At 42.3% G+C, this 229,811-nt stretch overlaps 2 protein-coding genes and 1 pseudogene across 6 annotated transcripts; 2 read left to right on the forward strand and 1 right to left on the reverse strand.

Moving 5' to 3' along the window:
* The first annotated feature begins 11,463 nt into the window (after positions 1–11,463).
* On the forward strand, positions 11,464–70,313 carry FBXL5 (F-box and leucine rich repeat protein 5). The gene is made up of 11 exons (XM_062212710.1): positions 11,464–11,621; positions 26,165–26,380; positions 29,430–29,525; positions 31,900–32,086; positions 34,330–34,512; positions 38,194–38,319; positions 45,909–46,057; positions 46,651–46,733; positions 47,878–48,603; positions 61,148–61,296; positions 69,523–70,313. Exons 1-11 carry the CDS (start codon positions 11,538–11,540, stop codon positions 69,597–69,599), a joined length of 2,076 nt encoding a protein of 691 aa, XP_062068694.1. The 5' UTR covers positions 11,464–11,537; the 3' UTR covers positions 69,600–70,313.
* LOC133775454 (large ribosomal subunit protein eL34-like) lies at positions 51,760–52,108 on the forward strand (annotated as a pseudogene).
* A 2,699-nt stretch (positions 70,314–73,012) lies between the features above and the next one.
* Positions 73,013–223,400, reverse strand: CC2D2A (coiled-coil and C2 domain containing 2A). Of its 5 annotated transcripts, XM_062212705.1 has the most exons (37): positions 223,269–223,400; positions 218,155–218,211; positions 215,575–215,652; positions 213,613–213,736; positions 182,885–182,973; positions 182,510–182,611; positions 169,242–169,343; positions 168,422–168,574; positions 164,971–165,133; positions 160,541–160,677; positions 158,844–158,975; positions 148,032–148,241; positions 147,641–147,747; positions 143,637–143,777; positions 141,997–142,153; positions 140,663–140,901; positions 139,788–139,965; positions 124,302–124,458; positions 122,496–122,643; positions 120,694–120,832; positions 118,471–118,674; positions 114,450–114,542; positions 105,642–105,733; positions 102,333–102,500; positions 99,485–99,590; positions 98,886–98,995; positions 96,965–97,061; positions 96,082–96,180; positions 93,624–93,800; positions 88,458–88,661; positions 87,194–87,283; positions 85,559–85,672; positions 83,988–84,122; positions 78,057–78,179; positions 75,684–75,742; positions 73,850–74,027; positions 73,013–73,277 (listed from the first exon to the last, which is right to left on the reverse strand). In XM_062212705.1, the coding sequence occupies exons 2-37, from the start codon at positions 218,191–218,193 to the stop codon at positions 73,089–73,091; spliced, it is 4,833 nt and encodes a 1,610-aa protein (XP_062068689.1). In that variant the 5' UTR covers positions 218,194–218,211; positions 223,269–223,400; the 3' UTR covers positions 73,013–73,088. The 5 variants fall into 5 exon arrangements, with proteins under 5 accessions (XP_062068689.1, XP_062068692.1, XP_062068693.1 ...); XM_062212708.1 differs by lacking the exon at positions 88,458–88,661; XM_062212709.1 differs by lacking the exons at positions 96,965–97,061; positions 98,886–98,995.
* Positions 223,401–229,811: the final 6,411 nt, after the last annotated feature.

Genomic DNA, 229,811 nt, shown 5'->3' on the forward strand with positions numbered 1-229,811 from the left:
GACAACCTGCCTCACATTGAGTTAATGTGGTGAATAGTACCATATGTAATTAGTCTTTCAATAACTGATGGATATCATTAACATATAGTGCACTCTTACCTTTGGAGAAGCTTGTGGGAGTATTATGCTATATGTAAGGGGAAGGATGTAATTTCTTAGGAATGTTTAGTAAGAGACTGACAAGATTAAACATGTGAACCTGTCATTCATGAATGATAGCATTTTTTTTATTTCTACCCATCTTCTACCCAATTAGACATTTGTGTTTGGTAGGTATTTCACAATTTTCTCTTATTAATTCATTGCTCCTCCTACAGACTAGGTTGCTATGACCTATTGTTTTGTTTTACGGATCAATTATTCAGCTGCTGAAATGTTATTTGGACAAAGATCTGGTAGCAACAAATGTGCACACTACCCCTTTTTTTTCTGGGATTAACATTGTTAAGCCAAAAATGTGTTCATTATTCTGCAGTTCCTTGTCAGCAACAATAATATGTTGGCAAAGAAAAAAAATTTATAACTTACCATTTATCACCTACATTTAAATTACATAAAGAGAATGGATTTATACAATTTAACTTCCTACAGAATGTGACTGAGGGAAAAGTTTTTTATTTTAGGTTGAGAATTGTGAAGGGAGGCTCACTGGAATTATCCAAATTGAACTTCTCATTACCAATGATTTCTAAGCCTGATTTTTCAAAAGGGCAATTCATCTCATATTATTTCTTGGGATAGTCTTGTTAATCCATGATATGTAATAATAAAAGATAGTATTGAACGCTCAATGTGCCAGGGACTATGAAAATGTGTTGTTTATCAACTTTGCTAACCATTAAGGGACACTATGCAGTGTGTATTATTTTTTCTCCTAATATATAAGCAACTACCCAGAAGCTGAGAGATAATAGGTAATTTGCCTTGTATCATACAAGGAAGAATGGACCTGGGATGGGAACCTAAGTCTAATTCTTAGCTCAGACTTCTACCACATTTCTATACTCCCCTCAGCCCCTCAAATTGGAGTTATTCATGTCTTAAATATATGCCATACAATAGTTTTTTTGAAAATGGGATGTTACTAAATCAAACAAAATATCAGAATAGTATCGTAACTCTAAAATAATGGAAATCACTGGTATCTGCTTATCCAACTCATCAGAAAATTGATTAACTTTTCATTTCAAGTTTCTAGCTCAAGTAATTATACTATTTCATTTAATTAAGAGTTTTTCAACATTTTAATTAACATAATAATAAGAAAGATCAGGAATTGTAAGATGTGGGAGAGAGTATAGCATTGTGTTTAATGTTTACTAGCAGTGTGACTGAATACAGTGCCTTGGTTTACTGTATATAAAGTGAGGTTTAAAAACATTTTCATAAGGTAAAGATATGAAGATATCTTCAATATCTTGGGAAAATGAATCTTCAGTGTTGAGGGTATTGCCTGTCATATACTTCCTTCATATCTATGATTTAATTTCATTTCCAAATGATGTTCTGAGGCAGAGCATTATATGTTAAACAATATGTTTATTTTCAGTCAAGAAGTCTTCATAGAAACATTACTGATATATTTCACTTCCTAGGAGGAGACAGCGCTAGATCCTGGGTTGTAGGTCATTTAAAGTAAGAAGTTGGAGTTTTAGCCAAGATGCTGTGGAAACTATGAAAGGAGGGCAATGCTATATTATTTGTTCAAGTGAGTCCTTTGAAATTTCTGTTTGTCTCCCAATATCTCTCCATCTACAGTAACAGATTCCCTGAATTTTGGCTTGGTGCATGTCCACTCAGAATACATGGTTGCATTTTCCTCCTTGCTTACAACTCAGTGAGCTTTGTGATTTAAGGTATAGCCAATAGGGTGTAAAAGGGGTCTTCAGAAAATTTCTGTGCATACACTCTTTGACTCTCTTCTTCCTTTCTTCAGTCTTGTTGCCTAGGATGCAAGTTCCACCATCTTTGAACTTAAACATGTGTGAATATTACCTTCTAGAGCTTACAAAAGAGTGAGCTGGGAAGAGCTGTGAAATGGAATAGAGCTGCAAAATCAGTCCTGGACCAGTTATGCTAGACTACATGAGTGTGGTAGCCTGTGCTCAGCACAACCCCCAGTGATCCCTGTGTCTGGTATGCACACCCTTGTTCAGTCCTCTTCCACATTGTGCAGGAGTGGTTGGTATGCATGACCAATAACACATGAGTAAAGTGATGGTTTGTGGGGCCAGCACTGTGGCACAGCGGGTAAAGCTGCTGCCTGCAGTGCCAGCATCCATATGGGTGCTGGTTTGAGTCCCAGCTGCTCCACTTCTTTTTTTTTTTTTTTTTTTTTTTTTTTGACAGGCAGAGTGGATAGTGAGAGAGAGAGACAGACAGAAAGGTCTTCCTTTGCCATTGGTTCACCCTCCAATGGCCGCCACGGCCAGCGCGCCGCGGCCGGCACACCGCGCTGATCCGAAGCCAGGAGCCAGGTGCTTCCTCCTGGTCTCCCATGGGGTGCAGAGCCCAAGGACTTGGGCCATCCTCCACTGCACTCCCGGGCCACAGCAGAGAGCTGGCCTGGAAGAGGGGCAACCGGGACAGAATCTGGCGCCCCGACCGGGACTAGAACCCGGTGTGCTGGCGCCACAAGGTGGAGGATTAGCCTGTTGAGCCACGGCGCCGGCCATCTGCTCCACTTCTGATCCAGCTCTCTGCTATGGCCTGGGAAAGCAGTAGAAGATGGCCCAGACACTTGGGACCCTGCACCCATGTGGGAGACCCGGAGGAGGCTCCTGACTCCTGGCTTCAGATCAGCATAGCTCTGGCCTTTACAGCCATCTGGGGAGTGAACCAGTGGATGGAATACCTCTCTCTCTCTCTCTCTCTCTCTCTCTCTCTCCCTCTCCCTCTCTCTCTGCCTCTGCCTCTCTGTAACTCTGCCTTTCAAATAAATAAATCTTAAAAAAAAAAAACTAAAGTGATGGTTTGTCTCTTCCTAGGTTACATTATAGAAAATTGGATTATTTTGAGTGTTTGGATTCACTTGCTTTCTCTTTCTTGGCACTCCCCCTTTAGAAAGCAAGTACCATATTCTTTTTTTTTTTAAAACTTTCATTTAATGAATACAAATTTCCAAAGTACAGCTTATGGATTATAATGGCTTCCCCCCCCCCCATAACTTCCCTCCCACCCGCAACCCTCCCCTTTCCCGCTCCCTCTCCCCTTCCATTCACATCAAGATTCATTTTCAATTCTCTTTATATACAGAAGATCAGTTTAGTATATATTAAGTAAAGATTTCAACAGTTTGCCCCCACATAGAAAGCAAGTACCATATTCTAAGTAGTTCTAGGGAGGGTCCCACATGGAGAGGACTTGAGGCCTACAGTTAAACAGCCTGTGGGGATCTGAGGCCTCCTAACAACCACTTAAGCGATCCTGAAAGCAGTCTCTTCTGTCCCAGTGAAGTTTTGATGTGATTGCAACCCTGGCTGCCAACTAAGAAACTGAGCTTTATAACAGAATTACCTGGCTGAGCCACTAATGTTTGATCTCCAGAAACTGAGATAATAAACATTGCTACTTAAGCCACTATGTTTTAGGATAATTCGTTATGCTACAATATGAAGGTACTTCAAAAAGGTCTCAAATAATTAAATTAAAAGATAAGTTTGAGTGCAAAAAATTTTGCTTTTTCATAACATGCATCTTCTGTGAATTTTTTAAAGACTCCTCATTGATAACTAACCTGAGGAAGAGAGAAAAACAAAAAAACTCTGTCTTATTTAAGTCACTGTCATTTGTACTTCCTGTCACTTGCTATCTAACTCTAAATCCCTTCTCCAGGAACTTGACCTTAAGTTAATTTGTAGGATAAACTTTAAGAAACAGCTTCTATTGTTCTAGGGTTCTCAGGAGCTGAGAATTGGCAGAGAACATCTTGTGTGCTCTCTTCATTTTACAGGTAAAAGTAACAGCTACCATCATGTGTCCTATGCCAGTCTCTGCTTAGTTCCACATTCAGCATTGCATTCTTAGGATACCCTGTGAAGCAGAGACTGCCTATCCCATTTGCTTTATTGCCTGTTAATTGTTCAAGCATATTTTAAAAAATAATTCAATTACAAACGTATGTCAACATTTAATCTTGCACACAACAGCAAAGACCTATAGTAGTATAGCAGTCCAAAGAATCACCTTGGTAGAGACAATTTAGGAAAAGTCGATGGAATGGAATCATAATTGAGCTAGTTGCCAAAAGAAAATAATGATTAAAGGCCACCTAACTCCCAACTCACTTACCTAGATGGTTGATGACTGATTTCCCGGAAAAATCAGGCATGTGCCTGTAGAATTTCTTTATAATATGTAGATGAATTCATCATGGTGATCACTTAGGACTTAAAAGCATCCCAGATCGACTCCTCAGTTGAGGAAGTTGAGGCCTCAGATTGGACAGGTGATTTGTGCAACATTCTATGGGTGTAGGCAGAGGGGGGATTGGAACTCAGGTCAGTCTTCTAAGTATGAACAAAGCTGTTTCCAAAGAACTGCTATTGGTGAATAGGAATTCCTGTTTCATTCTACCAACATAGTCCTTAACATTTTAAAATTTTCTGGGAGTTGCTTATGTAACTAAGGATTTTTTTTGGTACTATTTTCAGACTTTTTTAATGTCTAGGAAGGAAGGAAACAGAATTTTTCCCTCAATGATTTCTGTTTCCTCTCTGTAGGCAGTGATTAAGCAATCGCTGCCAGATTTCATCATTGCAGTGAATGTAAACCTGAGAATTTACAGGAAGCTTATTGTCCGCTTCCAGTCTAGAAACTGGTGATACTTTCCCTCACTATGTAATGTGACAGCTGAGTCATGCTGTCTGTGAGAGCAGCCACCTTTCCCTCAGGCCATATATACAACATCCTTGCTCCCCATAATAGAACCTTTGATTGGAAGTCAAGGAGTTGCTGTTGACTTAGCCATATTTATTAAGACCAAAATAGGTGACAGGAAAAGGAAAGTTTTTGTTGTCTGGAATGTTTGCCTAGAAGTACGATGGCCCACTGTATACATTCTGTCTCTATATTTGTAATGAAGCAAAATATGGCTTTAACACTATCTTAACTACTTCTCATCAAAAGACGATCTAAGGAATGAGACTACTCCATATCTGGACATTTATGTAGTTTGTGGTATAGCTCACATTGTTCTGGCCAAAGAGGTGCCCATAGCTGAGCCTCATCCAGTACCCAGTTTAGGAGTGAATTCTTGCTTATGAGGTTAAACTAAGAATCCTTTAAAAGAAGGAAAAATATTTTGAAAGTAAGAAGGACTTTAGGTATAGCTTATTTGGGTTGGTTGATCTTAAAAACCATTTATGTGTATTAATAAATAACAGGAATTTTTCTTTGTAAAAGTCTTTCAAATTCTTTTTTATTCATGCAACACAAATATTTTATGCCTCTTATGTCTGTCTACTGTTTGTTCTAAGAACATAGATAAAGGAGATAAACACATTATCATATAATATCAGGTACTTAAAATTGCTAATAAATAAATAACTTATTTAATGGACTACTCTTTTATGTCTGCTATTGTTCTGAATGTGATTATTAAAAATATTATGGAGTTAAAGCTGTCACCCACAGGAATGACAAAGAGGAAACACTGACATCACAGATTGAGGATGGCATGTGTAATACGAGACTTTGAACCTCCTTAAAAACTGTGAGGTTTTTCAAGAATAGTAATCTGGATTTATTCTACTTTATATCCTGAGCCACTGTTCCATAGTGGGTATTCAGTTAATGCTGACCAAATGAAAATAAAGTCCCAGAAGTGCTGGATGGATAATTCCTTTGCATCTCCATGGCTGAGCTCAAGGGCACCTCTACCAGAAAGTCCCCTTGAGCTATTTGGGAACTACAGTAAGACACCATTCTCTATGTGTCCATTGGGCTTCTATTTACTCTGATGCTAACATGCATTCTTCTCTGTTCACCAGGACAGAGTGTAAGAATTCCTGGGCCAGCACTGTGGCGCAGCCAGTCAAGCCACCGTCTGCACTGCTAGCATCCAATATGGCCACCAGTTTGAGCCATGGTTCTCCACTTCCAATCCAGCTCCCTGCTAATGTGCCTGGGAAAGCAGCGGAGGATGGTCCAAGTGCTTGGGCACCTGCCCCCATATGAGAGACCCAGATGAGGCTACTGGTTCTTGCTTCAGTGTGGCCCAGCCCTGGTGGCTGTGGCCATTTGGGGAGTGAACCAGTGGATGGAAGATTTCTCTCTGTCTCCCTCTCTCTGTAATTCTTTCAAATAAATAAATAAATCTTAAAAAGAATTCTGTCATGGTCACCTTTGGCTGCAGCTTAGAGATTATCAGCACACATTAGGCATTTAACTTGTTGATATGAACTAATGATCAAGAATTGACTTTTGACTATAGGGGTAAGTGCATATTCTGGAATGAGAAGGTCTTGGGATCTAAATCCTTGATTTTCCACTCACTAGCTCTATGGCCTTAGATAGGTCAATGACTCTGAATGTCATTTTCTTTTCCTGTGAAATGAGAAAAATAGTAGAGAATTTCACATATTGTGAGGATTACATGTGATAACTCATGGAAAACATTTACAGTGCCTGGTACATGGTAAGTCTGCCATGTATTTTAATGACAGTTTTCTTCTTTCCACTTCCACCTGTATCTTTATTTTTTTTCTTTTCTTTAGTCTGCTTTTTTTAAATTTTTTTTTTTTTTGACAGGCAGAGTGGACAGTGAGAGAGAGAGAGAGAGACAGAGAAAGGTCTTCCTTTGCCGTTGGTTCACCCTCCAATGGCCGCTGTGCTGTGGCCGGCGTGCTGCACTGATCCGAAGCCAGGAGCCAGGTGCTTCTCCTGGTCTCCCATGAAGGTGCAGGGCCCAAGGACTTGGGCCATCCTCCACTGCACTCCCGGGCCACAGCAGAGAGCTGGATTGGAAGAGGGGCAACCGGGACAGAATCCGACGCCCTGACTGGGACTAGAAGCCGGTGTGCCGGCGCCACAAGGCGGAGGATTAGCCTAGTGAGCCGCGGCGCCGGCCTTTAGTCTGCTTTTTCCCCTGTCTTTTTTACTTGTGTTCTATCTGTCCCTTTCTCTTTTACACTTTTTTTTTTAAAAAGATTTATTTATCTATTTGAAAGAGAGAGTGAAAGAGAGGGAGAGAGAGAGAGAGAGAGAGAGAAAGTGTTTATCTTCCATCTGCTGGTTCAGTCCCCAAATGACTACAAAGGCCGCAGCTGGGCCAGGCCAAAGCCAGGAGCCAGGAGTTTCATTTGGGCCTCCCACGTGGATGCAGGGGCCCGAACACATGGGCCTTCTTCCGCTGCTCTCCAAGCACATTAGAAGTGAGCTGGATAGTGCCGGCGCCGTGGCTTAACAGGCTAATCCTCCGCCTTGCGGTGCAGGCACACCGGGTTCTAGCCCTGGTTGGGGCGCTGGATTCTATCCCGGTTGCCCCTCTTCCAGGCCAGCTCTCTGCTATGGCCCAGGAGTGCAGTGGAGGGTGGCCCAAGTGCTTGGGCCCTGCACCCGCATGGGAGACCAGGAGAAGCACCTGGCTCCTGGCTTCGGATCAGCGCGATGCGCTGGCCGTAGCGGCCATTGGAGGGTGAACCAGCGGCAAAAAGGAAGACCTTTCTCTCTGTCTCTCTCTCTCTCACTACCAATCTGCCTGTCAAAAAAAAAAGACTGAGCTGGATAAAAAGCAGAGCATCCAGGACTCAAACTGGCACCCATATGTGATGCCACAGTGCCGGCCCCTAAACTGTAGATTTACAAAAGTAATTTTACTACTTCCTACCTTAATACCCCTGCGCATAATTCTGCGGTATAACTCTAGAAACTTTCTTTTCACAAATGACAGCATATTTAACAGTGTTTTAAAATTTTTTTTATTATTTTACTTTATATAAATCTTGGCTTCATACAGCAGCAACAAATAGAAATGTATCATACATTGTAACAGATGCATACTTTTTTTTTTTTTTTTTTAGCACAAAAATAAGAATTGCTTGCTTTGGGGCCAGTGTTATGGTGCAGCAGGTTAAGCAGCCACAGGTGTGGGTTTGAGATCCAGCTGCTCTGCTTTTAACCCAGCTCCCTGCTAAGGTGCTTGAGAAAGCAGTTGAAGATCAGATGCATACTTTTCAATTGAATGGATGTGCTGTAATTTACTTCATATCCTACTGATGAACATTTATTTGTTTCCAATTTTTTTTCTCATTGTGATAAAGGGAGGATTGTATATTTGGAATAAACTTTTATTTCCAATGTTATTGGCTAGTTTGTGTTTTCCCCCAATTTTTATTTTAAAGCCCTAACCCCCAGTGCCTCAGAATGTAACTCCTTTGGAGAAAGGATTTTAAAGAGCTTGAGTACCTAAAAATGACGTGGTTGAGAGAGGGCTAATCTGATTTGACTGGTGTCTTAAAATAGGAGGTTAGCACATGCAGAGACATCAGACACACACACACACACACAGATAAAAGGCCTCGTGTGGACACTCTGAGAAGGCAGCCAACTGCAGGCCAAGGAGAGTGATCTCAGAAGAAAAATATATAACATATTTACACATGTACGTATATATATTTCATTCACTAAGGTTCACTTACCCATAAAGTGTACTAAAGGAAAATGAAAAAAAAAAAAAAAAGTAGCATTGGGCCACTGCATTTCAACTCACTGTCTTTCTTTTAAAATGCCATGATCCACACTAAAAGCTTTACCTCTAAGTCAATTTAGACTGCCCAGAGCACCAGAGCAGTTGTTGATTGGCTATTTTGAATGACAATGGGGTTCAGCTGGTACAAAATTAGGATTGTTTCTGTTTTGCAACTGCAATTTTTTTTCATTGCTTATTTTCACCAGGAAACCCCTAGTGGGTAAAGGGCTGTCAGAGCCTCAGTTAAAAAAGCCTTAGAATTGACCTTCCCTGACTAATAATCCTTTCCAGAGTCTGCAAAACTATGGTTGGAAAATATTACAGAAGAGGCCTAGTGTCCTCGTATTTTGATTACCAGGGAATGACTTGACTTTTCCAGAGAGTGAGAGTAGGAAGAGTCTAGAGAGGGATCAGAAGTTGCAGGCACTGTTTTCACTTGAGTCATCTAGTGTCCTTGTAGAGGCCACCACCTAGCAGGTTGGTAGAATTCCAGTGCTGTCATATAACCAAAGGCATCATACGGAGAGGTGATTAGACCAACAATCTTTATCTTAAAAACAGTTTCTATCTGCAGTAGTCCTACAGTAAAGATACTACATTGATTAATGTCTTCTCTCTAGGGCTAAAGTTTAATATAAGTCAATCATTTATTCTGGATATATAAGGTGATTAATTGCCACATTACTCAGCATATGGAGCTAACGTAAACAGCTTCTTAGAAGGAAAAAATAACCCACAATTTTATTTTTATCATTTTTTATCTTTTTTTATTTTTATCATTTTATTTTATTTTTATCATTTTATTTCTTTCATTTTGTCATCTTAAATTCCCGGAAATGGTCAGAGTCCAACGTGGCTGGTAATACTATTCAACTGACTACACAGCTTCAGGTCTGGGTGAAGCTGAACATTTGTGCATGGAGTTTTTTGTTGTAAAGCACTTTTTAAAAAAAAAAAGTCCCTGGTTTTATGTATATGAGTGAATAATACAGACAGAAGTGAATGGGAATTACAGCAAGGTGATTTAAAAGTTAGTTAAAATGAGGATATTACAGAATACCATGAAAATAGGTCATGAACTACTTAACAAATATTTATTGAGTTCCACCTGTATGATAGGCAGTATTCTAAGTGCTGAGGATAAAACAAAGGGCCCGTTCTTATGAAGCCCGTTTCTCTGTGACTGGTTCACTAGAGGTGTGGTTCTACATTCCAAGATAGCTGGGTTAAGAGATCAGAATGAAGTAAAGAAACAGAAGGTAAATAAGGAAATGTCTTCTGGCAGATATTAAAAAATACAGAGGCAGAGCCTTAGTAAAAGTGCAGGGAAAAAAAAAATGATGGAAAAATAGAGGGAGGAGGGCTTCATGCATTTTCTTAACTGCATACAAGCTATTTCCGTGTCCCTCCTAAGGTAGTGCCTGGGAGGGTATTAGAACCAGATTCAGAAGGCCAGGTTATTTGCAAACTAATTTGTAAGGCCTTGGGCAATTAGCACAAGGTCTTCAAGACTCAGTTTCCTACAGGGCTACCTGTTTTAGAATTATTAGCTCACAGATTGTACTTATTATAGGCTTACAAAGTACTATTGTTAAGTATTTCAAATATACGAACTTACTCGTTATAAAATTCCTGATGTAGGTATTATCGTCTCCATTTTAGAGAGGAAAAAACTGAGGTAGAGAGAGGTCACATAGCTTGTCCAAGGTTGTACGACGGGCCCCTGGCAAAACCAGGAACCTAACTTCACCTCCAGAGTGTTTTTAACCACCGCCCACACAGCCTGTCGGTAAATGTCAGTAGGAAGAACGCAGTCCCCTCCCTCCACGCCTCTTTCTTCCTTCCTACTCCATAATTTGTTGGATATTTATCGAACCTATGGACCCTCCACGTTGTCGCGGAACTGTGAGGGTGAACACAGCATATTTTAACTCTTGTCCTCCTGGACCTGACGGCTCTTGAGCAAAGTAATATTCTGTACCAAGTGCTCAGCCTTGCCGCGCCCCTGTGCGTCCTTCAGTCCCGCAGCCAACCAGTCGAGGTTGAGGAGCAGGACGAGAAGGCACGTGGGGAAGAGACGCTGACCTCTCCGCAATGACCTTGTCTAGACTCGCAATGACCTTGTCTAGACTCGTCCTCTGGGCCACCCCCACCCTGAAGGGACTGGGCCGGGGTGTGCCCCGCAGGCGGCCCACGATGGCCCGCCCTTGCCCCTCGCCCAGGGCCCACAGCTGCGGGCCTCTCCGCTCCTGGACCCCCAGGACACCGGCTGGGCGCACGGCTGCCTTTCCAAGGGGCTGCAAGACCGTGGAGCCCCCCTGGGCCGGGAGCCGAGCCTGGGCCTTCGCTAGCAGGCGGGGGAGCAAGCAGCGGCCCGGGAGGGCCCGGGCTTGCGCAGCTTCAGCGCCCCCAGGCCCCCAGGCCACCGGGGCCCAGGGCAGAGTGACCCCGGCCATTGTGCTCAGCGGCCTCGGCCTCAAGGCCTGAGGGCAGCTCCGAGGAGAAGCGCCGCGTGCGCCCCGCCCCTCAGACAGTGCGTTTTCACGCGGTGAAACAAATAATGAAACATGCTTGGTTTCTTCCCCACCATGCGAGGACAAGGGATACCGAGAGTCGGGGGAGGGAGGTGGCAGCCGCGAGCCTACGCGCGCGCCCGGTCACGTGGCCCGCGCTGACCGCATGGCGGCGGCCGGCGCGCCCCCGCGACTCTGCCGGCCGAGCACCCCGGGCGCGCGCGCCGACGGGGCGGGCGCATGCGCATGGGGGCGCGCCGCCTCTGCCCCGCGGCGAGGGTGTCTATGGAGAGGCGGCGGCCGCGGCTGCTGAGGCGGAGGCTGAGGCAGTGGCGATGGCGCCGTTCCCTGAAGAAGTGGACGTCTTTACCGCCCCACACTGGCGGATGAAGCAGCTCGTGGGGCTCTACTGCGACAAGGTAACGGAGCGCTCGGCCCGCTGCTCTGGGCGGCGCGGGAGACGGCGGGGAGCGGGCCGGGTCCCCGGGCGGCCTGGCCTGCGCGGCGCCCGCAGCCCCCTGGGCCGCCGCCGCCGCGCTCCGAGCCGCTTGCGCAGCTGTCAGCGCCCTCCAGCACCGTTCCCCGGGAGCCGGGCCGCCGCCTCGGACGAGCCTTCGGGGCGGGCGGCGCGGCCCCGGCCCGGCCGCGTCCTCCCGCCCGCGGGCCTGGCGGGCTGAGGGGAGGGGGCGCTGCCTGGCCGCCGCCGGCCGCGGGGTCAGCCCGGACGCCGCGCCGGGCCTGTCGCAGCTGCCCCCTGGGCGCGAGGGGCGCGAGGGGCCCTCGGGGACTCGGGCCGGCCACCTGCGGTGGGTTCCCCTCCGCCCGCGGGGCCGTTGCTCCAGGCGGCCTCGCCCCCCGCCGCCGCCGCCCGGGTCAGTTTCGGGGCTCGCTTGCGTTCTGGTTCGGTTCGGGCGGCGGCGTCTCCAGGTTCCCGCTGCTCGGTTTGTCCTGCTAGCTTTTCCGCTGGCTGATTTGGGAGGCTGAAGAACTTGAGAGCCTTGGCTTCTCATTTATGGCCATCTTTCTCCCTCCCAAATTTTATTGCTCAGAGCGTTCGCTCGAGGTAGATTTTTGTTGAGAGGGACCCCGGGGAAAGTTGGTTTAACCCATTGTGGGACACTTTTTTGGACTCTACTGCTGCAGCTTAGGCTGGAGAACCAGTTCTGTGCAGAAAGTTCAGGGCCTTCTGCTCATGAGCTAAGGAAAATGTAACCATTTCCACCTCTGTTGGAGGGAAATCTCGTGGAAGCCCTGAAAACTTCTCGCAGTTCTGTTACTTGTAGATGTGAGCCACATGAAAGGCATTTAAATGACTGCTGTGTAAACAGAGAGATCAACGTTTACGAATTTTCAGGAATTACCTACCATTAAGGAGAACGCCTTCGACAAAAATCCGGGGTGTCTTGCAACCCAGAGAGGTTTTCGGAGGATGTCCGCTGAGTTGGATGCTAGGCCACACTCAGGACCAGCCACTTCAAGCGCTAAGGTTGAATTTTAGGTTTTAGCACCCCTGCCCCACAACCATCTTCTCCCTCCCTACATTTTGAAAATTAAAAATACTATATTCAGATGCAGTTTTAAACACTAGGGCTATTTAGCCCAGTGGTTCTCAATCTTGGTTAATTCTTAGAATTACTCCAAAAGCTGTGAAAACTCCTGGTACTCAAACCACTAAAATTAAGATCTCTGAGATGGGAACCAGACATGGAGTTCCTGATTTAATGTTCTCCAGGTGAGTGCAGACTGTGACCAAGGGAGAGAACCCAGTATCTTGGAGAAGCCTAAGGAATGGATAAATCTTAAGCAGAACTGTGTAACCCTGAATTTTCCAGTTAGTTGTATTGTGTTTTTATACCTTCTGGCTTTGAATTTTGTTCATTCTAACAATATCCTTTAATTGCAGGAAAGAAAAAACTAGGCAGGTTTTATATTTTGTCAGACTTAAAGAAGTTAATGAGGACTTACAGAAACCAAGGTTTTCTCCCAAGGGTAGACTGGGCGCGGTAGTCCAGACATCACCTGATAGTCTATGGAAAAGTTTATGTTTGTGTACGTTTTCCTGGGGGATCTGTAGCTTTCATCAGACTCCCAAATAATTGTGACACCTCCCCAAAAATCACATTTATTTAGTTGTGTACTACACTAACTAGCCTTATTTAAAAATTTTTGTGGGAGTTATTCACTATTTTTGTGTCTCTTGGTGATGGAGAACATTTTAACAAATTTTGAAAATGCTGTTACCTTAAAAACAAAAATAAGATTTTCAGTAGTTAAATGTTTCTTCTTCCATATCTAGTTTAATAAAGCATTTTGAATTTGGCATAGTTTAAGTCCAAATTATCACTAACTGAATTAATTAGATATAGTTAATGAGACTGCTTGATCATGAAGATGAAAGTCCAATTTCTTGAACTGGGACCAAGGTGATTTAGAAAAAAAACTATGTAGAAATTTTTTACCTGGATTTCTTCTCAATACTGGTAGTCAGTGAAAATCTATCTTAGGATGTCCTTTGGGTCCTAGAGTGGAAAAATAAATATATTGTGATGGTTGAACTGTTTTAAAGGAATTAAAGGAAGAGTGCCTTGTTTATTTTTATTCACTTGTCATCTCAACTTCTAACATCACCATTCTTTAGTTGTATAGACCAAGGATATCCAACCCAAACAGGAACAATGAATCTATACAAAGTGAAAACTAGTTTTTATAAGTTAAAGTAAAAAGGCACAAATAATGTCATTTTACTGTATTCTACATTTTTACTTTAAACATCCAATAGTTATAAAGAAGTTACTTTAATTTCCAATATTGAATTTTTCAACTGCAGAATATGTTGGAAGCATCTGTGTGTTTACTAGCATCAAATCAGTCATTTATATACTTAGTTGGAATTTTTTTTTAATTTATTTTTTAAAAAAGATTTATTAGAGATCTTCCATCTGCTGGTTCACTTACCAGTTAGCTGCAACAGCCAATTGGGCCAGGCCAAAGCCAGCAACCAGGAACTCCATCCTTGTCCCCACTGTGGGAGGGGAGGGGCAAAACACTTGGACGGTCTTCTATCTTCCCAGGAGCATTAGTAGAGAGCTGGATCAGAAACTGAGTAGCCAGGACTTGAAATTGCACTCTGATATGGGATATGCAAGTGGTGACTGAACCTGCTGTGCCACAATGTCAGCTCTATACTTAAAATTATTTATTTATATAGACTATTTTAATTATTGCTGTATAATACCTAGTTTAATACTTTTTCCATGAATTCCTTTATATTTATAAAAGGCTTCCTGGAAAGGTTTTTCAGTTTTGTTATCCAGACAGTATCTTTTGAGATAGGTAAAGGCAGATGGGGTATTTCTATGTACAGCTGGGGATTTGTAGGCATAGATTAGCTAGGTCAATGTTACATAAAGAGGGAAAGATCAGATGGAAATCCATGTGAGAATTATGGCTCCTAGCTTTATTTTCTATGTATGAAACCGTAGTAGTTTCTAATTTTTTGGGTTCACAGCCTGCTAAGAAATTATTTTTTTCTTTTGCTAATACACTAACCTCAAAATTAGGATGATTTTAGAGAAAGATTAGCATTCAGTGACATCCTTTTCTGGTAGTACTCCAGTTCCTCTAATTTTGAAAATTTAATACCATTACTTCTCTCAATGAGAGTTTCTTCTGTCAGTCCCACCTGTAGTAGCTCTTGTTGGCAAAGTGAGATATGGTCTCTGAAGGAGTTCACAATCTAGTATATAATGACATTTGTGCTAGGATAGAAATCCAAATATGTTTGTGAGAGCAAAGGGAGGTATGTGGTCAGTTTTACATTGAAGTGTCAGTAGTGGTCTCTTCATCTGAGTTGATTTCTGAAGACAAAGTAAGTGGTGGTTGTAAGGATATGGTAAGTCCAAAAAATTCTCAAACTTATATGTAGACCAGTAAAGTTAAATTGGTGGTAGCCTTAGAGAATGCCCAAGTTTTCCAGTTAAATATACTAAAAATGCCATCCATTTTATTGTTTTATAAAGAAAGGCTGTTTTATGACCAAAATTCTGAGAAGGAAGTAATAAATGATTTGAATACAATATTTTAAAAAAAGTTGAATGAACATAGCTTTGTGATCATTTTTCCTTGTTTTTCTCTGTACTCTGCCTACGTGTAGAAATTTATTGACTAGTTGTGAAGATTGGTGTGATAGAATATTGAATTGAGAGCCAAGAGAAGAAGGAAAGGGGAATTTAATGAGTTCTTTCTATGTGCTTATATTATTTTAATCCTTACAAAAACTTTGTAAGACAAGTATTATACTTCATTTTAAAATGAGGAAACAGTCCTAGTGGCTAAATGACTTATCCAACTCATTCATCAAATAATTAGTGGAGCCTGAATTTTAATAGTAAGAATTTTATTTTACTCTTCTGAAGTGCATATTTTTTACATTACCTCAGTGATTCTGCTACATACTACTAGCTTTTTGATTTTGTGCAAAACAGTTCACGTGTGAGTCATCAGTTTTCCATCTATAAAAGTAAATTTGACTAGATAGTGCAAAAGTTTCTCTTTTTTTTAGATTTATTTATTTTTAATTATTTATTTATTTATTTTTTTGACAGGCAGAGTGGATAGTGAGAGAGAGAGAAAGGTTTTCCTTTTTGCCGTTGGTTCACCCTCCAATGGCCGCCGCGGCCAGCGCTTCGCGCTGATCCGAAGCCAGGAGCCAGGTGCTTCTCCTGGTCTCCCATGCGGGTGCAGGGCCCAAGGACTTGGGCCATCCTCCACTGCTTTCCCGGGCCATAGCAGAGAGCTGGCCTGGAAGAGGGGCAACCGGGATAGAATCCGGTGCCCCAACCGGGACTAGAACCCGGTGTGCCGACGCTGCAAGGCGGAGGATTAGCCTGTTAAGCCACGGCGCCGGCCAAGTTTCTTTTTAACATAACCTTTTATGTTTCGTTTTTTATACAAAACTATACAGCTTTATAGTTGCAGACTTCATACACTTCATAATTACAACTTTAGGACACGATGATTCTTCCTACCCCTACTCCCACCCCTCTACCTCCTCTCTTATTCCCACTTTTATTTTTTACTAAGATCTATTTTCAAGTGACTTTTTTGTTTTTATATTAAACTTTTTTTACATTTATTTTTTAAGGAATAAAAATTTCATAAGTACAACTTTAGGAATATAGTTATTCTTCTCACCATACCTGCCCTCCCACTCACACTGCCACCCCCCTCCCCTTGCCAGCCCCATTCTCCATTAAGATTCATTTTCAGTTAACTTTGTATATAGAAGACCAATTCTACACTAAGTAAAGATTTCAACAATTTGTGCACAGACACACACACAGTACTGAGAACTAGTTTTACAGTTAACTCTCATCATACAACTCATTGAGGACAGAGGTCTGCATGGCCAGTTAGTGAACAGTGACTCCTGTTAATTTAACAACATTCTTATGTATGATGTCAGTGACCACCTGAGGTTCTTGACATAAGCTGTGGAAGAAGCTAGGCTATGGAAGCCTTTTGAGTCCACAAACTCCTTCAGTATTTGGACAAGGCCATAAACAAAGTGGAAGTTCTCCCCTCCTTAGAGAAAAGTACATACTTCTTTGATGGTCACTTCTTTCAGCTGGGGTTCCACTCACAGAGATCTTTCATGCAGAACATTTTTTGCCACAGTGTCTTGGCTTTCCATGCTTGAGATGTTCTCATGGGTTTTTCAGCCAGACCAGGAAGCCTTAAGGGCTGATTCTGAGGTCAGAGTGTTACTTAGAGCAGAGCTATTGTCGTCATGTGGATCGGCTGTGTGGACTGCTTCCCATGTTGGAACATTCTCTCCTTTTTAATTCTGTTGGTTGTTATTACCAGACACTTGATACGGTTTATATGATCACTTTAACACTTAATCCTATCTATATATTCACTTTAACACTTAATATGATCCCTTTCACAATTAATATGGTATTTTTTACACCAAGGTTATTGGGATTTGGAGTCCCATGACAAGTTTTTAAGCTGTACCCTTAAAAGTAAGTCCATAGGAATATATGCAGCTTTACAGTTACAAACTTCCTCCTCCCTCTCTTATTCCCATTCTTATTTTTTACTGAGATCTATTTTCAGTTGACTTTATACACGTATGATTAACTCTATGCTAAGTAAAGAGTTCAACAAATAGTATTAAAAAAAAAACCAAAAACTTCCTCAGTAGTCAAGACAAGGGCTGTTCAAGTCATTGCTTCTCAAAATGTCAGTTTCACTTCTACAGATTTCATTTTAGGTGCTCTATAGTTATCACAGCTCAGGATGCTATTTGTTCATTTGGGACTGACTGGCTTATTTCACTAAATATGATGTATTCCACATTCATCCATTTTTTTGGAAATGATCAATTTCATTTTTTTTTTTTTTACCACTATGTAGTATTCTGTGGTGTACATATTCCGTAATTTTTTTTTTTAATCCAGTCTTCAGTTGACAGGCATTTGGGTTGATTCCACATCTTAGCTTTTGTGAATTGAGCTGCTATAAACATGGGGGTGCAGATAACTCTTTCTTACTCTGATTTCATTTGGTTTGGGTAAATCCCAGGAGTGGGATGGCTAGGTCTACATTCAGATTTCTTAGGTATCTCCATACTTGTTGCCGTTGATTTCTCAACAATATTGCAGTGGATTCGTTTCTGAGAGGAGCAGCATGGTGGGGGCAAGAGACGCCGAGTCAACACACAGACCCCGGGAGTCCGGTGAAAGCGGGCTTGAGGCGAGCAGCCCGCAGATTTGTTTATTTCAGGTGGTACAACAGCTTATATAGCCAAGACCAGCCAATCCTGTCAAGGGGCGGTCTATGCCCCAACCAATCACAGTTTGGCAGGCGGTTTCCAAAGCCATCCAATCACAGCCTGTTGCCAGGCAGTTTCCAAAGCCATTCCTGAGTAACTGATGCTCGCTTGCCAGTGGCCACCTTGGCATGGCCTTCTCATTCCATCACATACTGTCTTCCATAGTGGCTTTACCAGTTTACAGTCTTACCAGTGGTGAATTAGGGTACCTTTTTCACCACATCCTTGCCAGCATTTGTTGTTTGTTGATTTCTGTATGAAAGCCATTTTAACTGGGGTGAGGTGAAATCTCATTGTAGTTTTGATTTGCATTTCCCTGACAGCTATTGTTCTTGAGCATTTTTTTCTTATGTCTGTTGGCCATTTGGATTTCCTCTTTTGAAAAATGTCTAAGTGCTTTGCCCATTTTTAACTGGGTTGTTTTGTTGTTGTTGAGTTTCTTGATCTCTAGATACTCTGGTTATTAATCCTTTATCAGTTGTATAGTTTGCAAATAATTTCTCCCATTCTGTTGGTTGCCTCTTCACTTTCCTGAGTGTTTCTTTTGTGGAACAGAAGCTTCTCAGTTTGATGTAATCCCATTTGTTGATTTTGGCTTTGATTGCTTGTGCCTCTGGGGACTTTTCCAAGAACTCTGCCTGTACCAATGTCTTGCAGGGTTTTCCCAATGTTCTCTAATAATTTGAATGGGTCGGGTTGTAAATTTAGACCTTTAATCTATTTTGAGTGGATTTTTTGTGTAAGATGAAAGCTAGGGGTCTTGCTGGTGTTCGATCCAGTTTTTCAGCACCATTTTTTGATGAGACTGTCCTTGCTCCAGGGATTGGTTGTAGCTCCTTGGTCGAATAGCAGTTGGTTGTAGATGCTTGGATTGATTTCTGACATTTCTGTTCTTCTCCATTGATCTATCCATCTGTTTTTGTACCAGTACAAAGCTGTTTTGATTATAACTGCTCTGTAGTATGTGTTGAAATCAGGTATTGTGATGCCTCCATTAATTTTTTTTAAGATTTATTTATTTATTTGAAAGAGAGAGAGAGAGGTCTAGAGAGAGGAGAGGCAGAGAGAGAGGTCTTCCATCTGCTGGTTCACTCCCCAATTGGTTGCAATGGCCAGGGTGCACCGATCTGAAGCCAGGAGCCAGGAGCTTCCTCTGGGTCTCCTACGTGGGTGCAGGGGCCCAAGGATTTGGGCCATCCTCCACTGCTTTCCCAGGCCATAGTAGAGAGCTGGATCGGAAGTAGAGCAGCCAGGCCTTGAACTGGCACCCATATGGGATGCCGGTGCTTCAGGCCAGGGCACTAACCCTCTGTGCCACAGCACCGGCTCCTCTCGCTTTGTTTTTGTTGTATAAGATTGCTTTAGCTCTTTGGGATCTCCTGTGTTTCCATATGAGTTTCAGCATCATTTTTTCTATATCTGAGAAGAATATCTTGTTACTTTGATTGGTATCGTATTGAATCTGTAAATTACTCTTGGTAGTATGGATATTTTGACGATATTGATTCTTCCAATCCATGAACATTGAATATTTTTTTCTATCTTCTGTTTCTTTAATGCTTTGTAATTCTCATCATAGAGATCTTTGACATCCTTGGTTAAATTTATTCCAAGGCATTTGATTTTTTTGGTAGCTATTGTGAATAGGATTGATCATAGAAGTTCTTTCTCAACCATGCATTATCTGTGTATATGAAGGCTGTTGATTTGTGTATCAATTTTATATCTTGCTACTTTACCAAACTCTTCTATGGGTTCCAATAGTTTCTTGGTGGAGCCTTTGGATCCTCTATATATAAAGTCATGGCATCTGTAAATAGGGATAATTTGACTTCTTCCTTCCCAGTTTGTATCCCTTTGATTTCTTTTTTTTTGCCTAATAGCTCTGGCGAAAACTTCCAGGACTACATTGAATAGCAATGGTGAGAGTGGGCATCCTTTTCTGGTTCTTGATCTTAGTGGGAGTGTTTTCAGCTTTTTACCTTTCAATAGAAATGCTGTTGTCATAAATGTTCTTGATTGTGTGTTGAGGATTGTTCCTTCTATACCCAATTTGCTTAGAGTCTTCATCATGAAAGGTGGTTGTATTTTTTTTTTTTTTTTGACAGGCAGAGTGGATAGTGAGAGAGAGAAACAGAGAGAAAGGTCTTCCTTTTTGCCGTTAGTTCACCCTCCGATGGCCACTGCGGCCGGCGCATCGTGCCGATCCGAAGCCAGGAGCCAGGTGCTTCTCCTGGTCTCCCATGAGGGTGCAGGGCCCAAGGACTTGGGCCATCCTCCACTGCCTTCCCGGGCCATAGCAGAGAGCTGGCCTGGAAGAGGGGCAACCGGGATAGAATCCGGTGCCCCAACCGGGACTAGAACCCGGTGTGCCAGCGTTGCAAGGCAGAGGATTAGCCTGTTAAGCCACAGCGCTGGCCGAAAGTTGTATTTTATCAGATGCTTTCTCTGCATCTATTCAGATAATCATATGGTTTTTGTTATTCAGTTTGTTAATGTGATATATCACATTGATTGATTTGGGAATGTTGAACCATTCCTTTTTACCAGGGATAAATCCCTTTTGGTCCTGTTGAATGATCTTTCTGATGTGTTGTTGGATTTGATTGGTTAGAATTTTGTTGAGGATTTTTGCGTCTATGTTCATATTGGAAATTGGTCTGTGGTGTTCTTTCTTTGTTGTATCTTTTTCAGGTTTAGGAATTATGGTGATGCTGGCTTCATAGAAATAATTTGAGAGAATTCCATTCTTTTTGAATTGTTTTGAATAGCTTGAGAAGAATTATTGTTAATTCTTTAAATGTCTGGTAGAATTCAGCAGTGTAGCCATGCAGTCCTGGGCTTTTCTTGTTGGGAGGATATTTATTACTGATTCAATTTCCATCTTGGAAATTACGTTTAGATTTTTTATGTCTAGGTTTTCTATGTCTTCATGGCTCAATTTAGTTAGGTTGTATGTGTTCAGGAATCTATCCATTTCTATAGTTTTCCTGGTTTGTTGGCATAAAGCTCTTTGTAGTAATTTCTGATGATTCTTTTTATTTCTGTGGTGTCTTGTTAAATTTCCTTTTTCATCTCTAATTTTATTAATTTGGGTTAAAGTTTCTTCGTTGAGTGTAAGTCTTAATAAAATGAAAATAACCTGGTGGAGTAGACAGAGTTTTGTGTTTTTATATATTATTTTCATGTCTAATTTTGAGCTTTCTGTCTTTTAATGAAACAGTGCTTTTGATAATATCCTTTAAACCAGGCTGTAATGTTTTAGGTTGCAAAGTGTTTGCAATAGAAAGTTATAAAATCTTTTGAAATATATACAGTGACATGTTACTGTTACTATTTGTTGATTATGTGTATCATGTTCTGTGTTGAATCCTCATTCAGTTTGTGAAGCACTATGGTGTATAACGTGTAGATTGCTAGGAACTTTTCTGTTTTTCAAAATGTACCCTAAAAGGAGCCTGGCATTGTGGTACAGTGGGCTAAGCTGCCACCTGTGATGCCAGTATCCCATATGAGCACCGATTTGAGTCATCCACTTCCAGCTCATCCCCCTGCTAATGTGACAGGAAAGGCCAGGGATTATGGCCGAACTGCTTGGGCCCCAGCTACGCATGTGGGAGACCCTGATGGAGTTCCAAGCTCCTGGCATTGGCCTGGCCAAATCTTGGTGGTTTAGGGAGTGAACCAGTCGTTTGGGAGACCATTTGGGGAGTGAATCAACGGATTTAAGAAATCTCCCTCTCCCTCTCCAACTCTCCAACTAACTCTCTAACTCTGCCTTTCAAATAAATAAATATTTAAAAATTTAAAAATATATCATGGTGTCCATTAGTAGGCCATAAAACAACTCTGTTGGACAGAAACAGCATTAAAAATAAAGTGGAAAAGTATTAGAGTATTACAGTACATCACAGGTTAGAGAGGAGAATACTGTTTCCTGAGATTTTTTTTTTTTTTGAAGTGTTTGTGTTGTGCCTATGTCAGGATTGCCCTTTGTTTTCATACTGAAGGGCATGTGTAACAGTGTTTGAATAATGGTTCTCTAGAGCAGTGTTTCTCAACCAAAGTGCTTATTGACATTTTGGGCAAGATGATTCTTTGTTGTGAAGGCTGTCCTATGTGTTGTAGGATATTTAGTCACGTCCCTGTCTTTTATCCACTAGGTGTCAGCAGCACTTCTCAGTGGTGACAGCAAAACTGTTCCAGAACTAGCCCTCTACCTCCTAGGGGACAACTGTTGATAACTGTTTTTATTTTTATTTTTTATAAAGGCAGAGTTATAGAGAGGCTGAGAGAGAGAGAGGGAGGGAGAGAGGGAGATTGGTCTTCTATCTGCTGGTTCGCTCCCCAGATGACTGCAAAGGCCAGCCATCTTCTACTGATTTCTCAGGCCATAGCAGAGAGCTGGATCGGGAGTGGAGCAGCTGGGACTCGAACTGGCACCCATATGGGATACCGGCACTGCAGGTGGTGGCTTTACCCGGTATACCACACTGCCGGCCCCAGCACTGTGTATTCTTTCTGACAATTTACTCTCTTGGCTTTGAGAAGATAGTTTTATGATCGGGACTATTGTATCTTGCAGAAAGCACATAAGTGTTAGAGTAATATATCTGGTCTCTGTTTTGTTGCCCCATGTAGTTATTTCTCTGAGCCTCACTTTTTAAATTTATAAAATGAAGATTTTAATACCTATTTCCTGTGATTGTTTTAAGAATGAACTAGTATCTAAAACACCCAGTATAGCACTTAGCATCCTGTAGGTTTCAATACAACCCAGAAATTATGGGTGTCCAGGCCATTTTTTTTCCTAATCAAGTCTGCATGTTTGAATAACTTTGTGGAGGCAAGTGATTTTTTTTTAAGGTTTTATTTATTTATTTGAGAGGTATAGTTACAGACATACTGCTGGTTTACTCCCCAGAAGGCTGCAACATTTGGAGCTTGGCCGATCTGAAGCCAGGAGCCAGAAACTTCTTCCAGGTCTCCCATGTGGGTGCAGGGGCCCAAGCACTTGGGTCATCTTCTGCTGCTTTCTCAGGCCATAGCAGAGAGCTGGATCTGAACAGGAGAAGCCGGGAATAGAACTGGCACCCTTTTGGGATGCTGGTGCCACAGGCCTAGAATTAACCTATTGTGCCACGGAGCCGGCCCTAGCAAATGATAAATTTTAAAAACTGTTCATATAAACTGACTTTTTAAAAAAATGTGAATCCTGTGTTCTCTGTTTTAACTTCCAAATCTACTAACTTTAGGTACCAGATTAAAAGCATTTGTGTTGTAGTGCAGTGGGTTAAACTGCCACTTCGGACCCATGCATCCCTTATTGGCAGAGTACTGATTCAGATCTTTGCATCTCTGCTGCTAATCCATCCTGAGAGGCAGCAGGTAATGATAGGTCAAGTGCTACCCATGTGAGAGACCTGGAGAGAGTTTCAAACTCTTGGCTTTGGCCTGGCTCAGCTCTGACTGAAACTGAGCTGGAGAGTGAAGCAGTGGATGGAAGATCACTCTCTCTATCACTCTGCCTTTCAAGTAGATGAAAAATAAACATTAAAAACTGAATTTCTCATGTGAAGAAAAACTGACTTGGGTTTTTATATGGATGTTATATGCTATGTTCTTTAAATGTATTAACTTTTAGTCATCATATGACCCCTATGAGGTAGTTAATACTGTTGAACATATGAAGAAACTGAGGCACAGAGGCGTTTAGGACTTGCTGGCAGATGGAAACACACTGTAGTAATCTGGCTCCAGTGTCAGTGTCTTTGAGTCCTTTTATAATGTTTATTTTCTTCTCAATATGTCATATAAAACTAATCTTTACCTTAACCTGTTATTAAATCTAAAATTTTCTAATAGTGTGTGGCATTTCTTACGATCCTTAAAACCTACAATATGAGTTTAAATAAGTCTTTTCTGTGTTTTGTTTTTGTATGGTTCAAGAGCTAAGAGGTTTTTTTTTTTTTTTTACATTTTCACACAGTTGAGAAAAACGAAGAATATTTTATGAAATGTGAAAATTATATAAAATCCAGATTTCACTGCCCATAAGTATAAACCTTTATGAAAATACAGCCATAGTCATTACTTTACCTATTGCTCATGACTACTTTTGTGCAACAACTGAGTTAAATAGTAGCTACAGGCCATATGCCTTGCAAAAATGGAAACATTTGCATCTATCCCTTTACAGAAAAAATTGCCAACCTCTGTTCTAGATGATTTACTATGTATTGTGGTTAACTCCTCATTTCTTACTTACCTTCACTAGAATGAGAACTCCATAAAGGCAGAAATCTTTATTTTGTTCACTGATATGCCCAAAGTACCATGAACAGTGCCTGGCTTATGATAGCTGCTTGGTAAATACTTGAATAGAGTAAAAAATGCATACATTTATAATACGTCTGTAATATTCAAAATGATGATAATCAGCATTATTAAGTACCAGGCAATCATATGAAATCCATTAAACACCAAGAAGAAACTAATACACTGAGAAATAAAAGTAACTTACCTCCCAGGGTTCCACAGCTAAATGGTAGAATTGGTATGTGACTACAGGACTGGTTCTCTATAAATAACCCAATGTCTAACCTGTAATGCCTTTTATGGAAGGTACTTAGTTAATTTTTTTATGTGTAGTGGAATTGTTTTGACTTAGGAGTTCGCATGTTATCTTTTCTGTTACTCTTTAATCAGAATACAGTTCCTGCCTGGAGCAGGCAGTAAGGCAGCTTGGATTGTGCTTTGTTTTAGGTGTACTGGGTCAGACTTCAGAAATAAATGTGAAGTATGGTATTAGTTGCTTTTCATTCTTTTTTACCTGTCATATTTAACCTAATCAGCCTTTTTCCTTTAAAATAAATTTTGAAACTAGAATTGACACAGTGGAATGTAGATTTAATATAGGTAATAGATGGTTTGAATCTTTGAATTTTAACTTTATAGAATTTTTTATAATATGTGTGTTAAATATTAGAATTTAATTTGTCATTAAGTGTAAAGTTACCTAAGAATAGTCATTTTCTCTTGAATACTAGATATAAAATGGTAGTGTTTATATTTCTTGATATTTTTATTGATTCGCACCTTTCTTCCAAATGCATTTGCTTTCTCATTTTTTTTTTTTTTTTTTTTTTTTAACAGGCAGAGTTAGAGAGAGAGACAGAAAGGTCTTCCTTTTCCGTTGGTTCACCCCCTAAATGGCTGCTATGGCCGGCGCACTGCGCCGATCCGAAGCCAGGAGCCAGGTGCTTTCTCCTGGTCTCCCATACAGGTGCAGGGCCCAAAGTACTTGGGCCATCTTCCACTGCCTTCCCGGGCCCCAGCAAAGAGCTGGACTGGAAGAGGAGCAACCGGGACAGAATCCTGCACCCCAACTGGGAGTAGAACCTGGGTGCTGGCGCTGCAGGTGGAGGATTAGCCAAGTGAGCCGCAGCACCGGCCTACTTTCTCATATCATGATGTGTTAGATTTCCACATTGTACTACTATTGTGCTTCCAGCCCAGAAAAATAAATAAGCTACTAAGTCTTTATCTTAGTTTTCTTTTTTAAAAAATAGCTATAGTAGGATTGTCTGATGGCATTCGAGTAATCAATATTGTATAAATATTTCCTGCATAGGTCAGTCTCATTTTGATATTAAATTTTAAACAAGCTATATGATATTTCTGAAATTTTATTTTGTAAAAGTAGAATAACATGAAGAATATTTTGAGTAAAGAAAAAAGCACATCATACTAACACAACTGTTCTAATGTTTACATGTGTCTCTTTGATATGCTTGCTTGTATTTAGTATCCATAGAGGGTAATGGAATTTTTGGTTGAGGGGACCTGGTTTAATTCCTTTTATTTAAAGAAACTGATTTTGCATGCCTCATTTTTCTTTATTACCAAGTTCTTTAGAATGCAAACCAACATCCTCCTGACCTAATGTATTTTTTATTATATGTTATAAAACAATAATTCATGATTTTCTTTATTTGTACTTTGATATAACCTGTTATAAGTATCTTGGTATGTACTAAAGTTAGTAAAAATGCATTTGAATATTTCTTACTGGTACATGTCTGCATGTATTTACTATGGCCTTCTTTTAAAATTTTTATTTAGCTTTCTAAAACCAACTTTTCCAACAACAACGATTTCCGTGCTCTTCTACAGTCTTTGTATGCTACTTTCAAGGAGTTCAAAATGCATGAGCAGATTGAAAATGAATACATTATTGGTTTGCTTCAACAGCGCAGTCAGACCATTTATAATGTACATTCTGACAATAAGCTCTCTGAGATGCTTAGTCTCTTTGAAAAGGGACTGAAGAATGTTAAGGTGAGTTACAAATATTGATATTTAACTATCACAACTTATACCACATTCTGGTATGTCACTGGCAAAATTTGTTAGCAATTTAGAGTAAGTGCTATTAAAGAAAAAAATATTTTCCAGCTCTCTGCTGTGGCCAGGGAGTGCAGTGGAGGATGGCCCAAGTGCTTGGGCTCTGCACCCCATGGGAGACCAGGAGAAGCACCTGGCTCCTGCCATCGGAACAGCGCGGTGCGCCGGCCGCAGCGCGCTACCGCGGCGGCCATTGGAGGGTGAACCAACGGCAAAAGGAAGACCTTTCTCTCTGTCTCTCTCTCACTGTCCACTCTGCCTGTCAAAAATAAAAAAAATAAAAAAAAAAAAAAAGAAAAAAAAAAGAAAAAAATATTTTGTAGCTGTTAAAGGTGGAAAAGAAGATATTCAAGAGGCACAGCTGCAGTGGAGGCTTGCAGTAGGATAGAGAAGGGTCAACTCCCAATAAAACCAGAATAAGTAGGAGTGTATAGCCAGGGAGCAAGGTGGGACTCAATGGATGAAAACACACCAAGAGGAAACATGAAAGCTAGGGGCCTTCTTGTTAGAACAGCTCTACAGGATTCTTGCTGAAGGCAAACAGGGGAGTAAGTTAATTTGACCAGATACTGGGAGTAGTCAGATCTCAAGGGAGAAGGTTTTCACTAAACCAACTCAGGATTCTTGATAAAATGGGCTGGGTGGGCCAAGGGTGGAGTGCAAAGTTAGGCATATGAGAAGAGGGTTCAGAGGAGCCTGGCTTAGCTTTAGCAAGAGTCTTACTAGTCAATTGCTTCTTTATTACTGTTTTATGAAAGTTTATAAATGTTACTCACCAAAACTGAATTAAAATTTTAATTACTATAAAGTTGTTAGTTTGTTGACATTTGTTATCAGTGCAGGTACAAGGGACTAAAGGTAAAATTGTTACTTAGATTGAATACACACTTTAATTTTATACTGTTTATTTGAAAGGCAGAGTGAGAGAGAGATACTCCATCTACTGGTTCACTCCCAAGTACCCACAACAGCCAAGATTTGGGCCAGGCAACAGCCAGGAACCAGAAACTCCATCCTGCACATGATGACAGAGACCCAAGTACTTGGGTCATCATCCATTGTTTTCTTTGGCAGGTTAGCAGGGAGCTGGATCAAAAGCAGAACAGCCCAAATTTGAACTGTCTTATATAAGGGATACCTGTTTCACAAATGGTGGCTTGACCTGTGCCACAATGCTGACCTCTGTAAATTTGATTTTAAAGTTCAGTGCCATATATAATGTTTACTGTATTTTATTTTTCTCATGGTAGGTAGCAGAGATGACTAAAAAAGGATAGTTTTTAATTTTATAACAAAATAATTTTTAGTTCAGGGTAATGATATACTTTCCTCTTAATTATGTTTATATGTTGTAGATATTTGAAATTTCATCTTATTTTCCTTCTGACTCAGTGAAGAATAGGCTTAAGTTAAAGCTTTGTCAAAGAATGCTGTACCCTTTTGAGATTGGTGTTCTATTCTAGAAAGGCTGTTCTGTAGGTGTGGGGAGGAGGATGGATTGAAGGAGAGGCAAAGACTGGCAGGAAGACTGTTACAGAAATATTATTGTAACAGTCTCTGGAGAACACTTAGGAGCTACCTGGTCAAGAGGGTAGGAGGTTGGGTAGGGTACTGGATAGTAACAGAAGAGAGATTTATTTTTCTGTTGAAAGCTCCTTTGTGCTCTTGGAATTTTGTATCATATTTATGTGTTACTTTTTCAGTAAGATCCGAGCTAAACTAATGACTACTGGACATAGGGGAAGGGATAGACAACATTTTATAGGAAATAAAACTGATAGAAGATGGTGATTGTGTATAGAGAGAGGGGGAAAAAGAAGTGGGAGGATTGAGGCTGACTTTATAGGGTGAATAGAAGAAGGTTGGAAAATAGAAAGGTCATTCTGGACTGGTTAGGCTTGAACTGCTTATATAATCCAGGTGGACATTTATTAATAGGAGGAGGAATAAATGGATTTCAAGGTCAGGAGAGTAATCTGATACGGAAACGCAAATATGACAATTACTAGAATATAAGTAGACATGGAAGCCACATGGCTATGCTTAAAATATGTGAAAACCTAAGATAATAAGACATTGGATTGAACCTTGGGAAGCAGTTAAATAAATTAGCTCAAGAAAAAGGAGACTAGAGAGAACTCAACATGTATTAAAATATTGACAGCAGTAGTCTCTACTTTTTTTTTTTTAGTGTAAAACAGGATGATCAGATCTAACACCTAAGATTTGGTTTCCTTTAGTAATGTGATTTTTTTAACTAATAGTAAAAATAAAATTATTAAATACTAGTAAATATTAAGTAGAATAATATTTTTAAAATGCGTAAAAAGTCTAAAAACAAAATATTCACATATTTTCAACTTTTCATAGTTTTGTATATTTCCACATGTTTGAAATTGAGAAGGTTGGTATAGAAGTGATGGATAGGTTACAGGAAAATGTGATTTTAGTCAGTGTGAGGAAGAATTTGTTAGCTGTTAGAGTTTTCCAGAGTTAGAATGATTTACTTTAGGTATAATGAGCCCCTTGCCTTTGGAAGTGTTGATGCTAATGTATAAGATCTTCTGTATCAGGATCACATCACAAGTATTCTGAATATTTTAGTGGACTATGCTCCATGATCTTAAAGGGATTTTGTAATGATACACTTAGATGGGCTTTTGTGGGGCTGGCTGCTCTGAGACATAAGGTTATTAACACATGGTTACATGAAGGTATAAATTAGAAATCAAATCAGTAGAAGTTTTGAGCAGCAACTTCCTGCTTTTACATGTTTTATTCATTAAAAAATAATGACATTGCTAAAGAAATTAAATATTTATGTTTTGGATCTTACCACTATTTTAATATCATAGAAAGTAAAGAGGCAACTGCTATTTGTCTATCTTTTCTGAGGTTTTATGTTGCATTCAAACTGACTTCCTGGGGTCAGGGACAATATACATAAGCAAAACTTTCATAAGAAATATTTTTTTGTTTCCAGAATGAATATGAGCAATTAAATTATGCAAAACAGCTGAAAGAGAGATTGGAGGCTTTTACAAGAGATTTTCTTCCTCACATGAAAGAGGAAGAGGAGGTAAGTATATTTTATATGCCTTGTGATTTAGATTTATAAAATCTTACAAATACTTTACCTCCTTAGAGTCAAAATAATGCATAGAAAGATAATTCTGACTAATGGTGAGAAGCCTTGAGTTTCTTTTGGGAGCTCAAAGAAATAAAAAAAAAAACCCAAGAAAGAAAAGCATTCATTTCATTTCCTCAGAAAGGTTGTTACTTTTTTTGAATGAGTGATTGAATTCATTTCATCAAGAAGTTTTTATTTTGTTACTGTAGATGGGGACTGTGTTAAATGGTAATAATTTTTTACATCACCCAATTATCTTTTCAGATACTTTAGAAGGTTCTTTAAACTTTTGACTTTGTTTATATACTAAGTTTAAGGATTTTTATTTTTATTTTATTTTTTTGGTAGTGGACTTTAGCAATTAAATGAGGTTTTAAGTTTATCAGTTTTCTCTGTCTCTGTCTTTCTGTCTCTCTTCCCTCTCTGCCTCTCAAATAAGAGGTGAGTGCTTGGTCTAGCAGTTAGGATACTCGTCTCCAGTATTGGAGTACCTAGGTTTGATAGCTCAGTTCTGATTTTCTGCTAATGCAGGGAGGCAGCAGGTGATGCTCAAGTGCTTGAGTTCCTGCCCATCACATAGGAGACCTGGATGGAGTTCCTGGCTCTTGGCTTCAGTCCAGACCCAGCTTGAGCCATTGTGGGCATTTGGGGAGTGAACCAGTACATAGGAGTGCTCTTCAATGCTTGCTTATGCACACTGACTCCCTTGCTCTCCCTTTCATAGATAAATAAATAAATATTTAAAAATTCATCAGTTTTATGCCTAATACACATATATTAAGGGATTTATTCAGTGGGTGGGCAAAACATTTTCCCTTCTGGGATGAACATTAGTGTAAGATACAGAGAAAACATTTTATGAGGATCTGCATTCTTGTTCAGCTATAATGCAGTTGTCAATTAGAACTTCATCTTATAATCAGACTGATTGAAAAAAGACAACAACCTACTTAAGCCCTTTCCAGGCCAATTAAATCAGGTAGGAGGCATTGGCATGAGTATTTTTTCAGGGCTCCCAAACTTAATGTAATATGCAGCCAGCGTATTACATTGAATATGCTTTGAAACCAGTGTTACTAAAGCAGTGTTGCCCATACTGTGACACTAATCAAAATTATCTGTGGAGGGCCGGCATTTGTCCTAGTAGTTAAGATGATGGTTGGGAGCCTGCACCCCATATTGCAGTGCCTGGATTCCAGTCCAGTCACTCCCAATTTCAGCATCCTGCAGATGCTCCCTGTGGGAGGCAAGAGATGCTGACGTAAATGGTTGGGTTTCTACCACCTGCATGGGAGACTTGGATTGCTGGTCCCTGGCTTTGGTCTGGCCCAGACCTGACTGTTGCAGGCATTTAGGGAATGAACCAATGGATGAAACATAACTCTGTTTCTATCTTTCAAATAAATGCATAAAATAAAAAATAATTATCTGTGAAACTAAAAAAAAAAAAAATAGAAAACTTTGTTTCTACCTCTCATTTGTTTCACTGAAGAAGTTTCCATAAATGATTATCTAGGAGCCCCTGTGGTAAAATAGTGATTTGGGGAAACATCTCCAAAACCCAGAAACAATATTGAATAGTTCAGAATTTTAGTAGAATTCTGACTTTGATTGTTTCACTACTCTTGAGTTTCATTCTCACTTGAGGTGGAGGTTGTGCTTGTGTGGAGTTTAGTTTTTTTTTGTTGTTATTGACAGGCAGAGTGGACAGTCAGTGAGAGAGAGACACAGAGATAAAGGTCTTCCTTTTCTGTTGGTTCACCCCCCAATGGCCACTGCAGCCGGCATGCTGCGGCCGGTGCACCACGCTGATCTGAAGCCAGGAGCCAGGTGCTTTTCCCGATCTCCCATGCGGGTGCAGGGCCCAAGCACCTGGGCCATCCTCCACTGCCTTCCCGGGCCACAGCAGAAAGCTGGACTGGAAGAGGAGCAACTGGGACAGAATCCGGCACCCCGACCAGGACTAGAACCCGGGTTGCCGGCGCCGCAGGCGGAGGATTAGCCTATTGAGCCGTGGCACTGGAGTTCAGTTTTTACAGTGCAAGAAGGCAGTAAATTGACCTGTGTCTAACACTAAAAATGTCTGTTTATGAAACTCAGTGCAGGAGAATCCTCTGGTCTTGATGCTTTCAAGTTGCTTAGGGTTTGACTTACCAGCTGGAGAAAGCATAGAGAAAAGGATCCTTTTGACAACATTTTCTGCAACTTTATCTCTGAAATATACAGTCATAATAATACACTTGAGCCATTACTAATATGAAGAGTGTAGAGTAAAACAAAACAAATTAATCATCTTCCCTTATGAATATTCTGTTTAATTTAGGTTTTTCAGCCCATGTTAATGGAATATTTTACTTATGAAGAACTTAAGGATATTAAAAAGAAAGTGATTGCACAACACTGCTCTCAGAAGGATACTGCAGAACTCCTTAGAGGACTTAGTCTGTGGAATCAAGCTGAAGAACGACAGAAGTTTTTTAAATATTCTGTGGATGAAAAGTCAGATAAAGGTGGGATTGATATATGTAGGTAGAGAACATTTTAGTTAGAGAACATTTAATTAGCTCAAGGCCTTTGACATCTTGTTGATATGAACTGTAGATTTTGTTTGAGGACTCATTTAACTCAGGTTTACAGTGTGGTTAGTTGAAGCCTTTTAAATCACTTAACAAATTTAAATGGACTGTAGTTTCTATTTTATTTAAAAAATTTTAACTTATAAAAATGGTGCTATGTATGGTGTGCCATGTGATGATGTTTTGGTACATGTATACATTGTGTAATGTCCAATCTGTGTAGTTTCTATTTTATAATTTAGTGTTTATGATTTATCATCTCATATACTTGGGTCATATATGGTATAGTGTTTCTTGAATGAATTTACATATGCAAACAATATTAATAATATTTGGCCAACCAAAGTTATTGAAAACCACCATGAACAGAGCACTTTTATAGTGTAATCCAACATTATGGATTCCATTGATCATAGTGGCTTTTTTTTTCCTTGTGTTTTTTTTTTTCATTGATTTTCTAAATCATTCATATGGTTGGTCCCCAATTTAAAATTGTTCAATTAATGATTTTTTTTGACTATATTATGGTGCAGAAGTGGAAGGCATATTGTACTTCAAGTTTTTTGTTTTTGTTTCTTCCCAGGCTAGCCGTATTTGGTATGATACTCTCTTGTGGTGCTGGGCAGTGGCAGCCATAGCTTCCAGTCAGCCATGCAGTCACAAAGGCAAAAGATGACACAGCACAATGTATTGTGCAGCTAAGCTATGATATTTGGTAGATTAGGTGAATTAAATACATTTTCAACTTTCAGTAGGTTTATTGTGCTCTAACCTCATCATAAGTCGAGGAGCAAACTACTTATATTTCTACCCTTTTTCATGTATTATTCTGTATGTTTATATCCAGTAGTACTCAAGGGAGTATGACAAAGCTTTTCTGTATACAGTTACTTTGAAAATATACCTGCTTTTTTTTTTTTTCATAGCAGACTACCTCTTTATTTTTTATTCTTATTTATCTTTAATAGTTTTACCCTTTAAGACATAATTAAAGAAACAGTTGGCATTCTCAGGTTAGTTAAAATTTCTTTACTTCCTGATGGGTGGTAGCAATGGTTTTCCTGTTAAAATAGACTACAGTTTTTTAAAATTAGTCCTTTATTCTTGTTTTTATATAATAAAGTAGGTGAAACCCATGTTGAAACAAAAATATTGTAAGTTAAGCTGTAATTAGGCCCATAAAGTTTGTATACTTTACTCTGAAATGCAGCTTGTGCCTCATATACCAAGCTAAGATCTGTTAGATCTGGTTTAATTGTAATTATAACATGAGATTTAAAAGCATCACACTTAATTATGTTTAATTTTCTTCTTCAAAGCAAATTATAGCTGTATTTTTTAAAATATTTGACATTTTAAAAGTGGTAGTCTAAAGCAATTTGATCATCCTATTTCTATATTTAATTTGTTTTGTGAAGACATGATATACAAGATTCTAAGTTCTTTATAGTAGAATTTAGTATAAATCTTTTATTTAGTACCTTATTTTCATTTGCTTTCAAAAAATTGCTACTGAAATAATACATTGTAAGAAATACATCTAATGACTTAGTTTCTCTGGTAGTTGCTGACAAGAGTCCCTTTCATTGTATACCAGTATCAGAAATATTTATAGTGTATCAACTAGTATATAACTTAGGTAAGTTATGTATAGGTTAATGAAGTTAGATACCACAGACCTTCTGTATGAAATAACAAAATTAAAAGAGAACATGAAGAAAGTCCTAACAGGAGTCATAATTCCTGAATAAAACATATGAGATTTGTGGGTGTCATTAAAATGCCTTGGAGATCTCATAATCTGGCCTACTATATACTTACTGATTTAAAGCTGTGTAACCTGTTTGGTTCCTTTTCCAAATGATGCTACTTATACTACAAAGTGAGTATTGTTTTTGCTGTAATGCCTTTGTAAGAGGAAGTCAAATCTGTATTCATTATTGTAGCTCCCACTGGTGGAGTATGATTTGGGCTATGATAGTTTAACCCTACAGGTTCTTAACAATTTTAACATCCTCATGGGACCTGTAAAACATGTTACTTCCTGTTCACATCTTGCAAGCAGGAAGGAATTAACTCTAGGTACTGGATTTTATTTGTAGGAATGTGGTTGTAATTTTCTTGTTTGTGTTTGTTCTTAAAGCCTTTACTGATAATTTTTTTCTTTTTTATTTCAGAAGCAGAAGTATCAGAACATTCCACAGGTATAACCCATCTTCCTCCTGAGGTAATGCTGTCAATTTTCAGTTATCTTAATCCTCAGGAACTATGTCGATGCAGTCAAGTAAGCACAAAATGGTCTCAGCTGGCAAAAACTGGATCACTTTGGAAACATCTTTACCCTGTTCATTGGGCAAGAGGTATGTTAATGGGACTTTTAAATTTGTTTTAAAAATACTATGATGTATTTTTCTAGATGAATACTTGTAGTCATTAGTAAGCAGAATCAGGGAAGAAAACTGAGAGGTTCACTAAAAAGTGGATTTCATTGTTAGGTGATGAATTCTTGGTATACATTTTTGAAAAGCTAGTAATGGTAAAATGTTCATGGCTAAATTATATGGTGTCTACAGTTTCCTTCAAAATAACTAGGAAAAATAGTCGGGGGAGGAAATGCAAAGAATGGCAAAATGTTGATAAATGTTCGTGATAGGTAATGGGGTACACGGAGATTCATTGTATTAGTTCTTTCTATATTTAACTATGTTTAGAATTTTTCATAATAAAACTTTTAAAATTGATTTTCAGAACAGTTAAGTAGATTGAGATCTTTTTTTTAAAAAAAAAAAAGATTTATTTATTTATTTATTTGAAAGAATTAGAGAGGGAGAGAGATCTACCATCTACTGGTTCACTCCCCAAATGGACCCAGTGGCCAGGCCTGGGCCAGACTGAAGCCAGGAGCCAAGAGCTCCATCCTGATCTCCCATGTGGGTACAAGGCCCCAAGCACATGAGCCATCCTCTGCTGCTTTCCCAGGCACACTAGCAGGGAGCTGGCCCAGAATTGGAGCATCTGGGACTCAAACTGGTGCCTATTTGGGATGCTGGCACTGTATACAGTGACTTACCCCTCTGTGCTACAGTGACAGCCCCTTGAATATCTTAAAAATAGAGAATTCTATGAAATTTTAAGATGAGGTACCATTATAGCTTATCTTGGTGGTGAATCAAAATAATTTTTATCTATAACATTTTTTTATGATGGGTAATTTCTCATATCACAAGCTCATTAATTTCATTGTAGTATGTTACACATGTGAACAGTTAAAGAACATTTTATTTTCATGAGCACATTTTACAACCATGGATTCATATAGCTCATGGCATCTCCTGTCACTGAATTAAAAGTGTTTTCTAGGTGAATATTAACTTAAAAATTTACATTAGCTTTTTTATAATTCTCCATTTTGTGAGATTTTAGCATGCAAAATTTTTTTTAAAAAAGGTTTATTTATTTATTTATTTATTTATTTATTTATTTATTTATTTTAAAGGCAGAGTTGGAGGGAGGGAGGGCAGAGAGATCTTTCCCAAATGGCCGCAACCGCCAGAGATGGACCTATCATGTCAGTAGCCAGGAGCTTCTTTCCGGTCTCCCACATGGGTGCAGGGATCCAAGTACTTGGGCCATCTTCCACTGCTTTCCCAGGTACATCAGCCGGGACCTGAACTGATGGCCATGTGGGATGCCAGAACTCCATATAGTTGCTTTATCTGCTACACCACAGTGGCCCCAGAAGTATGTGTTTATCACATCATTTTGTGTTTGATTCAAATTATGAATATTTTAAAAAGTTCTTATTTGTTCCAATAATATATAACATTAAAAATGTTAGAGGGGCAGGTGCTGTGACATAGTTGGTAAGGCCACCGCCTGCAGTGCCGGCATCTCATATGGGTGCCAGTTTGAGATCCAGCTGCTCCACTTGCAATCCAGCTCTCTGCTATGGCCTTGGGAAAGCAGTAGGAGATGGCCCAAGTCCTTGGGCCCCTGTACCTGTGTGGGAGACCCAGAAGAAGCTCCCAGCTCCTGGCTTCAGATCGGCACAGCTCCGGTTGTTGCAGCCAATTGGGGAGTGAACCAGTGGATGGAAGATTCTCTCTCTCTCTGCCTCCCCTACTCTCTCTGTGTAACTCTGACTTTCAAATAAATAAATAAATCTTAAAAAAAGATATTTTATATTTTTTGAGTTAAGCTATTTGGAGTGTTGGGTAGACTTATATGATCCAAATAATTAGAATCGTTATTTTTTATGCAGAATAACTTTTCCTGTTGTAGGATAATGAAATATCGAGTGAGCAGTTAAATAAGAGATGCATCAAGTACTTTTTTGTTGTCTTCAATTAAGAACTCATAATTGGATACGATTTCACATATGAATGCAAATGTAATAGTGCTATTAGTGAATGTACTCAAAACTTTAATGTGCCTTTTTAAAAAAATGTATTTAAGTAAGGAGTTCCAATAAAAATGGTTTTTATTTATGGGATTTGTTTTGAGTGGTTTTCAGTCCAAATTGATTTTTTTTTTTGACAGGTAGAATTATAGACAGAGAAACAAAGAGAAAGGTCTTCCTTCCGTTGGTTCACTCCCCAAATGGCCGCTATGGCCAGCGCTGCGCCAGTCCGAAGCCAGGAGCCAGGTGCTTCTTCCTGGTCTCCCATGTGGGTGCAAGGGCCCAAACACTTGGGCCATCCTCTACTGCCCTCCTGGGCCACAGCAAAGAGCTGGACTGGAAGAGGAGCAACCGGGACTAGAACCGGTGCCCATATGGGATTAACTGGCACCGACCCTCCCAAATTGATTTTTTTTTTCTCCCTCCACACAACATTTGAAATGTTTTGAAACATTTTTTGTTCATCCCATATTGTTTTATTCTGGCATCTAATGGGTGAAGGCCAGGGTTGCTGCTAAGCACCCTACAATCCACAAAACAACCTCCCGTAACAAAAAATTTCTGGCCAAGGGCAAGTATTGTGGCATAGTGGCTTAGCGTGCCATTTGGACCTTTCTACTGTCCTTCTGATCCAGCTCCCTGCTAATGCATCTTGGGAGTCATGGGATGATGGCTCAAGTGGTGGGCCCCTGCTACCCTCGTGGGAGACTTGGATGGAGTCCTGGTTTTTGGCTTCGGCCTAGCTCAACATTGGCTGTTCTGGGCATTTGGAGGGTAAACCAGCAGATGGAAGATCAGTAGATCACTATTTCTCTCTCCCTCCCTCCCTCCCTCCCTCCCTCCATTTCAAGTAGATAAACAAATAAGTATTTTTAAAAAAAGAATACTCCAGCCAGATATGTCAGTAATATTAAGGTTGAGAATCCCTATTTCAGATATAATATTAAGAATAAATATATTCTGCATTGTTTTTCACAATAATGTAGTTTAGTTGCAATATATTTTCCAGGATTTCTATTTATGGTTTAGCTTTATCTTAGTCTTTCCCTTTGAGTTCTATTCCTGCCTACTTCTGAATTACAGAGGCCAATATGCTTTGGTTTATTAGCCAGCATTGTTTTGGGACTGTCTCAGGAGCCAGGTGAAGCCACAGTAGGGGAAAAAGGTTAGGCTGTTTTCAGTGGTTTCTGAAGTTTCATGTAGGGCCATTGATAACTACTTTTTCTAGAAAAGATATTACAACCACTAAATTTATTCTGTAAAATATAACAATTGAAAAACATTGCATATAGAGAATAAATACATAGTAAGGGTATAACAGTCTATGTACATTTTTGTAGTTCTGTTAGTTTTAGAGAAGGATTTACTTTGGGAAAATATGAACTATTGATTAACTTGTTAATATTATTAACTGAATCCATATATAGTCCTAGTTCTTTCAGTATGTTTGAAATGGAAGCATTAGCTTATTTAAGTGTAGGGTTTTTTGTTTTGTTTTTGCTTTCTTTAATCCATAGTTAAATACTTCTAAAAGTAGCTGGTCTTTGCCTGTACTTGGATGTTTCCAGTGTGTAGAGGTTTTTATTGTAAATAGATAGGTGATCTAATCTGATTTTGTTCCTCTTATTTATTCATTGGATAGGTGATTGGTATAGTGGTCCTGCAACTGAACTTGAAACTGAACCTGATGAGGAATGGGTAAAAAATAGGAAAGATGAAAGTCGTGCTTTTCAAGAGTGGGATGAAGATGCTGACATCGATGAATCTGGTAAACCATGTTTGGGATTAAAATTATTACATGACATTTTAATAGCTGATATTATGTTTAATAATTAGGAATTAAGATTCACGTGTTTTGTATTTTCTGAGGAAATGGGGCTTTGGTTCTTTTTTTTTTTAAGATTTATTTTATTTATTTGAAAGAGAGTTACAGAGTGTGGTAGAGACAGAGAGAGAGGTCTTCCATCTGCTGGTTCACTCCCCAGATGGCCGCAACGGCTGGAGCTGCGGCGATCCAAAGCCAGGGTCTCCCACGTGGGTGCAGGGGCCCAAGAACTTGGGCCATCTTCTATTGCCTTCCCAGGCCATAGCAGAGAGCTGGACTGGAAGAAGAGCAGCCAGGACTAGAACCGGTGCCCACACGGGATGCCGACATTTCAGGCCAGGGCTTTAACTACCCCGGCTTTGGTTCTTTCTTTCTTTCTTTTTTTTAAATTTATTTGACAGGTAGAATTATAGACAGAGAAACAGAGATAAAGGTCTTCCTTCCATTGGTTCACTCCCCAAATAGCTGCTACGGCCAGCGCTGCACCAATCCGAAGCCAGGAGCCAGGTGCTTCTTCCTGGTCTCCCATGCGGGTGCAAGGGCCCAAACACTTGGGCCATCCTCTACTGCCCTCCTGGGCCACAGCAGAGAGCTGGACTGGAAGAGGAGCAACTGGGACTAGAACCGGTGCCCAAATGGGATGCTGGTGCCGCAGGTGGAGGATTAACCAAGTGAGCCACGGCGCCAGCCCTTGGTGCTTTCTTTTAAGATTTATTTATTTATTTTCAAAGCGTTAGAGAGAGGGAGCGACAGAGTTATTCCATCCTCTTGTTCACTCCCCAGTTAGCCACAATGACCAGGGCTGGGTCAGGCTGAAGCCATGAGTCAGGAGCTTCATCTAGGTCTACCACATGGCTGGCAGGGCTCCAAACACTTGGGCCATTTTCCTCTTTTCCCAGGTCATTAGCAGACAGCTGGATCGGAAGCAGAGCAGCAGGATGCGAACCTGCGCCCATATGGGATGCTGGTTCTTAGGCAACGGCTTTACCCGCTATGCCACAGTGCCAGCCCCTTTGTTCATTTTTTTATTTGAGACACAGAGAGACAGTAAGAGGCAGAAGGACAGAGCGCTTCCTTCCGCTGGTTCATTTCCCATATGTCCACAATGGCCAAAACTGGGCTGTGCCAAAGCCAGGAATTGGAAACTCAATCCAGGTCTCTCACATGCGTGGAGGAACCCATTTAATTGAGCCATCACTGCTGCCTCCCAGGTCTGCATTAGCAGATGCTGTATCAAGAGCTAGGGATCAGTCCCTGATTCTCTGATATGGGACACTGGTGGTATCTTAGCCACTAGGCTAAGCGCCCACCAAGAGATGGTGTTTTTAAGCCTACTACTTTTTAAAATTTGAAGGAGTAATTATTCTGTTTTAAATTTTTTCTTGAGGTATACAGGATTGTTTCCCATGTGGCTTTTTTTTTTTTAAGATTTATTTTATTTATTTGAAAGAGTTACAGAGAGAGGAGAGCCAGAGAGAGGTTTTCCATTCCGCTGGTTCACTCCCCAAATAATTGCTCAGGCATAGCTGAGCTGATCCAAAGCCAGGAGCCAGAAGCTTCTTCCAGGTCTCCTACGTGGGTGCAGGGGTCCAAGGAGTTGTGCCATCTTCCACTGCTTTAACCCACTGCACAACAGCACCAGCCCCTCCTATGTGTTTTTATATTAAAATTAAAAGTCGGAGATAATACCTGTTTTCTCTTGGGCAATAATGTATAATCATTATAATGCTTTATAGTTTACATTGTGTTTTTAGGGGCCATTTCAATTCAATTTTCAGTTCAGTGGCATTTATTCAGTCATCTGTGGTGTAGCAGAGCACGCCATGAAAGCTGTTGAGTCTGTTTATTCATTTGTAAAGTCATAGCCCTTACCTCATAAGATTGTTATAGAATTAAGTAATAGATATGAAAATTATTTGTTAGTGATAAGAGATTGTAAAAACTATTTTAACCATTCTTTAAGCACTGTGGGAGAGTTCACAGGTGACTCATTCTATATCTTTAATCTTAAAGAATTCACAAATGGGAGGATTTAGACTGTATAATACTTAATTCAAGGTATGTAATGAAAAATACTGTAATAGAAGGGCAGAGATACTCCTAGAGTATGGAGGAAGAAGACCTAAATTCTGTCATTGAGATTAAGCTAGATAATAATTAGTAAAAGATGATAGTGAAAAGTTAACAGTTGTGATATTTTTGTAGTTTTTTAAAAAAAGATTTTATGTACTTGAAAGTCAGAAATACAGAGAGAGAGAGAGATCAATCTTCCATCCTTTGGTTCATTCCCTAAATGGCTGCAATAGCCAGGGCTGGGCCAGGCCGAAGCCAGGAGCTTCTTTTGAGTCTCCCATGTGGGTGCAGGGGCCCAAGTACTGTGAGCCATCTTTTTCGCTGCTTTCCTAGGCACATCAGCAAGAAGCTGGATCAGAAGTGAAGCAACCAGGAACTGAACTGGTGCCCATATGGGATGCCAGCACTGCAAACTGAGGCTTAACCATCTATGCCACAGCTCTGACTCCTGTTTTTGTAAAACTGAAACTGTAGGGAGTTTTTATTTGTAAAGCTTCCCACTTAAAAGTTAGGTGGTCTGGTAAAAGAACTACACATGGAAGGGCCGGCGCTGTGGCTTAGCAGGTTAAGCCACTGCCTGTAGTTTTCGCATTCCATATGGACACTGGTTCAATTCCTGGCTGCTCCACTTCTGATCCAGCTCCTTGCTGTTGTGGCCATTTGTGGAGTGAACCAGCAGATGGAACATTTTTCTCTCTGTCCTCTCTTTCTCTCTGTAGCTCTGCCTTTCAATTAAATAAATAAATCTTTGAAATAATAAAAAAACAAACAAAAAACTATACATGTGGAAAGTAATTACTCTAAGTGTAAGGACAAATCTTTCAGCAGCTAATGTAGTTTATTCTTTTTTTTAATGATTTATTTTATTTATTTGAAAGAGCTACAGACAGGTAGAACCAGAGACAGAAAGGTCTTTCATCCACTGGTTCACTCCCCAAATGACATTGATGGCCAGAGCTGAGCTGATCCGAAGCCAGGAGCTTCTCTTAGGTCTCCCAAGCGGGTGCAGGGGCCTAAGTAACTTGGGCCATCATCCACTGCTTTCCCAGGCCCTAGCAGAGAGCTGGATCAGAAGTAGGGCAGCCAGAACTCGAACAGGATGCCAACACCGTAGGCCAGGGCTGTAACCTGCTGCACCACAGCACCACAGCAATGGCCACAATGTAGTTTATTCTTAGGAAATGAAGCTGCCACATTTTGGTATAGCTTTGAAACTTTGGAAAGTGTTTCTTTTTAAAAGGTTTAAAAAATCAAAGCAACATTTATTCAGAAGGCAGAGTGACAGAGGGCAGCAGAGGCAGAGAAAGATATGTCATCCATCTCCAAATGTTTCAACAGCCAGGGCTTGGCCAGACAGAAGCCATGAGCCAGGAACTTCATCTGAGTCTCCAATGTAGGTGGCAGGAATCCAAGCATACAGGCTGCCATTTGCTGCTTTCCTAGGCAAGTTAAGCAGGGAGGTAGATCAGAAGTGGAGCAGCCTAGACTCAAACTGGCCCTCTGCTATAGAATGCTTTTGTTGCAAGTGGCAGCTTAACCTGGTACAACATAATGCTAGCTTCTGGAAGGTGCTTTTTTTTTTTTTTTTTTAAACTTTTATTTAATGAATATAAATTTCCAGTATACAGCTTATGGATTACAATGGCTTCCCCTTCCCATAATTTCCCTCCCACCCGCAACCCTCCCCTCTCCCGCTCCCTCTCCCTTTCCATTCACATCAAGATTCATTTTCAATTCTATTTATATACAGAAGATCAATTTAGTATAAATACTTCAACAGTTTGCACCCACATAGAAACACAAAGTGAAACATACTGTTTGAGTACTAGTTATAGCATTAAATCAAAATGTACAGTACATTAAGGACAGAGATCCCACATCAGGAGCAAGCGCACAGTGGCTCCTGTTGTTGACCCAACAAATTGACACTCTAGTTTATGGCGCCAGTAACCACCCTAGGCTGTCGTCATGAGTTGCCAAGGCTATGGAAGCCTTCCAAGTTCCCCGACTCTGATCATATTTAGACAAGGTCATAAAAGACAGGTTGAGGATAGTAACCAATGATCCTAAGAGTGGCCTTAACCAGGTCTGAACAATTATACAGCATTAAGTGGGGAAGAGGACCATCAGTACACACAGGTTGGGAGTAGTGCCATTGGTGGTAGAGTAGAGGTTATGATTACAAAGGAATGAGGCCCAAGTGCACTAGACAGGGTCTAGAACAAAGGACAGAGTCATTATTAGAGGAGCTAAGAAAGGTGCTGTCTAAGCTACAATTTTTCTGATTGAGAGGCAAATAGAACCTGATAGAAGGGGCTTGATAATAATCTGTTGGGCTTTAGGCCTTGTAAGTTAAGAGGCCCAGACCTATCTATCTCTTCACATGGGGTATATCCTAAGGATATACCGAAGGATGCCCAGGTCAGAGCCACAGATCTTATTGGCTCCAAGCTGAAAAGCCCTTCACTCAGCCCAACTTCCAAAGTGACCACTGCAGTTGAGGGGACAGCCAAGTAGGGTCAGCAGCATTGCAGGCAGAACTGTAAATTTCTTGTTAGAGATGCCCCCTGCCTTTACCTGGCCAGCTCTCCTCCCAGGCCAGCCAAGTAATGAAAGTCAACAGAGTGCCTTCCCCTAGGAGGTTCACACCTCCCTTGGAAGGTGCTTTTTTTTTTTTTATTTTTTATTTTTATTTTTATTTTTTTTATTTTTGACAGGCAGAGTGGACAGTGAGAGAGAGAGAGACAGAGAGAAAGGTCTTCCTTTGCCGTTGGTTCACCCTCTAATGGCCGCCGCGGTAGCGCGCTGCGGCCGGCGCACCGCGCTGTTCCGATGGCAGGAGCCAGGTGCTTCTCCTGGTCTCCCATGGGGTGCAGAGCCCAAACACTTGGGCCATCCTCCACTGCACTCCCTGGCCACAGCAGAGAGCTGGCCTGGAAGAGGGGCAACCGGGACAGGATCGGTGCCCCAACCGGGACTAGAACCCGGTGTGCCGGCGCCGCAAGGCGGAGGATTAGCCTGTTGAGCCACGGCGCCGGCCTGGAAGGTGCTTTTTTAAGGAAGAGTTCTATTCCAGTGAGATTTGGTGTTGTGTTTACCTGTGACGGGCACTGTTGTAGTATGAGGGATATAAAGGTGAAGAAAAGGGAAAAAACACTCTGATCCTGTTGAACTTAAAATTTGGAATGGGTAGGCAAACAATAAACTCAGATAAAATGTGTGCTCTGTTAGATGGTGATAACCATCTTGGAGAAAAACAAAAAAGAAGGGGGAAATATGCCAGAAAAAGTTGAAACTGTTGCAGTTTTAAATGGAGGGGTTATTAGAAATTTGAGCAAAGAATTTAGGTAAGACTTAATTACCCATTCTAGAAGATTTTTTCATGGTGTTTATATTCAGAATTTTAAAGGCTTTGCCCAGCTTAGTTGGTTTGCTTCAGTATTTGAAGAAAGGCAAAGAAAAGACTTGTTTCCAGGAGTCACTGTGCACTTGCTCCTCATGTGGGATCTCTATCCTTAATGTGCTATACATTGTGATTTAATGCTATAACTAGTACTCAAACAAACAGTATGTTTCACTTTGTGTTTCTATGTGGGTGCAAACTGTTGAAATCTTTACTTAATATATACTAAATTGATCTTCTGTATATAAAGAGAATTGAAAATGAATCTTGATGTGAATGGAAGGGGAGAGGAAGCGGGAGAGGGGAGGGTTGCTGGTGGGAGGGAAGTTATGGGGGGTGGGAAGCTATTGTAATCCATAAGCTGTATACTGGAAATTTATATTCATTAAATAAAAGTTAAAAAAAAAAAAAAGATACACAGAAGTCCGAAAAAAAAAAAAAAAGGACAACTTTGGATCTCCTGTCTACTACAGTGCTTTATCAGTTTTGTTTTCTTTAGTAGTCCTGCAGAGAAAGGATTTTTAGTTTAGTTTTTTATTTTTAAAGATTTATTCCTTTATTTGAAAGAGTTATGTAGAGAGAAATCTTCTGTCCCTGGTTCACTCACCAAATGGCTGCACCAGCCTGAGATGGGACAGGCTGAAGCCAGGAGTTAGGAGCTTCATTTGGGTCTCCCATGTGGATAATAGGGGCCTCAGCCCTTTGGCTGCCCTCTGCTGCTTTCCCAGGTGTGTTAGCAGGGATCTGTATTGGAAGTGGAGCAGGCGGGACTCAAACCAGTCCTCATATGGTATGCTGGCATCAGTGCAGGCAGCAGCTTAACCTGCTGTACTACAATGCCAGCCCCAGTTTTCCTTTTTCCTAGATTTCACAGGAAACTGTACACATTTAGATGTAGAGGACCACAGAAACAAAAGAGTGACTTGGGAATAAAATTAAAGTAGAATAAATAGGGCTTACTAAATTAATTTTGATTTCTTTTTATATTTTACATGTATGTCTGGTTAAAACAGGAGTTGAGGATAATACTGTAAACCCAGAGCCATTCATAAGAAAATCAGTAATTGTTCTTTTCACTTATATTCCTTTTGTCTACTGTATTTTGTTTTAAGTGAGATTTCTTTAAATTCACTATTTTAAATTCTTTCATGTTTAGAGACATTCAAGTTGGGTCTTTAGGTGAGCATAATAATAGGAGTCATTCTTTTTAGTGTAGTTTGTTTTTGCCTTCTATTAAATTGGAGTTTGTAGTATTTTTATTGTAGTTGTTGCTTCGGTAGTACAACTTTATAAACACTCAAGCTTCACGGGAGTTATTAAGTGAAAGACAAAAGTCATGTTTAAGTCGGCGCCGCGGCTCAATAGGCTAATCCTCCGCCTTGCGGCGCTGGCACACCGGGTTCTAGTCCCGGTCAGGGCACCGATCCTGTCCCGGTTGCCCCTCTTCCAGGCCAGCTTTCTGCTGTGGCCAGGGAGTGCAGTGGAGGATGGCCCAAGTGCTTGGGCTCTGCACCCCATGGGAGACCAGGAGAAGCACCTGGCTCCTGCCATCGGATCAGCGCGGTGCGCCGGCAGCAGTGCGCCTACCGCGGCTGCCATTGGAGGGTGAACCAACAGCAAAGGAAGACCTTTCTCTCTATCTCTCTCTCTCACTGTCCACTCTGCCTGTCAAAAAAAAAAAAAAAAGTCATGTTTATTTTTAACTTCTGAAAAATTGTGAGGTACTTTACTTTGCTTGACTCATTGTGATCAGATTAATTCAGCTTCAAATGCCTTCTAGCTCTGTGACCTTTTTGCTTAGGTAGAATAACTCGTAATACTTCTTACCATGGGCCATTTTTCATTTGATATCGTGTATTCTCTTAAAAAATTTTTACTGTTCTAATATTCAGAATTTTTTTTCCCCAAAACTATTTTGTTGCCTGAAAATGGGATTTTACATTAGGGAGTTTAAAGATAATGTAAAATATTTTATACTTAACAATTTGGTGAATTTTTAAGTGGCCTAATTATAATTAGTTTATCAAGTTCATAGACTTTTGAATTCATTTTACAGAAGAGGCTGCAGAGGAATCAATTGCTATCAGCATTGCACAGATGGAAAAACGTTTACTCCATGGCTTAATCCATAATGTGCTCCCATATGTTGGTACTTCTGTAAAAACGTTAGTATTAGCATACAGTTCTGCAGTTTCCAGCAAAATGGTATGTATGCATTAGCATTAGTTTGGGTATTAAGGAAAATTGCAGTGATATTACTTCAGTTGCTAATTCTTGAGTTTGATTAAGGGAAAAAGAAACCAAAACAATTATTAGGTGCCATCCCATGAGTAGGCACACACTGCTAGATTTCATATAATTTTACTCAGTTTTCACAGCAATCTGTGTAGCACAAATATCATTGCCTACATATTGTAGAAAAGGTAGCAGACTGGAGGAGGCTGATAAGCATTGTATTGAGTTTAATAGATGTTAAGTGATGAAGACCAGTTTTATATAACTTTATGATAAAATATGTAAGACATGGTACGATGGGCAAATCAGATGAAACCAGTTTTATAAAAGTATTTTGACTTCTACATTCTTAAAAATATAAAAGTACTGGTTCCCAATTGCATGACTACTTAAATTGGTTCCCAGGGATTGAGCCCAGAATATTTATTTTTATTGTGCTATTCAACTAATGTTTTACATCCACAAAAGTTTGAGAATCATGGGTTGTATTTACTAATAGTTATCTATTGCTTGTCTAACTGAAGGTCTGTCGATCTTTACAGTGTCTTTTTCCCCCTTCTTAGGTTAGGCAGATTTTAGAGCTTTGTCCTAACCTGGAGCATCTGGATCTTACCCAGACTGACATTTCAGATTCTGCTTTTGACAGGTTAGTTTATTTTTTATAAATATTTAAATATAATGAATTCTAGCTATTAATCAGTAGAATTGCTCTGTAATTTCTTACATAATTGCAGTTTAATCATATTGTTATTTTTTTACTACCAAGTCTTAGTCATACATGACTTACTACTTGATAACACTAATTGTTTTTTTAAATTTTTTATTTATTTTAATTTGGAAGAAACAGATTCCCCCATTAGTTAGTTCACTCCCCAAAAATGCCAGTAACAGCCAGGGCTGAGCCAGACTAAGCCAGGAGCTCAGAATCAATCTGGGTTTTTGATTTGGGCGGCAAGGACCAAGTATTTGAGCCATCACCTGCTGTCCCCTGGGGTGCACCCTAGCAGGAAGCAAGTCTAGCTGGAACTTGAACGAGGCACTCTTGATAGGAAATGCAGGTATCCCAAATGGCATCCTAACCATTGAGCCAAATGTCCCCACATCTCCTCGCTATATCCCCATCCCACTGCTGCCCTGTTCTTTGCCTCTTGTCTATAGGTCTTAGCTGATTTTAAATTCTGATTGGTATCATCTTGCTGTCTCTGTCATCTTTTATTGTGTCTGGGCCTTAAAGCTGTGCTGTGCAACCATGTAGACTGCTATTATGTTCTTCAGGCTTCAGTTGGTCCCTGAATGCTGTTTGGCAAAGCTCTCTCTTAAATTCTTTACAGTTATTCTCAAATGCTACCACTTTCTTCAAGCTGCACTTTTAACAGATAATTTTTCCTTGGGTACCAACAATTTCCCCTGTTCTGTCTCATCCCTCTTTCCCAAATAATACTCTCCCATGTCTGGAGCTTGTTTCTTCTGGATCTTCCTCATTAATCAGTAGTTACTGGATAGAGACTGCCTATCCTCAACTTGTTACTTTGATAATAAACTGAAGACTTGCCATTTCTTACCTTTCTTTAGTCTACCCTTTTGTTAGGTTAGCAACTCTATTTCCTAATTATTGGCATTTTTTTTTTTTCATATCCCTAGTGTCCAAAATAGTGCCTGCAAATGATAGTGAATGTTTGAGTAACTATATTAAATTTACAGTCTTTTACTTATATGTGTGTGTTTGTATGTATAATGATTTTGATCCATTTAACAATATCTATTAATCATCTTTTACCTCTTAATTATAGTTGGTCTTGGCTTGGTTGCTGCCAGAGTCTCCGGCATCTTGATTTGTCTGGATGTGAAAAAATCACAGATGTGGCTCTGGAGAAGATTTCCAGGGCTCTTGGAATTCTAACATCTCATCAGAGTGGCTTTTTGAAAACTTCCACGAGGAAAATTACTTCGACTACATGGAAAAATAAAGACATTGCCATGCAGTCCACCAGGCGGTATGCCCGTTTGCACAGTTTAACCAGTGAAGGCATTGGAGAAGAAATAAATAATGAACACACCTGGACTAAGTCTGTTTCTCCTGAAAATTTTACTTCTCCATATGTGTGGATGTTAGATGCTGAAGATTTGGCTGATATTGAAGATGCTGTAGAGTGGAGACATAGAAATGTTGAGAATCTTTGTGTAATGGAAACAGCACCCAACTTTAGTTGTTCGACCTCTGGTTGTTATAATAAGGATATCGTTGGACTAAGGACTAGTGTCTGTTGGCAACAGCATTGTGCTTCACCAGCCTTTGTGTATTGTGGTCATTCATTTTGTTGTACAGCAACAACTCTAAGAACTATGTCAGCACTCCCAGGGTCTTCTGCAATGTGTAGAAAAGCATCAAGGACTACATTGCCCAAGGGAAAAGACTTAATTTACTTTGGGAGTGAAAAATCTGATCAAGAGACTGGACGTGTACTTTTGTTTCTCAGTCTGTCTGGATGTTATCAAATTACAGATCATGGTCTCAGGTAAGTACTCAATTATATAGTATTAGGAAATGGATATCTTTCTCATACATGAATGGAATAAGAAATTTTTAATATAAGTTAATCATGCCCCTTTGTATAGGCAAGAGAGTTAATAAAGATCAGTCTTACTTCTTAGTGCTGGAACATTATGATTTCTCATATCAGCATAGTTTCATTGAGTTCAAATTCATTTTGGCATATAGAAGAACATAAATTTAAAAGTTTAATCAAAGTTTAGTAATGGTTACATTACATTTTTTTTCTTTTTAAAGTTTTATTTATTTATTTGAAAGAGTTACAGAGAGGCAAGAGCAGACAGAAAGATCTTGCATCCATTGGCTCACTCCCGAAATGGCCACAACAGCTGGAGCTGGGCCAGTCCAAAGCCAGGAACCAGGAGCTTCTTCCATGTCTCCCACGTGGGTGCAGAAGCCCAAGGGCTTGGACCATGTTCTAGTGCTTTTCTAGGCACATTAGCAGGGAACTGGATTGGAAATGGAGCAGCCGGGACCCAAACTGGCACCCATATGGGATGCTGGCATGGCAGGCAGTGGTTTTATCTGCTATGCAACAGTGCCAGCCTCTACATTACCTTTTTAAAAGATAATAAAATAGATGAATAATTTTCAGCTTCAAGTACATCAAACAGAAGAAAATATGTGTTATCATATACTGTTGCTGAATATTGTTATGGTGAATTGAGGATTTTGAAAAACAGAATGCAGAAATAATTTGGTGCAGCTATATAGCTTTTAAGTATTTATAGGAACAAAAGCACTTCTAGGGTAGAACTTTTTAAATTTCATGTTTTTTTTTGTTTTTAGAAGCACTTTGCTTTGTTTTTTAATTTTTTACTTCTTTGAAAGAGCAGCAGAGACAGAGATCCCCTTATCTGCTGGTTCAGTCCCCAAATGCCTGCAACTACAGGGGCTGTGCCAGGCTAAAACCAGGAGCTTGGAACTCCATCTGGGTCTCCAACACGTGTGGCAGGCAACCAAGTACTTGAGCCATCACCTGCTGCCTCCCAGGTGTGAAATTAGCAAGAAGCTGTATCAGAAGTGGAGTGGGGACTTGAATCAAGGTACTCCAAAATGGGATGCAGGTGCCTGAAGTAGCATTGTAACTGCTGTACCAAATACCCATCCCTGAGGCAGAGTTTAGATACTGTAGCTGGAAATTAGAATTTTTGATCATGACGTACCTGATCTTCTGTTGTGGAAGTTCTTCATTTTATTTTCTCATTTTTATGAACACAACCTTTAGCAGATTAAATTGAACCCTTTAAAATTATTTATACGTTTTTATTTATTGGACAGAGACAAAGACATATCTTCCTTTTTTGCTGGTTTACTTTCCAAATGTCCACATTGGCTGGAGCTGAAGCTAAGAGCTTGGGACTCAATCCAGGTCTCCCACATGGATGGCAGGGACCCAACTACTTGAATCATCACCTGCTGCCTCCTAAGGTGCACTAATATTAGTAAGAAGCTAGAATTAAAAGTGCAGCCTGGACTCTCACCCAAACTTTCCAATATAGGATGTAGGCATCCCAGACAGAGATTCAACCTACTCTCCTTTTTTCTCCCCTAGACAAAAAGAGAGGTAGAAGTGAAACATTCATTAGCCCAGAGAAGTAGCTCTTTTCAGAAACCAGGTTCTGCTATATAATTTATGAAACCCAATTGGAATTTTGTTGGGTTATGAGTACTCTAATGGACAATGTTGGGGACAATACCATGGTTTACTGGCTTTAGGGCCAGACTGACTTAGGGTAGATTATGCTCTTCTTTATCTGTATAACTGACATTTTGTAAAATATTTAACTTCATTGTTGTGAAACTTAGGTTACATGCAAAGCATCTAACAATAATGTGAGGTAGGGTTTCAATAAATATAGCTACTGTGCAATAATTGTTTGATTACCATTGATATAAACCTTTGGAAATTGTTACAACATAAGGTTCTGGTGGGCTGATGTGACACACAGGGTTGGAGTTCCAGGAGGTTTAGTTTTTTTTTTTTTTTTTAAAGATTTATTTACTTGAAAGAGTTACAGAGAAAGAGAGGTCTTCCACCCACTGGTTCATTCCCCAAATGGCTGCAACAGCTGGAGCTGGGCTGATCTGAAGCCAGGAGATTCTTCTGGGTCTCCCACATGGGTTTAGGGGCACAAACACTTGGGCCATCTTCCACAGCTTTCCCAGGCCATAGCAAAGAGCTAGATCAGAAGTGTAGCAGCAAAAACTAGAACAGGCACCCTTATGGGTTGCCAGCACTACAGGTGGCAGCCTCACCAGCTATGCCACAGTGCCGGCCCCAGGAGGTTTACTTCTGATCCAGCTTCCTGCTAATATTCCTCAGAAGACAGTGGAATATGGCCTAAATAATTGGGTCCCTGCCATGCACATGGGAAACCTACTTGAAGTTCCTGGCTTCTGGCTTTGGTCTGGCGTAGCTCCGACTCTTGTAGGCATTTGACAAGTGAACCAGCAGATCCTCTCTGTCACTTTGCCTTTTAAATAATTAATTAATTAAAAAATGTTTAGGGATAATGGGATTAAAAGATGTTTGAGTGCAAAAGTATTTTGTAGTACATGCATAGTTTTTTCATAAAATATGCAGTTTCTATGAACTTTTGAATATCCTCATTTGCATAGATTTCAAATATTTTTTTCACAGAAGGAAATTTAATCTTAATTATATTTTTCCATGAATTTTTTGAAGTACCCTTTTGTTTTTTCTTGATAATGAGTTATAACCTGTTCTGGGACAGTGTTTAGAAACACTCAGAATGGGCCGGCGCCGCGGCTCAATAGGCTAATCCTCCGCCTTGCGGCGCCGGCACACCGGGTTCTAGTCCCGGTCGGGGCACTGATCCTGTCCCAGTTGCCCCTCTTCCAGGCCAGCTCTCTGCTGTGGCCAGGGAGTGCAGTGGAGGATGGCCCAAGTGCTTGGGCTCTGCACCCCATGGGAGACCAGGAGAAGCACCTGGCTCCTGGCTTCAGATCAGCGTGATGCACCGACCGCAGCGGCCATTGGAGAGTGAACCAATGGCAAAAAGGAAGACCTTTCTCTCTGTCTCTCTCTCTCACTGTCCACTCTGCCTGTCAAAAAAAAAAAAAAAAAAAAAAAAAAAAAAAAAAAAAAACACTAAGAATGGTCCAGTGTTTGATGTACTTCCATAGGCTTTCCTACAGTACAGCCTCTAACAAAACTGGGCTGCCCTGAACCCCTGGTAAATTAGTTGTTTACCTTTAAAGTAAGAAATTAGGGATACATTAAAAATGTTTGTGGTGTGTGCTCAGGTAGACTTTGAAGAGTTTGTGCTTTGAGACCTAAAGTTCTTATGAGGTTGTCTAAAACAAAAAACAAAACATGTCATCAAGGCCTATGGTGGTTCCATGGGTGCTAAATATGTCTGTGAATATCAAGCACACTTTACTTACTTGAAGAGCAGAAAATCATTGTGAAAGTGTTGAAGGCACAAGCAGAGTCAAAAAACTAAACGTAAGAAGATAACCATACTACTTCTTTCCCTTTCTCCCTCCTTCAATCCCCTTCTTTCCTTTCTTTTTTTTTCCTTTAGTTTTTCCAAAAACATGATTTCAGTTCACTCCATAATCACAGTATTAATGCATCACTAACCCTAATATTCAAGTAAAAAGTAGAAAGACCAGGGCTGGTGCTGTGGCATAGTAAGTTAATTATCTGCCTCTGGCGCTGGCATCCTATATGGGCACTGGTTTGAGTCCCGGCTACTCCACTTCTGATCCAGCTCCCTGCTGATGGCCTGGGAAAGCCATCCAAAAAGGACAAATATCATATGCCTTCTCAGATATGTGGTAGTTACAATAGAATACAAAAAAAAAAAAGAAAAGAAAAAGAAAAATGTATAGGGATGAAATGGACATCTTGTGATTTGATTGTTGGTTTTGGCCCTTGTTGATACTCCTGTAGAACTGTGGTCTTTCTACTTTTTTTTTTTTTTTTTTCCGAAGACTACTTACTTGAAAGGCAGGCATACAGACAGAAATGGGGGAGGGGGGGGGGTCTTCTAGCCACTGGTTTGCTTCCCAAATGGCCACAACAGCTGGAGCTGGGCCAGTCTAAAACCAGGAGCTTTTTCCAAGTCTCCCATGTAGGTGTAAGGGCCCAAGCACTTGGGCCATCCTCCACTGCACTCCCAGGCCCCAGCAGAGAGCTGGCCTGGAAGAGGGGCAACCGGGACAGAATCCGGCACCCTGACCCGGACTAGAACCCGGTGTGTCGGCGCTGCAGGCGAAGGATTAGCCTAGTGAGCCACGGCGCCGACCTACTGTTGATTTTTTGTGTGTGTGTTGATTTTATATCCTGTAGTTTTACCAAACTTTCTTATGACTTTCAATAATCTCTTAGTGAAGTTGTTGGTTCCCCTATGTATAGGATCATGTCATCTCAAACAAGGATACTTTGACTTTCTCCTTTCCAATTTGTAATCCTTTTATTTTTTTCTCTTGCCTAATGACTCTGACTAAAACTTTTATAACTATATTGAGGGGGTGGTGCTGTGGTGTAGTGGGTAAAGCCCACCTACAGTGCTGGCATCCCATATGGGCACTGGTTTGAATCCCAGCTGCTCCACTTCGATCCAGCTCTCTGCTATGGCCTGGGAAAGCAGTGGAAGATGACCCAAGTCCTTGGGTCTCTGCATCCACTTGGGATACCCAGAAGAATCTTGGGGCTCCTAGCTTTGGAACAGCGCAGCTCTGGCAGTTGCAGCCAATTGGGGAGTGAACCAGTGGATGGAAGAAACCCCACCCCCCTCTCCTCCTCTCTCTCTCTCTCTTTTTTTTAAAAAAATATTTATTTATTATTTGAAAGAGTTACACAGAGAGAGGAGAGGCAGAGAGAGGTCTTCCATCTGCTAGTTCACTCCCCAACTGGCTGCAATGGCCAGACCTGTACTGATCTGAAGCCAGGAACCAGGAGCTTCTTCTGGGTCTCCCACATGGGTGCAGGCGCTCAGGGACTTGGGCCATCTTCCACTGCTTTCCCAGGCTATAGCAGAGAGCTAGATCGGAAGTGGAGGAGCCAGGACTTGAACCGGTGCCCATATGGATTGCCGGCACTGCAGGCCAGGGGTTTAACCCACTGTGCCACAGCACTGACCCCAATTTTTTTTAAAGGTGTACAAATTTTATGTATTTCATATATGCAGACTTAGGAGCATAGTGATACTTTGCATTTGCCCATGCTCCCACCTTCACTGCTCTTTCCTTCCTTCAATTATTGCAGTTATCTACTCTCAGTCTATTATATACTCGCAAGATTAACTTTACACTAAGTAAAGAATTCAACAAATAATAAGCCAAGGGGAAAAAAACCGCCATTCCTCAACAGTAGAGACAAGAGCTATAGACGATCATTGAATCTCAAAGTGTCATTTTTACTCATATACATTAGGTTTTTTGGTGCTGTATTTACCTCAGATCAGGGAAAACATGGTATTTGTCTTTTTGGGACTGCTTATTTCACCAAGTAAAATTGTTTGCAGTTGCATCCATTTTGTTGCAAAAGACAGTATTCCATGGTGTAGGTATACCACAATTTCTTTATCTAGTCATCTGTTGATGGACATCTCAGTTGATTCCATATCTTAGGAATTGTGAATTGAGCCACAGTAAACATGGAAGTACAGATAACTCTTTTCATCTGTTGTTTTCATTTTATTTGGGTAAATTCCCAGGAGTGGGATTTCTGGATCATATGGTAGATGTATTTTCAGATTTCTGAGGTATCTTCATACTGTCTTCCACAATGGATACACCAATTTACATTCCCACCAACAGTGGATTAGGGTCACTTTTTCTGCATATCCTATCTAGCATTTATTGTTTGTTGATTTCTGTATGAAAGCCATTCTGCCTGGGGTGAGGTGAATCCTCATTGTGATTTTGATTTGCATTTCCATGATGGCTGGTGATCTGCACATTTTTTTCATGTGTCTGTTGGCCACTTCAGTTACCTCTTTTGAAAAATTGCTGTTCAAATCCTTTGCCCATTTCTTAAGTGCATTGTTTTGTTGTTGATTTTCTTGAGCTTTTTATAGATTCTAGATATTAATCCTTTATCAGTTACATAGTTTGCAAATATTTTCTCCCATTCTGTCAATTGCCTCTTTGGTTGCCCAAGTGTTTATTTTGCAATGCAGAAACTTCTAAGTATGATGTCGTCCCATTTGTCAAGTTTGGCTTTGATTGCCTGTGCTTCTCGTGTCTTTTCCAAGAACTCTTTGACTGTGCCAATGGATGGAGTTTCCTCAGTGTTCTCTTCAGGTAATTTGATGGTATCAGGTCATAGAATCAGATCCTTGATCCATTTCATTTGATTTTTGTTTAAGGTGTATGGTAGGGGTCTTATTTCATACTAATGCATACAAAGATACAATTTTCCCAGCACCATTTGTTGAAGAGACTGTCCTTTCTTCAGGGATTGATTTTAGCTCCTTTGTCAAAGATTAGTTGGTTGTGAATTCATGGAATGATTTCTGGAATTTCTCTCTGTTCCATTGTTCTGCATATCTATTTTTGTTCCAGTACCAGGCTGTTGTATTATGTCTTGAAATCAGGTGTTGCGATGCCTCCAGCTTTTTTTTTTTTTTTTCTGTTGTAAAAGATTGCTTGGGCTATTTAGGGTCTTTGATGTCTCCATATGAATTTTAGCATTGTTTTTTGTAGAGTGTTGTTGGTATTTTGATTGGTGTTGCATTGAATTTGTAAAATGCTTTGAGTAGTATAAAAGTTTTGATGATATTAATTCTTCCAATCTTCAAACTTGGAGGATTATTCCTAATTTGTGTGTCTTATTCTGTTTCTTTCTTTAATGTTTTATAATTTTCATTGTAGAGATCTTTGACATCGTTGGTTGACTTTATTCCAAGTTATTTAAATTTTTTATAGGTAATGTGAATGGGATTGGTCGTAGTTCCTTCTCAGCACGTCAGTGTCTTTGTGTACAAAGGCTATTGATTGTTATGTGTTAGTTTGCTATCGTACACCATCACCAAACTGTCTTATGAGTTCCAGTAGTCTCTTAGTGGATTATTTAGGTTCCCCTTCATATAGAATCATGTCATCTGCAAACAGGGATAATTTGACTTCCTCTTTTCCAAATTGTATCTCTGTAATTCCTTTTTCTTGCCTAATGGCTCCTATAGTTTCCAGGACTATATTGAATGCAGTGGCGAAAGTGGATATACCTTGTCTGGTTCCAGATCTTAGTGGAAATGCTTCCAACTTTTCCCCAAACAGTATGATTCTGGCTGTGGGTTTGCCATAAATTGCTTTGATGTGTTTAGAAATATTACTATCACACCCAATTTGCTTAAAGTTTTCATCATGAAAGGATGTTTTATTTTATCAAATGTTTTCTCTGCATCTGTTGAGATAATCATGTGATTTTTATTCTTTAATTTCTTAATTTGATGTATCCATTTATAGCTTTTGTATTTGAACCATCCCTGCGTACCAGGGATAAATCCCACTTGGTCTGGATGAATGATCTTTCTGATGTGTTATTGGATTTATTTCACAAGTATTTTGTTGAAGATTTTTGCATGTGTTCATCAGTGATAATGGTTTATAGTTCTCTTACTTTGTTGTATCTTTTTGTGGTTTTTGAATTAAGGTAATGCTGGCCTCATAGAAAAAATTTGGGAGGACACCCTCCCTTTCAATTGTTTTGAATAGTTTCAGAAGTATTAGAGTTCTTTTTTTTTTTTTTTTTAAGATTTATTTTATTTATTTGATAGGCAGAGTTACAGAGAGAGAGGTCTTCCATCCGTTGGTTCACTCCCCAGATGGCCGCAATGGCTGGAGCTGCGCCAGTCCGAAGCTAGGAGCCAGGAGCTTCTTCCCGGGTCTCCCACATGGGTGCAGGGACCCAAGGACTTGGGCCATACTCCACTGCTGTCGCAGGCCATAACAGAGAGCTGGATAGGAAGTGGAGCAGCCAGGTCTCGAACCAGCGCCCAGATAGGTTGCCGGCGCTTCAGGCCAGGGCGTTAACCCACTGCGCCACAGTGCCAGCCCCAAGTTAGTTCTTTTTTAAATGTATGGTAGAATTCAGCAGTGGGCTTTACTTTGTTGGGAGAGTCTTTACTACTGATTCAATTTCTGTCTTGGTTATTGGTCTGTTTAGGTTTTCTGTGCCTTCATGACTAAATTTAGGTAGGTCGGCAGGTGCCACAGCTCAATAGGCTAATCCTCCGCCTGCAGTGCCGGCACACCGGGTTCTAATACCGGTCAGGGCGCCGGATTCTGTCCCAGTTGCTCCTCTTCCAGTACAGCTCTCTGCTGTGACCCAGGAAGGCAGTGGAGGATGGCCCAAGTGCTTGGGCCCTGCACCCACATGGGAGACCAGGAGGAAGCGCCTGGCTCCTGGCTTCAGATCAGCACGGTGCGCCGGCCGTAGCACACCAGCCATAGCAGCCATTTGGGGGGTGAACCAATGGAAGGAAGACCTTTCTCTCTGTCTCTCTCTCATTGTCTAACTCTGCCTGTCAAAAAAATAAATAAATAAATTTTAGGTAGGTTGTATTTGTTTAAAAATCTATCCATTTCTTCTGGGTTTCCCAATTTGTTGACATACAGCTCTTTGTAGTTATTTCTGATGATTCTTTTTTACTTCTGTGGTGTCTGCTGTTACATTTTCTTTTTCATCTCTACTTTTATTGATTTGGGTCTTTTTTGGGGGCCAGTGGTATCTCAATTTTGTTTATTTTTTCAAAAAACCAGTTTCTCATTTGCTGATCTTTTGTGTAGTTTTTTTGTTTTTTGGGAGGGAGTTCAATTTTGTTCTCTAATTTTTTAAAAAGATTTATTCATTTATTTGAAAGGTAGAGTTACAGAGAAGTTACACAGAGAGAGAGAAAGAGAAAGAGGTCTTCCATCCACTGGTTTTCTCCCCATATGGCCATGACAGCTGGAGCTATGCCGATCGGAACCCAGGAGTCAGGAGCTTCCTCTGGGTTTCCCATGCGGGTGCAGGGGCCCAAGAATTCAGGCTATCTTCTTTACTTTCCCAGGCCATAGCAGAGAGTTGGATCAGAAGTGGAGCAGCTGGGACTCGAACTGGTGCCTATATGGAATGCTGGCACTGCAGATGATGTCCTTACCAGCTCCTCTTCTCTAATTTTAATTACTATTTCTTTTCTCCTGCTAATTTGGGGTTTCATTTGTTCTTGATCCTTGTTTTCTAGATCTTGGAGATGCATTGATAGCTTGTTTATTTGATGCCTTTCCAATTTCTTGATTTTGGCGCTAACTGCTATAAACTTCCCTCTTAACACTGCTTTTGCTGTATCCCCTAAGATTTGATATGTTGTATTATCTACTTCATTCCTTTCCAGGAATATTTTGATTTCCTTTTTGATTTCTTCTGTGATCCCATTGTTCATGTTGTTCAATCTGTGTTTTTGCATATTTTCTAGAGTTTCTTAAGTTGTTAATTTCCAACTTCATTCCATGGTGGTCGGTAAAGATACATAGTATGGTTTCAGTTTTTCGAATTTGCTGAGAGTTGCCTTATGGCATAGCATATGGTCTGTCCTAGAGAAAGTTACCTGAACTGATGAAATGAATGTGTATTCTTCAGCTATGGGATGAAATGTTCTCTCGAGATCAGATCCGTTGGGTCTCCATAATATAGATTAGCTGTATTGTTTATCTGATTTTCTGTCTTGCTGATCTGTCCATTGATGAAAATGGTGTGTCTAAGCCCCCCATTACTGTTGTATTGGAGTGTATATCTCACTTTAGATACATTAACATTTGTTTAAATATCTGGGCACCCTGGCATTGGGTGCATATACATTTATTATAATGACATCTTTCTGTTGAATAGGTCCCTTAATCATTGCATAATGCCCTTCTTTGTCTCATTGAATAGTTTTTGTGTTAAAGTCTATTTTATCTGTTATTAGCATGGCTATACTTGGCTCGTTTTTGCTTTCCATTAGCATGGAATATCTTTTTCTGTCCTTTTGTTTCCAGCCATTTGTTGGTGAGGTGTTTCTTGAAGGCAGCAAGAAGGTGGGTCGTGTTATTTAATCTGTTCAGCTAGTCTGTACCATTTAATTGGAGAATTTAGGCCATTTACATTTAAGGTTACAAGTGATAAATTGGCCCTGCCAATTTTACATAAATATTCCTATTGAATTCATTGAATTTCGTTTATTCTTTTACCAGGAGTTTTTCCTGCCTCCACATTCCTTCATAATGGTGTCTATCTTTTTGTGTTTCTGTGTATAGCACATCCTTAAGCATCATTTGTAAGGCTGGATGAGTGGCGGCAAATTCTTTCAATTTCTCTTTGTTATGGAAGATCTTTGTTTCACCTTCATTTAAAAATGTGAGCTTTGCAGGGTACAATATCCTGGGTTGAGATTTTTTTTTTCTCTTGAGACTTGGAATATATCTCGCCATTCTCTCCTAGCTCATAGCATTTCTTATTAGTTGTTACTACTTCTCTATCTAAACCTTTCATTGAGTCCTACTGTCCTTTGGCAAAAACCCAGATTCTTGGCCTTTGCTTGGGTCTGTGATTTGTCTTTTTTTAATCTTCTATAAATCTTCCTCATCCTCCTGTGTTCATCCTTACCAAAGAAGACATTGAATGGATAAACATACTCCTCACACACTCACCCCATTCTTTAGTTGCTCATAGTCTGCTGTTTGCTCAGTCTCCAAGGTACCTCACTTCTCTTGCCTTGGGTTATTGTATTTGCTTCCTCTGTCTCATTTACTATTATTGGCTAACTTTACTCATCATTTCTATCACATCTTAGATGCTGCTTCCAGGAAATCTTTACTGACCACCAGCCTTGAATCAGCTCCCATAGGGGATGCTGGTGTTGTAGGCAGCAGCTTAACCCGTTATGCCACAACGCTGACCCTGGAAGAGAATTAGTAAACTTTTAAACCCTGTATTTCTTTCCTTAAAGGCTACTTTGACTAACTGCTGTGGTCCAGTCAAATCATAGGAATTATGAAATGATGCTGCAGTTAACCCAAAGTCTGTAAGAATAGGGGAAATCGATGATTAAAAGTAAGTTCTTAAAATTGAATCAAAAGGTAGAGGGAAGTATGCCTTTAAATTTCTCTTGGGATTTGGTTTCTTGATAAGCTGTTTTGAAGAGATAATTATGTTTCTTAAACTTGCATATGCAAAACTTTAAAATGTTCCAGTCTTTACCATTCATTATCGTCCTCACTGAACACATTTATCAGTAATATTTTCTTTCTTTTGGATCTCAGTAGTTTGTGTACTTTTTACTGAACATTACTTTGTAATTTTGTTGTGAGAGACCAAACAGCACAGAGGAGAATACTCCTCCATCCCTGCGTCTCTCCAACCCATCACAGCTAGGGCCAATGCCAGAGCTGGGAGCCAAGAAGCTATGCCACAATTGTGAACTACCTTGATGGGACTGAATTGGAATCCCCTGGCATGTTTCTAACTCTACCATTTGGGGCAAGTCAGCTTGAGCATGTCCCAAATTGTATATCTCCTCCCTCTCTTGTTCCCACTTATATTTAACAGAGATCACTTTTCAGTTAAATTTAAACACCTAAGAATAATTGATAGAATAAAAAAGGGAGAGAACAATCCAACATGGGAAGCGGGATACACAGCAGACTCATAGAATGGCAGATGTCCTAAATAGCAGTCTGGCCTCAGAATCAGCCCTTAAGGCATTCGGATCTTGCTAAAGAGCCCGTGAGAGTATTTTAGGCATGGAAAGCCAAGACACTCTGGCAAAAAACAAAAACAAAAACAAAAACAAAAAAACACCTAAATGAAAGATCTCTGCGAGTGATATCCCACTAGAAAGAACGGGCCATCAAAGAAGGAGGTAACTTTCTCTGAAGGGAGGAGTGAACTTCCACTTTGACTGTGACCTTGTCTAAATAAGATTGATGTCCACGAACTCAAAAGGCTTCCATAGCCTTGGCATGGAAGAGCCTAGGGAGATTACTGACGCCATAAACAAGAGTGTCAAATTGTTAAGTCAACAAGAGGAGTCACTGTGCACTTACTCCTCATGTAAGATCTCTGTCCTTAATGTGTTGTTCAATGTGAATTAATGCTATACTAGTACACTCAAACAGTATTTTACACTTTATGTTCTGTGTGGGTGCAAACTGTTGAAATCTTTACTTAATATATACTGAATTGATCTTCTGTATATAAAGAGAATTAAAAATGAATCTTGATGTGAATGGAAGGGGAGAGGGAGCGGGAGATGGGAGGGGTGGGGGTGGGAGGGAAGTTTTTTGGGGGAAAGCCATTGTAATTCATAAGCTGTACTTTGGAAATTTATATTTACTAAATAAAAGTTAAAAAAAAATGGACTCCTGCCCAAGAATGAGGTTGGTTATCAGAAATTCTTGTATTTTCTCATTACCAATCAAAAAGTGTATAAAATAGTGGTCTAGTGGTTAATAGGAGTACATAAATTTTCATAGAGTGATATATTCTAATTGTTGAATTATTTCTGTTGCAGGGTTTTGACTCTGGGAGGAGGGCTGCCTTATTTGGAGCACCTTAATCTCTCTGGTTGTCTTACTGTAACTGGTGCAGGCCTGCAGGATTTGGTTTCAGCATGCCCTTCTCTAAATGATGAATATTTTTATTACTGTGACAACATTAACGGTAATGCCTTTTAACATTGAGATACTTTAAACTTATTTAAAGTATCTTAGCAATTCTGATAATTTTGATGATTTTAAGTTTTCTAGATTTCTAATTCAGTTGTCTTGCTTTCAGATTTAGTACTTTTAATTTGATAAAATAGCCATGTATTTATTGATTAGTATCTTGAAAGGTAAGTTTTTCTTTTCAGATAGCTATTCATATGTACATTCTGTCAGGTTTTTGAGTCATGTAGTAGTTAAATTATTAAAAATGGTAGGTTGTTTTATGGAAATACTGAAATACTTAAAAAGTTTTGGGAATTTCTGTAGTGTTTGATGCTCCTTCAAAGGTCAGAGGTGTTCTAGATGCACTGATTTCTCAGGAACAGTAGACTCAGTGTACACCTTTAACAAGTGCAGTAAAAAAAGGGCATTGATCATGTGAACTCCTTATGAGTTCTGGGTCTGATTCCAAATAAATCTAACCGAAGATGGAGGAGGGGATAGTATGGTGTTGAGAAAAGGCTGATATGTTTTAGACATGACTAAAATTCCTATAGTATTTGATTCCTGAATGTACTTTAAAAAAAATATTTCTTGGTGGTTTTTTTTGGTCATTGTTTTGTTTTTCAAGACTACCCTACCATCCAGTGGTCCTGTAGATTATGTTTTCTGAAAGTGCTTTCAGTACTTTTTTAGGCATTTTATAGTCACTGCTAGACACTAAATTTTGCAGAAGTATAACAAGCTGTTCCTCAGTCATTAGTAAATGGTTCAACCTCCTTTATTTATTTTAGTGCTGGAAAAAATTCAGATGGCCCAGATTCTCCTGTGCACATTTTTATGCTATATACTATTGTCTTTGAGAACCCACTTCACCTTAAAGTGATAGAAAAATCAGCTGAATTTTTCTCAGAACAATTGATAGGAGCCAGGAAGATAAGAGAGAATAGTGATGTACTGGGAGATAGAGAAGTTAGCAAATCTATTTCTTTTTTTTTTTTTTTAAGATTTATGTATTTATTTGAAAGTTAGAGTTACACAGAGAGAGGAGAGGCCGGGGGAGGGGGTCTTCATCTGATGGTTCACTCCCCAATTGGCCACTCTCCAATCAGCCACAACGGCCAGAGCTGCACCATTCTGAAGCCAGGAGCCAGGAGTTTCTTCCAGGTTTCCCATGTGGGTGCAGGGGCCCATGGACTTGGACTATCTTCTGCTTTCCCAGGCCATAGTAGAGAGCTGGATGGGAAGTGGAGCGGCCAGGACTCGAACCGGCACCCATATGGGCCATAGTGGCCGGCCCCCAAATCTGCTATTTCTTAGAAATTAGATTTTCCTTAGAATATATAAGGAGATCTGAGATGACAACTCTAATATTTTGGAAATCACGATGTTATGCAGGAGATGACTACCTTTGTTCCTATACATCAACACTAAATTGGAACATATCTGTTGACTTCACTGTATGGTCAGGGAATGCTGAAGATGGTTGCCATTTTACTTGCAAACTGCCGAGCTGGCAAAAACAAAATATAGTGTAGCACTTATTTTTTTTTATTTTAATTTTTTTAAAGATTTATTTATTTATTTATTCGAAAGGTAGAGTTACAGAGAGGGAGAAGCAGAAAGAAAGTGATAGGTCTTTCCATCTGCTGGTTCACTCCCCAAATGGCTCCACTGGTTGGAGCTGAGCCAGTCCAAAGCTAAAGGAGCTTCTTCTGGGTTTCCTACACAAGTGCAAGGGCCCAAGCACTTGGGCCATCTTCCAGTGCTTTCCCAGGCCATAGCAGAGAGCTGTATCAAAGTAGAGCAGCCAGGACTTGAACTGGCACCCACATGGCATGCCAGCACTGCAGTGGTGGGTTTACCTACTATGCCACAGCGCTGGCCCCATAGCACTCACTTTTGTGGATGCAGTTGGTTTGAGAAGGGAGTTTTTTGTTTTTGTTTTTTTTCTTAATATTTTATTTTTTGAGATAACATTTTAAATTTACATTATAGTCAAAGGCTTAATGGCTCTACTAAATAGAGTTCAACAAATAAGTAAAAGGTTTTTTGTTTTAATAGGAAGTTGTATTATTGTAGACTCAGTGTACTTCTTAAGCAAATAGGACATATGAGGGGTCTTCTAAAAGTTCAAGTAAAATGTTATTATGAAAAGACTATGCATGGGTTTACAAAAAATTTTCAGCAAAATAAACTTAATGCTTATTTCCACTTTCCATGAACTTTTTGAAGTACTCTCATAATATTAATAATTAACTAAGCAATTACTTTTATAAGAACACATTTTATTTGAATTTTGAATTGTTCACATTGATTTCAACACAGGTTATGCATGGGAATAAATCTAATGACCTAACTTATTATATTTATTTTGGGATATATAGGAGTTTTGGGTGATGCTGCCTTGAATATCAGTTCATTTTTATGACCTAGTTACTTGTTTTGTGTTTATGTGTTTTTAAACTTCTTAAAGTACTTTAGATGGGATAAATTTAACATATAAAATCTTTTGCACTATGTCAGTAGTCTTTTCATGTTAATCTGTTTTGAATATGTAAATGTTAAAGAATTCCAAAGGAGCTATTAAATATAAGATTTTTGTTTTGGTAAATGATTGGTAATTTTCGATGAATAAATTTTAATGAAGTGATCTGACTTTGAAAGATTTGAAAGGAAATTGAAGTGCTTGTATAACCCAATATTCATTCTCCCTTTATAGTTTGTTTTATAGTATGGTTTGGGGGAGCTAGAACTTCTTTAAAGTTTATAGGGTGACTTGTTACTTGTGTTGCAGAGTTCCAGCTAATGATTTGATGTAATCTTTTCCCTAAAAGGACGTTGGACAGCCTACAAAGTGTTACAGTTGCATTGTAACTAGTTTTGCAAGATATCACAATTTCAAAACAATTTAGCTTCTAAATATTTAGTGAATGCCTAGTGGCTTGCTTTGGCACCCTTTTTATTATTATTATTTTTGAAAGTAGTCTGTTTTAATACAAGGCTGTGGAGTAATGAGGAAGCATACTTAGGTACCAAATTATATTTTAAATATTTGAGCGTAGCCTTTAAATGTGTTTTGTTAAGTGAAAATCTACATAGTTAATCAGGTTATTAACTGCTAGGTTATTAATTAAAGGAAATAAATGCTAAGAAACATTAGTCATTGAGTAGTAAATGATAAGGACAGCAAAACTTAGCACTAATAGAGATTTTTGACAAAATTGTCATTAGCGATTCAAATAATTACTATTTTGAGCAAAAAAACATTATCCTAAGCACTGATAGGAAGTGCAACTTTTGAATATTCTGAATGATTCTTTATAACTTTTAAATTTACTATTTAATTGATAAGGATTTGAATATAAAAGCCTTCTTAGCTGTAACATTTAAAAAATTCTTTATCATTTTAAAGTGTTAATTGTAATAGCAGTTTTAGTGCTCTGAATAACATTTGAACAATGATAGCAAATAAACTTTCATACATATTTGCATTCAATGTATTTATAATTTATGAATTAAGATAGATTAGTTCATAGTTCTGGATGTCTCAGATGATTTGCTCTCTTATGTTTCTAATTTAAGTTAAAGAGGAATTAAAGGTAAGTGAAGGTAAGTGCAGATATATAGCCTGAGTAAAGTACAGCACCTCAAACCCAGGAAAAACAAGTCATTTAATAATAAAAATTGGGGGAGATATTAGCTAACTTTATAGTTCTTTTCACTTAATATTTTAAATGATTTTATTTAGTGCTTATGCAGTTTTGTTTTCCTATTTTGTTTATTCTTTATAATTTCTTCCTCATAATCATCTGAGTTCTGTGTTGAGATAAAAATCTGCTGGTGATAAATATTTTAAAGAAACTGCTTTTTGTCAATATCTGTGGCAGCATAGCTGTCTACTTGATACACCTGGCAACCTAACCTGTCTTAATGATATTTCTTTCTAATGCTGCCTCATTATGTCCGTTGTCCATTTTTTTGTTTTCTGAGCAGTCTTATGTGATATTTAAGGTCTTTCAGTTGTTGTCTTTATTTTGGTTTTGCTTTGGGTCTTTGGTAGAATAAAATCCTTTCATCGGTACTATAAATTTCATGATTATTAGTATCAGACACCAGTAATTGCTTTGTTCCAGACTTCAGTACAGGATTGTAGTTCTGAGGTGTTTAATATTCTTCTCTAGAGAGACTTTACTTTCAAATTTGGAAATACCAGTTTGTTAATTACTTCTCTGTGCACTTAGAATCCCACTGGAACTCAGATATTCTGGTGCATACTTAGAGCAGAGGGCACATTTTATATCAGTGAAAGCAGAAGTTTTGTTTTATGACTAAGAAGGAACTGTTGACAGCAGGATTATTAGCTTTCTACCTATCTTAGAGTGCAACTTTTATTCCCATACTTTTCTTCCCCTATTATTTCTATCACCATCCATTTGACATTGAAGCATAGTGACCCTGGTAACCAGGGTAGAAACTGAGGGTGCTGGGCCTCAGAGTCGCGGGGGAGGATAGTTCAAAACTGTAGGGATCTGGATAAATGTGAATCTCCAGGAGAACAGCTTCCTTGACCAATTGCTTCTTTGAGGTCCCCTTTTACTTTTTACCCATGTAAATCAGTTGCATACTTAATGAGAGTATAGACATTTTGAAGTATTTTAGGATGTCTTAGTTTGGAAAACTGTATGAAAGTCTCCATGTCTCTCTCTCCTTATTTCTCCCTTTAAAAAGAAACTTAGAATGTAATTACACACTGATAAATTATAGATCAGATACTTCTTGACAAAACCTAGCAATCTAGGCCTTTTGTCCTGGACTAGGTTTCAAGACAGGGGCATGTTAGTGAGGCAGAACTCGGGCCTTAGGAACAGGTACTACGTGATGGGCAAAACAGTAACTACTGTAGGGAATGAGGAAAGACAAATTAAGAAGGGAAAGACAGTGGGAGTTGCATTGTAGGTAAAACTGGAAATATATTCAAAGGGAACACCTTGTCAGAAGCTGATGGTGTTAGGAGTTTCAAAACATAGGATTCCTTATCAGGGCATTTCTAATAAATACTTAATGGTGTGTACCAAAAAATTTTATCTTGACTTTGTGGTTAAGATGACATAACACTGTCCTATTTTAAGGGGAAATAATTTCACAAAAATGATGCTTTTTGAACTTTGAATATTTGCCATATTTAATTTTTTATTTAAAAATATAACATTTATTTTCATTAAATAAAAATAGGCTTTATGGTATTTCAGTTTTACATTTAAGATAATTTTAAACTGTTGGAAAGCTTTAAAGATATAAACAATATAAGAAGTCCTCATGTACCAGCAGTTTTAGCAGTTATAACCCTGGTCAACCCTCTTTCATCTGTTACCATTGCCCATTCAATAATTTAAAGCTAATCCCAGGCATCATTAGTTTTAAAATTAATTATAACTATTTGGAAACAAATGAAATCATGAGCGATAGCAGTTCCAAACATATGTATAAAGTTCATTAGTTTAATTTTTAAAAGTAATTTATTTGAAAGGCAGAAATAGAGAAGAAGAAGGAGAGAGAGAGAGAGAGCAAGAGTGAGTGAGTTTCCATCTATCAGAAGTGGAGTAGCTGGGATTTGAACTGTTGCCCATATGGGATGCTGGCACTGTGGGCAGTGGCTTTATCCACTATATCACAGTGCTGGCCCTAGTTTCGTTTCGTTTCTTTCCTTTCCTTTTCCTTTCCCTTTTCTCTTCTCTTCCCTTTCCCTTCCCTTTCCTTCAGGCAGAGTGGACAGTGAGAGAAAGAGAGAAAGGTCTTCCTTTTTTCTGTTGGATCACCCCCCAATGGCTGCTGTGGCTGGCACGCCGCGCTGATCTGAAGCCAGGAGCCAGGTGCTTCTCCTGGTCTCCCAAGCGGGTGCAGGGCCCAAGGATCTGGGCTGCACTCCCGGGCCACAGCAGAGAGCTGGCCTGGAAGAGGAGCAACCTGGACAGAATCTGAGGCCCCGACTGGGACTAGAACCCCGGGGTGCCGGCGCCACAGGCGGAGGATTAGCCTAGTGAGCCGTGGTACTGGCCTGTCCTAGTTTCTTTTCTTAAAGATGTGTTGTCATTTCTATAGTGAGATGTGTGAATATTATACTCAGTCTTTAAGAAATTTGTCCTGTTATTTCGTTTATACTATCTTGGAAAGACAAGGAAAGTTAAATTTCTGGAAATAAGTTTTTTCTTTGCATTTAGTTGCAAGTAATTATTTCCTTCTGGTATTTTCGGCACAAGTGCCACCTTAAAAAGCTACGAATTTAGGGCCTGATTTGTGGTGTGACATAGAGGGTAAAGCTGCTGCCAACATCCTGACTGTTCCATTTCCAATCTAGCTCCACACTAATGGCTTGGGGAAAGCAGTAGAGGATGGCCCTGCCATCCACGTGAGAGAATTGGATGAAGCTCCTGGCTCCTGCTTTGGGTTGGTCCAGCTCCAGCCATTGCAGCCACCTGGGGAGTGAACCAGCAATGGAAGAGCTCGTGCTCTTTTCTCTCTCGCTGTAACTGCGCCTTTCAATTAAAATTTTTTTATTTTTTTTTAAGATTTACTGATTTATTTGAAAGGCAGAATTAGAGAGATACCAATCTTCCATCTACCGGTTCACTCCCCAGAAGGCTGCAATGGCTGGAGCTGGACCAACCCAAAGCCAGGAGCCAGGAGCTGCTTCTGGGTCTCCCGCGTGGATTCAGGGGCCCAAGTACTTGCGCCATCTCCTGCTGCTTTCCTAGGCATATTAACATGAGCTGGATCAGAAGTGGAGCAGCTGGGACTTAAACTGGCACCCATAAGGGATATTGGCACTGCAAATGGTGGCTTAACTGCTATGCCACAGTAAGTGACCCCCAAGTAAATAAATTAAAAAAAGAAAAAGCCCTGCGAATTTAAAATAAGTTTGAGTTAAACTAACTATCATTCCAGAGAAGTAAAGTTTTTCAATTACAATTCACTTGATAATTCTGTAATAAAATTGTATTTTGTGTACTTTTTTCATTTTTCATTGTCTATGTCACAATTGTGTGTGTTTTTTTTAAAATTATTTGATAGGTAGAGTTAGACAGTGAGAGAGAGACAGACAGAAAGGTCTTCCTTCCGTTGGTTCACCCCCCAAATGACCGCCAAGGCCGATGCTGCGCCGATCTGAAGCCCGGAGCTAGGTGCCTCCTCCTGGTCTCCCATGCGGGTGCAGGCACCCAGTCACCTGGGCCATCCTCTACTGCCTTCCTGGGCCACAGCAGAGAGCTGGACTGGAAGAGGAGCAGCCGGGACTAGAACCTGGTGCCCATATGGGGTGCCGGTGCCACAGGTGGAGGATTAGCCAAGTGAGCCACGGCGCTGGCCCCAAACAATTGTGTTCTAATATGTAGGTGAAGAACTGATAAACTCTTTGTTTGTTCATAGTGCAGTCATATTGAAAGATTTCACTTAGTTGAAACAGCCTTTTCCACAGTTGCTTGCTTCTGTGAGAGCTCATTTATTCAAAGTACTTAACATTTGAGTATGTGCTGTGAAACCTCTTTGATATTTTGAATTCTCAGCTTTGTTCACTAACGCAGCTTTTATCTACTGTCTAGGTAGTACAGTGTGACTAGAATAAAATTTCAGTTATTCTACAAATGTTTTGCTCCTTTTTTGAAAGTACATCACTTTTTTATTGTGCCTTAATTTTTATTTAGTCACTTATATGCATAACTTTGGAAAAACATTTTCATCTAATCCTGCCATATGATTTTTTTTTAGTTACAAATGTTTAAATAAAAGTATGGTTAACTTTTTCTATATTTTATTATAAATTTTGAATTTATTGTAATTGTTCAATATTGGACTCTTGGTTATCTATTAACAGGTAGGATTGTCTTGCCTTATTTAATTCTAGGAAGACTGTTCAGATTATAAAAATGTGTTGTTAAATTGACCTCCAATCTTGTTTCTGTGGATTGTTTCTTTTTCTTGGACTTTCATCTTGTAAGATTACTGCCAAAAAATTATTTCGCTTTTTCCACTTACCTCTTGGACCACAAAGGATATATTAACCAAAGTCAAACTGCTTTTGGTGATATTTTCTTCCCTGACTTTTAATGTACCCATTGTGAGATTTTACTTCTGTAATGTAAGTGTACTGCTAGTAAACAAATACATTTTTAGCTCCCTCATAAGTAAAATTACTTTTATGTGATCTGAGAAATTCTTCCTTTCACATTTTTCTGTTTTCATACAGGTCCTCACGCTGATACCGCCAGTGGATGCCAGAATTTGCAGTGTGGTTTTCGAGCCTGCTGCCGCTCTGGTGAATGACCCTTGACTCCTGACCTTTGTCTACTTCATTTAGCTGAGCAGGCTTCCTTTCATGCACTTTACTTACAGCACATTTCCTGTGTTAACCATCCCTTTTAAGTGTGACTTGTTTTGGCCCTACTCCTACAATCTCAGAAATCTTAATTACCAGTGAATTGTACAGTGTTGTTTCTCTTACAAATTATGTTTTTGTTTCAGAAAAGGATTAGATGTTTTCATAAGGGTTAGAACAATTGTATCAGATTTCTTTTAAATGAAATACTTTCAAAAGAATGTTGCTAATACCATGCCAGTTAAAGTATTTTTAAGGTTATTTTGAATTTTAAACTTAAAGGGAGTTATTGGTTCTTGTTATGTATAAGCACTGTACATCAAGCTTTGCAGATTTTTTCCAAAACTTAAATTTCTGAAGTTTTATTTTCAAAGATTGTACATTTGGGAGACTAATCTCTTTTCCATAACATTTCCTTTATTTGGACAATTTTCAGAGGGCCAATTCAAACATACACATAAGAGATTCTGTTTATATTATCAATAAATTGGCTTCTTGGTGATAGCTCAATGAGCTAACATAGCATCAATCTGTTTCTATTTGCTTTCTTCAAAACCCCTGGTTCCCATCACTGTTCCTAAGTTGTCAAATTTGAGGGGGATTTTTAAAATCCTACAATCATTTGAAGAAATGTATCAATAAAACTTACTTTGAGAACTTTACCAAGTAATGTCTTTTTTGGTTGTCAATTTATTATAAATCTCAATCTAGGTTTTTCTGTAAAATAAGACTAAATATTTTGTCTTTTGGGCACGTATGAAATCATTACCATGACAAATAATGTTTTAGACAAATACTAAGTTTTGTTGAGCTAAATTTTTTTGGAAGTATTCAGTAGTCAGAATTTGAAGTTTTGTGTTTATCTTCATTGCTTTTTGAAAAGATCATGAGAGTAGAGACCTACCACTCAGAAAAGCACATATTAGGTCAGGTTTATGTTCTGTGTATAACTTTATGTCATGAAGAGGAAAATGGCAACATGGCATTTGTTTTTATAAATATATGCAAGACTACCAAGAGGAAGTAATCTTGCATTCAGGTTCTTTGTGGCCCTAGGTATGTTTTTGTTTTATTTTGGGAGAGAATGAGTAGGAGAGAGATAACTATAGACAGATTCTAGTTCAGGCTAAGAGAATACTCTTATTTTGGACAGTGTTGTCTAGAGAAGGAACAATCATTTGATGGGAATATAAAGAATTCATGGAAACGTTTTAAAGTAACAATTAGAGCCTACTCTATACTTCTCTGCATTTCAAGGTAGGATCAACTTAGGCAATATATTTGGTGCTGGCATTGTGATGTAGTGGGTAAGCTGTGAACCTCGATGCCCACATCCCATATGGGTGTTGGTTTGTGTCCCGGCTGTTCCACTTCTGATCCAGCTCTCTGCTAATGGCCTGAGAAAAGCAGCAGAAGATGGTCTGAGTGCTTGTGCTCCTGCACCCCTGTGGGAGAACCAGATGAAGCTCCTGGCTTTGGCCTGTTCCAGCCCTGGTCATTGTGGCCAATTTAGGAGTGAGCCAGCAGATGGAAGATCTCTGTCTCTCTATGTAACTCTGACTTTGAAATAAATCTTTTTTGAAAAAAGAAGATATCTTTGAAGCTTTACCCTGCTCTGTTTCTCTCATTTTGATTGCATTACTGTTAAAATTTGCAAAATGTAAGATGGAGCCTTGGAAGTTTCTTGCAGTTAGGGTGGGGCACTGTATAACCAGACCATTTTAGCTTTTGAGTTTTCTCTTAGGCTTAAGTAGTTGTGTCTTTAATGGCACCACTACATCTAGCCACAAGGGAGAGAACAAGTTCTTAATTCCCTAAGAGAACTAGAAAAGAAATCTGAACTGAGTAGTTACAGGACCAGAAGTTTATTTTGTTAGGTTGGTTCTTTTGTAGTTATGTATTTTTATTTCCTTAACTGCTTAATAAAGTTTATTTGAAAAGTTGATATTAGGGACTGTTTTGAGAAAAACACACTACAAGAATTCTGAGGTGAGTCTCATTCTAGCATGTGCTTCATCTTGTATTTACATGAACTGTATGATAAAATTGCTTATCCATACTGATGGCCCGTTCAAGGGAGTACTGCAGTTTATCTTGTGATTAAAAAGCAATTGAATATTGTTGAGGGAAGTTTTGGTAGCCCGTATGGAAACAGATCATGACTGAAGGATGTTTCAGGGCTTGTCTTAAATGTTGTCCTTTATAACTTCACTGGTTCCAAGCAGTTAGTTTCCTCAGAGATCCTAGGTACTTGAGATGCCTGTTCTTCTTTGATTTGTTAATAAACCATTTTGGCAGTCAGTCAAACTGACTTCACTATGTCAGCACACCGTCTTGTGGGAATTCACCGTCTTGTGGGAATTCATTATTTCACTGTTTTCTACAGTCTCCCTTACCCTGCGCCCACAGTTGCTTAGACACATACTCTATGAAGTTTTATACATATTTGTCCTATATAAAGGAGCTAATTAGTGACTGATGAGACATTATATATTTGGTTTATTTTGGAGCAGCCAGGATATGAACTGGCACCAATAAGGAATACCAGACCCTTTTTAATCGCTTGGTAGTATATGAATTTGTCTTGGTTGGAGCTACTGTAACGAAATACTGTAGAAACAATAAACATCTGTTTTTCACAGTTCTAGAGGCTGGGAAGTCCATGATCAAGTTCAGGATCCAGTGTCGTTTGGGCAGTTTGATGGTCATCCTCTCATTAGACTTCAGATAGCAAAGAGAGAGGGAGAAAAAAAGAGTGAACAAGCTCTGTTCCGTCTCCTAGCAGCACACTATTCCCATCATAAGGGCTTTACTCATGACCTAATTACTTTCCAGGGCCCTATCCAAATACCCTCACTGGGGATTAGAGTTTCCACATGGGACTTTTGGGACTGTGGTGCTGTCACAAGTCATGGCAGTTTGTTTTTTTCTTAACTATTTTGCTTTGGATAAATATTTATATTCCTGTTTTTACTAAAATACTACATTGTTGCAGTGGATACACACACATGGATGTGCTTGTTCCATATTTCCATAGAGTAACATGAGATACTCATTAAAAATGTGATTCTGCAAAACTGTTCCTCCTTTCCCCAGAAAAGTTGTGAAGCGTTGTTTTACTGAGTCTTTTAAATATGGTTTACATTCTGGACAAGAATGAAGGCAAGGAAGAAGGAATCCAGGCTAGAGGTAAGCAAGTATTAAAGCCTTAGATGCATGATGCTTGTAATGTATCCTCCTGCAAGTAGTTTCAATTGAACTTAGGGTCAAAGTAGAGAAATGAACACTAATAAAAACACTTTTGCACAGTTTGAAAATATATAATGATTTTATTTCATTATTTTCAAGTATTTTACTCCTTTTGATATCAATATAATTTAAAAATATTCTTATACCCCACTTAATATTTTCATTATACTTTTTATATCATGTAAAAACTACCTACTTCGTATAAGGGAGGCAACATAAATCCAAACAGACAAGACATTTTTGGGATACGGGTGGATATATACAGCTAAAGCAAATTCAACATTAGGAACATCAATGTTATGTACACCAGTGCTATATACAGCTTCAATCAAGGGCTTCACTTCTGAATAGGCCATGTGAAGGGGAAATCCCGAGAACTGAGGAGAGAAAAAAATTAGTTGTTACTGAAATCTGAAGATTTAAGGTTCGTTTTTGTTTTTTGCTATATAATTGTATACAGTTCTTAATATAATAATCAATTTAGTGATGTTTTCTATTCACCTATATTTTAGCAATACAGAAAATGGAGAGGGACTTAATCTTTGTCTTACCTGCTTTACTTTGTTTTACTTATGTAAGATGCCACTCATCCAGTCATTGTTCCCTTTCTCTTTCTGACAGCCCCTAGTAACTCTGGTAATTCAGAATTTAGATTAAACTTTTCAGTGTATTCCATCCCCTTGGCCACAGTAATCAAGACGGATGGGCATATGAGCAAAGAAAATCTCAAAGTGAATCTCAGGACACTTGATAGGATTAATGGCATGCAGCTACTCTCTTTTTGGACAACATTGTATGCAGGTGTGATTCTTGGACCTTTTCTAGCATTTGCTACCTCAAGAAAAGAGTGTGGGGATGATGTCAAACATGGAAGACAGGGTAGAATGGTTCATTTTCTGTTTGAAACCAGCAGATCACCACGGTGAATTTAGGATCTGCTTGTACTCACCCTATAGTCACCCAGCTGTTTCAGCAGTTCTGCTCTGTGGTCGTCTTCCACATCCTCTCCTTGACTTCTTTCCAACAGAGGCAAGAAGTGACGCAGAGTGGAGGTACAGTACCTGTTCCACCGAGTCAGGTGACGTGGCCTCCAGTCCATGATTTTTTCTTTTAGTATTTTTTCAATCCTGTTTGTAAAAGCAAATTCCATTTTTTTTTTTTTTTTTAGTGACTTGACTTTGCTTGTTAAAAAAAAATTGTATGCAGTAGGGATTCAGATGATCACCCAATTATATTTTGTTGGTGATGTCATTCATCAGGCATAGTTAGTACCTAATATGGGCTAATCCCTGCGAATTCAAAAATTGATACAAATCCTTGTCCTGAAGGATTGTATATGGGTTGAGATGGGCTATAGACCCATTTTAAAAATATTTTGTAAATACAAAGTAGATGATATTGTAAGCGCGATAGCAAATGCCTGAAATGTAAGAGGGGGAAGGGAGCACTGAGTGATGGCCTTCAATACATTTACTATGAGACTTTTGATTATCATAAGATATTTTATCAATTTTCTTGTTGGTAACATATATAGAAATAGACCCAGGCATATGTTGAAGGCCTGAAATATTTGTAAAGCTGTTAGTGCCTTATACTAATTTTTTCCCAATGACTTTTATTCATGATAAATTGTTTTGAAATTGCCTTAAAAATACCAAGCATCATTGCAACTTTAGTATGTGCACGTATTGAGTGCATAGGGTGTGAAGCTTGAACTTGGAATGAGGAAAATGGCTACAGTTTATTAAGCCATTATTTACCAGGCACTATGGTAAATGCTGCTTAAACATGTTTACTTAATCCCCAAAATAACTGCATGAGAGTAGGGGATATTGTCTTGATTTTACAGTTAAGGGGGAAGTTGAGGTAGCTTAAGTGACTTGACTGAAGCAAGGGAGCTAGCATTCAAATGGAAACCCTGCTGATGGGTTCTTATCTATCATGTAACCATGCACAGAGTAGAGACCAGCCAATTTCCTGTTGTGCAGTAGCCTTAGGATGTAATTCTTTGTTGGCAGTTACATATTTTTGTTTTGGGTTTCAAAATGATCTGAGCAAGGATGTAAATCAATTACCAAGCACTTTAGTAGTACAGAAATAAATAACTTGAGTCTAATCAGTAGCATGCAACAGCTACTAGAAGGAAAAAAAAATTGGATATTGTTGTGCATGGGGATCTCAAGGCTGTATGGAAACAGTTAACTGGTTGTTTTCAAATAATCTTAAAGGAGTGAGATTTAATCTTGTGAAACTGACATGCTTTTTTCCCACACAGCTTGCTATAGTAGAAATGGCACATAAGCTTTGAAATTTGGGTTTAGGAGCCCCCTTTAACACTCAACAGTATGTAGGCCACTCAGCCTCAGATTCCACTTTTGTGTAACTGGGAGAATAAATTATAAGGAAGGACTCATGTATTCTATGCAGGTAGGTGCATAAACTAGCTAAAGTTCTAGAAGCCACTAACTGGCAGAAGAGATAGTAAATTGAGGATAATGATGTGTCTCAACAAGACCCATAATAACATGGTGTTAAACTCTAATCTGAGGACGGATAATGAGATAAGTTAGTTGTATTCACATCATTATGGTGTGGGACAAAGAGAAGTAACGCCTCCTCTTGAGCTTTGGGATTCTGAGCTCTCATCCCTACTTGGTATCTATAAACATGAATTAAAATTAAATTGTCCAAATTATTTCAGTGATCCAGGCTGGGAGGTGGCTTAAAGTTTAGCATTCATTTCTAATGACAGATTATATGTGGATTTATGAACGTTACATTACCTGTCTTGTAATTCAGCTGCTGCAGCTTTGTCTGTGCATTGGTAAATTAGCTCTTCAGGCTATAAAAGATAAACTAGGTCAGAAATCATCTATACTTAATTTCAGTAGGTACATTCCTTTTTTAAAAAATTTTTAAAAATAATGAAATCTCAGACATTCAGTAATATACAGAGGATAACGGATGCCAGTATAGTCATGAACAACTGTAAGTCAAATAGGGCTATGTAGCTGTCAATTTCATTTCCGTTCTCTGTTGTCACAGAGATAACCATGATGTGAATTAGCATTCCTTCATTCAACTAATGCTGAGTACCTTCTTTGTGCACAGAACTTTTCTCAGGTGATGAGGACAGAGATATGACCATGAATAAAAATCCCTGCCATGATGGTGCTTATGTTATAGTAAGTGAAAATAGACAACATAATATGCTTAATGATTTTCATACTGTATTGCCTATTAATGTCATGTGATCATTTTACTTTGTGAATATGAAACTTGCTCTTGCTTAACATTAGAGATTATAGCAAATTTTCAGAGTGCTAAGTTCATCAATAGAGTTTTGTGTTTTTTTTTTTAAAGATTTACTTATTTATGGGGGCCAGCGCTGTGTCGTAGGGGGTAAAGAGTCCCGGCTGCTCCACTTCGGATCCAGCTCTCTGCTATGGCCTGGGAAAGCAGTAGAAGATGGCCCAAGTGCTTGGGCCTCTGCACCCGTGTGGGAGACTTGGAAGAAGCTCCTGGATTCCGATCAGCAAAACTCCAGCTGTCGCAGCCATTTGGGGAGTGAAACAGTTGAAAGACCTCTCTTTGCCTCTCCTTCTCTCTTTGGTTTATTTGAGAAGCAGAGCCTCAGAGAGCATGTGAGAGAGGGAGAAACAGATCCTCCACCCACTAGTTCACTCCCCAAATTGCCACGGCAGCTGAAGCTGGGCTGATCTGGAGCCAGGAGCTTCTTCTGGGATTCCCCACGGGTGCAGGGGACCAAGCACCTGGGCCGTTGTCTGCTAGCTTCCCAGGCCACCAGTAGGGAGCGTGATCGGAAGTGTCTGGGACTCAAACGGGTGCCCACAAGGGATGCTGGCACCGCAGGCAGAGGCTCAACCCACTACACCACAGTGCTGGCCCCCATTAAAATATTTTTAAAAAAGATTTAATTAATTTATTTGAAAGAATTACAGAGAGATGGGGGCGAGACCAACAGACAGATCTTCCATCTGCTGGGTTACTCCCTAAATGGCTGCAGCAGCTGTGGCTGGGACAGGCTGAAGCCAGGATCTTCTGGGTCACCCCTGTGAGTGCAGGGGCTAAAGCACTTGGAGCATTTTCTGCTGCTTCCCTAAGCACATTAGCAGGGCGCTGGATTGGAAGTAGAGCGGCCAGAACTGGAACTTTTTGCCCATGTGGGATGCTGGCACCACAAGTGGCGGCATTACCTGTTTATGGAGCAGGCCCTGATTCATTATATTGATTCATTTTAACTCCTAGCATTCTAGCATGTAGCAATTTTTCTCTTGTCATTCCGGTTCACAAAATCTTGTATATGTCATCTTCTCACATATGAGAAAATTTCTCTAGGACAATATTTTTTTTTTTTTTAAAGAAAGGTTTGATACACAGATGCATGTGTATACTGATTTGTTTGATAGGAAGAAAACAAAGTTTTAGTAAACAACTCAGGCTTACCACTTACCGTCTTCCACTGGCCAGGACCCTCTAAATTATAAGCCTCTAAGGGATCATATCTGACATTTGATTTCATGTTTGATTAGCAGTCATGAAACTGAATTGGCAAATTGAGACCACCATTTAAAAAAAATAAATGGAATATATTTTGTGGTATTTATTATGGGAATTTTTATATCAAAACTGTTTGACATTAAAATGCATATATTGATCTTTTCACACCTACATAAAGACATATGAGGAGCTCAGGTAAGTTTGAAAAATATGGTTGTAGACTTACCCAAGAGTGGGATTAAGGGGGAAAAATGTAGCTACATAGTATAATACACTTTCTTTTTTCTATTATTAGTAAAAGAATTATACCTGGAGCAGGTGCTGTGGCATAGTGGGTAAAGCTGCCACCTGCAGTGCCAGCATCCCATATGGATGCCAGTTCAAGTCCTGGCTGCTCCACTTTCAATCCAGCTCTCTGCTATGGCCTGGGAGAGCTGTAGAAGCTGGCCCAAGTCATTGCACCCATCTGGGAGACCTAGAAGAAGCTTCAGACTCCTGGCTTTGGATTGGCCTGGCTGAGGCCGTTTGGCCATTTGGGAGTGAACTAACAAATGAAGACCTCTGTCTCTACCTCTGCTTCCTGTAATTTGGCCTTTCAAATAAATAAATCTTTAAAAATAAACAAAAAATTGTACCTGAACACTGGAAAGGCCAGGGTATGGAAGGCTTCTTGAAAAGAAAGATTTCCATAGCTTGGGCTTGGTAACATCAAAATTTATCCTTAGTGGAGAATCATATTGTTGAATATTAAACCAAACCTAAAAAACCAATACCATATTAGCATATATGTTATCCAAAATACATGCATGTCTCTGGTGTGTGAGCATATTGTATGGACACATAGACTATACATGTTTTCTTTCCTACCCTGCTTTTCCAGCTCCCTAAATTAAATGTGTACCTCTTTGTTTCTACAGCTCTCCACACCTGTCTTGTTGAGGCAGTGTGGCATGTTGGTTATGGAACTAGACTACATGCATTTGAATTTTGACCCTAACACTTTTTAATTGTCTGAACTTGGATGATTTATCTAACTTTTTTGTTCCTCAGTTTTCTCATCTATAAGAATGGAATTGTAACAACTACTTCATAAGGCTAAGTGAATTCAGAGTTGATTTACCTGTACTTATTAGAAAAATGCATAGGATATGTAGTAAGTGCTCAATAACTATTAGCTGTTCTATCATTTGTCATTGTTTGTAACTGCCTGATTATTTATCTGCATCTTCACTATTGTTTTAAACTTTCGCCTTGAGAATGTTCACCATAGGCATTACTTGCCATTCAATCTTTAGCACTAGCTTACCTCATGGCATATTCTAGTCATATTGAATGATATGTCTAGCACAGATTAAGTGTTTTCATCTAACTGGTGTTCAGTCCCAGGTTTATTGGGTTAAGTAGTGAATGACACAGTTCTAACCCAAGGAGTATCTAATACGATGATATATCAGAGGCGGGCGTTGCAGCACAGCAGGTAAAGCTGCCCATAAGGGCACCGATTTGAGTCTCAGCTGTTTCACTTCCAATCTAGCTCCCTGCTAATGTGCTAAAGCAGCAGATGGTCCAGGTACTTGGGCCCCTGCACCCACGTGGGAGACCCAGAAGAAGCTCCTGGCTTCTGTCTGGCCCAGCTTTGGCCGTTGTAGCCATCTGCGAAATGAACCAGCAGATGAAAGATCTCTTGTCTCTCCTTCTCTACCTCTGCTTTTCAAATAAAATAGAACTTAAAAAAAAAAAAAAGATGTGGGGCCAGCATTGTGGGTAGAGCCACTGTCTGTGATGCTGGCATCCCATATGGATACTGGTCTGAGTCCCGGCTGCTCCATTTCCAATCCAGCTCTCTGCTGGTGTGCCTGGGAGAACAGTGGAGGATGGCCCAATTCCCTGGGCGCCTGCACCCACGTGAGAGACCTAGAAGAAGCTCTTGGCTCCCAACCAGCCCAGCCCAGGCTATTACAAACATTTGTAGAGTGAACCAGTGGACCAAAGAGCTCTCTCTCTCTCCCTCTCTTTCAAGTAAATAATCTTCAAAAAGATAAGCAAACAAATCAGCAAGTAAGTACATGGGATATAGATGGTGTTGAAGGGTAAGAGATTGTATCGTTAGCTTCAGTTCTCTTCCTCTATGGCTATCTTTTTTCAGGTTACTTTGCAGTTGCTTCCATTAAGAAAGATGAGAAACACTTCCCTGCCACTTGGCTTTGGCTAGTTGATTGGAACGGAAGTGTTGTTGTGTCACCTCTGAGTCTAGGCTAAGAGGCTTTGCCCTGTTGTGCCTCTGCCACTGTCAGGGCCCTGAGTTCCATAATAAACATGAAACAGAGCTGCTCAGCCTCAGCCAAGTTTTCCCAGCTAACCCACAAATCTATGAAAATAGAGACTTGAAGCCATTTAGTTTGGAGTTGGGTTTTTACGATATTATGATAATAATTAAATGTGCACAGGCCACGGAGAAAACTAAGTTGCAGGAACAGAAGAAATTTTGATGGGCAAGGAATTTTTCCTGGAAAAAAAAAATGACATTTGATCAGAAATGCAAGAAATAAGGGAGAAGTTTGTGAATCTAATCAGTAAAGGTGGGAGGGGTATTGGGAAGGCATTGGTGGTCATTTATGCAAAGGAAATAGCAAATGCGAAATGTGTTCGATTGTTGAATAACAAGGAATACAAAGTGGCTTTAGAGGAGTGGGCAAGTTGGAAAGATATCAGCAAAGGAAGGGGAAAAGGCAGGGGTAGGCAGGGAGGATGTCAGATCAAGGAGGCTTTGTGGGCCATTTTGAAGATTTTAGCTATGATGTATTGGGAAGACAGTAGAAGAATGACAATTTGTCTTCTGTCTCAGCAGAAATTTTCTTAGCTGTTTGAAACTAGAAAGAAGTGGGTAGAGGCAAGAGGTGAAGTCTGCTGTTAGGTAGGGCTGGAATAATGCTGGTGACTTGGAGGAAAATGGTAGCAGTGTAAGCCATGAGCTGTGGACAGATTCTGGGTGTGCTATAATGGTAGAGCCAGTAGGATTTGCTGTTGCATTAGATGTAGGAGAGTGTAAGAGGAATCAAAAGTTGATTTTGAGGAATTCACCCTAAGTAATTGTGCTGATGGAGTTGCCATTTGCCGAACAAGGAAAAATTCCAAAAGGAAATCAGGAATTCCAAGTTTTGGGCATTTTAAGTTTGAGATGTCGAAATGAGGATGGTAAATTGATGACTGGTTATTTCTGTCTGACGTTCTGGGGAGCTACATGTGCTGAAGATATTTGGGAGCCATCAACATATGTATGGAGTTCCTAGGGATAAAGGGTAGGTAGAGACTTGAGGATTTCTCATGTTTGAAATTTGAAGAAACAGAGAAAGCAGCAAAGGACAGAACTGTCAACCAGTGCAGCAGGGGCTTGTGGTGATTTACAGCCCAAAGCAGTAAGTTGTTTTAAGGAGACAAGATCTTTTAAGAACTATAGTTTGGGGGCCAGCACTGTGCTGGAGTGGGTAAAGCCACCACCTGCAGTGCTGGCATTCCATATGGGCACTGGTTCAAGACCTGGCTGCTCTACTTCTGATCCAGCTCTCTGCTATGGCCTGGGAAAGCAGTGGAAGAGGGCCCAAGTCTTTGGGCCCCTGCACCCTTGTGGGAGATCCAGAAGATGCCCCGGTTCCTGATTGGCCTGGCTCTGGCCATTGGGGCCAATTGGGGTGAACCAGCAATGCAAGATCTCTCTGTGCCTCTCTGTAACTCTGCCTTTCACATAAATCAATACATCTTTTTTTTTTTTTTTTTTTTTTTTTTTGACAGGCAGAGTTAAAGAGACAGAGAGAAAGGTCTTGCTTCCGTTGGTTCACCCGCCAAACGGCTGCCATGGCCGGTGCACTGTGCCGATCCGAAGCCAGGAGCCAGGCGTTTTCTCCTGGTCTCCCATGTGGGTGCAGGGCCCAAGCACTTGGGCCATCCTCCACTGCCCTCTTGGGCCACAGCAGAGAGCTGGACTGGAAGAGGAGTAACCGGGACAGAATCTGGCGCCCCAACTGGGACTAGAACCTGGGGTGCCGGCACTGCAGGTGGAGGATTAGCCAAGTAAGCTGCGGCGGCAGCCAAATCAACACAGCTTAAAAAAAAAAATCCTACAATTTGGCGGTAGGGTAGGGATGTGCAGAAAAGTAGTGGGAAATAGTGCTAGTGAGATATAGTTGAGGTCAGGTTACTATATAGGGCTTTTAAATCCATAGTGAGCAGTTTACTCAAATCTGTGTGCCACAAAATGCTCCTGCATACACTTAGAACCATACGATGATGAAAACTGAACATTAGGAAGTTTAATCAGTAATTGTTGTGGAGTGAAACAATGATGGCATGACCTGGGAGACAAGAGTTTGAATTTATGATTTGGTTTCTGTAAGTGGGATTGAAGTAAGGGAGAAGGAAAATCAGGGACAATTCTGACATCCATGGAAATAGAAATCCAGGAGGAAGAACCTAGTTTTTGAGTTTCAGATGTGCTGAGTTTAAGTTTGAGATTTATTTAATAAAGTGTCCAGGGTCTAGCAAACAATTGAAAATTTAGGACTTGAAGATCCTGGGGCTGGTAACAATTACTTATCTGCCAGGATAAAGTAGATGGAGCCACAGTTAAAAATGGTATCTATGGTCCTGGAAGAAATCTACAGGATCTTCAGGAACATTACTTTTAAAGTGTAGTTAGAACCAGCAAAAGAAACATAAGAAGCCGCTGCAGACAGATGAAAAGGAAAGCGTCCCTCATCAGTAAGCCATGGAGAAGGGATTAGTCGCGTCATATGCCACAGGGAAGGAGAGGAGAGTGGGGCATGGGAGTAACCCTTGGAACTCTTCCTTAGCAAGATAATGGTACTTCTCAGAGATTGGCCTCTGTGGTATGGACAGGGAAGAGGAGCCAGATTATAGTAGGTTAAGTTCTTGACGTGCTAAAATAATGGAAGCAGGAGGTGTAACCTGTATTTGTTGTATTCTGGAAAGGAAAGGCACAAGGGTAGTTTAGGGTGTAGCTGGGTTGTCTGAAGTATGTTTTAGAACTGTTGGGCTGAGCATAACAGTGGGTAGAGGAGAAAAGAGAAAATGCATGTGGGGATGTTGGGTCACTTAGTAGAGCCAGGTCTGGGTGTGAGTGGAAACAACATGTGAATAGAAAAGGAGTGGAGGAGGAGAAAAACTACCCAGGAAGGTGGAGAAGAGAGCAGCTAAGCCTTCAGAATGCCAGGCCAGCCCACACTCCTCGGCTGAGTGGTCAAAGCGTGGAGCAGCTTTGACAGCAAAGCATTGGGAGCCAAAGAGGACAAAAGGCAGTTCTCTCTTCCTCACAAAACACCGGCTTGATCAGAATTAGTCAACTATACTGCAGCTGTCTGAGAGCTAATAATAATTTTGACAGAGATGAGTTCTTTGGAGGTTTTCTTTGGTGCCTGTTGACCTTACCTGATTCTTCCTGACTTTAAAATGATTATCTAAATGTTGATGGAATCAAGCCTGTCACTGATGATTCACATGAGACTAGTGTTCCGCAGTGCTCTTACTACATTTGTAATTAACACTAATTGCTGTTTGGGGAGCATCTAAGACAGACAGTTGCTTTGCTGTACGCTGGCTGTGTTTTTCTAATTTTAGTGATAGTCTCTAAATAATAGACCAGTGGTTCCCAAAGTATGATCCTCACTTTAGGAACATGGGGAGGAAATATTAGATTTTCTTAAATTTTTAAAGTACTTTTTTGTATAATACAGCTAGAAGTAATATGTTGATCCACTAGTAATTATATACAATTTATAAATAAAAATGTACATACTGGGATGCACGCACAAATAATTTTTACTGACAAATGGCACAGGGTTCAGAGCCCTTTAAGGTGATGATGAAAAAAGAGACATAATTGATGTGTTAGGGTTGTGAGGTGCTACCCATCGATTGTCTCATTCACTTCCTACAACTGATCTACCAAGCAGTGATTTTACAGAGTAATGACTTGACTTTTGCCTCTGTTTTCTCAGTGGAGAAACTGAGGCTGGATCACACAACTAGCACATGAAGATGTTGGTGTTTAACTCAGGCATTCTGACCCTGTAGCTCATGTTTTTAACTGCTGCTGTATAGAGTACCCTTCACAATGAACTCACACAGCCCTCCTAGCCAGGAACAACCAGAATCACTTGGAGATGCCTTTGCAAAAGAGAAAGAAATCTAATCTCAGTTGATGAATTTGCCTCATTTAGTTTTTAAATACAGTGCATTAGGCATTGTAAGCTCTCAGAAGAGATACCTGGGGATAGAGCCAGGACACAAACTCAAGTCCTCTGAATCTAAATCTTATGTTCCTTCTTTAACCTTCTTCTCTTCTACAGCTCAGGTGGCTAATTCAACCAAAAGTTTTAGTTAAGACAGTTCTGCCACTGCTAGACACTACATTTCATTAACTGGTGTATGTGTGTATGTCTACATTTATTTATTTGTATGTATATAATACATACAATATTACTTAAATAGGCCAGTTTAAAAAAAAAGCGACAGTCAACCCACCATGTATAAGATGAAATAGTAATACTTACATTATCAGGACCGATTAAACAGCCAACACTTTTCAAGGGACAGAAGGTATCAAATTGTCCATAAAAATGTCCACTGCAGGGATTCCATATTAAGTAATGATTTTGTTCCCAAGTTAGCACATAGGCAGTAGGACCCTGAAAAAAAAAAAGTCATTAAAAACAGCTTCTAGCCAATTATACCATTAAGGTCAATAGTACTTTATACAGATGATTTGTTATTTTAGTTAGACTTCTAATTTCGAAAACCTCAGTTAATGGTGAAAATTATTTTGAGATTCTATGTTGTACTAGATTTTAAAAAATGAAGCCAAACACTTAGTTTTGCAAAATTCTTGCATCTGTTACTAGTGCACGGTAGTTATTAAATGATAGCAGTCACCTTACTCGAACAATATATCTTAGGATTTGCTGTTTTCCATTAATGGTTATTCAGCTGTTATTAGCATTTTCTTCTTTAGACTCAATAAGGTTGTCATTTAAGTATATAGAAGCATGATTATCTAAATACTATTTTTATTCCTGATACAGTAACATGATATGTATTTGTAGCTTTATAAGTGCCTGTAGGAGTTACAAGTAAGTCTTCATGCCAAATTTAAGAATAACTAGAGTTGAGGAAGAGTTGGGACTGGGGGCTGTAGCCTGAAGAGGGGCTTTTCTCGGAATGCATGTTCCTTGAGGTTTTGCTCACGAATGGTTCCAGCTGGTGCTCACAATAGTCCTCTGGGAAAAGCAGGGCAGAAGTTATTCCAGTTTACTTGTAGAACTTGGGATTGTGAAGTCACTAGCTTAGGCTCACATAGCTGGTGAGGAGTGGGCACAGAAACTTAAAACCAGGCCTTACGATTTTCTAGCCCAATGCTCTTTTCTAGGCTATCTGAAAGATAATGATGGAGAATGAACTTGAAGACAGGTATGATCCTGCCTCATTACCTGACTGGCAGCAACTCATGTGTTCTAATTCCCTAAGATTCCTAGAGGCTCACAGCCTCTTTCTGAAGCACCCTGTGAATAAAGTGCTTCAATCCTTGTCATGTTTCCAACTTTCCATCCATAATTATCCATCGAGGCCAAAATTTAGGGGTATTTGGAGGGTACTAGGGAAAAAAAAAACTTTAATGTTACTAAGTTTCCAATCTAATAATAAAATATAGCTGCCACCGGTCTCTTCTGTGATTATCTGATTTGTTCCCTGTTGCCTTCCAGGTTATCAACAGGTACCTGCAGAAGCAGAGGAATGAAAGGAGAGCTCTAATCTATCATACCTCTTTGGATCCCTTTGACTGCTTAGCATGAAGTGGAGATGCCTAAGGGGATAATTCTTCAGAACATAGATGGGAGGAAGCTACTACTAAAGGGACAGAATGAGAGAGTAAAGGGTGGTAAAGTATTCAGGTTTGGCAGAAACAGTCTGAGTAGGCCCTTGAGTACCAGTGTCAACCAGCTGATACCTCATCACTGGTGGTATCTCTGGGACACTGTCCTAGCACCTCAAAGGGCTGCCGCGATCTGGACTATGCAGGTAGGTTAGCAAACCAGCCCTCTGTTGAAGCTAGCCTTTGCGATCTTACCTCAGGAATGGCACTGCCCATCACCAGCCAGGCCTTCTTACCCAGGGACAGGAAGTAGTTACAGAGCAACACTGCATGCTCTTCTTCATCTCCTGCCAGGAGATCAAGAAATTGCTGATAAAAAGGAAAAACAATGAGGTTGCATTGACTGACTCCGTTCTGGACTGGCTGCCCAGGAGTTTAATAAACTTTAAGGCACTATTCTTAACTATGCCTTAAGACCCATTTTTCAAGTTCCTTCCCCGACTCTTGATACTATGTTGATAATTCCATTTTTTAAAAGAAACACTTTTAGTGGACTTGTTTTTTTTCCTCTGACATTGATGTTATGGATTTCTAAAATCAATAATTACGATTGAGATGGGGTGGACAAATTATGCAGTTTTGCTTTTCATATGATAACTCACAATATTTAAGTCACATTGTATGCATTAACTCATTTAATCTTGGAACATTCCTTTAAGGGAGATATTCTTTATGTTCCCATTCTATAGATGAGGAAGTGGAGGCCCAGATTAATAAGGCAAAAGCTACAAAGAGATAAAACCAGTCTGGCTCTAGAGCACATGAACTATTCATTTTCAGTGTCTTCTTACAGATGCCTCAGAGTTGTAGGAATTTTATTTCCAAAATTGTCAACATGTATGCTACCAGAATACATGGAGGAACAAAACAATCAGAGTGCCTTGAAATTCCTTCAATTTAAGGCTGTCCTTCAAAGTAAGCTGTATAATACAGTATAGTTCAAATAGTACAACATCAGATACATACTTAATACCCGTGGTCACATAGGTTTGTTTCATGCTATCAAAGATCTGTTTGGAAGCTTACATAGTATGCATAGATTGTGAATTCCTTGAAGACAGAGACTGTTTATTTTGCACATAGCCAGGATTTAGTGTGGCGTCTGGTATTAGTAGGTGATGAAGAAATACAGACTGAATAAATAATGACATGCCATGCCTTGAGGAGCCCACAAATTAAGGATTATGAAATTTTCAATTACAGGATGCAATGTTGATTTTTTTATGAATAAAACTAGGATATTGTTAAGAGAATAACAGAGTAGCAGGATGCAGACATCTGAAATGTTATTCTTTGTGTAATTTTATTTTTAATTTCTGAACTTTGGGAAAATTGAACTAGCAAGAAAAAATACTCCAGGGGCTGGGGCTGTGGCACGGCAGGTTGAGCAGCCGTCTACAGTGTCGGCATCCCATATGGGCACCAGTTTGTGTCACCGCTGCTCTACTTCCAATCCACCTCCCTGCTAACGAGCCTGGGAAAACAGCAAGAGATGGCCCAAGTCCTTGGCCCCCTGTACCCATATGGGAGACCCAAAAGAAATTCCTGGCTTTGGCCTGGCCCAGCCCTGGCCATTGCAACCATTTGGGGAATGAACCAGCAGATGAAAGATCTCTGTCACTCCTCTTTCTCCAACTCTGGCTTTCAAATAAACAAGTCTTAAGAAAGAAAAGAAAGTACTCCAGAATTTAGCTCATCCTGCTAAACAGACGGCTAAGCAGATTTTTATGGTGACTAATAAATGTTGCAGTTTAAAATGATACAAGCCATCTAGCTAATTTTCAATTAAGTCAGCTCAAGTTAGTAAGTTTATGAGGAAGAACAACTTACATCAGATGTGCTCCACAGGTCACAGATACCAGCAAACGAAACAGTGTCAGGCAGGAAAGGAATCAAGGACACATATCGAGCTACTAGTTCCTAAAGACACAGACAAAATTAGCCTAGAAGGTTAACTTCCCATGAGAGCTGCACCCCTACATCATTTCTTAAATCAGCTTTATTTATCACAGACATTTATGTGTATGAAATGAAGCTAATGCTCACTAACAGCTTCCCCAGTGCTGTTAATATCTCAGTTCATCCTCACCGAGCATCCTATATGGAAGGTCACTGTTACCACCAACTTTTACGGTGAAGAAACTGGTCCCTAAGTCCCCTTGACATGGCCTTGTCGGTTTTTGTTTTGTACTACTCAATGTCTAAGGATAACAATACTTTCCAGGATCATTTCCCATCCGTTTCTGAGAGCAGCCAATTCTTCAGCCACATTGCTTGCTGTTATTCACTCCCAAGTGTCCCATTGTCTTTACTTAGATGATGTGTGGCATCTAGGATTTTCCTGAAAGCCTTCCTTCTCTTTGAAGTAGGGTACATTTTTCAGAGCTTCCTTTCGTGAGGATCTTGTGGTTGCACATCCTCCCAGTGTTTGTGTGAAAGATAGTCTCACACGATAGACGCTGCTAGCTTGACAGCTATTTTCTTCAGCCTTTGAAGCTGTGCCCGTTCTGTCTTTCATTTGCGCAGCTGCGAAGTGTGCTGGCCTAATGGTTCTTCTGTAGATAATCTGTGCCATGTCTCTAGCTGCTCTTCAGATCATCCTTGTCTTTGTGATTGTCTGTGGCATGCCTCAGTGCTGATTTCATTTATCTTGCTGAGGAGTCGCTGAGTCAGAGGGTGGTTGTCTTCCATCAGATCTGGGGACGTCCAGCTCAGTGTCTTCAGTCACGGCTTTCTGCAGGCTCACGGCTTTATCGCCAGTGGCTTGGGCTGCTGCAGTCTGGGCTCACCTCAGTCTCCAGAGCTGGTGCTGAGGCTCTCGGCTGCTGGGGTCCCGACTTGTGCACATCTTCACCCTCCACATAGTTTCCTCTGCATAGTAAGCACTCAGTAATGGCTGGAAGAATGAGCTAAGGATTATTATATCCCAGTCTAAAGAAAGCAAGCTTCATGGTAAGAGTTTTTTACTTTCATCCTGAATAATCTTGATGTAGTCAGTATCTCAAGTACTGTCCCTTATGGTAATTAAAGTGACAGTATATTGAAATCTTAGGACACTTTTAGCACCAGCATGGACTGGCTATGAAATACTCACCGCAGTTGCCTGTGGATTGTTGGGATAGACAGTAAGGAGCTCCTCGGGAGGATTTAAAGGCCTGAGATAGCGAGTGATGAAAACAGTTTTTCCACTTATGTCAATTACTGTTGTGAGGCACTGGCGATTTGGAAACTTTAAGGCACATTCAGCTTGAAACTTCTCTGTTGCTTGAAGCAATTTCTCATCTTCCTGAGAGTCAAACTTCAAAAAGAAAGCCGTCATGGGGTTCACAATCAATTAAGGAGACAAAGCAGAACATGTTCAAATTCCACAGTCAACATGAACTAAATGTGTGGTTTGGAAGGGATGATCAAGTCACTCCTTGTAAGACCCATCATCTCTGGTATTCCTGCAGCTTTAGTTTATACTTTAAAAATTAGACTGATTCGTTAAATATGTAGTTACTCAACAGGATTAAGGAAAGTAGTCAACAGGAAGCAGGCATGTGGAAACTACTGGGTTAATGAAACCATCTGTGAAAATTAAGCTGTGACTACTAATTCTGATTAATGAAGACTAAACAATATGTGTACTTTGATGTTGGTTTTGAGGGAGGAGGTTCAGAAATTTAACATCTCAAGTGCAAATCTTAAGTGATTCAAATTAACTGGGTTGCTAGGTTATAGGTATAAATAGGCAGGCTAAAAGTTTCAAATCCATAATCACTATAATAAGTTACAGCAATAGATCATTCAGGAAGAAGGAAGCAGAACTAGAAATGTCAAGTGTAAAAATACTCATTATACACTTGACATAAAATACTCATTAAAGTGACTCTTTGATCCAAGATGAGCAACTAAGAGACAAAACATTTCAGTTGCCTTTAGTCACATCTCAGCCCCTGCCCTAATCTGTTGCTAAAAATATGTCATTAAAAAAAGAAGATATTTGTTTTTATAAGATTTTTCATGGTTGCTTACATTTTAAGGGATTTCAAGGATAACTCAAACTCTCATTAGGAAAGTTAATTTTGAAGTAGAATTCAGAAGAGGCCTTGCCTGTTTTTGTTGCTTCGGAGGAAGGACACGTGTCAAGCCACGCCCCTGTACTCTGCTTCATTTTCGCCGTGTAAGACTTGAAGCCTCCGATTGTACTTGTCAGTTTTGTCTCCCCTCAGAGTAAGGTTCCTGAGTCAGATCTTATTGTGACCTCATATTTTACTTCCAGTACCAACCCAGCACATAGGAAGTATTTAGCAAGTACTGAATGAGTGGAAAACACCCCATTCTTTATGACCTCAAATGGAAGCTAGGTTATCCTAATTAATCTTGATTTCCCCTTTTGATTAGGGCTGGATTGTGGCATCCATTTCTAACTTAATTGCTATACTGTGAGAAGCTGGAATAGTGGTTACAGGGGTTGTTTAGGAGAGGGGCATCTCCAAAAGCCTCCTGTCTATTCTCATGGGATGTGCCCCCTGACATCCATCTGAATTTTAGCATCATCCTAATGACTGTAACCACTTACCATACTGCCAGGACAGGGCAGCTACCCAAAAGGAGTGAAGACTGTGAGCTAATAGGGTTTGTGGTGGGTGTACCACAGAGACCTAGAATTATCAAGTCCTAAATAATTGTAATTTTAGGGAGCTGGAGAATTATGAAACAAGGGTGTTGTGAAGAATCCAGTTGAATTCACTGCTATTCCTTTAAACTCATTCTTTACTTATTCGTCCAGTGTTTTGAAAAAAATGTTTGCTAAGAATCCCTAAAAGGTTCCAGGCATTCAAAATAAATGATTATGGGGCTGGCGCTATAGTGCAGTGGGTTAACACCCTGGTCTGAGGCGCTGGCATTTCATATGGGTGCTGGTTTGAGACCCGGATGCTCCATTTCTGATCCAGCTCTCTGCTGTGGCCTGGGAAAGCAGTAGAAGATGGCCCAAGTCCTTGGGCCCCTGCCCCCATGTGGGAGACCTGGAGGAAGCTCCTGGCTCCAGATTGGTGCAGCTCCGGCCATTGTGGCTAATTGGGGAGTGAACCAGCAGATGGAGGACCTCTCTCTGCCTCTTTTCTCTCTGTGTAACTCTGTCTTTCAAATAAATAAATAAATCTTTTTTAAAAAATAAATGATTATCAAACAATTTCCTCAAGGAACTTCTAGTCTAGGGGAGGACATTAATAAGCAACCAAGTACTTAAAATAATTGACCAAAGGTTCTATGGGGCTAAACACAGATCACTATGGGAACATTTAAGAGATACATCTACATGCACTGTCCAGAAAGAACAAGCAAAATTCTCAACCAGTGTCGACTGTTGGCCTTCAAAGCTGAAAATATAGCTGTTGTCTAAACCTTATCTACACTTGGACCCAAGTGTTCTATTGTGTATAGTGACTAACTAGTGCTTCTTGAAGGCAGGCCCTGAGTTTCAGTAAGCTTGTGACCCTTCCTGCACCTAGTGGTGAGGAGCTGACTAAAATCCATTAATACTTGTTTAGGCCACCAGGATAACAGGAATCCAAGGAGTAGCATGCCATGTGGCAATCTAAGAAGCACCAAGGGAAACCTAAATACTAAAAAAATTAGGGACATTTATCATGAAACAAATTAAGGTAGAGCTGATAAATGCACAATTTGGCTCAACTTGAAATCTGGAATTCTTAAATGGTTTAATTCTTGGATCTCTAGACTGTAAATGTTTACAGAAAAATGAATGGGTCTATCTTGCCTCTGAAAACCTACAGACATAATTGTCAGCTATGCTGTCTCTGCAAACCACTTGAGATCTTACGGATTTGGAAACAGAGGTAGCGCCTAGTGTTCATGTAACATTCAGACCAATGACTTGTTAGGTTCAAAGCCAACTAAAAATCTGCCTGAAAAAGTGAAATGGGCCAGAAGACAAAGCCAGACATTCTTCATGAACTGCCTGTACCTACAGTTCATGGCTAGGGATCACACATGCACCAGGACACAGCACCTGTCTCTAAGGGACAAAAGCAGCTAATGAAAGCCAAGTAACTGTCGGTTGATGAATTGTAAAACAAAATACTTAGTACCTTCTTAAGCATGACACTCATCTATCAGAGGCAAGAAAGAAAGAAAGAAAGAAAAGACATGAGAGGAAGGTGGTATTAACAGAAATGACCTATTTTTTAAAACGTGTATTTAACCAAGACAAAGTAGGGGATGTTTAAATACGAATTTCAAGAGTTTCTACTAATTTTTAAAACTTTTCCATTAGTAGATATTTTTTAGAAACCATAGGGAATTATTCCAAACAGCTACAAATGCAGGCTGTAGAGGACTAATTGAAATTCTTCACACAGCCACTGTGGGGCAGTGAAATGCCACCGGAGGCAGTGGCTGTGGCTTGCTTAGCCGCCCTGGGGGAGACAAGCTGTAGGACTTGAGGTCCATGCCTCAGACTCCTGGCACCTCTGCTACATCCTGCACACACAGCCCAGGAAGGCTGCCTGGGGTGGAGGGGTCTCAGTTGCCCTTGTGGGCACAGGCTGCACTCACATGCTTTGGAAGCTCCCCTCTGCATAGGGTACTAGCTGACTGCTTTTTCTTGTTAAGAATTCACAGAAATAATGAAATTTTGTCTGGTAGGATTATTCTGGGTAAACGTGCTTGTGAGCTTTCTCTTCAGTTTATACATGATGACAAACAGCCAGAATCTATGTACTTCCCTCTCTAAAAGTATCTTAGAATGCATATATCCCAGTGTGTTTTCTAGAAAACCATAGATTTAGTGACACAGCCTAGTATTTGAGGTTGAGTTTTGGTAGATTTGTTTTCCCAGAAATTCTGCATGTCCTCTGTAAACGCCTTGCAAATGGGAGACAGCAATAATATTCTTTTCTGTGATCAAAACTGTAATACTGGAAACAAGAATATACTCATTTTTTTCACCTCCATTCAAGCCGTATTTAACAATGGACAAATTAGAGCCAGTAAAATAATCCATGCAGTATAACTCAGTAGTTAACAATTTGCTCTTATGTGTGCCTGTAAGCTTGGTGGAATTTTTACCTGCTTTTCTAGGTTGCTATACCTGAATATGTACACAATGTAGAGTGAGGCAGACACCTAGGAACTGCCTGGTGACCCCCGGATACACTGAACCTTATTTTCCTCATCTGTAAATTGAAGACACGCTGTAGAAGAGAGCTGTGAGTTTTGAAAGAGACAGCATATATCCAATGCCAAACACAGCAATGAGGTCAGAGTAAGGATTCAAAATATGTTAGGGGTGGTAGTGGTTGCTATTATTGAATTAGTCTGTATATGAATAAGAGGTCAAAATTTTTTTCCCAAATCTGGTAAGGCAGTAGGCGTAAATGGAGCAGAGATTACATCAAGAAAGCTACTTCCCAACAATGAAGGTTGGCAAACAACTGCTAACAAATGGAAGTTCTGGAAACCTACTTTTAAGAACTATTTAGGGGCCAGTGTTGTGGTGTAGCGGGTAAAGCCGCTGCCTGCAGTGCTGACATCCCATATGGGTACCTGTTCAAGACCTGGTTGCTCTACTTCTGATCCAGCTCTCTGGCATGGCCTGGGAAAGCAGAAGATGGCCCAAGTGCTAAGGCCCCTGCACCCATGTGGAAGATCCAGGGGAAGCTCCTGGCTTTGGATGGGCCCAGCTTCAGCCATCATGGCCCTTTGGGCAGTGAATGGGGCAGTGGATGGAAGATTCTCTAATAAATAAATAAAACTTACAAAAAAAGTTTAGTGGAGCACTTGGGCATATATTTGTTTGATGGATTGAGTGGCAGTAACCCATGCAGGTCATCTAGGTTTAAGACCCTATGAACTGACTCAATGCATGTGAAGACAGACATGGAGACATATTTCAGCATGCTTGCCAATAGATGTCAAGTAAAAGAACAAAGTCATTTTTTAGTGTGTCACGTATCACTTTCTTCACATCGAGGAAATTCTTCTGAAAGCAGAGCATGTTTGTATTTGTCTTGCTTTGCCTAGAAGTTTAAGTTGCTAACTGACCTAATTACCGGCTCAGTGAACATTCAAAAGCACACATCTGTTCTCACCATCATTCTGTCCAAACTGAAGGGATAACAAATGGAGATTAGAGTAAGGGAGACTTTGTGCAGTGCAGCATAGTCCAGATTTATGGAACCATAGCCTGGCAGGCATTGGTCACGTCCCATTACCACCAGACCCTGGGTTCCCAGACTACAAGCAAAATTACCTTTTCTCGAACTGACTCTCCAGGCACCAGCTGGGGCTCCATGGTGATGAACAGGGTGATGTAGGAGCCTTCACTTAAGCTTCGAACAGAATCAAAACCCCGCTCAATCATCATGCTTCGCTCTTTACTGTAGCCCAGAAGAACTGGGGGGATATCGATTTTAAATGTTCCATCGATCTGTGAAGAAAATACGACTTTGTAAACAGCCTGTGATTTTACAACTAAAGTTCAAAGGCAAGTGTCAACTATTAATTGATGAATCAGTAAAAACAGGTCAAATCATCAGCCTGTTTCCCTACACTTTCCTCAGAGAAAGTTCTATATTTCCATCTCCTTTTCCATTTGGGAGAGAAGGATCTGTTTATCCGAAGTCCCTGAATTCAAATCCTGGGATAAACTCCAGGTGCTTTGGTACAAAGGAGGCAGTAACCTTGCTACCCCTGCAGTATTGTTTTGAGTAAAGAATTACTCAGCAGGTATCAAACACCATGGTGAGTGCCTGGCACATGGTGAGTACCCAGTCAACGTTCCTCTTCTCTGGAATGTTCAGCTTCCCTTCTCCACCTTTCAGAATTCTCATCACTTTTCAAGGCTTAGGTCAAACGCTGTCTCTCTCAAGAACGGCTTTATTGTCTCCACCTCTGCCACCCTCTCACATGGTTGGTTTCTCCCGCTTGCTACATGAATGCATTCTGCCTTCCCAGGTTGTATTCTAGGTAATTGCTCTCCGAGAACAGAGTCCGTATTTTACCCCCTTGTGTATCATCCTTCTTTGGTGGATAGCATTGTTTTGTTTACCAGTGAGTGCTCGGTGAATGTGGGCTGAATGGAAGAACTATTGTCAAGAGGACAAACTGACTCAAAGTAATGAGAAGGACTGATTTATGTACAGCTTCAAAAGGAGAACTTTGCAATCCTTGGGAAGTGAAAGCAATAATTTACTAGATTGCCTAGTACTACAAAACTATTCAGTACTAGAATTTGAAATTCACAAATCACATAGAATTCAATAATGGTATGTAAGATACACCCAATACATGTAGTTACTAATTATTACGGAATCGGGATTCTGATGTTGTGGATACCTCCAGAGAGCTGAACCAGGACCTGAGAGGGAATGACAGGGAAGTCATACATGATGGCAGAGTTCAAGGAAGACACTCCTGACAGAGCTGTTGGAAAGAAAACGAACTGCACAGGTGTTACAGGGTGCAGTAAAGGAGATTCACTCATCAAGGGGTTTGGAGTAACACTCTGAATATCTTTTTTTTTTTTTTTTGTAAAAACACTAGCTTTTATTGCATTTTCAGGAGTGTGGATCATTGAAAATTATTCAGGACACAGAAAATACTTAAAACAGAAAACCTTACTTAACAAAGCATCAGTCTATTTTGGTGTGACCATTTATCCCTCTGAGACCTGTAAGTCTTTCTTTTGAAGATTACAGTTGTAATCTACACTCTTGGTTCAATTTATCACTATCCAAGTAAGGTGGAAAAGCTGTTCAAAGTGATCCACAGAATGCAGTATACTTGGAAGAGACACAAAAAAAAAAAAAAAAAAAAAAAAAGAAAAAGTGTTTTCGGGACACAACATGCCTTAATATGCAATGTGCAATTCAGCAATGCCAACTATCACAGGCAGTTTGCAAATGATGTGCTTTTAATTTTTTAGATTTAAAACCTATTGAAAGTCTAAAAGCTTCTGGGAGGCACATCACTGCAGCAAGCCTGTAGACTCTCCCTGCAATATTGCTCCTGGAGGTCCCAACCAACGCAAGCCTCTCAGACCTGAGTTTTGGCCTGGGCCTTACAGGAGATTATGTGGTACAGGTGGCATTTACTCGGTGTAGTCACCACAGCGCACGTAATCGCCTGTTGGCATGGATGTAATGCTGGGATGTTAAAGCAACTTTAGAATCTTTAACTGTCCCACATTAGGGCTACTAAGTCATTCAAGGGCTGTCAGTCTAAGGAACCCTGTAAGCAAAATCATTCACTGAAGAAGGAGGTCCCTGCTGAGCATGTCTATACTAACATTTTTCAGATTTTAAATAGTAAAGACTTGTGGGGATATTAATGGATGCACTTGGTTAAATGGGCCATCACTGTCCTGCTTGTTTTCTTCAGGTTTCCTTCAGGCATCTATCTGTTCTGCTGCTGTCACCTGGACAGGTTCCTACTCTGCCCCACTTCTGCTTCATTGCCATCTAAGTGCTTAAAAAATTCTCTGATTTGAACGTAGTATATTAACTACTCACTGTAAGGAACACAGAGGTTTAGTAAGTCATGCAGATGTGACATAAGAACAATGGCTTTATACAGTGGCTTTTATCTTTCCCAGGGCTTGCACAAATATATTTTCTCTCACTGTTGAGGGTAGACCCCGCAAAAAAGTTTTCACAGGAAAAATGCATATCCCTCCCCATTTCCATAGAATTCTGACCTCTTATGCTTACCCTTGCTTGGAAATATATTGTGCTAAATGGGATTTTCACGCATCCCAGCCAGTGTCTTTCAATACGGGTGTGGATTCCACTTCCTCTTTCTCGGTCATCCTAAAGGAAGGGTAGGAATTGACAACTATTTATTTATTTTGTAAAGATTTACTTATCTATTTGAAAGGCAGAGTTGCAAAGGGGGGTGAGGAAGAGAGATCTTCCATCCATCCACTGGTTCATGCCCCACATGTCCACAACAGCTGGAGCTGGACCTGCTGTCAGAAGCCAGGCGCTTCCTCCGGGTCTCCCATGTGAATGCAGGAACCCAAGTACTTGGATCATCCCCTGCTGCTTTCCTAGGTGCATTAGCAGGAAGCCGGATCACATATGGAGCAATGAGGACTTGAACTGACACCCCTCTGGGATGCTGGTGGGCAGGCAGCAGCTTTAACTGCCACACCACAACACTGACCCCTGGTGATAACTATTGAGGAACTCCGGACACTAGCTGATAGCAGGATTGTAATTGAAACATGTGCATTTAGAATATTAATCAGATTCTGATTTAGACACTTAGTAGCTTTGACTCTGTGTCATCTAACCTTCTCGAACCTCAGTCTTCTCATCAATAAACTGGAGATTCAACACTCTACAGAGTTATTTTAGGACTAAATAAGACAACGGATGGAAATGACATAGCAAACTTCTAGGGTAGAACAGATACTCCACTGAAAACAAGAACTAATTCTCTTTCTTCTCCTCTCCTCTCCTCATTTATACTTATCAAGTTTTGAAGATTTCAAAACAGAAGAAAGATGGAAAATGTGCTTGGACTTAAATCAGTGGTAGGTAGAAGAAATGAAAACAAGTCCAGGTATCTTCCTGGAAACTGAGAACGTACCTCTAACACGTCATACAGCACTTCATCAAAAATGTTAATGAACACATCGTCCTTCACAGACTGCAAACTGGCTGTGCTATAGTCCCCGTTAGGAGCCCTGCAAAAGAACCATGCCCAGGAAGCATGAAGACAGGCAGATCAGAGATGATGAGCATTTAAATGTCAACACTTGAAAAAGACCCACACAGGAGCAGAGGCAGGAGCATTTGTTTCCGGGTACTGTAATACAATGCCTACAGTGGAAAGGAAATGAGCCCCCTCTGCTGGCTTGTTCCCCTACCCTCCACGGCAGGCTTTGCAAGGAGCTCACTGGCCAGGACGGAGGTGACTCGATGGGCGGCTTCAAGGTCTGCAGCTGAAACTCGAGCCACCTATGGACTTCTGAAACTTTCGACTCCAACAGGGCTTCTGCAGCAAGACCATTCCTATCACTCACCTCCTTCTACTCTGTGGCTAGTCGAATGGGTACTGCCTCTCACTTATTTTCCCATGTAGAAGTAAAGCAATGTAGGGGCAAGGTTCATTGGCTGGAACAACCCAGCCAAGACCAGGCTGGCCTGGTCCAGAATTTCTCTCTAGGGCACGATGGGAGTCTAGGGTACTGTTTGTGCTTTACTGAGCGTTTGCCTTCAACTCTTCTGTTTGCTCCATGTATAACTGTGGTCTCTGTCCTCTTTTCTGACTTAGCTCACGCTAATCCTGGTTTCTCTCATTACTACGTGACTTGAAGTCACCGTAGCTGTTTGGATTTTAGTTTCTTCTCCACTGGAGTAGAAACTTGGACTAGATAATCTCTAAGATCCCTTCAAACATTGAAATAATGTCTTTTAAATATCTAAAAAAATCCTTTGACCAGACTGTGGAAAGGCCACAGTATTTCTGATGAAGGAGAAAGTGTAGTTGATGGGAACCAGGAGGTTCCAAGTTTGCCTAAGGAGGGAAGGTAAGAAAGAAAAGCAGAGTAGGGACAGTGTGAGAAGAGAGTGAGAAACCTTGGGGTACAAGATGCCAGAGCCAAAAATGAGCCCAAATCTCAAAAGTTGGATATTTCTTCATTTTTATTCTTTTATTAAAGATTTATATATTTATTTGAAAGGCAGAGTTCCAGAGAGAGAGAGAGAAATCTTCCATCTACCAATTCACTCCCCAAATGCCCACAACCACTGAGGCTGGGCCAGGCCAAAGCCAGGAGCTTCTTCCAGCTCTCCTATATGGGTGGCAGGGCCCAGGCACTAGTGCCATTCTCTGCTGCTTTTCCCAGGCCACTAGCAGGGAGCTGGTTTGGAAGTGGAGCATGGGGCTGGCGCGGTGGTGCAGCGGGTTAAAGCCTTGGCCTGCAGTGCCATTGTCCCATATGGGGGCCGGTTCTAGTCCTGGCTGCTCCTTTTTTGATCCAGCTCTCTGCTATGGCCTGGGATAACAGTAGAGGATGGTCCAAGTCCTTGGGCCCCTGTGCCCACATGGGAGACCTGGAGGAGGCTCCAGGCTCCTGGCTTCGGATCGGCACAGCTCCGGCCGTTGTGGCCATCTGGGGAGTGAACTAGCAGATGGAAGACCTCTTTCTCTCTCTGTTTCTACCTCTCTCTGTAACTGTCTTTCAAATAAATAAAAATAAATCTTAAAAAAAAAAAAAGAATAAGGAAGTGGAGCAGCCAGGACTTGAACTGACGCTCATAGGGGAATCTGGCAATGCAGGTGGTGGCTTAATCTGCTGTGCCACAGCTCTGGCCCTTCCATTTTTACTCTTAGATGGAGTGAGCAGTGGGAGAGGAGGGAAGGTGTAGGACTTGGGTGTCAGGACACCTGGATCTTTTTCTCACGTGTCAATTTCAAACCTTTCACCTAAGCCATTTTCTGCTGAGTCTTTTATCGCCTCCACATTTCCTCAAAGTATCCTATAGTTCTTTAATGACGTGCTTACCTAAACGGAAGTTCAAGTTCTTCATTCCAGCTGGGGTTTGGCCCTTCAGCTGTAGTTGTATGGCAAATCGTCCGCTGAAAAGAGACTTCTACAAAGGGGCGTACCAAAACCTTAAACCAAGAGCAGATCATGAGTCGATAAGGTCAGTAGAATTATTTGCTTCTTAGCAGAGGTAGAATGTACTTCCTAATAGTATGTTTCTAAAGAAAATGAAGTGGAAAGCAAGAATGTTTGTGAGGCTTATTGGCAAGTCTTTAAACATAAGAGGTGCGAGAAGGCATTTGGTCTAGCTGTTGACACTGGTTAAGATGCCTGCATCCATATCAGAGTACCTGCCTTCCATACCCAGCCCCTAATGCAGTCTTTGGGAGGCAGCAGGTGATGGCTCAAGTAGTTGGGTCCCTGCCACCCACATGGGAGACCTGGACTAAGTTCCCGACTCCTGACTTCAGCCCCAACCCAACCCCGGCCATTGTGGGAATTTGGAAAGTAAACCAGCAGATGGGAACACTCCCTAATAAATTAACAAAAATTTTAAAAATTGAAAAAAGCAATAAGGGGCAAGATTCAAGGTGAAATCCGGCACTGGGTTCTCTCACCTGGCCCAGGGGGTAGTCAGCACTGTGGGTGGGGCTGTGTGTGCTTGGGGAGGCAGCGTGCTTTTCGACGAAAGTCCTTGAAGACCTTGATGGCTGCTGGAATTTGCTAGAAGGGAAAAACATGTGGAAGAAATAAATGAGAGTCTAGACAAGATGCTTCCTTCAAAGATGAATGTGCTGCTGGCCACTGTGATATTCCACTCTCTCTAAGCCACCAACATTTCAGAAGGGTATTAGTAGGGTCTGGTCCTCTCCAGCCTCCTCACGATTACCAGGGCCTTCTGACTCTGGCATGTGTGTCTGGCTGGGAACAGAGGAAGCCTCCTCCTCTCTCGTCCCCTCCCAGGAATGCCTGAATAGGGACCAGGTTTTTCTCCATTAATGAGAGCGCTGCAGGCTCTCAGCAGATTCTTGAGCTTCCCAGCCAGCCTGCCCTGTCTTTGTCTTTATCCAGTTTTAGCTCTCTGCCACGGCAGTTTCTCTCTCTCTCTCTCTCTCTCTCTCTCTCTCTCTCTCTCTCTCTCTCTCTCTCTCTCTTTCTGTTTCTCTCTCTCTCTCTCATTCTCTCTCTCCATAAAGCCCAATTTTAAAGTTTTCATTATTTTAGAGGCAGAGAGACAGAGGGGGATTTCCCATCTGCTGCTACACTCCCCAAATGCCCATGACAGCCAAAGTCAGGAGCCCTGACCTTAATCCAGGTCTTCCACATGGGTCAAGGATGCAACTACCTGAGCCATCACTTGCTGCCTCCCAGTGTGTGCATTAGCAGGAAGCCACAGTGAAGAGAAGACTCAGACCCAGGCACGCCGATGTGGGATGTGGGCATCCCAAGCAGTGGCTTAACTGCTGTGCCAAATGTTCACCGAACCTGCACTCACCACTGACCCTGAGCTGCACATCCCAGGCCAGACAGCTCCCTCTGCCAAGTCTCCCTGGGAAAGCAGGCTCAGGGACTCCCAGCTTGAGTCAGGACCAATGAGTTTACTCTCCGTTTCCTTTTTCAGCCGCTATTCTTACATGAACTAATGAAATTTATCTCCAGAGAATCTCTACCAGGCCCCCCTACTCTCAACCAATAACCCCATTCATATTTGCACTGAACATTAAGGTTTACCAAGGGTTTTTGCATTCATCACTGGGCAAGGTATACATCGTTCCTTTCTACCAAAACCTTTCACAGCTCAGGGTCCATACAAAGTTGAACATGGAATTTAATGGCTACCAGAAAAAAAAAAAAAACCTTTTCTCTTTGTAAAACTGTCAATTAGATTATTAAGTGAAGATTCACTTAGGACCCACTATACTGTGGGGCTGCAAAGACAAGTCAGACCCCACTTCAGCCCAGTCTAGACCAGAAGACCGAAATGCAAACATAACTTCATGGGTGAAACGACTGTCAGACTAGATGGGCACAGGCTGTAGGAGTGCAGAGCAGAGCTGAGAGCCATTGGTGGATGATGCAAGGGAAAGGTACAGTTTCAGGCAGGCTCAACAGAAACCTGACCTCTGAGCTGTCTTGATGCAGCTCGGTTGAGATGTGTAGCACGGAGGACCAACTACCTTCTTTGAGACACGTTAATGAATGGCTGCACTACTTGAACTATTATATAGACAACCATAAAAGAAACACCTATGTGTTCTGTTACTAAACAGCTTTTCACTCAACAGAATTGAGCTTTGAGGCAAGCAGGGTGGAAGGGTTGCCCGTGGGCTCGGGAAAACAATGCATGGGCCAGATTCCAGGGCGCAAAGCACTGGACGTGGTTGGTGATGACAGGATGTCCTGTGACAGGTCAAATCAGCAGCCAGGAAGGAAAACTGTGAAGGCAGGCGGGGCAGGGAGGGTAGGAAGAATCATTATGCTCTCGAAACTTATATATGAACTGCATGAAATTTGTTCCTTTTCTTAAATAAAAAAATAGGAAACCAGGGCAGAATATTGGAGTGAGAGGAAGGAACACATTAAAGGGGAAGAAGGTGACACAGGGAGTGCAGCTCAATGACCAGGACAAGCCCCTTCCTGCCTTTTCCTTTAGTCAAACGAGGGGAGTAATGGTAGTTAAGTGTGAAATGAAATAAGATGGGTAAATGTGCCTAGCACGGTGCTGGAAACATGGTGAATATCCAGTAAATGATACTTTCTCTCATTACCCTAATCAGGGCTCCAGCCAAAAGCAGTTTCTGTCTCTGCTCTGCGCGGGCATAGGAAACACCTATGGCTGAGGGCTCCCCACTGCCCCCCCAGTAGTAAGCCATGGTAGTTATGACCCATCTCCCTGAACATAACAAAAGAGAAGTCACATTTGCACACAGCACGTGTGTTCCAGAACCATGGCAGACACCTCACACCTTCTTCCCTGAGGACTGTTCCCATTTCCATGGCTGGCCCTTACCTTGCCTCTCTGGCTGTAGGTAATTAGACCATGGATCAATACCTGACCCAAGTTAGCACCTTCAGAGTCTCTCCTGAGATGATGCCTGGTTGCTGGGACCTGGCTGTAGGGACCGCTTCCATCACATGGGGACATGATGTAAACCCAGGGAATCAAGTGACAGAGACGGAGGGGTCTCAGGAGTTCCTTCTTAGTTCCCGCAGTCCACCACGTAGCTCTGCTTTGCCTCCTGTCTTGGGTTCTATGAGATGTTTCCAATACCCACCCACCTCTGATCCCTGTAGCCTAAGTGGACCGAACTGCAACCTCTTGCAAACAGGAGGGCCATGCTGCCAGCAAGAACTCACAGGCCCTGCTGAATACTATGTTGAGCACGAGAGTGAGCTGCTATAAAGAAGGTTGTACTTGGCTGGGGCCCAGCACCTGCCACCCAGGGCTGTTCCAAGCGCTCTCACCTTGGCGTCGGTTTCCTCACTGGGATGTCATAAGCCCGGATAATGTTCACCAGCAGCTTGATGTCTCCATCTGAGAGGTTTTGGGCTGTCACCTTCTTCCGGCCTTTTCTTTGCGGCCTCAGTGGTCGCTTTTGTTCTGCCAGCTTGAAAAGGCTTAGGCCCAAAATGCTAACAGACACAGAAGAGAATTAGGACTCAAAGGAAAACAACGGTCTGGAATACTGTGAACTGACTTCCAAACTCTGTCCCAAGCTCTCTCCTAGGCCCCCGAACAGCTCTTTGTCTTTTTAAGGAGGGTGGAAACAGTCTAACAATTTTCCCACATAGGATGATCCCACTGCATGGATTCTTAAAGTTTATTCTAGCTGCTACTCTCAGGAGAAGACAGCCCCAGTGTGGCTCTTCCTGCATCTTCTACCTTGATCTCTGCGGCGTAGGCACCAGTGCCTCACATGTGTCCTGTGCTCTCCCACCTGTCTGTCACCTTTCTTTTTGCCAGTCCCCACACAGGGAATACCTCTCTTTCCCTGTCTGCTGGCCCAAGGCAGGCTGACCTGTCTCTCAGGACCAGTGTCTTCTGCAAAGCAGCAGCTACGTCAGTTGCAAGGGGCACTCGCTCTTCTGAGCACCTATTAGGATAGACTCTGGTCACGTGGCTGTGGGTGTAACCTGCCCTCGGGGGCAGTTCCTAGGGTGTCTTGCTCTCTGGAGCTGGAACTGGGTGTGAATCCTGGCTCCATTCTTTGCTATTGAGCAAATAATTTCACCTCTGTAGGTCTCCGTTTCACCACGTGTAAAATGGGGATAATACCTACTTCCTGCGCTCCTTGAGAGGATGAAGTGAGGAGGGGAGTGGAGCATCCCAGTAGCTGTCTAGCACCTTGTGGATGCCTAAAATAATCTGACCTTAAATCCTGTAGAGGCCCAAGTCACCCAGGGGCTGTCAGTACTGTGAAGGTGCTACCCGGTTCCCAGGTAACAGAGCCTTGCAACCAACCTCAACCCTGAACAAGGAAGCATCAGTCATGGGCAAGGCACATCTACCATACATTAAGGAGGAGTGAGCTTCCCATCTTAGGGCCATTGTGAATGACTCCTGCATGTAGGGATATGTTTCATCCCATGTGGAAATGAGAGTGGGATGGCAATGCCCCTGCTTAATCAATAACCAAGTCTGCTAGCTGGTACCAAGTACTCTCCAGTTTTCAGTGAGGTATTCTTCGATTTTCAATGTGGTCAATAGCCAAATACAAATCAGCATTGTTTAAGCCTGACTTAATGCATAGACTCACTCTGTAGGAAAAGTATAAGACCTGTAACTTGAACCCAGACGTGTGAGCTCAATCTGGGTTTAGATCTAAACTTGACTTGCTGAATGAACTTCAACTCTGATTTCTCCACCAGACTCTGACTTTTCAGTTAACAACGGGATGATGACAATGACTATGATGCCAGTGGTTATGCTGGAGGAAGAGGAGGAGATGGAGGCAAGGAGGAAGGGTGTGGGCAAAGAGCGGAAGGCTCTTTCATCTCTCCAAATCCTGAGATGGTATCCAACAAACTCTTCCAGGAAAGTGAAAACAACAGGGCCAGTGACTTGAGGGAGAAAGATGCATGGAGCAAATACGCTCTAGCCCAGAGGGTGAAGAGGAAAACAGGTGTGACTTTGCATCAGAAGCTGACACTAATGACTTGCTACAGAGCCACAGAACGGCACCAGCTATGCACAGCCAGCCTCAGGCTTTGGTGCTCACGGCTCTTTGCCCAGTATCAGAACTGGCTGAGCGGCCTCTTGACTGCAGCCATCTTTGCTGGGGATGAGAGCCCAGCAGCTGCTGTCTAGGCACTGCTGAGGGTGCCCAGAGGAACCCCAGGAGGTTTGCAGGAGCTGCCGTTTCCATTTGATCGCCAGGGTCTTGCACACAAGAGCTGCCAAGTAGATGCACCCTTGAGGTATCAAAGAGAATTCTAGGTACTTCTGTATGAATTGCTGGTCTATGTAAGTATACTAGTTGTCCCATTTTTCAGATTAGAAACTAGAGGCTCTAAGAGATGCTGTTATTTGCTGAAAGCTTCTTAATAGGAGAAGGAGCTGGGGTTCAACCTCAACCACAGGCTATACAGCTCTGATCCTCAGTCACAGTGTTGGGACGGTCACCTAACCCAAACTGGGGGCCTCAGAGTTACAGCTCTGCCGGGGTCCCGACGTGACAACCCCCTTCCCTTTACCAACACTCCCTCCCTCTCCCAGGGTGTGTGATGCTTCCATAGCAGTCAGCATGGCAGCACCATGTTGGCTGGGCCCATCACATACAGAAACTATGAACAAACTGAAATTAAAAGGAGAAAGAACATACCCTGAGCCTTCAGAACTTAATGCAGAAAGTAAAGCAGACAAAAAAGAAAAGAAAAAGAACAATGTGAAAAATCATCATCTATTCTAAGTGTAATTTTCATGACTGTGAAAACATTCAATGACTAGACTCTGGGCCAGGAGTAAAGAGAGAGGCTTTGAATGAATTTATGTGGGTGTGGCCTCCCTCCTGTGCATGGATGGAGGTGGAGCCAAGGAAAGGTGCTGCCGTGGATGACAATTTTTTTGTATCCTTCTCAACTGGATGTGGAGAGGATATGAAATAGCCATCCTAGGAGACCAAGAGATTGTCTCACAGGTCATGACATTAACGGACTACACAGGACCACCCTATGGGGAATTACCCATCATCTTTTGTGCACCCAGCCCTAGATGAGACAATCCGAGGATCGTTCTAAATAACAGAGAGCTAATTCCCAATTTCCACATCAATATCCATTTTCTCTGCTGCCCTTCACCTTCAATAAGCACACATCCAAGCTCTCTGCCTCCCAGTGTGGTACAGGGACCAAACCTCCTATGCCAGCACCTCAGAGGGTGAGGACTCAGCCACCTCCACTGCCCCACTATGGACAGGAGGTTATGGGGAAGCCTTGGCATTGGGAGATTAGGAAAATAGGGGGAGAGTGTGCAGGAGAGAAATGGAAATGTGGAAATTTTAGATGAGGCTGATGAGTTGGACTCTGAAGGAGTGGGAGGTCCAATGGCTCCACTGGAAAGTGGTAGGAGAGGCTGGAAGGCGACTTGTCCTCACAGAAATTTCTAAGCTGTTGTCATCACAAGGCCTTAATCAGGTGTAGCCTGGTCTCCAGTATTAGACTTGGCCCAAACCATATGATTGTTAAAAAAAAAAAAAGTACATGATACCTTTCATAGAACAGAAATAAATAAAACATTTTATGAGAAGTAATGACAGTGGCTTTGATTATTTTTACCTGATATTTGGAACCTCTTCTTCTACTATCAAATCAGTAAGGAGAAAATGATGTTTTGCAACCAGGAAACGATTTATCACTGATTCTCTAACCTGAGGGAAGAAATCAGCTTTACGTAAAATGTTCTTATTAAACTTCGGGGTCACTCCTTACAGCCCATGTTACCTCAGTGTCTCACCCTCTGTCCCATTCCCCCAATCTAGCTATTAATTTTCCCTGCAGAACGGAAGCCCTGTTGCTGGAGATCCTTTAGCTCCCCACACTAGACCTAAGGGTGGAGGCTCTTCTGTTTTTCTTACTGCTATTCTCAGGACTTGGAGAAGTTCTTGGCATTTAAGGCACTAAAATTTTGCTGAAAAAATGAATGGCCAATTACAGAGAAAAGAGCCAATTTCTAAGTTCAAACAAACCAGAATTAATTTTTGTTTGAAACTTATTTAGTGAATACAACTTTCATAAGTACAACTTTGGGAATATAGTGGTTCTTCCCTCTGTACTCGCCCTCCCACCCCCACTCCCATCCCACCTCCTTCTCCCTCTTCCATCCCATTCTTTTTTTTTTTTTTTGACAGGCAGAGTGAGACAGTGAGAGAGAGAGACAGAGAGAAAGGTCTTCCTTTTTGCCGTTGGTTCACCCTCCAATGGCCGCTGCGGTAGGCGCGCTGTGGCCGGCGCACCGCGCTGATCCGATGGCAGGAGCCAGGTACTTATCCTGGTCTCCCATGGGGTGCAGGGCCCAAGGACTTGGGCCATCCTCCATTGCATTCCCTGGCCACAGCAGAGAGCTGGCCTGGAAGAGGGGCAACCGAGACAGGATCGGTGTCCCAACCGGGACTAGAACCCGGTGTGCCGGCGCCGCAAGGCGGAGGATTAGCCTAGTGAGCCGCGGCGCCGGCCTCCCATCCCATTCTTAAGATTCATTTTTAATTAACTTTCTATACAGGAAACTATATACTAAGTAAAGATTTCGACAATTTGTACCCAAACACAAACACACAAAATATAAAGAACTATTTGAGAACAAGTTTTACAGTTGATTTTCATAGTACAACTCATTAAGACAGAGGAGTAAGTGCATAGTGACTCCTGTTATTAATTTAAAAATTAACACTTATGTATGACATCAATATCACCCGAGACTCTTGTCATGATGTCATGAGCTGCCAAGGTTATGAAAGCCTTTTGAGCCCACAATGTCCATCAATATTTAGACAGGGCCATAAGCAAAGTGAAATTTCTCTCCTGCCTTCAGAGAAAAGTATGTCCTTCTTTGATGGCCCCTTCTTTCCCCTGGGGTCTCATTCACAGAGATCCTACATGTAGAATTTATTTATTTATTTATTATTATTATTATTTTTTGCCACAATGTCTTGGCTTTCCATGCCTGAAATACTCTCATGGGCTTTTCAGCCAAACCAGAATGCCTTAAGGGCTGATTCTGAGGTCAGAATGCTGTTTAGGGCATTTTTCATTTTATGAGTCTGCTGTGTGGACTGCTTCCCATGCTGGAACATTCTCTCCTTTTTAATTCTATTGTTATTACCAGACAGTAGATCTTATTTATAGGATCCCTTTGACAATCTGATCTATATGATCAATTAAACATTTAATATGATCACTTTAACATATAAGATGGCATTATTAATACCTAGCTTAATGGGATTTGGAATCTCATGGCAAGTTTTTAGCTTTACTGTTAGAAGTAAGTCCGTAGGAATGTATACAGTTCCTCTCTCTCTTATTCCCACTCATATTTTTTACTGTGATCTATTTTCAATTGACTTTATATGCATATGATTAATTCTATGTTAAGTAAAGAGTTCAACCAGTGGTATTAAGAAAGAAAAGAAATAAAAATGAAATAAATAAAAAACTGTTCCTTGAAAGTCAAGACTAGGGCTGTTCAAGTCATTGCTTTTCATAACGTCCATTTCACTTCTACAAGTTTCCTTTTAGGTACTCTGTTACTTATCCTAGATCAGGGAGAACATATGGTATTTGTCTTTTAGGGAATGGCTTATTTCACTAAGTAGGATGTTTTCCATATTCATTTGTTTTGTTGCAGATGTCTGGGTTTCATTTTTTACAGCTGTGTAGAATTCCAAAGAGTGCATATCCCATAATTTCTTTATCAAGTCTTCAGTTGATTCTACGTCTTAGCTATTGTGAATCAAGCTACAATAAATATGGGGCTGCAGATAACTCTTTTATTTGTGGATTTCAATCCCCTTGGATAAACTCCAAGGAGTGGGATGGCTGGGTCGTATGGTAGGACTATATTCGGATTTCTGAGGTATCTCCATACTGTCTTCCATAGTGGTTTTACCAGTTTAAATTCCCACCAACAGTGGATTAGGGCACCTTTTCCCTCACATCCTTGCCAGTGTTTGTTGATTTCTATATGAAAGCCATTCTAACTGTTTGAGGTGAAACTTCATTGTGGTTTTGATTTGCATTTCCCTGACAACTTGTGATCTGAGCATTGTTTCATGTGTCTGTTGGCTATCTGGATTTCCTGTATTGAAAAATGTCTGTTTAAACCCTTGGCCCATTTCTTAACTGGGTTGTTTTCTTGTGGAATTTCTTGATCTCTTTGTAGATTCTGGTTATTAATCCTTTATCAGTTATATTGTTTGCAAATATTTTTTTCCCATTCTGTTGGTTGCCTCTTCACTTTCCTGAGTGTTTCTTTGGTAGTACAGAAGCTTCTCAATTTGATGTAATACCACTTGTTAATTTTGGCTTTTATTGTCTGTGCCTCTTGGGTCTTTTCCAGGAACTCTTTGCCTATGCCAATGTTTTGCAGGGTTTCTCCAATGTTCTCTTATAATTTGATGGAATTGGGTCATAGATTTAAGTCTTTAACCCACTTTGATTGGCTTTTATGTAAGGTGTAAGGCAGAGTTCTTGCTTCATACTTCTGCAGTGGAGATCCAGTTTTCCTGGCAATTCAGTTGAAGAGACTGCCCTTGCTCCAGGGATTGGTTTTAGCTACTCAGTCAAATATAAGTTAGTTGTAGATGCGTGGATTGATTTCTGGCATTTCTATTCTGTTCAACTGGTCTATCCATCTGTTTTTGTACTGTTACCGGGCTGTTTTGATTATAACTGCCTTGTAGTAAGTCTTGAAATCTGGTATTGTGATGCCTCTGGCTTTATTTTACTTGTATAAGATTGCTTTAGCTAATCGGGTTCTTCTGTGTTTCCATATAAATTTCAGCATCCATTTTCCAGATATGAGGAGAATGTCGTTGGCATTTGGGTTGGTATTGCATTGAATCTCTAAATTGCTTTCAGATGAATGGACATTTTGATGATATTGATTCTTCTAATCCATGAACATGAAAGTTTTTTCCATTTTTTGTGTGTATTCTTCTATTTCTTTCTTTAATGTTCTGTAAGTCTCATTGTAGAGATCCTTGGTTAAATTTATTCCAAGGTATTTGATTTTTTTTTTTTTTTGGTAGCTATTGTGAATTGGAACTATCTTAGACATTCTTTCTAAGCTGTGGCAGTGTCTGTATACAAAGGCTGTTGATTTTTTTTTTTTTTAAGATTTTATTTGACAGGTAGAGTTATAGACAGTGAGAGAGACAGACAGAGAAAAAGGTCTTCCTTTTCCACTGGTTCACTCCCCCAATGGCCACCACGGCTGGAACTATGCCAATCCAAAGCCAGGAGCCAGGTCCCTCCTCCTGGTCTCCAATGAGGGTACAGGCCCCAAGCACTTGGGCCATCCTCTACTGCCCTCTTGTGCCACAGCAGAAAGCTGGACTGGAAGAGGAGCAGCTGGGACTAGAACCTGGCACCCATATGGGATGCTGGCACCGCAGGCGGAATATTAACCAAGTGAGCCATGAAGCCAGCCCTAAGGCTGTTGATTTTTATGTATTGATTTTATATCCTGCTATTTTACCAAACTCTTCTATGAGTTCCAATGGTCTCTTGGTGGAGTCTATTGGATCCCCTTTAAATAGAATCATGTCACCTGCAAATAGGAATAGTTTGACTTCCTCTTTCCAGATTTGAATCTCTTTGATTTCTTTTTCTTGCCTGATGGCTCTGACTAAAACTTCCAGGACTATATTGAATAGCAATGGTGAGAGTGAGCAAAAATTTTTGTCTGGTTCCGGATCTCTGTGGGAATGCTTCCAGCTTTCCCCCCATTTAATAGGACCCTAGTTATGGGTTTCTCATAAATTACCTTGATTGTGTTGAGGAATGTTCCTTCTATACCCAGTTTGCTGAGTTTTTAGCATGAAAGGGTGTTGCATTTTATCAAATGCTTTCTCTGCATAAACTGAGATAACCATATAGATTTTGTTCTTCAGTTTGTTAATGTGATGCATCATATTGATTGATTTGTGAATGTTGAAACATCCCTCTTTACCAGGGATAAATCCTACTTGGTCCGAGTGAATGATTTCTTATATTTGATTAGTTTGGCCAGAATTTTTGTGTCTATGTTCATCAGGGAAATTGGTCTGTAGTTCTCTTTATCTGTTGCATCTTTTCTGGGTTTAGGAATTACAGTGATGTTGGTGTTATAGAAAAAAATTGGGATGATTCCCTCCCTTTGAATTGTTTTGAACAGCTTGAGAAGAATAGGTGTTAGTTCTTTAAATGTCTGGTAGAATTTAGCAGTGAAGCTATCTACTCCTGGGCTTTACTTTGTTGGGAGGGTCTTTATTACTGATTCAATTCTTGGTTATGGGTCTGTTTAGGTTTTCTATGTCTTCATGGCTCAATTTAGGTAGGTTGTATGTGTATAGTAATCTATTCATTTCTTAAAGATTTCCCAGTCGTTTGGCATACAGCTGTTTATAGTAATTTCTGATGATTCTTTTTATTTCTGTGGTGTCTGTTACATATCCTTTTTCATCTCTAATTTCATTGATTTGGGTCTTCCTTTTTTGGTTAGTTGGGCTAATGGTGTGACATTTTTGTTTTTTCAAAAAACATCCCTTCATTTTGCTGATCTTTATGATTTTTTTGGATTCAATTTTGTTGATTTCTTCTCTGATTTTATTTATTTATCTTCTACTAGTTTTGGGTTTAGTTTGCTAAACAGAGAAGTAGAGGTAGGGCGGGGGTGTCTTCCATCTGCTGAATCACTCTCCAGTTGACCTCAAGGGCCGGAGCTGTGCCGATCCAAAGCTAGGAGCTTCTTCCAGGTCTCCCATTTGGGTGGAGGGGCCCAAGGACTTGGCCCATCCTCCACCACCCTCCCAGGCCACAGCAGAGATCTGGATCAGAAGTGGAGCAGCCAGGTCTCAAACCGATACCCATATGCGTCGCTGGCATGGCAGGCGGTGGCTTAACTGCTACGCCACAATGCCAGCCCCTCATTATACTATTTTCAAAGCATCTACACACACCTACATATATTCCACATTATGTACAGAGGTCTCCATCCAATTTCTTAATGTAGGCACCAATTGCTTTATACTTTCCTCTTAACGCTGCTTTTGCAGTTTCCCATAAGTTTTGATATGTTGTCATCTTCATTTGTTTCCAGAAAATCTTTTGATTTCTCCTTTGATTTCTGCTATGACCCACTGTGCATTCAGGAGCATGTTGTTCAGTCTACATGTGTTTGCATATGTTCAGGAGATTCACGAGTTACTGATTTCCAGCTTCATTGCATTATGGTCCAAGAAGATGGATGGTATGATTTCGATTTTTTTGAATTTTCTGACTTTCTTTGTGGCCTAGAATGTGGTCAATCCTAGAGAAAGTTCCATGCAATGTTGAGAAAAATGGGTATTCTGTGGCTGTAGGGTTGAAGGTTCTGTAGATATTTGCTAGGTCTATTTGTTCTATGGTGTTGATTAACTATTGTTTCCTTGTTAATTTTCTGTCCGGTTGATATGTCCATTGCTGAAAGTGGGGTATTGAAGTCTCCCATTACCATTGTATTTGAGTCTATATCTCCCTTTAAATTCATTAGCATTTCTTTTAAATGGCCAGGTGACCTGTAATTAGGTGCATATACATTAATAATAGTCACATCTTCCTGTTGAATTGACCCTTTAATCATTATATAGTGTCCTTCTTTGTTTAAGAGTTTTTGTGTTAAAGTCTATTTTGTCTGATATTAGGATTGCCACACCAGCTCTTTTTTGGTTTCTGTTAGCATGGATTATCTTTTTCCTTCCTTTTACTTTCAGTCTGTGTGCATCTTTGTAAGATATGTTTCTTGTAGGCAACAAATAGATGGGTTTTCTTTTTAAATCCATTCTGCCTGTCTCTTTTAACTGGGGAGTCGAAACCACTTACATCAGGGTGACTATTGTTAAGTACCGACTTTGTCCTGCCATGTTTCCATATAGTCCTGTTCTTGTAGTTTGGATTTCCTTTTGTACTTTTTGCTGGGTCATTTTCTGCTTTCATTTTCTTTTGTAGTGATGTTTCTGTTTCTGTGTTTATGTGGGTAGCACATTCTTAAGCATCTTTCATAGGACTGGTGAGTAGTTACAATTTCTTTCTATTTCTGCTTATTGTGGAAGATCCTTCATTTATAAATGAGAACTTTGTAGGGTTCAGTATTCTGGGTTGACAGTTTTTTCTCTTAGGAAATGGCATATATCTTACCATTCTCTCCTTGCTTGTAGAGTTTCTGATGAGATGTCTGCAGTGAGTTTAATTGGATATCCTCTGAATGTGATTTGGCATTTCTCTTGTGCACATTTTAAGATCTTTTCTTTATGTTTTACTGTGGAGAGTTTTACTACGATGTGTTGTGGTGAGGATCTTTTCTGGTTGTGTCTTGGGAGTTCTGTGTACTTCCTGTACTTGGATGTCTCTTTCTCCAGATTGGGGAAGTTTTCTGTTATTATTTCATTAAGAAGGCCTTCTAATCCTTTCTCTCTTTCTATGCCTTCCAGAATTCCTAGGATCTGTATGTTGGGTCTTTTGATAGACTCTTAGTTTTCCAACCATGTTTTTTAGTTTTCTAATTTCTTCTTCTTTTATTTGGTCTGACTGTAATATTTCCAGAAATTTGTCTTCTAGTTCTGATATTCTTTCTTCTGTCTCACCTATTCTGTTGTTAAGGCTTTCCACTGCATTTTTTATTTGATCTCTTGAATTCTTCATTTCTAGTATTTGTTCTGACTTCTCTTTAATGTCTCAATTTCTTGGGAGCACTTTTCATTTAGATCAGGAATTTGCTTCTGATTGCTCCCAAGTAATCTGACGATTAATTTTCTGAATTCTGTTTCTGGCATATTCTTGACCTCATCTTCTTTACCTTCTACCATTGAACAGTTGTAGCGTTCCTTTGGGGGGCTCATAGTGTCTTCCTTATTCTTATTTAGGGTTTTTCCTTTGTTTTTCAGCATTTGTGTATTTTTCTTTCTGGTTGCTTTTCTCTTTGTTTCTTTGTGCTTGGGGTGAGATTTCCCTCTGTTATGAACTGCTATGTGTCTGTGCGTTGCAAGTGGAAGCACCCAGCCCCGCCTCCTGGAGTCCAGCCCACTTCTCAATCGTGATGGGAGTGGGTACGAGCTCTCCTGCACTAAGCCCCGCCAACGGGGGCCCAGCTCGCTTCAGTGGTGCATGAAACAAGCTGGAGTTTTCGATATTCAGGACTTCTCCTTGTTGTACAGCTTGCGTGGCGGGGAAGGAATTACTCTGAAATGTTGGGGTCCTCATTTCCGGGTAGAGGATGTGGTGAGGAGGCCCCCGCAAGTGATGGGCGTGTGTACATGAGGCAAATGTGGTAGCCCCTTGTGTACGGAAATGTAAACACTCAATATGGCTTCTCCTAGCCAGCTGCAATTCTGGTTGAGGGAGTGGGGAGATGTAGATGGACAGGGGCATGCCCGACCTGTCCGTTTGCTCCCCTGTACCTTCTCTTTCTTCCAGCATGGAACTTCACATGCAGTTCACCAAGCTCCCCCTCCCACTATCTGCAGCTCTGTGGACCCGCGATTTCCTGTCTAACCTGGTCTGATAGGGGGTGGCTCCAGCCTCCCCATTCTGCGTCTCCACTGTGCCTCTGCCGCACCTCTGCCACTTCCCTTTCTTATTTTCTCCTTCAGCGTGGACCTGCCCAGTCTCTGCTGAACTCTTGGGCTTCCCTGTACAAATTTCCCATGGCTCTATCTGCAGCTTGTATCCTCTCTCCTTTTAACTATCTATTTTGCCCTGCTTGACTCCAATCATCCTGTTGCTAGACCGCAACCTTGGGCTCTCCCTCCATACTCCAGAATTAACTGCTTCTTAATTTAAATAGAGGACCTCTCAGCATAATTCTTTTTTTAAAAATATAACCTACAGGGTAGATTAGCTGGTAGGACAAATGCAGTGTAGTCACTGTAGCATTTCTTTTAAGTTCATGGAAAGAAGGAGGGAACGAGGGAGAGAAGAAAAAGAAAATCAGGAAGGAAAAGGGCCAATGAAAGGGTGTCCCAACTTTAATTTTAGTGCATAAGGACAGTTTTCATGCAGCTGTTTCTCCCGAATACAAAGAGGATCATTGTTGTGCAATGCAACATTCAGATGTCAGGAAAAACACAACTTAGAAGTTGAGTCTCTTTTAAACATCTCCCTATTATCATAAACACCAATAATGAACTGGGACACAACCTAGTGGTTTCATGTCATTAGAAGGTGAAGACAGCTGTCAGTCAACTACATGTCTGTATTCATAAGAAAATGAGTCTGGAAAATTTAGTGGCTTGTATGACATCACACAGATTTGTACAAGAGTGGAGGACTTCCCATTTTAGGATGCTAGCCTGTTTCCCCCTATAGAGCTTGTTTGAAAAAAAAAAAAAAAAAAAAAAACAAAACCTTTCTTACCTGCTGGAGGTACTTGGCTACTGTGGCCCTATGAGTGTCTATGTGGTCCTTAGTTTCTATTACGTTTCTGTCTCGTAACCGCTTCTCATAGTCCTAAAATTAAAAAGAATAATTTTTTGATTTTAAAGTACTCTGATGCATTTCCTAGAATTAGAGAATTGTTTATCATATGTGACTCAAGTAATAAATTATGGTTCTAAATGTTTCTTCTACTTTCTTCCTAACTCCTGGCTCAGAACCGATCATTGATACAATAACCGGAATTCTGAGTCAGCTGGTTGAACTGCCTGGTCAGTGAAGAGAATTAGCAGAAGAGAGTTACAAGTTAGAGAGTTCATCCAGGAAGAAAGAGAGACCTTGGACATTTGAGAGAAAGCCATTATAATTCAAGGTGCTACGCTTATCAAGCAAATCAGCCAAAGCCCCCACTTGGTGTTGCCTGTTCTATTTTAAGCAAAGGAATTACAAAAAATAATGAAAAGCCTCAGTTAAACCATTTACCATTATCACAAGACATCTGGCTGCAGCTGACTTGTGTCTTCTCCCTGGAGGAGGGTAACAGGTAGTTTTGGCTTTGCTCAGGCCTGTCCGTTTTCTATCAGTAAAACCGTGTGTATGCCCCTGGGAACTGTCACACTCTCTCTGCCTCTCTTCCTGGTCAGCTGAATGCCCAGCAGTTGTACCTTACCCAGGCCCAGGGAGTACGAACTGGCCCCTAGATTTCTGAAATTGAGACAAGAGGATACATTTCTCTCTGCAGAATGAAACCACTAGATGTAAGCATGGATGACATTGGTGACCACGTGGCCAAGTGAGGAAACCTTTCTGCAGAGGGGGACAATGAAACCAACACCTCGAAGAAGCCAGACAGGATGGACAAGTGCCTGGCAGCAGGCAGGTCCTGAGTGTGTGTGTGTCGGGGGGAGGCAGGGAAAGGGGGACCCTGAAGGACAGGTGCATTCCTGCATCTACACAGCTTTAGACATTTAACCCTACTTTTGGATTTCATCACCCAATCTCCCATAGGTGTCTAAGATGGTTAAATATTGGGTCTGTTTTCCTTGGGATTGCAGGTACAAATGAATACAAGGAAGATCAAAGCAGCTGAAAATGTTCTCTAAGAATATTTCTGCAGAAAAAAACCATAATGGCATTAATTTCTATTAATTTTCATTTCCTTCAGGGAAGACCAACACATCCAGGCCAGTTCCATCCAAACAGCCTGATACCCATAATTCCCTAAAGGATTCTAAATGCCTGCTGTGATTTGTCCTCCTGTGAGCTGGTTGTTCCTGCCTAGGATGGGTGTTCTGCTGTTCCCAAGGCTGTACATATCCTACCCGTCTAGTTGTTCCTGTAGTGCTTTGCCACGGCGTGTTGTATGTGGTGCTGAGTTAATGCATCCATTCAGTTCCAGGATCCCTGTATGTGTCAAAATCTGCAGGTGCTCAATGTCCCTCTACAAAATGATGTAGTATTTGCACAGAGCCTACACATATCCTGCTGTAGATTTATGCTATTTCTACATTACTTATAACACCTATTATTTACAATACCTAACTTCTAGATACTTATAGTGATCTGACATATGATATGAATATTCCTTACATTGTATTGCTTGGGGAATAATGACTAAAATCATATATGCAGTGCAGATACAATTTTTTTCCCAGAATGTTTTTCATCTACAGTTGGAGTGAAACTCATAGATGTAGAGAGCTGATTGTACTTACTGCTTTAAAACAAAATTGGATTCTTAACCAAGGTAGGAATAATTACCATAACCCTTAAGGTAGTTTTCAATCCTACAATTCTAATTGTAGGCAATTTAACCAACTGTTTCAAAATCCTGGTTAGTTTATATGTCATTATACTGAGGCAAGGAATTTTTAAAAACTATTTGATATAGATGAAGGTAAAATGGAGAGAGAGAGAGAGAGAGAAAGAGGGAGGGATACCCAAATGATGGAGTTAGAAATGTGCCAGGGGATTCCAATACAATCCCATCAAGGTGGCATGTACCAATGCCATCTCACTAGTCCAAGTGATCAATTTCAGTTCACATTCGATGGCTAGGATAGGTCTAAGAATCAAAGGGATCACACAAGACAAGTGTCTACTAATACTAACTGATAGAATCAAAAAGGGAGAGAAAGATCCAACATGGGAAGTGGGATACACAGCAGACTCATAGAATGGCAGATGTCCTAAACAACACTCTGGCCTCAGAATCAGCCCTTAAGGCATTCGGATATGGCAGAAGAGCCCATGAGAGTATTGTAGGCATGGAAAGCCAAGATACCATGGAAAAGAAAAAAAGAAGAAGACCTAAATGAAAGATCTCTGTGAGTGAGATCCCAGTGGAAAGAACGGGGCCATCAAAGAAGGAGGTACCTTTCTCCGAAGGGAGGAGAGAACTTCCACTTTGACTATTACCCTATCGGAATAAGATCAAAGTCAGCGAACTCTAAAGGCTTCCATAGCCCTGGCAACTCATGACTAGAGCCTAGGGAGATTACTGACGCCATGAACAGGAGTGTCAAATTGTTAAGTCAGCAACAGAAGTCACTGTGTACTTACATCCCATGTGGGGTCTGTCCTTAATGTGTTGTCTAATGTTTAGTGATGCTATAACTAGTACTGAAACAGTATTTTTACACTTTGTGTTTCTGTGTGAGTACAAACTGATGAGATCTTTACTAATTATATACTGAATCGATCTTCTGTATATAAAGATAATTGGAAATGAAAAAAAAGAACCTGGTGTTAAATTGGAAATGGCATAGAAAATTAATTAATTTTTAAAAAAATATTATGTAGGATCTCTGTCTTTAATGTGCTGTACACTCTTATTTAATGCTATAACTAGTACTCCAACAGTATTTTTTTTCACTTTGTGTTGCTATATGGGGGCAAACTGTTGAAATTGTTACCTAATATATACTAAACTGATCTTCTGTATATAAAGAGAATTGAAAATGAATCATGATGTGATTGGAAGGGGAGAGGGAGCGGGAAAGGGGAGGGTTGTGGGTGGGAGGGAAGTTTTGGGAGGGGGAAGCCATTGTAACCCATAAGCTGTACTTTGGAAATTTATATTCATTAAATAAAAGTTTAATTAAAAAAATAAATTAACAGCAACTGAATAGAAGATTGAACTGCATCTCACAGCACATTCAATTAAAAAAAAAAAGAGGGAGGGATAGAGAGAAGGAAGGAAGGAAGGGGGGAGAGAAGGAGGGGGAGGGGGAGGGAGGAGAGGGAAAGTATTCTATCTGCCTGCAATGGCTGAGGCTGGGCCAGGGGTAAGTCAAGAGCCTGGAACTCATTCTAGATAGGTGACAGAGACACACTCACCTGAGTCATCACTGCCTGCCTCCCAAGGTGCATGTGAGCAGGAAGCCGGATTAGAAGCAGAGCTAGGAGTCAAACCCAGGAACTCTGATGTGATGTAGACATCTCATTTGGCAACCTGATCACTGCACCTGTGGTTCAGTGACTGCCCCGAAGGGATTATTCACATGTTGAATACAAGACAAATTAGAGAAAAGTTATATATTAAAATGCTGTTGGGACATAGTGGTAAAGCTGCTGCCTGAGATGCCGCCTCCAATATGGGCGCCAATTTATGTCCCAGCTGCTCCACTTCCAATCCAGTTCCCTGGTAATGGCCTGGGAAAAGCAGAGATGGCCCAAGTGTTTGGGGCTTTATCATCCACATGGGAGACTCCTGGCTCCTGGCTTCAGCCTGGTCCAGCCTTGGCTGTTGCCACTATCTGGGAGTGAACCAGCAGATGGAAGATCTCTTTGTCTCTGTTTCTTCTTCATTTACTCTGTAACTCTAATATCCAAAATAAATCAATCATTTTTGAAAGTTTAAAAAGCATTGTTAAAGGAAACCAATCCTGCTACTGAGAGCAGGACAACGCCACTTCCAATACAGAATATCTATGTAATAGTATCCCACGTGGCAAAGCAGATTTTTCACTATTTCATTAACACCTCTCAAGTGGCTTCTCACCTGGAATACCTTTTCCATAATTTCTCTGTCATACACCGGAATTTGCTTGTAATTTCGGAATTCTGGCACCTCTTGGTTTCTCAGCTGAAGAAGCCGGAATCGTTTGGATCTATTCAACTCCTCGTCGGACACAAAGTTAAATTCCTGTTGCAGCTGTTCCAGTCGAAAGAAATCCGGGACGTAAGACTCACCACTGGTGGCAACCTGTGGCAGACAGAACCACTAGACTTCATACCGCAGGCAGGCTTCATCCAAAGACACCTGGCACCAAACTTTTGGGAACATTTGTCAGTTTTAGAGTGAGAGACTTGAAACACAACCTACATTAAAATACACTGTAAAGATGAAGCAGATACTGTTACATACATTTGGCAGCTATAAAAAGTATCACAAATCATTTTTCCCACCCAAAAATAATAAAAGTTGCAAGTTTCACTTTTGGTGGGCATACTCCCCTAATAATGTTTCTAGGCAAACATATACACTGAAAGGAGAGATTGATATCAGACCCCAATGTTACTGGCTGGTGCCTACTAGAAATAAGATCACTCATATACACAGTGTATATAAAGGCCAGTATATACACGACTTTTTTGTTTTAAAGATTTATTTACTAATTGAAAGGTAGAACAGACAGAATGAAAGACAGAGAGATACAGGGATATCTTTTATCGGAGGGTTCACTTCCCAGATGACTATGACAGACAGAGCTGGGCCAGTTTGAAGCCAGGAACCTGGAACTCCATTTGGGACTCACATGTGGGTGGCAGGAAATCAAATACTTGGGCCATTATCCACTGCAATCCCAGGAAGCTGGATTGAAAGCAGAGAAAACAGAGCAGGATCCCAAGCACTCAGACATAGGATGCAGGGATCCTGAGTGGTGGCTTCACCAGCTGCGGCACAGTGCCTGCTCCTAGACATGACTTCTGGACGTATTTATGCATGTATGTAAATCAAGGTGCCAGAGTCAGTCTGCTAGCTCCACTCGGCTCCTCAGCCCTGCGTTCTCTGAATAGCCCCTCACAGCCATGCTCTTGGGGGAAAAGTAAGCCAGAGAGGGATCCACGAGAGCCAACTTCCAGGGCCACTGTATGCTGGCACAGGCAACACAGCTTGAGGACACACTGAGATGAGCCAGTGTGGGCTACCACATGCTGCTTCGCAACTGTGATCTGCTCCTGGGCAGGCGGAAGCCAGTGAGTCGAGTTTTGACTGGCGCAGTGATCCTGCTTTTACCTTATGGAAAATTCCGATCTTTAGCAAGATCCCAGCCTGGAGGGGAATCCCTGTGTTTTGTTCTTCTAGGGAAAGATGAAAAGTTAAAAAGAAAATGACGCATGTGATGTTCATGTGTACATCCACGTCACTGCAGATTTAAAGACAGTAAGAGGAAGAGGACTTCAAAACCACACAGAACAGACTGCGCAGGAGGTAGTACAGCCTGCTCTTTCTAATATTTCTATTATGCACATGAAGAAGTACAGGTTGGAAGGAGGGTTTGTAACGACAAATGTCAGAGTAAATCAAAGCTTTGTTTGATGAGAAGCATGATGAAAATCCTCCGCCTGGTTATAATTATCCTAGTGATGAACTCGTGGTAATAACCATCTCTAGGACCACGAGAATGTGATGCTGTGGCCACACTCCAGAGCACCTACTTGTTCATTCTGCTTTTGTGCAAAGTACTGGCAGTAAAACCAATTGTATTTGATATGAAGAAAGAATTTATCAACCCATGTTCCATTTTCCTTATAAATTCACTGAAGAAAGAAATGACTGTTACGGTGAATAAAAGCAATTTATCTAGTTCATACTTAGCACTTTAAGGGGTGATGGAAAGACCAGGTGCTTCCAAGGTGGACTGACTGACTACCTCGGTGACCTTGAATAAGTGACCGAGTTTCTGATGCCAATTTCTTCTCTACAGAATGGAGAAAGTCTTTAGGTGCTTTTCAGAGGTTGCCGGTTAAGGTCACAACAGCAATAGCCGATACTTCCTGCCCACGGGCTGTGTGTTCAGCTCAGTGTTCCCATGGAGTAGCTCCTGCCTACCCACAAGGGCGGCACAGGGAAGCAGCAGGGCTGCAATTTACTCCTGCTGCTCAACCCAGCACTTCACGCTCTTAAGCCGACTGCATAGACCAACACAGTGTAAAAGGAAATGGGTGAAGAGCCGGCCATCAGCTCGACTATCTCACCACACTGTAACTGGCACATTACCGAGATGAGCTGCATCAGAGGGGCATTGTTAGGGTCATTTGGGTCGAGCTTGGACTCTGTTGCCCACTTGGCCAACTTCTTCATGTCTGTCAGTCCCGACGTGCCAATCGACGAGATGGCGTCTGCTCTCTTCAAAGCACTGGAAGAAAAGCAAGTTGATTCCAGGAGACTGACTGTAACACAGAGCGCTTGCATCAGAAACACAAGCTTTTTTCCTTCCCTAAGAGAAAATCTTATAAAGGAAGGACTTTCACTGCTTTCCTTTACTTGCTGATTACTGTTGACCATGCCATAGGAACAAGAGAAGAGATGGGAACTGGAGAGACACAGAAGCACCTCATTCTCTGCTCAGGGCCTTATGCCCCCTCAGTCCCTGGACCACAGCAATGAAGGCTGGTGAGAAGGCCTAAAGCCTTACATCCCAGGCCACTGGAACCCGCTTGGGCTAAGGACAAATCAGGAGAAAAAAGCATCGCTTACACAACAAACTCCAGCATTGGCTTTGGCCAAAGGGGATTCAAAGGCAGCAGAGGTGGTGAGCATGGTCAAGTCAAGCTGGTGCTTTAGTAGTCCTCATCTCCCATGAAGCACACTGTGCTCTACCTCTTCTCCTGAGCACCTAGAAGCTTTACTCTCCAGGAAATGTGTCTAGCGTTAAACTCAAATGAAATCAATGCAAAATGCTCACACTCCAAGGCACAACCAAGCCTCCATCAGAAGTGACTCCTGACCTAGAAAGGGCAGAGCCACAGCTCCTTATGGTTCTTGTGTTGTTTTAATTTAAAGAGAGAGAGACAAACAGACAGACACATCTTCCATCCATTGGTTCACTCCCTAAATGCCTTCAACAGCCAGGGGTGGGCCAGGCTGAAGCCAGGAACTCCATCTGGGTCTCCTACATGGATACTCAAGCAAGAACTTGAGTCCTATTTTGTTGCCTCCCAGGCACATTAGCAGGAAGCTGAATCAGAAGTGGTTGCCAGCACTCAATCCGACCCTCTGATATGGGATACTGACATCCTAAGCAGGGACTTAAGCTGTTGTGCCAATTAGCTGCCCTTCCTCATGATTTTATCAAATGGATGTGGGTAGTGGGTATATGGATGGAGAGTGCATTGAGGGAATAAAATAAGCTTCATCTGTTTCCCACATGTTGACAATGACAGCCTGTGACTTGTAAAGTGTTTTCTCGATGATTAGGAAAAATCCTTTTATTTAAGAGATGAGGCAACCATGGCCTAGAATGGTGATCACCTCAGACATGTCTTGGAGATATAACAGGAGAAGTTCTATGTCATGGGCTCTAGGGGCCAGATGGCCTGGATAACCATCGTCACGCAAAGGGACCAGTAGGGAGCGCTGGCTAGGCCGGAGACCCTTTCATTTGCTTGGAGGAGAGACTGAACACTCAGGAATAGGATGATGCTTGGAGAGTAGAGATTCCACGTAACCAGAAAGTTCTAGTCCAGTCATCACTAACAGCAGACCTTTCCGAAGGCCAGGTGTATGCAAGGATGTGCTGTGCGCCTCCCTCGTGTATCAGAGGGAGAAAAGCTTATATCAGAGAGTCATTGTGAAGATGATATCGAGTGCTTCTCACTGTGTCTGACTGATAGACATGATATTTGTTAGGCTTTTCATATTTTAACTTTTACCTTACAAACAACAACAACCTCTTGAAAACACAGGCACCTGACAACAAAAGCAAAGAATATGATGCTGCAAGCTTCCTCACTCCCCCAGGGATATCTTCAATGATAACATTGACATTGCTCATGAATTTATGCTAAACCATGTATTACCTCCGAAATCCAATGTTCTGCTGAGACAATGGAGGAATTAAAGGAATCCCATTTTCTCCAATGGCCCATGCCACACTGTGGGACACTTTCCCTGAGGTCATTAGAATGAGTTGATTACTGCCATCAGCTTCAAAGGAGAACGGCACTCCTAGGGAAACACCAGATTGAGAGGATGTTTAGAAATAGGCAGTGAGCCTATCATGTTAACAAGACAGACAGAAGGAACTTGGAGTGCGTGGGATGGTAGGGGTGGAACAAATTATTCAAGCCAGTGTTTAAACAAAATGAGTGAATGAATAAACAAATCAGAGTCTGAAGTAAGGACAAACAGCTATCAGAAATGATTAAACACATTGAAAAAGAACTAAATAGAATTTCTAGAGTTGAAAACCACAGTAACTTTAAGTAGAAGACAGTGAATTTTGTTGATTACACATAGAGAAATAGTGAATTCATGACATGGAAGATAAATTTAAAGAAATTACATAGAATGTATCAGAGAAAGAAAAAGATTAAATATGAGGATTCTTCAAAAAGTTCACGGAAATGCACATCATGAAAAAAACTATGCATAGACTTCAAATTTTTTTTAGAACCAAAATGAATGCTATCTTTTAATACCATTTTCATACAAAGTTTTTTTTAAAAGATTTATTTTCTTTATTTGAAAGGCAGAGTGACAAATGGAGGGAGAGGCAGGAAAAGTGATCTTCCATCCTCTGGTTCACTCCCCAAATGGCCTCAATTGCTAAGACTGGGTAAGGACAAAGCCAGGAACTCTGTCCATGTCTCTCATGAGTGCCATCTTCCACTACTTTCCCAGGCACGTTAGCAGGGATCTGGATGGGAAGTAGAGCAGCCAAGTCTTGAACTTTCACTCCCATGTGGGATGCCTGCATTGCAAGTGGCAACCTAGCTCTCTGTGTTACAACACCCATCCCTATACAAGGTTTTTGAAGCACCCTCATATAGTAAAGAAAAGTTAAGAGACATAGAGGATAAAATGAAAGCCTATCACATATCTTATTAGAATTGGAGAAAGAGATGTGATAATACTGAGAAATAATTTCCCTATTACAATTACTTAAGTTACCATAAACTTTTCTTTTCTTTTTTTTTGACAGGCAGAGTGGACAGTGAGAGAGAGAGAGAGAGAGAGAGAGAGAGAGAGAGAAAGGTCTTCCTTTTTCCGTTGGTTCACCCCTCAATGGCCGCTGTGGCTGGCGCACTGCGGCCCGTGCACCACACTGATCTGAAGCCAGGAGCCAGGTGCTTCCTCCCAGTCTCCCATGCAGGTGCAGGACCCAAGGACTTGGGCCATCCTCCACTGCACTCCCGGGCCACAGCAGAGAGCTGGACTGGAAGAGGAGCAACTGGGACAGAATCTGGCACTCCGACCAGGACTAGAACCCGGGGTGCCGGTGCTGCAGGCAGAGAATTAGCCTATTGAGCTGTGCTGCCGGCCACCATAACCTTTTCAACCATAGAAATATCACTGATGTATTTTTTATTAATAAGACTTTGTCCTCATATCAAATAATGTTCTTTGGAAAGATTCCTAGAAGTGAAATTAAGGCATCAAGGGCCATTTTGAATGTCCTTAATTCACACTGCCAAACTACTCTATGGGTACATAGATAAATGTATTTGTAAAGCTTACAATAATAATGATTTGGCAAAAAATCATATTATTTTGAGTTTCTGATGGTAATTTTATAATAAGCTGCTAATTTAAGAAGCAAAATAAAAATGTATATTCAAATCTGATAGTGTACTGTGAATCACTGAGAGTAAGTCTTTTCATACCACTTCCAACTCCCTCGTGGTCCAGTGTCACATGCTGGTTACTGCTGAACTCCACTTCTTCAATAGGAGCCCTTCCAGTAACCACAGTAGTTTCAGGAATGGGCAGAAACACTTCCGCCAGCAAGGAGGCACTACTGTGTCCAATGGTTTCATAGACCTGAAAACCAGGAAGAGAAACAGCCAATAAGAAACTCCACAGAATGTGCTCACTTTCAGGTAGTCAGTCCCCACTGTCAGTGTGTGGAGGCCACTGCCCAGCTCAGAGAGCCATCTCAGAGTGAAAAAGTGAGTTGTGCTACTATGGTCACCATGGAGACCAGCTTACATTCTGTTTGTGGTCAAGTTATTGACACCTTGTCTTCTCACCTGGCCTAAACTTTTAGGGTAGGGTAGTTCATTAAAGTAGGAGGCTAGTATGGTTGTTTTTGTTCCAGATCAACATGCAAGTTACTAAGAGAATGGGCTTTCTTCTTTTCCTAGTTGAGGTTGTGTCCAGACAGCTGTGCTGTCAAGTGGAATGGGTGAGACAGCATGGACATCCCATTAGACAGTATATCATCTGCACCAACTTCAACATCAGTAGAACCCCCTACCCAGAAGCACTCCTGAGTGTCATGTTTGGACCTGCTATGTAATAATTCTCTCAATTTCTTCCCTTGAAGACTTCACTTTATTTGTTAGCTGTTGACACCTTGCCCAGTTGGTTCCTTCTCAGGACTTCTTCCAAGATGGGGCCAGTTAGAACACCTGCAGCTGAGACCAGGACCCCTGATGTCTCATCCTAATGCCATCACCATGCAGTGAAGGGCCCACTGCCAGGGCAACCAAGGATTAAGGAGAATGTACAATCTTTACTAGTAAAAAGATCTACCAATAAACGTTACCAGTAATTCAACTCTACTAAAAAAAAGAGGTAATTTTTGATTTACATTAAAGTATTTATATTAAAGTATTTGAAGAAAACTTCAAACATACATAATTCAGGAATTATGATATGCATGGACTCACCACCTAAACTATCATGAATCCATGGCCAATCCCATTCACCTCTATTCTCAATACTTTCCTTCCCCTCTAATGTCTTGAATCTAGACATAATATCAGCTGTTAATGATAGGGACTCTAGGGGCTCACAGAAAGGAAAGAAAAACACAGGAAAGAAAAAACCCATAATGTTAACTCTCCAGGAGCCCTAAGGGAGGGGGAGACAGGAGACTGAGGAAGCACGTATAACCTAATCTTCAGATAGTGTTGAATCTGCTGAACAGACCTGATTGAGAACTCTGCAAATTCTATGCAACACAGACAATTCCATGTCAGTTCCCTGATTGGTTCATGTAGTAAGCCTCATTAGCACACACATGGACCAATCATGGAGAATGTTCTTTTTAGAAATCCATCAAAGTCTCAGCCAAGCACTTAGGGGTAGCCAGTCCTTTGGGCAGGTACTCCTGACTGCTGAAGCTCAACCTCAATCAAGCCAGCGGAGAGAGGCAGCAACCCAAAAGAAGAAAGCCCTCATTGATGGAGCCAGCAGAGGGGAGAGGCTAGGACCCAGAGACACGGGCACTCAGTGGACCCGCGGAGAGGAGAGAGCTATAACACAGTCACAGCACAAAGAGCTGTAACATGAGAGCTGTGCTGCTCCTCAAGGATCCAACAGAATCCGCCACATCTCCCAGTGAGACGCAGACCTGAGCGACTGAAGCCACAGACTCCTCCTGCCACTGCTCCTGTGCCACCAACTCCAGAACTCCCACACATATTTGGGGCTTGCTCAGGATGGCTGGAGGGACGAGTGAAAGCAGGCTATACATAGTTACTAATGCCTGCCTCCTGATTGGTTGTTACTCTTCCCTCCTGATTGGTTAAATCTGCACTCACTTTTCAGAAAGGAGCCAATTGGAGAGAGTCACTTTGAGTTAAGAGAGTACTTGTAGATTCCCTAGGCAACTTCTCCCTTGGAGTCCACCTCCTGACTGCTGTGGCAGGAAGTGTCTCACTTTCAATATACCTTGCTTTGCTCACTGTCCCTGTCCATATGGAAATTCTCCTTCAATGTGAGACAAGAACTGAGATCGCCCTCATTGTCCTGCAATATTAATATTTCAGCGTATATCTCTAAAAGACAGGATAGCATGATTTCAATTACTCTTGCCACAGTAATTACTTAATAGCATCAGCTACTGGTAAGTTTCAAATCTCCTAACAGCCTCAGAACGTTCTGTAACGTTTTATTTGACTCAGTTCACAACGTATGACACCACTGCAACGCACAGCTATTCCCTCCAGCCTCTATTATTTGTGAGTGACTCCTCCAGTTTTCACGTTTTCTCTATATTCTTATTGGTTCAGAACTCAGATGGGGATGAAAAGTGCCATTTATTGCTTGCTCCAACACTCTTAAGAGCCAATAGGGCCGGCGCCGTGGCTTAACAGGCTAATCCTCCGCCTTGTGGCGCCGGCACACCGGGTTCTAGTCCTGGTTGGGGCGCCGGATTCTGTCCCGGTTGCCCCTCTTCCAGTCCAGCTCTCTGCTGTGGCCCGGGAAGGCAGTGGACGATGGCCCAAGTGCTTGGGCCCTGCACCCACATGGGAGACCAGGAGAAGCACCTGGCTCCTGGCTTCGGATCAGCGCGGTGCGCCGGCTGCAGCAACCATTGGAGGGTGAACCAATGGCAAAAAGGAAGACCTTTCTCTCTGTCTCTCACTTACTATCCACTCTGCCTGTCAAAAAAAAAACAAAAAAAAAAAAGAGCCAATAGGTCTATAAACACACACAGTTTGAAGAATATGGAGTCGGTTATAAGTAACTGAACAGAAGAATTTGATTTGTTCTGTTAAATTACAGACCCAACGGCACGAAGCTCCAGCCTGAGAGTATTTCCTTTGGTTTTTCTTACATGTTTAACATTTTCCAAAATTTTGCTTCACTGACTCCTTTCCTATGAAGCTCACTTGGAGCTGTGGGTGCACTATCTTGTTTAATCTCTCCCATGGTCCCGTGAAGGGATGATGTATGGTGACAATTATAACTGTCCCAGCAGTTCTAGGTGATGGATTTGAGGCTCAACACGGGGAGAAATTGCTCATGATCATCAGGCAGTTAAGTAAAAAATCTAGGATTACAACTAACAATTATTTCACTTCAAAACTCATTTTTTTCAATAGCTTTTTCATAGGCCAGATAAAATCAGAAAGGTGATAAGAGTTCTTTAAAGTCATAACCAAGATCCATAAGATAAATTGGTAAGATAAATTGGTAAGAAATAGTGAGTGATCAAAAGAGAATTTAAAACCTGAATGAAAGAACCAGAAGAAATGGAAACTCAGTAAATGCAATGGCTATAATAAAAGGTCAATGCATCACCTTATTTGCATGCAATGGTGGTAAAACAAAACCAAACAACTGACCTCATCCTGTGTGAGACTTTGTGTTGCTCAGTATTCCTAAGGATGTTGTCAAGGTGCTTTGTTCACTTCCGTTCAGGTACATTAACGTACTCACGTGCCCATCTCTCTCTCTCTTTTTTTTGACAGGCAGAGTGGATAGTGAGAGAGAGAGACAGAGAGAAAGGTCTTCCTTTTTGCCACTGGTTCACCTTCCAATGGCCGCTGCGGCCGGCGCATCTCGCTGATCCGAAGCCAGGAGCCAGGTGCTTCTCCTGGTCTCCCATGGGGTGCAGGGCCCAAGGACCTGGGCCATAGCAGAGAGTTGGCCTGGAAGAGGGGCAACCGGGATAGAATCCGGCACCCCAACCGGGACTAGAACCCGGTGTGCCAGCGCCGCAAGGTGGAGGATTAGCCTGTTAAGCCACAGCGCCGGCCGCCCATCTCATACTGAGTACTGAACAAGGCATATTTTCTTAGTTGCCAAATACCAACTGCAATGGACTGAATATCTGTCCCCCTCAAAATTCATATGTTGAAATCCTAACCCAAAATGTGACTGTAGCAGGACAAGGGGCCTTTGGGAATTAATTAGGTTATGAGGGTGGAGCTCTCTGGCTGTCTCACCACCATGTAAGGACACAACTGAACAGACAGCAACCAGAAACCAGAAGATGTCCTCACCCTCACCCGGCCATGCTGGCAACCGGACCTCAGACTTCCAGCCTCCTGAATGGTGAGAAATAGGTTTCAATGATCTGTAAAGCTATGCAGTCTATGGTGCAGCCTGAACTTACCGGGGCACCCACCAACACCAACTTACGGTGCCACCACATCCTGTACTTCCCTGTAGAAGCACTTGTCTACTCCATGTCAGTTTCTCTCCCTAGACAATGAGATTCCTGAGGGTCAGAATTTTATTTGATTTCCCCTTGAATGCCTAGGATTTCTGTGAATCAACATAGGTAGGAGGGCACATGCCAACTATTAATAGAAACCACTGGATGAAAACTCTGTGAAATGGACTTGTTCTCTTCTCTGTTCAACTCTTGGATGTGGGTGTGCTATGGCTCACAATTTCTCACTTTTTATTTTACTCCTCACCTCCTTCCACACCTGCAGGGGGCAGCATGGTGGCCAGGAAAGGGCAGCCTTGTGGGCCAGCAGCTCCAGATCTAAATCCTGGCTTTGCCACTTACTAGCTGTGTGACCTTTGGCAGGACACCAAAGCTTTGCTCTCATTGTAAAATAAAGACATTACCTAAGGCTCAAGGGGAAGACAAAGGTTAAGCTTAGCTGAGATGGATAAAAAGCCTCTTACCTTCATTACGAGTTCAATAAATGTTCTTCTGTTAGGCATACAGTTGTCAATAAGCATATGCTTTGCAGGGCACGAAGCTCTTTCATAAAGATGATTATGGTTCCCAAATATGACATCCCATTGAATTGATTTTAGTAAAGTTGATGGCATAATAATTTTATTTAAATTAAATTTAAGCATAAAATCTATCTTTTCAGGATGCCTTGCTTATTTTTAATGAATAAATCACAGAGCATTTATAGAAATTTCATGGTACATTCCTTATTTTAATTAAATCAGCAGGCCAGTAAAAATATTAAAGAATAAACTATACTTCATCTACATTTCTAGATTCCCAAAGGCAAGGAGGTAAAGAAGAACAACATTAAATAGATGGTGGAATAGAGAGGGAGCTTACTGCTCTAGTCTCGGAGAAGATAGCTTTTAAAAAGTGGAGAGTGCAGTCTCAAGGAAAAATAGGGAAAAGACAGCAGAGGAAACTTCCTACAAATTAGTGGACCTATGTGGAGGATATGGACATGCACAACTCAGGACCCCAGCAGCTGAGAAGCTCAGCATTAGCAATGGAGTGAAGTGAGACCAGTCTGCAGCAGCCCAAGCTACAGGTGATAAAGCTGTGGGAAGAGCCTGGTGGGAATCCAACTTGGAGCCCTGTTGGGGGCAGTATACCTGCAAAACTAGGGAGAAAAAAAGAAGGGGCTCATTTTTCTCCTTGATCACCCTGCAACGGGTGCCCTGTAACAAGGTGATAGAGGATGGGTGTCATTTTGGACATATGTAACAGACACCACAGAAATTAAAAAGAATCATTAGAAATTACTACAAAGTATTGTATGCCAACAAATTGGGAAACTTAGTAGAAATGGATAGATTCCTGGGACACATATATCCTAACCAAATTGGGCCATGAAGACATAGAAAACTTAAACAAACCCATAACCAACATGGAAATCGAATCAGTAATAAAGATTCTCCCAACAAAGAAAAGCCCAGGACTAGATAGCTTCACTGCTGAATTCTACCAGATATTTAAAGAACTCCAATTATTCTCAAGCTATTCAAAACAATTGAAAGGGATGGAATCCTCCCAGATTCTAGGAAGTCAGCATCACCTTAAATTCTAAACCTGAAAAAGATACAACAGAGAAAGAGAACTACAGACCAATTTCCCTGATGAACATAGGCACAAAAATCCTCAAAAAAATACTAGCCAATCGAATCCAACAACACATCAGAAAGATCATTCACCCAGACCAAGTGGGATTTATCCCTGGTATGCAGGGATGGTTCAACATTCTCAAATCAATCAATGTGATACACCACATTAACAAACTTCTGAACAAAAACCACGTGATTATCTCAATGGATGCAGGAAAAGCATTAATACAACACCTGTTCATGATGAAAACTCTAAGAAAATTGGGTACAGAAGCAATATTCCTCAACATAATCAAGGAAATTTATGACAAACCCATGGCCAGTGCCCTATTGAATGGGGAAAAGTTGGAAGCATTCCCAGTGATCTGGAACCAGACAAGGATGTACACTGTCACCACTGCTATTCAGTATGATACTGGAAGCTTTAGCCAGAGCCATTAGGCAAGAAAAAGAAATGGAAAGGGATACAAATTAGGAAGGAGGAAATCAAATTATCTCTACCTTCAGATAACTTGATTCTATACCTAGGGGATCCTGAAGACACTACTAAGAGACTATTGGAACTCATAGAAGAGTTTGGTAAGATAGCAGGATATAAAATGAACACACAAAAATCAACAGCCTTTGTATATACAAACAAGGCCCTGGCTAGAAAGAACTTCTAATCAATCCCATTCACAATAGTGACAAAAAAAAATCAAATACCTTGGAATAAATTTAACCAAGGATGTCAAAGATATCTACAAAGAGAATTGCAAAACACTTAAGAAGTAGAAGCTACAGAAAAATGGAAAAATCTCCCATGTTCATGGATTAGATGAGTCAATATCATCAAAATGACCATACTACCGAAAGTAATTTACAGATTCAATGCAATAGCAGTCAAAATCCCAAGAATATTCTTCTCAGACCTAGAAAAATGATGCTGGAATGGGTCATCAAAGGAGGAGGTACCTTTCTCTGAAAAAGGAGAGAAATTCCACTTTGATTATGGCCTTGTCTAAATAAGGCTGGGGTTTGTGAACTCAAGAGGCTTCCACAGCTTTGGCAGATCATGACAAGAACCTCGGGTGATTACTGAAGTCATAAATAAGAGTGTCTGGCTGGCGCCACGGTTCAATAGGCTAATCCTCCATCTTCAGCGCTGGCACCCCGGGTTCTAGTCCCGGTGAGAGCACCGGATTCTGTCCCGGTTGCTCCTCTTCCAATCCAGCTCTCTGCTGTGGCCCAGGAGTGCAGTGGAGGATGGCCCAAGTGCTTGGGCCCTGCACCTGCATGGGAGACCAGGAGAAGCACCTGGCTCCTGGCTTCGGATCAGTGCAGTGCGCTGGCTGAAGCGCGCAGGCCACAGCGGCCATTCCGGGGTGAACCAACGGAAAAAGGAAGACCTTTCTCTCTGTCTCTCTCACTGTATAACTGCCTGTCCAAAAAAAAAAAAAAAAAATGAGTGTCAATTTTTAAATCAACAACAGGAGTCACTGGGCACTTACTCCCCATGTAGGATCTCTGTCCTTAATGTGTTGTACTATGAGAATTAATGGTAAAACTACTCTTCAAACAGTACTTTATACTTTGTGTGTCTGTGGGGGTGCAAACTGTTGAAATCTTTCTTAGTATATACTAAGTTGATCTTCTGTATATAGAGATAATTAAAAATGAATCTTAATGAAGAATGGGATGGGAGAGGCAGTAGGAGGTGGGATGGGAGTGGGGGTGGGAGGGTGGGTATTGGGGGAAAGAACTGCTATATTCCAAAAGCTATACCTATGAAATTTATATTTATTAAATAAAAGTTTTCTAAATAAAAAGAAAAAGTGCTGAAATTTGTATGGAAACACAGGAGACCCTGGATAGCCAAAGCAATCTTATGCAACAAAAACAAAGCAAGAGACATCACAACACCAGATTTCAAGACATACTATATGGCAGTTATAATCAAAACAGCCTTCTACTGGTACAAAAACAGATGGATAGACCAATGGAAGATAATAGAAATGCCAGAAATCAACCCAAGCATCTACAACCAACTTATCTTTGCAAAATTAGCTAAAATCAATCCCTGAATAAGGAAAGTCTGTTCAACAAATACTGCTGGGAATACTGGATCTCCACATGCAGAAGTATGAAACAAGACCCCTACCTTACACCTTATACAAAAATCCACTCTAAATGGATTAAGACCTAAATGTATGACCCAATACCATAGAGAACATTGGGGAAACCCTGCAAAACATTGATTTAGGCAAAGAGTTCTTGGAAATGACCCCAGAGGCACAGGCAATCAAAGCCAAAATGAACAAGTGGGATTATATCCAATTGAGAAGCTTCTGTACTACAACAGAAACAATCAGCAAGGTGAAGAGGCAATGGACAGAATGGGAGAAAATATTTGCAAACTATACAACTGATAAAGGATTAACAGCCAGAATATATAAGCAGATTAAGAAAATCAACAAACAACAAAACAAACTACCCAGTTAATAAAAGGGCCAGTTAAACTGGCATTTTTCAAAAAAAGAAATCCAAATGGCCAACAGACACAAGAAAAAATGTTTGGGATTGCAAGCTATCAGGAAAATGCAAATCAAAACCACAATGAGGTTTCACCTCGTCCCAGTTAGAATGGCTCTCATACAGAGATCAATAAACAACAAATACTGGCAAGGATGTGAGGGAAAAGGTACCCTAATCCACTGTTGGTGAGAATTTAAACTGGTAAAACCTCTATGGAAGACAGTATGGAGATACCTCAGAAATCTGAATGCAGTCCTACCATACGACCCAGCCATCCTACTCCTGGGAATTTATCCAAGGGAAATGAAAGCTTATGAAAGAGTTATCTGTGCCCCCATATTTATTGCAGCTCCATTTGCAATAGCTAAGACATGCAATCAACCCAAATGTTCAGATCACCTGAAGACAGGATAAAAAAATTATTGGATATGTACCCCATAGAATTCTATGCAGCGGTAAAAAACAAACATACATGAAATCTGGTCATTTGCAACAAAATGGATGAATCTGGAAAGCATCATACTTAGTGAAATAAGCCAGTCCCAAAGGGACAAATACCATATGTTCTTCCTGATCCACGACAACTAATAGAGCACCTAGAAGGCAATCTGTGGAAATGAAATTGACATGTTGAGAATCAATGTGTGGTTAAGCCCTGTGGTGGCTTAAACTGCTGTTCCAGGACACCCACCCCTATTGCATGGTTTTAAGCCATGTTTTCTGGATTGGAAAGACAGTTTCACCTCTTGCACTTGGCGGTACTGGAGCCAGCACAGTGACAGTTGTCATCCTGGCTGCTCCGGATGTCACTTCTACAGTGAGGCTGTCTCCTGGTGAGTGTCCACGCCTCCACTCGGCACTGAGCTGGAAGTTTCCTATTCTTGTGCCCACAGACTCCCTTTCTCCACTCAGAAAGTTGAGAACTCCCTCCCTAGGCCTGCCCGCATTCACTTCTTCCCATCAAGAGATCTTTCCAAGGCGATCCCTTCAGCACGTCTGGACCCCCTTCCCAGAATGCTGTGTATTCTGAACCCTCCTACCCTCCTAACTTCCCTTATTTCCAAAGTCATCATCTTTCACGCCCTGGCTGCTCTGCTCATAGCTGACAATTGTGCTCCAATGATCACACCTGAAAGTAAACCACTCCTCCCTTTCAACCTCCCATTCCACGTCCCTCCTTCCCTTTCCCACCAAGCCTCCTCTTGTGTCTTCATTTTCTCTCCTCCCATTCTATTGGACCCTAATCTTCAAGCCCTGCTGTCACGTCACCTCAGTGTAACTGTCGCGTCAGGAATCCTGTCTAGTTGATCCTCCCCTTCCCACAATGCTTAGTCAGTAAGCCCTTGTGGGCTGAATGCACAAACCAGAGTCATTGCAACATTGTGAGGTGGTTCAGAGAACAGTACTGGGTCCGTGCCCTGGCTCTGACGCTCTCTGTATGGTCCAAGGCAGTGACTTAACTTTTCCAAACATGTCAGTTTTCCCATCTGTATGATGGGAGGATAATTCAGCTACAGTAGGACTGCTGTGAAGATTAAATGGGTGCGTACATCAAAAAGGTTTAAAATGGTGCCTGGCATACTGTAATCATTCAATAGCTCTTCTGCTGCACTAGATGTTATTAACACTACTCAACACTACTCAACACACGATGACACCTGATGCATCAGTACTCAGAGTGTGGGAGATAAGACCTGGTGCTGGGGACCTGTTAGGGCATTGGGGATCTCTCAGAATACAGGGATCTGTCACGGTGCTGGGGATCTGTCAGGGCGTGGGGATCTGTCTCTAATTTTGGACTTTGTTCTTAACCATTAGATTCAATGAATACAGCAAAGCAAACATACAAGTTAGCGTCAAACAGACGTGGGTTTAACTTTGCTCTAGCAGGTGACTTTCAAAGTGCTGAGTTATGCATTTCTGAAGCTCAGATTTCTCATCTTTAATTTGGAAGATTAGCTGTCTCTCTGGTTTTCTCGGGTACAGGATGAGATAGCGTCAGACATAATGATAATGAACGCCGTTTCCTAGAGACTTCCTCATTTCCACTGGCTCCAAACTACCCACGCTCTCAGATTTAGATGTCTACACCTGGCTTCCCCTTGTTCAGGGCCACCGATCCTGGCACTCCGCCACCTGCCCTTTCTACCTGCTCCCAGACACCCAGTTCCTCCACTTGGCACAGACTCACTGTCACTCACGCAGACTGCAGACAAGTGAGATGTGTGCAAAAATGTATGTGCACAAAGGACTAACAGAAGCCAAAAAATGAGCTAGACGAAGACATTTCTCCAAACGTGTTTTCTCCAGGCTGATAGTGTTAGTCCACAGACAAGCCAGAGAAATCAGGGGAGGCCCGGGGCAGACAGACTCAGGTCATCACCACTGGGGTGAAAAGGGATATTTCCCCGCCTCAGTTCACATGGCAGGAATACAAAGCTCAACAGGATTGGTTCAGACGGAAGAGTAATAATGCTAGAAAATCTCAGGCCATTCAGCAGTGAGGACACGGCAGTTTCAGGGGGTCAAAAGGTGAGTGTGGGGTAACATGACAGACATGAGTGAGAAAGAGAGGAAGGCCATTAACAAAGCTTTTAACATTTCTAAGTTAGATTTCATTTGTGACAGGCTAAGCATTTATTGTGAAACAAACAACTTTGGAAGCCAAGGTTTTCCAGATCGTTCTGCGAGGACTCTGATCTAACTCCCCCGTCCTGGAGAGGCCACTCTCACCCTTCTCCGAAGCCAACTTTGACCCCACTTTTTTGACTCTCCTCAAGCTGTGCTGTTCCCACTACTTGGGGCTGCAATGCTCTCACTTAACTCCTTCTTCTCAGTTCTATAGCGAAGCCCTGACCCCTGACCCCGTCCTGTCACCCTGGGATTTTTGTGCCAGCCATTTTGGCCTTATCTGCTGCGTGCACTGTGACATTCTTATCTTAGGGCTGGCAGGAAGCATCGAGCCCTACAAATGTGCAAAACTCAAAGACACAGTCGGCTCCTTCCCTCTGTGGTTCTTGACAGCCACACACCACTGCATGCTGTTTCTTTGTAGCTCTCTCATTTCCTATCTGGACTAGAAACTCCCCCCCACCCCATGGAGGGGAGAGCGGCCCCTGTGCACCCCTTTTTATACATGGCTTCCAATTCTTCCCCACACGCCCAGCTCTGTACCAGATACTCAGATGGCCCTTAGCAATCAAGTAGCAAACACTCATGAATTGGTTGTTGGGTCAACAGTAGATGCATCATGGTTTTGAGACCCTTACAAGTTTTTCTGAAATACATTAGGCTGTAAAGCTAAGAATGTGATAGCATTGGCATAAACATGCATTTTTTTCCTTTTTTTTTTTTTTTTTTGACAGGCAGAGTGGACAGTGTGAGAGAGAGACAGAGAGAAAGGTCTTCCTTTGCCGTTGGTTCACCCTCCAATGGCCGCCGCGGTTGGCGTGCTGCGGCCAGCGCACTGCGCTGATCCGATGGCAGGAGCCAGGTGCTTCTCCTGGTCTCCCATGGGGTGCAGGGCCCAAGAACTTGGGCCATCTTCCACTGCACTCCTGGGCCACAGCAGAGAGCTGGCCTGGAAGAGGGGCAACCGGGATAGAATCCGGTGCCCCAACAGGGACTAGAACCCGGTGTGCCGGCGCCGCAAGGCGGAGGATTAGCCTAGTGAGCCGCGGTGCCGGCCTAAACATGCATTTTAAGTGAGTATTTTCTTATGTTCCTCAAGTTGCCAGTAATCTTGAACCTTTTCTAGTTCGAAACTAGCAATTATATGGAAGATTTTTCAGTAACACAGCACTGGAGACTTGAAATGCAATATCCCTTAAATTGATTACATCTATAGTGGCTACGCGGTCATAAAATTATGCCAATGTAATACACAGTTTGATCAGTTATTCAATCTCTTTAGATAATTTAAGCACTAAGCCAGGACTCCTTTAACTTGCCATATTTCAGAAAAAGTTTACAAGATTCGAACTAATTGCCTATGAGTATAGTCTTGGCGGTATAGGAGAAAACTTCCCTTTTAGTTTAGAAATTCATTTTATCATATTTCAGAAAATTGCCCTTTTCACAATATCTTTTAAAGAATTATTCCATTGTAAGATTCAGAACAAGGTAATATTCAAGGTAGTTAATAGGCAATAGCACTGGCGGCTTTGCTTATATTTAGGATATTTGTGAAATAAAACATTGGTGTGCTGGCGGAAGACGGAAGATCGTGCTCCTTCCTAAAGTAATTCAGAGAACTTAGGGCGTCCCATAATGACAGTGGCGTTCAGGCACTGCCCTCGTGGTCTGAGCTCTCGCTGCTCAGCAGAGGGCCGCGCGGCCGGGCTGGGGCCTGCTCTCCTGCCCCTAAGGAGTCCAAGGTGGGAGCCTCCTCTCTGCTTCCCACCTGCTACCCTACAGCCCGCTGCTCTCCCTCGCCTCACTCTGGCCCTCTGTCTGTTCTTCTTGTTAGCCTTGATCGTCCTCACGCCAGCTTTTCCTCTACAGGGGATGAGGTTTTAACCACGCACCTCAAACTAGGAGGCAGAACTCAGAATGCTGAAATGTTTGTACTGTGCGCAAGCAGAGGGGGTGGCTCAGAGGGGGGCCTCTAGCGCCCCCTCGTGGATGCGGGGCAGGTGACACGCGGGACTCCTGGACTTTGTGATAATTACTGTCAAGTGAGACTGGACTGAGACGCGCCTGTGTGCAATGCCAGTCTTACTGAACCTTGAAGTGACCCCTGCAAGGGTGGGGCGGCTGTGGGAAGCCGTGAGGACGCGGGGCCACTCGACCGCAGACGCTGCCGGGCAGAAGGCACCGCCCTTGGAGGAGTGCCCTGCTGGCTGCTCTCCTCTAGGTGGGCACAGCACGGGGCTTCCTCCTCGCCACACCTGAGGCGGGCTCTGGCCTTCGCTGGACTGTGCGTCAGGCTGAGCTGCGTGTCCGTGGGTGGCGAGGAGAAGGTCACTACAGCAGATGCGCAGGGAGCTGGAGAACAGCGCCCACAGGGACCTTGCTTTGCCCCTCGGGTGTTCCTAGGCCATCAGCCCCAGAGCAGGGGACGGAGCTGGGTGAGGAGCCCAGGGAGAGCAGGGCTAGTGAGGGCCGGCTGTGCCCACCCCAGGTCCCGGCCCACCACCCCAGGGCAGCGTGGGGCAGCCTCCGCCCTCCTCTTCACACAGAATCACCTCGTGTGAGGACAGGAGTGGGGGAGGAGTAGAAATTTATGGAGAGATTGTTTTCCCGTGGATAATATTCAGAATGGAGTTTCCAGGCTTAAGGAAATCTAGTTTTCCACAAAAACTCCCAATGCAAACCTATTTCTACAACTATACTTAAAAAAAAAAAAAAGCACAAGTGTCATCCCCTCACCCATATTAACAGCAAAATGATTTCTTATTTTTTAGGTTCCAGAATATTTAGACTTTTTTTAAAACCTTAGGTAATATTTTACAGAATTATATGAGTGACTGGATTAAGCCAAGTTCTAAAATTTCAAGGAAAATGTTAAAAAAAATTTTTTTATATATTTTTGAAAGGCACAGATGCAGAGAGACAGGCAGACAGAGATCTTCTGTCCTGCGGTTCATTTCCCCCAGATGCGTGCAAGAGCCAGTGCTGGGCCAGGTCAAAATCAGGATCTTGACAATCTGAGTGTCCCACACGCATGGCAGGGACCCCAGTACTTGAGCATCACCTCTGCCTGCCAGGGTGCATGGCGCAGGAAGCTGGAGTTGGGAGCAGAGCCAAGAGTGTCCCAAGTGTGAGTGTCCCAAGCAATGGCTTAACGGCTGATGCAAATGCCAGCTGCTCAGCCACCCCTTTAGTTGATTAATCTGGACAAGGCCCAAGGGGTCTTAGACATGGGGTCCCTGTGGCCAGATGGACATTTCTGGGGACTCAGGGCATCAGCTGTTTATCACTCAGTTCAGAAGTATATAAATATACTCTTATCTGGTACCTGCAGACTTAGTGTCCATTACAATCAATAGGGAGTGACTGCCTGAAGAAATGTGTTGAGAAGGATTCTGATGCTGTATCCAGGCTCAGTAGGGGAATAAAGGCATCATCAGTCATTTCTGGCAAGGGCAATGGATGGGAGTGAGAAATTCCTGCCTAAGTGATGGGTGAGACCAGTGCTGGATGGTGGATAGGAAACAAGGGTAGGTGCAGCCCTAGTTACTAAGCCTATTAGAACCAAAGGGGAGGAATCTGTTACCATGATACAAGACGACCCACCAAAAGAACAAATAAGCTCAAGACGCTGTAGTGGGCAGTGTCCTCCAGAAATTGATGTGCCCCCAGAACTTCAGAACATGAACTAATTTGGAAACAGATGTAATTGGTGAAGGACTGAGATGAAATTACAATGAATTAGGGGAGGCCCTAAGTCCCAAAGAGGGTGCTTTTAGAATAGGCAATCAATCAATCAAGCAATAAGTCTTGTAGAGACACAGGGAAGGCTATGTGAAGAGGGGCAGGGGCTGGAGCTGTGCTGCCAGAAACCAAGGAACCACAAGCACTGGCAGCAGCTGGAAGGGGTGAGGAAGGATCCCCTCTGGAGCTTTTGGAAGGAGCAGGGCCCAACTGATTCCTTGGTTTAGACACTGGACATCCAGAACTGTGAATAAAAAAATTGTTGTCTTAACCCACTGCATTTGTGGTGCTTACATAGGACATCCTGAGGAATCTAAAACACAAATGAACATCATTGCTGATGGTGGGATTTAGGCTGGTGGGGAGATATATTAACTAGTACTTGTGCCTCTATTCCCATTGTAACTACCTATGATTGCGGCAAAACCAGTTATTGCTCTATTATGTGAGGGTCTGGTAGAGGTGATATTGAAGTATTTCTTTAATGAATGAACTGGAGATGCCCCTGTCCCCAAACCTCCTCCATCCCCAACTCTTTCTTAGGCACACACTTCAGCACCATGGCCAGAGTCGTTCTGCAGCTCTTTTTCTGCCCACCAAGAAGAAGGCTGACTTGTTCCTCCTGAAGGTATCAATTCACCTGTACAGCCAGTGGGTGACATAAAACCATCTCACACAGGCAATGACCAAAACAGTCATAGGACAGTGAATGCATTTGAAATGTGTACCTGAAGTGTTAAGCTCTCTGGCCAGTTGAATATCTGCAAATTGAAAATCTGTCCGAAGTGAACTCGGAAGTCCGCTCCTAGCTGCCGACTGACCGTTCTGGACACCTCCTTGTTGTTGAAGAGCACCTTCAAGTACACAGAGCGCCTCCTCACATCTTCTCTTCTCAGAACCTCCACCCTGCAGAGGGAAGACCGTGCATGGTGGGATTAGTATGAATTTATGGAGGATCACTGGGCTCTTTGGCAAGTGGACACTGAACAGAACAAGATACACTGGAGGCTACTCTCTCAGTCACGTCAGCCCCATTTAACTAAAAAAGCCACAGGTCCTGCACGACTTACTTTCATAAAACGATGTGATATGGAACTGATGGAGAAGCTACTGTCAGACCCTGGAAAGGACACAGGAATTCAAGAACTGGGGTCCCAACATCATCGTACTGTGGTCTCCTCACTTTCTTCAAACATGCCTTATATTAGCATCCAAGGCAGTGGATTACTAAGTAAACACATTTCTTGTTGAATGGCATGAATCTAAACCATAGAGATAGTCATGATTTATACTTGGGTAGGAAGTTTTATCCTAAAAAGTATGAGCCAGTGTAGATTTGTGGCTGGGATGCTTCTCCCACAGGCAGCCTTCCACAGCGTGCTCCCAAGTGGCCAGCGGGATGCATTAGCAGGTGAACAAGAAATGCCCAAAGTGGGAAACGCCACCAAATTCCATACAACCTGGCCTGATCCAAGCCGAGAGAGCGCCAACATTTCTCCTGATCACACCAGGGTAGCTCAATAAACGTATTCCCCATGTGTGTATGTGTGTGTGTGGGGGGGGATAGGCGTCAGCCTCATCTACAGGCAGAACGTCTGCTCACCTGGGGCACTGGTCATTGGGTGTCACGCTCCCCGCCAGGCTCAGCTCCGGGACTAGCGTGGGCTCCCCAGGTCTCCTCCTGCTCTGGGCTGCTCGCTCCCTCACTTGCTGCTCCAACACTGCCCTATCGGGGGGCTCTGGAGGGACGGGCTTTCCAGGGTCTTCCTCGGGCGGGGCCTCCTCGGTCTCTTCATCAGGAGGTTCCTCTGCTGCGTGTTTCTTTTTCTTCTTCCTGGCCCTCTGTTGGGTAAGAGGCAACCCGACATCAAACAGGAATTTCATGTAAGAATAGACTGTTCAGAACCAGACAGGCCTGGATGCAGAGCTCAGCTCCACTTCAATGAGCTGTGTGCTCCTAGGCAGGTTACTAAGCTACCTGATGTCTCCGGGCCTCAGTTTTTTAATCTACCAAATGGGCACAAGCACAGGAAACTCCTCTGGGGCTTCTGAAGTGAAGTAATGTCTGTAAAACACTTACCATAGTGCCTAGAAGAGACTTAACAAATATTAGCTATTGACGTGATCATTAACACGGGCTCGCAAGGGCAAGAAAGCATCTCATAGTAAAATAAGACTTGAGAGCCAAAGGGCACTGCAGGCACCCCGGGATTCACTGTTGCGGGGTCATGTGCATAAAGTCATAGAATTTCCTAAAGGAAACCTGGAGGCCTCAGTACCCTGCATTCAACGGGCTAATGCATGTGAAATACTCCAAACAGAGGCTGCTATATTAAGACTTGTTTGCTCACCCACATAGTCAAGGAGGGCTACTCAAAGCCATCCATGAACAAAGCTGGCTGTGGGGTCTGCTGGCTGGGTGGCTTTTTTTTTTTTTTAAAGATTTATTTATTTATTTTAAAGGCAGAGTTACAGAGAGGCCAAGGCCAGGGCTGAGAGAGGGAGGGGGGAGGGGAGGAACAAGGGAGGGAGGGAGGAGTGATTTTCCATCCACTAGTTCTTCCCAAATGGCTGCAATGGCTAGAGCTGGGCTGATCTGAAGCCAGGAGCCAGGAACTTCTTCCAGGTCTCTCACATGGGTGCAGGGCCCCATCTTTTACTGGTTTCCCAGGGCATAGCCGAAAGCTGGATCAGAAGTGGAACAGCTAGGACTTGAACTGGCATCCATATGGGATGCTGGCACTGCAGACGGCGGCTTTATCCACTATGCCACAGCGCCTGCCCCTGGGTGGCTTTTTCAGTAAGTGCATCAACCAGTCATCCTTTCATCCCCTAGCAAGGGGGCAGGGAAAGAGATGGAGCAGAGCAGGGCTGGCAGGAGACTCCAGCCCACAGCCCAGTCTCCTCCTCTCTAGCCGTCCTGGTCAGCCTACGTACCTGGGCTCTCTTCCAGGCTTTCCATTGCTGGTGCGCAGCTCTGTACTCTTCCATGTTCTGTTCGTACTCTTCCCTGTGCTCTTCCAGCAGTTCGCCGATTTCTGCTTGGATTTCTGCTTCAAATGCTTCTTCGTCTGCTTTCTGGTCCACTTTTTCCCTTTTAAGATAGTTTAGAATGCTTTGGTTATTTGCTTGGAATTAGTTAAGAGTAATAATCTCAGCAAACTCTTCCTTGGGTTCATGCCAGTTCCTCTTCACACATCGTGGCTGATGTTAACTCACAACGCTGTGGGGCAGGCACTGTAACCTGCATGTTATCCATGATGTGACTGTGGCCCAGAGAAGGCAAGGAATTTGCCCAAGAACGCACGGTTGGTGAATGGAAGAGCCGGACTGTGAACCCAGCCTGTGGCCATACAGCACCAGGTTATAATATAAAGAATAGCTGATAAACAAACATGAAATGAATAGTTCAATATGAAATACTTCACAACTGCGAACGTTTCTAACTTGGTACATTCACACAATGCAGTATTATAACACAAACACATAGCTATGTGCTGCCCAGCAGAGGGACTTACAAACATGGTATTGAAGAAAGGAAACACGTTTACTCACTGAAGAACTAGTACAAAATACCTTTGCTCCTGGGAAAAGCAAACACAGTAATCCTGAACTGTCTGCTTTTAGGGATTACACATATGGGGCAAAACTTGAAGGCAGACAAATAATCATCACAGAATCCCAGTGGTTGTTACTTCTGGGATGCAGCAGGACGTTGCCGGGGAGAGGATCACGGTGCTTCCCCAGTACTGGCAACGGACAACTTTTTAGCTTGGGGAGTGGGTTCATGGCTACCCATTTGCTATTGTTATTTACATTTATTTGAAATGCAAAGTTAGAGAGAGAGAGAGAGAGAGAGAGAAAGAGAGAGAGAGAGAGAAATCTCCCATCTGCTGATTCACTCCCCAAATGGCCACAATGGCCAGGACTGGGCCAGGCCAAAGCCAGGAGCCAGGAACTCCATCTGGGTCTCCCATGTGGGTGACAGAGGCCAATCATCTGGGCATCCTCTGTTGCTTTCTCAACTCCTTTGCAGGGAGCTGGACTGAACATGGAACAGCTGGGACTTGAACAGGCACTCAGACGGGATGCCAGTGTAGTAGGCAGTGGCTTAACCCACTGTACCAGACTGCCAGCATCATTATTATTTTTTAAACATTGTCTTTTTTTTTAAAGATTTATTTTTTAGAAAGGCAGAATGACAGAAAGAGGAAGAGGAAGAGAGAGCACAAGCGAGTTAGAAGAGAGAACGAGAGAAATCTCTCCCACCCCATGGTTCACTCCCCAAATACCTCAAATAATTGGGGACATGCCAAGAGGCATGATGGGGTGGGGGCAGGAACTCCCAGGTGGGTGACAGGAACCCAAGTACTTAATCCATCATTTCTTGCCTCCCCATCCTGATTGGAAAAACAGAATATTCAGGACTCAAACCAGGCACTCTGTTAGGAGAGGCAGGCAGCCCCAGTGGCAGTTTAACCCACTACACCACAATACCCACCAAGGTATCTATATTTTATACATTTTTCTCAATATATGATACAACCCATTAAAGCAATCTTTGGAAAAAAGCCTACTTTCTCAAAACAAGCTTCAGGGGAGTATTTGTAAACCTCTGGAATTCTCTAAGGGATTTCATCTCTTTCCACACTTTTATGATGGTCTTGAGCAATGTTCGATCTTTTTCCTGTTCAGCATCTCGAAGTCGTCTTGTTTGCCTACAAGACAGAACCAATGGGCATACGTCAGTTATTGCAAAAGTGTGCTTGTTTTCAAATTGGAGAGGAATAACGTCACAGGGATTGTACAGTCAGTTTGACAGTCATAATGATTCTTAACAAGAACTAGAAAACCATGTACCAATGTCAATTCAAAGACAACAGGATGTCCATCTGTTTACAGAGGTTTATTTCAACTCATTTGTTCTATGTGCATCTGACTTTGGCTAAATTGTCTTCTAAAAGTCTCATCAAAACGTTCCATGGTGTAAAATAAGGGGCCCGGTAAAGAGAGGTCTCACGGACTAACTGATGGAACACAAGGGAACTAGGCTGTGTCCTACTCAGTGACAGAGCACGACGTCTTTCTGTGCTAACACACATCCTGAGTTCACTCTGCAGAGAGGCAGTCTTGTTCACCACGTGCCTTGGAGACTGCTCAGGGCTATCTAGATTACTGAATTTTTTGGCTTGACTCAAGAGGTGTCATTTGAACCCGCTTTCATCTTTATTGTCATTATTTATTGTGTTTGGGGATTATTTATCTCCGAAGGTTAAGCCCTCTTTACAATTGATAACCAAATCCAGACCTCAAAATACTCTTGTGCATTAATTAATGAGCTACTACTGAGATCATGGTTTACCTTGGAACAAGTACCATGTGTCAGTCTGGGGGATTCGGAAGTATCTGGGAGACAGGAGGGGTCTCTGTCCTCAGGGAGTTACAGTTTGGTTCAGGAGACACATACACAAATGATGATGACATCCAGAGAGATTTGCCTAACGCAGCACCACAGACACCAGGGAGGCAGCCTTGCACCCAGGAGCCCTGCCTGACTTCCAGAGGAGGGCCCGGCTCCCAAGGGTGTGCTTAGCATGGCTGCTCTATAGAGAAGTGTGGATAAACAAGGAGGCCCAGGACACTGATGGTTCAACCTGCGGCTGGGCAAACAGAAAATGGCAGAAGACTGCCAGCTGGTGTTTGGGAAGCCAAGACTCGGGACTCTCTGAATCCTTAGAAAGCAAGAAAGTGGTGAAATGCAAGATGACACATTCTCCTTGTGGACCAGCCAGTGTCCTGGCTTGGACTCAGACTGCCCAGGTTGGAACCTCGGCTCCGTCATTTACTGGCTGGCCTTGGGCCATCCGCTTCACCTGTCCATGCCATGTCTGTAAGCTGTGGATGATGGCAGAGCTGACTATAGGGCGGGTGGGAGGAATACATGAATTAATAGGCATTATGTGCTGGAACTTTGCCTGGTATTTAGAAAGTGACTGACAACTGCTCTCTGTCATTAGCAAGTGCTCTCTTCTCTTATGCTATCTGTCTCCTTTTAACTTTTTATTTGTTAAAGTTTTATTTATTTGGAAAGGCAGAGTGACAACAAAAAAGGGGGAGTTGGACAGAGGTCACTCCCTAAATGTTCACAATGGTCAGGACTGGGCAAGGCTGATAAACGGAGCCAGGAACTCCATCTGGGTCTCGCCCATGGAGGCAGGAACCCAAGCACACTGGGTATCATCTGCTGCCTCCCAGGGTTGGCACTAGTGGGAAGCAGAGCAGCCAGGACTGGAACCAGGCACCCCAATACAGGATGCAGGCATCCCAAGCAGCAGCTTCACTGGCCGCGACACAATGTCTGCCCCACCTCACTGTTAAAAGCTAAAATGTTAATTATTTTTCGGAGTTAACATGACATCTTCAAGGTTTCTGACATATTTTTGACTTCCTTTAATGATACCTAACAAAACAAGTTCTCAAAAATGTTAAAAAGAACTCTTAGCAAAAAAAAAAAAATTTGGCATATGAGCTAAAGAAGTAGAGAGAATCACAAGAGAATGTTTCTTTAAAAGCTACAACCACAGCCTTGGAGGAGAAGGGAAGGGCAATTTTGACTGGGGATTCGGGAGTGGAGTGTGGAAGAGACTGTATTTAAAACCAGCACAGGCACAGGGTCATCTTGGGAGAAATCGCAGATTTTTAAAGAGTTAAAAAGAAAACAACCCCGGAGGAATCCTGGACAGAGGACAGTGGGGACAGGTGGCTGGAGGATGAGGGCGGCCAGCAGAGGGCACCGTGGAGGTGCAGGGAAAGGGGCCATCTGCCCCCCCCCCCCCCACCTCTGGGCACAGTCAACTTCACAGCAGTGGTGGGGGGAGCCCGAGCTGCAGTGAGGTCTGTGTTGTGGGGGTAAGGTGAGAGTAGGAGGGTGAGGGGCTGGAAAACAGAAAGGAGGTGCACAGCGAGGTGTACCCCTTAGGACTCAGCAGATATGTGGGAGGGGAGGGGGCGCTTCACAGGGTGACTGACGAGTGGGTCCCTAGGGGATTGAGGACCTGTGTCGACCTGATAAGACAGCCAGCAACAGTTCACCTGCCTAGAACAATGAGACGTCAGCGAGGGCATGCAGTTCTGAACTCTTTAACTGGGTCATAAGTGCTTTTCATTTCTAAGGGCAGTAAAACTGTTGGATGGGTCTGCTATCTGTGGTCTGGCACACAATTCTGCTTTTTGTCAAATAGTGATGAACGAACACAATTTCTTATAAAACCATGATTGCTTTCAGGATAGCTTTTTGTCACTTACTTATCCAAGGTTTACTAAAACAAGAATTTTTCTCCCAAGAAGACTGCAATATGCTTTTAAAATTTATCTTCATATGCTGACAGCCACGATATACAAGCTTCACTAACGTCTCATGGCTAGATTGTAAGACAAGTGCAAGAAGTAATACTCGGATAGGTGCACAGACATACGCACGTGAGAATTTTAACTATGGCACAACTGCAACAATAAAGTAGGGAGAATACAAATTCTTGAATTGGAATTATACAAAACATAATGAATCTACGTCACGTCAGTCTTTAAATGACATAGACCTAGGTGTACTGTAAGAGGAAATGGTCTAAGGTGTGTCCTTGCAGAATGGTGTAGAAGACGTGACTCCTTTAAACAGTGAACACATACACAGAAAGGTGTGTGTGTGAGTAAACCTAACAACTCTTCGGTGGGGTGGTAGGTGATCTTCGCATTCCACATTCTTCATTTCTTTACTGTTTGGCCATGATCAGGGTTTTAACTTTTGCATTTTAGAATGATGAATACAAACAGAACAGTGCAGATGATAAATAGCATATCTATCCCTGGTTGACACCTTGCCACATTTACTCAAGGTTGTTTTCTTTGTAAGTATTAGAGGCACCTTTGAAGACCTCTGCATTATTACAACCCCTGCCCCCTCTCCCAGGAGGAACAAATAGGCATGTGTCTTTTCTGTCTGTCTGCACCACACTTGTGTATCCCAAACAAATGAACACTGTTTCGGGAGTCCACTGGGCTCTGTGATGCACACGATACAATGAACGTGCCTACAGTTTCCACTCTAGATGGTTTTCCAGATTTATCATGTTGACACGTGCAACTGCAATTCTGCGGTTTCTCTGTGGTGCAGAGACCCGCTGGAAGACTATGTCAAGATGTGCTCCTTCAGACCGGTTACTGCTGGTTCTTTCCACCACAGGTGACGTTGGTACGTCTCTGCATGTTTCCGTGCGCACCTGCAGCAGCATGTGGAGTTTGGGCAGCTGGGTACCTGCAACACTTTCCTAGGCTATGGCTGCTCTACAGAGTGGCAGCTGTAGCAACTTTGATGGAAGCCGCAGTGTAGGAGAGGCCCTGTTTCCCCACGTCCTCATTCATATTACTGGGCTTCAAATGCTGTGTTGGTATGACAGATGTGGCTCATTATTTCACTTGGTGTAATTTCACATGTAGTTAGAAAGCTATCTGGAAAAAACAGACTGTAAACAGGCACCCATCTCACAGAGTGAAAACCCAATAGGTACATTTATGAGCTACTCACCAAATTTCAGCTTTATACTCCTTGATGGTCTTCTGAGTTGTTTCAAGAGACTGCTGAGGTTTTTCAGGATTGAGTCCAGTCTGAACAGCGTTTCTTAGAGCGTGGAGCTTGCAAAGAGAGGGAGACAGGTTTGGAGACAGAAACTCCACTGCCTACTGCTAGTGAGCTGACCTGGCCACCCGCTTCTGCTGGACATAGGTATTCTGTGAATGGTGGTCAAGCACCCAGCTGTCTTTCTCCCAATGAACTATTTGACAAGAGAACGCTCACCTCTTCTCAAGAAAATGGGAATCATAAATATCAGGCCATGTCCCTTGCCATTTGGTGGCCCCGACAGTATGTACTTCTCATGACAAATCCCATCAACAAGCCTGGAGGAGATCACACGTACCTTATCGGTAAGAAATTTCGCCTTGTTTCTCTGGTGTCTTGCGAGGTACTGGTCATAGAGCTGGGCCAGCTTGGCTGCCAAAACGTGCTCTCGGCTGAAACAGGGGTGATGAGTGAAGATTAACCCAGAAATGTCGATGTCCACTTGGAAATTTCCAGAAGGGTCTCCAGACCCAATCATGTGCTGACTGCGGTGGACATACTTCACTGCCTGCCAGGGAGAGAGTGGGGGTGAAGCACAGGTGAGCAGGTGAGGCACTTCCTAGAAGATGATGCGCGAATTTGCAGTAGGAGAGCAGGCGGAGACAGAACACCTCCTGTCCTGGTCAAGTCAGGTGGACGATGCTCTATTTCCTGTCTCCAGGTGATGGGGGACTTGTTCTTTTATGGATACTTGAAAAGGAAAATGAGAGAGACCAAAACTGAGAAAAGAAGCCATTTTAGTCTTGCTTCCCTATGTCTTTTAGGGTTCATTACTCTCTCAAGTCACAGTCCTAACGCTTCTCATGCAGACTCTGTTTCTTGAAATCTTGGGTTTTGTAAGCTAGTGATCTTGAATTTTTTTTTAAGATTTATTTATTTATTTGAAAGAGTTACACAGAGAGAGGAGAGGCAGAGAGAAAGAGAGAGAGAGAGAGGGAGAGGAAGAGAGAGAGAGAGAGAGAGAGAGAGAGAGGGAGGGAGGGAGGGAGGTCGGTCTTCCATCCGCTGGTTCAACTCCCCAATTGGCTGCAACTGCCAGATACACGCTGATCTGAAACCAGGAGCTTCTTCTGGGTCTCCCACGTGGGTGCAGGGGCCCAAGGACTTGGGCCATCTTCTGCTTTCCTAGGCCATAGCAGAGAGCTGGATCAGAAGTGGAGCAGCTGGGTCTCGAACCGGCACCCATACGGGATGCCGATGCTTCCGGCCAGGGCGTTAACCCGCTGTGCTCAGCACCGGCCCCAATCTTGAAATTCTTTAGTGAGAGAAGTGTAGATTCTAGTCCAGAGAATTTGGATCACAGATATACTCCCTTTTAAAACATGTGGAAAATTTTTATTTTTCAGACAGCAGGGAGACACTAATCCTTACATGAGTTTTGAGTTGGCACTCAGGTTTCCTGGGGAGGAAGTTAAGTGTTCACAGTAACAGAGAGGAGGGGCAAATGCAGAAAACAGGAGTGGACATTTCCAGTGGGAATTTCTTGGAGGACTTGGGTAAAATTTATGAATCTTTCCAGGTTCTTCTTTCATGTCATCTTCAAGATATCCTGTATTGGTCCCCACTGGCTACTGTGGTTGGTGTTTAAATGTGGAGTGGAAACATGTTTGGTTTTGTGTCTTTGACTGTAGTCAAAATTGATGGCTTCACACATCACTCACCCTTCCTTTTGGCAGAGGTGAGCTTTGGAAGTGATTTGTGTTCGCTGAAAAGTAGTACCATATGATTATATAGCACACATGTAGTATTTACAAGTTCGGAAGCGAAATGCAACTTGTAAAAACTAGCCAGGCTGGAAGCTGTCATCTTTCATAAATTGTGGAGAAGACGCTCAATGATCTTTGAGTTTAATTCTTGTGCATGGTATCATGTAAAGATGCTAAATTTGGGACAGAAGTCTTAGATTCCAGTCGTGGTTCTTTGAACTTGCTCTGGGACCTAGGGCAAGTCACTATATATCTCTATCTGTAGAGGTGGGAGGCTGAGGAAAGATTCAATTAGTGTTTTATAGACCATGAGACATCCATCTAAAGCACTTCACATTATTTATTAAATAAAGATTAATGGATGCCTACAGCATCTTTAAGCAGCCATCCACTTAGAGAGGAAGATAGCCCTGGAATCTAAATGGGTAACACGTAGGATGTGCAGAGGGAGGCATCTCACTAGTCCAAGTGATCAATTGCAGTTCATAATTGATCACACTGATAGGTCTAAGAGTCAAAGGAATCACACAAACAAGACTAGTGTCTACAAATACTAACTGATAGAATCAAAAAGGGAGAGAACAATCCAACATGGGAAGCGGGATACACAGCAGACTCATAGAATGGCAGATGTCCTAAATAGCACTCTGGCCTCAGAATCAGCCCTTAAGGCATTCGGATCTGGCTCAAGAGACCATGAGAGTACTTTAGGCATGGAAAGAAAGCCAAGACACTCTGGGAAAAAAAAAAGAAGACCTAAATGAAAGATCTCTGTGAGTGAGATCCCAGTGGAAAGAACGGGGCCATCAAAGAAGGAGGTACCCTTATCTGAAGGGAGGAGAGAACTTCCACTTTGACTATGACCCTGTTGGAATAAGATTGAAGTTGGCGAACTCAAAAGGCTTCCATAGCGTTGGCAACTCCTGACTAGAGCCTAGGGAGATTACTGACACCATAAACAAGAGTGTTAAATTGTTAAATCAACAACAGGAGTCACTGTATACTTACTTCTCATGTGGGATCTGTCCTTAATGAGTTGTCCAATGCGAAATAATGCCATAACTAGTACTGAAACAGTATTTTACACTTTGTGTTTCTGTGTGGGTGCAAACTGATGAAATCTTTACTTAATATATACTAAATCGATCTTCTGAATATAAAGATAATTGAAAATGAATCTTGAAGTGAATGGAATGTGAGAGGGAGTGGGAGATGGGAGGCGTGCGAGTGGGAGGGAAATTATGGGGTGGGGGAAGCCATTGTAATCCATAAACTGTACTTTGGAAATTTATATTTACTAAATAAAAATAATGTTAAGACAAAGAGATTGATGAAATGCCTGAAAAGGAATTTGAAAGAATGATCATAGGATTACTCAGAAATAATGAGAAGCCAGTTCATGAGCAGAAGATATCCATACATGACATGAATGAAAAATTTTTCCTATGAGATAGATTTTGAGGAGAAATCAAACTGAAATATTAGAAATGAAGAATTCAATATGTCAAATAAAAAATACAGTGTAAAGCCATAACAACAGACTTGGTGAGGCAGAAGAAAGAATATATGAGCTGGAAGACAAATCTTTGGAAATATGTCAGACAAAAAAAGAAGAAATTAGAAAAACTAAGAATAATCTTTGAGATTTACAGAATATTATCAAACAACCCAACATATGTGAGATAGGATTTCCTGAAGGTATGAAAAGAGAAAGATTAGAAGACCTATTCAGGTGCTGGCGCTTAGCTGTAGTAGGCTAAGCTTCGACCTTCAGCACCAGCATCCCATATGGATGCTGGTTTGTGTCCCAGCTGCTCCTCTTCTGATCCAGCTCTCTGCTTGGCCTGGGAAAGGAGAAGATGGCCCAAGTGCTTGGGCCCCTGCACCCCCATGGGAGACCCAGAAGAGGCTCCTGGCTTTGGACTGGCCCAGCTCTGGCCACTGTGGCCATTTGGAGAGTGAACTAGAGATGGAAGACTTTTCTCTCTGTCTCTCCCTCTCTGTCACTCTACCTCTCAGATAAATAATAAATAAAATCTTTTAAACAGAAGACCTATTCAGTGAAATAATAAATGAAAACTTCCCTAATTTGGAGAAAGAAAGGAATATCCAAGTACAGGAAGCACATAGGACTCCTAATAGACATGACCAAAAGAGATCTTCACCATAACTGATTGTAGTCAAACTTTCAACAGTAAAACATAAAAAAAAGATTCTAAAATTTGCATGATTGGAATGCCAGATTACCTTCAGAGGATTTCCAATTAAACTTACAGCTGATTTCCCATCAGAAACCTTACAGGCTAGGAGAAAATGGAGATATATAGTCCAAGTCTTAAACGAAAAAAAAAAAAAAAAAAAAAAAAACCTTTCAACCCAGAATACTGTACCCTGCAAAGCTCTCATTTATGAATGAAAGCAAAATAATGACCTTCCATAACAAACAGAAATTGAAAGAATTTTTTCACCACTCATCCAGCCTTACAAAAAATGCTTAAGAATGTGCTACACATAGAAGCATAGAAAGATAGCCATCATTATGAAAGAATGTGAAGGCAGTAAGTCTCCTAGTAAAACTACAAAGGGAATCCAAAGCAAACAACAAGGCTGAGTAGTTACGTGTCAATAGTTACCTTGAATGTAAATGACCTAAATGCTCCAATTAAAAGATACAGGCTGGTTGAATGGACTAAAAAACAAGACCAAACTATTTGTTGCCTTCAAGAAACACATCTCACCAACAAAGATACACACAGACTGAAAGTGAAAGGACAGAAAAATTCCATACTAATGGAAAGCAAAAACAAGCAGGCATACCATGCTGATATCAGACAAAATAGATTTTAATACAAAAACTGTTAAAAGAGACAAAGAATGGCATTATGTAATGTTTAAGGTCATTTAAAGTCAACAGATGTTATGACTATAATAAATGTGTATGCAGCCAATGCCAAGGGCCCTGGCTATTTAAAACAAATTTTCGTGGACCTAAAGGGAGACATAGACTCTAATACAATACTAATGGGGGACTTCAACTCCCCACTTTCATCAACAGACAGATCAACTAGACAGAAAATCAACAAAGAAACAATATAACTAATATACACTAAGGAACAAATGGACCTAACTGATATTTGCAGAACCTTTCATCCCAGAGTTGAAGAATACACATTCTTTTCATCAGTGCCTGGGACTTTCTCTAGCATAGACCATATGCTAGGCATAAAGCAAATCTCAGCAAAGTAAAAAAACTGAAGTCATACCATGCATCTTGACAACAATGGAATGAAGCTGGAAATCAACAACTTAAGAATCTCTAGAAAATATGAAAACACAGACACCAAACAACATACTACTGAAGGAACAGTGGGTCAAAGAAGAAATCCAAAGGGAAATAAAAAAATTCTTGGAGATGAATGATGATGACAATACAAAATATAAAAACTTATGGGATACAGCAAAAGCAGTGTTAAGAGGGAACTTTATAGCAATTGGTGCCTATGTTAAGAGATTGGAAAAGCATCAAATCAATGAGCTATCGATGCATCTAAAATACGTAGGAAAAAACTGAACCCAAAAGCAGGAGGAAAGAATTAAAATAGAATAACAAAATTGAAACAAAAAATACAAAAGTTCAGTGAAATGAATAGCTGATTTTCAGAAAAAAATAAACAAAATTGATACACCTCTGGCCCAACTAGGCACAAAAAAGAGGAAGAAAACCCAAATCAATAAAATCGGAGATGAAAAATGAGATATAATGATGGATACCACAGAAATAAAAGGAATGATCAGGAATTTCTACAACAGCTATGTGCCAATAAATTTTAGAATCTAGAAGAAATGGATTCCTGGACACATCAAATCTACCAAAATTGAGTCAATAAGACATAGAAAACCTAAAAAGACCAATAACCAAGATGGAGATTGAATCAATAATAAAGACCCTGCCAACAAAGAAAAGCCCAGGACCAGATGGCTTCACTGCTGAATTCTACCAGACATTTAAAATAGAACTAACTTCAATTCTTATCAAGCTCTTTCTATGAAGCCAGCATCACCTTAATTCCTAAACCTGAAAAAAAAATATAATAGAGAAAGAGAACTTTAGACAAATTTCCCTGATGGAATATTGATGCAAAAATCCTCAACAAAATACTGGCCAGTCAAATCCAACACCACATCAGAAAGATCATTCACCCAGACCAAGTGGGATTTATACCTGGTATGCAGGGATGGTTCAACATTTGCAAATCAATCAACATGATACATGACATTAACAAACTGAAGAACAAAACTCACATGATTACATCAATAGACACAGAGAAAGCATCTGATAAAATACAACACACTTTCATGATGAAAATTTTAAGCAAATTTGGTACAGAAGGGACATTTCTCACCACATTCAAGGAAATCTATGACAAACCCAAGGCCAGTGTCCTACTGAATGGATAAAAGCTGAAAACATTTCCACTGAGATCTGGAACTAGGCAGAGATGCCTACTTTCACCAGTGCTATTCAATATAGTCCTCAAAGTTTTAGCCAGAGGCATTAGTCTGGAAAAAGAAATCAAAGGGATACAAACAAAGGAAGTCAAACTATCCCTATTTGCAGATGACATGATTATATATACAGGGAATCCAAAAGACTAAGACACTTTTGGAACTCCTAGAAGAGTTTGGTAAAGTGGCAGGATATAAAATCAAGACAGAATAGCTTTTGTATGCTCAAATGATGCCAAGGCTGAGAAAGAATTTCTATGATCAATCCTATTCACCATAGCTACAAAAAAAATCAAATACCTTGGAATAAATTTAACCAAAAATGTCAAAATTCTCTATTAAGAGAATTACAGAATATTAATGAAAGAAATAGAAGAAGACACAAAAGAGTGGGAAAATCTTCCATATTCATGGATTAGAAGAATCAGTATCATCATAATGCCCATACTACTGAAAGCAATTTACAGATTCAATGTGATAATAATAAAAATACCAAGGACATTCTCCTCAGATCTAGAAAAATGATGCTGAGATTCATATGGAAACACAAGAGATCCATGAAACAATATTGCAGAACAAAAACAAAGCCATATTTCAAGACATACTACAGGGCAATCATAATCAAAACAGCCTGGTATTGGTACAAATACAGATGGATAGACCCATGGAACAGAATAGAAACTCCAGAAATCAACACACACATCTATAACCAACTTATTTTTGACAAAGGAACTAAATCAATCCCTGGAACAAGGACAGTCTCTTCAACAACTGGTGCTGGGAAAACTGGATCTCCCATGCAGAAGTATGAAGTAAGACTCCTACCTTACACCTTACACAAAAATCCACTCAAAATGGATCAAAGACATAAATCTATGACCCGATACCATCAAACTGTTAGAGAACACTGGGGGAGAAACCCTGCAAGACATTGGCATAGGCAAAGACTTCTTGGAAAAAGACTCCAGAGGCACAGGCAATCAAAGCCAAAATTGACAAAAGAGATTACATCAAATTGAGAAGCTTCTGCCCTACAAAAGAAACACTCAGGAAGTAAAAAGGCAACTGACAGAATGGGAGAAATTATTTCCAGACTATGAAACTGATAAAGGATTAATAACCAGAAAACATAAAGAGATCAAGAAACTCAAAACAACCCAGTTAAGAAACGGGCAAAGGAGTTGAACAGGCATCTTTCAAAAGAGGATATCCAAATGGTCAACAGACACATGAAAAAATGCTCAGGATCACTAGCCATCAGGGAAATGCAAATCAAAACCACAGTGAAGTTTCACTTCATCCCTGTTAGAATGGCTTTCATGGGGCTGGCGCCATGGCTCACTTGGTTAATTCTCTGCCTGTGGTGCCGGCATCCCATATGGGCGCTGGTTCTAGTCCCGGCTGCTCCTCTTCCAGTCCAGCTCTCTGCTGTGGAGTATGGCAGTGGAGGATGGCCCAAGTGCTTGGGCCCCTGCACCCGCATGGGAGACCAGGAGGAAGCACCTGGCTCCTGGCTTCCGATTGGTATAGCTCTAGCCATAGCGGCCATTTGAGGGGTGAACTAATGGAAGGAAGACCTTTCTCTCTGTCTCTATCTTGCTGTCTAACTCTATTTGTCAAAAAAAAAAAAAAAAAAAAAAAAAGAATGGCTTTCATACGGAAATCAACAAACAACAAATGCTGGCGAGGATGTGGGGAAAATTATACCCTAAACCATTGTTGGTGGCAATGTAAACTGATACAGCCACTGTGGAAGATGGTATGGAGATACCTCAGAAATCTGAACATAGACCTATCATGTGGTCCAGCCTTCCCACCCTTGGAAATTTACCCAAGGAAAATGAAATCAGCATGTGAATGAGTTCTCTGTACCCCTCCATGTTTACTGTAGCTCAATTCAGGATAGCTAAGATATGGAATTATCACAAATGTCCATCAACTGAAGACTAAAGAAATTATGGGATATGTACACCAAGGAATGCTACATAGCAGTAAAAAAAAAAAAAAAAAGTGAAGTCCTGTCATTTACAACAAAATGGATGAATCTGGAAAACATCATACTTAGTGAAATAAGCCAGTCCCAAAAGGACAAGACTGTATATTCTTCCTGATCTGTGATACTAATAGTACACCTAGTATATAGGTGTGTGTATATATATATATATATATATATATATATATATACTAATAGTACACCTAAAAGTTGATCTATAGAAGTTAATTGACGCTTTGAGATACAGTGACTTTGAACAGTCCCTGTCTCGACTGTTGAGGAACAGGTTTTTTTCATACTATTTGTTGTGCTCTTTACTTAGTATAGAGTTAGTCATATGTATGTAAAGTTAACTGAAAGTAGATCTTAGTAAAAAATGAGATTAGGAGAGGGAGAAGGAAGAGGGGTGGGAGTGTAGGTGGGAGGACGGGTAGGGTGAGAAGAATCACTATGTTCCTAAAGTTGTATTTATGAAATGCATGAAATTTATATTCCTTAAATCAAAGTTTTCCTGGAAAAAAAGAGAATAGGTTAAAGTAGATAAATATGGAAAATTATAAAAGTATTAATTCTGAAAGAAAAGCTTTGTGTTTTCAATCAGTGGAAGGTTGCATAACCACATTACAAGACTGAAGCATGAAGCCAACAAGAAACTTGGAAGATAACTTGTTATGGAAAAACAAAGTATAGAATCTCATCTAATTTAAACAACATAGCTTCTTCCTTAGCACTCTAAGTCATGCTTCCTGCTTTGCCAAGTTCAAAGCCTGGGCCTCTTAGAGATTTCCTGGGGAGGCTTCATCCCCTTGGACTTCTCTGACCTCTAACTTCTTTGGCTCTGTGATGCTGTCTGACAACTTTGTGTGGCACTGCATACTTGCTCTACTTTCCATTCCTGCCCAGAAGAAGGATATCTCCCCTCTCGAGAGTTCTTGAAGGAAGGCCTCTTTTTTTTTGCCTCCTCACTCTCCATCCCTACTGGCTGCTTCCCGGGGAGGAGCAGGAATGAGTCTATTGGAGAGCTGGCTGGAACACAAGGTCCAAGGTCTATGTTGGGCAAGGCTGGCAGTGGCCTCTGGCTGTGCCGTCTTAGCTTTAGTCTAGGAGATCCCAGCCCTTTGGTCTGCTTGGCACTCCACGATGTAAACTTACCCAGGCAGTTCTGGCTGCTCAGTTTGTGTCTAGATGGTGAATATAATGCAGAGACGAACAGGAAACCACGTGGGCTTGGGTCCAAGTGGCATCCTTAGTGCAACTGAGATCTCACCCTCTCTGACTGGAGTGCATGTCCATGTTAGTTGGGAATGTTAGCACCTGTTAGGCCACCGAGGCCTGACAGAACCCATTAGGCTACTGGGCCTGATCCTCAGGCCTGAAAAACTGGGCGTGGGTAGCTAACGTAATGGCTGATGGAATGTTGATTGCTTGGGAGCAAGCCCCGCACCTGGGGACATTCTAAACTGCTATGATGATGCATTGTAAGCTTCACCAAGGAGCCTTTCTGCACATCCCTACCCACCTTACAGGGTCCATGTGGTGCTTGGCACCTCCGCCAGCAATGCCTGCTGCTCAAAGGGGATGAAACATTGCTTCAAAACCCCACACTCTGTCCAGGCAGATTCAATCCCCACTCTCTCTATCCCTCTCCATTCTGTCCCCCCTAAAATAGTCTTTTTCTACTTTAACCAACTGCCTCCTTGCCTTCTTTGAATCCTAAAATTGTAAAACCTAATGGCATTTCTAAAGAGAGGTGAGATTAATTGACTCCCTCATCTGCTGCCCTCTGTATTAATCATGCTGCTTCTTTTTTCTAATTTTAACCCACAACTGAGTGCTTCATTATGCCAGGGTTTCATGCTGAAATGCACAGATGGATGAAGAGATGGACTGATGGCTTGTTTGATATATGCATAAGCTGAAGCTGTCTTGATCATTAATTATATCATGTATCTTTGTCATGTAAACAAACAGGTGATTCATTCTTCATCAGCTGGGACTTATGTTTCTGTTTGTCTATGTCCAGGATCACATTTCTGTACCCAGTGACATTCATTAATACTTGTCTGTAATAACAATATTTTATAGAAATTTATAACATAAATGAAGGATACACTTGTGGATCATCTTGGCACTCACAATGACCCTTTGAGCTAGATAAGACAATTATCCTTCTAATTATCAATGAAGGGAAAGGGTCCAGAGAGGGGCAAAGCACCCACCAGTTAGGACAGCCTGACACCACTAACATTCGCTCACTTGAGCCAGGGTCTCCCCTGCTCCTGGTCCCACTTCACAGCAGGACCAGCATACTCCTCCCTCGGTTTTAGTTTGTCAGCATCGAAATGTCACACAATTAAATGACACAGGTTTCTGAAGGAGGCAGTTCCAGGAATTCAAGAGCAATGTAATTAACCATGGGGGCCAAGACTCAGTCTACTTACCACTGGCCAGCACTGGAGCTCTGTTTCATGCATGTATATCCATCATCCCATTCCATCTGCACAGCAAATCCTAGGAGGTGGACACTATTTTATGCCCACTACACAGAAGAGGATTCAGGCACAGAGAGATTGGGAGCTAAGTTCACCAAGGAGTGCTGAAAGCGAGGACTCAAGTCAGGCAACAGATACTCCAGGCTCCTGGCTTCAGCCTGGCCCAGCTCTGGCTGTTGAGGCTATTCGGGGAATGCACCAGTGGATGCAAGTGTTCTCTCTCTCTCTCGTTCTGTCTCCTCCCTTCTATTTGTAACTCTTTTAAATAAATAAGTCTTAAAAAAATATACCAGCTGTTTGTTCTGTATGTGTCAGATAGTGAATCATTAAAAGAAAATCAAAGGAAAAGGATACAAATTCAGCTCCCCAAGCCATGAAAAACACAAATCACTTTCAATTTTACATTTGCCTACCTTTTTATACAGCGTTTCCAGTTCTGCTGCTGTGCTCTGCCCCCGGGGTAACACTGGTGGCCTTGAAGGAAACGGCTTGATGGGGCTTGGCAGTGCCAGGATCCTGCCATCATCTCCAAACCATCCTCTCCCCTGTGGATCAAGCAGAGGGAAGACCACAGCTTTTCTTAACTGGACAGAAAACGGCTTATGAAGCAAACCCCATTTGCTGGAAAACATCACATCCGCATTACACTCCCCCTCCGCTCTGTCCCAACAGAACTTTAAAAGTCTGTTTCCTGTAGCAATGAAGTATTCCCTAACATGCCCCATAAGTGCTTTAAGATACAGTCCCTGATTCTCCCAAATTTTAAGAAAAAGTCTAAATGAATGCTTAAGAAATCATTTACTGTGTGTTCCTTAAAGATTTAAGGAAGAAAACCATAGAAGAGAAACTTCATATTGGGAAGATTCTATGCATGGACTGTGAAAATATTCTGCAAAAGACAAATATTGCACGCTCTCTCTTGTTTCTAGAAGCTGAAAACATCGATCTCACAGGAGAGTGGAGTAGAAGCAGGGGAGGGGAGGGGAGGAGTAGAGCAGGGGCTGGGGCAAATAGGGTTGGAAGGGATTCGTCTTCTGTTCTGTAGCACAGTAGAGTGACCATTGCCCACGGCAGCCTCTAATAGAGTTCAAAATACCCAGAGGTTCTCAACACATAGGCGCGAGGACTGAGTGCGCATGTGCAGACGGCAGGCGGCGCCCGTCCTTCCTGAGGGGTCCGAGAGGAATTATGGAGACAATGGAGATGTCCGCTGCTGTGCTGCTGACGGGGCCATGTGGGGCGAGGGCCGGAGTCCCGGGCGCTTCTATTACTGCTTCGTTTGCCGTGGTGTTTGGGGTTTTGTTTTGTTTTTGTTTTTTTGGCAAGGCCTGAAAGGGTGAAGCCCCCACCCGGTGGCACCCTGAGCCCCTTTGTGCTTCTCCCAGCCCTGCCCGGCGTGTGCACGCTGTGTGGCAGGCGGCTGCGGCACGCTGGGGCAGGAGCTGGCGCCGAGTACCCCCAAGCCCGGCCCCCGTGCCGACTCGGGGCGCACGGCTTTGCCTTCGCTGTGGAGAGATGGGGGAGCAGTCGGCCTCGGAAACCGGCTTGTGTAGGAAACTGTGTTGGGGTTTTGGTTGGTTTGGGGGTTTTTGAGTTTGTTGGTTTTTTTCTTGTCTGTCTGTGCAAGACCTGCAGCTGCTGAAATCAGCTTTGCCTTTAATTAAACCATGTTCTCTCCAACCAAAAAAAAAAAAAAAAGAAATGGTGCTTAAGGAGAAAGAATTCTAATAAGTTGGATTTAATCAGTATAGTTATACACAAGTATTGAGTTATTATACTGTACCCGAAAATATGTATAAATATTATGTCACTTAAACATCTTTCAAAATCGTAAAAAGCACACACAAAATCAAACAGGCAAACACTCAAACTGTTCTGTGACTTGGGACAAGTTGCCAACACAAACAAGCAGAAGGCTGGCATCAGCTGGCAGGAGATGGGGTTTGAGCAGTTGAGAGGTTGTGTTGTTCGAGGATCACTTGGAGAAAGGGGAGCCCTTGCTGTAGATGACTTCCAAAGGCAGAGAGCCACGAGGCCATGATGGGCTGGTGGGGAGAAGGGTCTTTTTTTGGAGCACGCCCAGGCCCACGGGAGCAGGGCCCACGCTTACCGGCTCCTGCACCAGCAGTCTGTTCTCCATGATGTTCCGAGTGGTGCGGGCTACCTCCGGTCTTGCCCCGATGTAGAGGCCTTCGTCTTCCAGGAATCTGGGCTGCACGTTCTCGGGAAGCTTTTTATAGGTCGGCACTGGAAGGTTCATTGATAAATAAATGTTAGTGCCAACCTAAGCGTTTCTAACTGCAGTTTGGCAACTTAAAATAACCACTGGAGATCCTCCTCACCAGCTTGGAAACTGCAAATTTTTTTAACGTTAATTTCTAGAAGCAGAGGCGAGGACAAGAAGGCATTCACTCATACTGTCATGTGGAGAACCAGGTACTTTAGGGCTAGCACCCCAATAATTCCCCTCAATGAAGCATCCCCTTCACATCCACCCAAAGCCACAGACATCCTGGTCCTAGAAACACCATCCTAGGTCCTCAGAAAACATGGAGCTGGCTATCGCTTCATCCTTTCCTGCTCCCTGCACCTCATCACTCATCCGCTGGCCTTCAACATTTTTCATTGAAATCTCTGAGTACTCACCCAACGCCTGCCAATTGTTTACTTATGTGAGAGACAGGAAAAGAACAAAAGAGAACTCTCATCTACTGATTCACTCCCCAAATGCCAACCATGGCTAGGGCTGAGCAGGGCTGAAGTGGAAAGTCAGGGACTCCATTCAGGTCGTCCACATGGGTGGCAGGGACACAACTTCTTGAACCTGCTGCCTACTAGGGTTTGTGTTACCAGGAAGCTGGAATAAGGAATTGCAGCCAGCAGGCAAACCCAGGCACTCTGACATGGGATGTGGGTTCCTTTTATTTTTTTTTTAAAGATTTATTTATTTACTTATTTGAAAGTCAGAATTGTACTGGGATCACACTAGCTGAGATCCTTCATTTAGGTCTTCTTCTTCTTCTTCTTTCCAGAGTATCTTGGCTTTCCATGCCTAAAATACTCTCATAGGCTCTTCAGCCAGATCCGAATGCCTTAAGGGCTGATTCTGAGGCCAGAGTGCTATTTAGGACATCTGCCATTCTATGAGTCTGCTGTGTCTCCCCCTTCCCATGTTGGATCCTTCTCTCCCTTTTTGATTCTATCAGTTAGTATTAGCAGACACTTGTTTGTGTGATCCCTTTGACTCTTAGATCTATCAGTGTGATCAATTGTGAACTGAAATTGATCACTTGGACTAGTGAGATGGCATTGGTACATTCCACCTTGATGGGATTGTATTGGAATCCCCTGGCATGTTTCTAACTCCATCATTTGGGGCAAGTCCGATTGAGCATGTCCCTAATTGTACATCTCCTCCCTCTCTTTTTCTCATTCTTATATTTAACCAGGATCACTTTTCAGTTAAGATTTAAACATCTAAGAATAATTGTGTGTTAATTACAGAGTTCAACCACTAGTACTAGAACAAAAAAAAATACTAAAATGGATAAAGTATTACATTGTACATCAACAGTCAGGACAAGAGCTGATCAAGTCACTGTTTCTCATAGTGTCCATTTCACTTCCACAGGTTTCCCCTTTGGTGCTCAGTTAGTTGTCACCGATCAGGGAAAACAAATGATATTTGTCTCTTTGGGACTGGCTTAATTCACTCAGCATGATGTTTTCCAGATTGGAGAGAACTTCCACTTTGACTATGACCCTGTTGGAATAAGATCGAAGTCGGCGAACCCTAAAGGCTTCCATAGCCTCGGCAACCCATGACTAGAGCCTAGGGAGATTACTGACACCATAAACAAGAGTGTTAAATTGTTAAATCAACATCAAGAGTCACTGTGTACTTACATCCCATGTGGGGTCTGTCTTAATGGGTTGTCCAATGTGAAGTAATGCTATAACTAGTACTGAAACAGTATTTTTACACTTTGTGTTTTTGTGTGGGTGCAAACTGATGAAATCTTTACTTAGTATATACTGAATTGATCTTCTGTATATAAAGATAATTGAAAATGAAAAAAAAAAACCTTGGTGTTAAATTGGAAATTTCATAGAAAATTAATCAATTTTTTAAAAAAATATCATGCAGGATCTCTGTCATTAATGTGCTGTACACTGTTATTTAATGCTATAACTAGTACTCCAACAATATTTTTTCACTTTGTGTTGCTATGTGAGGGCAAACTGTTACAATCTTTATATATACTAAATTGATTTTCTGTATATAAAGAGAATTGAAAATAAATCTTGATGTGAATGGAAGGGGAGAGCGAGTGGGAAAGGGGAGGGTTGCAGGTGGGAGGGCAGTTATGGGAGGGGGGTAGCCATTGTAATCCATAAGCTGTACTTTGGAAATTTATATTCATTAAATAAAAGATAAAAAAAAAAGAAAGTCAGAATTGTAGAGAGAGAGGGAAATGGAGACCAAGTGCGAGAGAGTGAGATCTTTTATCCACTGGTTCACTCCTCAAATGGCTGCAATAGTCAGGACTGGGCCAGGCTGATGCCAAGAACTTCTCCCAGGTCTCCCATGTGGGTTCAGGGGACCAAGCACTTGGGGCATCTTCCACTGTTTTCCCAGGTGCATCAGCAGGGAGTTGGTTCAGAATTGGAACAGCTGGGACTCAAACCAGCGCCCATATGGGATGCTGGCACTGCAGAGGGAGGCTTTGCCCCCTATGCCACAAAACCAGCCATAGGTTGTGGGTATCTTAACCAATGGGCCATAGCCTATCCCTATGTATTTATTACATGTATTACTATGACCACAAATGTAAAGTAGGGGAGAATGAGATTAAAAATGAAATATAAATAGAAGTCTTATTATGCTATTCCTATATCCCAGGTGAACACCCAGCCCTTAAAAAGCTACTGCTCTGGACAAAGCAACAGCAACACCCATTGTTATTTTCGATGCCTATTATGTGTTAGTCATGTCTACTATGTGTTAGTCACAATACTAGGTCCTTCACTCATTATTTTCTTAATGCTTACAGTCAAACACCCAGAGTCACCTCCTATTAGTTCTTATTTCCTCCTTTCTTCAGCTAGGGCACCTGAGAACAAGGAAAATTGTTCCAGGCACACCTCACAGAGCTGGGACTATCCAGTTCCCTTGGCCCTGCCACTGCCCCATCACAGCCCTCCTTTGAGTGCAGCGGGCAGAAGTCAAATCCAGGTTTAGATTCTCTGCCCAGAGCAGGCCTCAGGTACACCCAGGGCTCCCTGGATCTCCTGCACAGCCCTTGCCAAACCCCTGCTTCTGGCTGCCTGACCTGGCTCCCAGAGAAGGTTGCTTGTGGTCGGTCTTTTGTTCCTACTCCAGGCTTAGGGAGAGTCCTAACTGTGGTCCTCTGAGCGAAAACCCAGGCACCAAGCTCCTCCGTGGCCAGGACTGCATTCTGTCTCTCCAAGGAATACCCTAACACACTGTAACTGGGTGTTTGGCTTGAGAGCACACCACCAAGGGAAGACACCTGTCTCTGTCACTTCACTAGGTCACAGTTTTGGGGCATTTGCCCGAGTTCTCTGGGCTTCTGCCTTCTCAACTGCAGAGCAGACCTGATAAGGAACCAGTGAAGGATCACACTGGCTGTTGCATGCCTCATGCCTTGGAAAGTGCCCGGGGAGAAGTGGACAGGAGGTATCCACATTCATCACAGTGGTGACGATCATCATTATTAGGGCAAAGTCTTACCTTTTGGACACTCTGTCAGTGTCTATTTGAAAAAGAAACTTGGGCTGTTCAACAAATTCCAATACCTTAAATGTATGTGATGCAATATGACCTATCAAAATGAACAATAATTTGACCCTGACTCAGCAATTACTTGGAACTCAAATAGAACATGGCACACTAATAGGAAATCCAACTTCCAAAATTCCATCAAGATGTACCTGTTCCCGTCCTTTCCCTCCCAACTTGAAGTAGAGAGAAAGCAAGGAAAGGCCAGGCTCCCTTTCCAGCTGGGAGGGGCCTTCTAATAGGCCTGGGGCTGCTCTGCTACTTTGTATCACCTACTAGAACCCAGTAAACTGGATATTCTTCATGCCCTCTCAGAAGGGAGGGATGTTCCAGGGCTGAGAAGAGCAAAGTTTAACCTGGGTCTGGAATGAAGCCTGGATCACTAACCAGCAGTCAACAGAGGGTCGCAGGTCCAGCACTGTGGTCACATTCGCAAGGGTGAGAAACAACACTCGGCTTGACTCTCTGAGTCTCCCACACTCAGCATGCAGATCAGGCCACTGATGGGGTGAAGGGGCTCCCACAGCCCCTGGCATTCCTTGTCCTCACCTATCAATAAGTGCTTCGTAAGTGGTTATTTTTCCATGATGTGAGTCTTTTGTCTGAGGATAGTCCTACATTATTACAGCAGATCAGAAACCGGAATCAATTTTGGAAATGGGGCTTCCTTATAGAGCAGCCCCATTTCATTTGCAGAATGAAGATGTCCACACTGACCAGGAAAATAAAAGAAGTACCTGTCAGCCGACTGGGTATGAACAGGGTGTCTTTTTCCTTCTGCAGCCAGCGGTGGACGCTTTCATACTCCGCCGGTCTGATGGCCACAAAATCGTCAGCCAGGTGCTCTAAGCCCAGCAGGAGGTCCTCGGCCTCCCTACCATCAGGCAGCTCTTCCTCATCCTGAACAACATTGCAAGTAACAAGAAAAAAATCAGGTGAGATTCTGTTTACCTAGAGAAAGCATTGCCATACTAAACTCTTCAAACTTAATTTATCCAATAACTCTTTTCATATTTATTAATTGGACCTTCACCGATTTTTTTTCTGTTCTACATACCTGGAAGATACTGAAATCAAAGAGAGCTGAACCAGAGGAGATGTGGTAAGCAAAATGATTGAAATCCCAACAAATCTGGCCTCCTTTGTTGGTGCTTATTTTTTGATGCTAAAGAACTAGGCTTATATGTAACGTGGATGTAGCCTTCCCTTGGGCATCCACTTAGGGGCAAGGGCACCATGGTGCACACTGCTCAGATTGCCTGGGTTTGAATCCCTGCTTCACCTCATACAGCCTGGTGGGCTCGATGAACTTATGTAACCTACTCATCCTCACTGTCCTCAATTGTGAGATGCTGATACTAACTGAGCTTATCTTAGGACTTTCCATGCAGTAGAAATCCTAAACCAGGGTTTTAAAATCACAGGAGTTAGCTGAAGTATGCTCCTTTTGAGTGCTTTCCAAACTTTTTCTCCTTCTCTTTTTCTTCTTCCTCCTCTGCTTCTCTTTGTCTTTCTCTTTCTCCTTTCCTTCTCATAAACATTTAAACCTGCTGTCCATTGATGGGTCACTTCTTTGAAAATCCTTCAGAGACTTCCTTGTAAGCACAGACAGTGGGGGTAGCCTCGCTGCCCATCTCCCGTTTCCTCCACAAATACACAAAGCAGCAGGTGGAAGATGTTTCTCCATGGAAACAAGACTCAGCAGAAAGCGAAGACGGAGAATGCTCCAAACATCAGAGAAGTGGGAGGGGAAAGATAGCAGGGTTGATAGCTGTGTGTAATCTTTCTTGTGGGCAGCAAAGGAGGACTGAGAAAAGCTGCCCAGGAGACAGAAAAGGGAAGGCAGTGGAAGGGCTTCCAGAAACCTAACACTTGTTCAGAAAGACTAAATACACCTCAAGTATGAAAATACTGACCAAGGGTCTGGGCAGACCGGAACCTGCACCACAGGAAAGAGGAGGAAGGGGCTTCGATGTGTGCCTGACTTAAGATGCAGTTTTTGGAATCCTCGTGCCTGGGGAAGTGACACGGTGAAAGGAGGAGAGAGGTGGCCCTTGGGAGGAAGAGTCCCGACTGCAGAAGTTGCCCACAAACTGGTACTTGTGCCTGCTGTCGCAGAGCCCAGTTCCCTCCCTTTGTGAGTGCCTGCACTTGGTGACATGTCCTAACCAGCAGAGGAGGGACGTGAGCCTTAGACTAGGTCATTAAAGGCTTTGTGGCTTCCTCCTTGAGTTCTCTCTCAGATGCCTGCTGTGGGGGAAGCTGGCTCTCACGAGAGGACTCTGAGGCATGACATGGCGAGGGTGGATGAGCTGTGTTGGGAGCAGATCCTCCAGTCTCAGCCACACCTCCAGCTGCCTGCTTTCTTGGCCATCTTGTCTGCAACTTCATGAGAGATCTTCAGCCGGAACAAGTTGGGTATTGGTTTGTAAACAAAGAAGAAGCTGAAATATTCCCAAGCTTCCAGAGTCCTGGGTCATAATATCCACCTTTCATGAGAGGAGATTATAAATTAAACACAGAAATATGCCAACTGTGCAAATTCTAGAAGGTTCTGACATGTCTGCCTTTTTTATTTAATGTGGTAGAATATATACAAGACTTGCCACCGTAACCATTTTAAGGGTATAATTCAGTGGCATTAGGCACACTTATTATTGTGTTGCCATCCCCACTATCCATATGTAGAAGTTCTTCGTCTTCGCAACTGAAGTTCTGTTCCATTCATCAAGATCTCCCGCTTGTCTCCACGGTTTGATTACTATAGCTTCCTCATTAAGTGAGATCACACAATATTTGTCTTTCTGTGACTCACTGATTTAGCATAATGTCTTCAAAGTACATCTGTCTGTGTTGCAGCATGTCAGAATTTCACCCTTGGTGAGAATGAATAATATTCCATTAGACAGATACATATTACATTTTGTTTATCTTTTCGCCTGTCAAACTCTTGGGTTGTTTCTGCCTTTGGGTATAAGTGAATGATACTGCTGTGAACGCTGGTTCATAGCACAAATACCTGCTCAGGTCTTGTTTTCAGTCCCTTTGAGTATATACCCAGAGAGGAGTTACTCCATCACATGGAAATTCTGGGTTAAGGTCTGAAGAACCCTCCAACTGCTTCTCATAGCAGCTCCAGCATTTTCCATGCCCACTAGCAAGGTATGAAGTCCAATTTCTCTACATTTTCCCCAACGCTTTTTCCTGTTTTTCTTTTTTAATATATAATGGACACAAAGTAGTATTTCATTGTGGTTTTGATTTGCATTTTCCTAATAATTCATGACATTAAGCATCTTGTCCTGTGCTTATTGGCCATTTGTATATCTTCTTCAGAATAATGTCTATTTAAGACCTGTACCTATGTTTTAATGTTTGGTGTACCTTCCTTTAATCTCACATACACCACCACCAATTACAGAATCTGGGAGACAGTGAGGCTTCATTTGCCCTGCTGAGGCAAACACTTAGCCTGTGAAGTGGATACTAATCGCTGTATGACATCTAGCAAGAAAAATCTAGAAGCCACATTGTTCTATTTTTTTTTTCCCCCTCCCACGGGTGTGATGGGCACATTTAATCAAGACCTTTACAGGCCGGACTGCAGCTCACTAGGCTAATCCTTCGCCTGCGGCACTGGCACCCCGGGTTCTAGTCCCGGTCGGGGCACTAGATTCTGTCCTGGTTGCTCCTCTTCCAGTCCAGCTCTCTGCTGTGGCCCGGGAGGGCAGTGGAGGATGGCCCAGGTCCTTGGGCTCTGCACCCGCATGGGAGACCAGGAGAAGCACCTGGCTCCTGGCTTTGGATCAGCGCAGCGTGCCGGCCACAACACACAGGCAGTAGCAACCACTTGCGGGGTGAACCAATGGAAAAAGGAAGACCTTTCTCTCTGTGTCTCCCACTGTCAAAACTGTCAAAAAAAAAAAAAAAAAAACACCAAAAAAACACACACACAAAAAACCAAGGCCTTTACTGTCCCAAGTGTGGGATAGAATCAGGGGTATGGGAAGTGATGTGAATCTGGTTCTGCCCACTCAGGAGTAATCCTGCTGCTTTCCACTACAACACGGGTGACTCTTCCCATGGGGTGCTGGACGTGTTCCCCTTGCTAGGAGGACAGCACGGTCATCTCCCTCACAGTCCACCCCCCATCATGGCCATCATCAGAGTAACCGCTGTTGGGTTTACTTGTTGTCCAGGTGCCCCTGCCTCTTGATCAGCTCCATCTCTGGTTTTCGCTCCTGCTTTTTCCTCTTCTCTCCTTTCTTCTTCGGGTTCTGGGTCAAAGTTGAAAGTAAAGAAGTTGTAGGCTTCCTCTGGAGAAGGGAAGCCAGGTGGGGCCTAAGGAGAAGGAGAGGCAACAGCACTGTCAGGTTGACTCAAACCGAAAAGAGCTCTGCACAAGCAGCCCACAGCTGGCGCCCACCGGTGGTGGCAGGCACACCCTGCACCTCCTAAGCCTATCATCTTTGCTCGAGCTACAAGATCACTGGTAATGAACTTTAACAACTGCCATGACAGTTGGAGGCCTCCTTTAATAGCTGGCTAATTACTCTTTAAGAAAGCAATTATTTACATCCCAGTAAGCAATACATCTATTCTTTACATCAGTAAAATCTTTAGAAAATATGATTATAATGCAAACAAGTGGATTCATTGTTTTGTATGCAAATTCTGAGTTTTTTTCCCCAATTTTAAAAAATACAAGACTTACTAATTTTTTTAAAGTGACTTTTTGTTTGTTTTGGTTCTTCCTTAGTACCCTCCTGTCTCCCACAACAAAAGCTGGTGCGAATTCAGAGTTGAATGGATGTCCCCATCACTAACATTTCTTGCCCTTCTGTGTGTCCTACCCCCATCCTCAAATCAGACCTTATTCTAATCTTTCCAGGTAGATTCTAATATTTTGAAACTAAGACTCAATTCTCCACACTTTGTTTTGTCATCTCTTGCTGGATACTTTTGAGAAACACATATGGAAAACCATGATTTTAAAGGAATTTCCCACCTGAGGTTTAGACTTGATTTTTCGTGCTGAATCACGGAACTTTACTCTTGAATAATTTTGGGAATCATCTTCTTGCTGAGTCCTTTGTACCTCTTTACCTGGCTGTATGAGTAGGAATAGGATAGACAAACCATTTAAACCAAGGAACTAACGATGTTCTAAAATGAAGAGTAACACCCACCCTCCCCAGCTTTACCTTCTGACCAGTGATGCCTCTCCTCATTCCTAAGGAATCAAAGTCTAACACATTTCACGTATATTTGAAGGTTAATGTTTAATGCTACTGTTTTCTTCTGTAACTCTGTCTCTATCAAGACTAAACATATGTAAGATTTTAGATTAAGTAAACCCCAAAATGGAATGTTATTTCAAGCTGTAGATCAACAGATTATCTACTTCACAGAGGATCATTTCTGAGCAGTCTATGAAGAAAAGCATCAACAGTGTCAGTCTGTAAACAAGCCCAGTGCACGCCATCCAGGCACAAGGCCTGTCCTCCTCACTGTCTCTGGATCTGCCATCTACGCTGGTGAGATGGCCCCACATTTTTGCTAACTTGATGTGATAATTCCCTTGCAGGTGCCCCCTTTCTTCTCTGAGAATTTATAAGTTCTGGCCCCAGCTTCTGACCCATTTGTTCTGCTAATCTACCCCCTCTAATCTAGCTACTCCCACCTTCACCAGGCATGATGCAGACACCAAGCCTTGCTTTTAAGCAATTCAAAGTCATCCCAGTAGGACTATCTAGATATTCATAACAAGAATGAGCACTCAACCTCTGGTGGAAACCTGATTGTTATTATGTGGACCAAGGTTATTTCACAGCATGGAATAATTTCTAGCCAACAGTGGTCACATGCTATACCTTCACTGGCGACCTTCAACGTAGGCATTCTAGGTCCTACTGCCCTGACTTCAAGATCATGCTTTTCACAGACCAGTCCACCCAAAATAACTCTCTCTTCTAGAATCTTATTTTCTCAGGCATATCAGGTAGTGTTTGGCCAAGTTTGGTAACTGAAACCATGTGTTCTGGAGTTTTAACTTCAACCACGTGGTTTGTGCATCAAATAAGGCAATGCACATGAACTATCAGCAACGTTTAGGCTCATTAATTGAAGCTATGATAATCACATGTTAGTTTTTTCTTCACATCTACCTTTTGTCTCCTTAGTTTGTACACACATACTTTTTTTTTTTTTTTTGACAGTCAGAGTTAGACAGTGAGAGAGAAAGAGACAGAAAGAAAGGTCTTCCTTTTTCCCTTGGTTCGCCCCCCAAGTGGCCACTACTGCTGGCTCGTTGCAGCTGGCGCGCTGCGCTGATCTGAAGCCAGGAGCCAGGTGCTTCCTCCTGGTCTCCCATGCAGGTGCAGAGCCCAAGGACCTGGGCCTCCTCCACTGTACTCCCGGGCCACAGCAGAGAGCTGTACTGGAAGAGGAGCAACCGGGACAGAATCTGGCGCCCCGACCGGGACTAGAACCCCGGGTGCCAGCACCGCAGGCAGAGATTAGCCTATTGAGCCATGGCGCCAGCCTGTACACACATACTTAACATGACTATAAATAGCTTTTAGTCTTCTAAAAACATGAGGCAAAAGTTTTTGTACAAGTGGTTGATTTTGACAAGTGATATCAAAGAACAGGAGTTGGGGATTGAAGAGAACAGGATACTAAGTCAATTCGAGAGGATTCTATTGAGCTGTGGGTGAATTTAATCCACTGGGGATCCTCTTAGAGACATGCAAAATGCCTCTCAGAGTTGTCCACCTGATATGGAAGAGGAAGATATGTGCCAAAGGGGGACATCAACCAAAGGCTTGTTCCCAAGTGGTCAATGGGTGCCCCGTGAGTGTTAGCCCCTGTTTCACATATGTATTAGAAAGGTGGAATGAGTCTCCATGGGTCTGGAGAGGAAGGAATTCCCCTGGGATGAAAACTACTGCTACTGGGGACAGTAAAGGCAATCTGGTACTATAAAATTACACCTGTGTGCACTGAGATGTCCAGCAGTGGCCAGAATAAAAATGAGGGTGTACAGTGTCAGGGAACAGTCTGAGGAAAAATGGCAGAGGAAATTACACAAATTAGAGGGACATGGTGGACCTATGTGGAGGGTGTGGACACTTACAACTCAGGACTCCAGCAGCCGAGAACCTAAACACCAGCATTGGAGAGTGAGGGGAGAACAGACTGCAGCAACCCAAGCCACTGGTGCTAAAGCTGCAGGAAGAGCCTAGAGGGAACCCAGCTTGGAGCCCTGTGGGGGTAGTGCACCTGCCAGACGAGAGGGAAAAAAGAAAAAAGGAAGGACATGTTTCTCTTCCCAGATCACTTTACAACAGCATCCTGTAACAAGCTGACAGAGTGGGCACCATTTTGGACATACGTAACAGCTGTACCAGCTTGTGTCTGTGCCCAGCAACCAGCTGAGTTGCTGACTCTAGTGGGGAGAACTAACAGGGAGCTGGGAGCTCATGAATGTGAGAGGCTTCTGTGCCGGGACTGTGAAGAAAACTGAAGCTATGTGGGAGGACTCAGAGTGTGGCTGGGACTTCAGGCAGTCACTGTGGGAGACTCCACACGTTCAGGGCTTCCTGGTTACCTGGTGAGGAACATTGTTGGGGAATCTGAATTTATACTGAGGATTGCACAGATCCTTTGTGTGGTCCCTGGGGCAGAGCAGACGAATATTATACCCACTGGGGCTAGTGCTCAGGCACTGGTCTCATTTGAAGAGAGCAGCTCAGCTGAGAATAAACTTCCCTTCTGATTAAGAAAAATTTTTACTTTGCCAAACCTGGGTGTCACCTTAGACACCCCCCTCATCCTGGGAAACTGAAGTTCCCTGGCCACACCCACTATAATATCTAGATATTCACTGAAAGCAGACATTCCTCTCATCTACAGAGGCACAGTACAAAGATGAAAGCCAGCACAGCAAAAAAAAAAAAAGACAAAAACAAAAACAAAAAACAAAACAAAAAACCGAGTATCTCCACAAATGCTGAACAATAAATGCACCACTTCAAGAAACAAGAATAAGGAAGATAACAGGCTGCCCCCAAAAGAACACAACACTTCAATACTACATTTTGAAGATGATGAGATGGAAGAAATGCCAGAAATGGAATTCAAAAAACTGATCATAAGATTACACAGTACTCAGAAGCAAAAACACAAATTACTGAAACACATGCAGGACATGAAAGAATCTCTCCCATGAAACTGAGATCTTAAAGAGATATCAAAATGAAATGAAGAATTCAATAGAACAAATTAAAAATGCAGTCAAAAGCTTTAACAAAAGAATTGGTGAAGCAGAAGAAAGAACATCAGACATAGAAGAAAGCACAGGAAATTATACAGTGAAACCAAAAACAAGAAAAAGAAATTAGAAAACTAAAAAATGCTGTTGGGAATCTACAGAATACTATCAAGTGACCCAACATACAGATTCTAGGAATTCCCAAAGGCATGGAAAGAGAGAAATTATTAGAAGGTGGTCTTTTTAGTGAAATAATAACAGAAAACTTCCCTAATTGGGAGAAAGAAAGGGACATCGAAGTACAGGAAGCACACAGAACTCCTGATAGATATGACCAGAAAAGATCTTCACCACGACACATTGTAATCAAATTCACCACCATAGAATAAAGTGTGCAGGAGAGAAACACCACATTACTTTCAGAGAATCTCCAGTTAGACTCGCAGAAGACTTCTCATCAGAAATCCTACATGATAGGAATGAATGGCGAGATATATTTCAAGTCTTAAATGAAAAAAAAAAAAAAAAACCTGTCAACCCAGAATACTGTACCCTGCAAAGCTCTGATTTATGGATGAAGGTGAAATAAAGACCTTCCATAAAAAACAGAAATTGAAAGAATTTGTACCATCCGTCCAGCTGTGCAGATGTTAAGGATGTACTGCACACAGAAACACAGAAAGATGGTCATCACTACAAAAGAAGGTAAAGGAATAAAATCCCCCAGTAAAAGTTCAAAGGAAAGTCAAAGTAAAAAAAAAAAAAAAGAATATTTTTGGAAAAATGGCAGGGCAAAGTCATTATTTATCAATAGTCACCTTGAATGTAAATGGCCTCAACTCTCCAGTTAAAAGACACAGACTGGCTGAATGGATTAAGATACAAAACCCAACTATTTGCTGTCTACAAGAAACACATCTCACCAAAAAGTGCATGTAGACTGAAAGTGAGAGGATAGAAAAAGATACTCCATGCCAACAGAAACCAAAAAAGAGCTGGGGTAGCCATCCTAAGATAAGACACAATAGACTTCAACACAAAAAGTATTAAGAGACAAAGAAGGGTACTATGTAATGATTAAGGGATCAATTCAAAAAGAAGATGTAACTATCATAAACATATAGGCACCTGGATATTTAAAAGAAATGTTAAGAGATATAAAGGGAGACACAGACTCCAATACAATAGGAATGGGGAACTTCAATACCCCATTTTCAGCAATGGACAAATCAATCAGACAGAAATCACCAAGGAAACAGCAGATTTAACTGACGCTATAGACCAAATGGACCTAACAGATATTTAAAGAACTTTCCACCTCACAGTTGCAGAAAACACATTCTTCTCACCAGTGCATGGAACTTTCTCAAGGATTTACCACATACTAGGCAATAAAGTCTCAGTAAATTTAAAAAAAAAAAATTGAAATCATACCATGCATATTTTCAGACCAGGATGGAGAAAAGCTGGAAATCAGCAACTCAAGATTCTCTAGAGCATATGCAAACACATGGAGACTGAACAACATGCTCCTGAATGAAGAGTGGGTCATAGAAGTAATCAAAAGAGAAATAAAAAAATTTCTGGAAACAAATGAAGATGACATCACAACATATCAAAACTTTCGAAAAAGCAGTGTTAAGAAGAAAGTTTATAGCAATTGGTGCCTACATCAAGAAATTGGAAAGGCATCAAATAAATGAGTTAGGCCAGCACCGCGGCTCAATAGGCTAATCCTCCGCCTTGTGGTGCCAGCACACCAGGTTCTATTCCCGGTTGGGGTGCCGGATTCTATCCCAGTTGCCCCTCTGCCAGGCCAGCTCTCTGCTGTGGCCAGGGAGTTCAGTATAGGATGGCCCAAGTACTTGGGCCCTGCACCCCATGGGAGACCAGGATAAGCACCTGGCTCCTGCCATTGGATCAGCGCGGTGCGCCGGCTGCAGTGCGCTGGCCGCAGCGGCCATTGGAGGGTGAACCAACAGCAAAAGGAAGACCTTTCTCTCTGTCTCTTTCTCTCACTGTCCACTCTGCCTGTCAAAAAAATAAATAAATAATTGAGCTATCAAAGCATCACAAAGATCTAGAAAAACAACAGTAAACCAAATGCATAACTAGTAGGAGAAGCGAAATAATTAAAATTAGAGAAGAAATCAACAAATTTAATAAAAAATATGAAAGATCAGCAATACGAAGAGCTGTTTTTTTTTTGTTGTTGTTGAACAAAATTGACACACCATTGGCCTACTAACCAAAACACAGAGAGCAAAGACCCAAATCAATAAAATTGGAGATGAACAAGGATATATAACAGACATAATAGAAATAAAAAGAATCATCAGAAATTACTACAAAGAGCTGTATGCCAACAAATCAGAAAACCTAGAAGAAATGGATAGATTCCTGGACACATACAACCTTCCTAAATTGAGCCATGAAGACATAGAAAACCTAAACAGACCCATAACCAAGATGGAAACTGAATCAGTAATAAAGGCCCTCCCAACAAAGAAAAGCCCAGGACCAGATGGATTCACTCCTGAATTCTACCAGGCATTTAAAGAAGAAATAACTCCAATTCTTCTCAAGTTATTCAAAACAATTGTAAGGCAGGGAGTCTCCCCAAATTCTTCCTATGAAGCCAGCATCATGGTAATTCCTAATCCTAAAAACAATGCAACAGAGAAAGAGAATTACAGACCAATCTCCCTGATGAACATAGATGCAAAAATCTTCAACAAAGTCCTGGTCAATCAAATCCAACTACACATCAGAACGATCATTCACCCAGACCAAGTGGGATTTATTCCCGGTATGCACAGATGGCTCAACATTAGCAAATCAATGTGATACATCACATTAACAAACTGCTGAGCAAAAACCACATAATTATCTCAATAGATGCAGAGAAGGCATCTGATAAAATACAACACACTTTCATGATGAAAACTCTAAGCAAATTGGGTATAGAGGGAATATTCCTCAACACAATCAAGGCGATTTATGAAAAACCCATGGACAGCCATCATATTGAAAAAGGAAAAGTTGTAAGCATTCCCACAGACATCCAGAACCAGACAAGGATGCACACTCTATTTCTATTCAATATAGTACTGGAAGTTTTAGCCAGAGCCATTAGGCAAGAAAAATGTATCAAAGGGATACAAATCGGAAAGGAGAAAGTCAAACTATCCCTATTTGCAGATGATGTGATTCTATATATAGAGGATCCAAAAGACTCCAATAAGAGACTAGAAGAGTTTGGTAAACTAGCAGGCTATAAAATCAATACACAAAAACCACAGCCTTTGTATACACAGACAATGCCACAGCTGAGAAAGAACTTCTAAGATCAATCCCATTCACAATAGCTACCAAAAAAAGAATCAAAAACCTTGGAATAAACTTAAGCAAAGATGTCAAAGATCTCTACAATGAGAATTATGAAATCTTAAAGAAATAGAAAACGATACCAAAAAAATGGAAAAATCTTCTATGTTTATGGTGGATTGCAAGAATCAATATCATCAAAATGTTCATTCTTCTGAAAGCAATTTACATATTCAATGCAATACCAATCAAAATACCAAAGACATTCTTCTCAGACCTAGAGAAAATGATGCTGAAATTTATATGGAAGCACAAGAGACTTCGAATAGCTAAAACAATCTTTTATTTATTTATTTGACAAGCAGAGTTAGACAGTGAGAGAGAGATAGAGAGAAAAGTCTTCCTTTTTCTGTTGGTTCACTCCCCAAGTGGCCGCTACAGCCAGTGTGTTGCGGCTGGCATGCTAAAGCAATCTTATACATCAAAAATGAAGCCAGAGGCATCACAAAACCAGATTTCAAGACATACTACAAGTCAGTTATAATCAAAACAGCATGGTACTGGTACAGAAACAGATGGATAGACCAGTGGAACAGAATAAAAACACCAGAAATCAATCCAAACATCTAAAACCAACTTACATTTGACCAAGGAGCTAAAACCAATTCCTGAAGCAAGGACAGTTTCTTCAACAAATGGTGCTGGGAAAACTGGATTTCCACATGTAGAAGTATGAAGCAAGACCCTTACCTTACATCTCCCCCCCAAAAAATCCACTCAAAATGGATTAACGATCTAAATATATCACCCAATAACATCAATTATTAGAGAACCCTGGGGAAATCCTGTAAGACATTGGCACAGGCAAAGATTTCTTGGAAAAGACCCCAGAGGCACAGGCAGTCAAAGCCAAAATTCACAAATGGTATTACATCATATAGAGAAGTTTCTGTATGGCAAAAGAAACCCTTAGGAATGTGAAGAGGCAACTGACAGAATGGGAGAAATTGTTTGCAAATTATGCAACTGATAAAGGAGTAACAACAAGAATCTACAAAGAGATCAAGAAACTCCACAACAACAAAGCAAACAACAAATTAAGACATGATCCAAGGACTTAAGAAGACATTTTTCAAAAGAGGAAATTCAGATGACCAACAGATACATGAAAAAAATGCTCAGGATCAGTAGACATCAGGGAAATGCAAATCAAAACCACAATGAGGTTTCACCTCACCCCAGTTAGAATGGCTTTCATACAGAAATCAACAAACAACAAATGCTGGTGATAATGTGGGGGAAAAGGTACCCTACACCACTGTTGGTGGGAATGTAAACTGATAAAGCCACTATGGATAACAGTATGGAGATACCTCAGAAATCTGAATATAGAACTATCATATCATATCTCCCTCTTGGAAATTTACCCAAGGGAAATGAAACCAGTAAACAAAAGTTATCTACACCTCCATGTTTACTGCAGCTCAATTCACAATAGCTAAGACAAGGAATCAACCTAAAGGCCCATAAACGAAAGACCGGATAAAGAAATTATGGGATATGTACACTATGGAATACGACACAGAGATTAAAAAATCAAATTCAGTCATTTGCAACAAAATGGATGAGTCTGGAAAACATTATACTTAGTGAAATAAGCCAGTCAGTCCCAAATGGACAAATACCTTATGTTCTCCGTGATCTGTGACTACTAATAGAGCACATAAAATGAAATCTGTAGAAGTGAAATTGACACTTCGAGAAGAGATGACTTCAGATGCCCTTGTCTTGACTATTGAGGAACAATTTGTTTTTTCGTTTTTCCTTCATACTATTTGTTGCTCTTTTACTTAACATAGAGTTAATCATGTGTGTATCAAGTCAACTGAAAGTAGATTTCAGTAAAAAAATAAGAGTGGGAATAAGAGAGGGAGGAGGGAAGAGGAAGTTTAATTGTAAAGTTGCATAGTTCTGCATACATTCCTACGGACTTACTTCCAAGGGTACAGTTTAAAAACTTGTCATGGGAATCCAAATCCCATTAAGCTAGGTGGTAAAAATGCCATCTTACTTGTTAAAGTGATTGTATTAAGTGTTAAAATGAACATATAGATGGCATTAAATGTTAAAGTAATCATATAAATAGGATCAAGTGCCTGATAATAATATATAATTAAAAAGGAGAGAATGTTCCAATATGGGAAGCAGTTCATACAGCAGACTCATAGAATGACAATCACTTTAAGTAACATTTTGACCTCAGAATCAGCCCTTAAGGCTTCCTGGTCTGGCTGAAAAGTCCACGAGAATATTTCAGGCATGGAAAGCCAAGACACTGTGGCAAAAAAGATGTTCAACATGAAGGATCTTGTTAGTGAGACCCAGTGAAAAGAAGTGGTCAAAGAAGGATGTACTTTTTTTCTAAAGATAGGAGAGAACTTCCACTTTGCTCATGGCCTTGTCTAAACAGTGACAGAGTTTGTGGACTCAAAAGGCTTCCATAGCCTAGGCAGCTCATGTCAAGAACCTCGGGTGGTCACTGACATCATACATAAGAATATTAATTGTTAAATTAACAACAGGAGTCACTGTGCACTAACTCCCCATGCAGGACCTCTGTCCTCAATGAGCTGTATTATGAGGGTTAACTGTAAAACTAGTTCTCAAACAGTGCTTTGTGTGTGTTGTGTGTGTGTGCATGCAAAATGTTGAAATCTTAGTATAGAGTTGTTCTTCTGTGTACAAAAATGAATCTTAATGGAGAATGGGGCTGGCAAGGGGAGAGGGAGGAGTGGGAGTATAGGTGGGAGGGTGGGTATGGTGGGAAGAATAACGATTTTCCTAAAGTTGAACTTATGAAATTTGTATTCCTTAAAAAATAAATCAAAAAAGAAAGGGTTAGGCTCCATGTAGCAATATATGTATGTATAGATTAGTATTTTATTCTGTTTTCCATTTCTTTCCATACTTGGTTGGTATAATATATAAGTTTAGATAACATAATCCCACTGGTGTACTTTATTGCAGTATTCACTTTTAAAACAATACTTATGGGCTTAATAAAAAAGCTTGTAGCTTTTTTAAAAATATGAAAATTTTAAAATTATATATAAATACATTTAATGCCATTGAATTTTCTTAAAGTGATTGAGTATGCTGAATTAAATTTTAATGATATATTTTCTATAATGTATTTGTATAATCTTAAAGTAGTAATTACACTCATTTTTCAATCCAGCAATCAAACATTGGAGGCCCATCATGTATTTATCTAGGAATTCTTTCTCATCCATAAATTTGTTGTATCCTCTTAGAATGCTATGTAGACCTCTTCTAACTTGTACTAGACAATCTTGTCTCATTATTATTATATTGTAACTACAAAATATAATAGTCTTAGCCTTAACTCTTTTTTATTTGACAGGTAGAGTTATAGACAGTGAGAGAGTGAGAGAGTGAGAGAGTGAGAGAGAGAGAGAAAGGTTTTCCTTCTGTTGCTTCACTCCCCAAATGGCTGCTATGGCTGGCACTGCATCGGTTCAAAGCCAGGAGCCAGGTGCTTCCCTCTGGTCTCCCATGTGGGTGCAGGGGCCCAAGAACTTGGGCCATCCTCCACTGTCTTCCCAGGCCACAGCAGAGAGCTGGACTGGAAGAGGAGCAACCGGGACTAGAACCCGGCACCCATATGGGATGTTGGTGCCGCAGGCAGAGGATTAACCAAGTGAGCCACGGCGCCGGCCCAGCCTTAACTCTTTGTAAAACCACTAATCAATATTTTTAATTTCTTACAAGCTATACTAATCTGAATGTTCTTTATATACATCAAAGTTTTATCTATTCCTAACATTAATCCTTAATAGTACGTCCTTAATCAAGACATATGATTTCTGGGGCCAGCGCTGTGGCATAGTGGGTAAAGTTGCCGCTGGCAGTGGGTGCCAGTTTGAGACCCAGCTGTTCCTCTTCCAATCCAGCTCTCTGCTATGGCCTGGGAAAGCAGTAGAAGATGGTCTAAGTTCTTGAGTCCCTAAATCTATGTGGGAGGCCCGGAAGAAGCTCCTAGGTCCTGGCTTCAGATCAGCCCAGCTCCAGCCATTGCAGACACTTGGGGAGTGAACCAGTGGATGGAAGATTCTGTCTACCTCTGCCTTTCAAATAAATAATCTTAAAAAAAGACATAGTATTTCCAAAAATTTGTTCTCTTTTGTGTTGTCTTTTCACTTTCTTAATGGTTTCCTTTGAATCAAAATGTTTTTAATTTTGATGAAGTCCAGTGTATCTTTTGTTACTTGGTCTTTTGGTGTGATAACTATGAAAATCATTGCTAATTCCAAGATACCTCAAATTTTATATATTCCAACTCTAAGACTGGGGTTAAGTGGTGGGATCCTAATGGCTCCTGCCACAGAACCGAAGCACCCTATTTCTCCGTTGACTGTTCCTATGTCTGTCACTCCCACAAAACTCCTCAAGTGTGGGCTGTTACCAAGTGTTCAGAATCTATTGGACACTGGAAAGGGGGTATTTCCATCAATGCTGACTGGATAACAGATACAATGTGTTAAAGGATCAGATCGGAGTCACCTGGAACAGAGACCAGGCCATACATAGAGAAATCTTGGTCACACTGGGTGGAGATCAATTATTCAAGCGTTCTGTGTTCCCACCTCTTTGATGTTCTGTGTTCCTGGAGATTCATATTTGTTCTCTTATCACAAGTCTGCGGAGTTTCAGGTGAGAACAAATGTGAAAGAGACCAAGCAATGACCGGTGTTGGAACATCTGGATGATTGATCAAATGATTCCCAACTGGTTTCTCCTTTCCTGCCTACCCAAAGCCTCTAACAATAGCTAATACTCAAATACCCAGGGGTTCCCAAGTGTCAGGAACTGTCTGAAACACTGTCACATGTGTTAACTCATTTAATCCTCAAAACAATACCAAGAACCAGGCTCTGGCATTATCCTTATTTTACACTGCTGGGAAGCGTGGTCCAAAGAGCAGATACATTGCCTGTCAAAGGTTACTCAACTAGTGAGAAGGGTTGCCAGGGCTTTGTCCTAGGAAGCTGAGGGCCAGCATCTGGACTCTTCATTGACCAACAGGCTATAAATCAACCTCTTTCTAGGTATTCCTTCTGGGTTTGAGGTTTATACATTAAGAAATGTGTTTGTGTGATGTTTCATTATGAATATGAGATCAGGTATAAAGTCTGCCTCCAATCTATAGGAATGGCTTATAGAAGATATAGAATATAAAGCCAAGGTCTTGATCACAAGGATAAACTCCCTGTTGGCTCAGAAAATATCTTCTTACTTGTAGGACTGCCAGGTTTATATGAGATACCGTCATTCACGGCCCATGGGCAATGGTAACTACATGACTTTGTGAGGTAATTACCAATAAAAGGGTATAGAAATAAAGACTAACTTCTTATTACTTAGCCAAATCGACCACATTCTGAATCCCCAGTGTTTGGTCAAGCTGATGGGATTTCAAAAATTTTTTATTTTTAAATTAGGACTTTTCTGATTAATAAATCACAATGAAAGAAAAAGAAATGCCTTCTTGAAAGAGTGGATTCTGAAGACACACAGCAGATCGTCACAAAGCCACTCCCTGGACTGGCTAGCGTTGTGCTCAGGAACCACAGGCCACAAAACAAACAAGGCTGCAACTTTCCTTGTAATCATGAGAGCTGTGACCTGTTTGGGATGAATATTGGTGAGATTTTATAGCATCTCTCATAGGAAAAGGAAGGGCCTCACTTAGGAAACCAGCGGTCATGCTACAGAAGATTACCTGGCACAAGTGCTTCTTTGTCTCAAAGTTAAAAACCTCCAGATCCAACCAGACCAACCAAAAACAATGGGGTTAGACTTGCAAACACTTCATGGCCATGTATTCTGTTTCTCTTTCCTTTCTTTCGCCTGCCCTCCTATGTGGTGGTCCTTCGTCTGTACCCCCGCCTTGTCTTTCCTTCTCCAACTTCTCCTCCTCCTCATGGACCTGGCCTTATCCCGACTTTATACTGTTGGGCAGTGTGGTCCAAAGAGCGGAAACACCGCCTGTCAAGTGTCAAGAACTTCCGCACTCAGTCTGCCTCCCCTTGGGTCATAAGGGCATGCTCAACAGTCCAAAACTCACCCCAGTGGAAATATTTTCTTAATTTGTTTCTCCAGGTCTGCTCCCTTCCTTTGTGGATGTCTCTGAACACACTGCAGATTCAAGAGAAAATCACCCCAGTGCATCCAAATCGCCTCCCCACCTGCTGTCAAGAGCTTTCATCACGGCCCCTTAGGGGGCTGTTCCAGGCCGCCACCATCGGGCCTGACTTTCTTTGTGCTCTTTTTTCTCTCTTCCAGCTTCCCAGCAATCCAGCAACACCGACCCAGTGAGACAGACTGGGACGGAGAATGTACTGGGGTTAAATCCTGACCTCTCTGTGACTTGAGGATGGCTCTGACCAATTCTGAACCTCAATTTCCTCCTCTAATATGAGTGAGCATAATAGGACCTACCCCGTAGGCACCCTAGAAACAGCTGTTGTAATTCTGAACAAGCATGTAACACTTCCTCTGTGCACAGAGAAAGGGTCCCAGGGACTTTTCCTGGACAGTTTATTTCTGCTTCGGCGTCTCTGATCACAAAGTAGGGATGGCCCGATGCTCACCTCTGTGCCAAATTCAGTCTCCGATTCTCTCTCGCTGGGACTCCGCAGGCGCCGCGGTCGTGGGGTGGGGATTTCCTGCAGCAATGCACTCTCTGCTTTGGACTAAAAATCAGACAGAAAATGACTGCAGCCACCATCTCAGAGAATAATCGGTAAAACAAAAATGAAAACAACAACAAAGCTGCAACTCCTTAAGGGGAGGAGCAGAGGAAATGGTGCAGAAGAGTGAACTTCCGTTCTGAAGCACAGATTTTTCTGTGTGCCAAGGCAGAGTGCCACACTAACATTTAGAACTTGTGCAGCCCACGAAGCAAGCTAACAAACCCTGCAACGCTGCAATAGGCAAGGCACGAATACGCATGCGGTTTCACTCACCCTCGCGGCTTGTAATTTCTCTCTCATACGTTCCCTCATGGAAAATTCTGCAAAGCCTGTTCTGGAAGCCGAAGGAATTGGAGGTAAGCCTTAAAAAATAAAAGAAAATTACTTTAAAATATTTTTTCCACCAGGAAGATTAAATAAAAATAAATGAGATAATTTTTTAAATTTTGCCAATTTCAAACTTCCCATCAGCAATCATGAGATAATGCTGACAACTGCCTCGTGACGTCAGTGTGCGTGTCTTGGCTTCTCTGAGACCCACAGCAAAAACCTTCGTCCTGCCAGGGACTGTCACCTCGATTTAACTAAGAATAAAATGAATATCACTTGGCCACTTGGGGCACGCAAACTTACCAGTTCAAGTACCATTGAAAGAGCCTCTCAGTTTGTTGAGAAATAAACAGACTGGTGAGATGAATGAATGGTGAATCAGTTTGGGGGATTAGGGTTTAGTTTTAACATCGCTGATGACTTTGACCAGGCCGTAACCCTGGGCTATAGCGTGGACACAACATAAATTTTGTACACACTACTGAGCATACAGGAACATCATGAACTATTAGACACTGAATGTATGTCAGCCCCCACATCTGTGTGTTGAATACACTTCTTTATCAATCTTTGTGCTGGCTCCCTCGAGGAGGGCCAAGGTATTCTCACTGCCAGCTATTAAGATGAAGACTGATAGATGAGGGGCTCCACTGTCACTCACTTAGCAAGGACTATGCTTAAGAAACGGTCCCTGACCTACACTCTCTAGTGCTGTAGTCCACTACAGGAGAGGTGGAAACACAATGGAGACCTTGGGGACCTGGGTGTTAGGGTGGTTGAGCAGACTGCCTCCACTGGAAGGGAGGAGATGAGGCTGCAAGAGGAGTTTGGGGGGCTTCTGGCACCCCATGGAGGAATCTAGACTGTGTTCTCCAAGCAGTGTGAGGTCTGGAGGAACAGGCGAGAGGAGGAGTGAATGCGAGCAGCAGGTTTGGAAGCTTCATCTGGGGTTGCAAGTACCGACTAGTTAGGAGGGAGCGGGCAGGCACCAGAGACCTCAGCTAGGATATCCTAAGGGAAGAGCAGCAGTGGGAGTCAGAGAGGCCCCTGAAGGAAAATACAACAAGTCCTGGTTGTGGCAGCATCTTCTGGGAACATGAGAGATGCTCAGGCCATGCCCTAGACCCACTGAGTCGGCACCTGGAGGCTCACTCTAGGAAGCCTCAACACATGCACTGAGGGCAGAGGAACCTGGAACAGGGGAGGAAAAGTGGAAGGTGTCAGGGTCTTCAGAGCTGGTCAGGAGGGTGATGCTGCTGAGAGAGAAACGGGGAGGGAATGCCGCCTGGGGGGCAGGTGCTTGTGATGGGGCCAGGATGAGCCCCAGGTGCTTGCCCAGGACAGCAAGCTTTGGGAGCAGGGGCCGGACTGGAAGGTGGAGACTTGGAAAGCACTGGACCACGATGGGTGCTGACATTTGTTTCCTGAGGGACACTTGTAGGTAAGAGCACCCACGGGAGGGCAAGGGCCAGGGAGGAATGAGAGACAGGGGAGGAAGAGAAGCAGAGAGGAGGGGAGGAGAGGCAGAGGCACTGGGTGTGCAGGGTCCCAGCACCAGCTTAGCACAAAGACATCGTCCTGGCTCCCAGGTGGTTCCTGGAGTTGTGCTAAACTTTTGTGTGATAGATACAAAACACCACTAACACCACACTCCCAACCAAACCACTTATTTCATGCCTGTGCAGGCTGAAATAGGCACGGTAACAATTTTAGTCTTGCAGGTGAAGCTCAAAGTTCTTTAAGAGAATCTTGATAAAATGCCTTTCACATTCCTTTCAATCTATTTTTTTCTGGAGAAAAATAAAAACAAGTCCTTTTCCATTTTAAGGATCACATAACTGTGATAGATGATGTCTTTGTGACACCGGCTCAGAGTCCCGACACTTCTTCATTGCCCTTGTCGTATTCTAGCTTTATGTATGGTTTTTCTGTGACTGTTTGAGTACTACCGCTTCATTTCCAGTTCTGAGGTTCGAGCCACACAGGGAAGGCACCTGCGGGCTGCCTGAGTGGGAAGGTGGGGGTGTCCAGACTGGCCCTCCAGTGCTCGTCCATTCTTTCTGGCTGACCACCTGCTATGTCTGTCTCCCCACTCCCTCTGGCACCTGAGAAAGGCCCTTTTCAAAATTAATCCATTAAACATGAAAAACCATCTTGCTTATTAACTCATGCTTCCATTTAAAATTTTAACTTTTCTAGTTCCCTTAAGTGAGTTACTACTCGTGGCACCATACAGAGCAGTGTCACTGCCCTGCCCATCTTTCCCCTCTAATCCCTGGCAAACACTGACATTTTTGCTGAATTTTTTCAAAGTCTGGGCTATGCGAATGGCATTTGGTGCAGCAGTTGAGACACTGCTTGGGACGCCCATGTACCACACTGGAGTGCCTGGGCTTGGGTCCTGGCTCAGCTCCCTGCTCGTGTGCACCCTGGGAGGCAGCAGTGGTGGCTCCAGGGCTTGGATCCCTGCCACCACATGGGAGACTCAGAGGCAGTTTCCAGGTTCAGCCTGACCCAGGCCTGGTTGTGGGCCTCGGGGGAGTAAATCAGGGGATGGGAGATCTATTCCTCTCTGTCTCTCTGCTTTTCCAGTAAGTAAAAATGCAAAATGAAAAATCTGATAAGTAAAATTCTGATAAATAAGTAAATGAAATCTTAAAAAATGGGGAGGCAGCATCGTGGCATAGCATGTTAAGCTGCTGCCTGCAATACCCTGTATGGGCCTGGATTTGTGGCGAGGCCGCTCTACTTCTGATCTAGCTCCCTGCCGGTGTGCTTTGGAAAGCAGGAGATGGTCCTGCCACAACACATGGAGACCCAGATGGAATTCCTTGCTCCTGGCTCAGCCTGGCCCAGTCCAGGCCACTGCAGCCATTTGGGAGGAGTCAACCAATACAACTCAGCCATAAAAAAGAGTGAAATCCTGTCTTTTGCAACAAAATGGATAATAAGCCAGACCTCAAAAAGACAAATATCAATATGGTTTGATTTGTGGTATATAATAGAGTACAAAAAAAGAATGCGTATGAATGAAATTGATATCTTGAGATTTATTATTTATAGTCCTTATTTATAATCCTGAGAAGCAATGGCCTTTCAATTTGTTGAATTCTTTGTTTAGTGGAGGATTAAACCTGTGACTATGAAGTAAATTGAAAGTATGTTATTGCAAAAATTATAAGAGAAAAAGGAAGTAGGAAGGAGGGAGGAAAGAGGGAAGGAGGAAGGGAAGTATCATTATGGGCTTAAAATTATATACAGGAAACGCATGAAAACTTTCCTCTTTATACAAATAAATAAAACTTAAAAAAGATTCCCAAATCTGGTTCCATGTACATCCTCTTCTTAGCTAGAATGTGACCATCGTGAGGGCTTTTGTACTTGATATGAGGGATGGAAACCCTTATAAAGGAACCAGGAAGGTGTGAAGAACATTATACTTAAAAGGTACTGCAGGCTGGCACTGTGGCTTAATAGGCTAATCGTCTGCCTGCGGCGCCGGCACACCGGGTTCTAGTCCCGGTAGGGGCACCGGATTCTGTCCCGGTTGCCCCTCTTCCAGGCCAGCTCTCTGCTGTGGCCCGGGAGTGCAGTGGAGGATGGCCCAAGTGCTTGGGCCCTGCACCTGCATGGGAGACCAGGAGAAGCACCTGGCTCCTGGGTTCAGATCAGCGCGGTGCAATGGCTGCAGCAGCCATTGGAGGGTGAAACAACGGTAAGAGAAGACCTTTGTCTGTCTGTCTGTCTGTCTCTCTCTCTCTCTCACTGTCCACTCTGCCTGTCCAAAAAAAAAAAAAAAAAAAAAAAAGGAAAAAAGGTACTGCAAACAAAATCACTGATGCTCATATGTGTGAAATCAGGTGATGAAGACGCCACTGTTTCAGGAGAGCATTGTTAACACGACGTGTCTGGAAAGCCAATGGCACCAATTCACTCCTCTGGTAACTAGCAGGGTTTAGTCCTTTCTTTTTACTTTGGTAGAACATGGCAGTGTTTCTCTCAACAGTCGGAAATTCTAAGACAATCTCATAGAACATTTTATTCTGCTTCATTGCCAATTCCACTACTTATCAGCCACGTGATCCTCATCTGGCCCTGCTGTCCCTGTGCTGAGGATGAGAACCGACTCACAGGTGTGAGCAGGGTGTGAGGAAGAGCAGTCAGAACTGACACAGCCGAGACAAACCAGCACGATGACGTCTCTGCTTCTCAAAGGCAAAGTGAAGGTGATGAAAACAATTTTTGAAATGATTCAAGATAGGATTCAGCAGCATACATGAACCTAATGGTTAATGAATTTTAGGATGTTTCCACTCAAATATACACATAAATTCAGTGTACAAAATACATAAGAAATACAGGCTGCATTGACACATTCATGTCTTCCCTTAAGAGGCAGCAGGGGACAAGTGTTCAGCAGTGTCATGCTTCTTTGTTAGAATACTTATTAACCCAAGGGGCTGGCACTGTGGCTCACTTGGTTAATCCTCCACCTGCGGCGCCGGCATCCCATATGGCGCTGCGTTCTAGTCCCGGTTGCTCCTCTTCCAGCCCAGCTCTCTGCTGTGGCCCGGGAGTGCAGTGGAGGATGGCCCAAGTGCTTGGGCTCCTGCACCCGCATGTGAGACCAGGAGAGGCACCTGCCTCCTGGCTTTGGATCGGTGCAGCCCCGTCCGTAGTGGCCATTTGGGGAGTGAACCAGCGGAAGGAAGACCTTTCTCTGTCTCTCTCTCTCACTGTCTATATCTCAACTGTCAAATAATATAAAAAAAGAATACTTATTGACCTAAAGTTACCTTAACCCCAGGCTTGCAAATGTCTCCCTACCTTCTTTTTCCTTCAGCCTAACTGGATTCTCTCCCCTTACAGGATTAGGAAAACGGTGGACGCTGCCAGTATTCACTTGAATGCTTCTGTCCTATCTGACCCCATAGCAAAGACAGCCATGTTCTCCTAACATAACTGCATCGCATTTTGAAGTATGTTTCTATTCCTTCTTCTCATGTCTCCAGATTGCGGTGATCTGGAGTCCTGATGCCTCCCCCCACTTTTTTCTTTCATAACAGCTTTGTTGGGAGACACACCACACAGCTCACACTTTTATAATGTACAATTCAGTAGAGTTACCCATTCATCAGTTGATGGATAGTTGGGTACTTTCCACTTTTTGGCTATTATGAATTATGTTGCTATGAGTCTTTGTGTACAAGTATTTGTATGGACATATGTTTTCAATTCTTTGGTGTTTAGATCCAGTTGTTGAATTGTTAGGTCATATGCTAGCTCTATTTTTAACTTTTTGAGGAAGTACCAAATGTGTTTCAAAGTAGCTACATCATTGTACATTCCTACCAGCAACCCACATGAGTTCCAATTTCTCCACATGCTTGTCAGCACTTGTGATTATCTGTCAATTTTTATTATTAGCTATCCAAGTGGATAGGGACCTGGCGGGGGATTGGGTAAAGGGGTATCCAGCTGTGGCTTTAATTCCCATTTCCCTAAAGACTAATCATGTTGTGTATTTTTTCAAGTCCTTCTTGGCCAATTGTACATCTTTTTTGGAGAAGGTCTACTCAAGCCTTTTACCCATTTTTAACTTTGGATATTGGCTTTTTTATACTCTGGATACTACACCTTTATCAGAAATATGACTTGCAGATATTTTCTCCCACATGTGTGTTGCACAAAGCTTTGACATCAGCTAGAGATGAGAGCTCGAGGGTTTCTCTGGTCTTTCCTGTGCATGCAGGAATTGTGCTGTTTTTCAAAGCTGCATATGGACAGTTTATTCCTTCTAAGGCTTGTGTGTGTGTATGTGTGTGTGTATGTGTATGTGTATATGTGTGTGTGTCCAACAGATGGATAGTTATTATCAGAGTGAGCTCTCATCCAGGTCAAAAAATACCATCCCCAAGTATAGAGATTTTCAGTGACCTACAACACGCAGGTCAAACAAGGGCAATTCTTGGGCAAGAAGACCTTTGGGGAGCCCCAGCTGCATTTCCCCTCCCAGTTGCTGCCTGGCTGTGTTGTGCACAACTAGGTGTGAGACTGCTGGCTCCAAGGCTTCTGTGGAGCTGGGAAAAGGCACTGGGATTAGGGCAATGGAACACACCATTGAGCTTGCTGCTCCCACTGACATTCAGCTGTTTCTCTTGAAACAGTCCTTGGAGAGTTACAAGCTTTTAGTTAATTTCTTTTTTAAGAAAAAGTTTTGACCATGTTTTCTTGACTTTACAGAGAAGTGGGTTTTCTAAGAGTCTTACTCCCCCAAATGTGGAAGGACCCTCCCTTCTCCTGTTTTCCCCAGGGTCCTTGTTTTGGGAATCTCACTGCCTAGACAAGGGCACTTGTGTACCTGTGAGTACACAGAATGTTCCAGGGACTCAGAAGTCAGACATGGGGTACTTGAGTTTGGATTTGAATTGCTATTATTTAACTTTATATAGGTGTAGACTAGGTGAGCGCGACAATGATTCTTATTGAATTTTCTCTTTCCATCTTCCTACTCTACATAAAGAATATACTTCCAAAATTTTTTACTTATTTGACTTTTCATCATCAAGAAATACTTGCCAGATTTTACACTATCTCTGTTTTCATCAATCTTGGCTTACTGGCAGTTGCTATACAGCTTAATCAGAGATTCAGTTTGTTAGCACAGTAAACAATAAAGGACTTTTAGGCATAAAAATACATAAAATCCAAAGCAGACATGCAATGAAGAAATTCCATAATAGCAAAAAAGGGAATGGTATAAAATTTCACACTGTTAAGGAAAAGCTTATTATTTCTAAAATAGATGGTGGTGGTGATCACATCACTGTGGAATGTAGGTTCCTTTGGATAACTTTAAAAATGATGTAACAGCTTTATTTTAAAACATTAATATTTGCAATATGCTAGCAATTAAGTCTTTTTCAAGTATTTAAAAGTATTATAAAAAAAGTTTATGGCAATTTAAAGAGAAACAAGGGGAGTCTAGTGTTTCCTTAATGCTTGTGGGGTGGTGGACAGAAAGGCTGGAAGAACACTGGCCTGGACTGCCTTTGGTTTCTGCCTGTCCTCTCCCTGATGCTCAGACTCAACCCTCGCCCACAGCCAGCCCGCCCACCCCCGACTCCGCTGTGACTTTCAGTGACACAGTGTCAATAAGCAGTTGGGGCAGATGATGAGACGGAAGCCAGCTGGACTGCAGTGGCAGCCATGGCAGACAAGCAGAGGCTACATCCTGAAAGCTCGAGGGACAGTCGGGTACAAGGGCTTAGGCCATCTGCTAAGCCACAGCAGTGCTCTGCCAACACAGGGCTTGCCTCTGTTGTCAGGCAGCACAAACCCAGAGCAAGGGAAGGGCCCAAAAGCTCAAATGGTGGTTGCTGCTGGGATGTGAGTGTGGGGGATGATGTTTTCTATTTCCTTCTCTTTGTTTTCTTATCTAAAATAGACTAGGATCACTTGTGAAATTTTTGCTATAAGACAGAGCGCAAGCAGGCTGTCTATGGGGCATGAGCCCCAGAACTGTGGATAGTTCATAGTTACTGAAGGGCTCTGTGGGGACTATCTCTGGCCAATTTCTTGTTTAGTTTTCTCAGGTTTATTCTTTCAAAGTCTCAATAACATTTTACTTTTCAATTAGCTAAAAACTTGACAGCCCTTATTCTGGCACATGTCTCCTTCTGACATGGGGACCCTTGGATCTTGGGGTTCCCTCTCATGCTCTTCATGGTCCTTTAGACCTCTAGGCTTGGGGATCAGCCTCCCAGATGAGACCTGGTATTCCAGTGTCACTGTGCTATAAGCATAGAGCCAGCTACTTCAAACAGGATTATCAGAGACTCTGAAAGAGGCAAAGACCTTCACAGCTCTATTTGATGGGAAAATCGTGCCTAGAGTTGAGTCTTCTACAGTGTTTTGTCAAGAGTGTATAAAAATGTTAAAAGGCATTTGAGAGGGACAGGAACTGTGAGAGAAATGGCAGGTTAAGTGTAAGTGGTCTCATAACAAGTTTATGAATTTCCAAGAACTTAAGTGTTATGGAAAACTTCCCAGTATGGAATATTTTTGCAAGGAGCTAACTTCTGACAGGACACCAATATTCTATGTTCCCCAATTTTGGAAATTCTGGATTAGAGAATCTCACCTCTACTTTTCAATCATGGAACCAGTAGATTTTCATTGCACACCAACTATGCATTCGAGGCACTAGATGGACTCCCATGTCTAAAATGTCCAGTGGTGACAAGGAGAGACAAATGAGGCAGGATCAGGGATAAGCAGAGCCGAGAAGGTACATTACAGTTTAACAGTGTGGTCGACCAAGGACCTCAAGGTGACATTGGATCAGTCATCCAGCCATGTGGACGCCTGGGGAGTCAGCATTTTCAGACTAAGAAATCTCTTTTACAAAGACCCTGAGATGGGATCATGCCTGGTAGGAGAGCAGGACACCACAGGGGAGCCCCGGGCATGGGAAAGGAATACTAGAATATTGGGTCCTACAGGTAATGAGCAGGCCAGCTGTGTAAGCCATTGCAAGGAATTCAGCTTTAATTATGAGAGACACTGGAGGGCTGGAACATAGGAGTGAGCATGATGTTTTCATGGGATCACTCTGATTGCTAGGCTGAGAATGAGGGTGAGAAGGAAAGCAAGGAGATTGATTCGGAGGCTACAGCAATTTTCTAGATGCGAGATGAAGAAAGCTTGAATCAGAACAGTGGTAGAAGTTGTGAGAAATGTTATAGTTTAGATCCACTCTGAAGGTAGAGCAGACAGGACTTGGTGATAAATTGGATGCAGGCAGATACAAAGACAGGAGACAAAGATGACTCCTAGTTTTTGACCCAAGCAATAGAAAAGTGAAAAGCACATATAGTGAGATAGGGAAGACTGTAAGACAAACAGATTTGGATTGGAAGAAAGATAACAGAAACTTGGTTTCAGACAAAATTTGTGTTGTCTCAAAATAGACCATATACCTAACTAAATGTAAGAGTTTAAACTATAAAATTTTAGGAGAAAACACAGAAGAAAATTTTCATGACCTTGGGCAGGAGAAGAACTTTTTAGAAACAATCCTAAAAGTACAACCCATAATAAATAAATTTCAATTTATCAAAGCTGAAACCTTTTGTATTTCAAAGACATTATTGACAAGTAAGAATATTTGTAAATTATGTGATAAAGCACATCTAGCAAGAATTTAAAGGACTTATAACTGTATAGTAAGACAAATCATCCATTCATAAATGAGAAAACATTTAAATAGACATACAAGTGAATAAGAAAACATACTCAAAAGCATTAATTAGGGAAATGCAAGTTAAGAATATGATGAAACACCACTATGTAGCTATCACAAAGGCTATAGTTTCAGACAAATGATACGAAGTGTTGGAAAGGATATAGAGAAACTGGAACTCTCATACACTGTTGGTAGGAAAGTACGATGATACAGCCATTTGGGAAAACATATTAGCAGATTCTTCAAAAGATAAATGCAAAACTATGATGTGAGCCAGAGATTTTAGCACTAGAAATTTTACCAAGAGACATGAGAACATAAATCTATACCAAAGTATGTCACAAAAACTCACAACACCATTCATAACATCAACAAATTGAATATAATCCAAAAGTCGATCAACAGGTGAATGCATAAACATGATATGTCCAAATGGTGGAGTATAATTCGGCAGTAAAGAGAAATGAATGTTGTTACATGGTACAGCACTTAAGAATCTCAAAAAGCATTATTTGAAGAAGCCGAGATGGACATGACTATGTAACATATTATTTTATCTATGTACAATGTCCAGAAAGATTTATAGGGTTGGAAAACAGACCAGTGTCTGTCTAGGGCTGGGGTGAGAATGGAGATAAACAGGAACAACAGAGCTTTCTGGGGGTGTTGAAATGTTCTAAAATTGTATTAGAATGACATTGTACAAGTCTATACATTTATTAAAAATCACCGAATTGTATACTCACCATGAGTTAATTTATGATATGTAAATTATACCTCACTAAGACTATTAAAATATGAGTGGTTTATAAGATATGTAAAAATGGAATATCAAGTAGGCAGTTTCATTATTTAGTTTGGAAGAGATCCAGGCTAGATGTAAAACTTTAGTACTGATCAGTGTATAAATAGAATTTAAAGTCTGAGATGACAAGAAGAATGAGTGTTGATAAAGACAACAGGAAGAAGCCCTGAGCCTGGTGCTCCAACACTGAGAGGTTGGGAAGTGAGTGGAAACTGACAAAGGAGATGGATGGGTGCAGCCAGTGAGGCAGAGGGAGCATCAGGTCAGAGGAGGCTTGGAGAAGTGGAAAAGCAGGGGGAGGCAGGGTGCTGCATCAGCTGCTGTGGAAACGGAGTTATGAGAAAGACCAAGAAGCTGGTACTGAACTTAGGAAATGTGCGATTCCTTGGCAACTTTGACAACAGAAATCTCCATGGACAAGTGAGAATGTGAGTTAGAATGGAGTAAGTTTAAGGGGATTGGAGGAGAAAAAATGGGGATATATGAATCAGAGGAATTTGCTGTAAAAGAGAAGAGGGAATTGGGGTTGTGGCTAGAGAGGAATACGTGGTCATGCCCTTCCTTATAACTAATGATAAGGGGTAGTATTTATTTAGTACACATCTTATTGCTTTTGTGTAGTCCTCTCAGAACCACAGGAGGAAGTGAACTGCAGCACTGGTGAACTCCTTGGCATTTCCTGCGTTCTGCTGGGCTGCAAGGCAAGTCCCAAGGCCCGGCTCCTGCAGGCAGATCTGCTGTGTCTCACACTGAGCCATATATCATGAGTTATATTGCACCAAATACGTGAACTTCTTGGGTCAGTTTCTGCAGGTCTTGATGACTTTCAAAAAGTATGCCTAAAATAAATGATTCCCTTTCATTTACATTAAATTTCACTGCATACCCAACTTTCTTTTCAACTGATACTGAGAAATTGGCTCTGCAATGAAGCTTTAATCAGAGAGACTAATATAAATGAATGGAAAACAGATGTAAGTAATGGAGAAATTTATGTTCATAAGAAACTACTTAACATTTGATAGTTACTCCCTTAAGAGATGGAGTAACATGGAATCATGGGGGATTCTGTGTACTTTTCAACTAGATGTTTATTTGATCTGGAACTTGTGTGTTCAATGAAATGCTTTATGTGGAATGTCATGACTACATACATGCTTGATTAGAAAATTAGAAGCCAAATGTTTCACTGCACAACTTCGTCCATTGGGAGGTGGCACCTGTGGGCATGCATCTGGTGTGGTGTGTGAGGTCATAAGATCAGGGTCTCTGAATGCAGTCTGACCTTGACAATACCTGAAGCCCTCTGGAGAGGACAGTGTGTGACAGAAGGGCACAGGTTCCAGGTGGGGGACTGGGCTGAAGCACAGGGGCGGGGAGGGAGGGAGGCACATTGCAGACCCATGAGATGATTGGGAAACAGAAGGTTATGAGAAGAATCAAATGTCTGGATCCAGATGGACAGAGCTGGTTGGAAGGATGGGGTGGCCATGGTGCCAAGGTGGCACATAAGTGCACCTGAGCCAGAGCAAGGCCTGCAGGGAAAAATAAGAGCCCTGTTCATTCAGCAAACACTGTGCCATACCATCTGCATATCAGTGTTGTGCTCAGCAGAACTCTAAGTCAGGCTCTTCCCTCAAAGACTTTTAGTCCGGTGAAGGAAGACAGCACTGTGTACAGAAAACAAGATGATTTCAGACATTCACAAAGGCATAAGAGCTACAGGAGCATAGAAAGGTCTACTTGGTCCACATTGGGGCTCTCCAAAGAAGGATGTGTCTATATAGGGTTCTGAAAAATGTGTAGCTAGAATATGGTGATACTGTAAAAATTCTAAACTGGCTTTATGCCCCATACTGAGTCCCTTGTAGGTCACTGGGAACCAATGATGACAGTGCTGGCTGGGTTGTAGCATTGCCATTGTACCTTCTGCGTCAACTGTACATAATTAGCTCTAAAACCAAAGTTAAGGTTTGGGTGTACAATGACACTATAGTGCTACAATTAAGAACACAGATTCTGGGGCCGGCGCTGTGGCACAGTGGGTTAAAACACTGGCCTGAAGTGCTGGTACCCCATATGGGCTCCGGTTTGAGACCTGGCTTCTCCACTTCCGATCCAGCTCTCTGGTATGGCCTGGGAAAGCAGTACAAGATGGCCCGAGTCCTTGAACCCCTGCACCCACGTGGGAAACTGAGAAGAAGCTCCTGGCTTCAGATCAGTGCAGCTCCAGCTATTGCAGCCAATTGCCGAGTGAACCATCGGATGGAGGACCTCCCTCCCTTCCTCCTTCCCTCCCTCCCTCCCTCTCTCTCTGCCTCTCCTCTCTCTGTGTAACTCTTTCAAATAAATAAATAAATCTTTTTTTTTTTTTTAAAAAGAACAGATTCTGAAAGTCAGCAGGTTTGAGTGTCAATTTTGGCTCCACCACTTTTAGCTGTTGATTCTCTAAAACAATGCCTGATTATAGGACTGATCTGAGAATTATATAACATAATACACATAAAGACCTTAGCACAGTGCCTACCAGCTTTTTGCCTAGCTCAGCAGAAAATCTCCTAATAAAAGTTCAAAGGAAAATAAAGTAAAAATAGGAATATTTTTGGAAAAATGGCAGGACCAAGTTGTTACTTATCAATAGTCACCTTGAAAGTAAATAGCCTCAACTCTTCAGTTAAAAGATACAGACTGGCTAAATGGATTAAAAAACAAAACCCATCTATTTGCTGCTTATAAGAAATACATCTCACCAACAAAGATGCATGCAGAATGAAAGTAAAAGGATGGAAAAAGATAATCCACGCTAGCAGAAACCGAAAAAGAGAGCTGGTGCAGCCATCCTAACATCAGACACAATAGAGTTCAACACAAGAAGTGTTAAGAGACAAAGAAGGGCACTATGTAATAATTAAGGGATCAATTAAACAGGAAGATGTAACTATTATAAACATATATGCACCTAATTACAGGGCACTTGGCTATTTAAAAGAAATGTTAAGGGATATAAAGGGAGACATAGACTCCAATACAATATTATTAGGGGACATCAATACCTTACTCTCAGCAATGGACAGATCAAGCAGACAGAAAACCAGCAAGGAAACAGTTAATGGACACTACAGACCACATGGAACTAATGGCTATCTACAGATCTTTTCATATGACAGTTGCAGAATGTACATTATTTTCACCAGTGTTTGGAATTTCCTCTAGGATAGACCACATGTGAGGCCATAAAGCAAGTCTCAGCAAATTAAAAAAAAATTGAAATCATATCATGAATCCTCTGACCACAATGGAATGAAGCTGGAAATCAACTCAAGAATCTCTAGATCATATGCAAACACATGGACACTGATAACATGTTCCTGAATGAACAGTGAGTCAATGAAGAAATCAAAAGGAAATAAAGAAATTTGTGGAAATGAATGAAGATGGCAATAAAACATTTCAAAACTTATGAGTCGGGCTGATGCTGTGGCATAGTGGACTAAGCGTCTGCCTGTGGCAATGGCATCCCTCATGGGTACCAGTTCTAGTCCTGTCTTCTGACTTCTGATCCAGCTCTCTGCTATGGCCTGGGAAAACAGTAGAAGATAACCCAGGTGTTTGGTCCCCTGCACCTGTGTGTGAGATCCGGAAGAAACTCCTGGCTTCTGCCAGCAGATCAGCCCAGCTCTGGCCACTGGGGCCATTTAAGAAGTGAATCAGTGGATGGAAGACCTTTCTATTTGTCTTTCCCTCTGTCTGTAACTTTACCTCTCAAATAAATAAAATATTTAAAAAAAACTTCTGGAGATATAGCAAAAGCAGTGTTAGGAGGAAAGTTTATAACAACTGGCCCCTATGTCAAGAAATTGGAAAACCACTAAATAAAGTAGCGATGAATGCATCTCAAGGATCTAAAAAACAGTAAACCAAACCAAAAATTAGTAAGAGAAAAGAATAAAATTAGAGAATAAATAAAATTGAAACCCCAAAACACAAAGGATCAGTGAAACAAGAGCTGGTTTTTTGAAAAAATAAACAAAATTGACACACCATTAGCCCAACCCCCCCAAAGGTGAAGACTCAAATCAATAAAATCAGAGTTCAAAAAGGAAATGGAACAGCAGACACCACATAGATAAAAAGAATCATCAGAAATTACTACAAAGAGCTGTATGCCAACAAATCAGGTAACCTAGAAGAAATGGATAGATTCCTGGACACATACAACCTACCTAAATTGAGTTGTGAAGACATAGAAAGCCTAAACAGACCCATTACCAAGATGGAAATTGAATCAGTTATAAAGAGCCTCCAACAAAGAAATGCCCAGTGGCTTCACTGCTGAATTAACCAGACATTTAAAGAACTAACTACAATTCTTCTCAAGTTATTCAAAATGAATGAAAGGGAGGGAATCTTCCCAAACTCCTTCTATGAAGCCATCATCACCTTAATTCCTAAACCTGAAAAAGATACAACAGAGAAACTACAGACCAATTTCTCTGATGAACATAGACACAAAAATCCTCAACAAAATACTAGCCATCAAATCTATAATAACACATCAGAAATATCATCCACCCAGACCAAGTGGGATTTATCTCTGGTATGCAGGGATAGCTCCAACATTCACAAATCAATGTGATGTGTCACATTAGCAAACTGAAGAACAAAATCTATATGATTATCTCAATAGATGCAGAGAAAGCATTTAATAAAATACAATATCCTATTATGATGAAAACTCTAAGCAACTTGGGAATAGAAGGAACATTCCTCAACACAATCAAGGCAATTTATGACAAACCCATAGCCAGCATCCTATTGAATGGGGAAAAGTTGGAAGTGTTCCCATAGAGATCTGGATCAAGGATGCCCACTCTCACAATTGCTATTCAATATAGCCCTGGAACTTTTATTTCTCTTACCTAATGGCTCTGGCTAAATCAAAGGGATACAAACTGGAAAGAAGGAAGTCAAACTATCCCTATTTGTAGCGGACATGATTCTATTTATAGGGGATCCAAGAGACTCCACTAAGAGACTACTAAGACTCATAAGAGTTTGGTAAAGTGGCAGGATACAAAATCAACACAAAAAAAATCAATAGCCTTTGTATACATTGACAATGCCACAGCTGAGATAGAACTTCTAAGATCAATCTCATTCATAATAGCTACAAAAAATTCAAATACCTTGGAATAAATTTAACAAGGATGTCAAAGATCTCTATGATGAGAATTCAAAACATTAAAGAAAGAAATAGGAGAGGGAGTTCCAAGATGGTGGAGTAGGGAGGGATTTTACTGCTCTAGCTCATGAGAAGATAGTTATAAAAAAAGTGGAGATAGTGTAGTCCTAGGGAAGAGTTGGGGGAAAAGCAGCAGAGGAAACTCTACCAAAATTACAGGGACATGGTAGACCTATGTGGATGGCATGGATGCCCACAGTTTGGGACTCCAACAGCCGAGAGCCTATGTACCAGCACTGGAAAGTGAGGCGAGACCAGACCGCAGCAGCCCAAGACACTCCATGTTTATTGCTGGTCAATTAACAATAGCTAAGACATGGAATCAACCTAAATGCCCATCAATGGAAAACTGGATAAAGAAATTATGGGATATGCACTCCATGGAATACTACACAGCAGTAAAAAAAAAAAAAAGAAATCCAGTCATTTGCAATAAAATGGAGGAATCTGGAAAACATCATACTGAGTGAAAAAAGCCACAAATAAGGGACAAATATCACAAGTTTTCTCTGATCTGTGACAACTAAGTACCTAAAAGGAAACCTGTAGAAGCAAAACTGACATGATGAGAAGCAATGAAATGGATCAGCCCTTGTCCTGACTTTTGAGGAAAAGCTAACTATTTTATTTTTTAGTATTTTCTTTTTCTACTTAATATCATTGGTTGAACTCTTAACACAGAATTATTCTTAGGTGTTTAAATCCAATTGATAATTGATCCCTGTAAAAATAAGAATGGGAATAGGAGAGGGACACAGTTCAGCACACACTCCCACAGGCATACACCTAAGGACAAAATTAAAAACTTGCTATGGGAATCCAAATCCCATTAAGTTGGCAGGTACTAATGCCATCGTATGACTTAAAGTGATCAATTTAAGTGCATAACTGATCATAAAGATAGGAATAAGTGTCAAAGTGATCACATAAATAAGACCAAATGTCTGTTAATGACAATAGATAGAATTAAAAAGGAGAGAATGATCCAACATGGGAAGCAGGCCACACAGCAGACTCATAGAGTGACAAATGCCCTAAACGGCACTCTAGCCTCATAATCAGCCCTTAAGTCATTCGGATCTGACTAAAAAGCCCAAGAGAGCATTTCAGGCATGAAAAGCCAAGACACTGTGGCAAAAAAATGGCCTACATGAAGGATCTCTGTGAGTGAGATCCCAGTGGAAAGAAGGGACCATCAAAGAAGGAGGTATCTTTCTCTGAAGGGAGGAGAGAACTTCCACTTTGATTACAGCCTTGTCTAAATAATGTCAAAATTTGTGGACTCAAAAGGCTTCCTTAGCCTTGGCAGCTCATGGCAAGAGCCTTGGGTGATCACTGATGTCATAAATAAGAATGGCAATTGTTAAATCAACAACAGGAGTCATTGTGCACTTGCTCCACATGTAGGACCTCTGTCCTTAATGATTTGTACTATGAGAATTAACAGTAAACTTGTCTTCAAACAGTATTAACTTTGTGTGTCTGTGTGGGTGCAAACTTTTGAAATCTTAGTATACAGTTGATCTTTTGTATATAAAGATAATTAAAAATGAATCTTAATGAAGAATGGGATGGGGGAGAGAGTAGGAGGTAGGATGGGAGTGGGGGTGTGAGAGCAGGTATGGGAGGGGAAGAACTGATATATTTCAAAAGCTATACCTATGAAATTTACATTTATTAAATAAAAGCTTTCTAAAAGAAAGAAATAGAAGATGACACACACACACAAAGTGGAAAGGTTTTCCATGTTGATGGATTGGAAGAATGAATATCATCAAAATGTCCATATTGCCAAAAATCAATTTACAGATTCAATGCAATACCAATCAAAATACCAAAAACATTCTTCTCAGATATAGAAAAAATGATGCTGAAATTCATATGGAAACACAGGAGACCACGAATAGCTAGATCTGATTCAACAAAAACAAAGCTGGAAGCATCACAATACCAGATTTCAGGACATAGGACAGGGCAGTTATAACCAAAACAGCCTGGTACAAAACAGATGGATGGACCAATGGAACAGAATAGAAATGCCAGAAATCAGTCCAAGCATATAAAACCTATATTTGATCAAGGAACTAAAACCAATCCCTGGAGCAAGGGCAGTCTCTTCAATGGCTGGAACCACGAAAACTGGATCTCCATATGCAGAAGTATGAAGCAAGAACTCTGCCTCACATCTTACATAAAAGCCACTCAAAATGGATTAAAGACCTAAATCTATGACTCAATTCCATCAAATTATTAGAGAACATTGGGGAAACCCTGCAAGACATTGCATAGGCAGACTTCTTGGAAAAGACCCAAGAGTCACAGTCAACCAAAGTAAAAATTAACAAATGGGATTACATCAAATTGAAAAGTCTCTGCACTGCAAAAGCAACCCTCAACAAGGTGAAGCAACCGACAGAATGGGAGAAATTATTTGAAAACTATTCAACTGATAAAGGATTAATAACCTTAATATATAAAGAGCTCAAGAAGCTCAATGACAACAAACAACCCAGTTAAGAAATGGGCAAAAGACTTAACATGCATTTTTCAAAAAAAAAAAAAGAATCCAAATGGCCAACAGACACTTGAATAAATGCTCAGCATCACTAGCCATCAGGGAAATGCAAATCAAAACCACAGTGATGTTTCACCTCACCCCTATTAGAATGGCTTTCATACAGAAATCAACAAACAGCAAATGCTGGCGAGGCTGTAGCAAAAAAAGGTCCCTAAACCACTGTTGTTTGGAATGTAAACCAATACAGCCACTGTGGAAGTTGGTATGGAATTACCTCAGAAATCTGAATATAGATCTAGCATATGACCCAGCCATTCCATTCCTGGGAATTTACTCAAACCAAATGAAATCAGCATATGAAAGTACCCCCATGTTTATTGTAGCCGAACTGAAAATATCTAAGATATGGAATCAACCCAAATGTCTGTCAACTGAAGACTGGATAAAGAAATTATGGGATATGTACACCACAAAATACTGCCTAGTTGTAAAAGAAAAATGAAATCCTGTCATTTGTAACAAAATGGATGAAACTTAGTAACTAAGTTTGTAACATTTGTTTCCATTTGTAACAAAATGGGTGAAACTAAGTTAATACTTAGTGAAATAAGCCAGTCTGAAAAGGACAAATAGACCATCTAAAAGGTAATCTATAGAAATGAAATTGATACTTTGAGGTGCAATGACTTTGAACAGCCCTTGTCTCTACTGTTGAGGAACATTTTGTTTCATACTACTTGTTTAATTCTTTACTTAGTATAATCTTCCGTGTATAAAGTTAATTGAAAATAGATCTTAGTAAAAAAAAAAAAAAAAGGAATGAGAATAGGGGAGGAAGAGGAAGAAGGGTGGGAGGGTGGGTATGGTGTGAAGAATCACTATGCTCCTAAAGTTTTATTTATGAAACGCATGAAGTTTGTATATCTTAAATAAAAGGTTTCTGGGGGGAAATATTCTCAGAGTTTATGGTTGTCAGATTTATCACCCATGTATGTATATATCTATCTATCTTTTTTAAAAGATGTACTTATTTGAAAGTCAGAGTTACATAGGGAGAGGGAGAGACAGAGAGGGAGAGACAGGGAGAGAGATCTTCCATCTGTTGGTACACTTCCCAGATGGCTTCAACAGCTGAGACTGGGCCAGCCTGAAGCCAGGACATTCTTCGGGGTCTCCCTTGTGGGTGCAGGGGCCCAAAGACTTGGGCTATCCTTCACTGCTTTCCCACATGCATTAGCAGAGAGCTGGATCAGTAGAGCATCTGGGACTTGAACTGGTGCCCATACAGGATTCTGGTGTCACAGGCTGCAGCTTAACCTGCTATGCCACAATGCCAGCCCCTATCTAGCTGTTTATTTCCTTCTCTCTCCCTCTCTCAGCCTCACGTGGTTAGGAAAGAAAAATAAAATGGAATCATATGAGCTCAAAAGTTCTGTAGCTTTCCCAATATCAATCCATGAGGATAGATTTTCTTGGTAGACCTGGGAAAACCACTGAATCTCAGATTTTACCTGGGAAAATGTAAATAAGCAGTGTTCATAAAGTGATTAAGAGGGAATGCATTATGATCCATTTACAGAGTATGAGGAGACTTCAAAAATTTCATGGAAATTGGAATTAAAAGATACATTTATTTTGGTGCAAAACTTTTCCGAAACCCAAGCAGTTTTTTAATAATATGCATTTTCCATGAACTTTCTGCAGATCCTTCGTATTAGTGTTAGCTCCAGCCCAAGTTAATAATCCTTTCCTGGAAGAGTTACTTGGAAACAGGCAACTCTCTCCTTAACATTCAGAAAGGGAATTAGGCTACATGGAGAAGCCAACATATAAAATCAATCAATCCTTACAATAAAGCACATCAACAGAATGAAAAACAAATGCAACATGATCATCCCAACTGAAACAGAAAAGCATTTGACGAAATTCAACACCCTTTCATACAACAAATTAAGAGTAGTGGGCAACTTCCTCAACAGAACAAAGGCAATATGAAAAGCTTACAGCTAACATATACAATGGTAAAAAATTGAAAATTTTTTCAAGAACAGGAAAAAGGTAAAATTACTTGCTTTTTATAGTTTTAGTCAACATTAGTATTAAAAGTCTCAACTAGATGGAACCTCATTGTGGTTTTGATTTGCATTTCTCTGATTGCTAGTGATCTTGAACATTTTTTCATGTGTCTGTTGGCCATTTGGATTTCCTCTTTCGAAAAATGTCTATTGAGGTCCTTGGCCCATCTCTTAAGTGGGTTGTTTGTTTTGTTGTTGTGGATTTTCTTGATTTCTTTGTAGATTCTGGTTATCAATCCTTTATCTGTAGTGTAGTTTGCGAATATTTTTTCCCATTCTGTTGGTTGCCTCTTCACTTTCCTGACTGTTTCTTTCGAAGTACAGAAACTTCTCAATTTGATGCAATCCCAAATGTTAATTTTGGTTTTGACTGCCTGTGCTGTTGGAGTATTTTCCAGGAAGTCTTTGCCTGTGCCTATATCTTGCAGGGTTTCTCCAATGCTCTCTAATAATTTGATGGTTTCGGGTCGTAGATTTAAGTCTTTAATCCATGTTGAGTGAATTTTTGTGTAAGGTGATAGGTATGGGTCTTGCTTCAAGCTTCTGCATGTGGAAATCCAATTTTCCCAGCACCATTTATTGAATAGACTGTCCTTATTCCAGGGATTAGATTTGGATCTTTGGTCAAATATAAGTTGGCTGTAGATGTTTGGATTGATTTCTGGTGTTTCTATTCTGTTCCATTGGTCTATCCATCTGTTTCTGTACCAGTACCATGCTGTTTTGATAACAACTGCCCTGTAGTATGTCCTAAAATCAGGTATTGTGATGCCTCCGGCTTTGTTTTTGTTGTACAGGATTGCTTTGGCTATTCGAGGTCTTCTGTGTCTCCATATGAATTTCAGCATCATTTTTTCTAGATCTGAGAAGAAGCTCTTCGGGATCTTGATGGGTATTGCATTGAATGTATAAATTGCTTTTGGGAGGATAGACATTTTGATGATATAGGTTCCATCTCACCCCGGTGAGAATAGCTCACATTCAGAAATCTACCAACAATAGATGCTGGAGAGGATGTGGGGAAAAAGGGACACTAACCCACTGTTGGTGGGAATGCAAACTGGTTAAGCCACTATGGAAGTCTGTCTGGAGATTCCTCAGAAACCTGAACATAACCCTACCATACAACCCAGCCATCTCACTCCTTGGAATTTACCCAAAGGAATTTAATTTGGCAAATAAAAAAGCCATCTGCACCTTAATGTTTATTGCAGCTCAATTCACAATAGCTAAGACCTGGAACCAACCCAAATGCCCATCAACAGTAGACTGGATAAAGAAATTGTGGGACATGTACTCCATAGAATACTATACAGCAGTAAGAAACAATGAAACCCAGTCATTTGCAACAAGATGGAGCAATCTGGAAAACATCATGCTGAGTGAATTGAGCCAGTCCCAAAGAGAGAAATATCATTTGTTTTCCCTGATCGGTGACAACTGAGCGCCAAAGAGAAAACCTGTTAAGTGAAATGGACACTATAAGCAACAATGAACTGATCAGCTCCTGTCCTGACTTTAGATGTACAATGTAATACTCTATCCTTTTTAGTATTTGTTGTTGTTGTTGTTGTTCTAGTACTATTGGTTGAACTCAGTAATTAACACACAATTATTCTCAGGTGTTTAAATTTTAACTGAAAAGTGATCCCTGTTAAATCTAAGAGTGGAAAAAGAGAGGGAGGAAATGAACAATTAGGAACATGCTCAATCGGACTGGCCGTAAATGGTGGAGTCAGAAATGTGCAGGGGATTCCAACACAATTCCATCAAGATGGCATGTACCAATGCCATCGCACTAGTCCAAGTAATCAATTTCAGCTCACAATTGATAGCTCCGATAGGTCTAAGAGTCAAAGAGATCACACAAACAAGACAAGTATCTCCTAATACTAACTGATAGAATCAAAAAGGGAGAGAAAGATCCAACATGGGAAGTGGGATACACAGCAGACTCATAGGATGGCAGATGTCCTAAACAACACTCCGGCCTCAGAATCAGCCCTCAAGGCATTCAGATCTGGCTGAAGAGCCCATGAGAGTATAGCAGGCATGGAAAGCCAAGATATCATGGAAAAAAAAAAAAAAGACCTAAATGAATGATCTCTGTGAGTGAGATCCCAGTGGAAAGAACGGGGCCTTCAAAGAAGGAGGTACCCTTCTCCGAAGGGAGGAGAGAACCTCCACTTTGACTATGACCCTATCGGAACAATATCAAAGTCAGTGAACTCTAAAGGCTTCCATAGCCCTGGCAACTCATGACTAGAGCCCAGGGAGATTACTGACGCCATGAACAGGAGTGTCAAATTGTTAAGTCAGCAACAGGAGTCACTGTGTACTTACACCCCATGCGGGATCTGTCCCTAATGTGTCGTCTAAAGCCAAGTGATGCTAGGACTGGTACTGAAACAGTATTTTTATACTTTGCGTTTCTGTGTGGGCGCAGACTGATGAGGTCTTTGCTAATTATATACTGAAGTGATCTTCTGTATATAAAGAGAATTGGAAATGAAAAAAAAAAAAACAACCTGGTGTTAAAATGGAAATGGCATAGAAAATTAATTATTTTGAAAAAAAAATTATGTAGGATCTCTGTCTTTAATGTGCTGTACATTGCTATTTAATGCTATAATTAGTAATCCAATGGTAGTTTTTTCACTTGATGTTGCTATATGGGCAAAATGTTGAAATCTTTACCTAGTATATACTAAACTGATCTTCTGTATACAAAGAGAATTGAAAATGAATCTTTACATGAATGGAAGGGGAGAGGGAGCGGGAGGGGGGAGGGTTGTGGGCGGGAGGGAAGTTATGGGAGGGGGGAAACCATTGTAACCCATAAGCTATACTTTGGAAATTTATATTCATTAAATAAAAGTTTAATAAAAAAAAAAAAGTCTCAACTAGAGCAGTTAGACAAGGAAAATAAATGAATGGCATGCAAATTGGGAAAGAAAACACATCTCTTTGCAGCTGATATGTTTTATATAGAAAATATCCAAGGTTTCACCAGAAAGAAAAACCATTAGAATTAATAAAATCAATTTAGCAAAGTTGCAGGATACACAACACACAAAAAATGGCTGTTTGTATATAGTAACAATGAGTCATCCAAAATGAAATTAATAAAAAGAATTCCATTTATAATAACATTGAAAAGAACAAAACACTAAAGAATTAACCTAATAAAGGAGGCAAAATACTTGTGCATCAAAAACTCCAAAATACTCTTGAGGCCATGGGCTACGCATCTGCCTGTGGCGCTGGCATCCCATATGGGTGCTGGTTTGAGTTTTGGCTTCTCCACTTGAGACCCAGCTCTCTGCTATGGCCTGGGAAAGCAGTGGAAGACGTCCCAAGTCCTTGGGCCCCTGCACCTGCGTGGGGGACCCAGAAGAAGCTCCTGGTTTTGGATTGGCCCAGCTCCGGCTGTTGCAGCCATCTGGGGAGTGAAACAGCAGATGGAAGACCTTTCTCTCTCTCACTCTTTGTAACTCTACCTCTCAAATAAATAAAATCTTAAAAAGAAAGAGACAAGTGGGGCAGCATCAAAGTTAAATCCTTTTCTGCTTCAAAAGACAACACAATCAATAGAGTGAAGACAACCTGTAGAGTGGGAGAAAATGCTTGCAAGTCATGTTTGAAGAGAGATTATTATCCTGAATACCCAAAGAATTCCTACAATTCAACAAGAAAATAGTTAAAAATGATCTCCAAAGATAATATACAAGGAGCCATCAAACACATGAAAAAGATGCTGAACATTCCTAATCTTAGAGCAAATAAAAACCATAGTAAGATATAATTTCGTGCCCCTTAGAATCGCTATTATAGGAAAACATAGAAAATAACAGGTATCAGCAAGGATGAAGCGAAACCAGTATCTTTGTGCACGGTTGGTGGCAAAATGGTGCAGTTGCTATGGAAAATAGTTTGGTGACTTTTCACAAAAATAAATTAGAATTACCATATGATCCAGCAATGCCATTTCTAAATATTTACTTCAAAGTATTGTAAGGACTTGAGGTTCTATAATGATACTTCAAGAAGTTCAATGGAAAATGGAATTAAAAGAAAAGTTTAGTTGCAAAAAAAAAAATCCATGCATAGCTTTTCCATAATGTACATGTCCATGAACTTTTTAAAGACTTCTCTTGTTTGGACTCATGTTTGTAGCAGCATTATTCACAACTGCTAAATAAAATGTTGTGCATAGATACACCAGGATATTAAGCCTAAAAAACATGGGAAATTCTGTCACAAGCTACAATACAGATGAACCACCAGGACACAAAAGGCAAATACTGTTTGATTCCACTTCTACGAGGTGTCTAAAGTAGTCAAATTCAGAGACAAATAAGCAGAATACTGGATGCCATAGGCTACAGGGAGAAGAGGGGAAAGGAAGCTGATGTTTAGGTTGTTTTGCAAAATGAAAAAGTTCTAGACGTCAGTTGCACAATGTGAATATGGCTAATTCCACTGAATTGTGCGATTACAAATGGTTAAGATGGTAAATTTTATTTTAATTTTTTTTTTAACAAGAATAAAAGTAGTTCTGGCAAAAAAAGAAAAAGAAAAAGGATAGATGAAGTAAACATGAGAAAATGTTGCTAACTGTTGAGTTTGATAAGTTATTGGAGTTACGTACACTTACATGCACCTTTGAATTCTTTTTTTTTTATTTTTATTTTTTTATTTTTGACAGGCAGAGTGGACAGTGAGAGAGACAGAGAGAAAGGTCTTCCTTTGCCGTTGGTTCACCCTCCAATGGCCGCTGCGGTAGGCGCGCTGCGGCCGACGCACCGCGCTGATCCGATGGCAGGAGCCAGGTGCTTCTCCTGGTCTCCCATGTGGGTGCAGGGCCCAAGGACTTGGGCCATCCTCCACTGCACTCCCTGGTCACAGCAGAGAGCTGGCCTGGAAGAGGGGCAACCGGGACAGGATCGGTGCCCTGACCGGGACTAGAACCCGGTGTGCCGGCGCCGCAAGGCGGAGGATTAGCCTAGTGAGCCGCGGCGCCGGCTACACCTTTGAATTCTTATAATTAAAAACAATAGGTCCTGAGGGGTATTCAGAACTCCATCTGGATCTCCTACATGTGTGGCAGGAACCCAAGCCCTTGAGCCATCATCCCCTGCTTCCCAAGTGCATTAGCAGAGAGCTGAATGGGAAATGGAGCAGCTGGGACTCAAACTGGTGCTCCCATATGGGAAGCCAGCATTGCAAGGGGCAGCTTAACCTGCTGCACCACGATGCCAGCCCCCATGTCCTTTTTATAAAGGAAGCCCTTCTTACTCCCCATGCAGCCTCATCCAGCTTCCTCCTCCTTCTCTATAGCACTTCTTACCAGCTGCTAGGACGTACACTTTTCATCTTGATTTTATTTACTTTCTCTTTTCCTCTCATCTCCCAACTGAAGCAGAAACGCTGTGGAGATATTAAGGCATTCTAGTCTCACCCCCTTTTATAGATAATGAAACGGAGATTGAGGGAGGTTCAGGAATTTGCCTATGGGAGTAAGACAGAGCCTGGTACCCACGTTTGTCTGATGCCAAAGTCCTTGATCATCTTTTATAATTTATTTATTTGAAAGGCAGAGAGACAGAGTCAGAGCCAGAGGGAGAGAGAAGGAAAGATAAGATGTCCCATCTGCTGGTTCCCTCCCCAAATGCCCACAGTAGTTGGGGCTGGGTTAGGTTAAAGCTAGGAGCCAGGAACTCCACCCAGGTCTTCCACTCAGGTGTCAGGGTTTCAAGTATTTGAGCCATCACCTGCCACCTTCCAGGGTGCACATTAGTGGGGAGTTAGAACCAGCAGCGGAACTACGACTTGAATCCAGGCACTCGGATATGAGGATCCCAGGCGGCATCTTAACTGCTGTGCTACATGCCTGCCAAAAGCCCACGGCTGTAACTGCTACAACTCTGTGGCCTCCCAGTCATAAGTGTGACAGAGGAAGAGGTGGAGAACTTCCTTTAAGTGGAAACCAAAGCTGGGAATGTTTGCATGGTCATGGAGCTCTCGCACTAGGCTAATCCTCTGCCTGCGGCACCAGCACCCCGGGTTCTAGTCCCGGTTGCTCCTCTTCCAGTCCAGCTCTCTGCTGTGGCCCGGGAGTGCAGTGGAGGATGGCCCAAGTGCTTGGGCCCTGCACCTGCATGGGAGACCAGGAGAAGCACCTGGCTCCTGAGTTCAGATCAGCGTGGTGCGCTAGCCACAGCGTGCTGGCTGCGGCGGCCATTGAGGGGTGAACCAATGGCAAAGGAAGACCTTTCTCTGTCTCTCTCTCACTGTCCACTCTGCCTGTCAAAAAAAAAAAAAAAAAATCAGCCAGGGTGGGAAAGACTGGAGAAGAGTGCAGAAGGTCCTAAAGGCATCGGGGCTCAGATGCAAAAAAAGTTAGAGTCTGGTTTTCACATGATGCAATTATGGATTTCTGAGTAGAAAAGTCAGAGTTTTAAAAGAAAGATAAACGAGGGTCTGGTGCTGTGGCATAACAGGTAAAGACGCTACCTGCAGTGCCAGCAGCCATAGGAGTGCCAGTTCGAGTCCCAGCTGCTCCACTTCTGATCCAGCTCTCTGCTGTGGCCTGGGAAAGCAGTGGAAAATGGCCCAAGTCCTTGGGTCCCTGCACCCATGTGGGAGACCCAGAAGAAGCTCCTGACTCTGGGCTTCAGATAGGCACAGCTCTGGCCATTGTGGCCATCCAGGGAGTGAACCAGTGGATGGAACACCTCTCTTCCTCTCTCCCTCCCTCTCTCTACCTCTTTGTAACTCTGCCTTTCAAATAAATAAATAAATAAATCTTAAAAAATAAAGATGAGATCATTTGAAAATATACCCATAAGCTCTGACATACCTCTCTTCAGAATTTGGAGCCCAATTCCCTCCTGTTGAACGTGGGCTGGATTTACTGATACATTATTGATAAACAGCACTGGTGTGTGCATCATGAGGCTTGGTCATAAAGGACATTACAGCTTCCACTTTGCTCTTGACCTACTATGTGTTTTCTGCTCACAAGTTTGTGGGTTTTCAAGCTCAAAGTCCGAAATCATCTTCACCCAACACTCTCCCTGGAGAGAATTCCTAAGTACCGGGAAGGCTCAGGTCTTCTGTCCCCTGCCTTGCCACACCTGCCCTGCTTATGGTAGGGTGCTTCTCAGAGAACCCATCATTCCCTGTGACTTGCCTGTCTCCTGTCTCTCACTCTAGAGTGTGCCGATATAATGAATGACACCTGTTCTGTTATCTTCATGGATACCTTTCTGTGGCTTTTGACTTCTTTTTTCTGACTAGTGCTTGCCACACATTAAAAAAAAATATGACTGGTATTAATCTCTGTTCTTAAAAAAAAAGTTTCATTTGTTTATTTGAAAGACAGAATAAAAGAGAGGGAGAGACAGAGAAAGAGATCTACCATCTGCTTGTTCGCTCCTCAAATGACTGCAGTGGCCAGGGCAGGGCCAGGCTGCAGCCAGGAGCTCCAATGGGGTCTTCCACACTTCCGTGGGTGGCAGGGGCCATCCTCTGCTGCTTCCCCAGGCACATTACCGGGGAGCTGGATTGGAAGCAAGACAGTTGGGTCTCAAACTGGCGCTCCCGTATGCCACACTGCCTGTCAAGGAGCGGCTTAATCTGCTGCACCCACCGCTGCCCCACGCACAGCCTTGTTCTCTGCCAGTTTCCCTAGTCGCCTCCAGAGATGCTTTCTCTACAGCTTGGTGCACTGGTGCTGCCAGGTCAGCAGAAACCCCAGGCTCTGTGCAGGGCTCCGACTGTGTCCAAGCAGCCAAGCACCAACTCCATATCTCCACACTCTCCAAATCAGAAATTATGATTTCGACTAGTGCATAGAGTAAATCTCTTCTCACACTCCTAGACATCTTAGTTTTTGTACATTTATCCAGTGCTTTACAAGTTTAAGATACCTCTGGGGTGGGTATTTGGCCTAGTAGTTAAGATGGCCCTATTCCATACTGGCATGCTGGCATTTGATCCCCAGCTCCTGTTCCGACTCCAGCAGTCTGCTAAAGCAGACCCTGGGAGGCAAAGTGATGGCTCAAGTAACTGGGTTCCTGCCATCCACGTGGGAGCCCTCAACTGAGTTCCTAGCTTCCAGCGTCAGGCAGCGGCAGCCTTGGCCACTCGGAAATGAAAAAGCAGATGGGAGTTCTTTTTGTCTCTCTGCCTTTCAAATAAATATTTTTAAAACCTACACCAATTTTTTTTATTTTTTAAAAATATTTGAAAGGCAGAGTTAGAGAGTGAGGAGAGACAGAGAAATAGGTCTTTCATCTGCTGATTCACTCCCCAGATGACCACAATGGCCAGTGCTGAGCCAGGCTGAAGCCCAGAGCTTCATCTGTTCTCTCACGTGGGTGGCAGGGGCCCAATCCTTGGGCCATCCTCCACTGCATTTCCTAGGCCATTAGCAGGGAGCTGGGTTGGAAGTGGAGCAGCCGGGACACAAACCAGTGCCCATATGGGATGCCGGGGCAACAATGCCAGCCCCCATATTTTTATTTGATTCTTATAATCAGCATCCCTCCCAACTCTTGATCATAGCAGACAGTATTTTCCTTATTTTAATATATAAGGAAAAAAAAATCTGCCTTCATCCCACAGAGCCTTTATTACTGGTCGTCTCTTCTGACATTTTGTCCCTTGATTTTGAAATAGTATTGAAGTACCCAATAGTTGTGCTAAGGACAGAATTGTGTGTCCTCTCAAACTCTTATGTTGAAGCACTAGCATGCAGGACAACTGTACCTGGAGACAAGGCTTATGGAGGCAGTGAAGGTCAAACAAGGTCATGATGCTAGTGCCCTGGAGTGTTAGGACTGAGGTCTCTTTGCCCCAGGGGGCCGGCACTGTGCCTCAATGAGTAAAGCCCGCAACATCTGTATCCCATATGGGTGCTGGTTTGAGTCCCAGCTACTCCACTTCTCATCAGCTCCCTGATAATGTGCCTGGGAAGGCAGTGTAGGATGGCCCAAGGACTTGGACCCCTGCACCTATGTCGGAGACCCGGACAAAGCGCCTCGCTTCAGACCGGCTCAGCTGCAGCTGTTGTGGTCATTTGGGGCATGAACCAGCAATTGAATGATCTCTCTCTCTCTCTCTCTGCCTGCCTCTGTAATTCTGCCTTTCAAATAAATAAATCTTGAAAAAAAAAAAAAAAAAGACAAAAAGACGACCCAGGGCCACACCCTCCCCAAGAAGAAGTCTGGAAAGCATACAGCAGGACAGGCAGTTACCTGCAACCCAGGAAGACAGGCCTCACCAGAAACCCACCAGCTGGGTCCCTGGTCCCAGACTTCTGGCCTCCAGGACTTGAGAAAATAAATGTGTTGTTTAAGCCAAACAGTCCATGCTATTTTGTGCGGCAGCCTGAGCTGGCTAAGATAAGTGGTAATCTTCAGTAATGAACAATTTTGAGCATTTCTGTGGAATGAATGTTGGTTCTATTTTTACCAAGTCCTAACAGCTCTCACTGTCTCATTTCTCTTCCACTGAAGCCACATTTTTCTTGGGGCATTTTCTGCAGACTGCTGCAGGCTTTTGGGAAATGTAGCAGCATACAGCAGATCTCAGTCTCTCCCCCAACTGCCGCCCCGCTCTTGCTGTGCCTTTTAAGTAGATGAAAGTAAATAAACACTTTTAAAAATAGTCCTCTAATTTCAACAGTTCTGTTATTCCCCAGCCCTGTCATGCTGAAACAGTATAACAATCATGTAACAGAAAATTCCATGGTGCAGGTGTTGCAGTGACATCCCGCATGAGCTCGGGTTTGAATCCTGGCTGCTCCACTTCAGATTCAGCTCCCTGCTAACCCACCCTTATGGGCTCCTGAACCCACATGGGAGACCAAGATGCAGTTCCAGGTTCCTGGCTTCAGCCTGGCCCAGGCCCAGCCATTGTAGCCATTTGGGGAGTGAATCAGTGGATAGAAGACACCGCTCTCTTTCAAATAAACAAATCTTTTAAAAATGTGTAGGGTACTTCTATTGTTTAACCTGCTTTTCATGAGAAGTAAGGAGAAAGGGGTAATGCTGTGCTCTAAAGTAAGACCATTAATGTTACTTCACTGGCTGGGGAAGCGCAGGTGCTGGAAAACGCAGGCCTAGGTTCTCGGCAGGGGGAAGACCACCGTGTCCTCAAGGGGCGAGTCACCGATTTCACCTCCAACGTCCCCTTCACTGACACAGTCGGCCCCCTGTACCGAGGGGCTCTGTCCTGAGCATGTAGACTCCACGCTACTCCCCTTGTCACTATACCCTAAGCAACAGAACACTTCACACAGCATTGACCTTGAATGAGATACTGTGGGTAATAGAGAGGAGTCTACGGGTGGCCCTGCATTGCATGGGTTTAGGCAAACACTACCTTCCATGAGAAACCTGAGCAACCAAGGATTCCGACAGCAACAGAGGGCCCTGGGGCCCATCCTCGGGGAGACTGAGGGAGAGCTGTGGAAATCCTGAACTGTCACCCTCTTTTGAATTTCTGTGCACTTGACTATCTGTGCCATTTCTATTTCAGTTGGCACACGCTAACGTAGGAGGTTCTAGAAACACATGCCTAAGCTAAGTGGCCTTTTCCCTGGACAACATTCACCCAAAGACTTAACCAGAGCATTGGGGTGAAGGGGTAGAGCAGCAGGGGTCATGTAGAAAAAATGGTACCCAGAAAAAAACCTCCCCGAATCAGTCAGGCAGCGCTGAGCTGACAGCAGGCGCTTAGTAAGCACCAGCTGAATGCAACCAAGACACACTCACTGCGTGGGCCCCGCCGGGCGGTGGCACTCAGGAGGCGAGTCTTGGGCTCTTCCTGCCCCGGCTCCTGCTGGGGGCTGAGGTGGGGGTTTTCGGACACCATCTCCTCTGGGCCGGCAGTCAGGGGCTGTGGACAGAAGGTGAAAGATTGAGACTTGTGACTGAGTTTGTCTGTGGGGTGCGGTGGGTAGCCAGAGAGGGGAGACCTTCAGTACTAGGCAGACCTGGGGCAGCCTGGGCCCCGTCTCGGGTCACTGTGGGTGCCCCGGAGGAGGTGGTGCCAGCCTTGGGTGTCTTTAGGAGGGTTTTCATGAAATTACAGAGGCACCCCAAAACACAAGGGCTATTTTCATCTTTTCTAGGTACAATGTGTAGCGCTGGGGGAGAATAAAAACCCAATTAATTCATTCCTGAATCCAGGAAATCTGGAGACAGCCGAGAAGGAGTTACCGCGCCTGGGTAACTCACAGGAAGCAGGGAGTCCTGGCTGTGCCCCAACCACCGTGCCCGCCTCCTTCCCCAAATTCTACGGGCAGCGGGCTGGCCGGGATGCTTGGGGGCCCAATCAGACCCAGGCGCGGTGCCGACCCCAGACTGACCGTGGGACTCTGGGCCGACGGTTCCCTTGCTGGTGCTCTGCTTTTTCATCCACGAAAGAGGAAAAATAGCAAGGCGTGCACTTCTGGGGAGGCTACAGTGCACGCGGCCTGGCGCCAAGCCAGCGGCTCTGTCTTAAATAGACGACCAGGGTGCACCCGCGGCGTCTCACGAAGAAGAAACGCCCGAGACGATCATTGCGTGCAGCTGGGCTCAAGAAACACGGCCGCAGGTGCCGTGTTCGGGCCGAGCTCGCCACAGCTGCGCTGCGTGGCCCGTGATCGGGGCTGGGGCGGGTGGGGTGGGGGCAGGTGCAAGCCAGGCACCTAAGTGCTCAGCTCCTGGGCGCTGTTACGGTCTCTCCCGCGTCCCCGCCCCCTCCACCCCTTCCTCCAGGCTCCCCGGCAGCCTTGCCATCCAGGGCTCACTGTGCCCCAGACTGCAGGGCTCAGGGCCTGAACTCTTTGCAGCTGCTGCCTCCCGCAGAGCCACAGACTGACCCAGGCGACAGCAGCCTGGGGGCTCCCGTCCCCGCGGGCCCACGTGGCCGAGCGGCTCCTGCCCATCGCCCTTGTCCTCACCTGGGCAGCTCCCTCCCCCCTACCCCCGCCCCAGCCTGCAGGAAAGAACACGCGCGGGAGGGTGCAGGGCTACAAGGTGCAGCGAGGGACCTCCCCTCCTTCCTGGCCTCGGACTGGGCTCTCCGAGTGGCCCTCCCCTCCTTCCTGGCCCCTTCTCGCCGGGCAATCCCATCACGTGATGGCAGGCTCAAAATGGCGCTCCCCCTCCTCCCTCCCTCCTCTTCTGGGAAGTGAGTTCCCAGCAAATCTCCCAGCCACAGTAGCCCTTTCCCTCCCTCTTCGCGGAGGGCAACTCCTTACCAGGAGGACTGAGGGCAGTGAAGGAGCCGAGCAGGCCGGGGACGCTCCCAGCCCAGGATGGGGACCCTGTGGAGAGGTGGGGAGCACTGGCAGCCCGGAGTTAGTCTGTGGCCGAGAGTGAGGGGAATTCGGGTTTGGCGCTGGGCACGGAGGAGTTCCCCAGATCTGTGATCCTGCAGTGCCCTCTACCGCCTGTCTTAGCTTAGGGCCTTTGCTGGTATCAACAGAGGCTCCAGGCCAGGCTTTGAGACTTCTCTCTCAGGAGGTGGGAGGAAACTTTGAGGGAAAAGGCTCCAAGTCTGGATCACAGGCTTATTGCGAGGGTCACACGGAAACTCGCACCCCAGGACCCTACACCTGGGACTGTCCATTCGCATCCCTGCTTCAGTAGCCTAGAGCAGGCCGAATCCCCAGAAAGGAGGCTTCCCACGTGGCCCCTGGGGTCTGGCTGGTTGCTGATCCAGACCAGTTTCTCATCTCTTCCTACCTGTTTCTTTCTTTGTTGCCGTTGGACCTTCTTCTTCCTCCTTCCCACAGGTGCATCCTCTTCATTTTCAGTGAACTCCTTGGTTAAAACGCAAACACAAGAGGGGTGTGATTTTAGGCACTAGAATTAAAATCGTCATCCTGACCTTGGGCCTCTGGCCACTAGTGTTGAGCGAGAGGGAAAGGACAGTTAACATAACCTAAACAGACAGCACCCTCCACTCCTCTCGAAGGAGACATGCTCTTCCAAAGTCGGATCAAAATTGAGACATTCCAGGTCCTGTTCATGCACGGGGCATTACAGAGCGCCTGCTGTGTTCTAAGCCTTGTGGGGGCAGAGCTGAATGCCACATGCACCTTACCCTTGGAGCTCAGTCTAAGAAAGATGACTAGCCAGTGACCCTACTAGGACAGATGCAAGACCTGGGACCGGACAGACATCACAAGCACATTTGAGACTTCACAGGTTGGTTCTTCTGCCTCCCAGCCTTACCAGCATGGAAGGAACTCAAACAGCCTGAGAGCACTCATATGTTCACACTTTAAAGTTTTCGAGTCCTCGAGTTCCACAAACTGAGTTGCAAGCACACAGAACCTCTCCCTGGTACACCCAAGTTATTAGTTGGGAGATATTTTGTTTTTCTACTGAAACAAGATTGGAATACAAAGCATGGATTTTAGTTATTTAAGATTTCAAAGAAGTGTCCTGCTTATGGCTGGGCAGCTACGTTCTCCCCTTGGCCGTTGGGGTTAGGGAAGACAAGAACTTTAGTTACCCAGGCGGGAACTGGGCTCTGAACCACAGAATGGGACTGGATTGGGGTTTCCTTGGTCTCCATGACCTGATCTCTCTGGCTCCTCTCTATCCTCACTCGGTCCTCATCTTCCTATAGGCCCCACTGGGTGGGACCTGTTCTCAGCCCCGGATCTCACCAACTTGGAAGATGGGGTAGTGCTAAAATTCAAGTGTGCAAGTATGGTTCTTTTCTCCTTTGTTTGTTTGTTTGTTTGTTTTGTTTTTTGTTTTGGACTGGGAACAGACGTAGGATAAATCTAGGTTATTTTTACTTTCCAATAATATTTTGTCCCTTAGCCAATGGGAAAATGCCCAGAAGAACTTAAGACAGAATGTACATTCCAAGAGGACCCACTGCTGCTTCCCCAGGAACTAGAGGTGCAAGGCATATTGTTGTATGAATGAATAAGCAAATAGGAATTTATGTGGTTTTTCAGTGCTTCATGTCTTGCTTAAATTAATCCACATGGTTTTGTAATGAGTTCCCTCAGGCTTTTTGAAGCACACATTGTCTCCCTATCTGTCTCTGTGGTCTCCAACCTATCAGCATTGAGTCAAGGGAGAAATAGAAATCCAGTCGAATACTCGCACCCGTGTCTGGAAGTCTCCAGTTTGTAGATGGCCTCCCTTCTTCTGGTCTGCGCAGTGCTTTGGGGATTTTTGCCTACAGTGGGTCATACAGTGGGCCTCAGCCATTACAATGGGCCATTGTTACCTTCCATCCGAATTTCTTTAGAAATCAATGTGTTTCAGTCCGAGCTGGACCCAGTAGTAGGTATAAACTTGGAGCTGTTGTGTGCCGGAACTCATGAGATGGTGAGAAACAGCTCTGGTGTATTCAGGTGGAGCCAAGAGCGGGACAGCCACAGGGCTGCGTGTCCCCTGTCATCCACTCTCTGCAGGAGTGACACACTCTCTGTGTGCATGCAGTAGGTGTGTGCGAAACTAAGCTTGGCCTGAGGAGATCTCCATACGTGGGGGTTGCAGCATAACTTGGGATATCTTAGCATGCAAACTAATGGAAAGCCTGATTTGGGAGAGAGGTAGTTGATTTGGGAGAGTCTCAGCCAATCACAGCAGCTAAGCTGCAGTCACTCCCTGTGGCCAACTGCTCAGTCCATGTTCAAATCCACAGGCTTGAGCTGTAGACAATGAAGCTGTTTCTGGAGTGCACTTCCATTTTCTTTGCTTTCCCTTTTTTAAAGATTTATTTATTTATTTAAAAGGCAGAGTTACACAGAGAGATAGGAGAGGGAGAGAGAGAGAAAGAGAGAGAGAGAGAGAGAGAGAGAGAAAGAGAGAGAGGCCTTCCATCTGCTAGTTCACTCCCCAAATGGCCAGTCTGAAGCCAGGAGTTTCTTCCAGGTCTCCCATGTGGGTGGAGGAGTCCAAGTACTTGGGCCATCCTCTGTTGCTTTCTCAGGTGCATTAGCAGGGAGCTGGATTAGAAGCAGAGCTGCTGGGACTCAAACCAGTGCCCATATGGGATGCTGGCATCGCAGGCAGCCGCTTTACCTGCTATGCCACAGCGCTGGCTCCTGAGCTTTTGTTTTCTGTCCCTAGGTGCTGCCTGCTCATATTGGCAAGGGAGACCTCTGAACCTCTTCTGGTTCTGAGGGCTGCACAATTCCGGGATCATTCTTTGCTTAACCAAACTCTCTACTCAGTCTAACTAGCTAGAGTTCTTTTAATACATGCAACAAGTGCCTGTTCCTGCGCTGCAAACACATGTAACGTGCACGTGCACACACAAACACACGAAGGAACGTCTAGGCAGCCACTTACCTCTGCAATGATTTTCACTTTTTCTTCCTTGGGATTCATATTGGCTGAGATGGAACCCTGCCAGTTAAAGAATAAAGAAGCCAGTTATTTGGGAATCGATGAAATACAGTTCTTCCTGTTGCTAAGTAGGAAGCTGGTCTTGATGGCTAGTGATGTTTGTGTAGACTTTCTGCCTCCCCCTCCCCCCAGGGACACATGCAGACCCCAGGACTGGTGAAAACAAGCACAGAGGGAGGAGAATGCCAGACCCCTGTCCCCGTGAGCCTGTCTTTACTGTAACCCTGGAGCCAGGTGAGCCCGATTGGGATCTAGCTCCGGAGGGAATGTTCCAGAGTGTCTTCTCTTCCTTCAGCCTATACCTTCCCACCCCTCCACACTCCGCCCTTGGTCTTGGGTCTCGTTTTACTGAACAAACAGATGAGGCCAGGAAGGGATTTGCATCTCCTCTCCACATGCAGCACCTCACTGAATCGTGTCTCCCCTCTGCCTCTACTTGCTGCCTTGAATCATCTGTGCTCTCATCTGGCCAATTGCCCTGCCTGTGCTGTGGGCCCCATTGTGTTCCTTCCTCCAGGACCTTGATCCTGACAGTGCCCTTCTCTCACCTGGATGACCACTTCTTCCCGCTCTACTGGCTCCGCTGTATCAGTGCAGAAAGTGCTGTAATTTGTCCCTTCCTTTCAACAGAACCCTTTCTCTTTCTAGCTGTTGCTCAGTTTTCAACCTTTATAGGAAAACCCCTGAAAGCACTCATTGTATTTCTAGTCTTTTGTGGGGGTGTGTGTTTAGCATATCTTGAAACTGCTCTTTCCAGAGTTCCCAATAACCCCCGCATTGCTGCATCTACTGTCAGTTTCCGTGTGACTGACCACAGCAGAGGCATTAAGCAGCGAAAGCGACCCATCGCTTCCTTTGGAAATACTCTTTGCACTTGGTTCTAGGACATGAGGGAGAAGTTCTCTCCTGGTTTTCTCACTCTTCTGCTAGTTTCTCTTTATTTCTCCAAGAACCAAAAAATTGGGGTGGATGGGGTTCCAGGGCTCATTCCCTGCCCATAGCATCCTGCCTGTTGGCTTTAAGCACTCTCTCTAACACAAGCTTCCCAAGGGACTTCCTCGGTTCAAACATCTCCAAAGCCCTCCAGACTCAAGGATGTGACTGCCTGATGAGCACCTTCACTTTCCTTGACACGTCCCAAATGAAGGTCTTGGCTTTTAAACCTGAGTCTGACTGTGCCGTGATCTCTGCTAGAATACACAGAAATCCATTCTGCTCAGGTCAGAAACCTTGCTGTCACTCTTACCTCCTCTCTCGCACTGAGAGGCACATCCAGCTGCCGGCTTTGCCTTCAACTTGTATGCAGGGTCCCATCACTCCCAGGCACCTCATCCACTCTAATCACCCTGGTCCACAGCACTACGAGAGCCTCCTGATTTCTCTGCTCCCCACACTGCTCACCCACGGTATTCTCTGTGTTGAAGCCGCAGGGGTCATATAATTCTCCTGTTCCAAATCCTCCAATGACTTCTCTTTCTCTCCCGAGTAAAATCTGAAATCCCTTCTGTGGCCCAAAAGGCCTTACTTGACTTGCGCTGGAACCATCTTCCCTGAAGGCATTTGAACTGCTGTTCCCTTTGCCTAGGACTTTCTCTTTTTAAAAAATGTGTTCAAAATAGTTGTGTGCATCTATGGGCTATGGTGTGACAATTCAATACATACATGCACACAATATGTACTGATCAAAGCAGGGTAATCAGCACTTCCCCTTGTTTGACATACTTCATGGCTGGAGGCTTGGGTCTTCCCTCTTCTGTTTGTTCATATAGTGTGTGCTAGCTTACTATAGTCTTCCCACTATGCTGTGTGATGCTAGGAACTGAATCATTAGCTCTCTCTCTGATTTGTTCCCATTACCAAGCTCCCTCTCTCTCCCCCCATACTACTCAAAGCCTCTAGTAATCACCGTTTTGTTTTCAGAGTGAGTTGAGAATATGTGGTATTTGTCTTTTCTGTGTCTGGCTTATTTCACTTGACGTCACATCCTCTCTTTCCCAAGATACCTGCACAGCTTTACAGCTCTTACCTCTCTTTTATTTCCTTCGGGTCCCTTCTGAAATTTCATTTTATTCAAGAAGTCTTCCCTGACCATTCACAAAACAATGATGAAGTCTCACTTCCACCCTCTTGGGAGTCCCCAGATACCTTACTGTACTTACTATTGTTTACTGTCTGTCCAGGCCTGTTAGAACATAGCTATAAGAAGGCAGGGTTGCTCATTGTTTTTTCCCTGACACCTCCCCTTCCCCAGAGCCTAGGGCTGTACCACACAACAGACATTGAATGTGTGTTTGTTAAATGCATGACTAAGTCTACAGCCACCTTCTGGAACCATTTAAACCATAATTGTCCTCTCTAAGCTGCCATGAATGCTGGGAGAATATGCAAACATCAGGCTGGAGCTGACCAATCATAAGCCCTTTCTAACATCCATGCAATCCCAGTCTTATCCAGGATTTGGTCATTTAAACAGCAAATTTGAGACAGTCAAGGGTTAGCTGACCCTCCTGGGGAATTAGCATGTTAAAGGCAAGTAAAGGATCTGAAATCCTATTGTCTGCCACACAAAAAGTCCAGAAGGAGGTCCTCCTTAACCTGGAGCTAACAGGGGTCCACACTGAGAATGCAAATGCTGAAGGGCACAGAAGCTGTCTCATAAATGACTCTGGTCCTTGTGAACGCAATAAAAAGAGCCCAGAAATACTTTAGTCACTAAAACACAGAAATAAAAAATCACAAAGAAACAACAGAAGTCTAAAATGAAAAATGTAATGGGTTGTTTTTTTCCCTTTCATTCTTTCCTAATCATTAACTTTGAATGAGATTCTAAGGAAATCAAATGACACCAAAATTTATTTTTGTTATGAACTCTGTTGCTAAGAAAAGATAAATCAATATTGCCCAGTGTTCATCCGTGACTTGCCTTCCTCACATGCGCTGGGTGCTTGTTAATATATTCCTGCTGGAAACATCAAAACAAGAGCTGTGATTTACTGCGCAGCTATTTTGTGGGATCTTCTGATAAACATTCTTTTTTGGTTCTCGCAGTAACTCCCCGAGCTCAGCAACGCATGCCCCAGTTTATACACGAGGAAACTGAGGCTCTGCCAGACTCCATAGCTTGTGCAAGGTCGTTGTTACGAAGTGTCCTGTTCAGAATTTGACCCCAAGACTGTAGCAGCCCAAAGTCCTCCCCATTCCACACTACCGTCAATGATTTATTTCAAAAGCAAGCATGTTTTTCAAGGGAAAGTACTGATGCTTTCATCTGAACAAATGAGCTAGTTCCAAGCATTGTCAGAGGGCTAGAGCCATACCTAGTGGATCCTGTGATGGATCCCACAAGGAGTGGGGACTACCGTATGAAAGAAGAGGAATGGAGAAACATGGCACACAGAGAATCTCAACCTTGGCTGCTTAAATCCAACACAATCTGTGCCTCCTTCTGTTGAGCAGTGAAAGGATGGGTTTATAGAAGCATGTGAGGCCTTTACAAAGAGTTGTTTGGCCCTGAGTTCAAATTCCAGCAATGCCTTCACCCCCCTGAGACAGGCTCTATCGCTGGTAAAATTGCGAGCATATTCCAACCTCAAAGAGCAATTGGTTGTAAGGACTCAATGGCAGGAGTGTGTAGCAAAGTGTCCGTCAGGACTGGGCTCGAGGTAGGGTGAGGTGTCACTAACAAGAAGAGGTGACAGTTGAGGGGAAAAGTGAAGAAAGGAGTGAGGAGGGAAAAGAGCTTGAGGGACAGACTGGGCCATCAGAAAGCCCTGGGGTGACATTGGAGCCCCTGTAATTACAGGCTTGACTTCCCACCTTCAGCCCCTGGCTACCATAACCCACCCCTCCCCTCCCATTAGGTCCAAGGCCATTGGCTTTCTGTTTCCATTTATGGTGCCTCTGAAAGGCCCTGCTCTGTTCTCCTGAGCACTTTCTCCATCTCACCCTTGGAGCATTTATCTGTCCCAGCCTGTTCCCGCAGGAGCTTGGAAACCTGGGCAGGTGCCACATGTACCCCCTTTGAATTCATTTTCTAACCCAATGAGTTATTCCAACCATGGCTCCCCTTAGTACCAGGTTAGAGACAGGTAGCTTTACAGAATCATTGAATCAGCTTGATATAGTATATACTGCCCTCAAAGAGCCCAACTAAATACCACATTTGAGCTGCCCTCTGTGGTATATGGCTAATGCATTGACCCGATATGCTAAGGACTCCCTCAGGGTCCCCAGGTGCTCTAAGCCCTTTAGACCCTTTTGTAAATCTCCTTTGTCACTTAGCTCATTGTAGTATGATCATCTGTTTATAGGGCTCTTTCCCCAGCAAGCTGGATTTCTGATCTGGCCTAATTTGTTTTTGCACGCTCTAAACTTAAGCATGTTGTCTGGTGCATTGTTAATGCTCAATAAATGTTTGAATGAATGACTCTGTAAATGTGCTGTAGGAGATCTGTCTATATCCATCTTTCTATGGAAAGAGATATTTCACGCCGGTACTCAATTTATTTGCAGAAAAGGTTCGTACAATGCGACAGCAGACCTGGATTTCCTGCTAGACTTCGTTAGTTTCTCATTGCATCCTTCTGCAGTGAAAGGAAACAGTCTGTTTTAATTGCAGCCAGTGGATTTTCTAGCGGTCTTTTGGAAAGCAGTGCAATCCGAAGCACTGTGGTTAATCACCCCTTGCCTAAGACCAAGAGAACTGAAGTTTGCACCGACAGACAAGTACTTCTCCCTTTGACCCACACGGAACGGAAAGGCCCAGAAATGCAATGTGCGGCAAAGGATTTGCTGAGTGCTGGTCTGGAGGCTGCGGCGGCGATCAGCCTGACTTAACACTTCCTGCATACCAGACGCCAGACGGCAGCTTGAATCAAAACCACCCCAGGAAAACTCTACGTATTCCCGTCCCAGGAAGTAAAAATGTAAATGATGATGAGATTCCCTGAACGGCCAGTTCATGAAATCTACTCTCAGGGTGCCCAGGGAGAGGCTGCTCTCGGAGCCCATAACTGCAAACAGGAAAGTGTCACTGCTCGCCTTACGAACTGATTTACCTTACGTGCTTTACAAAAGGCACTTGGCAGAGTCTGCTTCCCGGAAGAGGAGGAAGGTGGAGAGAGATGGTCCTTGCTGTTGAATCCTCTGAGTGGCCGGAAGGGAAAGGCAGTGAGCTGGGGAGGCCCTGGGCTGCAGCCTGGGGAGCTGCAAGCCACGGCCCAGAGCAAAAACACCAGCTTAGCAACCCGTTCCTAGGGAAGGTCACTGGAGGCTTTTTTTTTCTTTTAAAGTGACAGCTTATTTCTAGTAGTGGAAGGCAAGCCTCCCAGGCAAGCGGAGGCAAAGAGAAACCAGCTCAGCGGGGAGCTGGGCAAAATGAGGGCAAACATTAGGAGTGCAGCTTCCTCTTGTCGTCAGCTGATCCTCTCGCATTTCATGTAGATGACAGGTGATGACAAGGATGGGGCAACTTAGACTCAGAGAAGGTCATCGCCACCTGATTGTGGAGGTGCCGCAGGCCAACAGCAAATACTGCGCTCATCGACTTTGGGGCTAAACACGGAGGACTGCATGCACACGTTCATCTCTGCTTGTTCTCCGGATCCCACTGCAATCACTAAAGGGATTACATGTTATAGCTCAAAACAGCCAAGGAAATGGGAGAAGAGGCAAAGCAGATGGCAGAGTAATTGGGTTGAGCAGGCCAAGGGAAGCCACATTCCAGGTGTACTTGTTTCTGTGTGTCTGCTCACGCCTGTCTCTCTCTCTCTCTGTGTGTGTGTGCACACTGCCTGTATTTTTTTGTTTTCTGTATTCTGGATGCTCTGGCATTTGGGACCTTGATCCTGGAGACAGCCTGCTGGAAACTCTACTTTCATATACAAACCAAGCAAGCGGGAGCCCCCCACACACCATCAACCTTTACCAACCTCTCACTTACCAGACCAGTGCTCCCCTGTCCTGACTCACCCCACAGCCAGGTAGCAGACACCTGAGAATACTTCCTGCAGCCCAGATCCCACCAGCGTGATTCAAACTCACTAATCTAAACTTAGCACACTTACCCTGCTTCTCCCATTCCTCCCTGGGAAAATCCCCAGAAAGACTCTGGCCCATCCTCTGCCTTTAGGGCTTCTGTAGGTGGCCTTGCATGGTGAGCCTTGGACAATGATTTGAGTGTATTGGAAACCTAACCCCAGTGCAACAGTGGAGGCGTTGGCCTGATGAGAGGTGATCAGCTCGGAGGTCTCTGTCCTTGTGATTGGACTAATGTAGGTACAGGAGTGGGCTCATTACCACAGAGTGGTTTCCTTATGAAAGGATGGGTTTGGGGCCAGTGCTGTGGCATACTGGGTAAAGCTGCCACCTGCAGTGCCGGCATCCCATATAGGCACCAGTTCAAGTCCCAGCTGCTCCACTTTCAATTCAGCTCTCTGCCTTGGCCTGGGAAAGCAGTGGAAGGTGGCCCAAGTCCTTGGGAGACCTAGAAGAAGCTCCTGGCTCCTGACTTTGAATGGACCTAGCTCTGGTTGCTGCGGCCATCTGGGGAGTGAACCAGCGGATGAAGACCTCTCTCTCTCTCTCTCTCTCTCTCTCTCTCTCTCTCTCTCCCTCTCCACCTCTGCCTCTCTGTAACTCTGCCTTTCAAATAAACAAATCTTTAAAAAAAGAGAAAGGATGGGTTTTCCTTCTCTCTTGCCCTTCTGTCTTCCTCCATGGGAGGGCACAGCAAGAAGGCCCCTTCCAGACATGGGTCCCTCAGCCCTGGCCTTCCTGGCTCCCAGAATGACAAGAACCAATCCTCTTTATGTGGCACCAGGCTCAGGTGTTACGTGGCAGAAGCACACAGCAGCCCCTGACATCACGCCTGTTTCTAGGGATCTGTGAGCAACACTGTTTATCATGACAGTCATTTCCAGGTCTACTTGCCTACAAAAACTGAGCCAGCATACACTTTTTTATTTTTCAGTTTTAAAAGATTTATTTATTTATTTGAAAACAGAGTTACAGAAGGGGATAGAGAGACAGAGAGGGAGGGATAGGGAGAGGGAGAGGGAGAGGGAGAGGGAGAGGGAGAGGGAGAGAGGGAGGGAGAGAGGGAGATCCTCCATCTTCGGGTTCACTCTCCAAATGTCTGTAGCAGCCAGGACTGGGCTAGGCTGAAGCCAGGAGCCTGGAACTCCATCTGGGTCTCCTGCATGTGTGTCGGGGACCCAAGCACTTGGGTCATCTGCTGCTGCTTTCCTAGGCACATTAGCAGAGCGCTGGATCAGAAGCGGAGCAGTAGGACTCAATGGAATGCCAGTGTCACAGGCAGTGGCTTAACTCACCACACCACAGCACCGGCCCCAGAGTACATTTTAAATGTAGTATGCATGCATGTGTGTGTGTTAGCATATTCGTTTCATGTTTGTTTTTGGGTGTGTCTCTCTGTGTGTGATGTGCCTGTGTGTGTTTCTGTGTCTTTATGTGATGTAACTCTGTCTATATTTGTGTGTGATGTATGAGTGATGTAGGTTTGTGTGCTGTATGTGTGTGTATCAGCATATTTGCTTCATGTTTGTTTCTGGGTGTGTCTGTGTGATATAGCTCTGTGTATATCTGTGTGTGATGTGTGTGTGTGTTTGTGTCATGTAGCTCTGTGTGATGTATATTTGTGTGATGTGTGTGTGTCTGTGTGTGATGTAGCTCTGTGTGATGCATGTGTGTGTGATGTGTGTGTGTGCTGTATGTGTATGTGTGTATGATGGGGTGGTGCAGGCAGGCATGAGAACGGGGAAAAGGGTAGATGCACTCTGTAGAACCACAGAGACCAAGGCTTTGCAGCCATAGCATTACTGACTGAATTGTGTTCCTACCACCCCGAGTCTTACCCCTCGGTACCTCAGAATGTTGTTTGGAACGAGAGTCTTTACAGAGGTAATCGAGTCTGAATGTGGTCACCGGGGAGGGATCTAATCCCTGATCTCTGTGTCCTCACAGAAGGGGAATGTGGACACCGAGGAAGATGTGCATCAGAGGAAGACGATGCAAAGCCGCAGCAATGACAGCCAGTGCATCCTGTGAGGAGCACCTCAGGCTGCAGAGCTGAAACCCGGAGCAGATGCGCCCTTGCCAGCCTCCCTGACTGTGGGCTTGCAGTCCCCAGAACCAGGTGACAATAAACTTCCCTTGTTTTATGCAATCAAGAGTGGTACTTTGTCACAGCACCTCCAGGGAACTAATAGAGCCAGATGTCATGGAAGGTGGGAGACATGTGGGGCTGAAGATGTGTAAGTCCGTGTCTTAGGGGCCAGCATGGTGGCGTAACGGGTTAGGCCACCACCTGTGATGCCTGCATCCTTTATGGGCACTGGCACAATTCCCAGCTGCTCCATTTCTGATCCAGCTCCCTGCTAATGCACCTGGACAGGAGTGGAAGATGGCTCAAGTGCTCCTGTACCCATGCAGGAGATCTGAAAGAAGCTCCTGGCTCCTGGCTTTGATCTGGCCCAGCCTTGGCTTTTGCAGCCATTTGGGGAGTGAACCAGCAGATGGAAGATCTCTGTCTGTCTCTCCCTCTCTTTCTATAACTCTGCCTTTCAAATAAATAAATCAATCTTTAAAAAATAAATTCTGTGTCTCTAAGGGCTTGGGCTCTGGACCCTCTCATATCCAGCAGTCTGAGGAATAAACCCTTCAGTCCCATCTGCCCTTCTGCTGGCCAGTGGATATGAGTTTTTTTTTCTCTGCCCAAGGAGACTAAACTGGACAATCTCTGGTCTTGCGTTCCCAGGTATGGTACCAGGCGGCAAAGTCTCAGGGCTAAAAACAGCATGAAATTGGGAGATCGGCGAGGCCTTCTCTCAGCCTTTGCAAGGATTTTAGGCAACCAAAGACACCTTGGCTTCTCCATTCCACCTAACTGGGACTGACTGGGAGAGAATGGTCATTTATTTTCCAGAGAAGCTCAATGGTCACTAAGATTTTTCTGGAAACTCTAATGAAAAAAATCAGCATACAGCCTTTACAGAAAAGCATTGCATAAAACGTTGAAAGATTCCAGGCTAAGAAATTTAACATTTGTAATTATAGAGAGACTCAGGGGAATGGGATAGGGCTTATTCAGTGAGTGATATTTGGAAGTCTTCACATTGGAGAGCTGCTACAAGGAAAAATCAGAAAACTTGTCTGTTTCAGCTTGTGTTTTGCATGTGGTAGGGAAAATATTAAGAATTTGTAACCATCTGCTTGCACTGTGCAGTTTGTCTTATTTATGCTCTATATCTTTTGGGAATCTTCTAAATGACCTATTTTTAAAAGTGGTCTCAGGGCTGGTGCTGTGGCATAGTGGGTAAAGCTGATGCCTGCAGTGCCAGCATCCCATATAGGTGCTGGTTCAAGACCTGGCTGCTCCATTTCTGATCCAGCTCTCTGCTATGGCCTGGGATTTGCACAGCTCTGGCAGTTGCAGCCAATTGGGGGGAGTGAACCAGTGGATGGCAGACCTCTCTCTCTCACTCTCTCTCTTTGCCTCTCCTTCTCTCTGTGTTTAACTGTGACTTTCAAATAAAATAATTAAATCTTAAAAAAAAAGATAAAGTGGTTTCAGGTTAGCATCCCTGTGGGGTGCAGGGCAGAAGCCAGAGCAGAACATACCTGGGGGGACTCACTTTCAAGGAGCCGTTTGAGTTGTCCGCAGGTAACCCTGCAGCTGCTGAGCTCCCAATCAAAAATCGACCACACAGGAGGAGACAAGGGAGCCTGCAGACAAACCAGATGGCACTGTTAGTGCTCAAGAATTCTAGTAATGCAGCGATCAGAAAGAGAATGCGAAAGAAGTGACTATGTTTCAGGCCATAAAAGGAGAACTTCCAAAGAAGAGTAGGACACCATCAAAAAGATCAGGCAAATTGGAAAGAACCAGGCATAACTTTTTAACATAAACAAAGTCAGGATTTTTTTTTAAAGCAAAGGTTAGGTAAAACTACAGATGAAAGTGTTGAAAAGATAAGTATGTAAAAGATAAATTTAAAAATTAAATATGGCACATGGAGAAGGAAAATAGGAAAGGGTAGATAGAAGATGCGAAGGGAGATTGACAAGGCCCTTCCTGCCCAGGGCAGAGTCTACAAGTAGAAAAGAGAGAAAGAAGTGTTCTCTCTCTCTCTCTTTCTCTCTCTGCCTCTGCTTCTCTGTAACTCTGCCTTTAAAATTAATACATAAACCTTTATTTAAGAGAGAGAGAGAGAGAGAGAGAGAGAGGTCTTCATTCTGCTGGTTCATTCCCCAAACGGCCACAATGGCTGGAGCTGGGCCAATCTGAATGAAGCCAGGAGCCTGGAGCTTCTTCTAGGTCTCCCATGCAGGTGCAGGAGCCCAAGGACTTGGGTCATCCTCTACTGCCTTCCCAGGCCATAGCAAAGAGAGGGATCGGAAGTGGAACAGCTGGGACTCAAACCAGGACCCATATGGGATGTGGGCACTGGCTTTACCTGCTATGGTGGCACACTTCTCTCTTATGCTGAATCTTGTAGTTGAGGAGTTTTGGTCAGCCCCCTTAACCTGTGTAAGTTTCAGTTTCCTTACTGGTAAAATGAACTCAACAATAAGTAACTAGATGCAGGTGTCTGGCGCAACAGGTAAGAGCCAATTAGGTTGCTCCAGTCCCACATGGAAATACTTGGGTTTGAGCCCCAGCTCTGGCTCCCGACTCCAGCTTCCTGCTTATATAGACTTTGGAAGGCAGCAGTGAGAGTTCAAGTGCTTGGGTCCCTACCTCCCCCCTCTACGTGGGAGGCCTGGACTGATTTCCTAGCTTCAGCCCCCAGGTTCTGGCTAGGACATTGCAGGCATCTGGGGAATAAATCAGTGCATAGGGGCTCTCTGCCCATCTCCTTCTCTCACTCTCTCCCTCTCTCTAATATACAATAAGAAGAAAAGTTTAATAATAGTAAGTGTCCCAGAAGGTTGTTATGAAATTTGCTGAGCTAATATTTCAAGTGTTTGGTCCATAGTACGTGCTATAAATTTTATTAAAAACAAATGCGAATGTTTATTATGAGATATCATCTACATGAAGCAGTCAACTGTCTTAAGAGATAGGATTTCTCTACTGCTTTTGAACTAATTAACCTTCTGATTATAACCTCCTTGACCTTTTAATACTTAACTAAACCAGTTTGTCAGAAATATATCTTCTTGTTAAGTTCCAAAAACACTTAAAAATCATTCTAAAATACCATTTCTTGTAAAAATTTCTTAGGTAAGTCAGACACATGAATCTAGCAGATTTGCCAAATCATGATGCAAAAATAACACTCTTTTAGGTTAAGTGTTTATAGCTGGATAAAGCGGTTTTCATCAGGAGTATGTGTGGAATCACGTATCATGAGCTTTTTTGTTCTATACATTTTGAGATAATCAAATATAATTTTGCTTTCATCTTTATGTGGTGAATTTTATGACTTTAATGTCAGAGGCTCCTTGCATTCCTGGGACACACTCAACTTAATCAAGATATTTTAAAAATAATTTTTGAATTTAGTTCATATTATTTAGATTTTTTGCATTTATGCTCATAACTGTGATAATCTTTTTGCTTCCTTTCTTATCTTGTT

The sequence above is a fragment of the Lepus europaeus genome, chromosome 16 (genome assembly GCF_033115175.1).
Source record: "Lepus europaeus isolate LE1 chromosome 16, mLepTim1.pri, whole genome shotgun sequence".
Classification (NCBI taxonomy): domain Eukaryota; kingdom Metazoa; phylum Chordata; class Mammalia; order Lagomorpha; family Leporidae; genus Lepus; species Lepus europaeus.

Excerpts from the sequence above, each read along its gene's own strand:
- FBXL5 (XM_062212710.1), top strand. The coding sequence starts at position 11,538 with ATGGCGCCGTTCCCTGAAGAAGTGGACGTCTTTACCGCCCCACACTGG. Across the intron at positions 38,320-45,908 it reads TGCTGACATCGATGAATCTG|AAGAGGCTGCAGAGGAATCA; the intron begins GTAAACCATGTT and ends TTCATTTTACAG. Across the intron at positions 46,058-46,650 it reads CTGCAGTTTCCAGCAAAATG|GTTAGGCAGATTTTAGAGCT; the intron begins GTATGTATGCAT and ends CCCCCTTCTTAG.
- CC2D2A (XM_062212705.1), bottom strand. The coding sequence starts at position 218,193 with ATGAATCCCAAGGAAGAAAAAGTGAAAATCATTGCAGAG. Across the intron at positions 139,966-140,662 it reads CCCAATGACCAGTGCCCCAG|GGTGGAGGTTCTGAGAAGAG; the intron begins GTGAGCAGACGT and ends TTCCCTCTGCAG. Across the intron at positions 98,996-99,484 it reads CTGACTACCCCCTGGGCCAG|GTTTTGGTACGCCCCTTTGT; the intron begins GTGAGAGAACCC and ends TCTTGGTTTAAG.